Here is a 228,689-nt window from a genome sequence, read left to right as displayed (position 1 = left end):
TCCAACTAAAGTTGAATAAACCAGTTTAAATTTATAAAGCCCTCAGTGCAAAGAAATGCCTGACTTATTTTTTCTTCTTCATTGAAGTATCCCTTGGATTTCTAGATGGTATCCCATTAAACGTTGTTTAGCTTTGTCAAAACACAAGATTTTCAAGAATACATTAAAACAGCAAATAGATGTATCTTCGGGGTAGGTGTTTAGTCTCCTGGTGAAAACACTACTGCAACACCCATGTTCTCTATCAGAGTACCTGGGTTCACCACCTGGTTCCAGTTCCTGATTCCAACTTCCTGCTAACACAGACCCTGGGAGGCAGACGTGATGGCCCCAGTGGTTGGGTTCCTGCCACCCATGAGGAAGACCTGAATTGCATTTTGTCTCCTGGATTTAGCCTCGTCCCTGCCTTTGTAGAGGCAGAGGGAGTGAATGAATCAGTGAATGGAAGCTCTCTGTCTCACCCCACCTCAAGTTAAATAATATATTTATATTTTCTTTCTGTCTCTTAAATACATATATACATATATATTTTTAAACATGTTTTTTTGAGGAGTTTTTCAAGATGGTGGAATGGGGGGAACTTATTGCTAGTCTAGGGGAGAATAGTTTTTTGTTTGTTTGTTTGCTTGTTTGTTTGATAGGCAGAGTGGACAGCGGGAGAGAGAGACAGAGAAAGGTCTTCCTTCCTTTTCCATTGGTTCACCCCCCAATGGCCGCTGCAGCCGGTGTGCTGCAGCCAGCGCACCATGCTGATCCAAAGCCAGGAGCCAGGTGCCTCTCCTGGTCTCCCATGTGGGTGCAGGGCCCAACTCCTTGGGCCATCCTCCACTGCACTCCCGGGCTACAGCAGAGAGCTAGACTGGAAGAGGGGCAACCGGGACAGAATCTGGCACCCCAGCCAGGACTAGAACCCAGTGTGCTGGTGCTGCAGGTGGAGGATTAGCCTAGTGAGCCGCGGCGCCGACCGGGGAGTATAGTTTTTAAAAAAAGTGGCGAGAGTGTAATCTCAGGGAAAGGTTAGGGAGAAAACGGCAGAGGAAACCCCACACAAATTGGGGGGCACTATGGACCTATGTGGAGGGTGTGGACATGAACAACTCAGGACCTGAGAAGCTGAGAGCCTCAGCACCAGCTTTGGAGTGAGGTGAGACTAGACTACAGCATCCTAAGCCACTGGCGATATGTGGGGGACAGTGTACCTGCCAACCTAGATGGAAAAATGGGGGGCACATTTCTTTCTACCTGACCACCAGGCACTGGTGTCCCGTGAGTAGCGAGAGAGAGAGAGAGAGTGCCATTTTGGACATATGCAACAGCTGCACCAGTTCATGTCTGCACTCTAGGAACCAGCCAAGAGTAGATGTCTGAGTCAGGCTGGGAGAATTGGCAGGGGGCTGGGAGCTCGTGACTGTGGGAGCCTTGTGTGCCAGGACTGTCAAAATACCGTGGCAGTGTGGGAGGGCACAGAGTATGACTGGTATTTTGGGCAACCACTGTGGGTGGCTCCACATGTTTGGGCTCCCTGATTACCTGGTAAGGGTCATTGCTGCAGGATCCATGTTCTCACCAAGAACTGCATGGGTCCTTTGTTTGGTTCTTGTGGAAATTATACCCACTGGGGCTAGCGCCCAGGCATTGGTCTCCTTTGAGGTGAGGAGGTGAGTGTGAGACTACACCATCAGATTAAAAGAGAGAGAGAGAGAGAGAGATAAGGAGATTTAATATGCCCCACTTTGGTGTCACCTTAAACACTTCCCTCACCCTGAACACTGAACAGAACTCCCTGAAAACACCCAGCACATGCCTCTGGGTATTCACTGAAGAGCAGTCACTCCACTAAGCCACAGTGGAAGAGTCAAACAATAAAAGTCATCATGGGATGGTGGTGGTGGGGACAAGTATTACCACAAGAAATGCAGCAATTCAAGAAACAAGAATAAGGAAAACAACATGACACCCCTAAAAGAACACAACACTTCAGTAATAGAATATGAAGATGAAGAAACTGACAAAATGCCAGAAATGGAATTCAAAAAATTGATCATAGGATTACTTAGAAGTAATCAGAAGCAAATTCATGAACTAAAGAAATGACATGAAAAAAACTTTTCCCATGAGATTTGAGATTTTAAAGAGAAATCAAAATGAAATATTAGACATGAAGAATTCAATAGAACAAATTAAATATATGGTGGAAAGACCTAAGAACAGACTCAGTGAGGTACAAGAAAGAATATCTGAGTTAGAAGGAAAATATCTGAAACATTTACAGTCAGACCAAAAAGAAGAAGAAATTAAAAAACTAAAAATAGTGTTGGAGATTTATACTATCAAATGACCCACACCATAAGAGTCTTAGGAGTTCCTGAAGGCATGGAAAGAGAATAGATTAGCAAGCCTTTTTAGTGAAATACTTGCAGAAAACTTTTCTAATTTGGAAAAAGAAAGGGATGTCCAAGTACTGGAAGCACATAGAGCTCCTAATAGACATGATCAGAAAAGATCTTCACCATGACACATTGTAGTAAAACTCTCCACAATAAAACATAAGAAAAGATTCTAAAATGTGCACAAGAGAAACACCAGACTACTTTCAGAGGATCTCCAATTAAACTCACAGCTTACTTCTCACAAGGAACCCTACAGGCCAGGAGAGATATATTCCAAGTCTTAAGAGAAAAAAAAAATACTGTCAACCCAGAATATTATACTCTGTAAAACTCATTTATGAATGAAACTGAAATAAAGGCCTTCCATAACAAACAGAAATTGAAAGAATTTGTCACCACTTGTCCACCCTTACAAAAGATGCTTAAGGATGTGCTTAAAGAGGGGCCAGCGCTGTGGTGCAGTGGGTTAATGCCCGGCCTGAAGCGCTGGCATCCCATATGGGAGCTGGTTCAAGACCCAGCTACTCCACTTCCTGTCCAGCTCTCTGCTATAGCGCAGGAAAACAGTAGAGGATGGCCCAAGTCCTTGGGCCACTGCACCCACGTGGGAGACCAGGAAGAAGCTCCTGGCTCCTGGCTTCAGATCGGCACAGCTCCAGCCGCTGCAGCCATCTGGGGAGTGAACCATTGGATGGAAGAACTCTGTGTGTGTGTGTGTGTGTGTATAACTCTGACTTTCAAATAAATAAATAATTTTAAAAAGGATGTGCTTAAAGAAACACAGAAACATGGTCATCACCATGGAAGAAGGTGAAGGCAAAAAATCTCCCAGTAAAAGTACAAAGGAAGTCCAAAGTAAACAATGGGAACATTTATGGAAAAATGGCAGGGCCAAGTCATTATTTATCAAGTCACCTTGAATGTAAATAGCCTAAACTCTCCAATTAAAAGATACAAACTGGCTGAATGGATTAAAAAACAAAACCCATCTATTTTCTGCCTACAAGAAACATTTCTCATCAACAAAGATGCACTCAGACTGAAAGTTAAAGGATGGAAAAAGATATTCCATGCCAACAAAGAGCCAAAAAAGAGCTGGTGTAGCCATCCTAATATCAGATAAAATAGACTTTATCACAAAAACTGTTAAAAGAGACAAAGAATGCCACTATGTAATGATTAAAGGACCAATTCAACAGGAAGATATGACTATTGTAAATCTATATGCACCTAATTATAGGGCACCTGGTTATTTAAAAGAAATGTTAATGTATCTAAAGGGAGACATAGACTCCAATACAATAGAAATGGAGGACTGTAATACTCCATTTTCAGCAATGGAAAGATCAACCAGACAGAAAAGTAGTAAGGTAACAACAGAGTTAACTGATACTATAGACTATATAAACCTAACAGATATCTACAGAACTTTTCATCCTATAGATGCAGAATACACATTCTTCTTACCAGTGCATGGAAATTTCTACCAGATAGATGACATGCTAGGCCATAAAGCAAGTCTCAGCAAATTAAAAAAAACTGAAACCATACCATGCATCTTCTCAAACCACAATGGACTGGGTCTGGAAATCAACAACCCAAGAATTTTTAGAACATATGTAAACACATGGAGACTGAACAACATGCTCCTGAATGAACAGCAGGTCATAGAAGAAATCAAAAGAGAAAAGAAAAAAATTTTGGAAATGAATAAAGATGACAATACAACATATCAAAAAAATGGGATACAGCAAAAGCAGTTTTAAGAGAAAAGTTTATAGCAATTGGTGTCTACCTCAGGAAACTGGAAAGGCACCAAATAAATGAGCGTCAATGCATCTCAAGGACCTAGAAAAAACAACAGCAAATCAAACCATAAATTAGCAGGAGAAAGGAAATAATTAAAATTAGAGAAGAAATAAACTATTGAAACAAAAGACCACAAAAGATCAGCAAAATGAAGAGCTGTTTTTTTGAAAAAAAAATTTTTTTTTACACATCACTGGCCCAACTAACCAAAAAAAAGGAGAGAGAAGACCCAAATCAATAAAATTAGAGATGAGAAAGGAAATGTAATAACAGACACCACAGAAATAAAAAAAAAACATCAGAAATTACTATAAAGACCTGTATGCCAACAAGTCAGGAAACCTAGAAGAAATGGACAGATTTCTTGCTATAACCTACCTAAATTGAGCCATGAAGACATAGAATACCTAAACAGACCAATAATCAAGACAGAAATTGAATCAGTAAGACCCTCCCAGCAAAGAAAAGCCCAGGACCAGGTGGCTTCACTGCTGAATTCTACCAGACATTTAAAGAAGAACTAACTCCAATTTTTCTCAAGATATTCAAAAAATTGAAAGAGGGAATTTTCCCAAGCTTCTATGATACCAGCAACACCTTAATTCTTAAACCTGAAAAAAATACAACAGAGAAAGAGAACTACAGACCAATTTCCTTAATGAACATATATGCTAAAATCCTCAACAAAATACTAGCCAATTGAATACAACAACACATCAGAGAGATCATTGACCCAGACCAAGTGGGATTATGCAAGCAAGGATGGTTCAACATTCGCAAATTGATGTGATACATCATATTAACAAGCTATACAAAAACCATTTGCTTATCTCAATAGTTGAAGAGAAAACATTTGATAAAATACAACACTCTTTCATGATGAAAACCTTAAGTAAAATGGGTATAGAAGGAACATTCCTCAATACAATCAAGGCAATTTATGACAAACTCATGGCCAGCATCCTATTGAATGGGGAAAAGTTGGAAGCATTTCCACTGAGTTTCAGACTCCAGACAAGGATGCCTACTCTCACCACTGCTATTCAATATAGTCCTGGAAGTTTTAGCCAGAGCCATTAGGCTAGAAAAAGAAATCAAATGGATATAAATTGGGAAGGAGGAAGTCAAAAAATCCTTATTTGCAGATGATATGTTTCTATATATAGGGGATCCAAAAGACTCCACTAAGACTATCATAGAAGATAGTTTGGTAAAGTGGCAGGATATAAAATCAACACAGAAAAATCAATAGCCTTTGTATACACAGACAATGCCATAGTTGAGAAAGAATTTCTAAGACCAATCCCATTCTCAATAGCTACAAAAAAAAATCACATACCTTGAAATAAATTTAACCAATGATGTCAAAGATCTCTCCAATGACAATTACAATTACAAAACATTAAAGAAAGAAATAGAAGAAACATAAAAAAATGGAAAATATTTCACATTCATGGATTGGGATAATCAATATTATCAAATGTCCATGTTACCACAAGCAATTTACAGATTCAGTACTATTCCAATCAAAATACCAAGGACATTCCTCTCAGCTACAGGAAAAAGGATGCTGAAATTCATATGGAAACACAGGAGACCCCAACAGTTAAAGCAATCTTATACAACACAAATAAAGCCAGAGGCATCACGATACCAAATTTCAAGACATACTACAGGGCAGTTATAATCAAAACAGCCTGGTATTGGTATAAAAACAGATGGATATACCAATGAAACAGAATAGAAACAGCAGAAATCTACTCATGCCTCTACAACCACCTTATTTTTGAACAGGAGCTAAAACCAATCCCTGGAGCAAGGACAGTCTCTTCAACAATGGGTGCTGGGAAAACTGGATCTTCACATGCAGATGTATGAAGCAAGACTCCTATCTTACACCTTACACAAAACCCACTCTAAATGTATTAAAGACATAAATCTATGGCCCAACACCATGAAATTATTAGAGAACATGGGGGAAACCCTGCAAGACTTTGGCACAGGCAAAAAGTTCTTGGAAAAGATCCCAGAGGCACAGGCAATCAAAGTCTAAATTGACAAATGGGATTTCATCAAATTGAGAAGCTTCTGCACTGCAAAAGAAACAACCAACAAAGTGAAGAGATAACCAACAAATTTGGAGAACTTATTTGCGAACTATGCAGCTGATAAAGAATTAATAACTAGAATGTATAAAGAGATCAAGAAACTTGACAACAACAAAACAAACAACCCAGTTAAGAAATGGGCAAAGGGGGGTGGCTTGTGGCATACTGGGTAAAGCTGCCACCTGCAGTGCTAGCATCCCACATGGGCATTGGTTCAAGTCCTGGCTGCTCCAATTCTGATCCAGGTCTCTGCTGTGGCCTGGGAAAGCAGCAGCAGATGACCCGTCCTTGGACCCCTCACCCATGTGGGAGACCTGGAAGAAGCTCCTGGCTCCTGGCTTTGGATCGGCTCAGCTCCAGCTGTTGCAGCCATTTGGGAAGTGAACCACTGGATGGAAGACCTCTCTCTCTCTCTCTCTCTCTCTCTCTCTTTGCCTCTCTGTAACTCTGCCTTTCAAATAAATAAATACATCTTTTAAAAAAAAGGAAATGGGCAAAGGACATAAACAGGCATTTTTCTAAAGAGGAAACCCAATAGCCAAGATACATGAAAAAATGCTCAGGATCACTAGTTTTCAGGGAAATGCAAATTGAAACCACAATGAGGTTTCACCTCACCCCAGTTAGAATGGCTTTCAGACAGAAATCAACAAACAATAAATGCTGGCAAGGATGTGGGGAAAAGGTACCCTAATGTAAACTGGTATAGCTACTGGGAAGACAGTATGAAGATGCCTCAGAAATCTGAATACAGACTTACCATATGACCCAGCCATCCCACTCCTGGGAATTTACCCAAGGGAAATGAATCAGCATATGAAAGAGTTATCTGTACCCCCATGTTTATTACAGCTCAATTCACAACAGCTAAATTGTAGAATCAACCCAAATGCCTGTCTACTGAAGACTAGATTAAAAAAAAAAAAGAAAAGAAAGAAAGAAAGAAATCCTGTCATTTGCAACAAAATGAAAGAAACTGGAAAACATCATACTTAGTGAAATAAGCCAGACCCAAAAAGATAAATACCATATGTTCTCCCTGATCTGTGATAACTAATAGAGCACCTAAAATATAATCCATAGAAGTGAAATTAATACTTCAAGAAGCAATGAATTTGAACATTGTTTCAACTGTTGAGTAACAGGGTTTTTTTTTTTTTCACACAATTTGTTGAACTCTTCACTTGGTATAGAGTTCAGCATATGTGTATAAAGTTAAAATTGAAAATAGATCCTAGTAAAAAATAAGAATGGGAGTAGGAGAGGGAGGAGGAAGAGGGGTGGGAAGGTACAGTGGGAAGAATCACTATATGAAATGCATGAAGTTTGTATTCCTTAAATAAAAGATTTCTGGGGGGGGGCATGTTTTCTCAGGTGTGTGTGTGTTTTTAAGAGGGGACATGTTCTTTATGTTGTGGTTTCCATGTGGAAAGTATTATGTTGTGGTTTCCATGTGGAAAGTATTCTTCAAGTGACCTTAAAATGCATGGCCAATAAATGAAGAGTTCAAGGATTTTCATGAAGTAGATTGATACTTGACTCGTCATATACACATATACAGACAAATCTGGACTAGTTACAACTGTGACCACACAAAAAGTAAAACAACAAATCTACAATAGGTACAAATTATATACATTTATTAATAATTTTAAATAACACTCTTGTATAAATTCTTTCATATATTCAAATCATACACAAATTTAGAAATGCATCATGAAGCCTAGTACAGCATATGTATGAGACATGTTTTTAACATTTGTGTTAGAATTTTAGTGACATAAATACATGTTTAATGTTTCAGAAACATTCTCTAATTGCTTGGGCTGAAATTTAACTTATTACAGAGTGCTTGTGCCTGGCATTACAACTCGACTTTAAATCATTTAGCGTTTGGACTAACTTAGATCTGAAGCCCTGGGCTCACATTCTGGGGCTGCCGCCGCAGTTATTGCATATGCATACAAAATAAATAAGAAAGATTCCCAATTGCCTTTGAAAACACCACACTTATCCTCCAACACTTCACGATCCACAACCACTGGTCCACGGGACATCATCTGGCTTCTGCAGATGAGCCTGTGTTCTTCCTGCCTTCCGCTTGGTGTAGTAGTCACTGGCTCAGGGTAAAGAGAAAAATGTGCTAACTTTCCACCCCGCCCTCCCCCCAACAACTCATTTTAGCTCCCAAACTCCCCACTAGCAAGATTATTAACAGACGAAATGTTCTCTGAGCGCCTTTCTCACTCTAACAGGTTGTGCTATTACCCCTCTGTTTTTACTTCTCTGAACTTTTTATCAGAGAGCTTTCTTTGAGATGTGGAAATTCAACTCTTCTCCACATACATCAAAATATAAGAGCCAGAGAATTACAAGTGGTGTTTTTCATAAGTGGTGTAATGTTCACCAAGTGTCCTACAAAAGTACAGAATCAAGGCAAATGATCGAATAACCCAGATCCAACTGACGCTGTCAAGAGAAGCACTGTTGGCTTAGCTCTGTTTCTAAAATAGCACAAGGAGTGAATATCCTGAAGGCACTCAGCTGACCAAAAGGGACTAGCAGGTCAGTGAGGATTGCTCTAATGGTCACTTTGCCTGGGCATTCTGGGGCTAGACAGCAGCCATATAAGTTGAGGCTTCAACAAATCCTGTTCCAAAAAAATCTCTATTCTCCAATCCCATACCTGCTCTGTTCTCCTCTTTTAAAATCCAAGCATCCCTGGAAAAACAAAACATACTAGGTCATTTTTTTCTTTCTGTAACTGGACAGGTCCCATTAGTAAAAGTCCTATTAGCGCAGCGAGTACAGGGAGGCAAGTAGAGGACAAAGACACCACCCCAAGCATCTGTTGGAAATGCATAGGGGCTGACCAAATGAGTTAAATGAAGATAAAAGTATTACTTAATAGCAGTATTTGTCATTTCTGGGTGAGATGCACATCAGGCTTATCTTCTTTAAAAATAAACACATTTCTAATCCTTACACAAAAATATTTCCATCATCAGGCTTTGTAAGGACAGCTGGGACCCACTGCAGGACCCCACAGTTCACAGGGGCTGTGGCTTTAGCGGAATGAAGGCTGTGCAGGGCACTCCACACTGGTTGCCTTGTCTGATTTCAGCGGCAGATCATTGCAAGATTGAGTCACAATTTACAGCAAAATTATTTCCTCAAGCAAAAGCCAAGGTCAACTAAAGAATACTCAAAGCAAATTTTAAGACCTTTATTTTTCTTCCATTGGGAAAAAATAAGAAAAAATAAGAACATGACCTGGAAAGTGTTACCAGGCATTTGAGGGTAAATGTTCTTTGTGACTCAGGTTTTGCAATGCCCTTTTACAGTCTGTTTCGAGGAATCTTCACATGGCCAGAATGCTATTCGGCTTTGGTTCTCAGACTCCACCACACTCTATTGGGTCAGCTCCTTTCAGCAAATGTTTACCTCTCCCCATCCTCCATCCTGATTTTGGCAGGGGCAGGGAATGAGTATCAGGGAGGAAGGCGAGTCTGCCATTTTGTGCAGTCTATGCACAGAGATGTGGCGACTCTGGGAAATTCAAGTTCCTCTCCTGGCCCTGCTTGGAGGGAGTAGTTCTCTTTAATGAAGCATAAACTGGCAGGTTTTTTTATCTTTATTCACTGATACGGACTCCAGATAGCACTCCTCCGTGTCTTTTCACAAAGTTCTTCCAATAGCTGTATCACCCGGAAGCTGGTATTTAATTAAAAACCTAGAAACATCCACAAATGAGACTCCTCCTCCCAGCCGCCCTGTGTCCACAGCTGGGAAATTTATGTGTTAGCATACAGTTGAAAGAACGTGTGAATCGGGGTCAGGAGTCCTGATCACTAGCCTACTTAGGACACACATTTGTATACGGCCTTGAACAAGACATGCAGGCCCTCTGTGACTCAGTCTTCTCATTTATAAAATGGGAATGATACTTCCTTCCTCAGGGGACTACAGAAAGGAACAAAGGACACACAGGGAAAAGTGCTTTGCAAACTACAAACAGGGATAGAAATATTAAATAATTTTAATGTAATGTAATGCAATCTCTACTCTTGTGAACAATGGCCGAATAAGCAGGACACCCTCAGGTCACACATCCTCCAGGATCATCACCTCCAAACCCTGAGAACAACTTAGTGGTCTCCCACAGAGGAAAGTCCAAATTCTAGGTTTTTCTCTGAGGAAGTTAAGCAAAGAGGTCAACTTAGATTTTCTAATTCTAAGCTAACAAGAAATCTTCACTTTTTTCTAACCACTTCACAGTTTGCTGTTCCTCTTAATAAATATCTCTATTGGTCTTCTGGCCACCTTTCCTGGCTTGCTACACCCACAACTTGTCAATATCATAGTAGATGAGAGTAACAGTAGTAGCTGATCTCTAGGAGAAAAATGCATTTAAAAGCAAGGACCAACTACACATACTCAGCTATGGGGCTACCCTAGCGGGACAAGATGGGAGAACTACGGGACTGCAGAGAGATGGCACACACATCATGGCGAGTGAATGATAAGCTGTACTCAAATAATAGATGTTTTAGCTTTGAGGTGAAATACAAAAATTTCATAAGAATGAAAACTAGGGATCCCAAGTGATAGGATGGCTTTTTTTTTTGGAACCGAAATATTTCCATCCTTTGGAAGACTATCTTTTACATTCAGGTAAAAATATTTTAATGAGAATATGTTTTTTTGTCAACTGTGTAAAATACATAGAGTGGCTAATGTTTAATTAGGTGGGTATTTTTGAGAATGCAGCCTATGTCCCAGCTTAACAATTTTTTTTACTTAAAAATCTATTGCTTGAATCTATAGTAAGACAAGGAGCATATAACTCTACTTTTAGGCTGAGAAAAGAAAGATTAGAAACATTCAACCTCTTGTAAATTTCAACAATGTCCAAAGAGGGACTAAACATGAGTGATGCTCACCAGAGTCCCAGCTCTAGCAATATTGCCATCTATTTTACAGTATTTTAACCAATCCCCATTTTCTTTTTACAATGCTATTAACTGCTGTACAAATAAATTCTAGATGATAAAATATGACATGATTTTTTTTTTACAAATAGGTACAAATACAATGTTGACCAGATATGCTACATTCACTATATACATGTTATTCTAGAAGCAGGAATATTCCTTGTTTTCAGACAATTTGCTATTCACACTGAGACCCTGAGGAGGACCGTCAGCTTCCTGCTCCCCAGTGCTGCCTCTGTCCTCCACCCGTAGAAGCTTATCCTGTGCTTTCCTCTCATCACATCGAACAAGAATCCTGGAAGGAGAAATCAAGCCCTTCTAAAGATCTCCTTGGGACTTTTCTGCCACATTCCAGAATAATCAAGATTATTTATAGTGATACAACCTAGACACCAGCTTTTCTTCAATGATGTCATTTTGTACAGCAAAATGAACATAATCCCTGATCCTCCTTTTAAAAAAAATGTTTGGGAAAGGAGATGAAGTCTTCCAGCACTCTTTCCCCCTTCACATCCATCATCTTGTTTCTACTGGTTTGGTGAACGATTCTCCAAGAGTCTCCTTGGAGGTCAAAGTGGATTAGGGCTGCACAATATGATTCAGCCTTTCCAAATTCCCATGTGATTTGGTATAAAAATATACTTTGCTTCAAGTCCTTCATGATAATGAATGCTTCAAATTTCATGGGAAAACTAAGAGTAATAGATAAACTAAGTGCATTATAGATTTGTATTTGAGAATTTCCGATCTGCCTTTGCCTTCTCAGGGAACTCTACCCAGGCATTGTCTGGTCCAGAGGCTGATGCAGTCTTAGTAAGCACTGTGGTGTGGCAATCCAGGAGGAGAGTTCCAGTTCCTTAGGCTTTGTAGTTATGTATGGGTGTCGTCAGGGTCAGTTGTCCATTGGGAGCCACTTCATTGCCATCATCTTCCAACAATCCTGACACATCTGCATTGGGAATGCTGTCATGGTAGCTGCTGAAACTGATATTGTCTTCTTTCAGCTCGATGGTCCAGAAGGGGGCGTTGAGTTTCCGGTTTTGGTACTCACGGTACATATACACTGCCCCCACAAATCCCATTAGCAGCACCACCACGATGATGATGACTGTCAAAATGATGATGTTAAATTGGGTCCATGATACATCAGCTAAAGCTGAAGTGCTGTTTTCAGACGAGCTTACTGAAAAGATAGTCTGCAGGGTTGTGGGGGTAAATGTACTATTTGTAACAAGGGTGGGCACTGAAGTGGTCAAAGAGGCATTGGAAACCAAAATGGTAGAACCTCCAGGTGTTGGAACAATAACTTCTGAAAATAAAAACAGAGAATGAAATGTAAAAGACAAAATTATCCAGTTTTGAGAAACAATAAAAGAAATACACATGGGAGTGGAAGTTGACGTGAGATGTTGACATGATACTCTGCTTTAAGGTATGCATGTTAAAAATAATTTTTAAAGAAAGATAGTGATAAAGCTAGCTTATTACACCCATGGATGTTCTCCAATATGTGTAATACTTATATTAAAATCTTTGGGGCCGGCGCCGCGGCTCAGTAGGCTAATCCTCCGCCTTGTGGTGCCGGCACACCGAGTTCTAGTCCCGGTCGGGGCACCGATTCTGTCCCGGTTGCCCCTCTTCCAGGCCAGCTCTCTGCTGTGGCCAGGGAGTGCAGTGGAGGATGGCCCAAGTGCTTGGGCCCTGCACCCCATGGGAGACCAGGAGAAGCACCTGGCTTCTGCCTTCGGATCAGCGTGGTGCGTCGGCCGCAGTGCCCCAGCTGTGGCGGCCATTGGAGGATGAACCAACGGCAAAAGGAAGACCTTTCTCTCTCTGTCTCTCTCTCTCTCACTGTCCACTCTGCCTGTCAAAAAAAAAAAATTCTTTGGGAAGGAGCTGACAAGCCAAGGGCGGGCCTTGGATCACCTTTATAAAAGGGTGTAGGTGAAGTCCCTTGTTCAGATGTCCAGACACAGTCCAGTGGAAGGAAGCCAGCTGCATCTTCTACACTGATTGACCGAGAAGGTCAGAGAGTTCAAATATCTTTTTTCTCTAGGACTTTTGGCCTATCTTCCTTTGTATTACTTCCCCAACAAATAATAACCAGATAGAAACTTGAAAAAAAAATCTTTGAGAAAATTAAGTTTTCCATCCTTCTTTACTCATGGATATAGTCACACAAATTCCTAAAAAAGCAGTAAGTATGTCATTGCTGAGTTCTAAATCACATAAATACAAATAGGAAAAGCTGTGTTTCTAGTTACATCTGAAAAACACAATTAAAATGTACAAAGTTGCTGTCAGCCAAGAGAGAAAATAGCTTTCCTTGAATTCCATGTGTAGAAATTCTTCCTTTTTATATATTACAGCTATTTTATAATTTAGGTTCCATGCTTTGTAATTCCATGACAGCATACAGCTCAGTGGAAGGACTAAAGGCTTTGGAATCATGTAGAACTGTGTTGCGGCCGGTGCCGCGGCTCAATAGGCTAATCCTCCACCTGCAGCGCCGGCACACCGGGTGCGAGTCCTGGTCGGGGCACCGAATTCTGTCCCGGTTGCCCCTCTTCCAGGCCAGCTCTCTGCTGTGGCCAAGGAGTGCAGTGGAGGATGGCCCAAGTGCTTGGGCCCTACACCCGCATGGGAGACCAGGCAAAGCACCTGGCTCCTGCCTTCGGATCAGCGCGATGCGCCAGCCACAGTGCGCCGGCCTCAGCGGCCACTGGAGGGTGAACCAACGGCAAAAGGAAGACCTTTCTCTCTGTCTCTCTCTCTCACTGTCCACTCTGCCTGTCAAATAATAATAATAATTAAAAAAGAACTGTGTTGCTACAGATAAATCAATCTTTTTACACCTTAGTTCATCATCTGTAAAATGAGAATAATGTCTACCTTGCAGAGTTCTTGGGAAGGATTAAATGAGATAATGTGCTATAAGGCATTATCACACTTAATGCTTATAGTGCTTGGCACATAGTAGCCAGTCAATAAAATCACTAATATCAACATTATAATTCGTCAACACAAATAGCCACATCAATTTACCATAAAAAAGAGGTAAAATTTATATTACCTATTAACCAACAAGAGAAAGTGTACCAGAGTCTTGTGATCTGAGTATGGACAATGAATGCCTCTCAAATGAGAAAGAATTGAGTGACAGGGTTGCTAGGTCATGACAGAGTTTACTTTGAGTCTTTTAGCCTTGATAATAACAGTATATGACAGAAGGTTACGACTGCCACAAGAAAATGGCAGACAGATTACACTTGCCACAGACCTGGAACTCAGCATCTGTTAGAATATCAAAGAACTATTTGTAAAACATAGTTTATGACCTAATAAACTTGGAGTACTCCTAACTTAACCAGAGTTTATAATCATTACTTTTTTCTAATCCTTTCTGAAATTCCCTGAGGGAAACATTGTCATATGAATAATGTTTTCTTTTTAAAAATCAAAAATAATATTACTACTATTTCCTCTGTCACACATGCGGATACTTGGGCTCCAGCTTAGGAAAGTTGCTAGAATGAACTCCACTTTCTAAGCTGGAAATTCTAGCCAGATTATAGGTCCCTAGTTGAAAGGATCTTTGATGATCACTGGAAGTGATGAGAATAAAGGAAGCAAAAAGATAAAAGAAATGCTAGAACTTTTAAAATTATTAACATAAAAATAAAAATAGATGAAGGGAAAAATGAGAACACTTTGTCTCACTGTCACAGTGACTTTGTCTTGGTCCTCACATTTCTGGAGTTGGCTTTGGTGTATCAGGAGAGCAGCAGGAAAAGGAGGAAACCTTTTTAGGCAAATATCTATCAAAATCTATTCCAGAAACTCCTCTGGTGACAGTGGCAGGTTTTAAAAGCTAAAGGCAGCTGTTCTGAAAATTTCACTGTTAGGTTTAGATATTAAATTTACAACCTTAGGTGAAGGTTTACCTTTCTTGATGCAATTTCCCTCGAGGTCTGGAGTGTAACCTTCTAGGCAGTTCTCACACCAAAACCCAGTGGTGTTATGGAGGCAGTTGATGCACTCACCACTCTCGGGCTTGCACATCTTTGGAGTTTTACTTGGGTCCACATGACCGTGACACTGACATTTCACACAGATGCTGTCAGAACTGTAATAGCCATTTTCACATCGATTGCAGTTCTGGCCTGTGTAACCTTCTTTACACTGGCTACATTTAGGTTCTGGTTCACCCGATTCTAAAAAAGAGAGAACACCAAAATAATTTCATAAAATAATGATTCAAAATGCAAATAGCTACTAGTCCTCAGGAAGATTTATAAAGCTTCCCTACTATCTCCTCATATGGAGGGGCTGCTGTGTGAGGTAGCAAGCAAAACTGCCACCTGTGACACTGGCATCCAACATGGGCTTCAGTTCATTTCCCTGCGACCCTGCTTCCCTTCCGGCTCCCTGTTAATGGCCTAGGAAAAGCAGTGGAAGATGGCCAAATGAGAAAGGGAGAGAGAAACAGAAAAAGAGAGAGCTCTTGCATTTGGTTCACTCCCCAGATGGCCACAGTGGCCAGGGCTGGGCCAGGCCGAAACCAGGAGCCAGGAGCTTCATCCAGGTTTCCCACATGGGTGCAGGGACCCAAGCACTTGGGCCATCTTCTATTGTTTTCCCAGGCACAAAAACAGGAAGTAGGATTAGAAGTGGAGCAGCTGGGTCTGGAATAGGCACCCATATGGGATGCCAGCACTGCAGGTGGTAGATTTATCTGCTATGCTACAATGCCAGCCTATTTCTAATGCTCTTTATGAAAAATGAAGCCCTTTTTCCTACTTTACCATTTCTTTTTAAAACAGCTTTATTTGAGCTATAATCCACACACTCTACAGTTCAACCATTTAAGTGTACAATTCAATGGTTTTTAGCCTCTTCATAGAGTTGTATAATTAATAAAGAATTTTAACTCATGATAATCCTGATGGGCAGTATGAACTCAAGTAAGTTACTGAACTCTGGGCCTCAGTTTCTCATATTTCAAATAAGGGTATTAAGCCAGAAATATTTAAATTGCTTTTTAACAATAATAGGTATTCATGGGAATTCATAACTCATACAAATAATAATATGTATGAAAGAAACAAAAAGATATATACTTCCTGTTCCCAAGGAACTTATAGCATACAATAGTCTCATATTTTATAGCATTTTTGCACTCTACTAACTATAGCAACAAAAACTAACATGAGCAATTTGTGGTGAAATAGACTGAAGGACTGAAATCGAAGTGTGTGAAAATCCTTCAAGTCTGTCATGTTGAGACCCACTGGGCCTCAAGACGTGACATTCCAAAGCCCTGCTCATGCTCATTCCTCTCCCTGTACGTGGTTTCTGCCATATCCAAGCAGTTGTTTGATCAAAGCAGCTGTTTTCTTTGTTCATATTGATCTCTTTATCTGAAATGTCCTTCCTTCTCCTGCTACCTGCTAAATGTGGATGCTCATCACAAGACTCAGTTTTGGTTTTTCTTTCTAAATCTATTTGAGAGGCAGGGAGACAGAAAGGCAGAGATAGCGAGCTCCCAGGTGCTGGTTCCCACCCCAAATGTTCCCAAGGTTGGCCAGGCAAAAGCCGGTGGCTGGGAACTCAGTCAAGGTTCCCCTGTGGGTGGCAGGGTCTCAGTGACATGGGCCAGCATTGCTGCCTCCAAGAGTCTGCCTTAGCAGGAAGCTGGAGTCTGGAGCCAGAGCCAGGTGTTAAACTAGGTATTGTCATGTGGGATGTGGTCATATTAACCACTAAGCCAAACGCCTGCCCACAAGACTCATTTTATTACCACCTCTGGAGTCACTGCTGATCCTCCCCCACTTCAGTCAGTGCTCCTTTTCCGTGCATTCACTACACACATGTTCATGATGCTGCATTGCACTTACTTATATGTTAGTCTCTCCATGAGAAATAGTCAATTCTGAAAGCATCAAACCCCTAGCCTGCTCAGTGTTCTAGAACACAGACAATGTGCCAAATTGGATTGGTCAAGCCCCTATTCAGTCTTTGGTTTTGATCTCCTTTTCACCTCTACAAGGTATATTTCTAGATGTCCAAATCCTCACTCTTCACAGCTTAGTTCAAGTGTTACCTACTTCGTGGAGACTTTTTCTATCTCCCAGTAGGAAACTATCCTTCCTTCCTGAACTCTCATGGTTCTAGTTTTGTACATCTGACTACTCTCTCCCCTGAGTTATGCTTATTTCTCTTTCTACTCAGGATGCATTATTATTGGCATTAATAATGCTAATTAAGCTACAAATGGAGATATAATGGCTAAAAATATAGACAGAGTCTCTGCCTTAGAGAACCTATAATCCCTGGAAAAGTCAGACAAAAACAAAAGATTCAAGCACATTGCTTTTGTTGAGAATCATTTTTCTATAGAGAAAACTTCTAAATTTTAAATTTGTCATATGAAAGTGAAGCCAGTCAATTTTTCAACTATCATTTGTAAAGGAACTATTATAAGGCAAGTTCTTGATTTACAAGGGAAGATAGTTTAGATGTGCATAGGACTAATATAATTTCTTTTTTACAATTCCTAAAAAGCTATACAATCATAAATTCTTTAACAATATAATCAAGATGCTTATAAAAATAAGAAATCCTTTATAGAATTCTGATATCATGGAAGCAGATTTAGATACATAATCTTTTCACATTTCTGACTCTAGATAGTATTCCTCCTTTATTATTCCTAAATGTTTAATATGGATTCACATATACAGCAATAATTAATCAGGTGTGTACCTCCAGGTGTCACCTTTTTTATGACTTATGTCCCAACATTCATTCTCACGTACAACAGAATTTTCTTCCTTTGTGTCCCACTATATCCTATAAAAGCATTTGCTATTGTTAATGCTTTGTTTATGTGTTTTCCTTTCTCTACTAAACTACAAACTCCTTTAGAACAAGGATCACATTTTATTATCTTTGTATTCCTTGCCTAGCACAAAAACAAACATGTACTAGGTGCCCAATAAGTTTCTGTGGAAAAATGAAAGAATCTGTCAGACTTCCCTCTGGTAAGAGGGGTATATCAGTTTGTGTTACAAAGTATGGTGGCCAGTTTTCAAGATGGCCCCTCATGATCTCTGCTCTCCTGGAATTGCCACTCCTGTGTAGTACCCTCCTATGGTTAATTGGGTAGACATGTATAACCCACAAAGTATTTCGAAAACGGCATTCTATGATTCCAGATACCAGGCTACAGATGCATTGCAACCTCAATCCCTCTCTTGTATCACTTACTGTTAGGGTGACAGTTACAGGGTTGCATTTTTTTTTCAGTGGGGGAAGGTGATGAAAATGTTCTAAACATGACTGTGATGATGGTTGAACGACATCATATATGTGCATGTGTCTATTAAGAAAAATTAACTGTACATTTTAAATAAATACAGGGGATATGAATTATTTCTCAATAAAGCTGTTATTTAAAGGCTAATGAGAGAGACCGGCGCTGTGGAGCAGCAGGTTATCGCCCTGGCCTGAAATGCTGGCATCCCATATGGGTGCCAGTTCTAGTTCCCACTGCTCCTCTTCCTATCCAGTTCTCTGCTATGGCCTGGGAAAGCAGTAGAATATGGCTCAAGTCATTGAGCCCCTGCACCCGTGTGGGAGACCTGGAAGAAGCTCCTGGCTCCTGGCTCCTGGCTTTGGATCGGCGCAGCTCTGGCCATTGCGGCCAACTGGGGAGTGAACCATCAAATGGAAGACCCCTCTCTCTCTCTGCCTCTCCTCTTTTTGTGTAATTCTGACATTCAAATAAAATAAATAAATCTTTAAAAAAAAAAGAGTAATGAGAAAAAGAGGGAAGGGGAGAAGAACCCAAACCAGAACTCCCTAGGGAAGCAGAAACCATACGAAATAATAAGTGCTTATTGTCTTAAGTCACTAAATTTTAAGATACAGGTTGAGCATCCCTAATTCAAAAACCTGAAATGCTTCCAAATCCGAAATTTCCTGAGCACTGACATAGCACCTTAAGTGAAAATTCTACATCTGACCTCATGAAACAAGTTGTAGCTAAAACACAGATATATTGAAAACACTGTATAAAAGTACTTTCATCCTGCAGATGAAATGCATAAATGAATTGTGTTTAGACTTAGGTCCCATTCCTGAATATCTTATATTTATGTAAGTACTCCAAAATCTAAAACATTCCTTGGTCCCAAGTATTTCAGATATTAGATACTTAACCTATAATTGGTTACATAGCAATAGATAATAAGTGAGAATAACTATATTTGTAAGATATATTTGTAGGGGCCAGCATTGTGGCTTAGCAGGTAAAGCTGCTGCCTGAGATGCTGACATCCCATATGGGCATAGGTTCTCGTCCTGCCTCTTCCACTTCCAATCCAGGTCCCTGTTAATGGCCTGGGAAATGCAGTGGAAGATGGTCCAAGTGTTTGAGCTCCTGCTACTCATGTGGGAGACTGGATGAAGTTCCTGGCTCCTGGCTTCAATCTAGCCCAGCACTAGCCATTGTGGCCATTTGGGGAATGATCCAGCAGATGGAAGATCGACCTCTCTCTCTGTAATTCTGTCTCTCAAAATCAATCAATCAATCTTCATATACATATATATATATAATCTTTATACACACACACACACATATATATATATATATATATTTGTAGACACCACTACTAAGTACCCTGGAAGAATAATTAGTAAATGTTACCTTGAAATAGGTTAGCAAATATTGCTAGATTTTGAAGCTCTTGTGTTAACTCATTATGTTGCTTTTTTTTTTAACTCATATGTCCCTTTTTTTAAAATCCCACATATATTTTGAATTGTGAATTGCTAGAAAGGAATCCTTGTTTTGATAACTCTCTTCCACCTACAGCATCCAGAACTTTATTTATCAACATAATTTATACCTGTTGATAACTGATTCACTGGTTCCCTCTCCCCCTTTAAAATGAAAATTTAGAGAGAAGCCTTACTTATGGTGCAAATTCCTGTAGATGTCACTGCTGAACAAGGGCAGAGAAGACATTCTTCAGTGGCTTCAGGATTCTGATAAAATCCTCCTTTGCATTCTTCACAATGATCTCCTTGACTGTTTTCCTGGCAGTTTAAACATACACCTAAAAGAAGGAAATTATTTTAGAAAGTTAAAGATTTACTCTGAAACCACAGCAACGTTCAGAAATCATGCCAGCAACAAAAAGGCAGTAAGAGTTAATCAGGAAAATAAAAAGCAACAGGGACTCAGTTCCTATCCCATCTTATTCCTACACTGGCCATGTCTATGAGTTCTGTATTCCCTTCTAGACTGGGAACTCTTCAGGGAAAGTCTGGCTTCATGATTAGAGCTGCAATAGGCCTTTGTCAGTTGACTGACTACATACCCAAAGCAGACAAATTATGTGTAAAAAATAAATACAAACAATATAAATAACTATTAATAGATAGATAAATCATGGCATTTTCATAGTGGTGATACTATAAGCAATCTAGAGCTATATGCATGAACATACATAAATCTTAACATCATTGGTTGAAAAAGCAAATTACAGAATTGTTAGACATTTATTTTGCAAAAATTTTAAAACTGGGGTATTATGGTACAGTATGTTAAAGCTCTGGCCTGTGATGCCAGCATCCCATATGAGGAATGGTTTGAGTCCTGGTTGCTTCACTTCCATGCGAATGGGCCTGGGAAAGCAGCAGAAGACAGCCCAAGTACTCGGGCCTTGCCACTCATGCTTGGCAGACCCAGGCGGCACTCCAGGCGGCCGTTTGGGGATTGAACCAGTGGATGGAAGGTCTCACTCTCTCTCTGTAACTGTGCATTTCAAATAAATAAATAAATAAACCTTTAAAAAATAAATTACAATAAGTAATACTAGGCAAATTGATATATAATACAGCAACTGGAGGGATGCATACATATATGAGGGAATTTCAAAAAAATTAGTAGAAAATTGTAATTTAAAGATAAGTTTATCTTAGTATAAAAAAAATTGAAGCCCATACATATAAGAGATCTTCAAAACATTTGTGAAAATGGAGAGTATGATAAAGCTATGCAAGAATTTTTATTTTCACCAAAATTAGCTTATCATTTAATGCTACTTTCCAAGAACTTTTTGAAAAACATTAAAATATGGACTGATAGAGTATAGGGGAATTTTATACTCTGCTTAGTTCTCTGGCAGGAGAAAGGTGGGACCAGGGAGAAAAACAAAGAAGTCCCTTATTTTAACTGAAATTTTCTACTTCAAAAGTTCAACTATAGGGGTGGGCTTTTGGCATGGCAGTTAAGACACTGTTTGGGGCACCCACATGGCATTTTAGAAGGCCTAGTTCTGAGTCCTGGCTCCTCTACTTCTGGTCCAGGTTCCTGCTAATGTATAACCTGGTGATGAGTCAAGTACTTGGGGTTCCTCACCTATGTGGGAGACCTGAATTGAGTTCTGGGTTCCTGACTTCTGCCTGGTCCAGCCCTAGCTGTTGCAGGCATTTGGGGATGAACCAGTGGATGGAAAATTTCTCTCTGTCCTGTCTCTCAGCCTTTCAAATAAAATGGAAGTAAATAAATAGAAAAGATGTATATGTTAATAAATACATATATGTTAACATATGCACATATGTTAATATACACACATATAAATTTCAAGCAAAATACCAATATGTTGCTATTTATTATTTTGAACATGAGTACATGGATATTTTTATACTGTTTTTCACAGATTTTTATATTTTAAATCCAAAATAAAAACAATTAATTAACAAAAAAATACAAAGGAAGGAGGCAAGCAAAGTTACACGCGTAGTAATAACACTGCTCGGGAAGTTTACAGGAAGGAGTTCCAAACACTGAAGCAATGTGGCACCTGCAAACAGGGACTGTGAAAGGCCAGTGTAATTCACATCCTTTCTTTATGGGCCACAGACATACAATAGGACACTTAGAGCTACTATTACCAAAGTAAGTGAATAAATCTACACAGACATCCAGAAGATGTTGAAATTGTACAAGGTAAGTTAAAGATAGATCACTGTTAACATTGTTCATAGGTAGGCTTATTTGATTTCTTTTCCTTACTTGTAAAATATTTACAAAAAAGAGGAGAGAGAATGAGGCTGTGAAATAAAATGCCTAACAGTGGAGCAAAATTTGAAAAACCAAAAGGATGAAAATATTATGAGCATACAGGTTAAATCCCAATTCTAATTGACTACACAGAACTCTTGCCAAGCTTATGAATTTACTGGGAAAGGAAGCTTCAAAAGTTTATCATATGAACACTTAATATTCACTCACACGGTAATAAGAACTTCAGTTACTGATTTCTTTCAAGATCTTCTTATATCTTGATCCCTCTTTAACAATGTATCTTTGTGACAATAAAGATAACTGAAAACTATGTACTAGATACTGAATTTTGTGGGGCTGGTGCTGTGGCGTAGCAGGTAAAGCCACAGCCTACAGTTCCAGCATCCCATATGGGTGCTGGTTCAAGTCCTGGCTGCTCCGCTTCCAATCCAGCTCCCTGGTATGGCCTGGGAAAGCAGTAGAGGATGGCCCAAGTCCTTGGGCCCCTGCACCCACGTGGGGAGACCCGGAGGAAGCTCCTGGCTCCTGGCTTTGGATTGGCTCAGCTCTGGCCATTGCAGCCAACTGGAGAGTGAACCAGTGTATGGAAGACCTCTCTCTCTCTGCCTCTCCTTCTCTCTTTGTGTAAGTCTTTCAAATAAATAAATAAACCCTTAAAAAAAAAAAACTGAATTTTGGCCGTAAACACAAAACATTTTAAACATCACAGTATTGTAAAAACTGGAAAAGTCAAAATCTTCATTATCAGCAAAATCTCCCTACCTGCTCTCCCCCATTGAAAATATTTAATGAAAAGAACTTCTAGGAAAAAAAGCTTTGATAAAGTACTAAACTTTGAGCTAAAAGTACCTCAAAACAGCTAACAATTCAGTAGCAGACTCTGGATGTCTGGGGTAAGATGATGTCCAATAATGAGTCTTTTGTGTATGATACACCCAGAAAAGGTCACGCTCAGAGGACAGACATGGAAAGAATTTTTGCAATTCAGGAACATTCTGGTAAATAGTGAAGAGCCTGTTTACCTGCAAAGAAGAACCTAAAATGTGAGCTTACAAGAGAAGTATTAGAAGCGATTCCTTAATACCCTCTCTGGTGGATGCCACCTTTAACAGCTTAAAGGTTAAAACTAATAAAAAGCAAGCCCGTGACTTTTCAAAAGAAAAAGACAAGGTCATGCTCCTACCCTTATTTTAAAAATACATACTTTTAACACTTGGCTCCTCCAGTGCCTTTGGTATACAAGTTTTATTATTTTGGGGCTTTGATTCTTACTATTCTAGATAAGACCTGAAGCGCTTTGTGGCTATCACAATATATTTCACTCTCTTAAAACCACTTATATTTGACTATTTTAAGAGTTTTTTTTTTCCTGGCAGAAGAATTTCTTATTTCATTTTGTTTTATGCTATACCTTGCAATGAGAAGTCAATGAGAAAAAATAATAACCCTACATGATAAATATACTATCTCAGAAGTAAAAATGGTGGCACAGCGGGTAAAGTCCATCCCATATGGACGCCGGTTTGTGCCCTGGCTGTTACATTTTCTATCCAGCTGTCTGTTAATGGCCTGGGAAAAGCAGCAGAAGATGGCCCAAGTGTTTGGGCCCTGCCATCCATGTGGGAGACCTGGATGAACATGCTCCTGGCTCCTGGCTTCAGCCTGGCCATTTTGGCCCTTTGGAAAGTGAACCAGCAGATGGAAAATCTCTAAGTCTTTCTTCCTCTCTCTGTAACTCTGACCTTCAAATAAACAAATAAATCTTCACCAAAAAAAAAAAAAAAAAAAAAGAAGAAGCAAAAAGAAATACAATACAACAATAAAACCTGTATGTTCTTAAATACTCATCACTTTTCATAACGCTTTAAAGGTAGCATTTACCTGTAGCAGTTATACAGAGGGAAAATTAATAAATCAATTAACAAGTCAAAGACAAGCTAGTAGTAGTTACTACTATTGTGCACCAGGATGTTAATGATAGCAACAAGGGCAACAACCCTTTCAGTGCCCCCATCTGTCTAATTTTCAGACTGTCTCTGACATGCCTGCAGCACTTTTATTTTTTATTATCTTGATTTTTTTATCATTATAAAATTAATACATTATAAAATATTAAGAGTTCAAGTAATTTAAACACATTTCATGTAAAAAATGATTTTTATAAAAAAAATAAAGATCAGAACCTTTATAGTCTGCCTATGGTAGGAGCCAAATAGCTTACAACTCCTCTCTGAGAGGCAACACAGCACAAGAAAAAAGGTATGGGATTTAATGTGAGGTCTGAGTACCATTCCCCATTGATTCTCTCACCAGCTATGAGACCTTCAACAAATAGCTTCTCTGAGTTTTACTTTTCTACTCTGTCAAATGGGATAATAATTCTTTGGCTAATGATTTAATGTAATGCGAATACTTCAAGGGGTGAAATACTATTCCATGAAATATAATGTTTGTTCTTTATGCCTCTCCTAATTTATAAATTAAGAAAACTGAACTAGATGAGATATAAGCTTCCTTTAAATCTAGAATCTGAGGAACTTCTTTTATGATAAATTCTATGTAGAAGTTAGCTGAAGTCTAGTGTTGTTCATTATGCTGTCCATGGAACTGTGTGAAATATAACAACACTGCCTTAAAGTGCACATTCTCTTTGCTAAAACAAAGGGTGGTTCACCAAAAGAAAACAAAATGGGGGGATTTTTTTTTTTTAATGGAGGAAGAGGGGCAATGAGTTCTTCCTAAAGAAGACTTCACATTTCTTGCCCGAGTATCTAAAAAATCTGGCAAGGGTAACCAAGAAAATAACTGATCAAAGAAAGGAATAAGTGGCTCTTTTTCCAAACAAATTTAAAACTAAACCTTGAAAACATCAATATCACCTGTAAAAAGCCTTTTTCTTATTTCCTAAGTTGTTTTGTTACTTCATAGTTTATATGAAAACTTGACAGAAACATATCAATGCACTTTGTTCAGAAGAAATGTGTGGTAGGCAAACTCTAATCTGTCAAACTGAAGGAAGGCCAGTAGGGAGACTAAGTGAATAAGGGAGAGCGCAACAGGAGATAAAGTTAGAGAGAAAAGAAGGTGCCAAAAACATATAAATTCAAGTAGGCATAGAAAAAAATGTAAGTTGTATTCCGAGAGGGGTGGAGAACCACTGGAGAGCTTAAACATGGGAGTGTCATGATCTGGTTTTACATTTTACATGGTAGCTATGTGGAGCCTGAACTGTGGTGAGGTGAGGGCTGGGGAGACAGGAGAGAAGGCAGAGAGGCCAGATGAAAGAGTGATAGTGGCTTCGATAAGGATGCTGCAACAAAGGCCATGAACAGTGGTCAGAGCCAGGCTGGATTCTGCAGACAGGACTGATAGGTGGGTAGGATATCTGTAATAAGTAAAAGAAAGACTCCAAAGTGACTGGAAGGCTCTGTGACTGAGCAACTGGGTAAGCGATGCCAGTTACCAAAATGAACACCAGAGTCTGAGCAGGCTCAGCTTTCAGGGTAATATAAACAGGTTATTTTGGATGTGTTAGGTTTATAACGCCAATTAAAGCATTCAAGTGAAGTTTTCTGTTGGATATTTAAATGTGGAGATCAAGGGAGAAATGTAAATCTGATAAGAAGCACGAATACAGATGGCATTTAAGTTAAATCCAGCAGACTGAATGAGAAAGTATAAATGGAGAAGAGAAACTTGCCAAGCTCTGAGGCACTCTGGTGCTTATAGCAGAGTTGAGGAAGATCCAGCAGAGCTGACTGAGAAGGAAAAACCAGTTACATAGGAACAAAACCAGGAATATATAACATCCTGAGGTGAAGCAAGTCCTTGTAGTCAACTCAGTCAAACTGAAGAGGTCAAGTTACTCACCAGGGCACACTACAACTACATGAAGGTGACTTAAATTCTCTTTATTTTTTTTTTAAGGTTTGTTTATTTATTTGAAAGTCAGAGTTACACAGAGAAGGAAAGGCAGAGAAAGAGGACTTCCATCTACTGGTTCACTCACCAGATGGCTGCAATGGCTGGAGCTGCGCTGATCCAAAGCCAGGAGCCAGGGGCTTCTTCCAGGTCTCCCAAGCGGGTGCAGGGGCCCAAGGACTGGGGCCATCTTCTACTGCTTTCCCATCCCATAGCAGAGAGCTGGATCAGAAGTGGAGCAGCCAGGACTCAAACTGGCGCCCATATGGGATGCCAGCACTGCAGGCAGCGGTTTTACCTGCTATGCCACAGTGCTGGCCCCGACTTAAATTTTTAAAATAAGTATACTGGGGCTGGCATTGTGGCACAGAAGGTTAAGCCATTGTCTGCCAGTGGTTTGTGTCCTGGCTGCTCCACTTCTAACACAACTCCCTGCTAATATACCTAGGAAAGCAGCAGAAGATGGCCCACATGCTTGGGTATCTGCTATACATGAGAGAGATCCAAATGAAGCTCCTGGCTCCTGACTTTGGCCACCAGGCCATTACAGTCATTTAGGGAATGAACCAATGGATTGAAGATCTCTCTCTCTCTCTGTCTCTCCCTTTCTCTCTCTGTAACTCTGCCTTTCAAATAAATAAACTTTTTTTAAAAAAGTATACTATGTGAATGTAAAATTATAGTTTTTTTTAAAAAAAACTTCTCTCCAATCTCCATTTTAAGGGAAACACATGATTAATTCAAAGAAATTCTTAGGGCCGGTGCTGTGGTGTAGCAGGTAAAGCCTCTGCCTGTAGTGCTGGCATCTCATATGGGTGCCAGTTTGAGACCCAGCTGCTCCACTTCCAATCCAGCTCTCTGCTATGGCCTGGGAAAGCAGTAGAAGAGGGCTCAAGTCCTTGGGCCCCTGCACCCATGTGGGATACCTAAAGAAGCTCCAGGCTCCTGGCTTTGGATCAGCGCAGCTCTGGCTGATGCGGCCAACTGGGGAGTGAAATAGCGAATGGAAGACCTCTCTCTCTCTGCCTCTCCTTCTCTAACTCTGACTTTCAAATAAATAAATCTTTTTTAAAAATTAAAAGAAATTCTAGAAAAACACAGGAATAGAAAACAGGAAGAAATCTCATAAAATATTGAATAATTTCTATTCATTTTTTTCTTTCTAGAAGTTTGGATTTTCTTTTTAAAATAATAACTATATGAAGGCAATTTTATACCCTGCTTATTTTACTTTCTCATGTTGTTATATATAATGCTTTACAACATTTTAATGACAACATGATAATAATTACCATTTACTTAGTATGGTGAGTCAGACACTATTAGAAATGCTGTATTTAATCTTCATAACAATCCATTAAGCAATTACTGTTATTATCTCAAATTCATAGATGAAACAGATTAAATAACTCTCCCAGGGCAAAGTCATTTTGATTTTCTGTGCTCTTAACTATACATTGCCAAGGTAAAATTATTCAGTTAATTATCTATTGGTAGAAATTGGGTTATCTATTTTTCACTATTATAAGTATCATTGTGGTGAGCATATTTGAACATAAAGATTTTCATAAATATAGAATTAGTGCTCACTTCAGCAGCACATATACTAAAATGTAGAATCAATTTTTTCCTCAGAATAATTAGAAATAGAATTACTCAGAGGTATTTTTTAAGACTTCTGATGCCTACTATCAAATTCCTTTTCACAATGTTTATCCCAATATATTTAACCACAAAAAGAGTACTTTCAAAATCTGCTTAAATCTAAAACACAAGGCATAGGAAAAGACTACAAGGGGAAGAATTAAGGGCTGTGAAAACATAGTAAGTGGCCACCAGAGGGCAACCATATCACAGCATTAGTGAACAAAATCTCATTTGACATAAACATATTTATATTGCAATTTTAAATCATGTATTTGCACTCCTTCATATTGGATTCCACTTGTACTATATTTCCAAACGTAGAAATCATTTATTTCTTTCATCATTAGCTGCTTTTGGAAACCACAAGCACGAACAGGATTTCTTTGCCTTAAATCACCTCCAGAGCTAGGGCAAGGCGGCATTTACTTGACAGGAGCGAGAGCTGCCTCAGCGCTACAAGGAAAACTGAGACTGAGAGCCAGCAGTGTAGACTGCTTCCTGGTACTGTAGAGACCTAGGGCGCAAGTTCAGCTAAGTAAGATGGAGCTTTCCTTCTGTTACCCAGTATTGAAACTCATCTTTCCTCTGTATATTTTCCATTCATTTTGTTTCATTTATTCAACAAACATTTGGTGATACCTACCATGTGCTGAGTTCCACATCAGCAGTTATGTATATACTGGTAAATAAACTGATATTGTTTCTGCCTTCCTGAAACTTCTTATGTAGTAAATCAGCCTTACCATAGTCACTTATGTGACTCATAACCATGGATAAATATATAAAACTGTGATAAGGGCTATGAAAAAAATACAAGTGTATGTGAAATCATGTAATAAGAGAATTTTCATTTAGCCTGGAATGTCAGGAAATGCTTTCTAATGACGTAGCCTTTAATTGAAGACCTGAAGAAAAAGCAAAGGGGACAGAGGTGGGAGTAGAGATGGTTTATAAAGACCATCTGAAGCAGGAGAAAGACCAGGTGTGAGAATGCTGGGACAAGGAAACATGGCTTGTTTTAGAAACAGAAGCCAGGGTGATGGGCTTTCAGACAGAAAAGAATAAGAACAGCATAAGACACAACTGGCCAGCAGGCAAGCAGGCAAGGATCAGACCACATAAAAGAAAAAAATAACACAATTTCTTCTAAATTACTTTGCTTCACTATAAAGGATTAGAATGAAAAATAAGATTTCAACAGACCTTTCCAGGGTACTTCCAGTTTGAAATATCCTGCCATTCTATTCTCATAAAAACATCTGTACTTGTCAGATTAGGATATCCTGATGTTTTTTGTTGGGAGTGGCAAGAATTCCCAAGGAATTATCTCTAATCCATACATTTAAGAAAATGAGTTAATTGTCTTTAGTTTTTAATAGTTTGAATAAATTTGCCCAAATGTCATCTTGTTTGTCTTCACACTTGGGATTTACTGAGCTTTCTGAATCTGTGGGTTGGGGTCTTCCATGAGTTCGGAAAATTCTTGGTCATTATCTCTTCAGATGTTGCTCTGACCCAATACCTCTTCTGTTTCTTTCTCAGTCTTTAATTATATTTGTGTTACACCTTTTGGCTGTTCCCACATGTCTTTCTTGCTCTGTCTTTCCATTACCTCTTCTCTAAATGCTTTCGGTTCACTTCAGGTTTTTTAAATTAATTAATATATTTGAAAGGTAAAGAGACAGAAAGAGAGGGAGAGGCAGACCAGAGAGGTCTTCTGCTGCTTCACCCCAAATGCCTACAACAGCTGGAGCTATGCCAAGTAGAAGCCGGAAACCAGAAAATTCAGTCCAGGTCTCCTACATGGATGACAGAGAGCCAAACATCTGAGCCATCACCTGTTGTCTCCCAGGGTACACATTAACAGGAAGCTGCAATTGGCATCAGGGCTGTGACTGGAACGCAGGCATTCTGATAAGAGATGTGGGTGTCCAAATGATATCCTAACTGCCACACCCATGTTGGCTTCGGTTTTCAATTGTGCTGCAATGGAGTCTATTAACCATGACTTCACTGTGTCCAGTGTAAAATCTGCTAATAAACCCAGATGAGTTATTAATTTCAGATGCTGGTTTTAGTTCTAGATTGTGCTTGATTTTTTTTTATTTTTCCTCCATTTCCTTTTCTTTTTTTAAGACTATTTATTTATTTGAAAGGCAGAGTGACAGAGAGAGGAGAGACAGAGAAAGAGAGAGATTTCAGCCACTGGTTCCTGGCCAGGAGCCAGAAACTCCAGCTAGGTGTCCCATATGGATGGCAGGGGCCCAAGCACTTGAGCCATCATCCATTGTCCGCTGCTTTCCCAGGTGTACTAGCAGGAAGCTGGATTGGAAGCAGAGCAGCTGGGACTTGAACTGGCACTCTGATATGGGGTACCAGTATTGCAACTGGCAATGCCTTTTCCCACTGCACCACAGTGCTGGACCCTCTTACATTTTCATAAAATACTAATTTTAGTTAAAGTCTTGGTATGCTAAACCTAAACCTGGATCATCTATGGTTCTGCTTTCATTGCTTCTTTCTTTTGTTTATTATTTGTCATATTTTCTTGTCTTCCCATTGTATAGCATTTTTGACTGAATGACAGGCATGGTATAGAAGAACCAGAGAGAGCTCTTCCTTTCCTCTGTTAGGCAGCTACCATGAGAGGATCACTTCAGTCCAATCAGTAATTGAGGTGGTTTACGAAGCACTGCAATTTTAGTGTAAGTCAGTTCATCTCTGGTTCATCATTATTTCTTGGTCACAGCCCTACATGGTTTTTGACTGAGAGCCTAGTGGGCCTGTATCTACACAGCCCTAAAAGCCTGAAATTCAGTACAGGCCTTTGGAGGTTTCAACCTAGGTTCCACTCCATGCACCTTCAGAGTTCAGCAACACCTTAAAAGAGAGATGGCTGGGGCTGTGGCATGGTGTGTTAAGCTGCTGCCTGCAGTGCCAGCATCCCATATGGGCTTGGTTCATGTCCAGGCTGCTCATGCACATGGGAAAGCAGTGGAGGATGGCTCAAATCCTTGGACCACTGTACCCACGTGGGAGACCCAGAAGCTCCTGGCTCCAGTCTGAACCAGCCCTAGCGCGCTGTGGCAATTTAGGGAGTGAACCAGCAGATGAAAGATTTCTCTGTTTCCCTCTCTCTCTGTAACTGTGACTTTCAAATAAATAAATAAATCTTGGAAGGAAGGAAGGAAGGAAGGAAGGAAGGAAGGAAGGAAGGAAGGAAGGAAAGAAGGAAAAGAGAGAGAGTTGTATGGTATAGAAGTTCTCTCTAAAGGAATTTTTGTCTCTGGCTCAAAACTGAGAGATTTCTTTCTACCTTTCTGGCCCAGTCCATCTTCTGCACGGTCAACTAAAGCCCCATGGGAAAGCTAACCTTTTATTTAAGGTTCCTCTACTTTGCAGCTATCATGCAAGTCAAAAATGACTGCAAAAAGTTCTTTTTGTATCATTCTTCTTAAGAAAAAAGAATTATTTTGCTTGGGCTAAGTCTGATCCTTAGCTTTTATTAAGAGTCAACAAGTGTCCCCTGGAAGAAAATGGCTAGTGATCCTCAGTTTACCCAGGAAGAGCTCCACCTTCCCACCATTTCTGGAGTTCTAGTTAACGTAGTTCTCCTTGCTTCCATAGCTACCCAAATAGTATGGCTTTAAATTTGTGCATTGTTTTCAAGTGGGTGTAACAGTAGTTTGGCTTGCTGTGATCTATTATATTCTACTGAGAAAAGAAAAGCCCTTATATACTATTGAGGAAGAATACACTGACAGCTGGAAGACTTCACAATGAAAAATACAGTGGAAAAATTACACGACAAAATGAAGGAAAGCATGTACCTGTGAGGGCATTACAACTGACGGATCGGTTATTGCACTGGCAGGGCAAACAGCCATTCTTAGTGAAATTGTAATATCCATCCTGGCACTGGTCACATGTAGAGCCGGTGACACCCACTTTGCACTGGCAATTCCCAGAACTGCAAACAAAAGCAAAGACAACGAACAAAAGTAAATTAGTTTGAAAGTTTTATTGTCTAACATTCCAATATAGATGATCTTTTTACAAAGTATTTATTTGAGAGGAAGAGAGGAGGGCGAGAGGGAGGGACAGAGGAGGCAGGGAGAGACAGAGAGAGAGAAATGCAAACTTCCATTTACTGATTCATTCTTTAAATGTCCACAAAGGCTGGGGCCAGGCCATGGTCAAAACTGGTAATGCAATCCAGGTCCCCTACATGGGTAGCAGGAACATAATTAATTGAATCATCACTGCTCCCTTCTAATGCATTAGCAGGAAGCTGGAGTTAGAAGCTAGAGCTGGGAATTATGAATCCAGGCATTCTGAAATGGCATCTTAACCACTAGACCAAACACCCATTCCTCCATTACAGATGACCTTACCATAGCAGAGTTTGAACTAGATTCTAGTTACTAGAAGTATTGAGTGATTTTTACTTTGAATTGCAAGTTGAAAAACTGCATGACTATATAATTTAACTAACATGGTACTAATACTAATAATTTTGACAATTTAATCTTTTGAATTTGGGTAGTCTAAAATAAATAATAAAAGATTCATAGAGTTTCCAGTGCTTAGAAATCTTTGTTTACTAAGCTGTGGGACACAAAATTTGCAGTGAAGTTATTTCATTGCTGGATTATCTTTCAGTTCCACTGACATCTCCCAGTCTGTAGAAAACAAGGAACACCCTCAGCCTTCACCCATCCTAGCTTTTGGCTGCAGAATATAAAGACCAAGATCCTAGGGCCGGCGTTGTGGCATAGCAGGTTAAGCTGCTGCCTGTAATGCCAGCATCCCACATAGGCACTGGTTGGAGTCCTGGCTGCTCCACTTCCAATCCAGCTCCCCATTAATATACCTGGGGAAGCAGCGGACAATGGCCCAAGTGTTTGGGCCACTGTACCCACGTGTGAGACTCAGAGGAAGCTCCTGCTCCTGGCTTCAGTGTGGCTCAGCCTAGCTGTTGTGGCCATTTGAGGAGTGAGTCATAGGATGGAAGATTCTCTCTCTCTCTAACTCTTTCAAATAAATAAAAATAAATGTTTTTTTCTTTAAAAAAAAAATCAAGATCATAATGACTATATTAGCTACCCACAACAATGCTAGAAGCTTAACAGAATTCTCTTCTTTGGGTCAAGTGTATAATTAAACTATAGTTCTGATAATTAAGATAGAATTCATAATTAAGTAAATATACCTATAATGGAGATTCCTATTGCTTTCTGGTCTAAATCCATATAAAAGTTCTAGATTCTAACCCTTCCCAAATAAATACAGATTAAAATTCTAAAGTAAGAAAAATATTTTATTTAATAATCCATTTTCCTATTTATATTTTTCTTGGATATCCCTTGTATCAATTATACTATCACTTTGTAATCTTTAATTTTAAACCTTTGATGTTATTTTCAATTTCTTTCACTCTATACTCCATGATCATTCATTCATACTCAATAAATCACCGATTTCTGTCAAAATTTCTTTCAAGATACCTCTTGGTATTATTATCTCTCCTATAATCATATCTATTATAAACGCCTTTTCTCCTGTTTATCTCCAAAAAATCTTTCCTGCTTTCAAGGCTCTTCTACTTTCTCTAACTGCTTCATAGAGATCTTCTGGCTTCCTAACTTCACATTTTCTGCATCAAACATTTTGATCCTAATTGTGATCTGCTCTGTATTCTTTCATGTTCATAAGTCTTGTTTTTAGGCCGGTGCTGCAGCTCACTTGGCTAATCCTCCGCCTGTGGCACTGGTACCCCGGATTCTAGTCCCAGTTGGGGCGCTGGATTCTGTCCCAGTTGCTCCTCTTCCAGTCCAGCTCTCTGCTGTGGCCTGGGAGTGCAGTGGAGGATGGCCCAAGTGCTTGGGCCCCTGCACCCATATGGGAGACCAGGAAGAAGCCCCTGGCTCCTGGCTTTGGATTGGCGCAGAGCACTGGCCGTAGCGGCCATTTGGAGGGTGAACCAGTGGAAGGAAGACCTTTCTCTCTGTCTCTCTCTCTCTCTCTCACTGTCTAAATCTGCCTGTCAAAAAAAAAAAAAAAAAAGTCTTGTTTTTATAGTTAGGTTATACAAAGCTTGAAACAAAGGCCATAGTAGGCAGCTTTCTTATTCTCAAGACCAAGCACAAGTATGGGAATCATATACTACAATGAATTGTTTCATGTGTTATACCTTACTATGGAAGTTTCCTGAGTCCATTATCTTGGTATCCTCAGAGTCAGGCATAATGTCTGGCACTTAATAAATGCTGAATAAGCACTCAATCAATATAAAAACAATTTTAAAATTAAGATCAGGAAGGTTTAAAAAAAGTGAAAGAGAACACTAACGACTAGGATTATCAGAAAAGCTAGTGTACTTCTACTTTACATGCTCATTCTGGACCTCAAAATGTTAAATTTCATCATCTGAGTAGATTTTGGTACCATATTGGATGGGAGACAATTTAAGTTAGAACTGCTTATTAAAACAATGTTTTTGGAGATTCAGCTCCTAATTAGTCCCTGTGGGGTTGTTAATTTTAGTTTAAGAGTTCAAGCTAAAATTGTTAACAGTTACACACCTCTGTGCATATCAGTAAAAACAATCCCCTATCACTTCCCTTTACTTCTATTTCTGTAATAAAAATAGAAATTTTAAATTTGAGTGTTATTGGAACTCTGAACTGAATTTTGCAAAATGAAAGTAGAGCAACTTTCAACCACTTGAGTGCTACTTGTAGAATAAAAAACTAAGGCTTATTCTTCTGAGCTTGAGATATGCCTCTCTGTTCATCAGTCCCTGGGCTAAATAGTCGGAATTTTGCTCTCTGTCCCAAAAAACCTATTTTGAGCAGTTAAAGCTGAAATCTACTTCTCTCTCCCACATATCTTGTTGCTCAGTAATATGTCAGGGGATATCAAAAAAGAGAAGAAAAACAGTTCTTCATGGACTATTCTTAGGACTTTCCTCAAATAAAACCAGTCCAGAAAGGAAAGGAGCCTAGGATCATGTAAATAATAACTACCATTTCTCAAATCCTTGTATGCTAAGAAATCGCCTATCGGGCCAGCACCGTGGCTCACTTGGCTAATCCTCCGGCATCCCATATGGGTGCTGGGTTCTAGTCCCGGTTGCTCCTCTTCCAGTCCAGCTCTCTGCTGTGGACTGGGAGGGCAATGGAGGATGGCCCAAGTACTTGGGCCCCTGCACCCGCATGGGAGACTAGGAGGAGGCACCTGGCTCCTGGCTTCGGATCGGCACAGCGCCAGGCCTTGGTGGCCATTTGGGGAGTGAACCAATGGAGGGAAGACCTTTCTTTCTGACTGACTCTGAGGATACCAAGATATGGTCCCTGGACTCAGGAAACTCTCTCACTGTCTATAACTCTGTCAAATAAATACATAAAAAATTTTTTAAAAATCACCTATCAAATTCTGTACTCTTATAAAGCAGCCTTGCACATTGAGTAAATTTACAGATAATATAAAATAGAAGCGTCTGAAAGCAGGAATAACAATATCAATGATAATAATTTAAAAATGAACAACCATTTTATTTCAGGACATAGTCTTGGGGTAGGTGTTTGGTGAAGTGGTTAAGACACCACTTGGGACACCCACATCCCTTATCAGAGTGCCCGGTTTGGGCTTCCAGTTCCAACCTGGTTCTGCTTCCAATTTCAGCTTTCTGCTAATGTGCACTTACAAGGGAGCAGGTGATGGCTCAAGTAATTGGGTCCTTGCCACTCACGTAGAAGACCTAGATTGAGTTCTAGGATCTTAGCTTTGGCCTGGCCCAGCCCTGGCTGTTATAGGTATTTGGGGAGTGAATCAGTGGATGGAATGTTTTTGTCTGCCTCTTATCTCTCTGCCTTTTAAATAAAATGAAAATAAATAATAAAATTTAAAAATGAAAAGAATATGTATTCTAATTCTCAAAGTAATTCTACTAAATAGAGGTTATAATATTCATTTTACTACTGGGAAAATTCAGAGGAGTTAAAGTTACTGTTCACAGCTAGTAACTGAGGTTATTTATAGAGCCAGACTTGTCACTATACTGTGCTACCTACCACTAAATTTGACTCTAAATCTGCATAAGAAATTTGTCTGTCAGGTAACTTGATATCTATTTGAGTTACAAACTTTATTCTGTAGAACACAAGTGCCACAATATACCATCTTCACATACTCCAGTGATGTTGTTTCTCCCCATCTCTTCTCATTGCTAGTAAATTTCAGCCTTTCTTAAGCAGAAGTTGAGAAATCTTACAGCTTGAAGAGAAGCTGCAGCGTAATAAAGTCCAAGGTCCTGGAGCCACTCCGGTTCCACAGAGGAGTACCTGGATTTGATATCCAGCTCCAGGTTCCTGCCAGTGCAGACCATGATAGGCAGCAGTGATGGCTCGAGTAATTGGGTTCCTGCCACTCATGCGGGAGACCTGAATTGAGTTGTAGGCACCTAAAGACTGCGAGGAGATAGAAATGGGAGTTCTCTTTCTCTCCCTCTCTTTTCCTCTTTCTTTCTCTCTGGATATATCTTTCTGTGTCTTTCTGCCTCTCAAATAAAATAATAAAAAATTCAAGATTTTCAGAAATATAAGTTCTAAAATTCTGATGCTTAGTTACAGCATAATTAAAAGTTATACTGTTCGCCATTGTAACCCATAAGCTGTACTTTGGAAATTTATATTCATTAAATAAAAGTTTAATAAATGAAAAAAAAAGTTATACTGTTCATAGTGTAGAAGGTGAGCATTATTTCTTTAAAAAATACAATGGAAACTCACACTATCAGCGTATCTTTTAAGTAACTTTAAAAAAAAAAAAGAAACGCCACACACACACAGAGTCTTACACAAGTATACACCAAGATACTTACTGATCTAGCAAAGTAAATCTGCATTTATCACATATGAAATTCAGGAATATCTTATGACTCAACAAGAAGGAAGCAGTCATTTTAAGTCTATACTGTTAGAAAATTACAAAGGATATAAGATACCTTTTGAAGAATGGCTAATACTTCATTAGCCAATTTCTAAGTCTTTTGAAATATTAGTAGTCAAAACATGCTTTTTCCTCATTCCTCTAAAACATTAAATCATTCAGTATACAAAAGAATAAACAGTTACTTTTAATGATGGTGTCTGCCTAACCCACCAATTGTAAGAGAAAGGTATTACCTTGGAATACATAAGCACCTAACGACATCTCATAACCATAACATAACCATGTTCCCAAAGTAGCTACTACTCCTACTTCATAATTCTGCTCTTGGCCCTCAAAATACTGATTTAAACAGGCATCTTTATCCCTGGAGAATCACTCCTTAATTGCTGATTTAAAAAATCTCATCTCCATAAGTTCTGATAAAGCAGATGACTGAGTCCAGATTGCATTGTTTCATTTTTTTCCTGGGTAGATTTTAAAACAACAGGAAAAGAGGTTCTCTCCCTCCCTCCCTCCATTCCTTCCTTCCTCTCTCTCTCTCTCTGTCTCTTTTTAAATATATAGAACAAGTGGGGAAATTTGGTTGTGGGGCTGCACTAGAATTGCTTTTTCATCATGTTACTCATGGCTGATGGCCAATTTCTGCATGTAGAAGAATTAAATCACTCAGCGAATATAAAGCTTTGCCTGTGTGACTTCTTTTATAGAATAAAGCCTTTACAACACCCTCTTTCATGGTCTTTCCCTGTTAAAGACTGTTGAATGCTTTCTGAAGCAAAGGTCAATGATATAAATGCAATAAAACAAAAAAAAATTAAAGGCCTATTAACAGACCACTTTGCTTACCCATAGATTTGAAATGAAAGAACCTAAAACCCATAGCTTCATGTTTGCAGATAAGGGAACAGAACTAGAGACTGAATAGAAATCAGAAATCAATACTACTGAGATCAGATAACAAAGAAGTTAAGATTGAATTTGCTCAATTTGTGTCACTTCCAAAAGACATGAGTTGTTATTAAGGTACTATAATGTAGACAATTATATCAGAAAGAAGAATATTGAATTATTCATAAAGAAAGCATAAGAATTATGTACACTAAGTATGACTAAGTATATCATATACTTTTCTTAAAGTATCTCAAATGCGGTTCTTTGGATTACTTGTGCCATTAATGCTTATAAAATTTACACAGTCATGGATGTGAACAACTATTGCAAAGTTTTAACACTTAAATAAATTATTTCTTAGTGCAAATATAAACAAATAATGTATTTCCTACTATGAATACTTATTAACTTTTCAAAAGAAAACGATATTTACATCAGACAAATGCTAGCCAAGTTGTCTTTTTTTTTTTTTTTTTTTTTGGACAGGCAGAGTGGACAGTGAGAGAGAGAGAGAGAGACAGAGAGAAAGGTCTTCCTTTTGCCGTTGGTTCACCCTCCAATGGCCGCCACAGCTGGGGCGCTGTGGCCGGTGCACCGCGCTGATCCGATGGCAGGAGCCAGGTGCTTCTCCTGGTCTCCCATGGGGTGCAGGGCCCAAGCACTTGGGCCATCCTCCACTGCACTCCCTGGCCACAGCAGAGAGCTGGCCTGGAAGAGGGGCAACCAGGACAGAATCCAGCGCCCCAACTGGGACTAGAATCCGGGGTGCCGGCGCCGTTAGGCAAAGGATTAGCCTGTTGAGCCACGGCGCCGGCCTGCCAAGTTGTCTTTTTAAAGGTTCTGTTCTACGATGAATGGGTGGAGAATCTTTGGAATTTCCATTATTTTAGAATCACATTGATTAATCAGGAAGGGTGGAATTCAAGAAGGGAAATATCAAGGTTTATGAGGAAAAAAACATAGTCTGTAGAGACAAACCTCAGTTCGTACACCAGCCGTACTGGTGACTAGGTGGCACAAAACATTTATCTCTTGTAGCCTCTGTATGTCCATTAGTACAATGAAGACAGTTCTGTCAACCTTTGTAGGGTTACTGTGAGAACGAATACTCAGGGTATGCAACATGGCGTCTGACACACACTCCTTACTGAGAAACGAAAGCAACTGTTCAGATGATGACAGTGATTCTCGTCTTGGTTTTTTTTTCTTCTGAGAACTTTAAGAAGAGGTGTGAATTGCCAGTAGGTAAAGATAAAGAAGACTCTAAATTGTTTTCCTTTAAAACTCTGTTCAAAATCTTTTTTTAAATGATAAGGAATTAAGGGACGATTATTAGTTTGGAGCAAAAGTATGGTGAAGAAAAGAGAGCACATTATGAACACAGAGTTTTCAGAAAGAAAAAAAAATTTTTTTTTGACAGGCAGAGTGGACAGTGAGAGAGAGAGAGAGAGAAAGGTCTTCCTTTTTGCCGTTGATTCACCCTCCAATGGCCGCCGCGGCTGGCGCGCTGTGGCCGGTGCACCGCGCTGATCCAATGGCAGGAGCCAGGTGCTTCTCCTGGTCTCCCATGGGGTGCAGGGCCCAAGCACTTGGGCCATCCTCCACTGCACTCCCGGGCCATAGCAGAGAGCTGGCCTGGAAGAGGGGCAACGGGGACTGGATCGGTGCCCCGACCGGGACTAGAACCCGGTGTGCCGGTGCCGCAAGGCGGAGGATTAGCCTAGTGAGCCGCGGCGCCGGCCGAGAAAGAAAATTTTTTAATTGAGAAGGGAAAGGGTCTACAAAATCCTACATTAGGAGGAATCAAAGCCAGCTGGACCTTGAATGCTTTCACACCAACAGCTAATGATTGGATTTATCGCTAAATTGTCAGATGTCATGTATGTGTTTCTTACAAAAGAGTCTCTTCCTGAGACTTACAAGATATAAATTATTTATATTTGTATAATTTTATTATACAAATACATCATATTATTATACAAATACATCATATTATGAGTTGTAACTCAAGCACTCACAGAACTTTAAAAAGATAAAGCTCTTATTGGGGGACATTAATTCATGTGTGGTCATCCAGGGGCCTTGCTTTTCCTTCTTCCTTATTCTTTTTTTTTTTTTTTTTTTTTTTTTTTTTGGACAGGCAGAGTGGACAGTGACAGAGAGAGACAGAGAGAAAGGTCTTCCTTTACCATTGGTTCACCCTCCAATGGCCACCGTGGCCAGCGTACTGCGGCCGGCGCACCACACTGATCTGAAGGCAGGAGCCAGGTGCTAATCCTGGTCTCCCATGGGGTGCAGGGCCCAAGCACTTGGGCCATCCTCCACTGCACTCCCGGGCCACAGCAGAGAGCTGGCCTGGAAGAGGGGCAACCGGGACAGAATCCAGCACCCCGACCAGGACTAGAACCCGGTATGCCGGCACCGCAGGCGGAGGATTAGCCTATTGAGCCGCGGCGCCGGCCTCTCCCTTATTCTTCAGTCTGCATTTTGGCATTGTGACATATACAAAACAAGAATCAAGAAAAAATGTTATAAATGCATCAGTTTTCTTCTTCCCATTCTTTTTTAGTAACTAAAGCCAAATTAGTCTGGGAAGAGTTTTAAATTACTGTTAAAGGGGCCAGCGCTGTGGCACAGAGGGTTAATGCCCTGGCCTGAAGCGCCAGCATCCCATATGGGCACCAGTTCGAGTCCTGGCTGCTCCACTTCCAATCCAGCTCTCTGCTATGGCCTGGGATAGCAGTAGAAGATGGCCCAACTCCTTGGGCCCCTGCACCCACGTAGGAGACCCGGAAGAAGCTCCTGGCTCCTGGCTCCTGGCTTTGGATCAGCATAGCTCCGGCCGTTGTGGCCATCTGGGGAGTGAACCAACAGATGGAAGACCTCTCTCTCTCTCTCTCTCTCTCTCTCTGTCTGCTTCTCCTCTCTCTATGTAACTCTGACTTTCAAATAAATAAATAAATAAATCTTTTTAAAAGTTACTATTAAAAGAGTCTGAAATCAAGAGAAAATGGTTGATCATAAGCCCTTTCAATATATTTTTAAAAATTCCAAAATGTATCTAGAGGAAGTTTCTCCAATTAGAAAGGTTTTACATGGGAAAATAAACAAAATGAAAAGCTATCAATAATTCTTAATTTCATATTTGGATGGTAGTTTTGTAAAAGTATTTAAAAAGCAATTTCTCCTTTTTTGTTATGAAAAAACTCAATAATTGGACACTTTGGCAAAAGCCTGTCTGCGCTCAGTGCTGCTCTGTCTCTCTACAGTTATGGAAAAGACCATTATGCAATGACTAAAGCGCCTTTCCTAGAGGAAAAAAAGGAAAGCTTTATTGTTGAAAACATTGGGCTATTATACTAAACATTCCTTGTATTTTTTAGGGCAAAGAGTCTAAAATATGTTCAGAGGAAATCCATATTCAGACAGAAATTCAAAACACTGAAAAAGAATATTGCCTAAGTACAAAAATATTTCTCACAGCTGAGTTTACCAAAATCAAATTTAAAAGTTATTTGAAAAGTCAAAGTAAAACTTAAAGGCAAAAACAAAACAAAACAAAATATGTCTCATTTTCAGATGCATAACTTGGGAAGGTTAACAGTACAACTAGGAAAGTTATTTCTCACTTCCTTCACTTTTTTTTCACAGAAGAAATACAGCAGTAAGAATTTTCAAGATACAATTATTCCATTATTTGATAGAAATTCTGTCATTTTGAAAGGAGGAAATGTAGAGACAAAACATGAGGTCCAGGTATCATCTTATGAAGAAGTTGCATCTCATCTGTGTTAATATTTGCATTTTTTATAACTATTATGTAAGATTTGCTTAATGAAACTGTAATTAACACCTGATCTGTACACATGCTATGTTACAAAAATTAACTTGAAGTGCTTAGAACTTATAATTCATTTCTGCACAGAAATAACAGTGTAAGTGGTGACTTAGTTTCCAGATTAGCAAGCAAAAATCTGCTTAACATGAAATGCTGATACTGACAATGTTGAAGACTAAATCCTTTATACAGAACTTCTGAACCCTTTGAGGGGCAGAGTGGTCAGGAGGCAATATTAACATTTACTGAGTTTCTACTCTGGGGTTACAAAGCACATAGCACATTTTATATCACAGGAAGTGACCAATGGTAGGCTGGCGTCACGGGTGGTGAAAGAATTCACCAGCACAGTCAGAGTGAGCAGGGTTAGATTTACTGCACAGGCTGTAAGATAACAACAGTCAGAGGCTAACTGCTGCAACACAGACTATAACCCTTAGAGTCTGGATGTGTTCTTCAATCCAATAGGTGTTCAGGTAATTGCCTGTCTGGGCGGAACTGGAAGGTTTGCCCCACCCTTAGCTAGGGACTTTCCCAGTGCCCCACGGTGACCCTCCACAATGCATTACTTAATACAATTTTAGAAGAATTCTATGACGTTCCTAAGTCTCAGCTTCATTACTTTTTAGCTGTTTGAGTATTGAACAAGCTTTCACATTTGAAAAATAAGAATAATCCCTGTTCCAAAATATTATAACTAAGTAGAATCAAATATATTTGTATTTAAGTGCCTTTCAAATAGTAGGAGCTCTATATATGGTAAATGTTAATACTTTTAACATCCCCAATTGGTACCTGCTTCAGTAACCTGAACTGACTCCATTTTTTTTTAAACTTTTATTTAGTAAATATAAATTTCCAAAGTACAGTTTATGGATTACAATGGCTTTGCCCCCCCATAACTGCCCTCCCACTCGCACCCCTCTCATCTCCCACTCACTCTCCCATTACATTCACAAGATTCATTTTCAATTATCTTTATATACAGAAGATCGATTCAGTATATATTAAGTAAAGATTTCATCAGTTTGCACCCACACAGAAACACAAAGTGTAAAATACTGTTTCAGTACTAGTTATAGCATTACTTCACATTGGACAACACATTAAGGACAGATCCCACATGAGACGTAAGTACACAGTGACTCCTGTTGTAGACTTAACAATTTGACACTCTTGTTTATGGCGTCGGTAATCTCCCTAGGCTCTATTCATGAGCTGCCAAGGCTATGGAAGCCTTTTGAGTTCGCCAACTTCAATCTTATTCAGACAGGGTCATAGTCAAAGTGAAAGTTCTCTCCTCCCTTCAGAGAAAGGTACCTCCTTCTTTGATGGCCCCATTCTTTCCACTGGGGTCTCACTCGCAGAGATCTTTCATTTAGGTTTGTTTTTTGTTTTTTGTTTGTTTTTTGCCAGAGTGTCTTGGCTTTCCATGCCTAAAATACTCTCATGGGCTCTTCAGCCAGATCTGAATGCCTTAAGGGCTGATTCTGAGGCCAGAGCGTTGTTTAGGATATCTGCCATTCTATGAGTCTGCTGTGTATCCCACTTCCCATGTTGGATCGTTCTCTCTCTTTTTGATTCTATCAGTTAGTATTAGCAGACAATAGTCTTGTTTGTGTGATCCCTTTGACTCTTAGACCTATCAGTGTGATCAATTGTGAACTGAAATTGATCACTTGGATTAGTGAGATGGCATTGGTACATGCCACCTTGATGGGATTGTATTGGAATCTCCTGGCACATTTCTAACTCCATCATTTGGGGCAAGTCTGATTGAGCGTGTCCCAAATTGTACATCTCCCCCCTCTCTTATTCCCACTCTTATATTTAACAGGGATCACTTCAGTTAAATTTCAACACCTAAGAATAATTGTGTGTTAATTACAGAGTTCAACCAATAGTATTAACTATAACAAATAAAAATACAAAAAGGGATAAAGTATTAAATTGTACATCAACAGTCAGGACAAGTGCTGATCAAGTCACTGTTTCTTATAGTGTCCATTTCACTTCAACAGGTTTCCTATTTGGTGCTTGGTTAGTTGTCACCGATCAGGGAGAACATATGATATCTGTCCCTTTGGGACTGGCTTAATTCACTCAGCATGATGTTTTCCAGATTCCTCCATTTTGTTGCAAATGACCGGATTTCATTGTTTTTGACTGCTGTATAGTATTCTATAGGGTACATGTCCCATAATTTCTTTATCCAGTCTACTGTTTGTTTTTTCTTTTTCTTTTTTTTTTTTTTTTGGGACAGGCAGAGTGAACAGTGAGAGAGAGAGACAGAGAGAAAGGTCTTCCTTTGCTGTTGGTTCACCCTCCAATGGCCGCTGCGGCTGGCGCACCGCGCTGATCTGAAGCCAGGAGCCAGGTGCTTATCCTGGTCTCCCATGGGGTGCAGGGCCCAAGCACTTGGGCCATCCTCCACTGCCTTCTCAGGCCACAGCAGAGAGCTGGCCTGGAAGAGGGCAACCGGGACAGAATCCAGCACCCCGACCGGGACTAGAACCCGGTGTGCCGGTGCCACAGGCAGAGGATTAGCCTATTGAGCCATGGCGCCAGCCCCAGTCTACTGTTGATGGGCATTTGGGTTGATTCCAGGTCTTAGCTATTGTGAATTGATTGACTGCCTTAATTTTTAAGGTCTCACAGCCAACCTGGAGTCAGAATTAGAACCTAGTAAGCCAGTGTTTAGCCTAGTGGTTAAGACACCCCTTGCCCCATATCAGAGTTCCTGAGTTAGATTCCTGACTCCACCTCCCTGCTAATGCGGACCTGGGAAGCACAGGTAATAGACAAGTAATTGGGCTGTTGCCAATGACACAGGAGACCTGGATTGAGCACCTAGCTCCCAGCTTTGGCCTCAGCCCAGCCCCAGCTGCTGTGGACATTTAGGGAGTGAACCAGCAGATGGGAGTGCTCTTTCAAACTGTGTGTGTGTGTGTGTATTGTGTCTGCTTCTCAAGTAAAACAAAACAAAATTTAATGGGCAGAGAAATGAGATAATGCCTCTGTTGTGTCTCAACACAATCCTAAAACTTGAGAGCTCTAATTTCCTAGCTATATCTAGCATTATTTACAAATACTCCTATTTGAGCCAGTTTCCTTGCAAAGTTTTTTTTTTCTTTCTTTTCTCTAACAGCTTTATTGATAGTCATCATTTTTAAATTGTGAGATCAGCTATATGAAACCAAGGATTTTTATGTATTTTTCTATTGTTATATTCCCAATGCCTAGCACAATGTCTGGCACATGATAGGTGCACAATTTTTTTTTAATGTCATGTATTTATTTTCATCTACTTAAAAGATAGAATAATAGAGACAGAGAGACGGGGGGGGGGGGTGGGGGTTGGTCTTCCCTCCTTTGGTTCATTTCCCAAATCCCTGCAATAGCCAGTGTTGGGTCAGGCCAAAGCCAGGAGCCCAGAACTTCATCTGGGTCTCCCATGTGAGTGGCAGGGGCCCAAGCACATGGGGCATAATCTGCTGCCTCTCAGGCTGCATCAGAAGCAGAGTAGCCAGAACTTGAACTAGCACTCTGCTATGGGATGCAGGTGTCCCAAGTGGTGGCTTAGCCTGCTGTGTCACAATGCCTGCCCCATGAAGTTTTTTAATGATTATATAATCTGGCTCCGAAATCTATGTATACTTTCTTCATGTACTCATGATGACTTCCCAGCACAATATTTGTTTTCATTATAGTTCATTTACCTTTTCCATATACTTAATCTTTTAAAAAAATTTATTTATTTAAGAAATAGACAGAGAGCTCCCATCTGCTGATTCACTCCTCAAATGCCCACAATGGCAAAGGCCGAACCAGGACAAACTCAATCTAGGTCTCCCACATGACAGGACTTGAATCAGGCACTCCAACAACAGGATGTGGCCATTCCAAGTGGAGATTTAACTGTGCTGACCCAGTGCCCACCCCTGTACCAGAGTTTTTGATTCAATAGGTCTGGGGTTTGGTCTGGGAATTTGCATTTCTTTTTTATTTTTAAAGATTTCCTTATTTACTTGAAAGTCAGAGAGAGAGAAATAGAGGTCTTCCATATGTTGATTCACTCCCCAGTTTGCCACAATGGCTGGAGCTGCGCCAATCCAAAGCCAGGAGCCAGGAGCTTCTTTGGGGTCTCCCACACGGGCGCAGGGTCCAAGGACTTTCCCAGGCCATAGCAGAGAGCTGGATCGGAAGTGGAGCAGCCGGGACTCAAACTGGTGCCCATATGAGAGGCCAGCACTACAGGTGGATTAACCTACTGCGCCGGGGAATTTGCATTTCTAACTAATTCCTCAGTGATACTGCTAGTGTGGAGACAATAATTGAAGAACCATTGCAGATTAACTAGAAAAAAAATCACTATACTTACTTCACTCTACTTTTTTATTATCTGAGCCCTGACTGGTAAAACTGCTTAATTTCCTCCACCTCTAGGCTTAGTGCTGAACACTTAATTTGGTATCAATCCTGACCTAAAAAAAGTATACTTAAGGCAATCAACTTCAGTGTTCTGTTAGCAAGTTCCATTTGCTACTGGTTCCTTTGACCTTAGTCCTTCATATTCTCAATGACTGAATTACACCCTGTCCCTAGCAGCTTGATGTCTGGCTCCTGGTCCCAGTTGCCATATTTCCCACTCCACTATGTAGGTCCATGATGTCTACTTTCAGACCTTATAAATGTCAAATACCTGCCATTTAAACCCTAACAAGTCAGATGTTCTGACATCTCAAATCATGAACTCAGTTTCCATATTTATAATGTTCTAATTTCTGTCTTTTCCTCTCAAGCGATTCTCTATGTATACTTAACATTATTTCATGCTGACTTCTATGCAATAATTATTTTCATTGTAACCTAAATCTAATTTCTAGATGAGATTAATATCTCCTTGGACTAGTACCTAAGTTGATGAATCACACTCACCCACACCTATCCCTACTCCTATGTTGAGACATACTGCCATATCTAATCTTGGCTATCTTATTTCAGGATACAGTGGGAACAGCTTCAGAGTCCATGGATCTGAGCTCAAATCTAAGTTCTGCCATTTATTAGGTATGCTAGGTTGCTAAGTAATTCAGCCTCTAAGAGAAAGGTGGATGAGCTGTTCTGAGAAGTCAGAGAAGTTATATGTGTAAAGTGTCAAACATAAAGGTTTAAAAATGGTGCCCTTTGCATGTTAATTTTCTTCTGTTCCTCCTGCTGCCTCTCCTGGGTTTTGCAGCTTCTTTAGATGAAACAACGCTAATATATTATAATGCTATATATATTATATATACTATAATATATTATAATGCTATAAAGCTAATATAATATAATAAAATATAAAATTTTTTCCATCAAATATCTATAATGTTTCACTAGACATTCTTTTTAATTGTGAAACCCTTTAAAATCAATTCAAGGTCAGTAAAAGAAAAGGAATTAAAAGAAATGGTCATAGTGTATGTGTTGGGAATTGGCAAAAGAGAAGGAAGGGATTTTGTTACTGACAATATAAACCATGTTTTCATCACTGCTTCTCTCAACGTGAGAAACTTGCTTATACTCTTCTTGCATAATATTTAGAATAACATTTTTTAAAGATTTATTTATTTACTTGAAAGTCAAAGTTACACAGAGAGAGAGAAGGGAAGGAAAGGCAGAGGCAGAGAGAGAGAGAGAGAGAGAGAGAGGTCTTCCATCTGCTGGTTCACTCCCCAGTTGGCCGCAATGGCTGGAGCTGTGCTGATTTGAAGCCAGGAGCCAGGAGCTTCCTCCGGGTCTCCCATGCACCCTAAGGACTTGGGCCATCTTCTATTGTTTTCCAGGCCATAGCAGAGAGCTGGATCAGAAATGGAGCAGCCAGTCTCGAATATGGGATGCTGGCACTGCAGGTGGCTTTACCCGCTATGCCACAGCATCAGCCCCTAGAATTAAATTTCTTAAACATGATGTTATCCCAGAACCAAATCCATCCAATGTTAAAGACCTTCTCCACAGAAAAATGCACATATTCAGCACTACATTTCATGTGCTTCTCCTTCTTTGGCTAAGAACTTCTGAGTTAGAGCATAGAGTCATGGACCAACCCAGCACTGAATACTATGGAAGTTTAATGTAATAGAGCAAGGAACTATTTCCTGTCTGTAACTGGGAGGATAATCATCCTTACCTTGCTCTCGGAGTTGTTGTTAGGATCAAATGAGAAAATGAACAGGAGAAAAGAATTGTAAATAACTTTTCAGTTATTAGTAATTAGCATTTCCTGGAAACCTACTGAATTTGCAAACATACGAGCAAACTTGAAAAATTCAAATTGTTGAAAAGCATGGAATATATCATATCAGAAAATTCATTAAATCTACATAGAAACATAATAATGGAATTCATAATTTTAAGTTAGTCCTGTATCCACTGAATATGAAACTAATCATGGATGAATCAGTAAATGTTTAGAGACTCTTCAAATTCAAATACCTCTCTGGAATTGACAAACATAAATTTAAGTAGAAATCATATGTAGGGAAGAAAGAAAGCTGAAAAGGCTCATACTTCTCTTTGCCCTCTAGGAAACATATTTCTTGCTATGAAAAGAAACCATCCAAGATGGAAAAAAAGTCATGCTGATTTAATTTTCTTTCAAGGGACACAGGAAGACAAGGGCTTCTCTGTGAGAACAAGAGTCTTTCTATTTAAGCCGAAGTCTACTAACATAAGTTTTAGAAGCTCTTCTTTCAAAACTTCAGAAAAAAAGGATATTAAAGCAGGCTATAAATTTAGATGTGTGTCCTAACCACAATGTCATAGATCTAAAATGTCAGGTCGTCATGCCACATTCCTTATCTGAATTCCCCTCCTGGACTGAAGGCTAAGAATATCACTAGGACCAACTTTATAGACTAAGACAGGAATACAACCCATATTCCTTCGACTGACTGTTTCAAATAACAATTCTATTAACTTGATTCTGAAATAATATTAGACTTAAAGAAGAATTGTAAATATAGTACAAAGAGTTCTCCTCTACCATTCACTCAACTTTCCCTAGTGTTTAGCTTCTCATATAACCATGATGCATTTACCAAAACTGAGAAATTGACATTTGTATAATACTATTAATCATCTACTTTATTCAGATTTCCTGACTATTCTTCTAGTGTTTTTCCTGTTCTAAAATATAATCCAAGATATAACTTTACATTAGTCATCATGTCTCCTTAGCCTCTTCCAATCTGACAGTTTTTCAGTCTTTGCTCATCTCTTACAACCTCAAAGATTTTGAAGAGTGGTGGTCAGGTATTTTGTAAAATGTTCTTCATTTGCACTTGTTTGTTGTCTTATCAAAATTAGACTGAGGTTATAAATTTTGAGCAAGAAATCACAGAAGGAACACAACTTTCTCATCAAGTCATATTAAGTGATATATGGTATCCACATGACTTATTACCAATAATGTCACCTTGATCACTTAAATGATAATTTTTAAGTTAGGAATCTACCTGAATGACAGCAAAACTTAAAGGATAGTTATCAGGCTTATTTAGAAAATAAGGAGAAGTTCAGCCACTCAATTAACAAACACTGAGTCTTACTAAAGGAGGGGTAGTCAAATAATGTTAGTTTGAGACTGCTTCTGCTACTTACTAGTTATCTATTTGGGGACAAATTACTTCTCAATTTCTTCATCTGTAAAATGAGAATAATACCATTTCAAGTAATTATCCTATCCTTAAAAGATAGCATATGTATAAGACTTAGTCTGGGACATAGTAAACATTCAATGTTGATGCTGTTCATTCTAGAGCTGATGATGGTGATAACAATGTTAGTAGCATTTGCCAAGTTGTGTAGTATTCTTCTCTGAAAGGGAAGTCAAACTATAGACTAGAAAATACACTGGTTTTAAAATGCCCTATAAGTGAGATGCTTAACTAGAGATTAAAATGTGGTTTCTTTCTTTAGCAAGGTTAAGTCTACAATCGCTTTGTCATTTCAGCAGAGGTAGAAAATAATTTTCTTCACACTCCTGACTGTGTGAAGAAATCACTAGTTTCATAAGTATAGAATGAATGGGGTCCGTTGTCCTGAGAGAAGAGTTTAATAAGATTCTGTGTCTTGAGTAGCTAAAGAAAGGTGCCTCACCTTTAGGGTAAAGTGAAAAGATTCTGTAAGATGTCATCCATCAGTACTCTTGGGGCTGCCTTGCACACTGGAATGCAGCCGCATGTACAAACTGAAGGAGCTGGTTGTTAAGATCTACAACTTGGAAACCCCAAATTAAAGCACCCTTGACAAAACTTGGCACTGATGGAGTGAGTTCACCCTTCTTAATAAATCACGGCTGCCTTTGCAAGGATCTGAATCAGCAGAAGCACCATCGTAATAGTGATCATCATCTGTCAGGTGGTTCAAGGACCAGGCTTCAACCCAGCAACTCCATGTAGCTGGGAGAAACAATCAATACTAGTGAACTGATTGGAATCATGTTCCTTTTTTACCTAATATCACAGGAGGACTGACCCCCTAACTTATTGGACAGTTAGGAATTAGCTGTTGGAGAAAAGATTATCTCAAAAGGAGAGTACTGCACTTTATGCTACAGGGGCATATGAGGGTCAGAGCAATCAACTAGAAAAATAAAACAGGTCCAACTATATTGACCCCCATTTGTGGAAAAGGTTGTCAATTAAGTAAGCTTTCAACTTCCCCATACCTATGAAATTTGCTACTGCCAAAGGCCTCCCTACAAAGATGAACAGTTGTTAAAACTCCCAAAAGGCAAAGGATCCTTGGGTTTTTCTTCTGTAACACAGGAAGGATGTGGATGTGGGGACACTCTTTGACAGCAGTAAGGCTTATGAGGAAAGACAATCTGGGGGATGCAGTGTGGGGAGCACCTGCTGAAGCTTAGGAAAGAAAGCAGATTCAGTTCCTACAGCCAAGCAGGATCAGTAAGCACAGGGCAAGGGCACACACCTGAGAAGGAAGCCAGGTCTGTGCATTTCCACAAACTTAGAAATACAAAGGACCTTTAGATCTGTAAGCATGAATGCAAAAATCACATTTCTAGAGAATTGTGCACAGAAACACTGCTATCATGGTGCATCACCATTCTCACTATACTCCATTCTCTCAGTGTTCTCTCTATTCTCACTCTTAAGACCCTAATTTTGGTCCAAATTCAAAAGGTTTGTCCCTTAAGACTTTCTGTGACCTGACCCAGCAAGACTTACCAGATCCATCTCCTACTCCTACTTCTCTTTCACTTGACATCCTAAGAAAGGAAATGTTTGAGACTTAACCTTGTTCTGTGGGGCCAACACTGTGGCGTAGTGGGTAAAGCTGCCGCCTGCAGTGCTGGTATCCCATGTGGGTGCTGGTTCAAGACCTAGCTGCTCCACTTCCGATCCAGCTCTCTGCTATAGCCTGGGAAAGAAACAGAAGATGGCCCAAGTCCTTGGGCCCCTGCACCCCTATGGGAAACCCAGAGGAGGCTCCTGGCTTCGGATCGGCGCTCTCTCTCTCTCTCTGCCTCTCCTCTCTCTGTGTAACTCTGACTTTCAAATAAATAAATAATTCTTTTTATTTTTCTGACAGGCGGAGTTAGACAGTGAGAGAGAGAGACAGAGAGAAAGGTCTTCCCTCCATTGGTTCACCCCCCAAATGGCCAATATGGCTGGCGTGCTGCACCAATCCGAAGCCAAGAGCCAGGTGCTTCCTCCTGGTTTCTCCTGTGGGTGCAGGGGCTGAAGCACTTGGGCCATACTCCACTGCCTTCCCGGACCATAGCAGAGAGCTGGACTGGAAGAGGAGTAATCGGGGAAGAATCCGGCGCCCCGACCAGGACTAGACCCAGGGTGCCAGCATTGCAGGCGGAGGATTAGCCTAGTGAGCCGCGGCGCTGGCCAATAAATAAATCTCTCAAAAAAAAAAAAAAAAAAAACCAAACAAACTTGTTCTGTAAAGTCTTGCCCTACCTTTTCCACTTCATGTGCCTAAATCCTCTCTTTTCTTTAAAATGTGGTCAAAAGCTACCTCCTTAATGAAGTCAGCTCTGCTTTTTCCAGCTATAAGTGACGTCTCCCAGCTTCTTTTTTTTTTTTTTTTTTTTTTTTTTTTTTTTGACAGGCAGAAGTGGACAGTGAGAGAGAGAGAGAGAGAGAAAGGTCTTCCTTTTCCATTGGTTCACCCTCCAATGGCTGCTGTGGCCGGCGCGCTGCGGCCAGCGCACCACACTGATCCGAAGGCAGGAGCTTCTCCTGGTCTCCCATGTGGGTGCGGGGCCCAAGCACTTGGGCCATCCTCCACTGCACTCCTGGGCCATAGCAGAGAGCTGGCCTGGAAGAGGGGCAACTGGGACAGAACCCGGCGCCCCCGACCGGCGCCGTCTCCCAGCTTCTTGATCTCCTTAACATTTTGTCCTTATATTTTGTAATATAGGCCAACTTTTACATTGTATTATATAAATATGTTTGTGTGTATGTGTGTGTATATATATATACATATATATATATATACATATATAGTAAGGGCACCAATACATATATTGCCCTTACTAGACCAGAAACTCCCTAGGAATGAGACCCTTTGTCCTAATTTTCTTTTCTTTTCTTTTTCTTTTTGACAGGCAGAATGGATAGTGAGAGAGAGAGACAGAGAGAAAGGTCTTCCTTTTTGCCGTTGGTTCACCCTCCAATGGCCGCTGCGGCCGGCGCATCGTGCTGATCCGAAGCCAGGAGCCAGGTGCTTCTCCTGGTCTCCCATGCGGGTGCAGGGCCCAAGCACTTGAGCCATCCTCCACTGCCTTCCCGGGTCATAGCAGAGAGCTGGCCTGGAAGAGGGGCAACTGGGATAGAATCCGGTGCCCCAACCGGGACTAGAACCTGGTGTGCCGGCACCGCAAGGCGGAGGATTAGCCTGTTAAGCCACGGCGCCGGCCCTAATTATCTTTTCTCTCTCAGAAGGTTCATTAAAGTATCTCCACATAAATGCAGTATTTAGTATCAAGGTATTGATTTATTAGACAAACCCTGCACATAATTTGTTGAATAAACACCTTAATACCAAATGCTACAGTTATATGAAGTTTATTATTTATATTACTAGCATATATACATTTATAGATTTATAGACTGTAGGGAGTTACTCTCAGAGGAAGCAAAATAAATGACCTTTCAATAGTATCAACAATAGAACTTAAAAAAAATTCTACAGTAGCCTAGAAGTGAGACAAGAAGATGAGTCTGTAACACGGTTTTAGGGACACTAACATGTTTGCTCGATAGCAGTATCAGCTCAATGATATCTGAATGTTCACAAAGGTCAGCAACAGCCAGGGGGAAAGATGCTGTTGTATTTTTTTTTTTTCATTTGACTGCAAGCTGGTATCTACTTAATAATTAAGACCAGATTATGCCCTGAGTTGAATGGAGGCTTTCAGATAGAAATGTACTAAAAAATCCATAGAGCTTTCTAGACTGTACAAGATATGCATTATTTACACTTAAATCTCAATGAATTCAGTACATTTTCCTGAACAAACCCCTCTCCAATCACTTACTAACATTCAAATTTTTGCCTAAGTTGTTTTACCATGGACATAACATGATAGTTGATGTAATGTGCTTAGAATACTTCTACGCCATAAACCATATGGCACTACACAAACATTTATTGAAGCAAATGAATCACAATAAGATAAAAGATAAGGTCAATGACCTATTTCAACCAAGAGGGCTACCTTTAAAAATTCCACTTTCAAGGAAAAAAAAAAATATTGAAGTGTACCAAAAAAAGTAATTTAAGCTGGAGATTGGTATAATTTCAGGGATAAAAATTGGGGTTTAGAATGAAGGGTTTTAAATAAAATTAAAACTAGGAAAGTTTGCTCTATTTTCATATCAAATGGTATAAAAAATATGACAGAAGATATCTAGAGTTTGTAATACAATATATGTACAAGTATGTACCAGACATCTCTGCATAAAAGTCCCCAGTCATTTCAAAATCAGATGTTTGAAACCTAACATCATCATCATCTCCCTTATTTACCTCTATTTCTTATCTAGTTAATGGACTACCTCTTTACTCACGTGCCTGAACCACAAAGAACATGGCAGTCATCTCATGCTTGCTCATGTTCTCACTCCCTTACTCCATATAAATAAGCAAATCTATAGTTCTGTAAAATTTATCTTCTAAATAGCTCTTAAATTGGCTCTTTCCTTTCTAATACTATCATTGATGTCAATGTCAATACCTTAGAGATTAGGCATTTAACTCCTCTTGCTTTGATTATTACTATAGCCTTCTCTTTGATTTCCTGGACTGAGTTCCAGCTATCCACTAAACTTCTACCAGAGTGATTTTTCTGAAAAGCAAATCTGATATCACCTCTTATTCAATATTCTTCAATGAATAAATAAATTTGCAAGATACATCAAGCTGCTCATGGTTTGGGCTCTGTTTCACTCATTCTCTTTACTCCTCAAATATTTACAGAGTGTCTACCATGCACAAAGCACTGTTCTAGGGGTTAGAGATACAACATTAGACCAAAAGACAAAAATTTCATCTCCTATCATTTCAACTCTCAGAATTCCTGCCCACCACTATCAAGCATTGCCTTAAAAAAGAAAAATGAATCATTTGTAATGGACTACAGATGCCTTTTTCTTTCATACAAATTTGCACTCATTCTTCAAATCTCAGTTCAAACACTAATTGCCTTGTACATTTTGTGAATATTCATATTTTGTTTGCATGTCTACCTTTACTCTATCTAGTTATGTTCCTTAAGGAGGATAATGTATTTTGACAGATAATTGCCAAATACAATTAAGTGAAACAATGAGTTTCATTAAAATGACAAAGTTTTATTCAATTGTTAATTATTTCTAGTTATCAAATAACTTTTTCTTGATCTTCTAGAACTATGGCAAGCAGATAAACAAGAGTTGCACAAGTAGCTGTTACTCTTGAATATTATACAAGAGATAACATTTAGGGCCAGTGTTGTGGCAGATAAAGGCATCACCTGAAATGCAGGCATCCCAATATGGACACCGGTTAATGTCTCAGCTGTTCCACTTCCAATTCAGCTCCCTGCTAATGGTCTGGGAAAAGCAGAGGAAGGTGGCCCAAGTGCTTGGGCTCCTGCCACCAACTGAGCTCCTGCCACCGAGAATCTCCTGGCTCCTAGCTTTGGCCTGGTCCAGACCTGGCTGTTGAGGCCACTTGGGGAGTAAACCAGCAGGTGGAAGATCTCTCTCTGTCTCTCCCATATCTATAACTCTGACTTTAAAATAAATAAATAATTTTTTTAAAAAAAGATAATTTTCAGAGCCCTATATGAACATAAGCTCAGGTATTTTTTGATCTTTCCATTTGAAAGGTATTTTGGGCTGGCGCCGTGGCTCAACAGGCTAAATCCTCCGCCTAGTGGTGCCGGCACACCGGCACTGTCCTGGTTGCCCCTCTTCTAGGCCAGCTCTCTGCTATGGCCAGGGAGTGCAGTGGAGGATGGCCCAAGTGCTTGGGCCCTGCACCTGCATGGGAGACCAGGAGAAGCACCTGGCTCCTGGCTTTGGATCAGCGCAGTGCGCTGGCCGCATCTTGCCGGCCGCGGCGGCCATTGGAGGATGAACCAACGGCAAAGGAAGACCTTTCTCTCTGTCTCTCTCTCTCACTGTCCACCCTGCCTGTCAAAAATAATAATAATAATAGAAAGGTATTTTGGCATTGATTAACCTCATAAGTAAAATTTTGCTTTTTATTCTAGGGCACATTCCTATCACTAAAAACACAAAGTAGTAAATATTTCAAAATATACTGTGTAGCAGCTATCACAGATGTTATGAAAAATGATATTAAACCACACACTACTGCTTTACTACCCTACTAAGACAGTCTAAAACAATGCACCTTGTGGATTAAGCTACCATGAATACTTTTAAAAAATCAAGTAAGTATATAATTATCTACATATAAAACCAGTCCTGATGCTATCTTAAGAGTTGTGTGAAGAGATTCAGGTTCTTACTAAGCATACTGCTTTTTGAGATAAAATCCTTTCTGATTTTGCCATTTATTTAGTAAGCACATGTCCAAATATGGATCCGGGAAACATTAGAAATGTGTTCCAGAAGCAAAAATGAAAAGTTCATTTATTATAAACCAACTCCTTCCAATTAAACAGGTTGGAGCACCAGTGGTGATGTGAGGGGGTGGCCATCTGTCAGTATATAAAGGACTTTGTGTTTACATACAAAGACATAGCTCAACCCACATCTGGTTCCTACAGCCAAAATCTACTCTCAAAGGGACAACTCCCACTGAAATTTATGGGCATAAAGAATAGGGAGATGAATTTTTTATAAGTCAGTTGTTCATTCCATAGATTTTCAATGCATTAGAGAATCAGAATAGAACTGAGTCCACTTTTCTATTCCTAATAATTTTTAAAAAGAGAAGAGGAAGGTCAAGACAAAAGAGAACTGGAGTAGGTGCTGGAAGATCAGATTTCTCATCTCATTGCATGACCTTAGGAAATTTACTTGAATTTTCATGGTTCTTTCTCCTAATAAGGTCTTTCTGTCTCTCTATCTTTAAGGCACATTTCAGTTCCTACCTCTAAAGCCTTTCCATATTACTTCAGCTTAACCTTGTTCATTTCCTACTCTACTTACAAAATAAGCATGTATTTATAAACTAGTTTGGATTGTGTTCTAATAGTATTGTGTTCTTTAGTCTTGCTTAGGTTATGTTTCTTGACAAGAGCTAAAGCAATATTGTTTATACTCCAACATGTTTAATACGAAGAGAAAACAATACAATAGATATTGCAATTGACACTTGCTCATCAAAGGGCTGATCCTCTCATATTCTAAATTTCCACCAAGCCAAAACTGGGATTAGCCCATACCAAGAAAAGTTAGTTATTCATATATTAGGAGCTATATCATACCAGAGTCAAGGAATAACCAGAAAAAAAGATCCTAGAAGATATCAAAGAGTCTACACCAACAGCATCAGAGTCTCTTATACTACTCACCCTCTTTTTTCAATAGGAACACAGAGTTCAAAGGCATAAATAGTCTAGTGAATACGAATACATAGTCTAGATACAGATTACAAATATTTCCATCTAAGATCTTTTACTTTATTGGCTATTACCTAATAAATTAAGCAAATTATATAAATTGCAAGGTTTTTCTCAAGTACAAATATGAATAATAATAATAATAAGACCTACCTCATATGGTTACCATGAGCATTAAATAAACTAATTACTACAAGGGATTTAGAATAGTGCCCAGTGGGGCTGTTGTTATGGGGTAGCAGGTAAAGTCATTGCCTGTAACACCAGCCTCTCATATGGCCACAGGTTTGTGTCGTGGTTGCTCCACTTCCTATCCAGCGCCCCATTAATGGCCTAGGAAAAGCAACAGAGGATATCCCAAGTGTTTGGGCCCCTGCTACACAAGTGGGAGACCCAGATGAAGCTTCCTGGCTCCTGGCTTCTACATGGCTCAACCCTGGCTGTTGCGGCCACCTGGGAAGTGAACCAGCAAATAGAAGATCTCCCTCTCTTTTCTCTCCCTCTCTCTGTAACTCTGACTTTCAGATAAATAAATAAATCTTTTTTAAAAATAGTGCCTAGCATGTGGTCAATTAATTTTAGCTTTTATTATTACCCTAAAATGTAAAATGTTCAACTTTAAAAAGTATACATGAGAGTGCTTCAAAAAGTTTATGGGAATGGAATTAAAAGATAAGTTTATTTTGGTATAAAAATTTGAAATCCATGCAGTTTTTTTATAATATGCATTTCTATGTACTTTTTGAAGGACTCTCACAGGTTTTTTTATGAAAATGGAAGAAAATATCTACTTTTTCTATTATAATGAACAATTTCTTCTTTAGCCTACCAACAAAAAACTTACTCATAGCCAAGATGGATTTACTTAATCTTCTTTTGTGTTATGCTAATTCTAATCCTTAAACAGATTCAACTCCTAGTGAAGTATTAAGCTGAATCTATGTACAAGTTACAGTGTAAGCAGGTACACACAATTTAATTCTCACGAAAAATTCTTCATGTTATAGATACTAATCCTATTTTACAGATGAAAACACTGTGGTTCAGAGAGGTCAAATAGCTTAAACAAGGTCATACAGTCAGCAACTGGCTAAACCAAGAATGTAAACCAAGCCTAGCCATTTTGGATTTCATCCCCTTTGACTACACATCACATCACTTGCCTCTAATTTTCTTTTTCTCTTAGTTGAGCCACTTGTAATTCTTAGGAGAGCAGAACACAGAGGTGCTTCCTCATATTTCAGCCATATATTCTCAGAAAGCAAACAATCCTGCAACTTCCCATTTCTATTCTAATCTCATGTCAATTTAACTTCCTTTCTGATACTAAGAACTACAGTGTTTGGAGGTACGTAGATTTACAGCTCCTGTCTTTCTTTTGAAGATTTCTCTGAAGTTCAGTTTTCAAATTATCTTTTCTTTTCAAAGATTTATTTATTCATTTATTTGAAAGGCAGAGTGATAGAGAGAAAGGGAGAGAGAAGGAGGGGGAGTTATGTTCCATCCACTGGTCACCTCAAATGGTCTCAATGGCTGGGGCTGTTCCAGGTGGAAGCCAGGAGCCCAGAACTCAATCTGGAACTCCCATGGGGCAGCGGGAAGCCAACTACTTGGGCTATCTTCCATTGCTTTCCCAGGTATATTAGCAAGGAGCTAGATAGGAAGTGGAGCAGCCAGGACTCAAACCAGCACTCTGGATGTGGGATGTAGGCATCACAAGTTGTGGCTTAACCTGCTGTACCACAACACCAGCCCCTTTAAATGACCTTTGTGATACACTGCTTGTTCTAACAATTTGCTGACATTCTGAAATAGTATTTTAAAAAAAAATTTAAGCAAGTTCCCCATAGAAAAGAAACACAGATTTCTAACAAAAATTTAATATTCCCATCCTGGGACCAAAACAAACAAGAAATAGGACAAATGAAATAAATAAGCATTGGAAAGAATATGAAAAAAAAAAAAAAAAACTTGTTGGAAGAGAATTCAAGAAACTGAGAGGCCAAAGTATTGTTAGGATTTTCCATAGACTTTACAGTCATGCAGAATTATGACAGATGTGGTGTCAGAGAGAACAGTGAGCCATGAGTATGAAATCAGGGGTGGGATCCAGGAGGGGGAATAGCAACAGGGAGATGTGATAGTATAGTCTGAAGTCATGAACTTCAAAGACAGAAGAGTAGTCTGAGAGAAGTTAGCCAGTACTTGTATGAGCTGCAAGGGAAGTTATGCCCTTTCAAATTTGACTTTATACAGATAATATAAAATAATGTGTTAATCTCATTCAAAAAAAAAAAAAAGCCTGCCAGGGATAACAGAAGATTTTAAATGAAAAAGAATTTTAATTTACTACATGTCAACCCAAAAGAACTAACCAAGTTCCTGTTAAGCATAACTAAAGCACTGTCAAGCACCTATATAAAAGTAACAAACTCCCATGATAGGATGTAAAATACTTAAAACATCCACTTCCCAATAATATTAACACAGACTTCCCAAACATTATTTTGTTAAAAATGTGGTAATGATTTTGCTGAGTTTCTGACACAAATACAATTTTTTCTTATATAATCATTAGCCAAAACACATTCATTTGAGGATAAGTAATTCTAGAATATTTGGATGTGAAACCCTAAGAGGCTTTCTACTGGGAAAAACATGAACTGTGAAGTCATTTTGTGGACTCTGTTTTGCATACTACATTTGTTCAACTAAATTGAATGGCAGCATCAGTGTATAAACTTAGGCTGTTAACTATGCCCTCTAAACACCAGAATTTTCATATTCACGGTGGGAAAATAATAGCTTTCTCCTCAAGGGAGTTTTTGCAACGATGATTTTTTGTGAGGATTAAGTGAGATAATTCACATAAAGCAGTTAACACAGTGCCCTAGCATATAGCATATGCTTAATAAATGGTTTCTGTGATTTATTATCTGTGTGGTAATTGCAGCTTACAAAGATTTATTCATACATCACCTCCCTTAATTCTTAAGACAAAACAATTCTATGCAGAAAAGATAGATTATTTCCACTTCACAAATAAAAAGACAAATGCTAAAAAGGAGCAAAGTGATATCCCTAAAGTTCTATAGTTATCTAGCAATGCCTACCATGATTAGACTAGACCACACAATAGATCAGGAATTATATATATTAAAATGGTTCTTAAAACATCAGAGAGTAAATGCCTTAGACTTCCCACAAACCACATGGTCTCTGTTCCATCTAGTCAACTCTACCACTATAGCACAAAAGCAACCACAGACAATGCATGAACAAATAGGTGGAGTTGCATTCCATTAAAACTTTATTTACAAAACCAGGTGATGGGCTGGATTTGGCTCATGGATCATAGTGTGCAGTCCCCTGCACTAGACCTTTCAATTATTACTAGTCCAGTGTACATTTCTACTACTTTATGGTTACTATGTATTTTCAGGATAGTGCTTTAGCACTAAAGGTAATAGCATTAACTGTCAGGAAAAACATAAATCAGAAATAATTTGTAAAAGAATTATGACTTCAGCAAGTATTTTTTTTCTCTTCTCCAGCTTCTAAAAATCTCTTTCAAACCTTATTTCTTTCTCCTCTAACAAGGTTTTTGGCCTAAAACACACTTTTCTATTTCTCCAAAAGCACTCAAGGAAAATATAGTTAGGCCGGCGCCATGGCTTACTAGGCTAATCCTCCACCTGCGGCGCCGGCACCCCGGGTTCTAGTCCCAGTCGGGGCTCCGGATTCTGTCCTGGTTGCTCCTCTTCCAGTCCAGCTCTCTGCTGTGGCTCAGGAAGGCAGTGGAGGATGGCCCAAGTGCTTGGGCCCTACACCCGCATGGGAGACCAGGAGGAAGCACCTGGCTCCTGGCTTTGGATCAGCACACCGGCTGTAGTGGCCAATTGGGGGGGGGGGGGGGTGAACCAAAAGAAGGAAGACCTTTCTCTCTGTCTCTCTCTCTCTCACTGTCTAACTCTGCTTGTCAAAAAATATAAAATAAGAAAATATATTTATAAAAACTTATTCTGAAAGATAAAGCAAACAATCTATGAAATGCCAGAATGAACAAACTTATTGGTATCTTGTCTTTTAAAATGGTAAGGAATGTGGCACTTCTGAATATAACTTATAAAGGCATATTTTTTGGGAGTGAGTAAAGGGAGCAGTGGCAACCAACTATTACATTCTCAATCTTCAAGGATAGAGTATTTTCTTAAAAATACAAGTCATGTAATAAGGTGGTAAAGGCACTGGACTTGGAATTGGAAGACAATACTAGGAACTCCTTCTCTGCCTCTTACTATCTATCTTTGTGACATGGTAACTTACATGTAAGGAGTGGCTGAGAGGATTAAGGAAAATCAAATAATTATTTTAAAATACTGAGCATGAGGTGAGTGTTAAGATACTGCTTGGCAGGGCAGACGCTGTGGTACAGCAGGTTAGGCCACTGCTTGCAGTGCTGGCATCTCATATGGGCGCAGGTTTGAATCCTGGCTGTTCTACTTTTGATGGAGCTTCCTGCTAATGCACCTGGAAAAGCAACAGAGGATGGCCCAAGCCCATGGGTCTCTGCAGCCAAGAGAGAGACCAGGAAGCATCTCCTGGCTCTTGGCTTCAAGTCCCAGTTCCACTTCTCGTTCCAGCTTGCCACTAATGCTCACTCTAGAAGGCAGCAGATGATGTCCCAAGTCCTTGAATCCTTGCTACCCACATGGGTGACCCAGAGTGAGTTGTTGGCTCCAGGCTTCAGTTTGACATAGCCCCACTTGGCAACTGCCACCATGCAACTGGGGAAGTGAAGCAGTGGGTAATGGAATTTTTCTCTCAACATCCTGCCCCCAAATCATTGAAAATAAATAAAAATTATTGATTATTATTGCATTTAAAATTACAAAATTATTAAGTTCATTTTATATTTTCAATAGAAAGTACAATATTATACAATAATATCATATGATTTATAAGGCATCTAAAATATCTATTGCTAAAGATAAAATATAAAATACATTTTCTGCCAAGGAGATAAATATTCTTTTTTAAAAAAATGTATCTGAAAAGCAGAGTGAGAGAGAGAGAGAGAGAGGTCCTCCATCCACTGCTTCACTCCCCAAATGGCCGCAACAGCTGGAGCTGCGCTGACCCAAAGACAGGAGCCAGGAGCCTTCTCTGGGTCTCCCATGAAGGTGCTGGGGCCCAAGCATCTGAGCCATCCTCCACTGTTTTCCCAGGCCCTAGCAGAGAGCTGGATTGGAAGTAGAGCAGCTGGGACTCCAACCGGCACTCATATGGGATGCTGGCACTGCAGGCAGCAGCCTCACCCACTATGCCACTGCACAAGCTCCAAGGAGAGAAACATTCTTAAGAAAGATTACTGGGCCTGGCACTGTGGCGTAATGGTTTAAGCTGCTGCCTGCAATGCTAGCATCCCATACAGGTGCTGGTTCGCCTCCCAGCTGCTCCACCTCTAATCCAGCTCCTTGCTAATGTGCTTGGGAAAGCAGTGGAAGATGGCCCAAGTTCTTGGACCCCTGCATCTATGTGAGAGACCTGGAAGAAGCTCCTGGCTCCTGGCTTCAGATCAGGCCCAGCCCCACCCATTGCAGCCATTTGGGGGAAATGAACCAGTAGATGGAAGATCTCTCTTTCTATCCCTATCTCTATCTCGCCATCTCTCTCTCTCTCTCTGTGTAACTTCGCTTTTCAAATAAATAAAATAAATATTTAAAACATAAAAAAAACTTTGCTTTTTTTTTAAATAACAAAAATTATTTATTTATTTATTTATTTGAAAGATAGAGAAAGAACCCCCATCTGCTGCTTCCATCTTTTGCCACAGCCCAAGAGCCTGGAACTTCATCCAGGTCTCTCACTTGGATTGCAAGAACAGGAACCCAACTACTTGAGCTATCTCCTCTGCCTCCCAGAGTCTACATTAGTAGGTAGCTGGAGTCAGGAGCTGGAGCCTGGTATCAAACTAGGTACTCTAAGACGGGATACAGGCATTTTAATCAGCTTAAATTAAGCCAAAAACCTACCCTCCATTCCCTCATTTAAACCAACAATATTCCTTTGCAATTATAATGAATCAGAATTTATTGAGTGATGTGCACTAAGTATTTTATATGCATCAACTCATTTAACATTCACAACAACCTTGAAAAGAAAATGAGGCTCAGTGAAATGAAATGACTTGTTCAAGGTACACAGCTCTTAAGTGTGGATTCATACTCAAGTTACACTAATATTTTTTTTAAGATGTATTTATTTTTAAGGCAAAGTGACAGAGAAAGGGAGAGACAGATATAGAGAAAAAGAGAGTGTTCTTCCACCTGCTGGTTCACTTCTCAAATGGCAGCAATTTCCAAGGGTAGGCAAGGCCAAAGCCAGGAACTAGGAACTCTATCCTGATCTCCCACATAGGTAGAAGGGGCCCAAGGACTTGGACCATCTTCCACTGCATTCCTGGGCATATTAGCAGGTAGCTGCACCAGGAACAGAACAGCTGGGACTCAGTCTGGCACTCTGATATGTGATGCTGGCATGGCAAGCAGCAGCTTACCCCACTGCATCAGAACACTGGTCCTTCAAGTTACACTAATTCTAAAGCTTGTGTTCTTTTCATTACCTAACATTGTCTTCTTAGCTTTTTCACTTGCGGGTCCTCAAAAAGCCAAGTACTTCGTACAAGGTCAAAGAATAATGACTTTCTGTATAACAGAAGGCAAACTCTCAGAAAACAAGTCATTGTTCCACTACATTAAGTCACCTCCAATTAAAAAATAAAGGTAATTCTAGTTTGATTTCAGAAATGTGAAGGTAAATAGAATAAAACCAATATATTTATCCATAGTTTTTTAAAAAAATTAATAACAGCAAATTTAAGCCTTAGATGTCCAAAGAAACAAATCCAGAATTTTGATAAGAAAAAAAAATTTCATCACAGTTCAATGATATGTTAATATACACAACAAGAACATTCTCCCAGGAAATGGCTGAAAGCAGATTCCTTAACTTCTTTCCATGAAATTTAGAGACATTAACACAGAGTAAAATTGGTGACTCAGGGGCTTGTGAAGAACTACATCAACAAATCAAAAGTTTTCAAATCCTGACATTAAATATAACACACAAAGTGAGAGAATCAAAGTATACAACACATGTTGCAAGTCTAGGGCTCTTTTCTTCCTTTATTAAACTAGACTTGTCCTTGAGAGCAGGAGCCCTTTGTTTATTCTCGGTAAAATAAAACGAGCTTCGCCTCCGGCCTCGGCTGCTTACCTGTTGCAGAGTATGCCTACTGCTCCGTGTGGACTGCAGCGACACGGCAGGCAGAGCCCGGAGGTGTGATTCAGGTAGAAGCCCTCTTGGCAGGACTCACACTGAAGACCCTGATAACCTCGCTGACACGCACACTGCCCTGTGGTCTGGTTGCAGAGATTCACATCCAGGCTTCCGATCCTGGAGCAGTTACACACATACTCTGAGAAGAAAAGGAAAGAAACGCTTCAACTAACATTTAATGCATTCTTAGTAAAACAAACTCTATTTTTCTTGATACAATATTCATGACAACTCTGTCAGGCTAGATACAATCAGTACTAGTTCAAATTTACATTCTATCCTGTTTATTTAAATTGAGAAATATATAGGGGATATAAAATTATGTACAGTTCATAATTATACAGCTAACATTCTCAGTTTCCTTTCTAGTACTCTTCACCTCCTATCCCTCTTTGTTACACCCCAATCTGCTTGTGGGTTTGTAGATTATTAATTTTTCTGGATCAAAAGTGTCCAAAGGCAGGTATATATTGGAAATGTTCAATAATAAATAAACCCATTGTATAGCAGCAGAAATCACCTTAGGCTCAAATTATTAACTCTGACAGTGTATACAAGGTCATACAAAATTGTGCTACAGCTGGAACCACGAACTATTATGTTCTGCCCAGGAAGAAGTTAATGGAGAATTGAAACTTTATGAGGAAATGATGAAAAAAAAAAAAAAAAAAAAAAAAACCAGAGATGAAAAAACCACAGGTTCTTTTTTATCAGTAAGCTAAAACCAGTCAAAATTTGAGTCTTTTTCAAATGTAAAGTTTTAGAAAATAAACATTTCTACGGGGCAGGCATTTGACCCAGTAGTTAAGATATCACTTGAGATGCTTGAATCCTATATTGAAGTGCCTGGGATTGAATCTCAGTTTTGCTTCTGATTCCAGCTTACTGCCAATGTGCACCATGAGAAGCAGCAGTGCTTGGGTTTCTGCAACCGCATGGGAGACCCAGATGAAGCTCCAGGCTCTTGGCTTCAGCCTGGCCCAGCCCCAGCCATTGTGGCCATTTGGGGAGTGAGCCAGCAGATGGGAGATTTCTTTCTTGATCTCTCCTTCCATGTTGCTCTGCCTTTCAAATAAGTAAAATAAATCTTAAAAAAAAAAATCAACTGCAGGGCCGACACTCTGGGGCAGCAGGTTGGGCTGCTGTCTGCAGTGCCAGCATTCCATATGGGTACCAGTTTGAGTCCCAGCTGCTCCATTTCTGATCCAGCTCCCTGATAGTGCACCTGGGAGAGCAAAGGAGGATGGCCTAAGTGCTTGGGCCTCTGCACCCACATGGGAGATCTGGAGGAAATCTCCTGGCTCCTGGCTTTGGCCTGGTTCAGCCCCAGTCATTGTGGCCACTTATTGAGTGAACTAGCAGATGGAAGATTGATCTCTCTCTTTCTCTCCTTTTTCTCTCTCCCCTCTCTGTCTCTGTCTCTCTCGGTGTAACTCTATCAAATAAATAAAAATCTTTTAAAAAATCATTCAAAATATTTGTGAATTTATTTTTAAAGAACTGAGAGGGCCGGTGCCGTAGCTTAACAGGCTAAACCTCCGCCTTGCGGCGCCAGCACACCAGGTTCTAGTCCTGGTTGGGGTGCCGGATTCTATCCCGGTTGCCCCTCTTCCAGACCAGCTCTCTGCTATGACCCGGGAAGGCCCTGCATCCGCATGGGAGACCAGGAAAAGAACCTGGCTCCTGGCTTCAGATCAGCACGATGCGCCGGCCGCAGAGGCCATTGGAGGGTGAACCAACGGCAAAGGAAGACCTTTCTCTCTGTCTCTCTCTCTCACTATCCACTCTGCCTGTCAAAAAAAAAAAAAAAAAAAAAAAAAAAAAAAGAACTGAGAGAAATCTATGGTACAAACTGTACTTCTAAATAGGTAATGTACTATATAAATGCCATTGTCCTGAAAAAAGTTTAGCTTGAAAAATATTTTGTTATTTTTATTGTTTCAAAAGAGTTAGTGAGTTTTACTTAGCATTTCAGGTGGCAATTAAGACACCTACATTTGGGGCTGGGATTGTGGCATAGTGGGTAAAGTTGCCACCTGCAACACTGGCATCCCAAATGAGTGCTGGTTAGCGTACCAGTTGCTCCACTTCCAATCCATGTCTCTGCCAATGGCCTGGGAAAAGCAGCTGAAGATGACCCAAGTGCTTGGGCCTGCCAACCACATGGAATACCCAGAAGAAGCTCCTGGCTCCTGGCTTCGGCCTGGCCCCTCCCTGGTCATTGAAGCCATCTAGGCAGTAAAGCACTGGATGGAAGATCTCTGTCTCTCCCTCTCTCTGTAACTCTGACTTTCAAATAAATAAATAAATCTTAAAAAAAAAAAAAAAGATACCTACATTTTACACGGGAGTACCTGGTTTCAATATCTGGCTCTAGCTCTAGCTCCCAATTCTAACTTTCCTGCCCCACTACAAACCCTGAGAGGCAGTGTTGTTGGTTCAAGTAATTATTCGAGTTCCTGTCACCTACACGGGGGACTTGGATTAAGTTCCTGGCTCCAGGGTCCCAGATTTCCACTCCTGGCTCACAATTTCAGCCCTTGTCCAGTTCTATCCATTAAGGACATTTGGGAGGTGAATCAGCAAATGGGAATACTCTCTCTGACTCTCGAATAAGTAAGTAAATAATTTTTAAAAGTTATTGGATAACTAAAAGTTTGACACAGAAAATTAAAAAAGGATTTGTTTCTCTGTTCTAGAAAAGGAAACCAGGCTTCAAAATTCTTTATGTAATCAAAGCAGCTTACATACAAAATCAACACAAAAGATTCCACAAACACCAATTTGGCAAATTCTGTATCTCCCACGCTTCTGTTCCTAACCTTTGTTGTTAGTTTATTTCCCTGTTCTTCATACTTCTAATCTGTAAATATAACAAATTAATGATAATGTACTAGTGGAAGATTTATTTATTTTATGTATTTTTCAAATTTGTTGGTGAATTGATTACAAAAACCAAAGGAGAGTTCAGATTTCTTTCAGCCCCAAGTTTAGGGAGGGAACCGGTTTTCCATCACAATCAAGAATCTTTTTTCTGGACTTTTCTTTGACAGTTAAATCTTTTCACATGACACTGACTTGCTGGGTATGTGTGTGTAGTGGTTTTTTGTAAATAACAAAGCCATGTTCAGTGGTCTTTTAAGTAAAGCTTCCAACAACAACTTCATGATAAGACTTTCACTCTACCCAAATGACCAGAATCTTAAAATAACATTTTTCATCTGAAACCTGGCAGAAATTCAATATACATTCAACTCCTCCTGCTGGACCAATTTATTGCAAGTTAAACTAACTTTGCGTGTGTGGGCAGAACCAGCTCAAGAAAACTGAAAAGACTAAAGAACTCTTTAATTAAGATTGAATTTTACTATATTATTTCCTTACTAATGCATTTCCATCTAAAAATTAAATCAGTGTCCTAATGAATGAGATAAGATTAACTATTTTTTTAAAAGAACCCAATTAATCTAAGAACTCCAAGACAAAAACACTATTTTTTTTTTCAGTAAAACTCTAATGGATAAACTTTCAAACTCATTGGTTATTATTAGGGTCAATCCAATCTCTTCATTATTCTATGACATACTCTTGTTCATTCCCTCTTTGAACTCTGGCTCATTCTGTGCAGCTTGGAGCAATTTCTTTTCTCCACATAATCAAACCTATCCCCTATTTCGAGAGTCAGCTGAAACTCCTTCCTCCAGAAACTCTATTTCCCTTACTGTGAACTCATAACATCTATGACCTACAGTCTCATATGGCAATAATTTGAAGAGGCCATAATTGAACTAGCTCCGAGCACAGACTTTAGAGGCAGACAAGTGAAGGTTTAAATTCCTGTTCTCTCACTAACTTGATAACCTTAGGCAAGTTAGTTAACTCCTTTTGCTTCCATTTTCTCATCTATAAACAGGACATAATGATAGTTTCTATAACACTCAGCCCCTAAGACGCAGTGGTTTGGAGTACTGCAATAATCACAACAGCTAGAAAAGAAGTGGAAAGAGATACCAGATAAAATAACATAGATTTTAGATTCCTAGGCCACAGTTTTGTCACACACTATGGATAAAATCTGGAAGCCCAGGAATGGGTTTATTGCCATAGCATCTTTTGAAAACAGGAAACAGAATTAGTGTCTCGCTATGCAGAAATCCAAGTTATGGGTCAACTTCAGAGAATAAGAAGACATCCTATACATACTGGGCTCCATACATTATCAATATTTATACCTACAAATGCAGTGATAAAAACAGAAGGATTAGAATATAATTTCAGAGGGGATTAAAAAATGAGCATTTATCAACAATGTGCCTTTGATACTAATCATACTAACCACAGCAGGGTGAATGGCAAATATGTCAGCAAGAGAGATCACCCTAGCAGTAGGAAGGGAGCTACCAATTCAAGATGACGATGTACTATCATGTTAATACTTCTCTCCAACTCAACCAAAGAAAAGGAAACAGCAGCAAAGCACACCATTGCCAGAGAGCATGTGCATCTATTTGGTTTGTAGCTCAGAATCCAAAGCTCTACCCAGTGACTACAAGCAAATGAAATGGCCCAAGTCAAATGAATAGTATAAGCAACGGTAATAAATGTGAAACACTGTGCTCATTAGTTAAATTATGTCAAGACCATTTGTTAGCTTGTAAATAGAGTAAATACTCGGACCCTTCACAGTTCTGGACATTCATGTAGAGTCAGATAGGAGTTAATGCAGGAATAATGCACTCTCTTTAGTAGAAGTTTGGCAATACAAAAAAAGGAGAAAGAAAGTTTAATTGGCAGACGCAACAAAAAGGACCTATAAGCCAAAGACAAGCAAGGAAGTACTGACTTAATGAGGTGGAATCTTTAGACACTAAGATGACCCAAAGGAGCCTGCAACATGATTAATGGTACTTTGCCAGTATGGATGTTAATGCGAATGAAACAATATGAAAAGGAAACCAAAAGCTAATCACAAACAAGTGCAAATGAAATGCGAAAAAGCTCATGTGTTTGCCTGATAGCAAATACAGAATAAACCCTTTACCAAGTAAACATCAAGTTTCCTTTAAAAACCCTGTAATTCTTTGGAAAGCTCTATAGCGAAATAATTAGAGAAGAATAATGTCAATGTTCACAGGAGATCACAACTTTGGCAGTTGTTTTTGTTGTAGCTGCTGTCTTTTTGTTGTATGGTTTCTGAAGAATAATGAAATATAGTTACCTGAATCCTGAAAAAGAATAGAAACTGAAATCTGGTGCCAAACTGCTACAAGCATTTGAAAATGGAAATATAAAGTCCCAGAAAAAACAGTAAGTGGGAATTTTCCCCCTCCCTGAGTTCTTAAACTTCTGGGGTAAATTTGATGTAAATGTATCCAAAGCAATCACTGTATCAAATCAATCGATGCACTTTTTCAAATAGTCCTTACCAAGTACCAAGAGATGGCATTTCTAGAACTTAAAAAAAGGAGCAATTTTGCTTACAAGTTCCCTAAGTCTCCTGTCTTTTGTACCTGGTGGACTTTTCTTTCCACTCAAGTTTTAACCACCTCATGTTCCTGCTCTGTGAGAAGTCCATTATATCTTCCTGAGAATTTTTAGTCTGTTCTGGTATTTCCAGTGACTTTGTACTAATGATGGAAGTTTTCTAAAAATACTAATTATATAGTCTTTCCTAAGGAATATGACCTCTCTGTGTGGGCCTGTTCTGAAGCTCTTTCTGAGTGCTGTAATGAACTGAAATACCAGGAAGCTCATTTTGGCTCAATAGTATATTAGCCTTTTACAGGTAAAAATGAACTATAAAAGCCATAAATGAAAAATCAGAGTAAGAAAGTGAAAAAAAATTGTGTCCTCCATCAATTCACGATGAAAATTTCTCAGAACAAAAAATTGTTAACTTGATAACAGTACTACTGCTAAATTAAAGTGATTATAAAGTGTTAGGGCCGGTGCTGTGGCAGAGCAGGTAAAGATACCACCTCAGGCGCTGGTATCCCATAGGAGCACGGGTTCAAGTCACAGGGGCTGTATTTCCGGTCCAGCTCCCTGTTAATGCACCTGGGAAAGCAGCAGATGGCCCAAGTCCTCAGATCCCTGCACCCACATCGGAGACCCAGAAAAAGCTCCTGGCTCCTGGCTTTGAATCGGCCCAGCTCTAGCCATTGTGGTCATCTGGGGAGTGAACCAACACAAAGAAGGTTCTCTTTCTCTCTCTCTCTCTCTCATTCCTTCTCTCTCTCTCTCTCTTTCTCCCCCCCCCCCATCTCTGTCTCTCTCTTTCTGAAACTCTGGCTTTCAAATAAATAAGTAAATAAATCTTTAAAAAACACACAAAAGTGTTGCACTTAAGAACAGTTAATAAAAAAAAAATTTGTTACCAATATGGAGCACTCACAGGAATATGAAATTCTACTGACAGCCTTCTGCAAAATTTTGTAAATTCCTTTGAAAAACTCAATTTCAGATTCCTTTTCATTCATTCTTTAGTGACTTTACTCTTGTTTATCAATTAAAGAATACAGAAACCTCAACACTACTCTAGACTACTCCTAAACTTCCCATTCTTACAGTATTGAGAAGACAAACAAAATGTATTATGGTATTAATGGTATCTTCTGTCCAATCTCAAATGACCAAAAACTAGAAGAAATGTATTTAAAATATAATAAGGCTCATTATTTAATATTGTAACCAAAATTAAAAATAAAAATATGTATTCAATTAGTAAATTTAAACACCTGAACATATCTTAAGAATGCTATCAATATAAACAATAAGTATTTCAAAATAAATGTTTTAATAAAATAAGCTAATTAATATTGATAAGACATGTTTTTGAAAAACACTACCAGTTTTTAATCTTTTTCAAATATTCCTTACAATAAGGGAAGAATTTTCCTCTTGGGCTTCAAATTGTGTAGAAACATGGGGGCACTGTGGTATAGTAGGTTAAGCCAATGCCTGCAGCCCTGGCATCCCATATGGGTGCCAGTTCAAGTCCTGGCTGTTCCACTTCCAATCCAGCTCCCTACTAATGTGTCTGGGAAAACAGGAGAAGATGGCTCAAGTACTTGGGCCCCTGCACCTACATGGAAGGCAGATAAAGCTCCTGGCTCCTGGCTTCAATGTGGCCCAGCTCTGGCTGTTGTGGCCATTTGGGGAGTGAACCAGTGGATGGAAGACAGCTTTCCTTCCCTCTCTCTCTAACTCTGCCTTTCAAATAAATAAAATAAATATTTTTTTTAAAAAAAAATCTAGAAACTTTATATCTCTATTTGAATATGCATGCTAATCTTTATCAGAAAACACTTTGTGAGCCAATTTCTAGAGTTCATCTATAATAATGGAGAAAATAAGTTTATTGGGCTTATTATTACATGGAATAAGCTGATTCCGGGAGATAAAGCATCTGGAGAGGTTAAAGAACTGAGCTCATATAGTCATGTCAGTGCTTACCATACTGGAATTATTGTTACCCCTTCTTACATTGCATCCTAAGGTCAAAGAATAAACATATCTTCCCAACTTCCCAGTGAATAATCTCTTATTCCTCTACCTTCTTCCTGTTCCTTATTTTTTCTCAATTAACTGTGATCTAATGCTTGAAAATTAAATAAGGTTGTATCCGGCACCGTGGCTCAATAGGCTAATCCTCCGCCTAGCGGCGCCGGCACACCAGGTTCTAGTCCCGGTCAGGGCGCCGGATTCTGTCCCGGTTGCCCCTCTTTCAGGCCAGCTCTCTGCTGTGGCCAGGGAGTACAGTGGAGGATGGCCCAAGTGCTTGGGCCCTGCACCCCATGGGAGACCAGGAGAAGCACCTGCTCCTGCCTTCGGATCAGCGTGGCGCGCCAGCCGCAGCGCGCCGGCCTCAGCGGCCATTGGAGGGTGAACCAACGGTAAAGGAAGACCTTTCTCTCTGTCTCTTTCTATCACTGTCCACTCTGCCTGTTAAAAAAAAAAAAATTAAATAAGGCAAAAAATACACAAAGCAAAATAGCTAACCAATATAACAATAAATGTTATCTTTAATATTTGAACATATATTATACTTTTGTATCTAATAAATAATATGTATTCATTTGGTATCTACAAGATTCTGGCATATGTATGAAAGAAATAGCACAGTTATTATAAAGTTAGAACAAGTCTACTTGTAAAATAGCTGGAACTAATTCTATTCTCCAAACACACAATGAAAATATTTTAAGGATATCCACTGAATGGAAGTCAAAGAACAAACTACAAAGGCAGCAAGTAACACCTAGAACTGACAATACCAATAAAAAAACCTGAAAATACCAATCAAAAAACTGACAACACCAATTGCTGGCAAGGATGCAGAACAAGTAGGAGTTCCAATTTTGTTGTTCTAAGTACAAACTAGTACAGACACTTTGGAAAATAATTTGATGGATTTTTATAAAGTTTTTTTTTAAATAAAGTTAAATATACATTTACCATATAGCACAGCAATTCCACTCCTAGGTATTTATCCAAGAGAAGTAAAAATTTACATTCACACAAAAAGTTGCATACAAATATTTATAGCAGCTATATTCATAATCACTACAATCTGTAAACTACCCAAATGTCCTTCAATTGTAAATGGATAAGACTATGGAGTACAACTCAATAATAAAGAATAACCATTAACATGCAAGAACATACATGAATCTCAAATGCATACACTCACAGAAAGAAGCCAGGCTGACCAGGGGCCCAGAATTCCATTGATGTTTTCCATACAGGTAGCAGGGGTCCAAGCACTGGAGCCATGATCTGTTGCCTCCCAGGATTTGCATTATCAGGAAGCTGGATTGGGAGCATAGTAGCCAGGACTCCAAACAGGTACTCCAATAGGGTATGCAGGCATTTCAAACAGTGACATACCAATGGCAAGCCCATTTTGTATCTTGATTATGTATCTGTATAAACTAATACAACAGAAGCCAGCTCTGTGGCTCAGTAGGTTAAACCTTCCTCTGTGATGCCAGCAGCCCATATGGTCACCAGTTCAAGTCCCAGCTGCTCCTCTTCCAATCCAGCTCCTTGCTAAGTGTCTGGGAAAGCAGCAGAGGATGGTCCAAGTCCTTGGGCCCGTGTACCCATGTGGGAGACCTGGAAGAAGCTCATGGCTCTTGATTTAGGCCTGGCCCAGCCCCAGCCATTGCAGCCATTGCAGCCATGAGGGAGGGGAGGTAAACGACTCTCTTTCTCTAACTCTGCCTTTCAAATAAATAAATCTTTTATTAAAACACTAATAAAACTGAACATCAAATAGGTAAATTTTATTGGATATAAATTTTAGAGGGAGCTGGCACCGTGGCTTAGCAGGTAAAGCCGTTGCCTGGTATCCCATATGGGTACCAGTTTGAGTCCTGGCCCCTCTACTTCCAATCCAGCTCTCTGCTGTGGTCTGGGAAAGCAGTACAAGATGGCTCAAGTCCTTGGGCCTCTACATCTGCATGGGAGACCTGGAAGAAGCTCTTGGCTCCTGGCTTCGTATCAGCCCAGCTCCAGCCATTGCGGCCATCTAGGGAGTAAACCAGCAGATGGAAGACCTCTCTCTCTCTCTCTCTCTCTCTCTGCCTCTCTCTGTAACTCTGCCTTTCAAATAAATAAATAAATAAATCTTTTTAAAACTTTTAAAAATAAATTTTAGAATAAGCCAAAACTTTTCTTTAAAAAGCAAAGAGGTCTTACTAGATAAGTTTCTTAAATTTCGCTGGAGGGATGCACTGGTGTGCCACAAACAACTACTTTAGCTGCGCTGTGGTACTAAAAACAACAGGGGACCTAAGCAATGACTCTGTTTTCCAAAGCAAACATTACAATTAAGACAACGGGAAGTGATTAATGCTTCTGCTGATCATTGCATAAGGAGTTGGGGGAACATTTAAGATTTAAAATGCTAATTAACTAAAGGTAGTAGAATCTTTTCTTTTACTCTTGGCTCTAACTTAAGTCTTGAGCTGTAATTGTGCCTATGAAGAATGAGGTAGAAACAGGACAAACTGAAAGACAACTATATATAGGATTGCCATCCTTTTTTTCACATAAAATTGTTTATTTCCTTTTGAGATTCATCATTAAAAACCTAACTGTTTATACAAAGACCAGGAAAATGCATGTAAGTATAACAACTTTGAGTGTATCCAATCTATCCAACATAGAACTTCACTCCTTCAAAAGCCTATATTAGGATATATAACAAAGAAGGTCTCTCCTGATTTTCAAATTGAAAAGAGAAAAAGAAAGTGTGTCAGAATCAAGGAATACTTAATTCAAACCTTTACTTGAATATCAAATTATTCTTAAAAGCCAACATGCTGGGGCCAGAGCTGTGGCCTAGTGGAGAAAGACACCACCTGCAATGCCGGCATCCCATAAGGGCTCCAGTTCGAGTCCTGGCTTCTCCACTTCCGATCCAGCGCTCTACTGTGGCCTGGGAAAGCAGTGGAAGATGGCTCAAGCTCTTGGGCCCCTGAACCTGCGTGGGAGACCCAGAAAAAGCTACTGGCTCCTGGCTTCAGATTGGTGCAGCTCCGGCAATTGCAGCCAACAGGGGAGTGAACCAGCAGATGGAACACTCTCTTTCTGCTTCTCCTCTGTGTAACTCTGAATTTCAAATAAATCTTTAAAAAAAAAACCAACAAGCTACATTATCTTCACTGCCCTGATTATTTTATATTATTTCACAGCCCCAATTTACTAAGTGTATGGTGTATTACAAAATGTACTTTTTATGGGGACCATATTTCATCTTTGCAGGTTTAGAGAAAAGGAGTCTCAGAAAGGCCTCTTTCTAGGGAAAAGAAATAATCAACACAGAGTTTTTAATATTTATAAAAGGCCTTACTCTTTATAAAGGTTAACACTGGTACTCAAATTACGTGTCACATTTATGTTATGCCAGGGTAGGAGCACAAATCTTTGAAAAGCTGGGAAACTTAATATTAAAGTTGATGAATTTCTTGAGTTAAACCAGACTGTAGAAATGCGGAAAGTTTTAAAGGTATCACTTTTGAAGAAAAGCTTTAAGCCTTACCTTTTGGAATTAAACTGTACCCACTAAAACTCTCAATCACAACTTAGCATAGTAAAACATTTCTTATATTTTATGGTAGACACATGAAAAAATAGAGTAATATAACTGAGGTTTTGTTGAAATTTTTCTGTCTCACATTTAAGAGCTATGCTGTTAGCATTTGCCCCTGGCTTACTGCCAGTTTTCCGCAATTCAAAGACAATTCTTCTACTTAATGAGACAAGATGACAAGCTCTGGGAAGGGTAAAAGCCAGCTTTTCCTACTAATAATAACAAAGATGATATTCCCAGTCATTCAGCATGCTTGCATGTGTATCAGACATCACATAGAAACCACACACAGAAAGTTCTTCTTTAGTCTACCACAACCCTGTGAGAAATCTGAATCTCAGAGAATCGAAACAAATTATTCAACTAATCCATACTGGAGAAAGGACTGTGACTCAAACTAAGGAACTCCAAAGTCCATGTCTTTTCACAATGAGAAGCTTCTGCCTGTGAAAATGAGTAGAAAAACCACCTGACAGACCCAGAACCCCCTTAAATCAAACTTTACTCTCTGACCTTCAGTAAGTCTAACAGCTGAGTTTCAGTGTCTCAGTCTATAAATGTGGATAATTCTGTCATCCACCATAAAAAAATAATTAAAGGTCAAATTTTATATGGCCACATATACTATTTTTGGTTTATAAAAACTTATTTTATAATCAAGCAATTGGTTGTATCTAGTAATCAAATTATATCTAGTAATCCTAACAAATATAAAGCAATTTTTATTGAAAATTTTAAATGTGTGTACTATACTTAAAGGGAAAACTTGGGCGGGTGCTGTAGTGCATGCAGCTGATTAAGCTGCTGCTTTGGATGCTGGGTCCCACATTGGAGTCCCAGCTGCTCCTGGCTTCCATCTGACCCAGCACCAGCTATTGTGGCTACCTGGAGAGTGAACCAGAGGATGGGAAGACTGATAGTCTCTTTCTCTCTCTCTCTCCCGCTCTGCCTTTCATATAACTAAATAAATCTTTTAAAAAAATAAAGAGAAAACTCATAGGTCTAAAATTGCTCATTGAGGGCAATTTTTTTTTTTATATTTCTTTACATTTATAGTGGCTTAGCATAGTAGGGATCAATATATATAGCTTTTGAGTTCTAGGCTAGTCAATTTAAAAGACAACAATGTTTAGATTGAATTAAAACCCACAAAATCCAGCTACAAACAGATTAGAAAAGACACAAAACAGGCTGGCGCTGAGGCTCAATAGGCTAATCCTCCGCCTGAGGCGCCCGCACACTGGGTTCTAGTCCCGGTCGGGTTGCCGGATTCTGTCCCCGGTTGCTCCTCTTCCAGTCCAGCTCTCTGCTATGGCCCAGGAGTGCAGTGGAGGATGGCTCAAATCCTTGGGCCCTGCACCCGCATGGGAGACCAGGAGAAGCACCTGGCTCCTGGCTTCGGATCAGCACAATGCGCCGGCCCCAGCGCGCTGGCCGCGGCGGCCATTGGAGGGTGAACCAACGGTAAAGGAAGACCTTTCTCTCTGTCTCTCTCTCACTATCCACTCTCCCTGTCAAAAAAAAAAAAAAAAAAAAGAAGAAGAAGAAGAAAAGATACAAAACAAAAATTCTCAGAGGGGCTGAAAGTAGCTCGATAGAAAAAGATGAAGTAGTTAAATATTAATCAGAAGAAAATTAATATAGCTATATTAATGTAAGATACATGATGTCTAGGCAATAAAAAAGCATTATTGGGGACAAATAGTCTAGTCACTACATAAGAATAAAATACACAATTCATTAAGAAGATGCAGCTCTAAACTTGCATACATCTTATATCATAGTCTCTGATATTGAGACTGGTGTTGTGGCATAGCGGGTAGAGCCGCCACCTGCAATGCTGACATCATATATGGGCACTAGTTCAAGTCCCAGCTGCTTCACTTGCAATCCAGCTCCCTGCTAACGGCTTAGGAAAAGCAGCAGAGGATGGCCCAAGTCCTTGGGCCCCTACCACTCACATGGGAGACCTGGCAGAAGGTCCTGGCTCTTGGCTTTGGCCAGGACCAGCCCTGGCTGATGTGGCCATTGGGGGAGTAAACCAACAGATGTAAGATTATCTTTCTCCCTGTCTCTCCCTCTGTCTCTTTAACTCTGACTTCCAAATAAATAAATAAATCTTTTTTTAAGAAAAGAATACATAAGGTGCTATGACAGCAAAGACACTTTTATTTCTGAGGATTGAATGAGATAGATGTTAAGAGACTTTCTACCTGAATAAAATATTCACCATTTTATCTCCCTAAATGTTTAACTTTCCTGGAAATCTGGAATTGTTCCAAGAAATTGGTATCAGAAATGGGATATGAAAATAAGTGCTCTAAAATGGAGTCGGAGGGTGACAGAAAGTAAGAATTAGAACTGGTTAAATTACAGCTTTCTACAATTTTTTTTTTTTTTTTGACAGGCAGAGTGGACAGTAGAGAGAGACAGAGAGAAAGGTCCTCCCCTCCGCCGTTGGTTCACCCTCCAATGGCCGCCACGGCTGGCGCGCTGCGGCCGGCGCACCGCGCTGTTCCGATGGCAGGAGCCAGGTGCCTCTCCTGGTCTCCCATGGGGTGCAGGGCCCAAGCACTTGGGCCATCCTCCACTGCACTCCCTGGCCACAGCACAGAGCCGGCCTGGAAGAGGGGCAACCGGGGCTTTCTACAATTTTTTAGCAGGAGAAACTTTCTCTTAACCCAAAATTAGAATGATAATTCAAGTTTCCTAAAATCATGGAAAGGGTGGAAGAGAGAGATAACTGGACTAAATTACATAAAAATATTTACTATACCTGATGAGTCACTGCAATACTTCTCCCATTAGCATTCTAAATCTCTTGTTCCTTAAAAGCTCTTTGTACTTCCCACTCTCTGTCTTCTATCATGTTACTAGCATATTGTTACAGAAAGTCACAATGTGAAGACCTGGCTGTATTTTTTATTTTTTAAGATTTATTTATTTATTTGAAAGGCAGAAAGAGAGAGAGAGAGAGAGAGAGAGAGGTCTTCCATCCACTAGTTCACTCCCCAAATGGCCACAATGGCCAGAGCTGGGCAGATCCAAAGCCAGGAGCCAGGAGCTTCTTTCGGGTCTCCCATTCAGGTGCAGGGGCCCAAGGACTTGGGCCATCTTCTACTGCTTCCCCAGGCCATAGCAGAGAGCTAGATCGGAAGTGGAGCAGCTAGGACTCAAACTGGTACCCATATGGGATGCTGGCACTGTAGGTGGTAGCTTTACCCTCAAAGCCACAGTGCCAGCTCCGACATGGCCTTTTAACAGTTTGACTTTCACCAAAGTTCTAGAACTACTCCAAAATCCTATTTATCTTATTGTTTCCAAACCTACTGTCTGCATTGGATATTCTGTTTCTCTTCTCTGTAAGACTTCCACTCTATCTTAAGATCAGGAGATGATTTCATTTCCAACTTCATGGAAATTGGGACCTTCTTTCAATCTTCCTTTCTTTGCCCAGCCACTTAGCCTTCCCTCCAGTTTCAGGGTATCCAGCTCCTTCAACACTGAACAGTTGAGGGCTGGCATTGTGACGCAGTGGTGATACAGCTCCCTGCTAGTGGGCTAGGAAGGCAGCAGATGATGGCCCAAGTGCTTGGGCTCCTGCCACCATGTGGGAGACCCAGATAGAATTCCTGTCTCCTGGCTTCATCCTGGGCAAGCTCTAGCTATTGCAACAATTTGGGGAATGAACCAGTGGGTGAAATATTGGAAGACACTCTCTGTGTGTTCTTTCCCTCTTGCTCCAACACTCTGCCTTTCAAATATATCTTTTTCAAAAAAAAAAAAAAAAAAAAGAACAGATTCAACAATCCTTCCAGTTGTGTTCTTTTTCACCTCCTCTGCCCGCTATTTCCAGGACTCTACTCTGCCTACTCCACATGCCCACTTCAGCCTTTTCAATCTTTCATTTTTTACAGGATCTACTTTCAAATACATATTGAGCCTTGCACAATCTAAGCCATACTCTGTTTAAATCCCCTGTTCTGTTTAACTACTTCTTATCTTCTAAATAAAATGTTTTCAAATCAAAATACAGACTGCATCCTTTTCTTCACCACATGTTCCTTCCTTACTGCTCAGCACTGTTTCCCAAACTTTACTGAAAATGTTCTCTCAAATATAAAAGCCTTCTAAGACCATATTCTTAAGCTTTTGCTTATCCTTTTTGTTTTTTTTGTTTTTTTTTCAAACTCTTTCTTCCCTTGGTCTCCATGTCATTCGATAAAAAATTCTATGAGCACTTACTGAACACGTTACTATGGTCAAGTCCTATCCTTTCTCTTCCATTCTAACCATGGTAGATCACTGTAGTTACAGATCCCAATGAATCCTGCCTCCCAGTGCCCACATCCCTTTGAATTGTGATGTTCCCAGTCAAATGGTATTCTCAGCCTCCTAGGCTGGCCTTATGAATGTGGCATAAATGAACTAACAGTTCCACAACCTAGGTATCGGAGCACCTTTCACTCATTCACTTCAATCATTTAGAATCCAGATGTAGAGAAGCCTGGGCCAGACAACTGAATGATATAAGACTCTATGGAGTCTTATATGGCGCTGTGGCTCACTAGGCTAATCCTCAGCCTGCAGCGCCGGTACCCTGGGCACTGGATTCTGTCCTGGTTGTTCCTCTTCCAGTCCAGCTCTCTGCTGTGGCCCGGTAAGGCAGTGGAGGATGGCCAAAGTGCTTGGGCCCTGCACTCATATGGGAAACCAGGAGGAAGCACCTGGCTCCTGGCTTCGGATCGGTGCAGCGCCGGCCATATTGGCCATTTGGGGGGTGAACCAATGGAAAAGGAAGACCTTTCTCTCTGTCTCTCTCTCTCACTGTCTAACTCTGCCTGTCAAAAAACAAACAAAAAAAAGACTCTTTGGAGAGAAAAGTCTCAGCTATTCAGCTATCTCCATTAAGGCCCCAAACATATGAATGGGACTACTTTGGATCCTCTAGTTCTAGCCAATTTGCCAATGCACAACATGAGGAAGCCCAGGAGAGATAAGCAGAACCATCTAGCACACACAGAATGAAAAACAGTCGTTGTTACAGCTTTAAGACACTAAAGTTCATGGAGTTCTGTTACTTAGCAATAAACAGCTCATATGCCAGTGGCCCAACTCAAATGTTTTCAATTATAATGTCTTCTGAAAACCCCTTCTCATTAATTTCCATGAGTTAGCTTTCATTATGTGAATCCTCACTTAGAAAAGTCAGCGTTGCCTTTTTTTTTTTTTTGTTAAGATTTATTTATTGATTTGAAAGAGCTACAGAGAGACAGAGAGAGACAGAGAGAGAGAGAGATCCTCCATGCACTGGCCACAGTAGCCAGGGCTGTTCCAGGCCAAAGCCAAAAGCCAGGAGCTTCATTCCGGTTTACCACTTGAGTGGCAGGGGCCCCAACACTTGGGCCATCTTCCACTGCTTTTCCTACATCATTAGCAGAGAGCTAGATTGGAAGTAGAAGAGCTGGGACTTGACCCGGCAACCATATAGAATGCTTGCATCACAGGCAGTGGTTTTTGTTTTTTTTTTTTTTTTTTTTAAGATTTATTTATTTAAAAGGCAGAGTTAGAAAGAGAGAGAGAGAGAGAGAGAGAGAGAGAGAGAGAGAGGCTCTCCTCCATCTGCCAGCTCACTTCCCAGATGGCCACAATGGCCGGAGCTGTGCTGATCTGAAGCCAGGAGCCTCCTCCAGGTCTCCCACAGGAGTGCAGGGGCTCAAGCACTTGGGCCATCTTCTACTGCTTTGCCAGGCTATAGCAGAGAGCTGGATCGAAAGTGGAGCAGCCGTTACTCGAACCAGCACCCATATGAGATGCTGGCACTGCAGGCAGTGTCTTTACCTACTACACCACAGCGCCGGCCCCACAGGCAGTGGTTTTATCCACTACACCACAATGCCAGGCTTAGTGTCTTCTTATTATATTTTCTTTTTTAAAGGTTTATTTATTTATTCGAAAGTCAGAGCTACACAGAGAGGAGAGGCAGAGAGAAAGAGAGAGAGAGAAGTCTTCCATCCTCTGGTTCATTCCCGAATTGGCTGCAACAGCCGGAGTTGTGCCAATCCGAAGCCAGGAGCCAGGAACTTCTTCCGGGTCTCCCACACAGGTTCAGGGGCCCAAGTACTTGGGCTATCTTCTACTCCTTTCCCAGGTCATAGCAGAGAGCTGGATTGGAAGTGGAAGGTCTCAACCCGGCGCCCACATGGGATGCTGCCACTTCAGGCCAGGGTGTTAACCCGCTGTGCCACAGTGCTGGCCCCATTCTTATTATATTTTCTTTGCTGTCTTTGCTTTCTCAAGAACTCTTTGGAGGATATGTTAAATCAACTCTTTATTGTCCCTATTTTTTTTTAAAGATTTTATTTATTTTATTTGAGAGGTAGAGTTACAGACAGCGAGATAGAGACAGAGAGAAAGGTCTTCCTTCCAAATGGCCACAATGGCCAGAACTGCGCTCATCTGAAGCCAAGAGCCAGGAGCTTCTTCTGGGTCTCCCACGTGGGTGCAGGGGCCCAAGGACTCGGGCCATCTTTTACTGCTCTCCCAGGCCATAGCAGAGAGCTAGATTGGAAGTGGAGCAACCGGGACTCAAACCAGCGCCCATATGGGATGCCAGCACTGCAGGCGGAGGATTAACCTACTGCGCCAAGACGCTGGCCCCATCCCTATATTTTATATAGGTGATTAAACTGAACCAGAGTGATAGTAATACTTAGTAACAATTTAAGTACAGATCAAATAAAAATTTGAATTATTTCCTGAAACAACCAGGTCTAAATATTTACACAAAGTTGCTAACTATATAACCAGGGAAAATATTACTGGATATCAGGGAATTTTTTTGAATAAATATACAACATAAAGTTGATCATTTTAATAATTTAAGTATTCAATTCCATGGTATTAAGTACATTCACATTGCTGTACAATCACCAATAGCAGCTCTATCTCTATCTTTTTTTATATTTACTCACTCGCTATTTTATTGCATCATCAGAACATATCTAGAGATGATAGTTAAAAAGTAACTAAGTATCTATGAATTGATACTGATATAAATAACTGAATAAAAAATAAATGAGTAGAAGGGACAGTTAGTTCTTCCTTACAGCACTTTTTTTTTTTTTTTTTTTTTGACAGGCAGAGTGGACAGTGAGAGAGAGAGAGACAGAGAGAAAGGTCTTCCTTTTCCGTTGGTTCACCCCCAATGGCCGCTGCGGCCGGCGCACCGCGCTGATCCAAAGGCAGGAGCCAGGTGCTTTGCTTGGTCTCCCATGCGGGTGCAGGGCCCAAGCACTTGGGCCATCCTCCACTGCACTTCCAGGCCACAGCAGAGAGCTGAACTGGAAGAGGAGCAACCAGGACAGAATCCGGCGCCCTGACCGGGACTAGAACCCGGTGTGCCAGCGCGGCAGGCGGGGATTAGCCTATTGAGCCACGGCGCCGGTCTTACAGCACCTTTCTGATGTGCTGTTTCTCTCATCTTGCCTTTCTACCCACACCAACATAGAAATACATACAAGATCTTCACTCCTTCCCTCATTAGATTCTTTACTGGACTGCGAGCTCCATAAAGATAATTTCTGATCATTCGTCTATTCATCTATTATGTATTATTCACCCATTCTCTATTGTGCAGCTGGTATCTCGGCCCTGGAGATGTAGTATAGTCTTTGGACTATTCTCCAGGGAGAAGTCTTTTATTTTGAGTGGCTATGCTTAGAAAATAATTTAGCAGTTTCTTATGAAGTTAAATGTACACCTACCATTTGATCCAATAATTCCACTCCTAGGTTTCTACCCAAAAGAAATGAAAACTTGGGGCTGGTATTGTGGTGCAGCAGGTTACATCACCGCATGCAGTGCCTGCCTACATCCCACATGAGCGTCAGTTTCAGTGTCGGCTGCTGCAGTCCTGGCTGCTCCACTTTTGATCCAGCTCCCTGTTATATGCGCCTGGGAAAGCAGGGGGAGATGGCCCAAGTACCTGGGCCCCTGCCACCCACGTGGGAGACCTGGATGAAGCTCCTGGTTCTCAGCTTCAGCTTGACTCAGCCCTAGCCATTGCAGCCATCTGGGCAGTACACCAGAAGATGGAGATCTCTCTCTCTCTCTCTCTCTCTTTGTAACTCTGCCTTTCAAATAAATATAAAATAAATTCTCAAAAAAATGAAAACTTGTGTTTACACATAAGTGTAACTGAATATTTATAGTAGCTTTATTTTTTTTATTTTTTACTTTTTTTTATTTTTGACAGACAGAGTGGACAGTGAGAGAGAGACAGAGAGAAAGGTCTTCCTTTTTGCCGTTGGTTCACCCTCCAATGGCCACCACGGTAGGCGTGCTGCGGCCGGCGCACTGCACTGATCCGAAGGCAGGAGCCAGGTGCTTCTCCTGGTCTCCCATGGGGTGCAGGGCCCAAACACTTGGGCCATCCTCCACTGCACTCCCTGGCCACAGCAGAGAGCTGGCCTGGAAGAGGGGCAACCGGGACAGGATCGGTGTCCCGACCGGGACTAGAACCCGGTGTGCCGGCGCCGCAAGGCGGAGGATTAGCCTAGTGAGCCGCGGTGCCGGCTTATAGTAGCTTTATTTTTAATCACCATAAATTGTAAATAACTCAAATGTCCTTCAGCAAATGAGTGGCTGGACAAGCTGGTTCTTTTTACATTTTCATCTACTTGAAAGGTAGAGTGACAGAGAGAGAGAAAGACACAGAGAGATCTTCTATCTGCTGGTTCCTTCCCAAATGCCTGCAACGGCCATGGCTGGGCCAGGCTTAACCCATGAACCCAGAACTCCATCCAGGTCTCCCACATGGGTGGCAGGGACCTAAGTTCTTGGGCCATCATCAACTGCTTCCCAGGATGCTTTAGCAGAAAGCTGGATCACAAGCAGAGCAGCTTGGACTTGAACTGGCACTCTAGTACAGGATGCCGGTATCCCAAAAGACAACCTAACCTGCTGTACCATAAAGCCCACCTTTTTGTATCATAATATAATTTTTTACATGAGAATCTATTTCTGATTTATTAAATTGATCTGTCTACTCTTATACAAATACAGTTTTAAAAGTTAATAATTGACAGTTTTATATATTATTAATCTTAACATTTTCTTTTAGCTGTTAAGAGTTATTTATGTTTCCATCTGAACTCCACTTCCACATTCCCTCCAAAAATCAATCTCATATGTAGTTTTCCTTGTAATTGCACTCATCCTAAATACCAATGTATCAAGAACTAGCAACTTTCCTTTCTCTCTGTCTCTCTCTCTCTCACTATCCACTCTGCCTGTCAAAACAAAAACAAAACAAAACAAAACAAAAAAAGGCCGGCGTCGTGGTTTAACAGGCTAATCCTCCGCCTTGCGGCGCCGGCACACTGGGTTCTAGTCCCGGTTGGGGCGTCGGATTCTATCCCGGTTGCCCCTCTTCCAGGCCAGCTCTCTGCTATGGCCCGGGAGTGCAGTGGAGGATGGCCCAAGTCCTTGGGCCCTGCACCCGCATGGGAGACCAGGAGAAGCACCTGGCTCCTGGCTTCGGATCAGCGAGATGCGCTGGCCGCAGCGGCCATTGGAGGGTGAACCAACGGCAAAAAGGAAGACCTTTCTTTCTGTCTCTCTCTCTCTCACTATCCACTCTGCCTGTCAAAACAAAAACAAAACAAAACAAAGAACTAGCAACTTTACAATCTTCAGCTTTCCTATCTATGAGCAATAGTGTTCCTCTCTACTTAATCAGTTTTCTTTTATATCAGTGAAACGTTATAGCATGCATATGAATTTTATACATATTTTGTTGAGATTATCTCTAAACCTTTTATTATTAGTGGAAGTAGTAGCAGTAGTGGTTGGAACTTTGATTTTTTTCCCCCATTATACCTTCTAATTCATATTAGTAATAATTATTAACTTAGATTTTTTGGGATATATATAGTCACATTTTGATGAACTCTCTTATTATTCCTAATGATTTTTTTCTCGATTCTCTTAAGACTTTAATTTTGAGGTACATGGTATGAGGTCTTCCATTGATGGTCATATCTTACCCAGTTAACAATGACATAATTCTGGATTTCCTAAACCATAACAGCTTATTCCACATAACTGCTTATTTTAATCCCTAGGTCAACATTATTACTACTCCTACTCCTACTCCTTCTACCACCACCACTACTACTACTGCTACTACTATTGTTCATTTGAAAGGCAGAGAGATTGAGACAGAACTCTTTCATCTCCTGGTTCACTTCCCAAATACCTGCAACAGTTGAAGCTAGAAGTCAGAAACTCAATCCAGGTCTCCCAAAAGGGTGGAAGGGACCCTAGTAGTTGAGCCATCACCTGCTGCCTCCTAGGAGACACATAAACAGGAAGCCAGAATTGGAAGCTGGAGCCAGAACTTCAATGCAAGCACTCCAGTAGGGAATGGAAATGTCCCAAGCAGTGTTTTAACTGCTAAACCAAATGCCTGCTCCTATTATTATTTATAATAATAAATATATATTATATATAATAAATATAATATTATTTATAATAATAAAAAAGAATCACCAGTTACCTACAGTTACCTACGATGTCGCAGTCTCTGTCAGGCATTTTATTTGTGAAAATTTAGTTTCACAACAATCTTGGCAGGATGGGGATTACAAGTCCCAGTTTATTAACAGGAAACTTAAAATTTAGAGAAGCTAAATATTGCCTAAGACCACAGACTTAAGTGGTTGAGACAACATTCATACTCAGATTTAGCTTACTTCAATTCCTTCCTCATTTCATTTCCCCACATGATCTACCTCCTTCAAAAAGCAGAAGAGGGTCCAGCACTGTGGCTTAGTGGGTAAAGCTGTAGCCTGCAGTGCCAGCATCCCATATGGGTGCTGGTTTCAGTCCCCACTCCTCCACTTCCAATCCAGCTCTCTGCTATGGCCTGGGAAAGCAGCAGAAGATGGCCCAAGTTCTTGGGCCCCTGCACCCATGTGGGAGACCCAGAAGAAACTCCTGGCTCCAGGCTTCCTATCAGCCCAGCTCCATCCAGCCATTGTGGCAATTTGGGGAGAGAACAAGCGAATGGAAGATAGATATTCTCTCTCTCTCTCTCTCTCTCTCTCTCTCTCTATATATATATATATATATATATATCCCCTCCCCCCTCTCCCTCTCCCTGCCTCTGCCTCTGCCTCTGCCTTTGCCTCTGCCATAACTCTGCCTTTCAAATAAATAAATAAATCTTAAAAAAAAAAGGCAGAAAAGCTAAGGCTGTGGCTTAGCAGGTTAAACCACGGTCTCCAGTGCCAGAATCCCATATGGGTACCGGTTCAAATCCTGGCTGCTCTACTTGCCATCCAGCTTTCTGCTAATGCACCTAGGAAATCAGCCAAAGATGGCCCAAGTGCTTGGGCCCCTGAACCCATGCGGGAGACCTGGATGAAGTTCCTGGCTCCCAGCTTTGGTCTGGCCCAGTTCTCACCGTTGCGGCCACTTGGGGAGTAAACCAACAGATGGAAGGTCCCTCTCTCTCTCTCTCTCTCTAGGTCCCCCCACCCTGCCTCTGTTTTTCCCCATCTCTGTAACTTTGACTTTCAAATAAATTAATCTTTAAAAAAGAGAGAGAGAGAGAGAGAGAGAAAGGGCCAAAAGAGAGAGAGAGAGAGAGACAAAGAGATAAGGAAGCAAGCAAGCAAGGAACAAATTCTACAACTAAACGTGTGTGTGTGTGTGTGTGTTTTAGTCTGCTTTCTTTGTGAGCAAGGGACATCACATCAAATGATTACTGAATGGTGTGGTGGAAAGAAATAGTTGCTCACACTATGAAATTAAGTCTTTGACACAGAACTTGTATTTGCTTTAGTTTGGTGAGCTTTATTGTACTCCTCAGAGTAAAAAAAAACACACACTCATGATTTAATATTTGTCACATTTGTTTGACTTAAATATATTCTCACAGCAAAAATAATACTTCTAATTGGTATTTCAAGTACCTCTGAAACAAGTATACTAATTTAGAATCAAGAGTTTAGATATGGATTATGCTAAAGTGCCAAACCGCTACCTGATCCTGGGCAAAACCCTTAGCCTTCTATGTCATCATTTTTCCATTTGTATATATATTTTTAAGGCTTGTAAAATTAATTTTGTGACAGGTATTTAACCTAGCAGTTAAGATGCTGGTTAGAACACCTGAATCCTACATTGGAATACTTGGGTTCAATTCTAGGCTCCAGCTCCTGACTCCTGCTTCCTACTAATACAGATCCTGGAAGCAGTGGGGATAGCTCAATTTATTGGATTCCTACTACTTAAATGGGAGACCTTGATTGAGTTCCTGGCTCCAAGATTCAGCCTGGTCCAGCCCCAGCCATTTTGGGCACTTGGGGAGTGAATCAGTGGCTAGGAATTCTCTCTACCATCTATCTCTGTCTCTCTGAGTCTCAAATAGACAAATTTTGCCACTTAATAAGAGTTCATTGATTATTCTTTTGAAGTGTATTTTAGTCGGTCAGGCCACTATCAAATTTAGAATGTACTAAAAGAAATCAATACCATCTATAAGCTTGAAAGAGTAAAAGAATAACTAGTCTATCTGAATTATTACCATGTAGCTTCAGAATTGCTATTTTATCTTAGTAACTATTCCAAATTTATATGGGCTTTTTTACTGACTTAATTATCAGAGAATCCCTGAATTTAAGGGGGTGCAGGAAGAGTAAGTATAGGAACTGAATCTGACCAACTTGATATCAAGCTCCAGGTCACAGTAGAAACAGGTCAGTCTATGAGGTCAAAAGACCTGAGCGCAAACTTGAAACCATTGTTTAAACTCCGTAATCTCAAATTTCATGCCCTCTCTGTAAAGGCTTTTCACTAAATTGGAACAATGATACCTAACTTCTAAAAGTGTTTTAAGAATTAAAATAGAGAAGGAAAATAAACAACAACAACACACACACACAAAAAAAAACTATGATAGTGTCCTCTCTCTATCTACATTTTATTATAAGCAATCTGTTAGGCAAAGCAGTATCCTTAGATGTTACTACAGTTTGCAAGACTTGAGAACCAAAAGGGATCATCAGAGATCTCTGAATGTATTAAAATACACCAGATAGCTTCACCAGTGCCTTAATCTTATAGTGAACAAAACAGAAAACATAAGGGGGAAAAAAAAAAAGAACTGCAAGTACTGTCAGTTGCTCCTGAGCTTGGGATTGGATTTGCCTTATGGAGGCCAGTAGAGTTAAAGGCTAGAACTATTTGCTCATTGTAATGTCTGAAAAATTTTGTCAGAAAAACTAGGAGTACAAAGAGAGCAGAAAGAAAAGTCAAGTTAAAAAAAAAAATGCTGTCCTAAAGCTCTCAGTGATGTAACCTAAGAACCGCTTCTAAATTTTCAAAAAAAAGGAAGGTTAGTCCAACAAACTGTAGTTTAATATTCATCCCCAACCAATTATATTATTAAATGGAAAGCCTGTGGATTATTAGGAATAAATATAAATTTAACCACAAGGTTATGCCACATAATCCCGAGAAAATACATGATATATGGGGAAGAATGAGTAAATAGAAAATATACTTGTATGGTTACAGCAATGACTGAGAGGAATAGAAGGAGAAAATACATCTTAGAAAGGTACATTCGGACCCTGAATTCCAGTCTAGAGTTTACATTTGATCTTATATGAATTGATTCCCCAAATAATGTCTAGCACTACCAGCTTCAAAGCCGTCTGGACCAGCCTAATAATATTCTGATTTCTGAATTCCGTCTTAAACCTACTAAACAGAAATCTCCGATGGGAATGCTCAGGAGTATGCATTTTATAAACTTCAAAATTGGTTCTGATGTACCCAAAAATTTGCTATAAAGGAAGGATAAACACAAAAATTTCTTTTTTTAAAGATTTATTTATTTGAAAGGCAGAGTTACAGAAAGAAAGAGACAAATCTTCCATCTGTTGGTTCACTCCCCAAATGGCGCAATGGCTCGGACTGGGCTAACCCAAAGCCAGCAGCCGGCCGGCGCCGCGGCTCAATAGGCTAATCCTCCGCCTTGCGGCGCCGGCACACCGGGTTCTAGTCCCGGTCGGGGCACCGATCCTGTCCCGGTTGCCCCTCTTCCAGGCCAGCTCTCTGCTGTGGCTAGGGAGTGCAGTGGAGGATGGCCCAAGTGCTTGGGCCCTGCACCCCATAGGAGAAGCACCTGGCTCCCGCCATCGGATCAGCGCGGTGCGCCGGCCGCAGCGCGCTACCGCGGCGGCCATTGGAGGGTGAACCAACGGCAAAAAGGAAGACCTTTCTCTCTGTCTCTCTCTCTCTCTCACTGTCCACTCTGCCTGGCAAAAAAAAAAAAAAAGCCAGCAGCCAAGAGCTTCATCCACATCTCCCAAGAGAGTGCAGGGGCCCAAGTACAGGGAGCTGGATCAGAAGTAGAGCAGGGGCCGGTGCTGGCACTGTGGCGTAGCAGGTAAAGCCGCTGCCTGTAGTGCCGGCATCCCATTTGGGTGCTGGCTCAAGTCCTGGCTGCTCCACTTCCGATCCAGCTCTCTGCTATGGCCTGGGAAAGCAGTACAAGATAGCCCAGGTCCTTTGGCCCCTGTACCTGCATGGGAGACCTGGAAGAAGCTCCTGGCTCCTGGCTTTGGATTGGCACAGCTCCGCCCATTGCAGCTATCTAGAAAGTGAACCAGCAGATGGAAGACCTCTCTCTCTCTCTCTCTCTCTCTACCTCTGCCTCTCTGTAAACTGCCTTTCAAAAAATAAATAAATATTAAAAAAAAAAAAGAAAGTAAAGAAGCGGAGGATCCAGGCTCAAACAGATGCCTAAGCAGGATGCCAGTGTCGCAGGCAGTGCCTTAACCCTCTGTGCTAAACGTTGGTCCTATTATGCAAAAAAGAAATTTTTTTAAGATTTATTTATTTGAGAGGCAGAGTTACAGGCAGAGAGGGGTAGAGACAGACAGAGAGGTCTTTCATCCACTGGTTCATTCCCCAAATGGTCCCAAGACCCAGAGCTGGGCCAATTCGAAGCCAGGAGCTAAGAGCTTCTTCCAGGTCTCCCAGGTAAATGCAGGGGCCCAAGCTCTTGAGCCATCTTCTGCTGCTTTCCCAGGCACATTAACAGGGAGCTGGAAGGGAAGTGGTGCATCCAGGAGCACCCATGTGGAATGCAGTAGCTCTGTAGGCAGCTGTTAAACCCACTATGCCACAGCACCAACCCCTGAGCAAAACTCTTGATCAGAGTAATGATGTGGCCAAAGTTGGACTTCAGAAGTAAAAACAAACAATAGAAATGAAAGTAGCATTAGAAATTCTAACTACCTCTACTACTATTCATCTCTCTCTTTTTCTTTCTTTCCTTATTTATTATATGCCAGGCACTTTATATGTTCTTTACATGCATTAACTTATTAAAAGCTTATAAGTAGAGTGGGCATTTGGGCTAGAAGTTAAGACGCCTGCATCCCACATCAGAGTACCTGAGTTTGATTGCTAGATCCAGTCGCTTCCTGCTAATGTATATCCTGGAAGCGGTGATGAGTGCTAAGGTATTTTGGTTCCTGCCACCTGTGTGTGAGACCTGGCTCAAGTTCCTAGCTCCTAGCATTGGCCCACCCTCGTCCCAGCTATGGTAGGCAAATGGGGAGTGAACCAGCTGATGGAAGACTGCCTGCCCTCACCCCTTCTCTCAAATAAATAACTTTACAAATAAAAAGGGGATGAGCATTTGGTGCAATGGTTAGCTCACCACTTGGGATGACCGCATTCCATACTGGAGTATCTGGTTGGACTCCTAGCTACTCTGCTTCTGATCCACTTCCTATTGATGCACACCCTGGGAGGCAGCAGATGATGACTCAAGCACTTGGATCCCTGCCACCCCCATGGGAAATCCGGATTGAGTTACAGGCTCCCGGCTTTGGCCTGGCCCAGCCCTGGCTGTTGTGGGTATTTGGAAAGTGAACCAGTAGTTGGAAAATTTCTCTCTGTCTCTCCCTCTGCTCTCTATTTTCTCTGTTTCCCAGATTTTCAAATAAAGTGAAGTTAAGTACGTAAAAATTTAAAAAGAGGGGGCAGGGGCCAGCACTGCGGAGTAGTAGGTAACGCAGTCACCTGCAGTGTTGGCATCCCACATGGGCATCAGTTAGAGTCTCGGCTGTTTCACTTCCAATACAGCTCTCTGCTATTGCCTGGGGAAGCAGTAGAAGATGGCCCAAGTCCTTGGGCCCCTACATCTGCATCGGAGACCCGGAAGAAGATCCTAGCTCCTGGCTTCAGATAAGCCTAATATCCGGCCATTATGACCATTTGGGGAGTGAACCAGTGGATGGAAGACCTCTTTGTGCCTCTGCCTCTCTGTATCTCTTTCAAATAAATAAAGATCTCTCTCTCACCCCCTCCACCCCTCCCTCCCTCTCTCCTTTTCTCCCTCTCTTTCTGACTTTCAAATTTAAAAAAAAAATCTTTAAAAATATATTTTAATTTTAAAAAGGAGGACAGGCATTTGGCACAGCAGATAAGTCACAACACATGGGGCACTGACATCCCATATCAGAGTGCCTCATTCAAGTCCTGGCTCTTCTGCTTCTGATTTAGCTTATGATAAATAATAAATAATGTTTTAAACTTATAAGGAACCTATAAGATAGGTAAAATCCTTATCACATAAAGAATGAACAAATGGAGACACAAAGAAATTTAACCAATTTTACAAGGTCAGGTGGCCATAAAGACTCTGGTAGTGATTAATTACCTTTAATAGCAGCATAAATAGAGGGTTAGAGAAGGGAGCCTGAAGGCAATGGGTTTATTGGTAAATTATTATAGTAAATTCACGAGAGAATCTGAATTGAGGCACAGTCACTATCAAAGATTGCCTCTTAAAAAAAAAAAAAACAAGAGTATATCACACACTTTATAGGAAAATGGAATGAACAGATAAATTCAAAAATTTTGAAATCCATGCATATTTTTTCATAAAACACATTTTCCATGAAATTTTTGAAGACACCTTGTATGCATGGATTTCAAAAAATATTTACACCAAAATAAGCTTGTCTTATTTTTTTAAATATTTATATATTTATTTCAAAGTCAGAGTAACACAGAGAGAGGAGAGGCAGAGAAAGAGAGAGAGAGAGAGAGAGAGAGAGAGAGAGAGAGAGAGGTCTTCCATCCAATGGTTTACTCCCCAATTGGCTGCAACAGCTGGAGCTGTGCCGATCCAAACCCAGGAGCCAAGAGCTTGTCAGAGGTTTCCCATACAGGTGCAGGGGCTCAAGGACTTAGGCCATCTTGTACTGCTTTCCCAGGCCATAGCAGAGAGCTGGATTATAAGTGGAGCAGCCAGGTCTCGAACCGGCGTCCATATGGGATGCCAGCACTTCAGGCCAGGGCATTAACCCACTGCACCACAGTGCTGTCCCCTATAAGCTTATCTTTTAATTCCATTTTCCACAAATTTTGTGAAGGACTCTCATACAGATAGGTTTGGCACAGTAACTAGAACCTGTCCACATACCATACAATGAAATTAAGTTGCACTTTTCCGAAAAAATAAACACTGCAATGTAAAAAATATGATTGCTTGCAGTGCTAAAAGTTTAACAGATTTGGAGTTTAAGAGACAGGTAAAACAGCTGGGCCTTGAGCCATTCCAAAGAACATTTAAGAAGAACCACCTCTGGGGGCCGGTGTTGTGGTACAGCAGGTTAAGCAGCTGCTTACAGTGTCGGCATCCCTTATGAGTGTTGGTTGAGTCCTGGCTGCTCCACTTCCAGTCCAGCTCTCTGCTATGGCCTGGGAAAGCAATAGAAGATGACCCAACTCCTTGGGCCCCTGCACCTAGGCGGGAGACCTGGAAGAAGCTCCTGGCTCCTGGCTTTGGATCAGCCCAGCTCTGGCCATTGTGGCCTTTTGGGGATTGAACCAGCAGATGGAAGACCTCTTTCTCTCTCTGCCTCCTTCCCTTTCTGTGTAACTCTGACTTTCAAATAAATAAATAAATCTTTAAAAAAATTTTTTTTAAAAACCACCTCTGAAGCACTCTGAACCACTGCCAGTCCTCAGTGCTGCCGGATTCATGAACCTTTGGTGCTCAGTTAAACTATTAAATTCAAAAAAATAAGAACTACATTTTCTTTTGGAACCAGAAGAGGACCATCTTGCTTTGTATTCGCTATCTAATTCTCTTAATCCACAAAATTTGTCGACAAATTCTTCCCACTCTCCTGCCACACTTCTCTATTATCAAACACTTATACAGCATAAACACAATTCCACACTGCAAGCTGTGAAGTTCTTTGCTTTATCGTCATGACTAAGCATTCGGGCATTCATATTCAAAAAGGGCACAACAGAGAAGAAACCCCACTTCCAGCTCCACCCATCGCTCCTGCTGCTGCACACATCATTAGCAGAATCCAATCTCTCCACTAACACACACACACACACACATACACACAATCAAGGATTCTCAAAAGAAAACTGAGACAGTCAGAAGTCACAATTCTAAAACAAAGATGGAAGATTTCTTTTGCTGCTTTATTAATGAGAATTTTGAAACTCCCAGATATTAAAAACCTTGTTCAAGGTTAAAAATCTTGTTCATGGGGCCAGCGTTGTGACATAGCAGGTAAACCCACTGCTTGCAATACCAGTATCCTATATTGGCACCAGTTTGGGAACTGGCTGCTCTACTTCTAATCCAGCTAAAACACAATTATCAAACTTCTCCTAATAATAGATAAGGTACTATTGGAAGTTAACAATTTCAAAAATTTTCAGGGACCAGGAGTCAATAGTAAGTCAAAAAAGAAATGATTTGGCTCCCTCCTCAACTCCTGATATAACAGCCGTGGAGAATCTGGCAATATTAGCTAAAATATATAAGAAAAATAAATTCTGACTGAGTGAAATATGCCTCTATGCTAGTGAATATGCCTCTATGCTACACACACACACACACACACAGAATGCAGGTTTTCAAAGAGATATGTGCACAACCATGTTTATAGCACTATTTACAATAGCCCACAAACGTCTATTAATGGGTAAGTAGAAAAAGAGAATGTGGCAAATATATACATATACATATACATATACACACATATACACAAGGGAATATCACTCAGCCTTAAAAACAAAGGAAATTCTGTCACATGCTAACAAAATTTGAAGGACATTATGTTAAATGAAATAAGCCACTCACAAAAGACAAATACTTTATGACTCCACTTATGTGAGGTGTCTAAAGTAAATTTATAGGAACAGAAAGTAGAATGGTGGTTACCTATACAGGTCTGGGGGAGGGAAGAAAATAGAGTTGTTTAGTGGGCAGTTTCAAATTTGTCAGATGTAGAAGTTCTAGACATCTGTCTTAAAAAATTTTAACATACTTAACACTACTGAACTGCACTCTTAAAAATGGTTAAAATGGCAAATTTTGTCTTTCAAATCATAAATTTTAAACTGAAGAAACTACATCATTTATCTTAAGTGTTAGAACTTAAAAGATCCACTTATCTATTCTATCACTACTCTCCTTACAGATAAGAATGGTACACTACTTTCACATATAAACCTTGAGGCCAGATGGACTAAAATTCAAACATGGGCTCTAACATGTAGCTGTGAGCCTGTTTTCCCACTTGTACACCTGGAGGTATTAAATGAAACAACATGGGACTGGTTCTATGGCACAGTTGGTTAAACTGAAATCGGAGATGACCCCCTAAAATTCATACAAAAATGTGGCACCTTAAAGTTCCCCAGAAGTTCGATCTGGGGTGCCGCATATGCTACTGGGATTTGGGGTGCCATACGATTTCACCATATGCTGACTAATAAATCCCCAATATTAATAAGCCCAAGAGGGTTCTTGCCTAATATTTAAAGAAGAACTCTAAATATTGGCACAGATAAACAAGGCAGCATGGTACATTTTAAGCCTTTATTTAGTGAGAAAGATGCGTAGGAGAGTGAGAGCTTTATTGCCTGCTTGCGGTGCTGGCATGCCATATGGGCGCTGTTTTAAGTCCCAGTGGCTCCACTTTTGATCCAGCTCCCTGCTAATGTGCCTGGGAAAGCAGCAAAAGATGGTTCAACTACTTGGGCCCCTGCATCCACATGGGAGACCTGGAGAAAACTCCTGGCTCCTGGTTCAGGTCCTGCCCAGGCCTGGCTATTGTAGTCATCTGGAGAGTGAACCAGAAGATAGAAGATCTCTCTCTCTCTCTCTTGCTGTGACTGAACTTTCAAATAAATAAATAAATATTTTAAAAGAAAAAGAAATAAATTCATGCTCTAGCAGGGCAGAAAAATAAATATTTTTTTAAATGAAACAATGTAGCACAGTGCCTGGCACACAGTTTCTTTCCCTTTCAGCTCTCTGGGAAGGTTCCTTTTATAGCCTAAGTCTTCTCTGGGTTGAGGATGGTAAATGCAGGGATGATTTGAACAGAAAAGACACAAGTGAATTTTTTACAAGTTTTTTACTGAGGAATGCTGAAATTAAGCTAACTATTCATTGATGTAATTTTGCTTTATTTTTCAATGTTTTCCCTCCAAAAAAGGAATCTAATTTTAAGGAGAAAATGATTACAGATTAGTCATCTAAAAGAGGCTACTCCCAGAACAACCAAAATCTCATTCATCCCTAGTGGAAATAAAAATTTGTATAACCTCTTCAGATAACAATGTGGTGATAGCTGGAAAAATAACAACATCCATATCCTCCAACTGAGCAGTGCCTTGCAACTCCAAGTATGGCCCATGGAGTTGCATCATGTGGGGACTTGTGAGCAATACAGATTCTCAGGACCATCAACCGAACAGGTAACATGTGAAGGGCTTTCCTAAGAGCAGCTGGGTAGCCATGAAAAATTGATCTTCATTTTGGAAACAATTCTGGCTGCAGTATGAAAATGGATTGGGAAAGAATGAAAGAAAAAAGACTCTTTAACAGCTTGCTAAAATAATCCAGTCAAGAGATGAAGACAGCCAGCAAAATAAATTCCAAAAGCATGTATAAGCTATTATGATCACAGGAACTTTATCATTACCTGTGCTGGACAGTACCCTCATGTCCTAGAAACCCAGTTTTCCTGCTGTAGTGAAAACAAATAATACATATCAATGATTTACCAGTATCTCTTACCTAGGAAGTAGGGAAATTACATAAAATCAAATACCCTAATAAAACTGGCCCATAAAAATGTTGTCAGAGTTGTGCTTTATAATCACCTAAATGCACTATGCTGTCCCATAAAACAGCACCTTCACTAGCACGTTGTCAATATCTGATAACAATTCTCATCCCTTCCCTCTCCCAAAACAACTTTTCTACCCATTTTAACAGCTTCTGAGCCTTGAGATTCATGCCTGGCTGTGTAAAAGGCAAGTACTGCTTTTCAGCTGAACAAACAAAGACAGACAATGAGGGTAATGTGGCAAATGGGTCTGCCCACTCAGATATTTTCCAAAGTAGGAGTTCATGCTGGGCTCCCTCAGTTGGAAAGCCCAAGGGAATAAACATTCCAGATAAAAAGCTGAACTCGTATCAAAGTCACACTTCATCAGCACTATCATTTCTCCTAATTGCTGAGTGGATAGTACACAGAACATTGGGGAAATTATGAGATTCGGGGGTTTAAAAATTAGAGAACGGTAATAAAGAAGGTAGGTACACTAAGTGCTTTGTTGACAATAACAGACCTGACACATCAAAACAATTTTACTTGCCCATAGGAAAGATGAAAGCAAGTAGCTTTCATAATGCCCTCTAGCATCAGTCAGAGTATGTGTGGCTATAGTCAAAGACGAAACCACTCAAAACTATTTGCGCATTAGGGTACACACCACTAAAACATTAATGTTATATCAACGATATACCAGATGTAGAACGTTTGGCTTGGGTAATACAATGTCTGAGACAGCTCCTCTATCCTTTTTTCTCTTTCAAAATGAACAGTACATTCCTAACCAGGGTGCAGGTGAACGGCAGTACAGACTCTTCAGTGACCAAGCAACCAATATCCTGGAATTTGAAAAGAGCTTTTTTATAATGAAATGTTCCACTATCAATAGACCATTTGCCTCAGTTGCTTTCATAGCCGCAACTGACCCTCTGCTGGAGACCAAAATGTCCTCTGTATTAGCCCTAAAGTCACTCCACTAGCTAAAAATTAGGGTAGGACAGAGGAAGAGAAAACTGCTTTAAATTCTAATACAATGAAAGACACAAAAAGTTATATGATCAAATATAAGAATGTCCCTACTATTAAAATAATGCAGCCAAAGACATTTAAAAATATACATAAATAGTAAGTATCTTAAACTTGGTAAATGTTTATGGAATGAGCATGGTTCAAATGACAGAGTACAGCACAAGTCCTTTACAGCTTATATAACCATTGAAAATCATCTCTTTCCATTTCCTCAGATGTAAAAATTAAATAATAATCTACTCTATCCTACCCTACCCAAACAATCCAAGGAATTCTTACATTGTCAGTTTTCATACTCAGTTGGGTATTTAGCAATGCTACAAACAATAACAACAAAAAACTCAGCAATTTTCATTACTTCTTCCATAAAGAAGATCAATCAAGTACTTAGATCTGGCTTTAGCAAGGTAAATAATAGGGAGTAGAGATGAGACAGGATTGGCCATGGAGGACGGTGGTCCAGAAGGATGAGAGATCCAAGAAAGGTGACTGCCCTATACTATTAATTATTGTGTTCTAAACCAAATCTCTGGATAAATCTAAAAAAACTTTCCTCTAACCATAAAGAAAACATTTCTCTTACCCCATATTTGGTGACATTAAGAAATTATCCATTTTTAAGTGTTATTTAAAAATAGAAGCCATATACTTTAAAAATATAATGAAATATAATTATAGATGAAATACTATCTGGTATTTCTTTCAAAATGAAACAGGACAAGGTAAATGGATGGGAGTGATTTGAGGCAGGACTGGCCATGGATGATGGTTGTTCATATGGATGATAAGCATAAGTAAGGTCATTACTCTGTTAACTTTTGCATAAGCACAGATATTTTCATAATAAAAATGCTTTAAAGTGTCTTTGTGCTACTCTCACTGGCACATTTTCTTAGATTTTTGTTTATGATAGCAAGGCCATTGATTTCCCTAAACAAGAAGTCAGATTTCAAATATGCATGTTAGCTCTTCACCAAGTTTAATTTGGATAAAACAGAATAGCCCAGACACATTTTATCAAAATTTCCTGAATGCTTGGAAAACATATGTGTGGCAATTCCAATGATGACTTTAACAACTAACATTTATTGAATTCTTTCCTTCTCTCACTGTTTTAAGTGCTCTTATAACAGTAATCACTGTATGAAGTGGGCTGACACAGAGAGGAAGTGATACAGCTGTGATCTGAGTCCAGGCAACCCGACTCTAGAACCTGTACTTTTTTTTTTTTTTTAACTTGAGAGGCAGAGACACAGAACCACCAATTACCTAATCCTTCAAGGCTCAATAATATGGATTTGACTGGGACTGGCACTGTGGTGCATTCAGTTAAGCTGCTGCCTGCAACTCCAGTATCCCATGTGGGAACCAGTTCAAGTTCTGGATGCTCCACTTCCAATCCAGCTCCTTGTTAATGTGCCTGGGAAAGCAGAAAATCCCCCAAGGACCTGGGCCCCTGCACCCACATGACAGATCTGGATGGAGTTCCAAGCTCCTTGCTTTGGCTGGGGCTGTTGTGGCCATTTGAGGGAGTGAACCCATGGATGAGCTCACTCACTCACTTGCGCTCTCTCTCTCTCTGCATGTGTGTGTTTGTGTCTTCTTCCCTCTCTCCCTCCCTCTCTTTAATAATATCTTATAAAAAATAACATTGATGTGGGTAATGTTAGAATTTAGAGAAGAAGGGAAGAAAACTGCTCAGATTTAAAAGTACATTGCCTTGTTAGGGGAAGCGGTCTAAAATGATAGGGGGACATGAAAAAAAATGGAGTTAGGCAGACTTAATTGAATATTAAATTGTGGTTATTTACCATCCATTATTATATAACCTTGAGTAAACTAAATACCTCTCCTCCTTGGCTTCTTCATTCATACTTTGTAGATTTGAGGTATGGCTGGAAAGTGAAAAATGTATGTAAAGGAAGCTCATACTTAAGTATCCTAGAGAAGCTCCATTTGTGTAGGAGCCCATCCCTCTACTGGAGTGAGAATGTTTAAGTCATTCACTACTCTTTCCTCAGCTCCTAGCTCAGTGTCTGTCACACACACAGGAGGCACTTACATGTATTCAACCTAACACAGACGTATTAAGAGGTACAGCACCAATTGCTAGCTTTATTTGTCAAGTCTCTAATTTCAGTCATCTAAATCTGTGTTATATTAATAACCAAAATGGGTTTCAAATGTTTCCATAATAAGAGAGAATAGACTAATCTATGTCCTGCTCCATTATTACTTAATCTTAGCATGGATACCCTTTAATCCAAAATTAGTGCTGGAAAAGATTTAAAGACAGTCAGTGGCCTCTAATTTTCTTTGCTAGGGATCATTTACACACTTAGAAGTACACTATAGTTTCTAGACTGATCTTTGTGAAATATTAACCTTACCATGTCATTTCCTGGCTTATACTGTACTTGCTTTTAGAATAAAATTATGAGCGTAACATGGAAAGCATGATTTGATAACTACTGATGATTCCAGACTCAAATCTCACCATTCCCTGGGCCGGTGTTGTGGCATGCAGTGGGTTAAGCCACCACCAGAGGCACTGGCATCCCATATGGGCACCAGTTCATGTCCTGGCTGCTCCACTCTTATCCAGTGCCCTGTTAATGGCCTGGGAAAAGCAGTGGAAGATGGCCTAAGTGCCTGGACCCTTTCCGCCCACGTCAGAAAACTGGGTAGAGTTCCAGGTTCCTGGCTTTGGTCTGGCCTAGCCCCAGCCGTGTGGCTCTCTGGGGAGTGAATCAGCAAATGGAAGATCTCCCTCTTTCTCTCTCTCTCTGTCTCTTCTCTCTGTAATGCTGTCTTTCAAATAAATAAATAAATCTTTTAAAAAAATATCTCACCATTCCCTATTCTGCAGTCAGATATCCTCCACTTCCCTACTCAAGCCACCTAGACTTCAGTTCCCTCAGCAGGACAGACACAAACCCTCCCACCTCTGTGGTTTCTCACTTGCTCCCTTTTCCTAGTATTCTCCCCTCCCCAACCTGGATAATCCCTACTTGTTCTCAAGACTCAGAGAAAACTTCTTCCAGATAATCTTCCCTGACCTCCTCCCTCACCCCCTAGAAGTCTTGTCATAAACAGTCCCCTCATTGCTCCTACAGTACCCTGTCCATACCACTATGGTGGCACCTATCATTCAATGTCAAATTCTCTGTATCCTTCACTACAATCCCAAGGATAGGAACTATGTCTTATTTGCTTACCACCTACCTAGCCCAGCACTAGATGCACAATGGGTTAATTAACAAATATCTGATAAATGAGTAAAATAACCTTGTTTTGTTAATAACACTGGGAAAATAGTGTAAATTTATTGACAAAAGCACACCATTTTCCTTACACAAAGTCAAGTTGAACCATCTTAGTGAAGCATAGTTGAAGACCAATTTGAGCATGACAAGAAAAAAATCAGGACCTGATATTCTGTCTGGTTAACAACCAAAAAAAAAAAAAAAAGGAAGATGGAAAGAAAAGAGGAAGATACCATTGCAAATTGGTGAAGTAATAAAGAAATAGAAAGTAATAACTTCCTGATGCATGTGGCATTGGCCCCTGGAGAGTATTTAATCACTGATTTTAAGTGTGTATTTCTAAATAAGTGCTCTATTACACAAGATTATCAACTAAAAGATATATAGCAAAGAGAAATGTTTAATTTCTGATAACTGCTAAAAAATCTGTTATTTAGGAGAAATACCATATGCTAAGAAACGTAATTCTCTAAAATAGCAAGTGTAACTTTTTTTGGCAACAAATATTGAGACCATTTAGAACTTTAAAAGTTTTATTCACAAATTAAAAATAATTAACATACACAAAAGTACTATTTGGTTACAAAGCTTTTGTAGCTACACATCATTATTCACTATTGTCTCTATTTCTTTCTTTTCTTTCTTTTTTTTTTTTTTTTTTTTTTTTTTTTTTTTTTTTTTGACAGGCAGAGTGGATAGTGAGAGAGAGAGACAGAGAGAAAGGTCTTCCTTTGCCGTTGGTTCACCCTCCAATGGCGGCTGTGGCCGGCTCATCGCGCTGATCCAAAGCCAGGAGCCAGGTGCTTCTCCTGGTCTCCCATGGGTGTGCAGGGCCCAAGCACTTGGGCCATCCTCCACTGCCTTCCCAGGCCATAGCAGAGAGCTGGCCTGGAAGAGGGGCAACCGGGATAGAATCCGGTGCCCCAACCGGGACTAGAACCCAGTGTGCCGGCGCCGCAAGGTGGAGGATTAGCCTGTTAAGCCACGGCGCTGGCCTATTGTCTCTATTTCTAACCAACTTATGTTGGTTACACCAATGTAAAAAGTCCCAAGTTTTGGGCCCATTATTTGCCTTTAAATGTCATGTTGGCTAATATATAAGCTTACTCATAACAGATATGTAAGTCTTCTCACCAGGAAACCAAACCACCATACAAATCAATTAGGCTAAAAAAAAAAAAAATGAAAGTGAAATTAAAATGGACAGATTACTATGGGAGGACATACTTTCTGCTTTCAAGTAAAGTACATAGTTTCTACTACATATCTAAAGAAAAAGGTGGAAAACTGTAAACAAATCCATAGTCTGGATAGAAAAAAAACGTGAATACAAATCAGAAAACAGAAGCAAAGGTTACAGGTGGGAAAAGATACATTAAAACTAACAGTGATTAGAAGGATACAGTAGAGCATGTTACATTCAATCAACTTTTAGCATATTATTTTGCCATGACAGAAAGAATTTCAAATATAAGACAGATCTGGGTTTGAATCTCAGCCAATCAGCACTTCCCAGTCATGTAACTACTTAGCAAACAATTATGTCAAAGTCCAGGTTCCTCATTTGTGAAATGCAGTGACTTATTATTTATCACAAGAATTCAAAGAATTGAGGTAGTGAAGAATTAAAAGGATTGGAACAATGAAGGTAGATAGGTATTCAAAATAAAACGAGAAGAACAGCTAACATTCAAAGGTCAGTTATGCCAGGAATTCTAAGTGCTTTACGTTCGTTATTTTTTTATCCTTATAATAAACCTGTGAGGCAAACAGAATTATTACGCCCATTTTATGGATGGGAAACTAAGGCATAGCCCAAGTTCACATAATAAAAACAACTGATAGAATAATTGAAATTTAGAAAGGCATGTTCTAGAGACTATAGCTACCATTAATAACAGTAATTCTTCAGTTAGCTTGAACAAAAGCTCTCTTTCAGTTTGACTTAATATCCTTTTCTCATTAAAAAAGCTGACCTCTGAAAGCCCCAGAACTCTGGTCTATAGTATATCTCTACTATTCCACTACCCTTATACCAACCATTTCATAATTATGATGCTTCATTTCTTCATTTCTTCAAAGTAAGATGCTATGGACTTAGATTACTAAATTTTTTTAAGGTTTATTTATTTATCTGAAAGGCAGAGTTACAAAGAGAGAGAGATCTTCCGTTGGTTCACTTTCCAAATCACCACAATGGCCAGGGCTGGGCCAGGCTGAAGCCAAGAGCCTGGAACCTCATCCAGGTCTCACATGTGAGTGACAGGAATGCAAGAACTTGGACCATCTTTCTATTGCTTTCCCAGGCACATCAGCAGGAAACTGTATCAGAAGCAGAGCATCCAGGAGTCAACCTAGTACTCACATGGGATGCCAGCATCACAGGAAGCACTTAAACTGCTGTGCCACAACATCAGACCCAGGTTACTAAACTTAAAACACATAAACAAGACAGTTTGCCCAACTCCTTCCCAGAATGGATATAATCTAAGGATATAGTTGGTTATGAAAAAAATAACAAGTGTGGCACTTTAGTCCATGTTTACGGCTAGTGACTGTTGTGATAGGTCTAGAAAAACATTCCAATTTGCCCTATCCCAGTTATGCTTCTAGAGAGTGAAAGAAGTAGTGAAAGATGAATAAAGCCTTTCTATCCTCTTATTGTTTTGGCCCTGTTAAAATAATATGGAACTCTGACGTTGTCGTTCACATTCAAATCTTTCTGATAATATCATTCCTACAGGTAAATTACTTACAATTTAGGAACACTCACTTTGTAGATACTTACTGAAGACTTGCCACATGACAGGAATTAATCTAGGTGCTAGGGATATAATGTTTAAAAAGAGAGAGAGAGAAAGAGCAAAGACAAAAATCCCTGCTGGAGTTGGTGCTGCGGTGCGGCAGGTTCAGCTGCTGCTTGAGGCACCAGCAGCCCACATGGGAGAGTCAGTTCAGTTTTGGCTGTGAAACAGCTCTCTGTTAATGTGCCTCGGGAGGCAGCAGGAGGTGGCCCAAGTACCTGGGTCCCTGCCACCCACATGGGGGAAGCAGACAGAGTTCAGGGGTCTTGACTTCAGCCTGGCCCAGCTCAGACCATTGTGGCCATTTGGTGAGTGAACCAACAAATGGAAGATCTCTCACTCTCTCCTTCTCTGTCACTCTGTCTTTCCGATAAATAAAATAATTTTTTTTTAAATCCCTGCATTTATGGAATCCAGGGGTGGTGAGTTTGGCAGATTTATGCTTCAATGCAGTTCAGCTATCTATTGAATATTTACTGTGTGCTGAATGCTATCACTGGTAGATGTTATGAAATGCAAACATCAATAAGACATAACTATATAACTACATTTAAATCAAGCAATAAAGGAGTCAGTTATATAAACAAGTAATACTTAAAACAGGAGTCCTTAAAAATCAAGTAATCATGGCCAGTGTCATGGCAGCACAGGTTAAGCTACAATCTGCAAAGCTGGCATCCAACATAGGTGCAAATTCAAGTTCCAGCTGCTCTACTTCCAATCCAGCTCTCTGCTAATGTGCCTGTGAAAGCAGTAGAAGATGACCTAAGTGCTTAGTGCTTGGGCCCCTGCACCCACATGGAAGACCGGATGAAGCTCCTGCCTTCTGGATTTGGTCTGACCCAGATCCAGACATTGTGGACATTTGGGGAGTGAACAAGTGATGGAAGATATTTCTGTCTCTCTCTTCCTCTCTTTCTAACTCTGCCTTTCAAATAAATAAAATAAATCTCAAAAAAAGCAAATTGTTGGAGCTGGCACCGTGATACAGTGGGTTAATCCTCTGTCTGCGGCATTGGCATCTCATATGGACACTGGTTCTAGTCCCGGCTACTCCTCTTCCAAACCAGCTCTCTGCTGTGGCCTTGGAAAGCAGTAAAGGATGGCTCAAGTGCTTGGGCCCCTACACCCATGTGGGAGACCAGGAGGAAGCACCTGGCTCCTGGCTTCGGATCGGCACAGCTCCAGCCGTAGCAGCCATCTGGGGAGTGAACCAGTGGAGGGAAGACCTTTCTCTCTGTCTCTTCCTCTCACTGTCTGTAACTCTCTCTCTCTCTCTCAAACAAATAAATAAAATTTTTAAAAAGTAGTCAAAAGTATGTACAGTAATGTTAGAATGTATAAGGTAGAACAATAGTAGGAGGAAGGATGAATATTTTTCATGAACAAATAAGTTTGTCAGATGGTCAATAAAAGGGGTGTGGTAGATATCTGTCATTCTTTTGGCAGCCTAGTATCAGTATAATTCCCCACTATCTTAGAATTGGTTCCTATTCAAGAGACTTCTGTTTATTTTAAGCCTTGATACTCCAACACAGATGTTCATAATGTCAGATTCTTGTTTTCCTGGCCTCCCCTCAAGCCAATACATAGACAAGTAATTGAGGCTCCAACAATCAGATGCCTCATCACCTGGCTTGGAATTAGAAACCAATGATTCAAAGAGCTGAGCATGAGTTATCTCTGGTGGTAGAGGGGGACATGGATGTAATACGACAAATGGAATAGTACTTGCTATGGCAACCAGTACCCACGGTTATCAGTGTTGATGGTGGGGTGGGGACCTTTGGTTCTGCCAAGTACCATTTGGATATTTATAACAACATTCATGGGTTGTACAAAATTGTCAACTTAAAAATTAGCCTGCTATAGATTTATTGAATTTCCAGTCCCAACTGCAGTTGCCTTGGCAGGGCCTGACCAAATGATTTGTCAGGCCTTGTAGAGCCCACCGGCTGGACATTCCACTCCCCCTGGACTGTAAACTGTAGCAGCTAATGTTTGTTGGCAATTGTCAGAGACAAATTCAATCGGTGTGACTGGAGATTACCTCTATCTTCATGGCCTCAATTTGGTTCTCCTGGAGATTCTGATTTGGTTCCCCTGAACTCTTCAGTATCTTTTTAGTAAGTCCATTTCTGATTAAATCAACATTGATTTCTGTTGCTTGCAATTATGACCCTATTTAAACTCAAGATAAAGGCATTCCAAGCAGAAGGGACAGCATTTACAAAGTGAGGAGAGCCCAGTCAGTTCAGTGATGAAGAGGAGACTCTGAGCGACATATGTGAATTTGAATCAAGGTTCTACATTTTACCAGTTATAGAAAGCATTTTTCAATTTATTTAACTCTCAAAACCTCATATTTCTTATAAGGTTCCTTTGAGAATTAAATGAGATTATGACAATTCATTTAAAGCTCTTAGTATCTGACAAAGAGTTAAGACCTTAGCAATAAAGATGATTGCTTTATTATCATCTTTATAATCAATGATGATGATGATGATGATAGGTATCATACATGGAGGAAAATTCAAAAAGTTCATGAAAATGCATATTATGAAGAAACTATTCAGGGATTTCATTTTTTATGCCAAAATTATCTTCCAATTCCATTTTCCATTAAATTTAGAAGTCCCCTCAAATACAAAATTTGATTCTGCTAGATTTTAAAACACAAGGAAAGGAGTGGAGGAAATAAGGATGGAGACAGTTCACAGAGAAACTTTAAGTCATATTAATGAACTTGAACTTTATGGGCTAGGATTACTTCAATGGTAAGAAATAGGAGGATTATATTGAAACATAAATATTATATAAAATTAGCTAGAATGGTATGATTAGGTTCTGCATTGTATATGCAGTCTTCACACCTCACCACTGTACTTGTGTACTTGCAGGATACAATACTTGTTATTTTTGAATACTGATGCCATACAAACTGAAGCTATTCTAATAAACACAAATCCTACAAAATTTTACATATTAATTGCCAATATGTTTTGCAATTGGATAAGATGGGGCTGAGTGTACCCTTGAAATAATTGTATAACTATTCCTTTTCCTGACCTGAGACAAGCAACCTTTGAGTGAGGAGGGAAGTTTATAAAAAGGAGTAAGGGAAATAAATCCTGAAGTGACTGGCAGAAGTGAAAATCTTGTTTGCAAGTCTGATGTTCTTTTATGATTTTTATATGGCCAACTATCACCTGGTATTTTTTTTTTACAGCATATTGTCATGTATCAGCATCTTAATCTAGAGTCCATAGTAAGTTAGAGATGAGAGGTTCTATTGTCATTTACCATGGGGTAGTACTTGCCAAATGCTAGTAAGAATTACATTGTCTCGATTGGTACCCACCCTCCAGTACTGATTAGACAATTGCGTGCACAGCCTCATTCAGTTCTGCTTTACATGCACCATGCTGTTCTATCTTATTTCCACCACTATCTCCTTCCCCCACCCCCACTCCACACCCGGATCTGCTTTTGAGAAGCATGCTTTGACCCAACTTTTATTTTCACAGTAGCTAATCAAAGTAAACCTTGATCACCGTCTACAGCTCAGAACCAGTACTGAGAGAGAAAGTTGGAATTTGGTAGGGGAGGTAATAAAAACAGAAACCAAAATGTGTTCTGCTTCCACTGACTGCTTTATTTCATTTTCTGCTACTTCCATCTGCTTTGGTAATGCAGCCCACTTTAGCAAAGGGGAATAAAGTACACAGACTTTTGAGTCAGACAGAGTCAGGTCTGAATTCTAGTTCCAATACTCAAGAACCCTATTAGGTAGGTACTATAAACTCATGTTTCAGGGGATGGTATTGAAGCCCAGGGACACAATAGGACTTGGACTTGCATGTAAATTTTGTATTTGACATGCTTTCAAAACTACCAGTGTTGTTACATATATATAATTGAGTGGCTATGCCTTCCACAGGCCCAATCTTATTTTCACTTTACTAGGTCATCTGTGGCTAGGCTTGACACCTACCAGAAATCCCAGAATATGCACCTGTCAAAACAAGACAATGGCTGTTTCAAGGATTTCGTAGCATCCTATCTTTGCATTTATTTTTTGAAAATAGCTTCCAGGAGTCCAGTGCTGAGCAGTAGCTTTACTGCTCTATCTGGCAACATGACACATGCTAATTCTTGCCTGACCTGGGCCACTCTTGAAGGACAAAAGGGAGCCTTTGCCTCAAACATATGGTCCCATCCTGTACCTTAAAACCACTTATAAAGCAAGGTTCATCTGGACAACGTGTAACTTTTCTTGATTAGCAATGTGTTAACAGTCTCCAGACTGGGTAAAGGAAGCTGTTAAGTTTATTCATCTAGAATTAACAAAGTTCTCCCTACTATTTTTCAAATACCCTGAATAGATAATAAAATGGTATTAATAATGATAGCTTTCAGTGGATGTTTACTATGTGATTATTAGTTTATATAGCAATCATTGAGTTCTACACATATTAATTTAATAATCATTCAATAACAGTATGCTTCATTATGGCTTTGATTTCCCAGTTCAAAATTCAGAGAACAGAGATCATTACATAAGGTAGACAGCAGTTTCTGAAGGCCAGAGCCATCCTTTGGCATATCCTTTTAAGCATAGCACCTAGGCTTTTTGGCAATGAATAAGCCAGGCAGATGGGCACCTTGACTTCTCTCACCACAGGACTAAAAATACCAAATGCCTGGCTTGGTTTCAGACTCTTTTGGGCTTTCAGGGGCCATTTGAATTCAAGAAAAAGCATACTTGGCTGGAACAAACAAAAGAAAAATAAGTCACTGGTTTGGTTCTGCCAGAGAGTACCAAGTCTCAGCTAAAGCATTGTATAAAGTTTTAGATCACTATCCAAAATAGATTTATATTCTTTTTGATGACATGGAAAATAATGCAATTGTGGTGAATTTTTTTTCCCATTTTGGTCTGTCACATATTTGACTTTTCCACAAGAGTGCTAAATCCAATTCACATTTCCGTTTTCATAACAAATAAGTGACCTCATTTATTGCTGTGGGAGGTGGAGCAATATATGCGGTAATAAAAAGTTTTATGGGATAGCTTGTTTTCTGTAACTATTAGGAGGCACCTAATACAGTAATTTGAATATAGCAAAGACCCAAAGTTTGATAATTTACATTATAGTGATAGCAAAACAGTACTACTTTCAAACTAATTTAGATTTCTCATTTCCAAAACATTAAAATATTTGAAATTTAAAAGTAATATATCCATACACAATAATTTCCTTTTTTTAAGATTTTTTAAAAAATTTGTTTGAGAGGTGGTGTTACAGACAAAGAGAGGGAAAGAGAGAGAGAAAGGTGACAGAGAGACAAAGAGAAATGGCCATAACAGCCAGAGCTGGGCCTATCCAAAGCCAGGAGCCAGGAACTTCTTCCAGGTCTCCCATGCAGGTGCAGGGGCCCAAGTATTTGGGCCATCTTCCACTGTTTTCCCAGGCCATAAACAGAGATCTAAACCAGAAGTGTAGCAGCCAGGACATGAACAGGTGCTCCATACGGGCTACCATGCCACAGGCAGAGGCTTAGCCCACTACGCCTCAGCGCCAGCCATATAATGCTTTCAATGGCAGAGAAGAGGATAAAATAAATGTTGATGTAAAAAAATTCTGTGGTTACAACAAAGTGTTAACTTTAGTTATTTACTGGTTCATTTTTATCTTTATATTGCTTATATTTTCTAAAATGAACATATTAAAGATTTACAAAGCACAACTTATTTATGTTGTGAGTTCAATATGACATAAGAATTATTTTCTCAGGCTATAATGGGAAGAAAAGTAATACTAAAAGGTCTCAAAGCTTTGGAAAATACAACATAATTACCTATAAATTATACATGAACTATAAAACACAAAAATGTATTTTATATAAAGTAGGTATGTAAATTCATATGTTTATTTTTTGTTGTTTAATCAAAATTATTTTATTCACATTATATTATAAACTCATACAAACCACATAATCTGGAAAGATTACCAAAAAAATAGCTTTAATTATATAAAGCCTTTGTGTTTAAGGAAAGCTCAAGGTAATTTACATGTGCTACTTCTCAAAAGCCATGAGACACTAAAAGTAATAGTTTTCATTTTAGGGAAACTAAATCACAAACTCATTCTTTTTTTTTTTTTAATGTGTTAAATAGCTCACAAAGTAAATGAAAAGAAAGACTATAATTTAGTTCCGACTGCCATTCCACCGATTAGCTGGACTACTCAGACCTGCCTTTATGGACAAGTTGAAACAACAAACTAACTTAAAAACTAAAACAAGTTGAACAGGATAAGTTTGCAAGCAATATACCAATGATTCAGTATAATAATACCCAACAGCTAGATTGCTTTGTCTTGTTGGTACAGTGTATAACTATTCATTAACCCATGCTGCATCAATGGTGGAACCATCCTTTTAATGTTGATCATACAGAACTGATAATTCAAAAACACTATACGAGTATAATGAATACATAGTCAAATGAAAAATCTATAGTCAAAATTGTTCAATGTCTTCCTCCAATCAAGCCTCAATAAAAACAGGATAAATATGTTGGAATGCCAAGCATTGCCATTCTTCTCTCATTATTTTCAGTAACCATTCTTTTTTTTTTTTTTTTTTTGCTTTTAATTTTATTTAGGTTATACAAGTTTCACATATTTCATGATACTTCCCCACTACCCTCCCTCCCATCCAAGCTTCTTCCGCCTCCCTCCCTCTCACATTCCCACTCTGAATTTTTACAAAGATCTATTTTCAGCTTACTTAATGATCATATAGTTAACCCTACACCAAGTAAAAGAATTCAACAAATAGTATGAAGAAAAAAAAAAAACACTGTTCCTCAACAGAACAGACAAGGGCTATAAACAATCATTGAATCTCAAAATGTCCATTTTACTGCTAAACATTACATTTTAGGTACCTCAGATCAGCAAAAACATGATATCTGTCCTTTTGGGATTATTTATTTCACCAAGTATAATGGGTTCCAGTTGCATCCATCTTGTTGCAAAATCATTTTTTTTTTTTTACAGCTGAGTGGTACTCCATAATGTACGTATACCATAATTTCTTTATCCAGTCAACATTGATGGACATCTGGGTTGCTTCCATATCTTAGTATTGTGATGCAATGAAAATGGGGGTACAGATAACTCTTTCAGATGCTAATTTCTTTTGGCAGTAATCCTTCTTAAGGTACCATTACATCCCTATAAGTAATTGACAGGACTGAAGAGATCCTAAAAAACTATTCAGTTTGGGGCCGTAGCTGTTGCATAGCAGGTAAAGCCACTGCCTGCAGTGTTGGCATCCCATACGGGCGCCGGTTCCTGTCCCAGCTGCTCCACTTCCGATCCGGATCTCTGCTATGGTGTGGGAAAGCAATAGAGGATGGCCCAAGTCTTTGGGCCCCTCCACCCCTATGGGAGACCCGGAGGAAGCTCCTGACTCCTGGTTTTGGATCAGCGTAGCTCCAGCCGTTGCAGCCAATTGGGGAGCGAGCCAGTGGATGAAATTCCTCTCTCTCTCTCCCTCTCTCTCTCTCTGCCTCTCCTTCTCTCTCTGTGTAACTCTTACTTTCAAATAAATGAATAAAGCTTTAAAAAAAAAACACTATTCAGTTCATCCAATTTCCTTTAGAGTAGATAGCATCTAAACTTAGCCTAAACTACTTTTTTCTTAGCTTTTTCATTTTATTTGAAAGGCAGAGGGGCAGAGATTGACATATAGATATGGAGAGAGATCTTCCATCCACTGGTTCACTCCCCAAATGTCACAACTACTGAGGCTGGGCTCTGCCAAAGCCAGGAGCCTGGAACTCAATCCAGGTCTCTCATGTGGGTAGCAGGAGCACAACTACTTTAGCCATCATCTGGTGCCTCCCAGAGTGCGTATTAGTAGGAACCTGGAATTGGAAGCAGAGCCAGGCCCTCTGATATAACATGCCCTGAGTGGCATTTTAACTGCTGTATCAATGCCTACTCTCATAAAATATATTTAAAGAAATTTCATCTTTGAAGATTAATTCCAAAATTAAAAAGAACTAGGGAATATGATGTTTTTCTTACAGTCAACAATGTTACTCTCTTCTCTTTGCTCATATACATAAAAGCACTAGATTTAAAATAATAATAATAAATCAAATATGATCCTCTGTAATATGCCAGTTTCTAGGAAGCACAAAAGAATGAACAAGTTTCCAAAATCAATTATCTAAAGAGTCTAAAATTTATTAAATAAAAGTCATTCAGGGGGGAATGGTGCTGTGGCCTAGTGGGTAAAGCCACACCACCTACAGTGCTGGCATTCTATATAGGCACCGGTTGGAGTCCTGGCTGTTCCACTTGCAATCCAACTCCCTGCTAATGCATCCGGGAAAGCAGCAGAAGATGACCCGAGCCCTTGAGCCCCTGCATCCATGTGGGACACCCAGAGGAAGCTCCTGGCTCCTGATCAGCCCAGCGCCAGCCTTTGTAGCCATTTGGAAAATGAACCAGCAGATGGAAGACAGATCTGTGTGTGTGTGCACGCATGTGTGTGTGTCTCTGTAACTCATTCTTTCAAATAAATGAATCTTAAAAAAATAATCATTTAGGGGTGGGCATTTGGCCTAGCAGTTAACCACTTGGGATGTCCATATCTCACATCAAAGTGCCTGAGTTTGACTCTCAACTCTGCTCCTGATTCCAATATGTACCCTGGAAGGCAGCAAGTGATGGCTCAAGTAGTTAAGTCCTTGCCACCAACATGAGAGACCTGGATTGAGTTTCCAGTACCTGGCTTCAGCCTGGCCCAGCCCCAGTCACTGAAGACATTTGAGGAGTGAATCAGTGAATGAGAGTTCTGTGTCTGTCTGTCTGTCTGTCTGTCTCTCTCTCTCTCTGTGCCTCTCAAACCAAAAACATTATTTAGGGGCCAGCGCTGTGGTGTAGAAGGTTATGCCTCTGCCTGCAGTGCTGGCATCCCATATGGATGCCAGTTCTTGAGTCCCGTCTGCCCACTTCCAATCCAGTTACCTACTAATGTGCCTGGGAAAGCAGAAGAAGATGGCCCAAGTACTTGGATCCCTGCACTCATGTGGGAGACCTGGAAGAAACTCCTGGCTCCTGGCTTCGGCCTGGCCCAGCCCCGGCCACTGTGGCCATCTGAAGGGTGAACCAGTAGATGGAAAATATTCTCTCTCTCTCTCTCTCTCTCTCTCTGTATCTCTGCCTTTCAAATAAATCAATCTTTAAAAGAAAAAAAAAACCATTATTTAACATTTCTCAGCCAGGTTCAAGACATTCCTACTCCTTATTGTTTACCCTGTGACTAGGCAGAACACATTCCTTTTTCCAAATGAAGAAATCACCTCTTCTCTTGGAGCTTAGCCTCTCCCTGGCAAGGTATCACAAAGGACAGCTGTTATATTGCCAGTGCAAAAGCAAGCCCATCTGATCTAGTTACAAAACATATGGACAGTCTGGAACCACACTTTTGGGTGCTCCATATCTGTAAAGAAGGAAACAGTAAAAAATCCTTTATTGTTAAAAGCTGTGAACAATGCCATGAATGCAAATTTTGCACAATTTAAACAAGATCTATTTCAACAAGCTACCTTTAACTAACTTTAAAGTGCATGTTTTATATTCCCAAGACAGAATGAAATGGAGAAAGAACCAGTTCTCTCTAACCTCTGGTGAAGAAATCAGTTAAATCTTCCCTAAAAGGACCCAATCTTAAATATGTCATCCTTACCCTATGTCTAAGATTTGTCAGGCCTCAGGAATAGTCTCCCTTCTTGAAAATTATCATTCGCTGAGACTAAGCAAGTATCTCTGGTGTAGATCAAACTTGCTGGGTCAGCAACAGAAATTACCACTAAATGGCCCTGGGTAAAATCTGATTTGATCTCAAATAAGTAAAGGCTTACCAAGCTTACCATAACTTTGTATACATTTTTCTCCCTTTATTTTTATGACTATAAAATTAAAATTGGATATAGCCAAAAAACTTTAAAAATTCAGAGAAACACAAATAAGGTAATTAAAATTGCCTATAATCCCATTACTTGGTCTTAGCCAATTATTTTGGCATGTCTTTCCTGTGTTACATTACTAATTATAATATAAGCATTTTAATGCTGCATAATAGTTCAGAGAGTGCCATAATTTCTTTATCATAGGATTTCAGTGCAGAATTTCTTTTTCAAAAATTGTTACTGAAAGAATAAACCGAATATGAAAATCAAAAGAGAACAGAGTTGATCATAGAGTCTGGATGGTGATATGAGTGTAAGAGGTTGAGTGTTGGGTATGGAGGGTATATAAGATTTACTTAGCCTCTCCAGTCTCTACACTAGCTCCCAAATCCATCTGAAAAAAACAAATCAGGGATGGCCTTGTGGTGTAGCCGGTAAAGCTGTTGCCTGTGATGCAGGCATTCCATTTAGGTGCCTTTTCATGTCCTGGCTATTCCACTTCCAATCCAGCTCCTTGCTAATGGCCTGGGAAAACAGCAGAAGATGTCCCAAGTACCTGGGTCCCTGAACCCATACGGGAGACACAGAAGGAGTTCCTGGCTCCTGACTTCGGTCTGGTTCAGCCCTGGCCATTGTGACAACTCAGGGAGTGAACCAGTGGATGGAAGACCTTTGTCCCTCCCCATCTCTCTGTAACTCTTTTAAGTAAATAAATCTTAAAATACACACACACACACACACACCTAATCTCTCATTTTATACATGAAAATTAATTGCCCAAGATTATCAACCTAGTAAAAACTTTGGATCCCATATCTTACTGACATGTGTTCAACTTTTCCAACTTAGCTACTCTTTCTACAAAAGTCAACAGATGTTCATTTGTCTATTGTTGCTCTTTTTGTAATTAAGTAGAAAGGACAAAGTAATGCAGCAAAAGATAAAATGAATACGTGTAATATACTATATCTCAAAGAGTTCCATTTTCCCTAAGTAGGTTCCAACATCATTACTATGTGCAAAGGAGTAAAAAAGGAAAAACATTCATTTCTAAACGAAAAGGAAAAAACCCTATGATTGCATTATTTTTCTCAAGAACATTCTGTATGTCTAGCGTAGCTACAAATCATTCCTTCTTCTTCTTCACTTACTGAATCACTGTTGAGAATCTATTTTGGACCAGACAGGAGGAAACAAAAGAAACAGATGCATCTGCCTTCATGGAGTCTGTAAGCTTGCTAGGCTTGGGCAAACTAATACTTTTAACTTTATGAATTCTAGTATTCGCCATTGATCAGACAGGGATACTAATATTTAACTACTGCACTGTCTAAGAATTAACTAACTCAGTGTATATAAAAACAAAATCCTGGGCTAGGTAATCAGGTATACAGTAATATTAGTTAATGTTAGTTACCTTCTTTGCCAGAGTGTTAAAATATCAGACTGGAAATGAGAGATGGGAAAGTACTACGTCTCTTAGAAAATACTAAGCATGCTAAATTGAGACAATAAAAGGTGAAGTAGCAACTTTAGATAATTGCAAAAGATTCCTACACCAAGAAAGGAGAATATTTCAACATGAAGAAATGAAATTTACGTGAGCCCTCTCAGTAAGTTTCATGGTTCACTTTATCTCTGTCACAATTTACTTTCAATTACTACTGGGCTCTTTCTAAAATATTCAACCCCGTGTAGTGCTTAGGACAGAAAAAAAATTTTTTTTAAATTCTCTTCTCCAAATACCATTTTTCCATCCTTTAAATATGGGCAACCAAATCAGTCAAAGATTCACACTCCACCAAATAAGCTTAAAGGACAACAGTTGGAAATGCAAAATATCAAATGTGAAACATCAAAATTTTGTAAAGATTTGGTCAATATTCTCCAAGAGAAGTACAGGGGACAGAAGCTAAGCCTTTTTTCCACTCATGTAATACCCAGAAATCCACAAAGTATGGATGGTAAAGTCTTCGGAATTTTAAGAGCAGTTTGTGAACTCTAACACAATGCACAATTGTTAATTATTAGAAGCACTCTGCTCATTATTAACCATAATTATATTTCTGCAGGGGAAATTCTGTCATTCAAAAGATCAAACATTTGTTTCTCAACCAAATTAAGCCTTTTATATTGGTAAGCATCCCAAATCCATCTACCAACAAAAACAACTCATAATTTTCATACATAGAAAAAGAAATCTGACACTTACTCAAAATACTTGATTTTTTAAGAGGCAGTTTTTCCCCCTACTTTTTCTCAGGAGAAGAATAAAAAGCTGGGCAATATAAAGCAGTCTCCTCAGAGCAAAAAGAAATTTTTTTTCAAAAAGAGAAAATTAATACCATGTTCTGAATATTGTGTACATGATGACATCTTCTTAAAATTGGGCATAATTATCTAAATTAAATAAGACTATAAGCAAGTCAATAGGAAAGAAATTGGATTCACAGAGAAAGACAAGTTTTGTTCTGAGTGCAAAGTGTTCAACCCTGTGCACCCTGATACCAGGACATCTTCAAGGACTTTTTGTTCCTCCAGAAAGACTTCTTGGAAGAATTGGGCTTTGAGGAGCCACTGAAGGGGGACAAAGTGGTAAATTGTTAAATAGAGAGAGCAATTTGGTTCCTTAAAGAACGTGGAAAGAATGGATAGGGTAAGAATTAGAAACAAGAGAGGGACATATAGAGGAATTTAAATTGAAAAAAAATGAGCAAGCAGAATGGAGAAAAGATTTTCTTATTTCGAAGAAAAAGCAATAGGGAAAGATTTCTTCTGACAATAACTAACTGTGGAACAGTGGCATTACTAAAAGCCATTATTTTGACATAAATTTATCATATGTACTTAGATATACCTAAAAGGATAGTTATTTTGAGTAAATCTTTACTGTAATTCAAACACATATGTATCCAAACATAACCTTTTTTGTCACAGTTTTTTAAAAACATCTCCCTTTAAACTTACTAGTTCAGTTAGGGTAGTTGTCTATAGTGAAAAACATATAAATCAAAATGTATCCTTGTAAAAAGACTAAGTGATCACAATAGAGGTACCTGAATATAATATCAACATTAGTAACAAATATTTTCATAGCATACCTACAGAAAACAAAAATCAAGATCAAAGCAGAAAAGTATGAATTAAAGCTATTTACAACTACAAATATCATCTAACATTGTCTTTCAGCTGAACAAGATCTTCCGTTTTATTCTCTTCTGATCTGTTAATGCTTTAGAGCAGTAGTCTCCGTACCCATAATTTACTCATCAGTAAAAACAGCACTGTGATGCTTTTCTTCCATTCTTTTTATAAGGGTGCCAGGACGTCTGGAAGTTAATGTATACATGTTTAGGAATGCTGAGATGAAAAGTAATGCACACTTTAATTTTATGGTTCTTTAAAAGACTCAAGATAAAAAGACCTAGTCAAATTATTTCAATGTGTAAATTTTCAACTAGCCAGAAGGCTTCCGGGGGTCATAATTTAGAAGATTTGAAACTAATGTTCTGGAGTTTAACTATGCTGTTTCAAAAACTAATCAGACTAAGAAATTTCTATGGAAAGCTAGGCACTTGGGCCAGGAATAAGATACAATAAATTTGAGAAATCCCTGGGCCAGGCCTTTAAAAGAATACAGACAAATTGCTCCATCACAAGCCAGAACAGAATCTAATTAATAGAAGAATAAGAGCTATAATTTAATGTCACCATTGCAAAACATGGTAAAACAAAAAATTTGAGGAGGTGGGTGAATGAATAGCATATAATGAAATGAAATGCCAAAAATGAAGACATTTTCTCAGGTTAACACACAAAAACTCATATTTTTGCAAAATTGCTTCCTAATCTTCTATTTTAGGCAAGTATTTTCTTTTTTTTTTTTCCCCCTTTCATAGACTCCTTATTTGAAAAAAAAATCATTTATTTATTTGAAAGGCAAAGAGACAGAGAGACACACACACTGACAGACAGACCTCCCACCTACTCAATGGTTCACTCCCCAGATGCCCAGAACAACCAGTGCTGGGCCAGGCCAAACCCAGAAGCTGTGAAGTCAATCCAGTTCTCCCACTTGGGTGGCAAAGACCCAGTCACTGCAGCCATCACATGCTAACTTTCAGGATGCACATTAGCAGGGAGCTGGAATTGGAAGCAGAGCTGGGACTGAAACACAGACACTCTGATATAAGACACAGGCTTCCCCAGAAGTGTCTTAATCCCTAAACCAAATGCCCAGCCCAAGCAATTATTTCTTTAAATGCTAATAATACAGATTCTGAAGCCAGAATGATTAGTTCTACCACAGCTTGGCTTCTCTGGGCCTGGGTTTCCTTATGAAGTCTATAAAACAAGGGGTAATAATAGTACCAAACTGCTCTGATGATTAAATGAGTTACTATACTTAAGACAACTTAGAATAGCACCAGGAACATAGTAAATGTGTTTGCAGTATTCCAGTGGTCCACAGTCCATCAAATCCGATGTTAAAAGTCAGAATCTCCAAAACCAAACATTTTTCTGTAACTCATTTGTTTCAAATACCTACCCTGCCCTATATACACCCGGAATCAAAACCTGACCTGATCAAATGCTACTTATAATCTCTATTTATCCCACTCAATGTGCATTTTGCTGCAAAAATCCTAACGTGTTTGATTACAGTATGCTGTATCAGCTTCACTGGAATGTATTTGTTAACATTTTAAAATCTGGAAAATTTTCAAGTCTAAAATACATCCTACATCAAAGGTTTTGGATAAAAGACTGTAGACCTATATTATCTCTGCAGCCTGTGCAGTTTCGGTTCCTTTACAGTATGTGACACCTTAAAAAACCACAAGTACTAAGACCCTGAACCTAGTAGTAAACAATATTAGGATGAAAAAAAAAAAATTTCCCAATACAGCTAGGAGGACCCTCTATTCCCAGAATGTTCCTTTCAAATAGAATGCATTTATAAGATTTTATTTACATGTTAGAGTAATCGAGCGTTTTCAAACTCTAAATTCTAGGGTTTGCTTAAACAAAATCTACTCTCATAATTTAGATCTAAAATAAATAAAATTAAAGCTCTTTGGAGAACAAAATGTATGTTGAATCATGCACAGCAAATCACAAAACTTTAGAGCTGAAAGAAATCCTTGGGAACTAAATTATTATCTGTCCCTTTCCAAACTGGTTTATCATCCATAACTCTCCAAAAACTCTCCAATATGAGACAATAATAGCATGCTCTAACTAATCCTTAAATTCTGTCCATAGGATCACTCTATAGGGAAATGTGAGTAAATTGGGAGTACACTGACAGATTGGGATCTACAGAGAATTACTTAAATCTAACACAATCAACCTAAGTTTGGTAAATGTGTCTGGTTATACTTTAGAAAATTACAAGAATTTCCAAGTCAAGAAAAAAGGAAGGGCTGTGTAGCACATATTTAGAAGACAAGAAAAAAAAAAAGACTTAGCTATCTTAATGGGCTCAGTGAGTCAACAACGGAATGTGGCTGCTGAAAAAGCTACTGTGACAGGGACTAACTACATCGACAGTAGTATCACCTCCAGAAAGAACACTCTGGCTAAGCATCTGGAGTATTAGGTTCAGCTTTGCTCCACGTTTTGAAAGAGACACAGAAAGACTGAAAAAGTCCAGAAGAGGGATGACCAGGATGGTAAGGGAATTTGAAACCATGTCACATAAAGACCAGCTGAAGGAGCTAAAGTTATTTAGTCCAGACTTAAGGGAGTATGATCACTGTCTCAAAATTCCTGAAGAACTGTCATCGCACAGAGAAAGCTGACCTGGTCTGGATGGCCCCAAAGGGTAGCACCAGACCGATCAGTGTAACTACAGGGGAAAATATCTCCGCTAAGCCCATGGAAGGACTAAGGGCCCATCTAACCTTAAAGGTCCATAATTTAAAAAAAAAAAAAAAAAAAAAAAATTTATGTCAGTATCATACTGCTAATTATCATGACTCTCTAGTGTCATAACATCTTCCTTCACTCTTCTTAAAATGTCCCATCCAGTCAACCAATCAGCAGAACGTTTTGCCAGGTTTGGGAAAAGAAAGTGCCTTCTTGCTGTGCAATTAGTTTCAGCTTGCAGATCAATGTCCCTGTAAACAAAAGAAGGCCCTAATTGAGGGGTAGGCAAGAGCTCTCAGTTAGATCTCCATGAAAGAAATTCTTATTAATTTAAAAAGCAGTTATAAGATTTCTCCAGTTGAATAGTATATAATCAATAGTACGCTGTCTTTATAGGAACATTGAAACTAACAAACTCCCTACAACCACCCCCAAATGCCAGGGAATTCAACTTTGCAAGCCAAACTTGCTCTCAAATTGAAATGGAAGCTTTCCCTCTGTTAGTCAAAAAGAAATGTTTACTCTGTAAAGTACAACAGAGCCCTGAGCTCAGGCAGAAAGACCATATCATTGGAAAGCCAAGATTGGGCTTACCTATGGCTGTCAATAAGCCTCTAAAATCAGTTCAGCTTCTGGGACCTAGGCACAGGCAACCCAGAGTTTCTTATTCACAGAAAAGACAAACTATAGAATATTTAAAACACAGGAGAGCTTCTGAAGTTGGACAACCTTCTAAAACTTCAGTGGCCCAAAGACTACCACAAACCAAATTTTATGTGAGTCCATAGAAGTTACCAAAGGCCTTTAACAGTTCAGATGACAAATATTAACAAATACAGCTTTATTTTAAATCAATTTGGATTCTAAAAAACTTGAGTCAAAGTTTTAGAGACTACAATGAATACATGATGGACTTAACAAGAGCACATTCTTCTCTGTTTTTTAAAGTGAATCCTAGAAGCAAGCTAAGTGTTCATAAATAGAGGATTGTTAAATAAATTAGGAAACATTCTTACAATGGAAAGTGCAAATATTAAAAATAGGAAGACCAGACACCAACCACTGACATTAAAAAAGTCCACAGTATCTAGTTAAGTGAATACAGCAAGTTGCAAAACAATATGTATAGAATTATTCCTTTTTATTTTTTTAAAAAAACTATTCAAACTGTTATGTACATGCTTACATATATCCAGAAAAAAAATGTTTGAAAAAAGATCCAACAAACTGACAGTCGTAACTCAGGGACAGACTGGAACTAGCAGGCAGTGAAGGAGTGACTTTCACTTTTTTCTTTGTGGACTTCTGATTGTTCGTATTTTTAAAAGCAAAGGTTATTTTTGCAGTTTAAAAATAACAATACAAAAATAATGAAAGTTAAATAACATCAGTTAAATGGATTTACTTATGAGATATTAACCAAAATAAGTAATACTGCTGCTTAAATGCTACAATGTCCTGAAACGCCAGAAAAACCTAATTCATTCTGTTTCTATTACATTTTACTAAAACAAACAGAAATAACCACAAGTCCCTACTAGGTTTCTCAAACGCTTTTCAAGCTGCACAAACACAGCCCTTCAGAAGTGTAGCTAACATACAAATGGTGCTTCCTCTGTACCAGGAGCTGTTCTAAGCACTATAAGTGTGTAAGCTTAGTTAATCTTTACAGCACTCCTATGCGGTATTATTAACTCCATTTCACAGTTGAAGAAACTAAGGCCAGAGAAGTTAAATGACCCGCCCCCAAGCTTACGTAGCTCATAAAGGACAGAGGTAGGATGCAAACCTAAGAAGGAACCCCAGAGTCCACATTCTTCAACCACTATGTTCCTGTCTCCCGAGTGACATGTCAGTCTCTGTAAGAAAGTCAAAATGGGTACAGGTAAAACCTGGCTAGCCAATAGACTCCTTGAAACTAGAAGAGATGCAAACTTGGCCCTCTGTGGGTGAATAATTTGCATTCCTGCTTATGTCATTGCTAGGCTCTAACCCAAGGTTCAAGACTGTAGTGAGGCTCATAACCATGTGGGAAAATTCTCTACAAACTCAATTATAGTCTATACCTGACTCCCAGTAAATCACTGAGCCCAAGAATTAGGTCAGAGATCCAGCTAGACAACTGGCTTGGACTAATCTGCTCTCTAACTCAAAGCAGAACTCGGAGACTCTGGCTGAAAATGTTGTGACAGGTGAGTCTTATTTGTTTAGTTCCAGGCCCACCTTAGACATAAAGGAGGAAAGAAATGGAGTTGTCTCTAACTTCCCTTTGACTTCAACCAGCAGAAGGAAGAATCCCAGAAACTGGCATTTCTCAGCATTCGTAAAATTGAACACGCCACTGTAAGGGGACAAAAATGGCCACCCTTGCTTAACTTGTGTTTTTGTGCAAACACACTGACCCTGTGAGTGACGAGAGAAAAAACATGGTGCATGGAAGGGATTTAACCTAATTTATAAACCAGCTCAACCTAGATACACACCTGTCCCAACTGACCTGCCGAATCCTCCCGTTGGCATGGCAAACATGGTTTACAAAGCCTTTGTTTTTTTTTTTTTTTATTTTGGGCCTCAACCGGTCTGTGCTACTGTTTGTAAACAAAACTCCCTTCGATATCTCTTCTACTTGTCACACACACCCCTGAGATTTACATACACAAGAAGAGATGCACTAGGAAACTGGGGCTTTGGGAGGAATCCCTGATTCTCCGTTTTTGACCTCTGGGTTGATGGAGGTGCAGTGCTGGCTTCCAAACTTCCCCTAATAGCCCAGGCGGGGAGGCTGCGTGAGCGAACGGAACCCAAAAGTTTGCGCCCATCCCAGGTCTCTGACCAAGGCCAGAGAGCCCTACTGGAAAGAGATGCGATGTCTTTCACTCCCGAAGGAGCCAGCCCAGGGGGGACAAAGCGTTTCCATATTGGGGTGGGGGGGAGGCTAGGTGGAGCTTGGACCTCCCATTGGGAGCCCGATTCTGGGGAGCCTTGGGGGGCGGGGGAGGAACGAGAAACAATCGATTCCAGCCAAGCGCCTGATCCAGATGCCGGGAGCTGGGTGAGGACCGGCAGCGGCCGGGGAGTGTCCGGCCAGTGAAGCAGGAGGCGGTGGGACTCACCTGGGGGAGGCGGAGAGGGGGCCTCGGTGGCAGGTGGGGTGGGTGGGACGCCGCCGCCGCCGCCGCCGCTGCTGCTGCTGCTGGGGAGAATGGGGGTTGGGGTCCCGGGAGTGGTCGGCGCCAGAACGGTGGTCGCTACGGGGGTGGTCGGCACCCGACCAGTAGTCGCAGAAAGGGTGGTGGGCGCGAGTCTGGTCGGCGCCCGAGGGGTGGTCGGGGTGCGTTCCCCCGCCCACGGGGTGGTCGGCGAGGGGCCGACGGGCGCCTGGAAGGTGGTGGGAGCGGGTCCGGCCGTCGTCTGAAGAGGGGTGGTCTCCGGAGACTGGGCTGAGGAGGTCGCAGGCAGGGGACTGCGCGGAGATCCGATCGTCGGGGCCTGTGCCTTAGAGAAGGGGTGGCTGGGCTCGCCTCGCAGCCCCGGGCCCGGCGACGCGTCCACCTGCCCCTCGGCCCCGCCGCCACCGGTGACATTCCCCAGCGAGGCTGCTGAGGCGGCGGCGCAGCACAGCAGGGCGAGGCCGCACAGGCTCGGCAGGCTCCTCATGGCGCGCTCGACTCCGCCATTCATTCATTCAGCCAGTCGGTTGGTCAGTCATCTTCTCCCTGCAATTCGAACGAGAAAGCCGCCGCAGGCGCCGCCGCCACCGGGCGCACCATCGCCACCTCCCTCTGACAGGCGGCCGGCCCCGCGGGCGGGCCCCAGCGCGGAGGGAGCGACCCGGCCGATCGCTGACAGCCCGCCCTCCTCGATTGGCAGCAGCGCCCCACCAATGGCAGGCCACGCCAGCTCACGTGACCCAGCCTCTTTGTAGCTTCGCGGACCAATCAGAGAACGCCGAAGGGAGGGGGCGGGAAGTAGGGCGGGAGGAGGGTGGCGCGAGTCCTGCTCCAGCCGGCCGGGCTCGCTGCGGCCGCGGCTTTGTCTGCCCAAAGAGCGGGGCGAGGGCCTCGGGCACCGGGCGCAGCGGAGCAGACAAAGGACGTGCCCTGCGAGGCAGACGCCGAGCCAAGTCGTCTGCTCCATTAGGCTGCGAGCGCGACCCGGGGCGGGGAACCCGCTGGAGGGGGCGTCCCCGCCCTCCTGAACAATGGGGCGCCGGCACCGCACCCCAGCTCGGGCTCGGGCTCGGGCGGGGACAGGGTTGGAGCCCGGCGATGGGCGAGGACGACAGCAGCGAGGGTGGAAAGCCCAGAGTTCCACTTCTCTGCCCGAAAGAGCCTGGCCTCGGCCCCGCGAGGTCTGATGCGCTGTTCCCATTTCAAGGATGGGGAAACTGAGGTCCCTGCTGGGACCAAGACCCATACCCTGCCCAGGCACCTGCTGCGCCAGGCTGGACTTTGAGGTCTGGAGACCCTCCAGCAGCCTTGAGGCGACAGACTCCCATGCACGCTTGACCCTAAACCCCGGGAAGGTTAGGGTCAGACGTGACTGGACCTCAGCTTCGTGTCTCTCACTGAGTGCTTTTGTGGCCTGAGCGCAGTTTTCTGCAAGGACACCCCCCCTCCCCCACTGAGCTGTTGTAAGAATTAAGTAATGTACGCAAAGGGTTTAACCCAGTGCCTGCCCACGGTGGCAAGCCCTCATTAGAGCTAACTACTCTCAGTGGACTGTGTCGGGACAAGCCTAGGGTTAGAAAGCAGCCGCAGGCCACAGCCCTGCCGGATCCCCAGAGTCTCCTGCCTGCTGCTACGATCCAGGTGGGGCTGATCAAAGAGCTTGACCCTATGACACTGAACCTGGGACGAAGCTGGAAATCGGGCGCGCAGCCTCCTCGCGCCATCCGCCCGGGGACCCAGAGCTGGGTCGGGCGCTGCAGCCCTGCAGGGCGGATTTGACATCTGACGGGGCTTAATCGCAGCCCCACCGCCAGCCCAGCCCTGGCTTCCCCCTGAGATGGTTGTTTTCCATTAGTCATTGGTCTCTAACCAGACCGGCAGGATGAGATTTGTGTGTGAACCTGTGCAGTTCATGAAAGCATGCTTTTATTTGCTTGCGTGAGTAGTGGGTGGGGGAGGATATGTATGTGCTTGTGCCTAAAAGCACAAACATGTTGGTGAGGCTGTGTCTGAGTGGGAGCTTCCAACTCCTTTAAATATTTTGTTCTTAATAATCTGGGCGTGTGTCCTGGTGTGTGTTTTCTGTGGTTTTTGCATGTGTGGTTATCTATGGGTGTATCTTGACAGGTCTGTCTGCGGATGTAAGGGGAGGGGTGTGCGGGTGTTCTGGTTTCTAGGCCAATGTTTAGCAACGATCAACCAAGATTCTGTTTTTACTTTGCTGGGAAGGGGAGCGGGGTGGCCAGATCATGCCCCCTCCCCATATCCTTTTGCTCATTCCTCCTGACCCTTCACACCCCAACCCAAATGCCACATCCTCTGAGAGCTATTCTGGGATTGCAAAATGGGAATTAGTCTCTCTTTCCCCGATTCCTTGTTGCCCTCTGCTTATTCATTGAGCGCAGCCCTGATCCATCAATACACCTCTTCCCTGCCTCTTCCTGAAAGGATTAAAGATGGCTTTCGGAAGGACAACGGGATACACTGAACCGTCAGCTTCTCACAGGCTTGTATCAGCCTCATACTAGAACTTGTGATTGATATGTCTGTCTGACCCATCAGGCTGTCTCTGTTCTGAGAGACAGAACAGGGGCAGGGGTAGTGCTCCTGAGCACTCATCCATGCTGCTTAAAATGAATTGAGTTGAAAAGAGATCCTGTGGAGCCCCTGGGAAAAACCAATGTCATTGGAGTCAGACAGAGCTAGGTGGTGACTCTGTCAACCGCGTGACCTTGGAGGAACTCTTTCACCTCTCTGAGCCTCAGTTTCCTTGCCCATGAAATGGGGCCAATAAATGCTCTTTCATTCCACTGAGGATGGAAGAGAGCATCCTTAAAGAGCCAGCCAGTGTTCAATCTGTGTAGGCTGCCATTTCTATTATGCCATTCTTGTTGGCTCTAGGGTCAGACCAGAAACCTTTGTCCCATAACTTCCCTGTCAGGTGACGTGGGCTGAGAGTTGCTCTACCTGATATTTCCAGATGATATCTGAAAAATGCTGGGTCGGCCTGACGCTGTGCTGTATCAGAGACGGCCTGGCAGTAGAGAAAAAAAGCTGACGCAGCTTCTCTGCCAGGAGAATCCCAGAGCAAAGAACCGCAAGACCGCGCTGAGGGATCCAGGCTGGCCCTCTGCCTCCGGTGAGCATCACCCAAGCCGGGGCTTCTTTGGGGGGGATGATGAGTCCATACTGTGTACAGGGAATGTTGAATAATTTTGCAAGCCACTTTAGGTGTATTAATGCTGATGCATTTCACTGAGTTCTTAAATTCATTGCTCTGCCTTCATCTTTCAACGGCAAGATGATTTTTAAAAATTTCTTAGGAATAACATGTTACTTTGAGTTTAAAAATTGGCAACTCCTTAAGTAGCCAGTATCACAGAAAGGTAGTATATCTGTTTGATTTGATCCTATGAAGTCATTGTGAAGGAGGCAATGGAGACAGTATGGCAAATATTACTAGCAGATAACTGAGGTCTTACTATGTGCTGTGCACTATACGTGCTAAGAGCTACACATGGGTTGTTTTGTTTAATCCTAAGAACAATTCCAGAAGTTAAGTACTATTATACCTTAGTCTGCCAGGCTGCGTAACAAAGTACCATAGGCTGGTTGGCTTAGAAGAAACAGAAATTTATTTCTTACAGTCCTGGGTGTGAAGAAGATTAAAATCAAGGCACTGGTAGATTTAGTTTCTGGTTAGGGGCCACTTTCTGGTTCACAGAAGGCTGCCTTTCCCCTACATCTTCAAATAGCAGGAAGGTCTCTTTTAGAAGGACCCTAATCCTGGTTATCTGGACACTGTCCTCATGAGTAATCGCCTACCAAAAGCCCCACTTCCTCATCGATCACATGTGGAGTTGGATTTTATCAAAGGAGTTTTAAGGGGGGACACATTCACTCTATAGCATATTATTATCCATGTTTTACTGATAAAGAAAGTAGGGTAGAGAGAGGTTAAACAGCTTGTGTCCAAGGTCACTTAGTAAGTGATAGAGCCAGAAATCAAACTAAGGCAAGCTGGTTCAGGCTGGCACCCTTAATTGTAAAAGGAAAATGCTTATTATATAATGTTAAGAGGAAAAAGAAAATAAACATAACAGCTGTGAAGGTCTGTGTATCAGAATGTTGACTGGCAGTCTTCCTATTGCCCCAAACGGCAGCTAAGGCCAGGAATCCAAAGACAGCTGTCAAACCACCCATTATACCTGGAGCCATTGGGCTTAATGAGGGGGTACAGAAGAGGAGGCCTAGTTGGAGCAGACAAGAAGCCTGGCCTTTCTCCTGCAGGCAACAGAGATGATGTAAAGGGCCCAGTCTGATTCTTCTTTGTATACTCATCACCTAGCCCAGAGTCAAACACGCAGAAGTGGCTCAGGAATTGGTTATTCTGCTAAAAGAAGTCTTCTGATGTGACGTTCACGTTCCAGGAATTTCTTTCTTCTTAATGCACTTATTCTCAAAAGCAGGGCTATCCCATTAGGCAAGAAGAAGAAATCAAAGGGATACGGATTGGGAAGGAGGAAGTCAAACAATCCCTATTTGCTGATGACATGATTCTATATTTAGGGGATCCAAAAGGCTCCACTAAAAGACTACTGGAACTCATAGAAGAGTTTGATAAAGTGGTAGGATATAAAACAACACACAAAAATCAATAGCCTTTGTATACACAAACAATGCCATGGCTGAGAAAGAACTTCTAAAATCAATCATATTCACAATAGCTACAAAAAAATCAAATACCGTGGACTAAATTTAACCAAGGATGTCAAAGATCTCTCCAATGAGAATTACAAAGCAATAAAGAAAGAAATAGAAGAAGACACAAAAAAATGGAAAAATATTCCATGTTCATGGATGGGAAGAATCAGTATCATCTAAATGTCCATACTACCAAAAGCAATTTACAGATTCAATGTGATACCAATCAAAATACCAAGGATATTCTTCTCAGATATAGAAAAAATGATGCTGAAACACAGGAGACCCAGAATAGCTAAAGCAATCTTATATAACAAAAACAAAGCCAAGGGCATCACAATACCAGATTTCAAAACATACTACAGGGCAGTTACAATCAAAACAGCGTGGTACTGGCACAAAAACAGATGGATAGACCAATGGAACAGAATAAAAATGCCAGAAATCAACCTACACATCTACAACCAACTTATCTTTGACAGAGAAGCTAAAATCAACCCCTGGAGCAAGGACAGTCTCTTTAACAAATGGTACTGGGAAATTGGATCTCCACAAGCAGAAGTATGAAATAAGACCCCTACCTTGCACCTTACACAAAAATCAACTCAAAATAGATCAAAGTCCTAAATCTACAACCTGATACCATGAAATTATCAGATAACATTGGGGAAACCCTGCAAGACATTGGCATAGGAAAAGAGTTCTTGGAAAAAACCCCAGAGGCACAGGCAATGGAAGCCAAAATTGACAAGTGAGATTACGGCAAATTGAGAAGCTTCTACACTACAAAAGAAGTACTCAGCAAAGTAAAGAGGCAACCAATAGGATGGGAGAAATTATTTACAAACTATGCAACTGATAAGGGATTAATAACCAGAATTTATAAAGAGATCAAAAAACTCAACAACAACAAAACATCTAAGTTAAGAAATGGGCAAAGGACTTAAACAGGCATATTTCAAAAGAGGAAATCCAAATGGCCAACAGACATATGAAAAAATGCTCAGGATCACTAGCTGTCAGGGAAACGCAAATCAAAACCACAAAGAGGTTTCACCTCACCCCCATTAGAATGGCTTTCAGACAGAAATCAACAAACAACAAATGCTGGTGAGCGTGTGGGGAAAATGCTTCCCTAACATAAACTGGTATAGCCACTGTGGAAGACAGAATGGAGATACCTCAGACATCTGAATAAGGGCTTACCATATGACCCAACCATCTTACTCCTGGGAATTTACCCAAGGGAAATGAATCAGCATGTGAAAGTTATCTGTTCCCCCCCCCCGCCCCCATGTTTATTGCAGCTCAATTCATAATAGCTAATATATGGAATCAACCCAAATGTCCATCAGCTGAACAGTGGATAAAAAGATTATAGGATATGTACACTACGGAATACTACACAGTAGTTAAAAAAAAAATCTTGCTGTTTGCAACAAAATGGATGAAACTGGAAAGAAAACATCATATATAGTGGAATAAGCCAGTCCCAAAAGGGCAAATACTACCTGTTCTCCCTGATCTGTGATAACTAGTAGAGCTCCTAAAAGGTAATCTATAGAAGTGAAATTGAAACTCTGAGATGCAATGACTTTGAACAGCCCTTGTCTCAACTATTGAGAAAGTTTCTTTTTTTAAGATTTATTTATTTATTTGAAAGTCAGAGTTACACAGAGAGAGGAGAGGCAGAGAGAGAGAGAGAGAGAAAGAGGTCCTCCATTCGCTGGTTCGCTCCCCAATTGGCCGCAACAGCTGGAGCCAGGAGCCAGGTGCTTCTTCCCGGTCTACCATGAGGGTGCAGGGGCCTAAGGACCTGGACCATCTTCCACTGCTTTCCTAGGCCACAGCAGAGAGCCGGATTGGAAGAGGCGCAGCCAGGACTAGAACCGGCGCCCACATGGGATGCCGATGCCACAGGCGGAGGATTAACCTACTGAGCCACAGCACCGGCCCCGAGAAAGTTTTTTCATACAATTTGTTGAACTCTTTACTTAGTATAAAGTTAATCATATGTTGTATAAAATTTATTGAAAATAGGTCTTAGTAGCTGGCGCCGTGGCTCACTAGGCTAATCCTCCGCCTTGCGGCACCGGCACACTGGGTTCTAGTCCCGATCAGGGCGCCGGATTCTGTCCCGGTTGCACCTCTTCCAGTCCAGCTCTCTGCTGTGGCCCAGGAGTGCAGTGGAGGATGGCCCAGGTGCTTGGGCCCTGCACACCATGGGAGACCAGGATAAGCACCTGGCTCCTGCCTTCAGATGGGTGCGGTGCGCCGGACGCAGCACGCCAGCCGCAGTGGCCATTGGAGGGTGAACCAACGGCAAAGGAAGACCTTTCTCTCTCTGTCTCTCTCTCTCTCACTGTCCACTCTGCCTGTCAAAAAAAAAAAAAAAAAAGAAAAAGAAAAAGAAAATAGGTCTTAGTAACAAATAAGAATGGGAATAGGAAGGGGGGGAGAGGGGGGTTGGAGGGTGGGTGGGAGGGCAGGTACAGTGAGAAGAATCACTATGTTCCTAAAGCTGTACTTAAGAAATGCATGAACTTTGTATTCCTTAAATAAAAGGTTTCCTGGGGGTGGGGGGAAAAAAAAAAAAAAAAAAAAGAGAAACAACATAAAACAAAAAACCAGGGCTATCACCCATACTTGAAAGAAGACACAGCCTCCAGGAGGTTAAGTAACTTACCCAAGATCTGCCCAACGCCAAAGCTCAGGCTCTTGTCTGTGCTCACAGTCTACCAACACGGCCACTCTGCATTGCATGTAGTAAGATGTTAATCAACTCATACTGAAAGAAAGGATGCACACACACACCCCACGTCTACCCCTCCTGCTAGAGCAGCTTTTAAGGAAAGAGAAAAGAAGACACAATAATACGATAGTCATGGTTTGGCAAAAAATAACTTCATCTCCCAGATTCCAATACTTGGAAAACATGGAAACTTTCCCCCGTCTGATTTCATTGAAATAGTAATGCTGACATGGACTATTTCTAATCCTGCTGGGGCCTGGCCTCCTATCAGATGTGGCTAAATGCAAGGTTTGGCATCTTCTGCAAACAACTATAGGATTATTGGGGCCTCTATTCACAGAGTCTGCCCAGCAAAGGACAGTAACAGACAACTCACAGAAAGGGAAAAACAAATGACTAAGAAACATGAAATGCTGCAGATGCAACACAAATTACCAAAGAGCTGCAAATGGAGAGAATGAATTGCCATTCTTTAACCTTTGTTTGAGCAGAATCAGAGCTTTCAAAACTGGTAATACTTGTTATTGGGGAGGGAATGTCTCTCACTGTTTACAAAAACACAAAGGGATACAACCTATTTGTGAAGCCTTGAGAGTTTATACCTTTTGACTCATTATTTCACTTTTAAGAATCCACCCAAGGGGAAAAATATATGTAAATATTTATGTACAAAAGTGTTCATCAGGGGCCGGTGCTATGGCGCAGCAGGTTAATACCCTGGCCTGAAGTGCCGGCGTCCCATAAGGGCACCGGTTCAAGACCCGGCTGCTCCACTTCCAATCCAGTTCTTTGCTATGGCCTGGGAAAGCAGTAGAAGAGGACTCAAGTCCTTGGGCCCCTTCCCCGCTGTGGGAGACCCGGAAGAAGCTCCTGGCTCCTGGCTTTGGATCGGCACAGCTCCAGTCATTGCGGCCAGTTGGGGAGTGAACCATCGGATGGAAGATCTCTCTCTCTCTCTCTCTCTGCCTCTCCTCCCTCTGTGTAACTCTGACTTTCAAATAAATAAATAAATCTTTAAAAAAAATTTAAAAAGTGTTCATCAGAATGTTATATATAATAATGAAAACTAGAAAAATCTATACAGATAACAATAAGGGATTGGTTTAAGTTCTTTGTGCTCTATAAAATCTCTACATTGCAATATTATTCCTCTATTTAAAAAATGATATGCAGAAAGAAAATTTTTGTCATCAAACATTTTGAAAAATTAGTTTATGGGGCCGGTGCCGTGGCACAGTAGGTTAATCCTCTGCCTGCGGCGCCGGCATCCAATATGGGCGTCGGTTCTAGTCCAGCTGCTCCACTTCCAGTCCAGCTCTCTGCTATGGCCTGGGAAAGCAGCTGAAGATGGCCCAAGTCCTTGGGCCCCTGCACCCACATGGGAGACCAGGAAGAAGGTCCTGGCTCCTGGCTTCGGATCAGCAGCCGTAGTGGCCATTTTGGGGGTGAACCAATGGAAGGAATACTTTTCTCTCTGTCTCTCCCTCTCACTGTCTGTAACTCTAACTCTCAAATAAAACAAACAAAATCTTAAAAAAAAAAAAAAAAAAGAAAAAGTAGTTTATAAGACTTTGCTATGTGATCATAGTGCTGTAAAATGATAATACATGCACAGAATTAAAGATCAAAAGGAAGGGGCCGGTGCTGTGGTGCAGTAGGTTAATCCTCCGCCTACGGCGCCGGCATCCCATATGGGCACCGGGTTTTAGTCCCGGTTGCTCCTCTTCCAGTCCAGCTCTCTGCTGTGGCCCAGAAAGGCAGTGGAGGATGGCCCAAATGCTTGGGCCCCTGCACCCACGTAGGAGACCAGGAGGAAGCACCTGGCTCCTGGCTTTGGATCGGCGTAACTCCGGCCGTAGTGGCCATCTGGGGGACTGAACCAACGGAAGGAAGACCTTTCTCTCTGGCTCTCTCTCTCACTGTCTAATTCTGCCTGTCAAAATAATAATAAAAAAAAAAAGATCAAAAGGAAAAACACCAAAGCATTAACATTCTTTGACTCTGAGTGACTACATTATGAGTATTGCAAATTTTTTCTGCTTCATATTTTTCTGCATTTTTCAAATTTTTTAAATAACAAGTAAGCATTGCTCTCAAAATCAGTAATAACCGACAATGGAACTTCTTTGGACCTAGAGATATGTCTACCAACCACATCCTTGACCTACTCCCATGGCTCCTGGCTCCTGTCTTCTTACAACGAAGGAAAGAAAGAAATTGTAAATCCACAGCTGTCGCAAAGCACTGTCCCCAAATGACAAAGCTAAATGTTCAAACCTTGTTTCAAAATCCCTCTGATGCTAAAATAAGCCCAGAAAAGCATTTGCTGCAGTTCTTGGAGATCTACTGAAGGACGTCATTCGCAGTGGGCACCAAGTCAAACCCTGGCTCGTCATCAATGTTGGCTGCAAAGCAAAGAATTTGAACCATTTGAGGGAGGAATAAGGTCCGAGCTTCACGAATACCTCTTTCCCTTAGTGTGCTGTAATTGTCATACGGGGGTTACTGACAGGTGCATAGCCTGTAGAGCTTTCCCAGCCCTTGTCTCATTTGAGCTCTGCAACCCTGGAGGGAAGGTAGGAGTAACTGTAGTAGTTGTTTTAATCATATCAACAGTCACCAACATTTACCGAGCACTTCGATTGTAAACACGTCACATACATTGTCAATTTTAAACTTAGATGGTGAACTAGCAGTGATTATCCCCACTTTATAGGCCAGTATATTGTCACTCAAAATAGTCCAATGCCTTGCCCAAGGTCACCAAATGGAATAACTGGGATCTGTAGGCATTTATTTAGATCTCGTGTCCAGAGTGATTTCCACAACTGCTTACTGTAACTTCCTCAACTTTGCTTGCTTTTTTATTGCTATCATTTTTAGGAGAGACAGTGGTTTAACAATAAAGAGTGCTGGGTTTGATCCTGATTTTTCTAGCTATGTAACCTTGGATAATTTACTTTTAACTCTGTGTGTCAATTTCTTCCTCTTGAGGATAGATCTTAACATCTATGTCCCAGGGCTCAAGGTTAAACAAAACAATGTACACAGAGTATTGCTCCCAAGGCTGGAGTAAACACTCAAAGGACATTGACACATACCTGATTTTCTTAACCTGTCTTCTCATAGAAAGAGTTAAGGCTCGGGGGGCAGGGGTACAATGTCCTTGAGAGCTTCTAGGTGCCAGAGGAGCGATACTTCTCAGGTCCATGACCTCAGCTCCCTTGAAGAGGCTCCTCCATTGGAGTGTGTACCTATCAGAGGGCAGCGTTGAGGGCCAAGAGGGTGCTTGGCAGGAGTGGGCACTTGACTCCTCTTTCTTCCTCAGGGGCCCCTGAGGAACCCCTAGGCCTTTAGAACTAAGATGCCCTTTGTTGAACTATGTTGAAGTAGCCGTGTTGATTTCATGCTGACGTCTGAGGGTGGGGTGGCAGGGAAACCCAGTTTTACAAGAGCACATGATTCCTGAAAAGGCTGCAAGGAGATCAGAGTGAGAAGGAGACATAGGCATCAGCTCCTCCAAACCTGTCCTTGTACAGATGGTAAACCAAGAGCCACAGGAAGAAAGCATTTTGACAAGAGCTCATCCTGCAAACGTTGACAGAGCCAGGGTCAGAGCCACCATCAGACCCAAATCATTCCTTACAGAGAAGGTGGCTAAGGGCCAGCAAGAGGCCTAAATCTACTGGCTGGACACCCATGGGCCTTTGTACATTCAGACATCTGGCCCAGGGCTCTCTTCTATGTCACCAGCTTCCCTCTCCAGGAACTTTCCTCCCAGAATCACAGAAATGGCGCCCTGCTGCCAGCTTCCAATCAATGGCCAAGGCAGATTTTTAAAATAATGACAAGTCATCAGGGTCTGCTCTCAGGCAGCCGTGGGGGCCTTGGGAATGAAAGAAATCTTCCAAATTAGGCCATGTTGGTGTATGGGAACTAGCGGCATCTTGCTCATTCCAGCAGGCCCAAATTAGAACAAGAGGGTCCTGGGAGATCAGGCCTCCTCTTGGGCCCGTGTGTCTGAGTCCCTTTCTCAATCACTACACTGTTCTTAGGATCATCGGGTGTTTGCTGGCAGTGGGCAGTGCCCCAAGTGCAGTCTGGAATTTGGCATCGGGTATAATCCTTAGCTGTGTGCTGGCAGCACTACCTCTTTAAGAGGCGGGAACACTGGGATCTCTGCCACCTGGTCCCCTGTTGGGGAATTAGCCTAAGAATCAGCTAAGCCAGGTTCCCAGCCCAGTCTACTATCTGGTAGAAAAAGCCAGTGCGCCACTTCCAGTTGTGTTACAGAAGTCAACCCCTCAAAACCTCATTTCTGTCATCTGTAAGATAAGCATATATTACCTGATCTTCCTGCTGTCTTGCTAGGAGTCATTCATTCAGCAAAAATGTATTAAGCACCAATTTAGGACTAACCTGATGAGTAAGACAACAAAAACAGGGATTCTGTGCCCAGTGCTTACAATATGAGGTTATTTCAAAAAGTTTGTGGGCAAATGAAATTAAAAGACAAATTTACTTTGGTACAAAAACTTTTGAGGGGCCCGCGCACTGGCGCACTAGGTTATTCTTCCACCTGTGGTGCCAGCATCCCATATGGGCGCCGGGTTCTAGGCCCGGTTGCTCCTCTTCCAGTCCAGCTCTCTGCTGTGGCCCGGGAGGGCAGTGGAGCATGGCCCAAGTGCTTGGGCCCCAGCACCCGCATGGGAGACCATGAAGAAGTTCCTGGATCCTGGCTTCGGATCGGCGTAGCTCCGGCCATAGTGGCCATTTGGGGAGTGAACCAACGGAAGGAAGACCTTTCTCTCTGTCTCTCTCTCTCTCACTGTCTGTAACTCTACCTGTCAAATAAAAAAAAAAAAAATTTTGAGGTCTATGCATGGCTTTTTCATAATACACATTTTCTGGGAACTTTTTTGAAGATCTCCCATATAGCAAGTAGGATCATCACCTTACCAACAGAGTATGATAAATGCCACAAAGGTGATTAGGAAGGGTGCTGTAATATCACCTTAGGGTGGTCAGGGAGGTCTGGGTATTTAGCCAAAACCAAAAGAAGGAGCCAGCTCTGGAAAACCAGAAGGAATAGTAAGGACAACTTTGAGGTAGGAAAGGCCCAGGGAGGAGGGATCAGGTGATGCACATGAAGTGAAGGAGGCAGTGTAAGATAAGAAGACTAGAGTTTTTTGTTTGCTTTATATTGTAAGATATCTATTTATTTTATTTGAAAGGGAGAGAGAGAAGGAGGGAAAGAGAAGGAGACAGAGAGAGATGTTTCATCCAATGGTTCACTCACTAAATGCTTACAACAGCCAATCCTCTGGGCCAGGCTGAAACCAGGGGCTCAGAACTCAGTCCAGGTCTCCAGTATGGGTGGCAGGGACCTACGTACTTGAGCCATCGTCTGCTGCCTCCCAGGGTGTGCATTAGCAGGACTGGAAATGAACACTGCAGAGTGTTTTAATTGTTCTGCCAAACGCCTGCCCCAGAGGATTGGGTTTTATTCTGAGAGCAATAGGAAGTCGGCAGAGAGTGTCGGGCAGGAGGATGAAGTGGATCACAGGGCAGCAGGACAGAAGCACAGAGAGCAGTGAGAAGGCTGACTTGCCCTGGTCTAGGGGCAGATTCAGGATCTGCTTTAACAGTGGGATTGTTGAGATCTGCTATTGGATTAGTTCATTCATTCATCGATTCAACAAACATCAACTAAGCACCTATAGCCTTCTGATTCTATGGCTGGTGTTGGGGTAAATGTGGAATGAAGAGCACAGTCTACTCAGGGAAACAGATCAGAATAGGGAAATGCAGTGCATTTAAATAAGTGCAGTAGGGAGCAGCCACCTGGTGCAGTGATTAAGTCACCACTTGGGACGTCTACATCCCATAGCAGAATGCCTGGCTTGTGTCCTGGCAACTCCGCTTTTGATTCAGCATCCTGCTAATGAGCACCCTGGTAAGAAGCAGATGATAGCCCAAGTACTTGGGTGCCTGCCACCCACACTGGAGACCTGGATTGAGTTCTGAGCTCCTGGCTTCAGCCTGACCCAGAGGATCGACTGTTGTGGGCATCTGGAGAGTGACTCAGCATATGGAAGTTCTCTCTCTCTCTCTCTCTCTCTCTCTGTGTGTGTGTCTGCCCTTCAAATAAATAATAACAATAACTAATACATACAGTAAATGTTAGAGAACATCTAACTCTGCTGAGGGGAAAGGACCAAAGTTGTCTTCCTAGCACAGGGGAGCCGGAGCTGAGTCTCGAAGGAGGACAGGAATAATGAGGAGAGGCCTTTTGGGGGCCCTAGAACAGAACTCTGAGATAATAGCAACAGTAGCAATCTAACAGCATGGCTAATACCTGGTAAACCCTAACAATGTGCTAGGTACTCATAGGCACCATCACTGAATCCCATGAGACAGGAACTGTGATCACCTACCTCCACTTTACAAATAAGAAAACAGAGGCACAGTTAGGCTCTGCCACATGACTTGCCCAGGGTCACCCCACTCACAATGGCAGAGCCAGGCTTCAACCACATGCAGCTTGGCCGTGAAGGCCACGGTTAACTCGCTCACCATGAAGGGCCAGCCTGCGGGACGGCACGCGAGCAGGAGCTGATGATAGCATGGAAGGTGTAGGGTATGGGAACGAAGGAAGTTGATGTGGCCAGTGTAGGGGGCCGGGTGGAAAGAGAAATGACATGAGGAGGGCATTTTGCAAACGGTTAAGTACTGTCCTATTGTTATTAAATACCTGCCTTTTCCCTCTGTGAGACACCAAGGTTTTCTCAGCAGCATCTCTGGATTATGGTCTGGGTTGTGGCTTCCTGGGGGCCTGCTGGACAAAGGCAATCTGGGAAAGGATGGGCTGCAGCGACCCTGACCCTGGGAAGCAGCAGGCTTGGGCTCCAGTCCTAGCTCTGCCCCTGATGCAAGGCATGGTTCTGCATGAGTCCCTGGTCTGCAGTTTCCCTGCGTCTAAGATGGAAGGAAGGAGGTAGGGGGCTCCCAGGCCTCCCCAGCCTTCACATTCTGGCAGTGTTCTGCTCCTCTAGACTGGGTGATGACCTAAATGTCTGCCTGGGACCTCTCACCAAAGCAAAATGCCACCCTGGATAAGAGTGGCGCCTTCCAGGAGGGAGGACTCACACAGGATGGGAAGCCTATGGCCCATGTCCCCAGAGGCCACAGGTGTCCGGGCCAAACAGCTTCTTTCCTGTCCCTGCCAGGACACGGGTTTCAAGGCCGTAGTCCAGGGAGTGACAGCACCCTCCACCTGCTTCTGAGGATGCAGCCAGAAGACGCAGATGTGGTTTACATCCTGGGTGGTCCCGTGGCGAGTTTTCTTTTCTTAAGATTTATTTCATTTATTTGAAAGGCAGAGTTAGAGAGAGAGAGAGAGAGAGAGAGAGAGAGAGAGGTATTCCATCTGCCAGTGCACTCCTCAAATGGCTGCAATGACTAGGACTGGGCTAGGCCAAAGCCAGGAGCCAGGAGCTTCTTCTGACTCTCCCACATGGGTGCAGGGGCCCAAGCACTTGGGCCATCTTCCACTGCTTTCCCACATGCATTAGAAGGGAGTTATATTGGAAGTGGAGCAGCCAGGACTTGAACCGGTGCCCATATGGGATGCCGGCATTGTCAACAGCGGCTTAACCTGCTGTGCCGCAACGCCTGCCCCTGGTTAGTTTGGACAAAATCCTCAAGGTTTTCTCACTTATCCTGCTCCAGGCTCCATCTTGTACCATTATTTTTAGATCCACCCCGTGGAATAAAAAGTGTCTGTCACTTCCTGTTCCGGGTTTAGGACCCCAGGGTGGCTGCTCTGAGCTGCCACAAACAGGGAGGTCTTTGGTATGTTACCCAAAGAGTCCCTACACTGCCAAAGGCAGATTTTCTCTCTGGCCCTTCAGATGAGCAGACCAGTCAGGGGCGCTGGTGAGGCAGCCTCTGGACTAGAATCAGCCCATCTTTCTCATGATGGACAATCTCGGGGTCCTGGCAACTGACAGATCACACACTTCCGTCATCTGCCCGGCAAGAGCTGTGAATAAACACGGATGCTCTGCGAAGGCTTAAGCCACTGATGACAGAGGTCAGAGGTCCTGGTTCTTTTCCAGGCTGTCAACTAAGAAAAATGACCTGCTGAAGAGCTGGGGTCTGGGCACAAGTCCTGGCCATGAGCAGGATTCTTTTTGCTGTCCAAGATTCACTGGAAGAATCCTAGAATGTTCAAGTCAGAAGAGAACCTGACTAAGCATTTAAGAGCTAATCCAAGCACTCTCAATCTTCCAGAAAAGAAGGAAAGGATGTATGAAGCTTCCATGATAACTTGGCCGGGAACTCCTTTTTGTTTCTGGTGCCACATTCCAAATTCAGATGATTGGCTTTCCGCACTGAGCAAACAGCAGGTGGGCGGATGTGGTCACCAGCCAGCACACTGGCACTGTGGGTCACCGAGCTTCAACCACGGCACACCATTAACAGCTTAGCCCAGCCTGCCACTCTCTCCTCCCTGGAGGTCCTACAGTCCACAGAATGTGGCTCAGAGATAAACCAGCTCTTGGGGTGGGCAATTGGCACAGCAGTTAAGAAGCCACTTGGGATGCCCGTGTATCATACAGGAGTGCCTGGTTCAAGTCCTGGCTTCTGCTTCCTGTGAATGTGCAACCTGGGAGGCAGCAGTGGTGGCTCAAATATTTGGGTTCTTGGCACCCATGTGGAAAACTAGAATGGAGTTCCAGGCTCCTGGCTTCCCAGCCTGGCCCAGCCCTGGCTGCTGAGGGCATTTGAGAAGTGAACCAGAAGATGGAAGGTCTCTTTCTGTGTCTGCCTTTCAAACAAAGTGAAAATACATTGAGAGAGAGAGAGAGAGAGAGAGAGAGAGAGAGAGAGAGAGAGACTTCTCTAAGCCCAGCTCCTAAAATGGGAGATGAGATGGCCTAAGGAGACCATCCCCCTTCTAGCCTAGTTCCCTCCGTGACGAAGCATCCCCAGCTTGGTGCGGGGACACAGTACCAGAGCTCAGTGAGATCAGTGAGCTGCAGATTGGTGAGCAGGCCGCACAGGGGCAGAAGGAAGCAGGTGGCTCACAGGACAAAGGGCAGGAGTGCAGCTGCCCTCACCTTGTCCCTGGTCAGCTCTGTCCAGAAGTTATTTATTTACTGGAAAGGCAGAGTTACAGGGAGGCAGAGGCAGAGGCAAAGGCAGAGACAGGTCTTCCATCCACTGGTTCACCCCACAAATGGCCACAATGGCTGGAGCTGGGCTGATGCAAAGCCAGGAGCTTGGAGCTTCTTCTGGGTCTCCCATGTGGGTACAGAGGTCCAAAGACGTGGGCCAACTTTTTTTGTTTTTGTTTTTGTTTTGACAGGCAGAGTGGACAGTGAGAGAGAGACAGAGAGAAAGGTCTTCCTTTTGCCGTTGGTTCACCCTCCAATGGCCGCGGCGGTAGGCGCGCTGCAGCCGGCGCACCGCGCTGATCCGATGGCAGGAGCCAGGTGCTTCTCCTGGTCTACCCATGGGGTGCAGGGCCCAAGGACTTGGGCCATCCTCCACTGCACTCCCTGGCCACAGCAGAGAGCTGGCCTGGAAGAGGGGCAACCGGGACAGGATCGGTGCCCCACCGGGACTAGAACCCGGTGTGCCAGCGCCGCAAGGCAGAGGATTAGCCTAGTGAGCTGCGGCGCCGGTGTCGTGGGCCATCTTACACTGCTTTCCCAGGCACATTAACAGAGAGCTGGATTGGAAGTAGAGCAGCCGGGATCCGAACCAGCGTCCATATGGGATGCTGGCACTGCAGGCAGCAGCTTTACCTACTATGCCACAGCGCTGGCCCTGGTACTTTTTCTATTAAACTGAAGTCTGTCTCTATGAACTTCCGCCCACTGGGTCCAACTTCACTTCCTGGAGTCCCACAGATCCAATACGTTCGTTCCTTCTGAAGACTTGGGAGGAGGTAGCCCAGACCACACACCCCACAAGGGAAGCTGTTGTAAGGCAGAAATCCTGATCAGCAGCCCAGCCCAGCCCAGCCCAGGCCAGTCCTGCCTGGCTCTCTCTCTTGCCAAGCTGAAATATACACAAGGGTGCTTCTGAAAGTGCCTGGGAAACATGTATCCAGAAAAAACCACGCATGCAGTTCAAAAGTTTCTGCATCAAAATAAACTTCGTTTTTCATCCTACTTTTCCATGCACTTTTTGAAATACCTTCCTGTGTCCCACTTTGGAGGAAAATGATGAAGCTGAATCAAGAAACACGAGGGCCCCTGGGAATCTTTGGCTGGAGGGCCCCCGTGAGTGCCAGCATCATTCTTAGCTCTGAGCAAAGAGCAGACAGCCTCTGCCGCCATTCCAGGGGAGGTGAGGTTCTGATTACCAAGAGGGACACTATCTGGATATACAAGATAATTTCAGGAAATAGCACTAAGAATAAAACAAAGGCTGACAGTGAGATAGAAAACAAGTGGGGGGCAGGCAGTTGACACAGAAGTGAAGTTATTGTTCCGGGATGTTAGCAGAGGACCTGGGTTCGAGTCCTGGCTTCACTCCCCAGTCCAGCTTCCTGCTGCTGCTCACCCTGGGTGGCGATGGGGAGACAGCAGGTGATGGCTCAAGTATTTGGGATCCCTGCCACTCATGCGGGAGACCCAGACTGAGTTCTGGGATCCTGACTTTGGCCTGGCCAAGCCTCAGCTATTGTGGGCATTTACAGAATGAAACAGTAGAAGGGAGGTCACACACTGTCTTGCTCTTTCTCTGTCTCTTTGCCTTTCACATACATAAGATAAATAAACAACAATTTTAAACAAAAAGGCTCAGGCAGCATGTCACGTTCAGTGGAGTGGCTGGGAAGCCCTTTCACAAGAGGTGCTCACTGCGCGAGAGCCAGGAGGCCGGCGTGAGACAATCCAGGGACGGAGTGGTGAATGCAAACTCTGAGACAGGAACAAGCTTGGAAGAGAAAAGCCCAGCTGTGCAGGGTACCGCACTCGAGGGGCAGCAGGAAAGGAGATAAAGCCTCTGAGTGGAGGCTTTGGCCTGAGCGGAAGATGGATCACGGCGATGGTTCCACTTCCCAAGTGCCAGAGCCCCAGCACAGCAGAAATTACAGCACCGCTGTGCCGAGAACTGTGAGGGCTGGGTGCTCACATGTGTGCGGCTGGGCAGGGGTCCCTGGGACAACGCCGCTGGAACCTGCAGCTCAGATCCAAAGGGAAGCATCCATCCCAGACTTCTGTCCAAGCCAGTCTCAGAAGACTTGTCTGCAGCTCCCCGTTAAAGTGTCCCAAAGCATAGAGGCAACAAAGAAGGAAGCCGAGGTGTCAGGATTCTGGGTGCAACACAGAAGGGGCTCCTTGCCTTGCTCTTAGGGTCTTCATGGGAGCTCACCACCTTCTTCCTCAATCAGGCCAGCTCTCAGCGTCAAAAATAACCCACCCCAGGATAAAACAGCCCTCTCCTGGGAGTCTGTACTGTATCAAGAATCAAAGTCCTGAGCTGAAGGAGTGCAGCTAAAGTTGTGGGGGGCAGGTGTTGTGGGGCAGCAGGTTAAGCCACTACTTGGAACATCTGCATCCCATATTGGAGTGCCTAGGACCAAACCCCAGCTACTCCACTTCCAATCCAATTTTTCACTTCTGAGCACCCTGGAGGGCAGCAGATGATGGCTCAGGTGCTTGGGTCCCTGCCACCCACATAGGAGACCCTGATGGCTTTCGCCTGGCCCAACCCTGGCTGTTGTGGGCATTTGGATTTGGAGAATGAACCAGTAAATGGAATATCTCTTCCCCACCCCACCCCCTCTCTCTCAAATTATCTCTCTGGCTCTCTTTCCCTTTAAAATAAACGAAATAAGCAGCCAGCACTGGCAGCAGGTTAACACCCTGGCCTGAAGCACTGGCATCCCATATGGGTGCCGGTTTGAGTCCCGGCTGCTCCTCTTCCAATCCAGCTCTCTGCTATGGCCTGGGAAAGCAGAAGATGGCCCCAGTCCTTGGGCCCCTGCACCTGCATTGGAGACACAGAAGAAGCTCCTGGTTCCTGACTTCAGATCAACACAGCTCAATTCCATAGGATGGAAGACCTCTCTCTCTCTCTCTCTGCCTCTCCTCTCTCTGTGAAATTCTTTCAAATAAAATAAATAAATCTTTAAAAAATGAAATAAATGAATAGACTTTTAAAAAAAGATTATTTATTTGAAAGGCAGCACTACAGAGAGACAGAGGCAGAGAGGAGGGGGGTGTCTTCCATCCGACGATTCATTTCCAGATGGCTGCAACAGTTGGGGCTGTGCCAATCCGAAGCCAGGAGCCAGGAGCTTCTTCCAGGTCTCCCACATGGGTGAGGGGTCCAAGGACTTGGGCCATCTTCTACTGCTTTCCCAGGCCATAGCAGAGAGCTGGATCAGAAGTGGAACAGCTGGGACTTGAACTGGCATCCATATGGGATGCCAGCACTGCAGGTGGAGGCTTTACTCACTACACCACAGCACCAGACCCCATGAATAGACTTTCCAATCAATCACCTTTAAAAATAAAATTGTGTGATTTCAGATTTTTTAGGTTAAATGGCTGTGTTCCACATCAGAACACCCAGGTTCATTATCTAGCTTTGGCTCCTGACTCCAGGTTTGTGCTCATACAGGCCCTGGGAGGCAGTGGTAATGGCTCAAGTAATTGGATTCTTGCCACTCAGGTGGAGACCTGGATTGAGTTCCCAGCTCTTGCTTTGACCCTGGCCCAGGCCTGGCCACTGAGCACTTAGGGGGTGAACCAGCAAATAGGAGGTTCTCTCTCTCTCTCTCTCTCTCTCTCTCTCTCTCTCTCTCTCTCTCAGGTAGGTAGGTAGGTAGATAGATAGATAGATAGATAGATAGATAGATAGATAGACAGACAGATAGATGTGTGTAGTCAGTATTCTGCCACTCTGGTTGGACAGGCACCTGCTGGTTCAGCAGGTTGATGCAGGGCCCTGTGTGGGGCTCCCTCCCCATCTCTGCTGCCTTGCTAAGGTGAAACGTTCATTCCTGCCTGGCTCAGGGCATTTGACTCTTGGGAACTCACGGGAGCTTCCGGAGCGCTCCGAGCACTGTTAACTGCCTCTGCACAATTCCTGCAAAGGTGGCTGAGGCAGGGGTGGGGTAGCCCTGAGTAAACTGACAGTCAGAGGACAGAGATATCAGTTGAGAACGTTCCCAGGGAAAAGAAAGTCCAGCCCCTTCCAGCAAATGCTGCCTGGCTTAGCCAAGAGTGCCCTGTCATCTCATTGGCACTGCTTCTGTATTGCTCAGCAGACCAGAGTCTGCGAGCACGGACAACCTCTGGGAGCAGGTTTGTTGTTGTTGTTGCTTATCTTTCTCCAGGATACTCTGACCTTACATAGCAAGAGCAAGAAAACCCAGTTCCATCTTTAGGCTCCCCCAGCCCACATCTAGTGATTTGTCCTAAGGATGCTTGCACAGACTGGAAGATAGTTTTAATAAAGCTTGATAGTATCATATACAATAGCATTAAGTGGGAGTTCTCCAGGTGCCAAATGACCAGAGAAATAAACAGACTCTAGCCCATCCCTTTGGAGGACTTACTAGGACAAGCTTGGAAATGAAAAACACGGTGAGGGGTGGGAGTTGGGGGGAGGGGCACAGCGGCACTATGGCTTAGTGGGTAAAACCGCCACCTGCAGTGCCAGCATCCCATATGGGTGCCAACTCAAGACCAGACTGCTCCACTTCTGATCTGGCTCTCTGCTATAGCCTGAGAAAGCAGTAAAAGATGGCCCAAGTGCTTGGGCCCTTGCTACCCATGTTAGAGACCAGGAAGAAGCTCCTGGCTCCTGGCTTCGGACTGGCCCAGGTCTGGCCATTGCAGCCACTTGGAGAGTGAACCAGTGAATGGAAGATTGCTCTCGCTCTCTCTCTCTTTCTCTCTCTGTAACTCTGCCTTTCAAATAAAACAAATCTTTTTTTTTAACTTTTTTTTTTTTTTGCCAGGCAGAGTGGATAGTGAGAGAGAGAGAGACAGAGAGAAAGGTCTTCCTTTGCCATTGGTTCACCCTCCAATGGCCGCTGTGGCCGGCGCATCTCGCTGATCCGAAGCCAGGAGCCAGGTGCTTCTCCTGGTCTCCCATGGGGTGCAGGGCCCAAGCACTTGGGCCATCCTCCACTGCCTTCCCGGGCCATAGCAGAGAGCTGGCCTGAAAGAGGGGCAACCGGGATAGAATCCGGCGCCCCGACCGGGACTAGAACCCGGGGTGCCGGCGCCGCAAAGTGGAGGATTAGCCTGTTAAGCCACGGCACTGGCCCAAATAAAACAAATCTTTAAAAAAACAAGAGTTAAGGGGCCAGTACTGTGGCGCAGTAAGTTAAGCATCCGCCTGCAGTGCTGGCATCCCAAATGGGTACCAGTTCGAGTCCCAACTGCTCCTGTTCTGATCCAGTTCTCTTCTGTGGCCTGGGAAAGCAGCAGCACATGGCCCAAGTACTTGGTCCCCTGCACCCCACAGGAGACCTGGAAGAAGCTCCTGGCTCCTGGCTTTGGATTCGCTCAGCTCCAGCCATTGCGGCCAACTGAGGAGTGAGCCAGCAGATGGAAGACCACTCTCTCTCTCTCTCTCTCTCTCTCTCTCTCTGTAACTCTACCTCTCAAATAAATAAATAAAATATTTTTAAAAACCCAGAATGTACTTTAAAAAAACAAAAAAACAAGAGCTAAATAAAGCCCCTTTCATTTTGCTTTTCTGTGTTTAAATAATGTAAATAAAATAATTTATATGAAAATTCTAACTTTAAATATTTAATACATTCAAATATTTTTATAATTATTATTTTAAAATATTTTAAAATTAGGGGCTGGCACTGTGGCACAGTGGGTAAAGCCAACACCTGTGGTGCCAGCATCCCATGGGCATGGGTTGGGGTGCTGGCTGCTCCATTTATGATCCATCTCCCTGCTAATGCACCTGGGAAAGAAATGAAAGATGGCCCAAGTGGTTGGGCCCCTGCATCCACGTGCAGGAGCTCCTGGATCCTGGCTTTGGATTGGTGCAGCTCTAGCCATTGTGGCCATTTGGGGAGTGAATCATCGGATGGAAGATTTCTCTCTCTGTCTCTCCTGCTTTCTCTCTCTAACTCTTTCAAATAAATAAATACTTTTAAATGTTTTGATTAATATTTAATATAAAATTGTTATTCACCTTCTTCAAAAGATAATTTTGGGGTGGATATTTAGACTAGTGGTAGAGCCATCGGTTTGGACAGCCATACTCCATGTCAGAGAGCCTGTGTTTGTGCCCCAGCTCTGCCCTTGATCCCAGCTTCCTGCTCATACACACCTGGGAGCCAGCAGGTAATGGTCCAAGGAGCTGGATCCCTGCCACACACATGAGACTCAGAATGAGTTCCAGGCTCCCAGTTTCAGCCAGGTCCAGCCTCAGCTGTTACAAACATTTGAGGGACTGAACCAGCCCTCTGTCTCTGTCTCTGTCTCTCTCTGAAATAAAAAAGATATTTTAATTAATTTTTAAAACATAATGAGTTCTTTTAACAACTGCTCATTATGCCATCCTGTGTCAGGTGACCAGCAAGGAGAATTGATGGTCTGTTGAATGGAATTCAGGGATGTGGAGTAGACGTGGGAGTCTAGCCTTGACCAGGACCCCACCTCCCCACGGATACCCCAAGAGTTAGGATCTAAAACAGCACATGCTCCCGCCCAAAGGATGGGAGATCACTTTCCCAGGCAGGATTTGTCCTGAACCAGGAAAAAAAAACATCCATCTGGCCCAAATGACCTGTCCTCCTACAAAACTGTTCTGCCTTCCACCAAAGACTACCAGGTCTATGGATTCCCAGCTGCAAACAACAAACATCTACTATCCTCTGCCTTGCAGCGCCAGCACACCAGGTTCTAGTCACAGTTGGGGTGCCGGATTCTATCCTGGTTGCCCCTCTTCCAGGCCAGCTCTCTGCTATGGCCCGGGAAGGCAGTGGAGGATGGCCCAAGTGCTTGGGCCCTGCACCCGCATGGGAGACCAGGAGAAGCACCTGGCTCCTGGCTTCGGATCAACGAGATGTGCCGGCCACAGCGGCCATTGGAGGGTGAACCAACGGCAAAAAGGAAGACCTTTCTCTCTGTCTCTCTCTCTCACTATCCACTCTGCCTGTCAAAAAAAAAAAAAAAAAAAAAGTAATTGAGGCTAAGAGAGGTTGAGAAACTTGCCCCACGGCCACGGATGTAGTAAGTGGTAGAGACAGTTTCAAAACAAGAGCTGACTGCTAAGCTTGAGGGCTCACCCTCAAATGAGTCCTTCATGGGGGTGAACCCTCAAGGCTTCCAGATGGGGCCTCCATCCTTGAGGGTCTCCTCTGGCCTTCATGTATCAGGGCAATTTCCAAAGAGCGGGCTGGAGTCAGCTGCTGTCACTCACAGCCATATGGCCTTGAAGCTGGCCTTCCCAGCAGCTCACAGGAACTGGCAGCCAAGGCAGCTCCCAAGCAGAAATGCTCTCAGGCCTCCGGAAACATCTGGAAGTCCTCAAGGAGGCAAGACCTGCCCCTTTATCACCTCTCCAGGGGAGATAGCAAGCCTGCCCCAAAGGCAGGGTAAGGACAAACACACTGCTTCATTTTCCCAGATAGGTCCCTGCAAACACAAAGACTCACTCCTATTAAGTCTGAGGATCGGCCATGTGGGCATAGACCTCGTCCTGGGCAGCGGGGTCGCAGTCCTGGAATCAGAGCCCCCATGTGCCTTGTAGGGCTTGCAGGGTGAAGGCAAGGAGAATGACAAACAGCATTTGCAATCGAAGGTGACTGGTGCAAGGACAGGGATGTGACGCAACAGGGAGAGGATGAACTTTGGAGTCGGAAGGGCCTGTTTCTTCATGTCCTGGTTGTGTGACTGCACAAATGTCCTAACCTCTCCGGGTTGTTTCCTCATCTGGAAGAAGTGTCAATACTTATACATGTGCTTTGCTTGCATAATTACCATGAGAATTACAAGTGCATCAATACTCTGAACTGCCTGGCACGCAGGGGGAGCTCACTAACTGAGTACTAGTATTAATAGTACAAGTATGTTTGTAAAGGCTCTAGTTGGGGCATGTCCAACTGCTGTTGTTAAGGAAAAACAGTAGAAGAGACCTATGAGCTGGGTTTTGACAGGTGAGTAGGAGTTTGTTGACAGCTGGTGGGCGGGAAGGGTTTCCTAGTTAGAAACAACAACAAGGACAGCTTTGCGAGGGACCATGGAATGTTCAGGCAACTTGAGGCCAATCAGAAACCACTGAGACATTCTCATGAAGCTAGAAGGGCCTTATCTGGGGCAGGATGACTCTCTGAAGTCCACTTCCATGTGTCCTCTAAGGGACCATAAACAACGTCTCGGTGTGACTTCATAAACCAACGTTCTTTTTTTTAATTTTATATTCTTGACAATGGGCATTTTGTGCTATGTGTGAAACACTGATGTCCTCAACGTCTACTACGCTCAAGTTTTTTTTTTTTTTTTTTTTTTTTTTGGCCAGGCAGAGTGGATAGTGAGAGAGAGAGAGAGACAGAGAGAAAGGTCTTCCTTTTTGCCGTTGGTTCACCCTCCAATGGCCGCTGTGGCCGGCGCATCTCGCTGATCCGAAGCCAGGAGCCAGGTGCTTCTCCTGGTCTCCCATGCGGGTGCAGGGCCCAAGGACTTGGGCCATCCTCCACTGCCTTCCCGGGCCATAGCAGAGAGCTGGCCTGGAAGAGGGGCAACCGGGATAGAATCCGGTGCCCCAACCGGGACTAGAACCCGGTGTGCTGGCGCCGCAAGGCAGAGGATTAGCCTGTTAAGCCTCGGCACCGGCCATAAACCAACATTCTTGTAAGCAATGCTCCCTGCTGCACAGCAGCCTCCATGCCTCTGATAATCCCCATGGAACAAATGAAGCTGAGAATTAGACTCCAAGCGCCCAAGCCACTCACTCACCTTCTCTAGACTTAGACAGGCTTGAGTTTGATTCCTGTCCTGGCTATCTGACCTTGGAAACTCACTAACGTCTCTGATCTGTCGGTTTTATTACCTGAAAAATGGGAATCATTATGTTCGTATGTTACATGGAAATCAACGCCCACTATCAGTGTCTGGCACAGGGCAGGTGCCCTCCCAAGAGAAGGGAGAGGAAGTGCTCTCCTGCCAGAACTGACTGCAGAGTGAGAGCAGATCTGACCTGGATCCTGGGGAAGCCTCACAATATCAGCCACAAGAGACTGAAAAACGACTTCCACCAAAACGGCACAGTATAGATATTATTCTGCACTTTGCTTTTTCCAATGAATGCCTCTTTCTTTTTTATTGACATAATTCATATATAATTAAGTTGACCCTAAAACTGAGTGGTTTTTAGTACATTCACAAGGTTGTGCAAACCATTTCGCTACCTAATTCCAGAACAATCTCATCATCCCAAAAAGAAACCCTGTACTCATTTGCAATAATCATTCTCCATTCTCTTCTCCTTCCAGTTTCCCCACCAATAACTACTTACTTTCCTTTTCTGCAGATTTGCCAACTCTAGACATTTCATTTAAATGGATTCATATTATCCGTGGCCCTCTATGTCTAACTTCATTTCCTTGGCACAATGTTTCCAACATTCAAATAGCTTGTACTGTAACTTCTTTCCTCTTTATGGCTGAATAGCAATCCATTGTATAGATATTCCACATTTTAAAATGTGTTCATCAGTTGGTGGACAATGGGTTGTGTCCTTTTGGGGCTATTATGAATAAATTTAATTTGTTTTAACATTTACATTTTGTTGATTTGATGTAGCATATTTTATTTTATTTAAATATTTATTTATTTGAAAAGCAAAGTTACAGAGAGGCAGAGGCAGAGAGAGAAGGGGGGGTCTTCTATCCGCTGGTTCACTCCCCAGATGGCTGCAACAGCCAAAGCTGCGCTGATCCGAAGCCAGGAGCCAAGAGCTTCTTTCGGGTCTCCCATGTGGGTGCTGGGGCCCAAGGAGCTGGGCCATCTACCGCTTTCCCAGGCCACAGCAGAGAGCTGAATCGTAAGTGGACTAGCTGGAGCTCAAACTGGCACCCATATGAGATGCTGGCACTGCAGACAGCGGCTTTATCCACTATGCCATGATGCTGACCCCAGCATATTTAAACACTTCCTACTAAAGCATAGTTCTGGTCTTCCTCTAATATATATATATAAAAAAAAAATAAGTTGTCACAACATTCACCTAGTCTTCCATAAGAGGTGGTAAAAACTTACCCCATTTCCTGAGGAAATCACCCAACAGAAGCAATAGGTTTTATTGACAAAGATATTATTTGAAGCAATTTTGACAGTAACACAAAATTGGGAACAATTTAACCAGTCCATAATTAGGAGCTATTTAGATAAAATGTATTGTTGGAGGAAATAGCGTGTAGTTAATTCTTAATAATTAGGAAGGCCATACAGCGATAAGTAAATTGCTAAGATCAACCCAACGCATCTAAATGTAAAAGGGCATCACAAGCCCATGCTGGTTCTCACAGCAGCCTGAGGTGGGGCTGGAGGCACCTGCTGGGCTCAAGTCTTGTCAACTGCATCACCAAGATGAACAGAAGCCAGGGGGCTTCGCTGAGGCTGGGGGTCACGGCCAACCTGCCAGGACCTCCTGCACATGCTGTGAGAGGACCCACACAGAGTAAGGAAGACTCATCTTCTAAGTGACAAGTGGCAGCTGAAGTCGCAGTGTTGGCTTTGTTCATTTGTTGTTAAAGATTTATGGGGGCCAGTGCTGTGGCACAGCCGGTTAAAGCCCCAGCCTGCAGCACCTGCATCCCATAAGGACACCAATGTAAGTCCCAGATGCTCCATTTCCAATTCAGCCTCCTGCTAGTGTGCCTGGGAAAGCAACGGAGGATGGTCCAAGTCCTTGGGCCCCTGTGCAAAGTGGGAGACCAGAGGAAGCTCCTGGATTCGAATCAGCTCAGCTCCAGCTGTTGTGGCCATTTGGGGAGTGAACCAGCAGATGGAAGACCTCTCTCTCTCTCACTCTCTCTCTCTTTCCCTGTCTCTCTACCTCTCTCTGTAACTCAAATACATAAAATACATCTTTTAAAAAAAAGATTTTTGCATTTGAAAGGCAGAGTTACAGACAGAAAGAGAGACAGAGATCTTCCATCCACTGACTCACTCCCCAAATGGCCACAACAGCCAGGGCTAGGCCAGGTTGAAGCTAGGAGCCTAGACCTCCATCCAGGTCTCCCTCATGGGTGCAGGGGCCCAAGCACTTGAGCCATCTTCCACTGCTTTCTCAGGTGTGCTCACAGGGAGCTCGATGGGAAGTGGAGCGGCCAGAACCCTCACAGGGGCTCCTATGGGATGCCAGTGTCACATACGGTAGCTTAACCTGTTGTGCTGCTTCCTTAGACTTTGGACATCCCAACTCCTTAGGTGGCTCGCACTGGTCTGTATAGCAGAAATGTCAGTCATGGACCCAAGATTATCATGATGGCTGAGGAGTCAGTCGTTCGTGAAGGTAACAGGTGCCTGCTGTGACAGGCACCTCCAAAAGTCTGTGTGCCATGCTGGAGCCCCTCTCCAGCATTCAGAATCTGGGACAAGGCCGACTCCTCAGAGCATTACCTGACGTTGTACTTGCCATACAAACGTCTTTGTCAAAAGTCCACTTCTAGGGCTGGCATTGTGGTGCAACAGGTTAAGCCACCATCTGCAATGCTGACATCCCATGTGAGTGCTGGTTCCAGTCCTGGCTGCTCCACTTCTGATCCAGCTCCCTGCTAATGTGCCTGAGAAAGCAGCAGAAGATGGCCCCAGTACTTGGGCCCCTGCCACCCACATGGGAGACCCAGATGGAGATTCAGGCTCCTGGCTTCAGCCTGGCCCAGCCCTGACCATCACAGCCATTTGGGGAATATTTGGGGAATGAAACGGCAGATGGAAGTTCTCTCTCTCTCTCTCTCTCTCCCCCTCTAACTCTTTCTTTCAAATAAACAAATTTTAAAATAAAAATAAAAAGTGTGTTTCCTACCACAATCATGTTGACTATAATCACTGCCATTAAGAGGACACAATGTAGCAAAACCCAACTGTGAACATGTAGCCTTCAAAGTATCGATATGAGAAATTCAGTCTCAACAGAGCACGTTGGTTGTGACATGGGATAGGCAAGCAGCTAGTTAGGTCTGTGAAGCCAGAAATCACTAATCACTTCCCACCCAAGAACCCTCCTACCTGTCAATCAAAATTCCTGCCTCCCATGATGTATCTGGTGCGTCAGGGACCAGGGCACATACAAGATTTTAAAAAGGTGGAAGATTGGGGCTGTTGCTGTGGTGTAGTGGGTTGAGCATCCACCTGTAGACCAACATTCTATATGGGTGCCAGTCCAAGTCCTGGTTCCAAGTCCTGGTTGTTCCACTTCTGATCCGGATCCCTGCTAATGGCCTAAGAGAGCACTGGAGGATGGCATAAGTGCTTGGCCCCCTGTACCCACATGGGAAATCCAGAGGAAGCTCCTGGCTCCTGGCTCTTGGCTTTGGATCAGCCCAGCTCCAGCTGCAGCCATTTGGGGAGTGAGCCAGTGGATGAAAGACCACTCTCTTTCTCCCTGTCTCTCTTTCTCCCTGTCTATAACTCTGCCTCTCAAATAAATCAATCAATCTTTAAAAAAAAAAAAAAAGATGGAAAGTGAGAGAGCAAGAGAGCACTTTCGTCCCTGGACCTCGCTCAGAGGTATTGCACCAGTCTTTCCAGTGCTCCAAAGGAGCTTTTCCACTCTCCCCACCTCCTATTCTCGGACAGAGCTCCTAATCACAGGTACTGTTTCTGGTTTTTGTTTCCTCATTTATGGGCAACTCTTTGGCACACTCATGCTGGGTATTTCTTATTTTAGGGCAGCTGACACTCACGTGTGAATGTGTGCTTATTCCTCTTCTACCAAATAAACTCTATCCCTGTTTGCACATGATACCAGTCTCCACTTAGTATTTCTATCTCTGTGGAAGACAAGAACCTGACCTAAAAAAATAATAAATCCGGGACCAGCGCTGTGGCATAGTGGGTAAAGCTACCGCCTGCAGTGCCAGCATTCCATATGAGCGCCTGTTTGAGTCCCAGCTCCTCCATTTCCGATCAAGCTCTCTGCTATGGCTTGGGAAAGCAGCAGAAGATGGCCCAAGACCTTGAGCCCTTGCACTCTCGTGGGAGACCTGGAAGAAGCTCCTGGCTCCTTGCTTCAGATCAGCGCAGCTCTAGCCGTTGCTGCCATGTGGGGAGTGAACCAGTAGATGGAAGACCTCTCTCTCTCTCTCTCTCTCTCTCTCTCTCCCCCTCTTTCTCTATGTAACTCTGATTTTCAAATAAATAAATAAATCCTTTAAAAAAATAATAAACCCATTGCCCACATCCTAAGGCAGGTTATTTTTTAGTATGCTTCTGGTTGACACTGGTATTGTGACTGTATTTTGTATCAACTGTTACTTAAATTGTATTTATTTCAAAATTTTTAAAATATACTCATATAATTTTTGTTAAGTTGAGTTTACGGGAAGGAATATAAAAGAATATTTTGTAGCATGCATGGAGGCTTCCAAGTGCTCTTCTACAAGCCCCTCAACTCCACAGAGTGAAGTGATCTCTAAAGTGTCCCCAGTCTTAGAGAGAAGTTTGAGGCTGTACTAGTTAAGGTCACAGTTATGCTGCTGTGACAAAGACAGCCCAAAACACAGTGTCTCCAACATGACCCAAATTAATTCTCTCTTACCAAACACAGCCAGGTCACTGAAGTCATGCTGCTGTGAACAGGTGCAGTCAGCCTGTTGCTCTGCCACCCTGAGGGTGTCATCATTTGCTTCACCAAGGCTGGGTTGCTACTCCTGGGAAAGGGGAAAGAGCCAACATCCAAGATAAGGAGCTTATGTTTGGAGATGTCCCAGAAAATGTGCACATCACTCCCTTGTGTATCCTGTTACTCCACACTCAATCACAAGGCTATGATTTTTATAACACAGGTGTTATCTAAAATGTTGGATTTAATGCACAGAATGCTGTGTAATAGCAGGATGGACTCTCAGCCCCTCAGCAACAACACCCTCGAGTTCCAGGTGGGGAGAGGAAGGCCCAGGGAGGCCAGGGGACTTGCCTCAAGTGCACAACTAATCAGAAAGGGGATTTGAATGGAGGTAGCCTGTCCTCAGGGCTGGGATTCTCATCAACACCTGCACCAGAAGGAACAGCTTGATTGCTGGCAGCTTAGTTCGCGTTGAGGTGCAGTCAAAACAAAGTGTCTTCAAGTTCTTAGAGAACTTAAAACTTAAACACACACACACACACACACGCACACACCACATTTCTGGTAAAACCTGTACTAATAAGGAAATAGGCACCGCATAAATTAAGTCCTCACTTTGATAGAGACAGGCTATGAAGCCTTGTTTCATTCATTCAAAGCATGTTTGTTGAGCACCTGCTACACGCCATTGTGGACACACTGGTTCCTGGGAATCAGGGCATGACTCTTGCTCTTGTGGTGCTGCTTCTGTTTATTGAGCCCCTAATATTAACTACACATTTTATTGAACACCTACTACACACTGAAAGTCGCACATGCTGTACCAATAATAGTTACTCAGTTATAGTCTAATTCTCAAGCATTGTAACTAAGCATTATTGTCACCTCACAACAACCCTATGACCCAGGTAACACTAACCCCATTTTACAATGAGAGCACTGAGAACCAGAGATATTAAATGGATGTCCCAACGTTTCACAATAGTCTGTGGCAGAGCTGTTTTTCAGTGTATATCCTGCTGCCCTTAAACTCAGGTCCTGTTCCCAACACCACAGCCTCACCCTCCAGCACCTCCTCATTACAGCCTAATAAAAGACCTCCGACTCGGAGAATCCATCCCGGTCAGACTCACTAAACTTCCTGGAATGGATCTCAGGGATATTTCATTCTCAGTAATACACCCTGTATAACTCCCACTGATGCTAAAGTTTGGGAACCATTATCCTAATCTGTAACCTGGAGTCCTATATAGTTCTTTCTCCCAGGCCCCGGGCTAGAAGTACCAATCCTCATATTCCACTAGGGTGCAGCCTAAGCCAGGATGTCTAGATAAGTGGTACGTTGTTGAAGAGTGGTAGAATCGCTGATGACATTCATTCATTCATTTGACCAAAGGTGTGGGCTTACCAGGTGCCAGGTACTGGGCTGGGCCCTGGCGGATGATTTCTGAAACTCCTGTGCTAAACAAACCAGGAAAGTTTCTTTGGAGCAATGAGGTACATTGATAAGCAGAGCCATAATATTTTCAGCTTTGCCCATCGCAACCTGCTTGATTCTGGGTGAAGTCACATGACATGCTTTGACCAATATGGCGGAATGACTTTTGGCATTCCAGAACCCAGACCTCACGGCCTTGCTGCTTCTAGCTTTGCCCTCTTGAAGGCTTCTACCACTGAGTACAGAAGCCCAGGCTGCAAGTCCAGGCAGAGAGACCCACCTGTCCCAGCTCGGGCTCCAGACAGGTGAGGGAGGCCTTCTCAGGCCACGTATCCCCAGAACAGCTGCCAGGTGATTGTTCACCCAGTCAACCCATCAAACTGTGAGAAGTAACAAACTTTTGTTTTAAGTCACTGAGTTTTGGAGAAGATTATAGTACAGAAGATTATAGTACAGCTGACTGAAGCAGCAATGCACAGGGGAATTTTGTTATCTGTTCACAATTATGTTCATTCCTCGGAGTCCATGGGGGATGGGTTTCAGGGGCAAATACCCAAATATCTGGGACTTCAAGTCCCTTATAGAAAATGGCATAGTATTTGTATACAACCTACACAATCCCCCAATATACTTTGTCATTTCTAGGTTATTTATAATATCTAATATAGCTATGTTATGTAAATGGTTATTATACTGCATAATTAACAGGTTAATGACAACAAGAATTAGTCTGTACATATTCAATACAGATGTAAATTTTTTCCAAAATATTTTTTAAAACTTATTAATTTGTGAGAGAGTGTGCCCATGCTCTTCCATCTCCTGGTTCACCCCCCCCCCCCCAATGCCTGAAATAGTCACACCTGGGCCAGGCCTAGGTCAGGCACCTAGAACTCAATCCAGTTCTCCCACTTACTTGGGCCATCACCCATTGGCTCTCAGGGTGTGCATTAGTAGGAAGCTGAAATCAGAAGCAAAGCCAGGACTTGGAACCCAGGCACTCTGATATGGGATGTGGGTATCCTAAGAGGCATCTTAATTGTTATGCAAAACAGTTGCTCCCCCCACAAATATTTTCACTCGGGGTTTGTTGCACCCATGTATGCAGAACCTATGGATGTGGAATAAACTATATTTACTGAGGGCCTACGATGCACCAAGTATTATATTATCCCAGGTGTTGGGGATTGTCCCCTTACAGAACAAGGTAGGAGAAGCCTCCAGCCTCATGTTGGGGGAAGCTAAACCATAAATAAGTAAACCCATAGATACACAAGTCTAATCTCCTAGGCAGGTAGGTGCTGTGAAGGAAAACAAAGCAATAAACTAAAGAATGATGAAGACTGGAGATAGGGTGTTTTGGGACAGGGTGGTGGTAGGAACCTTTTCTAGAAAGGTGAAATTTGAGACTAGTTCAGAGGACTGAGAAGGAGCAAAACCTGAGATGATTCAGGACAGGTAGGTTCCAGGTAAATGGAACAGGAAGTACGGAGATCCCAAAGCAGGAAAAATCTTAGTATATTCAGAATTCAGTCAGGAGGCCAGTGGGGCTAGTTTAGTGCAACATACTCTGATTTGAATTTATTTGAATGCATTTTACATTTGAGTGCATTTAAAATTCTGTGTCTTTCAATTTCCCCTTCACTCAGAACACGGTAATGCCATCCACTCACGTTCACCAAATACCAGCTCAACTGGATGTTGTTCCAAAGCATCTGTCAAAAGACATGTAAAAGTTCTTTATTTTTCTAGCTTTTTGTTTGTTTGTTTGTTTAAATATTTATTTATTTATTTGAAAGTCAGAGTTATACAGAAAGAGGAGAGGCAGAGAGAGAGAAGTCTTCCATTCAATGGTTCACTCCCCAACTGGCCACAACGGCCGGAGCTGCACCAATCTGAAGCCAGGAGCCAGGAGCTTCTTCCAGGTCTCCCAAGCTGGTGCAGGGGCCCAAGGAGTTGGGCCATCTTCTACTGCTTTCCCAGGCTGTAACAGAGCTGGATGGGAAGTGGAGCAGCTGGGACTTGAGCCAGTGTCCATATGGGATGCCAGCACTGCAGATGGCTGCCCTACCTGTTATGCCACAGAGCCGGCCCCTATTTTCCTGGCTTTTGAATCAGCAAGCTACTTTCCACTTTTCTGTAGATCTTCTTGTCTTCAGTACTTGGTACTAGTCAGTTTGTCAGCACTGAGACCCACGAAGGAGAGGGGTATGTTTTGGCTCACAGTGTTGGAGTCCAAGATCTCTCAGGCCCACTAATGTGGCCTCTGGTGAGGCCGAGTGTGGATCACACCGTGAGTCTGGGGGCAGAGATAGTGTCCGGGCTGAACTCGGTTTTATAGCCACTCCTCTCTTGAAAATGAACTAAGTTCTCTGAGGCCCCCCCGACAAGGCCTACCTCCAAAGCATCACAATTGGATTAAGTTTTCATCCTCGGGGCCGGCCCTGTGGCGTAGCCTGTAAAGCCACTGCCTGCAGTGCCAGCATCCCATTTGGGCACCGGTTCGGGTCCCGGCTGCTCCACTTCCAATCCAGCTCTACTATGGCCTGGAAAGCAGTGGAGGATGGCCCCAGTCCTTGGGACCCTGCACCCGCATAGGAAACTTGGAGGAAGCTCCTGGCTCCTGGCTTTGGATCGGCACAGCTCCAGCCATTGTGGCCATCTGGGGAGTGAACCAGCGGATGGAAGACCTCTCTCTCTCTCTTTCTCTCTCTCTCTCTGCCTCTCTGTGACTCTTTCAAATAAATAAATAAATCTTAAAAAGAAAAAAAGTTTTCATCCTCCAAGTAACATCAATTTACGATGTTGGGATTGAACAGTTTGGGAGCCACGTCCTATTCAAACCACAGCAGTATTCTCTTACTGTGTGCAGAACATGCTCTTCAGATCTGGACTGTCTCTGCAAAGCACAGCAAATGGTTCTAAGTCAGATCAATAAATTATGGAGTACTTACTCAGATGCAAAGTAATACTGCGTGCTTTCCTCCTCTCCCAAAATCCGTTCTGGAGGAACCACTTAAGTGAAATGGAACGGTGGAGTTGAGGGACTTGCCAAACAAAATGGTCTCTGGGGAGATACAGTCTGTCTGGAACCCCAGGGGTGGACCTGGGAGCCGAGAGGGCAGAGCCTGCAGCGCAGGTGAAGAGCTGATGAAGGGGGCAGGGAGGACAGGCTGGAGGAAAGGCCTGGAAGGCCGGCTACTGCCTCCCCCAGGTGTCCTCTGGGACAATCATTGCCTACCCCTTCTCTCGAGCAAGCAGCAGCACAGTCAGCCCAGCAGGGAAGAAAAAAGAAGAGAAAAATGAAGAGAGAGAGAGAGGACTCCCCAGAGAGAGTGGCTCTTCCCAGTGCTGCTGTTCCTAGAAATTCAAAGGCAAATTCCTGACCAGAGGATGAATTCCTTCCAGAAAGGTGGAATGAGACTGGAAGGACAAAGGTGATTCTGTAGAGCCTGGGGGTCTATGACTCTGGGCTTATTCTCTCCTCTTCCCTCTAAACACCGCCATAAAGAGCAGCTCCACCAGGGAACCCGGGCTCACAGACCAATCTAATTAGCCAGCTGAGGAACGCACCACAGCACAGGGAGGTAGAAGATGGTGTCAACATCTGGAGCAAAAGTGCTGGCCTCAGCCAATCAAGGACTGCATGGAAATGAACTCAGCACAGCAAGGAGTGGAAAAACGTACCGCAAGAACGAGAAATGTTTACCACCTGAGTGAGGTCTAATGAATGTAGGGGAAGCGCCCCATGTCTAAAAGGTTCGACTTGAAGAGTTCTGACCTAGTGTAACCCCTGAGAAACCACTGCTACAATCAAGATAATGAACTCCTCCATCACCCAGAGCCCCCTCCTGCCCCTCTGACTCGGTCCATGCAGGCTGTTGTAACAGAATACGAGACGGGGTGGCTTATTAACAACAGAAACGTGTTTCTTACATTTCTGGAAGCTGGGCAGTCCAGGATCAAGGTGTCTGGTGAGGGCCACTTCTCCGGAGACAGCCGTCTTCTCAGTCCGCAGAGGGTCAGTGAGCTCCCTGGGGTCTCTTCTGCAAGGGCACCAATGCCATTCACGAAGGCTCTACCTCCCTCAGGCCCCACCTCCTGATGCCACCACCACGGAGATCAGGACTCCAGTATCTGAAATTTGACAGGATAGATTCAACCCAGAGCACCCTTGCAATCCATCCTTCCTTCTACCTCTGTCCCAAATAACCACTGATCTGCTTTCCATCACATAGAGAATTTTGTATGGATAAAATCACCTAGCTTACATTCTTTTTTTTTTTCTGGTTTATTTCACACAGAATAATTTTGAAGTTCATCCATGTTATTGATAGTTTTTCCTTTTCATTGCTGAATAGTATTCCATCGTATGGATACACCTCAATCTGTCTATCCATTTATCTATTGATAAACATTCAGGGGAGATATTACAAATAATGGAGCTATAAGTACCTATGTACATGCCTTTGTTTAGATGTGGGTTTCAATTACTTTGGGGGTAGAAATGGAATGGCGAGGTGCTGTGGTACACCTTTCCAAACTGGTTGTACAATTTTGCATTGTCACTAGCAGTGTATGAGAGCTCCAGCTGCTCTACCTCTTGCCAGGACTTGATTTAGTTTTCTTAATTTTTTTTTTTAAGATTTGTTTATTCATATGAAAGTTTACAGAGAGAGGGTGAGACAGAGAGAGAGAGAAAGAGAGAGATCTTCAATCTGCGGTTCAGGCGGGCTGAGCCAGGCCGAAGCCAGGAGCCAGGAGCTTCTTCCAGGTCTCCCATGTGGCTGACAGGTGCTGAGCACTTGAGCCATCTTCTGCTGCTTCTCCCAGGCCCTTAGCAGCCAAGACACAAACCTATAGGATAGCAGTATTGCAGGCAGTGGCTTAACCACTATGCCCCAGCACCGGTCCCAGCACTTGGTTTAGTTAAATCTTTAATTTTCGTCACACTATCAGATTTGTAGTGGCAACTCACAATTTTTTGTTTGCCTGGTTCACCTTAGTCATTCATGTACCTTCTTTTGTGATGTGTCCATCCCAATCTTTTGTGTCTTTTAAAATGGAGTTGTCTTTATTTGTGACTTATACAAATTATTGATCTCCTGGTGAACAAGACCCCAGCAGAAGGAACAGGCCATCAAGGAGAGAGGCGCCTTTCTCTGAAGGGAGGAAGGAACCTCCACTGTGATACGGCCTTGACTAAACAAGTTCAGAGTCGGTGAACTCAAGGGGCTTCCATAGCCTAGACAGCTCATAGCAAGAGTCTCGGGTGATTGCTGACGTCACAAATAAGAGTGCCAATTGTTAAATCAACAACGGGAGTCACTGGGTACATGCTCCCCACGTAGGATCTCTGTCCTTAATGTGTTTTACTATGAAACTTAAAAACACTACTAGTCAAACAGTACCCTATACCTTGTGCGGTTGTGTGAGTGCAGCCTGTTGAAATCCTTGCTTAGTATATACTAAGTTGATCTTCAGTATATGAAGGTAATTGAAAATGAAACTCGATAAAGGGCGGGATGGGAGAGGGAGAGGGGAGGGCCACGGGAGGGAGGGAGGTTGGGGGGGAAGCCACAACAATACAAAAGTTGCACTTTGTAAATTCACATTTATGAAATAAAAAATAAAAAAATTATTGATCTCTTCTGCATGCAGGTCTCATCTGCTCTCTGTGTTGTAAATATTTGCTCTCAGTCTATAGATTGCCTTTTTCTTTTCTTTATTTTATTTTATTTTGACAGGTAGAGATATAGACAGTGAGAGAGAGAGAGAGAGAGAAAGGTCTTCCCTCCATTGGTTCACTCCCCAAATGGCTACAGCCAGCGCTGCGCCGATCTGAAGCCAGGAGCCAGGTGCCCCCTCCTGGTCTCCCATGCGGGTGCAGGGCCCAAGGACCTGGGCCATCCTCCACTGCCCTCCAGGGCCACAGCAGAGAGCTGGACTGGAAGAGGAGAAACCGGGACTAGAACCCCGCGCCCATATGGAATGCAGGCACCGAAGGCAGAGGATTAGCAGGCAGAGGATTAGCCAAGTGAGCCCCGGTGCTGGCCCCACCTTTTTCTTTTCTTAATGGTGTTTTTGGAAGGGCAAAGCTTTCTCATGTTGATACGGTCCAATTTAGAAAGCTTTCCTTTATGGTTTGTGCTTTTTGTGTTCTAGTTTTAAATGATGTGCCTATGGGGCCAGCACTATGGCGCAGCAGGTTAAAGCCCCAGTCTGTGGTGCTGGCATCCCATATGGGCGCCAGTTCAAGTCCCAGCAACTCCTCTTCAGCTCTCTGCTATGGCCTGGGAAAGCAGCAGAGGATGGCCCAATTCCTTGGGCCCCTCAACCCACATGGGAGACCTGGAAGATACTCTTGGCTCCTGGCTTCGGATCAGCTCAGCTCTGGCCATTATGGTCATTTGGGGAGTGAATCAACTGAATGGAAAACCTCTCTCTCTTTCTCTCTCTCTGTAACTCTGTCTTTCAAATAAATAAACTAATTCTAAAAAAAAAAAAAAAAAAAAAAAAAAAAAAAAGATGTGCCTACCCTGGTTACAGGGTACAGCAGGTTAAAGCCCTAGCCTGCAGTGCCGGTATCCCACATGGACACCTGTTTGAGTCCCAGCTGCTCCAGTTCTGATTCAGCTTCCTGCTAATGAACCTGGGAAAGCAGTGGAAGTAGAAGATGGCCCAAGTCCTCGGGCCCCTCCACCAGCTTGGGAGACCTGGAAGAAGCTCCAGGTTCCTGGCTTCGGATCGGCGCAACTCTGGTCATTGCAACCATCTGAGGAGTGAACCAGCAGATGAAAGACCTCCTCTCCGTTTCTCCCTCTCTCTGTAACTGTCTTTCAAATAAATAAAATAAATCTTAGGGGAAAAAAAAGTGCCTACCCTGAGGTTGCAAAGATTTTCTTCACTATTTCTTCTAGTATCTAGTCTATAATCTTTTTTCAGTTAAATTTTGTATTATGGTATGAAGTAAGGATTGATGATGTTCTTTTTTTTCCCACCCAATTGAATATCTTGTAACTGCAGCACCACACATTGAAAATACTCTCCTTTTGCTGTGACTTGGCAACTTTGTCAAAAACCAATCAATCATGTGGGAGGGGAGATCGGAGAGCGAGAGCTTCACCAGTACAGAGCCTCCTCTGAAGGGGATGAAGGTGTTCTGGGGCTTGATGGAGATTGCACAGCACCATGAATGCGCCAGAGGCCATGGAATCATACACCATCAAATGGTCCACTGATCATTTATGTGAGGGTCTGGGCCATCTACTCCAATCTCCTGATCTTTGCATCCATCTTTTCCCAACACCCACCTGGCTTTATGGTATATTTTGAAGTCAGGTAGGGCGAATCCTCAAACTTCATTCATTTTTTTAGAAAGTGTGACAGTTCTTCTCATTGAAGGGTAATGTATAAACATACCTAGTGTCATTGATAGAAAAACAGGGCAATATCACTTTACGCCTGTTTCGTGGCAAACACACGTGCACACACAATAATGACAAGTGTTGACAGGATATGGGAACACGATCATTGCGGGTGGGAGAGCAGTCACACTGAGCATCCTCATGCAGGTCAGAGGGGACATGCGTGACGTGTCCATCACAGGCTGGTAGCAGAGAGTTGGAGAAGCCACTAAGCCTGTGGACAGGTGCCTGCACAGACCACTTCCCAGGGCACTGATGGACCTACCACCTGGAGAGACCATTCCTCAGGGCTGCTGGGGAGTCTGATGAGGCAGTGCCCAGATAGCAATCTGGGAGCACTGAGAAGGTGGCTGACCCTCAAGGGATGTCCCCCCACCCTTAAACACCCACCAGCCGAGGAGGGCACCAGCAGGAGCTGAAGGGAGGCAGCAGAAAGCCCTAGCATGGGGGACAAGAGAAACTTGGACTGAAACTCTCCCCATAACCCACAGCAGTGCCCCACCCAGCTCCATGATGGTCCTCATGGTCCTAGTTCCCAAGGGATCATCACTGCTCTGACTCGGACATGCCAACCTGGTGATGGCATCTCGGGCTGGAGGAAAGGGTCCTGGTGCTCAGCCGCTGAGGCTGGAGACAGGGTGCCTGGCAGACAGCAGGAGCTCAATACGAATGCTGCTCCAGCACCTCTCGACAAACCTTGCTGCTCTAAGCGGTCTTCCCTCTGCCAAATCAAAACCTATCTCCCCATAACGCAGGGAAAACTAGTTAAGTCTCTGTCAAAATAAAATTTTACAGAGCTTGAAAGGAAAAATAGCTACAGAATAAACACACTTAGAATGAAAGAAAGCACTTATAACCGAAACCAACAGTTCTCTATTCAGCCTTGCTTTCGACTGGCTTCGCTGACCCCACCTCCACCTCTATTTCTAAAGAAAAACTTTTACTGTGATCTCTTCCTTAGGAATTTCGCTGCGTGGCCCATATTTGGAGGACTGCCAAATTAGTGGCCACTCCTCCATACACATCTGGCTTTAACGTCTAAAAACGTTTTCTTTAAAGATTTTATTTATTCATTTTTGAAAGGCAGAGTGACAGAGAGGGGGGAAATGATCTTCCATTCACTGGTTCACTCCCCAAATGGCTTTTGCGGTCCGAGCAGGACCAATCCAAAGCCAGGAGCCAGGAGTTTCCTCTGGGCCTCCCACATGGGTGACAGGAACCCAGGTACATGGACCATCCTCCACTACCTTCCCAGGTGCACTAGTAGGGAGCTGGATCAGAAGTGGAGGAACTAAGACTCAAATCATCGGCACTCAGATACAGGATGCCACTGTTGCAAGCTACAGCTTAACACACCAGACCACAATGCTGGTCCCAGTGCTATTAATTTTTTAAATTAAAAAATTTAAATTCTGGTGAAGTACAAGTGATAATCAACTGAATCAATTAATAAAAATACATACCTGAAAATCCATTCCTTAATAGAAGGAACACCATTTAGGGTGTGAACCAGCAGCGGATGCAAGATTCTCTCTCTCCCTCTCACCTTCTATTCTGTCACTCTGTCTTCCAAATAAATAAAATATATCTTTTTTAAAAAAACTTAATAGCCCTATTTGGTTCCTCTTCCTTTTTTTTTTTTTTTTTTTTTTTGGACAGGCAGAGTGGACAGTGAGAGAGAGAGAGAGACAGAGAGAAAGGTCTTCCTTTGCCGTTGGCTCACCCTCTAATGGCCGCCGCGGTAGCGCGCTGCGGCCGGCGCACCGCGCTGTTCCGATGGCAGGAGCCAGGTGCTTATCCTGGTCTCCCATGGGGTGCAGAGCCCAAACACTTGGGCCATCCTCCACTGCACTCCCTGGCCACAGCAGAGAGCTGGCCTGGAAGAGGGGCAACCGGGATAGAATCCGGCACCCCGACCGGGACTAGAACCCGGTGTGCCGGCGCCGCAAGGCGGAGGATTAGCCTGTTGAGCCACGGCGCCGGCCTCCTCTTCCATTTCTTTTCAACAGTTACTAACATTGCCAGTAGCCAAAATCACAAAGACTTACTTTCTCTAGGCTGGATCTAATTTTTATTTCTTGAAAAAATAAGCAAAGGGGTAGAAATACTAGGCCCACAGGACCTACAGGTCAATTAAAGAGTCTTGTATTGCCTTGTCTTCTCTATGCAAAACAGTTTTACAAAATTCCAGTATTACCTGCTTGGTTTGGTTTGGTTTTTAAACCATGTTGGAACAGTTCTAGAGCTTTCCCAGTTCAGAGGGGAAAGACAGGTTTCTTTGCAATCTACTTCAAAATTGGGGGGAGGTGTCCTGACCCTTTTTTGTAATATCTCCCGAGGCAGAAACAAACCCCAGTAAGTATTCCTGGACTTCATCTCAGGCAGGTCAAACAGGCAGGTCTTTCTTTGCTCTTGGGTAGCTGCCACAAACAACAAGAAGGCACAATTTTGGGGCTAAAATTACCCAGAAACCTTGCAAACACCCCCACAGCACATTTGTTGTGAAGATGTAAAATGTATCTTTCCAAAAAGGGTACCCATCTATTTTTGTTTGATTTGAGAACAATCACAGTTTATGCCCATAAATCCCTAAGAAACGGGAGAAGATCATTAAACATATGCTGGGGATCATGAAGTTTTTGATATTTAATAAAAGGATGGGTGAGGGACTCATGAAATATTTACAGAAAGTGGTAATTTCCCTTTAAAGTAAATTCAAACAAAAGAATAGTTGTTTCAAAGAAAAATACAAGTATTAAGTAAGCAGAAGTGATAACAATTGTATGCTGATATTTGAATAGTAAAGGTTTTGGAAATATTGCTCTAGTTCACTAATTCATGTCACAAATATTTGTTGAGTAGCAGGCAAAGTTTAGTGAGTGCAAAGCTGTTCAAAAGTTCCAGATCATAGAGCTCACAGAATGTTCTACATGGACAGGTCCTTTTAAAAAAAAATTCAAACACTTTTTTTTTTTTTTTTTTGGAAGGCAAAGTTAGAGAGAGAGAGAGAGAGAGAGAGAGAGAGAGAGAGATCTTCCATCTGCTGGTTCACTCCCCAAATAACCACACAATAGCCAGGGCTGGGTCAGGCCAAAGCCAGGAGCTTGGAACTCCACCCAGGTCTCCCTTGTGAATGGCAAGGGCACAAGTATTTGAGCCATCTTCCACTGCTTTCCCAGGCACATCAGTAGGGGGCTGGATTGGAAGTGGAACAGCCAGGACTCAGACTGGTGTTTATACGGAATGCCAGTATTGCAGGCAGTGGATGAACCTGCTGTGCCTGCCCCATGTGGTCAGACCCTTAATAACCACCTCGTCCAATTCTCCTCCTCACTCACTTTTACTGTCAGGGAAGCTGAGACTGAGAGAGCAAACCACACGCCTCACTTGTGAAATGAATGAAGGAAGCCTGCCAATTCTCCACCCAGGGCATCCATCACTATGTCTTCATCCTTCTGGAACCTGTCCTCTGCGGTCTGCTCCCTGGACTGTCATGAAGGTTCTGATCTAGCTCTTAGGGGAAATCGCCTTAGGAGAAGGGCTGCTTTCTGTTCTCATCTCAGATTTCTCCTCCTGTGACAAACACTGGTCAGTCTCCTGCCAGATGCACCCGCCCCTCTTTCTCTTTGCAGATGCTGCACTAGCGTCCATTGGAGGGAAGAATGAATTTTTATTTTAAAGATTTATTTATTTAGGGCCGGCGCCATGGCTTAACAGGCTAATCTTCCACCTAGCGGCGCCGACACACCGGGTTCTAGTCCCGGTCGGGGTGCCGGATTCTATCCCGGTTGCCCCTCTTCCAGGCCAGCTCTCTGCTGTGGCCAGGGAGTGCAGTGGAGGATGGCCCAAGTGCTTGGGCCCTGCACCCCATGGGAGACCAGGAGAAGCACCTGGCTCCTGGCTTCGGATCAGCGCAGTGCGCCGGCCGCAGCGGCCATTGGAGGGTGAACCAACGGCAAAAAGGAAGACCTTTCTCTCTGTCTCTCTCTCTCTCACTATCCACTCTGCCTGTCAAAAAAAAAAAAAAGATTTATTTATTCAATCAAAAGGCAGAGTTAGAGAGAGGCAGAGAGAGAGAGAGAGAGAGGTCTTCCATCTACTGGTTCACTCCCCTGATGGTCGCAATGGCTGGAGCTGTGCCAACCAGAAGCCAGGAGCCAGGAGCTTCTTCTGGGTCTCTCATATGGGTGCAGGGGCCCAAGGACTCGGGCCATCTTCCACTGCTTTCCCAGGCCATAGCAGAGAGCTGGATCAGAAGTGGAGCAGCCAGGACTCGAACTGGTGCCCCCATGGGATGCTGGCACTGCAGGCAGCAGCTTTATCCACTACGCCACAGCACTGGTCCCAGAATGAATTTTTAACTACACTCTTGGTGCCTGTTTGGTTCTTTCTACTTGAGGTATATTTGTCCATGAAGTCCAAATGCACTCCCCCCCCCTTTTTTTTTTTGCTATATTTCTTTTTTTAAAAAAGATTTATTTATTTATTTGAAAGTCAGAGTTACACAGAGAGAGGAGAGGCAGAGAGAGAGAGAGGTCTTCCATCTGCTGGTTCTCTGCCCAATTGGCCACAACGGCCGGAGTTGTGCCAATCTGAAGCCAGGAGCCAGGAGATTTTTCCTGGTCTCCCACGTGGGTGCAGGGGCCCAAGGAGTTGGGCCATCTTCAACTGCTTTCCCAGGCCACAGCAGAGAGCTGGATCAGAAGAGGAGCAGCCAGGTCTCGAACCGGCGCCCATATGGGATACCGGCGCTACAGGCCAGGGCGTTAACCCGCTGCGCCACAGCGCCGGCCCCATTTTTTTTTTTTTAAGATTTATTTATTTATTTGAGAGGCAGAGTTACAGACAGTGAGAGGGAGAGACAGAGAGAAAGGTATTCCTTCTGTTGATTCACTCCTCAGGTGGCCTCAACGGCAGGAGCTGTGCCAATCCGAAGCCAGGAGCATCTTCCGGGTCTCCCATGTGGGTGCAGGGGCCCAGCTATAGATATTTCTTGGAGTCAGACATACCATTTTGATCCTAAACCTCAAATAATTATGTTGAAAACAAAACAAATTGAAAAGGATGTTCGGCTGGCGCCGTGGCTTAACAGGCTAATCCTCCGCCTTGCGGCGCCGGCACACTGGGTTCTAGTCCCGGTCGGGGCGCCGGATTCTATCCCGGTTGCCCCTCTTCCAGGCCAGCTCTCTGCTATGGCCCGGGAAGGCAGTGGAGGATGGCCCAGGTGCTTGGGCCCTGCACCTGCATGGGAGACCAGGAGAGGCACCTGGCTCCTGGCTTCGGATCAGCACGATGCGCTGGCTGCAGCGGCCATTGGAGGGTGAACCAACGGCAAAGGAAGACCTTTCTCTCTGTCTCTCTCTCTCTCACTATCCACTCTGCCTGTCAAAAAAAAAAAAAAAAAGAAAGAAAAGGATGTTCACTGTACCCTCTTCTCAGTTTTGCTGTGACACTAAAGCTGCACTAAATGAAGTCTTCAAAAGAAAAAACGAAAAAGAAAAAAGGATGTCCATCTACAGAGGGGAGATTGCTGGGAAGTACAAAGCGCAGGACTGTAATGATAGCTCTGTGTTTTGGTCATTGGTTTCTACCAAATTTCAGCCATACTATTGGAGTCATTCACCATGAAGAAGTTCAAGTGCTTGTATTGCTTGGACTGCCTGCCTGCTGGTAGCACTTCTGTCTAAAGAGCAGAAACGGTTTCCATGGTGACAGCAACAGCTCCCCTTTGCACATGGCTGATGGATGTGCTGTGTGAGATTCCTCAGAACCACTGGCTCAGGTATGTGTCGATTCACTGAGCCAAGGCAGGAAACACCACCTGCATACCAAGGTTTCAAATCAGATCCCAAGTTCCTTCCTGGATCCTTCCTCTGAGTTTACTGTGTGCATTTCACCTCTTTGAGAGAGCAAGTGCAAGAATATTCTACAATTTACTCAAAGCACAGAGAGATGCGAATCTCTGGGTGTTCAGACTGGGATGAAATGCCAGCTGTGGCAAGTTTCGAGAAAGAGCCTTGCAGTACTGCATCATTAAAGGGCCATAGGGGGGCTGGTGCTGTGGCATAGTGGGTAAAGCCGCCGTCTGCAGTGCCGGCATCCCATATGGGCGCTGGTTTGAGACCTGGCTGCTCTACTTCCTACTCAGCTCTCTGCTATGGCCTGGGAAAGCAGTACAGGATGGCCCAAGTCCTTGGGTCCTGCACCCATGTGGGAGACCTGGAAGAAGCTCCTGGCTCCTGATTGGTGCAGCTCCGGCTGTTGCGGCCAATTGGGGAGTGAACCAGCAAATGGAAGACTCATTCTCTCTGTGTCTCCTTCTCTCTGTGTAACTCTTTCAAATAAATAAAATCTTTAAAGAAAAATAAAAATAGAGGCTCAGAGGGAGTCACTCCATGGTCCATCACGACCTCCTCTGTCACTTCTCCATCCTGGCATCCAGGATGACTAATGTCAGGGTCAGCTCTCAATGACAATGTCCATGGAAATGTGCACAGGAGCCCGTCTGTGCTGCTGAACATCAAGGAGATTGTGCTGTAGGTCAGGCACCAGGGCTGGAAGCTCATGGCGGGGAGCTTAGGCATTTACAGTTGGATGGTGGGATTTTCCTCCTTAAAAGTTTTGTCTTCCCCAATACTGTTTATCTATAAATCTTTAAGGATCTTTCTGGAAGCATCTCCCTGGGGTGAATGTGTGCCAGCCTCCTTGCACAGAGCAAGGCCATCAAAGTCAGTGAAACTGAAGAAAATGTTGGTTGAGTCAAAGAAAGTTGTTCTCATTTGCGTGCATAGAGACCTGGAGGGCTCTGACCCCTCCTGTGATGGGCTATGATGTTGCTTTCCTTGACCATGGCAGGAAGCCCCTCCAGAGGACTGAAACAACACTGCAGTTGGGCAAATCCTTAAGTCAAGTCTGGATCTTGCACTGAGTAAATTGTTCTCAACACCAAAAAAGCATTCCCAGATTTCCTCTTTTGAGACAAAGAGAGAGAGAGAAAGGTGAATTAACTTTGACAGGAGGTCCAAAGTCAGGTCCAGATGTTTCCAACGATAACTGGCTCAAAGTCACTTAAGACAACTAAACCAAAGTCCAGCGGCTCTTTTCAAATACATTTACTTTGGGTGGAAAAATCCCCAGAAGAACAGAGAAAGTCAGCAATTTGAGCAGTTTCCTGGCAGCAGCTTCCATTGGCTTCCATTTGGGAAAGAGATAATCCCGGGCCTTAACAGGTCTTTGGAACAAGTATATTTATCCATAACCACTTCAAGGACATGTTCCCAAAACCATGTAATTGAAAATATTTTATATATTTTTTTTCTTTTTGTCTTTTGCATTTTTTTTGAAAACAAAATTTCTACATTTGAGACTGAATAAGAAAGATCATGAGATACTTCTGCCGGAAAGCTTTGTTATAGTCAAAGATCTCAAAACCACTAGTGAAAATTTTTGGTGCTCAAGACATTAGATGTTTGTAAGCAAGTAAGTGGTATCTACTTGGGGGCCAGTGCTGTGGTGTAACGGGTTAAGCTGCCACCTGCAACACCGGCATTCCATATGGGTGCCTGTTTGAGACTAGGCTACTCCACTTCCGATCTAGCTCTCTGCTAATATTCCTGGGGAAGCAGCAGAAGATGGCCCAAGTGCTTGGGCCTCTATACTTAGATGGCAGACCTGATGATGCTCCTGGTTCCTGGCTTTGACCTGGCCTAGCCCTGGCCATCGTGGCCATTTGGAGAGTGAACCAGCAGACAGAATACCTCTTTCTCTCTTTCTCCTTCATCCTCTCTCTCCCCTGTACCTTTGCCCTTATGACAAACAAGAAATCTTTCCTTAAGATATTGGTATTTATTTGAAAACTGTGTGGAGTTTGAAAGCATATTTTTTTTCTTTTGTAAATGGTTTCACAATATTTCTCTAGGGAGGCACTGCTGGCATGCTGGGTGGAATGGTTCTTTGTTATACTGGAATATCTTGTGCATTTCAGGAACCTTTAGCATAGCTATACCTGGGCACAGAATTGTACAGTGATTGGGGTCCTGAGGGAGACACCTGCAGGCACTTGGGACACAGAGGTGGCATAGCCCACATAGGGAACTCGCAGACACCAGACAGTTCACTTCTGGAAGGTGCCCCGGCACACCCTGGCTGAGTCAGCTAACCAGGTCAGGAGGGCGGAATTGTGCATGCCTGGTCAGCGGGCCCTGCAGGAGGAGCAGGAGGTAGCCCCACCAGCGTGGGGAGAAAAGACTGCTCCACAGAGAAGGAAAATAGCACGGCTTTGTCCCAAAGAAATAACAAAAAGTTGGATTCACTTTTGATCGCTAACAAAAGTGTTTTTGTTTTGATTTATTGACACTGTCTGTTTATGTCTTGGAGATGCAGAGAGACAGAGAGAGAGTTCCCAATCCCTGGTTCAATCCCCACATGCCCATGATGGCCAGGGCTGGGCGAAGGCCAAAGCTGGATTGGGAATTCAACGCACGTCTCCCACGTGAGTGGCAAGAACCCAACGCCTTGAGCCACCACCACTGCTTTCCAGGGTCTGCACTGGCAAGAAGGCAGTGTTCTGGAGCAGGAGGCAAGTGTCCAACCCAGGCACTCTGATGAGGAACAAAAACATCTTAACCGGTGTCAACCGCGAGGCCAAATGCCCACCCTACCAAACAAATTTTAAAAACCTAAAATGCTCGGTTGCCCCTCTTCCAGGCCAGCTCTCTGCTGTGGCCAGGGAGTGCAGTGGAGGATGGCCCAAGTGCTTGGGCTCTGCACCCCATGGGAGACCAGGATAAGCACCTGGCTCCTGCCATCGGAACAGCGCCGTGCGCCGGCCGCAGCGCGCTACCGCGGCGGCCATTGGAGGGTGAACCAACGGCAAAAGGAAGACCTTTCTCTCTGTCTCTCTCTCACTGTCCACTCTGCCTGTCAAAAATTAAAAAAAGAAAAAAAAAAAAAACCTAAAATGCTCTTATTTAAAAACGCCATGGTAGCAGATCTCATTTCAAGCTGAAGTTTTTGCAGGAATCTGGATGCTGGGCAGATGCGTGGATCAGGGAGAGGGCTGCAGCTGGAGCTGTTAAGTCTAGCCTGGGCTTAGTGTTGCAGGTATAGAAATTTTATCATTTAGTTCTGAGTTGATTAGAGTCTAAGATAGGTGAGAATAAATCTAGATTTTTCCCTCAATCCAAATCCTTTGCCAGAGGGTTGGATGATTAAGCACAAGAATGGAACAAAAAAAGTTCAGGGCTACTTTATCCAGGTAGAATGAGAATACTGAGCTCGCTGGTCACCAAGACATGGTGCCTCTTTCCCTTAGCTAGTGCTGACTCTATCAGACCCTCAGGTCAACCTACCACATCCTCTTTCCAGATTCTCCGGTGGAGCAGGTAAACTTTGCACAACCCGGATGGACTCCAGCTTCCCATCTCCTTGGGCTACCCATCCCCAGGTTACCTTTCAGGATGTGGACACTTTCAGACAGCTCTTGCTTTCACCTGTTCAGTTACAAGAATTGGTACCTTTACATTACATGATTCAAAAAAACTAAATTTCATGTCTGTTTTATAGAGGAGGAAACTGAAGAGCTGTGAGAAGTGAAGTGACTTCCTGCATGCCGGGATGGGTACCCGGGTCCTCGGCACCACTGCTGCTCACACATTCGTGTGCACATGAATTGCCTGGGGATACTGTCAAAACTCAGGTTCTGACCTGGGAGGTCGGGGGACGGTCTCAGATTCTGCATTCCTAATGGGTTCCCAGAATGCTGCTGCTGCTGCTGTTTTAGAAACCACACATTGAATGGTGAGTCTACACACCATGCCCCAAAAGCATCAACCCTCCTAGGTTGATGTTTTATTTTTTTAAAAAATGTTTATTTATATTTATTTGAAAGGCAGAGTTATAGAGAGAGATTAAGAGACAGCGAGAAAGTGAGATCTTCCATCTGCTGGTTCACTCCTCAAACGGCTGCAACAGCCAGGGTTAGGCAAGGCTGAAGCCAGGAGCGTGGAACTCCATCCTGTTCTTCCACATGGGTGCAGGGGCCCAAGCACTTGGGCCATCTTCTGCTGCTTTCCCAAGCACATTAACAGGGAGTGGGACCCAAAGTGGAGCAGCTGGGACTCAAACCAGTACCCATATGGGATGCCAGTATCACAGGTGGTGGCTTAACCTGCTGCACCACAGTGCCGGCCCCAGGTTGATATTTTTTAAAAATTGTTTTATTGCCAACTAAGACACAGATACAGAAAACCAAGGAAGTCAAACGTATGGTGTAACGAATGATTGTAAGGTAACCACCACCCCGGTCAGCAAACAGGACTTGGCTACCCAATCCAGAAGCCCCTTGCTTCACCGTCCCGATCACCGCGCCCTGCCTGCCCAGCAGATCAGCCCACTACCCTGACTTACCAGCAGTCTCTTCTTCACTTTTACATTTTTTTAAATTTTCACATGTTGAGAACATCTATCACTAGACCCCCATAATCTTGCCTGTATTTCCAAAGGCCTATCTTTTGAGTCTCTCTGGATCTGAACATTCCTCCTCCATCCCTTCTGTTTCCTTACAAAGCATCTTTTGAAGAATTCAAACCACTCAACCTGCCATTCCCCAGGGTCTGGAGTCTGCGGGTAACACTCTCATTGCAGCTCAACATACTCCTCTGTCCTTTGTTTTTCTGGCAAATTAACAGCTCGATTCAGAGGAAGGTCAGACTCAGGCTTGGTCCCTCTGGCAAGGCTGTAAAAGGAATTTGGCAAGATGATAGCAGGTATGTTACGTCGCGTTGTCTTTCTGCGGTCTTAGCAACTGCTGATGCTTAAAACCCATCCCCTTACTCAGTGCAGCTGCAAAGCAGTGCCGGCCTTTTTATTAATTTTCCATTTATACTTGGAATATTTTATTAAGAGAAACTTCCCAAAATCTGCTTTGTGGATGTCCAAATAATTTTTTTTCTTTTTCTTTAAAGTTCAGTAAATGTAATAGAATGTTCTAGTGTTGGTCCTCCTGGGTTTATATTCTCATGGTATACTTTCAGTAAGTAGTTTCACCTTTTTTTAATTTCAGAAAAGTTTTCTTGGATTATATCTTTTAGCATTTGTTCCATTCCTCCCTTGCTTTGGCTTTTTTTCCGATCTGTTTGATCTTTGCCTGTCATAAGTATTTATCAATTTCCCTCAAATGTTATCTCCTCATTCCCTTCTTTAAACATATTTTTCTTTTCCCCATATTTTATCTCCTAGGGCATTATCTGTGCTATGTTTCGTTCTTATGTTCTTTCTCATTCAGTCTTCATTTCCAAAAGAATTTCTAATTCCTTCCTGAATATGCTTCATGTTTTAATTTTCACAATTCTGATTGGTGCCATTCTTTCATGGCTAATATCACTTGCTTAATGCATTGGGTTTGTTTTTAAGTTAGAGCTCTCATTGTCTATGCTACTCTGCTCCCTCTCAGTCCTTTTTTTCTTTTAATAACTTTGCATGGAATTTGGCCTTGATGCTTTTCTCTTGCTTTTTTTTATTGGAAAGGCAGAGTCACAGAGGGGCAGAGAGAGAGAGAGAGAGAGAGGTCTTCCGTCCACTGGTTCACTCCCCAGATGGCTGCAACAGCTTTAACTGAGCTGGTCTGAAGCCAGGAGCCAGGAACTGCTTCCGGGTCTCCCACGTGGGTGCAGGGGCCCAAGGACTTGGGCCGTCTTCCACTGCTTTCCCAGGCCATAGTAGAGAGCTGGATCGGAAGTGGAGCAGCTGGGACTCCAACTGGCGCCCATGTGGGATGCTGGCACTGCAGGCTGTGGCTTTATCTGCTACACCACAGCGCTAGCCCCGCTATGGATTTTTATGTGAAGTATTTTCCTGACTTTTTAGAAAGAGGATACTTCCAGGCAAGATTTCGAACCTTTACAGAGCCCCTTCTGACATTTTCAAGTAGAGTTTAAAAACACGGCAGCCTGCTTTCTGGGATTTCCTGCGTCTGTTACTCTTTCCTGGGTCTAGGCCATTCTTTGTTTCCTTTCTCTTGTCCTTGCCTTGCTCAATTTTTACTCATCAGTTTTCCTCAGTGTGGGGCCCTGTCTTCGAAGAGAGCAGTTCAGGGGCCCTGTGCTGTGGCGTAGCGGGTTAGGCCGCCCCTGCAATTCCAGTATCCCCATGGGCACCAGCTTGAGCCCTGGCTGCTCCACTTCTGATCCAGCTCTCTGCTATGGCCTGGGAAAGCAGTGGAAGATGGTCCAAGTGCTTGGCCCCTGCACCCCCGTGGGAGACCCGGAAGCAGTTCCTGGCTCCTAGCTTTGGCCTGGTCTAGTCCGGGCTGTTGCAGCCATTTTTTTTTTTTTTTAATTTTTTTATTTTTTTTTATTTTTGACAGGCAGAGTGGACAGTGAGAGAGAGAGAGAGACAGAGAGAAAGGTCTTCCTTTTGCCGTTGGTTCACCCTCTAATGGCCGCCGCGGTAGCGCGCTGCGGCCGGCGCACCGCGCTGTTCCGATGGCAGGAGCCAGGTGCTTATCCTGGTCTCCCATGGGGTGCAGAGCCCAAGCACTTGGGCCATCCTCCACTGCACTCCCTGGCCACAGCAGAGAGCTGGCCTGGAAGAGGGGCAACCGGGACAGGATCGGTGCCCCGACCGGGACTAGAACCCGGTGTGCCAGCGCCGCAAGGCGGAGGATTAGCCTGTTGAGCCACGGCGCCGGCGTGTTGCAGCCATTTGAGGAGTGGAAGATCTCTCTGTCTCTCCTCTAACTCTTTCAAATTAATAAATGTCTTTAAAAAAAAAAGAGAGAGAGAGAGAGAGAGAGAAAGAAAGAGACCAATTCATTCTCAAGAGTGTAAAACGGCTGCAGCACTCCAGCCCTTTCAGGTGTCTCCTGTCCAGTTAGACATCGGAACCTCTCCCAGCTATTCAGCGAAACCCAGTGCCTTCTTTGAGTCGTCCTGTTCTCAGGCCTGTCTTGAGCTGTCCCTGTTTCTCTCCTCCCTTTCCTTTCACACAAATGTTCTTGTGCAGCAGGTGTTTTGCCCCAATTGCTGTATCTCGGGGCTCACAGGGTTACCTCCTCACTAGTTTTGTTGTTAGTACTGTCTGGGGTTTTGGTTTTGCTACTCAGTTGCTGTTTTTATGTAGAGATTGGGAGGGATTAAAAAGAGTGCAGCCACCACCAACTTTCGAGGTTGAAATTCAGTGATTTTTGTCTTCCAGCTCTGGTACATGTTCCTACAGAGATGATACAGACTTGAGCAGCGTCACGGCGTCTCCAGCCATGCACCTGGGTTTGTTAGCAACCCACAGCTAACACAGCTAAAACAGAGCAGCAATGTATAAGATGTCTCTATCTGGAATTCTACTTATGGAGGGTTTCTTCCTCTGTGAAACTCTGGCTGTCACTCCTAAGCAAAACTCTCTTCTTTGTGTTTCCTTCATTACACCTCTTGGGTTCTGTGTGTGTGTGCTACCTCAGAGAACCACAAGGTCACAGAAGTAGGGGCCATCCACAATTTCATCTCTGTTGCTCCAGGGCCTACAATACCTGGCATGGAGTAGGAGCCTAATTGATACTTCCTGAAGGAAGAGATTTGAGCTAAATGATGTCTGCATCTGGATTACATAACCAAAATTTTTTAAATTATTCTTTTTTTAAGATTTATTTATTTATTTGAAAGGCAGAGGCAGAGAGAGAGAGACAGAGAGAGGTCTTCCATCCACTGTTCACTCCCTAAATGGCCAAAATGGCTGGAGCTGTGCTGATCCAAAGCCAGGAGCCAGAAGCTTCCTCTGGGTCTCCCACATGGGTGCAAGGGCCCAAGGACTTGGGCCACCTTCTATTGCCTTCCCAGGCCATAGCAGAACTGGATCAGAAGTGGAGCAGCCAGGACTTGGATTGGCACCCATATGGGATGCCAGCAATCAGGCAGCAGTTTTACCCGCTACATGACAGCATCAACCCCTAAATTATTCTTATAAACAATTTATGCTGAATGTAGGAAACTTAAAAAACACAAAAAAGCCTGTCACAAATATTGACTTATTGTATGGCTCAGCTTTTGCATACTATAATAAATGTCTGAAAAGAGCTAACCTACAAAGGAAAAGGCTATTTTTGCTTGCAGTTTTGGAGGTTCACAGTCCAGGATCAGGTAAGAACCACTGGTTTGGTTGTCTGATGAAGCCAGTGGATGGTAAGGAGACAGTGTGTGCAGAGGAAGGATCACATCGTGAGCCAGGAAGCAGAGCAGCTGGGCCTCACCCAGGCTTTTATAACCAGCCCTCTCTGAGAATTGCCTTCCAAGAGCAAGTCTCCATGATCTAGGGCCCTCCCCCTAAACCCACCTCCTAGAAACACTAATTGGATTAAGTTTCTATTCTTTTGGTAGTATTTTGACTTTGGGATTTAACTGTGTGCATTTGGGAGCCAAATCTTGTTCAAACCATAGCATCTATTTTATCCTTAAGACATAATCGTCGGGGCCGGCACCATGGTGCAGGTTAATCCTCCGCCTGCAGCACTGGCATTCCACATGGACACCAGTTCTAGTCCTGGCTGCTCCTCTTCCAATCCAGCTCTCTGATATGGCCTTGGAAAGCAATAGAAGATGACCCAAGTCCCTGGGCCCCTGCACCTGTGTGGGATACTGGGAAGAAGCTCCTGGCTCCTGGCTTCAGATCAGTGCAGCTACGACCACTGCGGCCATCTGGGGAGTGAACCCATCGGATGGAAGACCTTTCTCTCTGTCTCTTCCTCTATCTTTAACTCTACCTACCAAATAAATATATAAAATATTTTTGGTATGTTTAATTTCATTTGTTTCTATGCATGTTTAAATCACTTAATTTGAATCATGCTGTGTGTCATTTTTAATCTTGTTTTTTCCACTTATATTTTACTTTTTACTGATTATTCTTATATTTACTTTTTACTGATTACTCTCCAGTAGCATTATTTGGTAGGTGTGTACTGTTCTAGAGAATAAGGAAACAGTTCCAACACAAAGCTGGAAACAATTCTAAAATCAGGAAGTTTACTCTGCCTGCTGATGTCATTACACGACATGCTCTGGGATAACTGGAAATAAGACAGGAGACAAGTGTAGTACTAGAACACATTCAGAGTGGGCTGTAACATTTAGTGCAAGAAAATTCTTGGTATAATTAACATTTTCAACAACAACAGAATCAGGCTCCAACTCATTACAAGATGCAATTCCCCTATGTTCCACTAGGTGGCAGAACAGGTTAGAGAACAGTGGTGGTTCTCAACCTTAATGCGCGTAACAATCACTCATGGGGCTCCAGCCCCAAAGTTTGGTTTATTTGACTTGGCAATGATTTGCATTTCTAACAGGTTTCCAGGTGATGCATGCTTGCAGAAAGAGAACCCCACTTTGAGAACAGTGGATTACAGGAAGCCAAAGTAGACTAACCCAAGACCCATCCACTGAGCCATCCATCCGTTCATCCTCCTCTAGTACAAGGAGATAGATGGGTCTGAGTAGAGGGAATGAGACGCAGGTCTTGTTCTCAGGACACAGTCCAGCAGGCAAAATAAAGAAAATAACTTAGTTTATTACTTCTACTTCTCCATCTCTTCTAACACAGACTCCATCAGTGTTAATTTTGGGTTTTTTTTTTTTTTTTTTTGCTTTCATTTTTTTTAAGAAAATTTTTTTAAACATCATCACTTATATTTAAACAGAAATACAGATTATTTTATTTATTTATTTATTTATTTATTTTTGACAGGCAGAGTGGACAGAGAGAGAGAGAGACAGAAAGAAAGGTCTTCCTTTGCCGTTGGTTCACCCTCCATTGGCCGCCATGGCCGGCGCGCTGTGGCCAGCGCACCGCGCTGATCCCAAGGCAGGAGCCAGGTGCTTCTCCTGGTCTCCCATGGGGTGTAGGGCCCAAGCACTTGGGCCATCCTCCACTGCACTCCCGGGCCATAGCAGAGAGCTGGCCTGGAAGAGGGGCAACTGGGACAGAATCCAGCGCCCCGACCGAGACTAGAACCTGGTGTGCCGGCGCCACAGGCGGAGGATTAGCCTGTTGAGCCACGGCGCTGGCCAATTTTGTTTTTCTGATCCCCTCAAATAGGGTTCAAGCCTTATGCTCTCAAAGCTTGAATGAACAGTCCAAGAGTCATCTCATATGGCTAACCCTGCCGAACTAAAAATGCAGGAATGTTTTCTATCCTGTAAAAGCTTCCAGATGGGAAATCTCTCTGAACATGGAGACCTGAGATACAAAGGCGCCCGACAATCCCCTCCCTGACTCTGCATTAATGAGTAAGGACAAAACACCAGGATTGTCACGTGCTGGGTATCTATCTGTACCACGCTGTTTTCTGGATTAATGCATTGTAAACTTTAACATATATTATGGTTAACTTGGGTAAAATCTTTTGGTTATGATCATCCATATTTTTCTTTAAACATTATTCATCATTTGTGAGTCAGTTCTATTAGGAAAAAGTTTCAATTAAAAACATACAATGTATTCAGTATATTCTATGTTCAGAACTGAGTCTCACTAGAACTATTTAAACGGTTAATGCAGTTTGCATCTCATATTGACAGCACGTAAATAGCAACTGCCTACAGTTTTGACACAAATCCTTTTTATGTAATGGAAGGAAACTATAAAACATGCCTTGAGTTAAATTATTATTTCTAAATTAGTGGTTTCTTGATTAGCAAAATTTTATTTATGACGGTAATTCAACTAAATCAATGTTTCCACAAGTGTTTGAAAATGTAATAAAAAATGAGGAAAAGATGCAGAGTTAAAAATAAAAACAAGCGGAGCCAGCACGGTGGTGCAGTAGGTTAATCCTCCGCCTGTAATGCTGGCATCCCATATGGGCGCTGGTTCTGGTCCTGGTTGCTCCTCTTCCCATCCAGCTCTCTGATATGGCCTGGGAAAGCAGTAGAAGGTGGCCCAAGTCCTTGGGCCCCTGCACCCATGTGGGACACCCAGAAGAAGCTCCTGGCTCCTGGCTTCGGATCGGCGCAGCTCCAGCCTTTGCGGTCATTTGGGGAGTGAACCAACAGAAGGAAGACCTTTCTTCTCTGTCTCTACCTCTCACTGTCTGTAACTCTACCTCTCACATAAATAAATAAAATCTTTTAAAAAAATAAATAAATAAAAACAAGCAAATGTTAAATATCAATAAAGCAACCTTGAAATATATTCTTTATACCTATTAAATTGGCAAAAATGTTTACAATAACAACTCAAGGGAAGGACATTTAACCTAGTGGTTAAGTTGGCCAGTTAAGATACTCATGACCCATACCTGGGCTCAACACCTGGCTCCAGTTCCTGTCCCCACCTTACTGCTAATGCAGACCCAGGATGGCAGCAATGATGGCTCAAATATTTGGGTCCCTGCCACCCAGATGGTAGTCCTGGATGATGTTCCCAGTTCTTGGCTTTGCCCCAGCACAGCCTTGGCTATTGTGGGCCTTGGAGGAGTGAACCAACAGATAAGAGCTCTGTCTCTCTCTCTGCCTCTCAAATAAATTAAAAAATAAAAAAAGCTCAAAATGATAATGTGGTGAAAAAAATCCAGCACTGTGGCACTGTGACTATAATATAAAACAATTTAAACTATCTGGAAAGCCACATGAAAATATGAACCAATAGCCATAAAGGCTATTTTGAGCCACAGAGGAGTATTCTGGGACACCAAAAAATGTCCTATCTTGACTCTGGCTGTGGCTGGACAGACATTCACTGTATTCAATAAAGTGTTTTCTACGCACTCTCTGTAAAGAAAAATTCTTTGCTTTTACCAGTAAGTCTTCTATTGAGAACTTGTTCTAAGGAACTATACACAAAGTCTCTACAGCATTATATAAAGAGCAAAACTGGAAACTACCTAATTATCCACCCAAACAGGAATGGTTTAGCAAATTACAGTAATAAAGGAATATTGCAAAGTATTATGGTAATTGTAAAGACTTGAAGCACATTTCTGACAGCATAATACACACCAATGATTTGCAATCCTATAACTACACACATGTGCCTAAGGAATAGAACAGAGTATTCAAAATCATGATGAAGGAGTTCTGGGTAATTTTCCACCCAAGTTTTTATTATTGTTAGGTTATCTTTACCATGAAGAGAACAGAACATGTAGTTAAAATGCAAAGGACAGGAACATTCCACTGGCAAGGACTATTCACGTCTAATCACGCTGTGATCATCAAATCTTCTACACAAATGTATACAGAACACTTTGGATGTTTTCAGAGGATGGCAGAACAGAGAAGTCTGACAGGAAGAGCTGTGCAGAATTAGTCTTGATTTTGCATCTGCTATTATATTCTGAATTTTCAATACCTTGATATTCCCATAAATGACTTTTCCTCCAATCCACATACCCCTCAAGACAGCCTGTGGAATTTATTGAAATATTAAGAACTCAGCATCATTGAGTTCCTACTCTCAATCTCACAGTGTTACTGGGGAGTCTAAGCATCTTCTGAATTTTGGAAAGTTATGGGTCAATGGTGAAAGCCAACAGTCTGTCAACTGCAAAAAGTACCACCTGATGTATTGTTGAAAGAATCACACAGTTGAACTTCCTAGACAAAAACACCTGGTCAAGACAAGTAGGGGATGGTGGTCAGCAGAAGCTTTGAAGACAGTGGAGTTCACTGGTGGAGGGGACATGCAGGACTTCCAATGAGGAGCGGAGGATAAGTTCCAACGTACAAGGGCAAAGGAGAGCCAGCATGAACTATCTGCCAGGAGAGGTGGGCTGGGACTCCATTATGTGAGGAGAGGGAGGCTGGACAAACCCAGTCTGTTGGGTCAGGAGTCAGAGCTCAAAGGAGCGGCTGAGGAGAGCTCCCGGGAGCAGAGTTAAGGCGATTTTGAAAGGAGCACACAGGCAGTAAAGAAGGCAGCAGTCCAGGTTTGCATACGCTTGAAACAGGGAGGGAATGGAAAGGGAAATGGGAAAGGCAGGAAATGTCCAGGTCCATCAAACCTCTCAACTTGCTACCCTCCTCTAAGCACTGAGTCACTAAGCACTGAGTCACTGTTCCCAGCCTCGGTTTTCTCATCTGTAAAGCAGGAATGACAACGGCCTACGCTGATGGGGATCAAGACTAAAGGACCACATTTAAATGAAGAAGGAAGGACATTGCTAGTGGATGTGAATGGGGTGGGGGGGTGAGAGAGAGAAGACAACTCCAAGGTCTGCAACCCGCAAAGCTACCTCCTCCACTCCCACCCCGCTTTGCCTCTATTCATGGAGGTCTCCAAAACTCTCTCCTCCCACTGTGCTTGTAAATGTACTGCCTTCTCTCCGGCCTCCTGCAGAAACTGTTACACCTGTTGAGTTTACATTATAGAACATGCAGAGTAAAAGAACTTTCAATCATACCAGGAGCAGTTCCATTTCCAACACATTCTAAACACACGTGCTTTTGAAAGTCCCTAAACTGGTTATGGGGGAAAAAAATCTGACTTGGTTAGGGGAGAAAAAAGCAAGAAAAAAGTCTTAACTGCAAAATATATTGTTAAGGAAATGAAGTTTTATTACAAGTACAATGAACTTGGGCTTGGCTAACCAATGTTGCCTAATTACGGGAATCTGCTTTAATGTACAGATGATTTCTAGTTAGCACAATCACTCATGGGTAAGAGAATGCTTCTATGATGCATGAAAATAACTTCTCATCACAATCACTGCACTATTTGCCGAGGCAATCCCCTCTTCCTCCCACCCCACAGTTCAGATATAAACTTTCCCTCTAGGTCACAACATACATCAAGTTAATGAGGCATAAAGTTCATCAGAACTGTACCATGCTGCTATAGGTGCTGGAATGGTAAGAGACCAGCTTTCTCGACCTGAGCATTCTCATCAGAGGACTAAATCTAAATTGGTGAATCGGTTTGTTCACAACGTAACAAGGACACCAAGAAACTATGAGCATTTATCAGCTGAATCAATAGTCTGCCAGGTTTGCCTATGCAAAATCACATTTTGGGGGGGGCACATTCCTGAAGAGAAGTAGCTGGATTCTCTAAGCTGCAATAATTAAGTTCACACTGGTCAAAACTGAAATAATTTCAAGCAATTGAGTGGTTCTAAGGAAGACTGGAAACAGAAACAACTTGAAAGCAAAACACCTTTCGCACTGAGCATGATCAGTAAGCCTGATTAGGCTGATGGGAGACTCTCCAGTAATCACCGGAGAATTCACTCTGTAAAAATTTCACTTTCCTAGACCAGGTATAGGAAACCTCCAATAGGAGACACTGCCCAACACGGCTAGTGGGCGTTCTGTCAAACATGCCAACCCGCTATTCATCAGGCTTTATTAAGCCATTTTGGCAGGAGCACCAGCACAATAATGAGCTTGGAAAGGTTGTGTCAAGGGGTCATTCCTTTTTTTTTTTTTTTTTTTTTTACAGGCAGAGTGGATAGTGAGAGAGAGAGAGAGAAAGGCCTTCCTTTTTGCCTTTGGTTCACCCTCCAGTGGCCACTGCAGCCGGCGCATCGCGCTGATCCGAAGCCAGGAGCCAGGTGCTTCTCCTGGTCTCCCATGCAGGTGCAGGGCCCAAGTACTTGGGCCATCCTCCACTGCCTTCCCGGGCCATAGCAGAGAGCTGGCCTGGAAGAGGGGCAACCGGGATAGAATCTGGCGCCCCAACCGGGACTAGAACCTGGTGTGCCGGCGCTGCAAGGCGGAGGATTAGCCTGTTAAGCCACAGCGCCGGCCAAGGGATCATTCCTAAAGGGTCCTTTCTCCTGACAACTCTGTGTCCCTTAGGGCAAAGATGATGGTGCACCCTGCCCCACACTGCATGGGTGAGTAGCAGTCTGATTCTGCTAGCTTCCCTACAGAGGAAAGGGAGGGAGGCACAGAAAGCTCTAAGAATGGCGGTGAGAAGATTCACCTCTAGGCTCCCAAGAGGCTGCCAGCCTTAAGAAGCTGGCTGGGTTTGGCCAACGCAGTGTGTAAAGTCAGGCTCTACAATCTTCAGCTGTTTCCGTTAGGTCACCATGCCTAACCTAACAGACATCATTTCCTCTCATCCAAAATAATACTGTTTCCAAAGGTGTTTCTTTTCTGTTTTACAAATGCAGGTATAATTATCCTCCTAGAAGCAAATACTGGAGAATGATTACAAAATCCTCTTTTAAAGTTTACTGAACATTTTAAATGGCCAGAATGGAGTAACTTTTGAATTATGAAAAATGAAGCATAAACCTTAGCACTGAATAGCAATATTCTCCAAGCTGCACTTTTGCAAAACCCTGTGGGACCTCTTCAGTCTGGCCCTTCCATTGGAGAGCCTCTCTTCCTATCTTTCTGATCAGGGTCTACATGGTCAGGGTAGGGCTGGATTTGACTACTACTAGCCCAAATAATGGAGCCGGAAGAAACTACCTTCCTTTTAAGGGGAACAAAGTCTTCTAAGAACCTCAAATCTACTCAGGGCTCCAGCAACTCTGTCCTATTTTTGGAACCTGAAGCTGTTAGGGCATCCTTTACAAACCTGCAAGCAGACAGCCCTTCATGTCCACCACACCACAATGTCATCCAAGAAATGCAATCCTTGCAAACATGGACAGAGTTGATGTACTCCAGACAGAATGTTACAGAAATGAGAATATTCATGAGAGGCAAAGGCAACGCCCTCACCCCTGAGCTAAGGAAGCCAACGTCAGCAGGTACACGACAGTCCCCAAACTCAAGGAAGGAGAGTAAGAACTAGCAACTTCTCTTCCTACTCCTCTGTCTCCCCACTTTGCTCTACTTTGTCGAAAAGCTGACCTAGTTTTCAAATTTTTTAGAGAAGCTGGCAAGCGTATGAATAAATCCAGAATTTATAAAGCAATTCCATTAAATGGAAATGATGGCCTCTGTGGAGAGGAATCAAAGCTAGGACTCCAACCACCGCCTCACGGATTGCTGTCAAAATCCAGCTGCGTCAGCACTCTCCGATGACAACTTCCAGGCTCACCACTGAAACCGAAATGGGACATACCATCCAAGTTTCAAGTCAGTCATTGTACCAAAAATTCTTTCCACAAATGACTATAATTACTCGCCCTTTGAAGCTATTGGACACACCTGAAAGTGAGACGTGGCTATGTGATCATTAGATCAGTAATCTCAGTTATCTGCTCAGGCTGGGCAAAAACGAGAAAGTCATTTACCCTCATCACTGCCTGAGGTCTCCCAGGGCTCCTGCAAAATAGATTCCAGCTGCAATTCTGGCTTCATTTCTTTCTTCTTTAAAGACCTATTTATTTGAAAAGAGCAATAGCAGAGACAGAGGGAGAGATATTCCATCCACTGGCTCACTCCTCCAAAGGCCGCAACAGCCAGGTCACAGCCAGCAGCTAGGTACTCCATGGCAGGGGCCAAGTACTTGGACTATCTTCTGCACCTTCCCAGGTGCATTAGCAGGAAGCTGGATTGAAAGCGGAATAGCAGGGACTCAAACCAGCTCTCTAATACGCGATGCCAGCTTTGAAAGCCGCAGCTTAATCTGCTACGGCAAAACGCCTGCCCTCCTGGTTCCACTTCTAAGAGGACTAAGCAGAGCTCATTCACAGAACTCAGTATGAGGCGGAATAAACCCAGATCTGGGGGGATTGAGGAAGACTTTCTTTCATCGAATCCCCTTGGAGTTTCAACATGGACTTTAACTAGACCTTTCCTCGAAGCAGCCAGATTCTCTACTAACACCACAGCACCCAGAGGTGCATCAGGCTCTATGGGAATGCAGATGCTGGGAGAGCTGGGTCCCCACTTTAGAAGTCTGCAACACTTTCAGATCTGCCCACAGTCCCTTTGCCCAACTATAAACAGGCATGCTTTATAGTGGAGACAGCAAGGAGGAGTAACTCATGTCCCCAGGCCAAGACTGCACTGAGCTTCCAGTTCTCGCGATCATCTTCAAACTACTTTCTTGTTGGTCTGTGAATGAAAAATGCCTGTCCCCTCACTTGCCCCTTCACTCTCCTTGCAACACAAGAGGCTACCACTTCCACAGCTGCCCCCTCTTCTCTCTCCTAATGTTTATGACATTTCCATTGCTGAACTGCAATTACCTAACTTTATCTATTTTTTAAAGATTTATTAATTTATCTGAAAGGCAGATTGACAGAGAGAGGAAGCGAATGAGAGAGATCTTCTGCTGGTTACTTCCTAAATGGCAGCAACAGCCAGGGCTGAGCCAGGATGAAACCATGGGTCTCCCACATGGTGGCAGGGGCCCAAGCACTTGGGCCATCTTCCACTGCTTTCCCAGGTGCAGCAGCAGCAGAGAACTGGATTGGAAGCAGAGTAGCCAGGACTCAAATGGGTGCTCCAACATGGAATGCCAGAATTGCATGTGACGGCTTAACCCACTGTGCCACAACACTGGCCCCAGAATTACCTAATTTTAGAAGACGAAGGTGGTGGACACAAACTGGCAGTCCACTGACATGTTCTCCTTAGTTTAACTTGACTGAAAATTGTCTTCAATCAGTTGTCAGCACTTTTAATATCAGGGTATTTCCAATAAAAATCTGGATTCCTAGCTCCTCCTGAAAAAAACCCAGAAGACCTGTGAACACTGGGCTAGCTTCTGCCCATGATGAAATAGCTACAGCCAAGGAGCTGCTGTTAGATAAAGGCTCCAGGGCCAGCACAATCCTGCCCGCACGCTGCACTCATTTACCTCGCCTGCCTGGCTTTTTATGCCTTTGAGTTTGTGAGTCCTCATCTAGAACAATCCCTTTACTTTAAAGATGAAGAAAATGGGGGCCTGGAGGAGGAAAGTCACAGGCAAAGGAAGAGTGTAAGGAGGGTTTGGACATCTTCCTTCCCAATCTGGCACACTGCTTCCCTACAGAACCATGACCGCATCAGCATTTCTGCCACAACTGCTTACATTTTACATATTCTAAGTGGAATCTGATATATTCTTTAAATTCCCTTTTATTCTTTTCCATAGGACTGGATTTCCTTATAGATAACAACTTTCGGATCTGTGATTTCATTTAAATATTATATGCAGCCCCCCCCCCTAAAAAAACAATTAATTGATGAAATCAAACTGCACTATCAACTTTTGCACACTTCAACAGATGCAAGGCTGGAAGGAACTGCAGAATCACTTAGCTTAACACTTTGCTGTATAACAAGGAGGAACTGGGGGCTCAGAGAAGAGATGTGGCTGAGGTTGCAGAGTTCCTAGGTAATAGCCAGCCTCCAATTTTCCAGCTCAGTGCTCTTTCCACTGTACCATGTCACCTCTGTGCTGTCACCCAGGTTGTTTCTATAGGGAAGCAAAAACTATGTAACTCTAAATTCCAAGAAGTGAAAGTTAGAATGAGTTGTTCACCAATTTATAGAATTGGACTTGCACTGGGAAGCAGGCTTTCTTTAGAATTGGTATTTGCTGGGAAATTTATGAATGCCACAGGACTTGGGGGTCTTCGTAACACTGGCCCGTATAAAAAGCTAAGCCCCACGTGAGAGAAGTTGTTTTAACCACATCATAGCACCTTCGCTTCAACTTCAAAAGAAAAAAAGGCTACAGTAAAAAGCTTTCATAACAGACTAAATGTGATTTTATAGGCAACCAATTAGCAGATTAATGAACCATTTAACTTTCTTTACTTAAAACCAATATTCCACTCAATAAAGATGAATCCAAAATGCATCCTCTTATGCTGATCAACATAAGTAAGTACAAATGAAGTCAATGGTGTACCCCATTAGCATGCTGCGTTGTATGTCCATAAAACAAGCCCTCCCCGCCCCAAGCCCTGGCCCCTGGCAAACACAGATAAATGATTGTGCACTGCGTGATGATACCATTAGGTGAGAACTTTGGTTCATGCAGTCGGCTGCCGTGGAGGTTGCACCCAACACCCACAGCCCCGGCACCCAAAGTCAGTCAGCGGTGGTGGCTCATGGTGTCAGCCGTGCTCCTTCCACAACACCAGGTGAATACTGTGGTCAGGCATGCTGGTGGCAAAGACCAAGCCCGTGTCATTGTGCCCGTCTAGTCCATTCAGCCAGGATGCTTCGCCTGCCAGAAAGCTTGAGCCTCTCTTTGACTTCCTGTACTCTGGCAGAGGCCAGCGGCTAATCAGGCTCTCTGTCCGCAAATCCATGATGTACAGGTAGCGGTTGTCAAACAGCAGGGCAAAGATATCTCCGAAGCCAAGCAAGGCCAGGTTTGCTATCTCGGGAGTCTTGATGACCCTACAAGGATGAGAGTTAGGGATCATGAACCAGCAGGCAAGTCTGCTTCTGTTTACGTCACTATAATCTTCACTGGAGACATTTAAAATCAATACAAAATTCAAGCAAATTTAGAATTAAATGACAGTTTTTGAGAAAGAAGAAAATGAGGACAAAAAGCTCACTTACAAATTTGGGGAGGGCGCCAAACAGCCATTGAATCTGACAACATGTTAAAAAAAAAAAAAGGTGATTGTTTTGTTTTTAATTGGAGAGGCAGAAACAGAGAACTCGCATCTACTGGATCACTCCCCAAATGCCTGCAATGGACAACGCTGGGGACCAGGCCAAAGGCAGGAGGCAGGAACCCAATGCAAGTCTCCCACATGGATGGCAAGAACCCAATTTATTGGGCCATCACTGCTGTCCCTCAGGGTCTGCAAGCAGGGAGCTAGAGTCAGAAGACAGTCAAGAATGGTACCCAGGTACTCTCATGTAGGATGCAGGTATCTTAACTACTAAGCTAATATCTACCCTGAAAGGTAGTATCTGACAAAAGTCTATACACAAAGCACGAAAACATCCGACCAGGCTGGAAAGCTCCTTCAGATTATCCAACTTAACATTCTCATGTCCAAGATGGGAAAATCAAAGCCCAACTAGGGTAATAACTTTAGCTAAAGATTCACAACTTGTCAGTCACCAGTCAGAACCAGAATGCAAGAATCAACTCGTCTTACAAGCTAAGATGACTTACTCATTAAACCCTAGAATACTAAAACATCCTATCCCGAAGCCCAGTAACTGAAGTGCCAGTCATCTCAGCAGGCAGCGAGCAAATGGGTTTCTGCAAAAATAGCAGGAGCTGAAAAAATTCAGTTCTCAAAATAATTCAGAAATACTTATTAATAGTAGATTCCTAAGAACTTGTTAGAGAAAACTAGGGGAGCTGGGAGGACAGCTCTAACCTTCACGGGTTGGCAATGACAAGGGCACAAAATGGGAGAGACTGAACCAAACACCAGCATAAATGAGAAAAGCAAACCAAAAACCCCCTTAGTTTCTGCTGTCTGTGCCTTTAGCAAAGCAAAAGGTTGACAAGAAAAGCTGATGTCCTCTTGTGGGGCATTAGGAAAAAAGCTACAAGATGAGCAGAATCCAAGAGTGCTCTGCGATCATATGGTTGGGCTCCTGTGAGAAGGAAGGAAGTCAGCCTAGGTTTTCACAAGGACACTATGAACTAGTGTACATCCAAGACTCAACCAGAATGGGAGGGCCTGGCGATCAGGACAAGTAAGGAGCAGCTGAAGGCTACTGCTGAGCGGAGCGAAGAACGCAGGCGCAGGGCAACTACGCAGGATCGTTACTTGTGAACGGTGCAGGACGCATGAGACAAAGGCCAGACATTACAAGCTCTAGAAGACAGGAACCAGCATCAAATGAAAAGGATTACAAAGATTTCAGTCTGACACTAAGAAGGAAGGGGACTTTTTTTTTTTAACAAACATTTACCTAATGTGCCAGGCAAAGAACATCACAGTTATTAACAAGTATCTTGATACTCTATACTTTGTGTGTCTTTGTGGGTGCAGTCTGTTGAAATCTTTACTTAGTATATACTAAGTTGATCTTCTGTATATAAAGATAATTGGAAATGAATCATGATGAAGAATGGGATGGGAGAGAGAGTGGGAGATGGGATGGTTGCAGGTGGGAGGGAGGCTATGGAGGGAAAAGCTGCTATAATTCACAAGTTGTACTTTGGAACTTTATTAAATAAAAGTTGAAAAAAAAAACAAAAACAAGTATCTTGTAAACAACACAGTGAGGCAGAGGCATTTATCCTCTGTGACCAGTGAATGAACTGAGGGGACAGGAAAATGTTTTGCCCTGACCACAAGGCTAACATGAAGCAGACTGAGCATGTGAGCCCAGATCTGGCAGACTCTGGGCCATATGCTCTGTTCTCTACATTTAGCTGCTTCCGATGAGGAAGGCAGAGAGCACCTCCAGCTGAGGTGTACAACTCTCTCCTGAATGAAGGGATGAGTGCACAAATACATGGATTCCAACTAAACGCCCATTTTCTGAGAGCTACACAGGTTGAGTGCTGGTTGGGCCTTCTCACTTAGACTGAGGCGGGCACAGCACACCACTGTCAGGAGTGAGAACGTACTCAGCACAAACACTGCAAAAGATACAACAGCAACACCAAGGAGTGAGCACGTCATTCTACCTTTTATCAGCTGGACCTAGAAGAGTACTTGTTCTCTTTCCAGAAGAGGAAATGAAACTAGGCATTCCAGAATGAAGAACACTAAAGGCCTCTTGAAATTTTACAAATTTTCTACCACAGGCATGTGTTTCTCTTAACACTGATAACTCCAGAAAAGAATTGTGTGGTACTAAGAATATCAAGAGAAGTATAAATTTTAGGAAACAAAGAAAATGATTAACAAGGGCTTAAAAAGCAGATCATAGGCCAGTGTTATGGCATAGCGGGTAAAGCCAACTAGAGTGCCGGCATCCCATATAGGCCCAGCTGTTCCACTTCCAATCCAACTCCCTGCTAACGCTCCTGGGAAAGCAGCAGAAAATGTTCCAAGTACTTGAACCCTTGCACCCACATCAGGGACCCAGAAGAAGCTCCTGGCACACAGCTTTGGACTGGCCCAGCTCCAGCTGTTGCAGCCATTTGGGAAATGAACCAGTGGATCAAAAATCTCACTTTCTCTGTCTCTCTCTCTCTTTTTCAAATAAATAAATTTAAAGAAAAAAAAAGATAAAGCTCATTGAAAAAGGAACTCTTCTTAAAAGAGGTAGATAGGTACGTTCAAGAATGACATTAATCCAAAATCAATCACTGAATTATATGCACAGATGCACTAACGTAGGCCCGATTCCAGGGACGGCAGTAGGCTGGGATTAAGCTCAAGCACAGGGGAAACAGTGGTTCTAGCCACTGTGCTCCAAATAAGTTCACAATCAGTAACTCCCTCATCATTTTCCATTTGGATGATTATGTTCATTCATTTCACAAATACTGGGAACATGAAGTATGCTAGTCATTGCTGGTATCAGGATTAGGTAGTGAAGGAGACAAACTGAATTTCCTCACCTATAATCTGTCAAAAACAAAATCTATTGCCAAACCCATTTCTCTGTTTCCTCACCTGCTCATTGGCCCAAACTGCTCAAGCTAGGAAACATGGTCATCACCCAATTCTTCTCCATACTTAAATCCTAAATTCAATCACCAAGCTCTACTGACTTTATCTCCTGAATTTTTCTCCAATGCATTCTTTTTTTTTCTCCATTATCATGCTTTTGCTTGCCGTATTGCCAACAGCTTTCTCTCTGGCTACTCTTAGAATTTTTCAATCAGCTATGTTCACCCTAAATCTGATGCTACTACCACTATGTTTGAGCTTCTACACCCAATGATGCCTCCATACTACCCTCTTACCTCCAGCTACACTGGTGAATTCCTCAAATACACCAGACCCCTTCACCTCCAGGGCCTATGAACAGAACAGTCTTGGTCTACAACACTGCTCACTGCACACCCGCCCCTGGCACTTAGTTAAAGGCATACATTTAAAGGTCAACCCAAATAGTTCTTCCTCTAGGAAGTATTCACTTACTTCACAAACAATATGGGCCTTCAACATACCCTGCACTAGGTACTTACTACCCCAACCATTAAAAATGCACTAGCTTGTGGCCAGCACTGTGGTGTAGCAAGTAAAGCTGCTGCCTGCAGTGCTGGCATCCCACATGGGCGCCAGTTCAAGTCCTGGCTGTTCCACTTCCAATCCAGCTCTCTGCTATGAGCTGGGAAAGCAGTACAAGAAGGCCCAAGTCCTTGGGCCCCTGCACCCACATGGGAGACCCGGAAGATGCTCCTGGCTCCTGCCTTCAGAACAGCTCAGCTCCGGCCACTACGGCCAATTGGGGAGTGAACCAGTGGATGGAAGACCCCTCTCTTTCACTCTCTCTCTGCCTCTCCTTCTCTGTGTAACTCTTTCAAATAAATAAATAAATCTAAAAAAAAAAATGCACTAGTTGTTCAATGTCAGCCTTCCCTCATACTGGTTAGTCATTTCTATGTGCTTACTAATAAGTATTTTTGTCACTTCCCAATGCAGAAATAGATAGGTACTCAGTACCAACTAATAAACAAAGCAGTGGTATAACAAACACTACAAATACAAATTCCTATAAGAGACCAAAGGACACTGGAAAAAACAACTAGAAGGTATGGTAAGCCCTCTATCATCAATTTAAAGCAGGATAAAATTGGAAACACAGAAAACTGGGTGGTTATGGGTATAAGAATTAAGACTAGTGAAGGGGGGCCAGCACTGTGGTGCAGTGGTTTAAAGCCCCAGCCTGCAGTGCTGGCATCCCATATGAGCACTGGTTCGAGTCCCAGCTACTCCACTTCCAATCTGGCTCTTTGCTATGGCCTGGGAAAGTAGTAGAAGATGGCCCTCATTCTTGGGCCCCTGCAGCCATGTGGGAGACCCGTAAGAAGCTCCTGGTTCCTGGCTTCAGATCAGCTTAGCTCTGGCTGTTGTTGTCATTTGGGGAGTGAACCAGCAGATGGAAGCCCTCTCTCTCTAACTCTGCTTTTCAAATAGGTTAAAAGAAATCTTAAAAAAAAAAAAAAAAAAGAAAGACTAGTGAAGATGAACAGATTCCAAAGACTGAAATACAAACATGTTGCAGAAGAGAGAACACTCTTGATAGGCTTGTGAATCCTTTGACTTTGACCAGATTAGTACTGTAAATAGATAGCCCAGCTGTGCAGTTAGGCTCTTGAACCTAAGAAATCTTGCGTGCTGTATTAAAGAAACCTAGCTCAAGGCTGGTGCTGGGTGCAGCTTAAGGCTGGTGTTGTGGTGCAGCAGGTTAAGTTACCGCCTGTGACGTCAGCATTCCATATGGGTGCAGGTTCCAGTCCTAGCTGCTCCGTTTCCAATCTAGCTCTCTGCTAATGCACCTGGGAAAGCAGCAGAGGATAGTCCAAGTGACTGAGTGCTCCTGCACCCAGATGGGAGACTCAGGTAAAGCTCCTGGCTTCGCTATGGCACTGCTATGACCACTGCAGCCATCTGGGAGTGAACCAGTGGATGAAAGCTCTCTCCCTGTCTCTGTCTCTCTCTCATGCTAACTCTGCCCTTCAAATAAATAAATCTTAAAAAAAAAAAAAAAAAAGTTTGTAGGATAAAAGAAAACCCAGCTCTAGTTCAAGAGTGCGTCATTATCTCAGACTTACTGTGCAACATGCTGTCCCGTGTGCTTTGCTTCTCTTCAGTTAGCTTCAGACCTTAAGCAGCCCTATCTGGTCCTAGCAACTAAGGCCACAGAACTTACAGCAGGATTCACAAGAGGCGGGTTTACATTTAAAGGGAAAAAAGCAGAGATAAAACAGCCCCTTTTCAAAGAAAAATAAAAATCTACCACTTCTCACCAGGAAACAATCTTGCAGACTTGCCAGGTAAAGTTGGCATATCCAAATACTAAAAACTAATAGGGGCTGGCACTGTGGAGTAGCAGGTAAAGCCACCACCTGCAATGCCAGCATCCCACATGGGTGCTGGTTCGAGTCCCCGCTGCTCCACTTCCGATCCAGCTCTCTGCTATGGCCTGGGAAAGCAGTGGAAGATGGCCCAACTCCTTGGGCCCCTGCACCCACATGGGAGACCTGGAAGAAGCTCCTGGCTCCTGATCAGGCCCAGCCCTGGCCATTGCTGCCATCTGGGGAGTGAACCAGCAGATAGAAGACCTCTCTCTCTCTCTCTCTCTCTCACTCTCACTCTGACTCTCTGTAACTCTGCCTTTCAAATAACAAATAAATAAAGCTTAAAAAAAAGAAAAAAAAACTAACAGAACTTCTACCCAGAACTCTAGACTCTCTATAGGTCTTTCTGAGCAGTAAATATACATGAAAAATGTAGGTGCAGGGTCAAATTCAAACTTTTAGAAACTCTCAAGCATCCAACAATTATGATACCTCTACCCTACTCTCTACCTTCATACCCCTCTTTCCAAAATTTCAATTTAAAAGTAAAGCAGTATCAACCTACAAAAAATGTGGTTTTTCCATGATGATTATTTGGATTTTTTCTTTGCAAAATATCAAGTTCTTCCAAGGGATTATTTTCTCATATTTTGGGGCCCTTGATTTCCTGGGACCTTAGGTATACACCTCCCAGATAATCCAGCCAGGAATAGAGCAATGTTAGACTAAGTGAGATATAGAATGTAGGGCAAGGCCATGGCCCCATCTTGGCTTCAATTTCCAATCTAAAAAATGAAGATCTTGGACTGATGTTTTCTATACCTGTTTGAGTTTTTTTTTTTTTTTTCTCAAAGCATAATCATCAATCATTCCTAGAAATGTTTCTGACAGCTCTGAAAGCTGACTGTTCAGAAATGTTGGTCTGACTCCAGAAGACATGAATGGGGTTCTAACTTTGTCAACAGATGGGGCCTGCCAAAATTCTGCTGGCTAGTAGGATCAGATCCCATTTAAGCTGACCTCAAACAGTCACATTAGAAAAAAAAAATGGAGAGAATGTCCCCCAAGTCAGCATTTCCTGAACCACGCTGTGGAACATTAACTTTGTGAGTTTTTGTGAGTTGTTACTGCACATGTGCACCACAGGTATGACACAGAGTAGGTTAAACAAATTCAAATAGGCTTCTTTATGGAAGCCTCCAGAGTTATTAGTAATGATCTCCCAGGTGCCATACTAAGCCCTCACACAAGCATTTCATTCAATGATCACTTTATAGATGAGAAAATTGATGCACAGAAGGACTAAGAAACTTACACAAAATCACACAGCTCATAAGAGATGGTACCAGATGTTAACCCATCACATAGCACTGGCTTCCATCAGCCTTGAATATGCCAGCAAACACTGCCAACCTCCAAGAGGGGTCTATGTTGTCAAAAATCACAAAATTATTTGTCCACAGACCTCTCATTTCTTTGGAAACACTGGAAGTTATATTTTTCTCTAAGTACCACTGTTTTTCAATCAGTCAATAAGAAAGCCACTTGATCCCTAGATCCACTGAGGTTGACCAGGCTTGTATAACAATGTAGAATTTCAACTGACGGAAGAGAACTTTAAAAAAAATTAGAACTGGAAGAGATCAGGAAGATCTGTCATCCGGGCCCCTCATCTTCCCGAAAAGCAAGTTAAACCCTGAAAGGGAAAGTGATTTATGACTCAGAGTAGGGGAGGGATTATAACCTAGATATTTAGCTTCCAGGAAATAATCCTTTGTCATTTGCTTATTGCCTCTAAAACAAGTTTTCCACTATGAGATGTTGACTTTAAATAGACTGGCTTATAACTGATGCAGTAAATATTTCCTAAAAGCAAGCTGTTGGTTGGTACATGCAAATATTTAGTCTTTTCTTTACTACTCAACAGCCAACATTCAAAGATAAAGCATAAGGTACAAGGACATTACCTGAGGATATCATAACTGGCAAAGTCCCACTGGTAGAGACCTAGTGCTGAACTACAGACAATGTATTTGCCATCAAAATGAAGTCTTGGCTGAAGGCAGATGCTTCTATCCTCAGAGACAGATAATGTCTTTAAGCACTTGCAGTTGATTTCTCTCCCAATTGGCCAAATCTACCAAAAAGAAAGAAAGAAAATGAGAAAAGATAACAGATCACACCACCACAGAAAACCTTGCCTTAAACAATGTGGCCTGCATTTGCTGAAGTCAATACAAAGTGCAGCATACAAGGAACATCACAGGTTTTAAAGCCAAAGATCACATATTCAATTCTTGACTCTTCTGGGTAATTTGGGTCAAAGATTTAACATCCCTGAAGCCCAGTTCTTGCGTGAAGATTAACGCCTACCACATGGATTGGTTTGAAAGATGCGATAATGGGGCAGGCATTTGGCACAGCCGTTAAGATGGCACCTGAGACACCCCCATTGCATGTCAGAGTGCCTGGGTTGGAGGCCTCCCTTGTTCTGCTTCTGATTCCAGCTTCCTTCTAACATACACCCTGGGAGGCAGCAGGTGCCAACAACTCAAGTACCTGGGTCTCTGCTACCCACATGGGAGACTTGAATTGAGTTCAAGGATCCTAGTTTTGGCCTGGCCCAGTCCAGGCTGTTGCCAGCATTTGAAAAGTGAACCAGATGATGGAAGATCTTTGTCTCTGATACTCTCTCTCTCTCTCTCTTCCTGCTTTTTAAATAAATAAATTAAAATTTTTTAAATAAACAAAGATGCAATAAGAACATATATAAACATTGTGTAAACTCTTTGCAAATTGTTACAACAAATGGATATTTATGGTTTCATAGCTTAAGAATTGAGGAGAGCAGGAAGTATGTATTTTAAGAAAACAGTAAGAATAAGTTGAAAACCAATTTCTGTGAATTTCTTTTTCATTTACAAATCATAGTTAGAAACTGCATAGGATATAGAATTAGTGAACTGTATCCTAGTCTTTTTTTTTTTTTAAGATTTATTTATTTGAAAGGCAGAGTGACAGTAAGAGTGAGTGAGAATGAGAGAGAGAGAAAGAGAAAGAGAGAAAGAGAAAGTATCTTCCATTTGCTGGTTCACTCTCCAAATGGCCACAAGAACCAGGACTGGGCCAGGCTCATGCCAGGAACTCCTTCCAAGTCTTCCAAATGGGTGGCAGGGACTTGAGGCCTCAGGCCATCATCTGCTATTTCCACGTGCATGAGCAGAGAGCTGCATCAGAAGCAGAGCAGCCAGGACTCAAATTGACATTCCAACATGGTAGTGCCTTAAGCCGCCCTAGTCACATTCTATTCTGATGGATTTAAGACACTGGACTAAGACATTCTCACTTTCCCCTGTGGAGTATTCTCTCTTTGCCATATCATTTTAATTTTCTTAGTAGTCGCCAGTTTTTCTTGATGGGGCAAATTAATAGAAGGAAAAAAAATCTCACCTTGATCTCATATTTGTCTGCGCTTAAGAGGATATAGTCTCCAGGGCTATGCAACAGAGATTTGACTTTGCACTTCTGCAAAACCACCTGCAAATATAAATATCCATGTTACAGAAACATCTCTTTAATATTCTTCCTATAGTGATTTTCATTTTTTTAATTAAAATATGAAAATGAGCTTGGAATGACACAGTACTGTAGAATAACTAAACTATAATCCCATTACTAAATTTCTGTTATTAGCAGTATCTACAAGTATCCAATACTGGCGGCATTTAACCTTAGCTATAATCTGGAAGAGAACTAGGACAGATTTTAAGCATTGAACTTGGAACCAGAATCTGCCATATACTGGTTTTGCAACCTAGAAAGACCATCTCAGCTCTTCGTTTCTCAGTTTATTCATCTCTAAGTAGGAGGCAAGAGACCAACCATCTTATCTCATGTAACTGCAGTGTAGATATGAACTAAAACAATGTAAATAATCATAACAGTAACACTGTAATGTATAAAAGCTAACATCCCCTCAGCACTTGGGATAGTCTTTAAAGCCTAGGTTCCAGTTGTTCGTAATAAATCACCATAAGGTGAGACAGAAAGCAGGGTTCACTCATTCAGAAGTCTGGGCTAGATTCAACTGCAATGGACAGATGTGCCACTAAATATCAGGCACCTTGCTGAGAAATGTCCCAATATCTCTTTTAATAGCCACAGGAACATTCAGCATATGATCAAACCTAGGTTGTACACCTAAAAGGGAGCAGTAACAGTCCGAGATACCTCAGGCAGTTGGGCCCCAAGTCTACTGGTTTTCCTACAAAATCAGATTGCCTTATAACTTCTCTATTTAAAAATTTGAAGTGTCCAATACACACTTATCGACCTTCTCACAAATTCCAATACATAATTATCGACCTTCTCCCAAACTCTTCTCCATTGAGCCTATTTGAGAAAAAGACATACTCATTCATCCAATCTAAAACCCACCAGTCATCTCTGATTCTTTCTACTTTTTTGTTACCTACTATGAACCAGCAAGTTCAGGTGGCTTTACCTTATTGACATGAATGCCCATCTTTTATTGCCACTCAAGTCCAAGTTATAGGCATCTTTTGCTTAGGCCATTGCAAATGCCCAACTGGTCACAGACTAACCCATCCTTCACTTAGTTTTTTTTTTTTTTTGTCAGGCAGAGTGGATAGTGAGAGAGAGAGAGACAGAGAGAAAGGTCTTCCTTTTTGCCGTTGGTTCACCCTCCAATGGCCACTACAGCCGGCGCATCGCGCTGATCTGAAGCCAGGAGCCAGGTGCTTCTCCTGGTCTCCCATGCGGGTGCAGGGCCCAAGCACTTGGGCCATCCTCCACTGCCTTCCCAGGCCATAGCAGAGAGCTGGCCTGGAAGAGGGGCAACCGGGATAGAATCCGGCGCCCCAACCGGGACTAGAACCCGGTGTGCTGGCGCCGCAAGGCGGAAGATTAGCCTGTTAAGCCACGGTGCCGGCCAAACCTAGTTATTTTCTTAAAACATATATCACATCAGACTCTTGGCAGAACTTGTCAACTACTTCCTAGTACACTTATGATATCCATCACTCTTACTATGGCTTAGTAAGTCATATATGATGGGCACATACCCACTCATCTCCCCAGACTACAGTATAGCTCCAAGGGCCTTCTTCCAGGTCATCAAATGTTCCAAGTTCTTTCCTATCCCCGGCCCTGTACACATACTGCACATTCTAAAGCATTCTTTCCACAGCTACCACCTTTTCAATCTTTACGTCTGTACCTTCTCAAAAAGCTTTCCTTGAATTAGTTGCTCTCACAGAAATTAACACAAATTGTAATTATATCATTTAGAATCACTGTTTAATAACTATTTATCCTCCTAGACTAACATCTGTAAGAGTAAAGCCTGGGTATATTTTTCCAGCTCCTGTATCCTCAGACCCTCAAGTTCAAGGAAGTGCGTCACATGGCACAGTCACTATTAATGCTGCATGTGAGCCCCACAACAACCTTGTGGAACTAGAATATATCATGATATTTTGCTACAGGTCTTGTAAACTTTTCTTAGCCTCACTTCTTTCTTCCAAGACTGAAAAACATTCTTTTTTTCAAAATGGAAATTGCTTTTCTGATTAAAAAACAAATATGTTCTTCCAAAAAAGCACCCACAATCTCATCAGAAATAATCTATTTAAAAATACTAGAGCATAGGGCTGGCGCCGTGGCTCAACAGGCTAATCCTCCGCCTTGCGGCGCCGGCACACCGGGTTCTAGTCCCAGTCGGGGCGCCGGATCCTGTCCCGGTTGCCCCTCTTCCAGGCCAGCTCTCTGCTATGGCCCAGGAGTGCAGTGGAGGATGGCCCAAGTCCTTGGGCCCTGCACCTCATGGGAGACCAGGAGAAGCACCTGGCTCCTGCCATCGGATCAGCACGGTGCGCCAGCCGCAGCGCGCCGGCCGCAGCGGCCATTGGAGGGTGAACCAACGGCAAAAAGGAAGACCTTTCTCTCTCTCTCTCTCTCTGTCCACTCTGCCTGTCAAAAATAAAAAAATAAAATAAAATACTGGAGCATAAACACATTAAAAATGTTCATATATCATGGGCATTTTTCCCTGTCCATAAGTCAACTCATCGATTAAACTATGGAGACCTTCTACATGATGATCACTGGGATATAACATTGCACTTTGTGATTATGACTATTCTGTCATAGGATTAATTTCCACTTACAGGGTAGTATTCACATCCCTCACTTCCCACCACCCACAAGAAGTCTGCCGTCAAAGAGATGTCTTCTCAGTCTCCCTACCTTGGTGACCCACTCCGTGTGCCCAGTGAGTGTGTTCAGACATGTCCCAGCAGATAAAGCCCATACTTTCACAGTGAAGTCTGCAGAGCCGCTCACCAAGATATCCAGTTCATCATTGTAGTCCACGCTAAACACTAGTACATACAACATACACAAAATTAAAACACATGCCTCTGTCAGTAGTTAAAAAAAAAAAAAGAGTTCAATAACATTTAGTCTCCCTAGCTTCCCAATTACATAATTTCCCAACCAAAGCCACTATAAGAATGGGGCTATTCCATTACCAATTTTATGATTTAAAAAATCCATTTCAAATTCTTGCTATCGGTCCGGCATTGTAGTGTAGCAGGTAAAGCCGTTGCTATATGGGTACTGGTTCGAGTCCTAGGTGCTCTACTTCCAATCTGACTCTTTACTAATATGTCTACAAAAGCAGAGGAAGATGGCCCAAGTGCTTGGGCTCCTATTAACCACATGGGAGACTGGGATGGAGTTTCAGCCTGGTCCAGCCCTGGCCATGCAGCCATTTGGGGAGTGAACCAGCAAGTGGAAGATCGATTCTCTGTCTCTGTCTCTCTCTGTCTGTCTCTCCCTATCTGTAACTCTGCTTTTCAAACAAATAAAGCTTTTAAAAAAGAAAAAAACTGTTGCTATTATTACAGATTATTCTAAGCTTGGAACATTCCAGAAACAATACAATCTCTTGTATTTGTACTTGCTTTCAAGTGGGGCAAAACCAATACTGGAGATAATGCTATCCCTTCTTAGGCCTGCCTGCCTGACAGTACACAAAACTTTATCTACTTTATGCAGGAAAACAGAATATAACTGGCCCTGCTCAGATATGCACTGACAGTAAGACAAAACATAAAGAATGTAAGTTGCAAAACAGTACCGACTCAAGAAAAGCCAATGCAAAGAGAATAAAAGGGGGAGGGGGAATCTCAAAGGTCACACTAAGGCATTCACTCAAAACAGTGGCTCAATTTCTTTATAGCTATATCCCAGCACCTAAGTTAGTGTCTCCAGTATAGCCAGTACTCAAATATTTGTTTTTAAATGTCTATCAGGCTCTACAGGAACACCAAGGACCCAGAGATGATGATACTGTTCCTTTCTTTAATTAAGGAACACACTCTAAGTTGGGGATTGAGGAGGGAGTCCAGAAAAAAATAAATGTTTACCTCTTGCTAGGGGAACACCAAGGAGAATGACTAACTCTGCCCAGGGGTATCAGGGAGGACTTCAGGGAAGAGGCGATAATGGCGATGAGCCCTGAAGGATGAGCAGAGTTTATCAAGAAAAGAAAGAATACTGCAGGTAGAGGGGTCAGCAAAAACATGGAGTTAAGATAAGCGGCAGCAATGTCCAGGGAACAGCAAGTAGAAAATTTTTTAGATCGAAGTTGACCAGGAATAAAATCACCTAGAAGTCATGGTACATTGTGACACTGTGGAATACTACACTCGGTGTAATATGTAAGTTCCATACTAAGCCATACACCTTCAAATATCAATCTCTAAAACAAGCGATTGGTAGCAGACAGCAAAGACTAAAGTTGAGTTTACATTAAAGAATATTGAGTACTAGGTAAATAAAGTACAAGAAACTCAAGACACAAGGGTGAACAAGCCAGGCAGGGCCCTTGTCCTACAGAGCTAACAGTCTGGGAGGAATCAGGATTAGCACCCTTATTTGCATGATGGGTATTCATCAGTAATATAGGATTCTGGGCATCTTACAGCAGAGGGCCCAAGCTGTTCACAGAGGACTGTTCACAAACTTGATGCTTAAGAGTGGAGACTGTGATTCTCAGAGGCTAAAGCAGTGGGCAAATGCAAAAAGAAGAAGGGAGCTGCAGCACAGAAGTCTGGGAAACAGCTTAATACGATTTCCACACAAAGCTCCAAAACAAATACAGCAGAGAGAGAAGTTCAAGTCTTAAGACTATATTAAAAAGGTCAGTTTTCTGCAAAATAAGGCTTCTGTATATTTCTTAGGAACTATTCAATCATCTGTTTATCTCTAGGTGGTTACCTTTTAATCAGATGTTAATCAAGCTCCAACCGGATATAATCTATAGAGACCATACAACCTGGGAACCACCATCACTCCAAAGGATTTTCTGCTTTAGTTCCACAAATAAATTGGTCTGAATTTACAAGCACAGGACTTACTCAAATTTGGAGATAGGGAATCTGATAAAAGCAAAGATGACTGACTGTTCAACATTATATAAATGAAATAGGAAGGAGGGAGAACTACCCTTCCCAACGTAAGAGTAGATAGAAGAATTCGTAAATGGGCCAGGAGGGGAAGAGCAAAGTGGGGAGAGCATCCCATATACGACTAGCTGGAATAAAGCGAAACAACTGCAGTGCCTGAGGAAGAAGGGGGGAAAGACAGGGTAAATGGAAAAGGAAAAAAGTTTCACACTCTTGGCCTATGGCTTTAAAGATGAGGTTAGAGCAATTTTAAAAACCCTTGAAAAAGGGCAACCCACCCGCCCCCGTGTGCCCCCGGAAGTGCTGGGTCCGGGCTCCAGAACTCCACTCCCAGCAGGCCACAGTGTTGTCAAAGGAGCCTGTCACAAGCTTCTGCTCGTCAAACTTCACTGCTGCACAAGTGTGGGTCTGGATGCCATAAACACATTGCCCTGTGCTCACATCCCACAGCTTTGCAGACAAGTCATCTGACCCTTCAAGAGAAAAACAGGGAGGTTAATAAGAAAAGGCATATTAAAAAGGCAAAGTCAATCTTCAAACCAAAGTATTCTTAAAAGAGAACGTTAATGGTCACCTTTTCCAGCACTTTGACTTTATGGCTGAGAAAACCAAAGAACGAAGAGTCCTGGTTGCATGACTTGCTAAGTCACGAAAACAGTGTCAAATGCACTGTGGGGGCTGGCACAGTGGTGTAGCGGGTAAAGCCGCTGCCTGCAGTGCCGGCATCCCATATGGGTGCAGGTTTGAGTCCCGGCTGCTCTTCTTCCGATCAAGCTCTCTGCTATGGCCTGGGAGGGCAGCGGAAGATGGCCCAACTGCTTGGGCCTGTGCACCAGCATGGGAGACCTGGAAGAAGCTCCTGGCTTCTGGCTTCGCATTGACCCAGTTCCGGCCTGGCTACTGCAGCCATTTGGGGAGTGAGTCAGCAGATGAAAAACTTCTCTCTCTCTCCCTGCCTCTGCCTCTCTGTAACTCTACCTTTCAAATAATAAATAAATCTTTAAAAAAGAATCAAGACTCGGGGGCCAGTGCTGTGGCACAGTGGTTAAAACCCTGGCCTGAAGCGCCGGCATAACATATGGGCGCCGGTTCTAGTCCCGGCTGCTCCTCTTCCAATCCAGCTCTCTGCTATGGCCTGGGATAGAAGAAGATGGCCCAAGTTCTTAGGCCCCTGCACCCACATGGGAGACACAGAAGAAGCTCCTGGCTCCTGGCTTTGGATCGGCACAGCTCTGGCCGTTGCAGTCATTTGGGGAGTGAACCATCGGATGGAAGACCTCTCTCTCTGTCTATACCTCTCTCTGTAGCTCTGTCTTTCAAATAAATAAAATAAATCTTAAAAAAAAAAAAAAAAAAAGGAACACCCAATTCTGTTGGTGAAGATATAAAGATTTTCAGCTACATGTGCACTGTTGGTGGTAATATAAAAAAAAAAAAATCAAGACTTGGTTTTAATTAAGTTTAAAATCTTAATAACTAACTCATGTCTCACAATTCACCTTTAATAAAAATCAATAAAGGAAAAGACTTTTTGAGACTATATTAAACATAGGTACTATAATAAAAACATAGTACCCTAGGAGAGCACTAAATCATCAGTTTTCTAAAAGCTGAAATGACTTTACAAAGTCAGCCACAATTCCACCTTTCATCAAGGGCCACTGTTTCAGAAAATGAAAAATAGTTACCACTTATGAAAGAGCTTGAATACTGAAATGATGAATGTATTTGTCACCCTGCTATTTAAGAATCTACACAAAATAAGGGGTAAGACTTGGCTGGTGATTCTCAATGGACAGGAGACATCAGAACCATGAGGGTTCTTTTATCAAAACACACAAACAGGGCTCTACCTCAAACAGATTCTAATTTAGGCTATCTGAGGTAGAATCCAATAATCTTAAAATTTCCACGCTACTCTAACTCATCAGTATTTTGAAAACCAATAGTCTAAAACAATGCTGTCCAACAGAAATATAATGGACACCATACATGTAATTTAGAATGTACTAAAAAGTGTAAATGAATGAAAATAATTCTTATTTAATTAAATGTAAAAAATATTATCATTTTAACATGTAATCAGTATAAAATTTATTAATGAGATATTTTATATTCTTTTACAATCTGTCTTCTAAGTTTGGCATTTCATATTTCACATCACAATTTGGTTTAGCCACAACTCAACTATTCAAAAGCCACAGGGACCAACGGCTACTGCACTGGACAGCACAGGTTTAGACAGTCTGCACAGCAAATATAAAGAGGGGATAAAAAGAGAAAAGGCCTCATGAAACTGGACTGCGTTCTAACCACACTCCTCATGTACACGTTCTACAAACCAGAATGCAAACATGCCTTAGAACAAAATCAATGCAACTGGAAAACATCACACTTAGTGAAATAAGCCAGCCCCAAAAGGACAGATACCACATGTTCTCCCTGATCTGTGGTAACTAATAGAGGACTTTTTAAAAGGTAATCTACAGAAGCAAAAATGACACCTTGAGATGCAATGACTTTGAACAGTCCGTCTTGACTGAAGAAGTTTTTTTTTTTCATACTATTTGTTGAACTCTTTACTTAGTATAGAGTTAATCTTATGTACATAAATCTAATTGAAAATAGATCTTAGTAAAAAATAAAAATGGAAATGGGAGAAAGAGGAGGAAGAAGGGTGGGAGTGCAGGTAGAGTGGGAAGAATCACTATATTCCTAAAATTGTATTTATGAATTATATGATGCTTGTATTCCTTAAACAAAAGGTTTCTGGGAAGGGGGAAAAAAACATGCCTTAGAAGCCAGCACGACTGGCTCCTCAACAACACTTCTCTTGTTTTTAGTATGGAATTGTTTGAGGAAGGAATTCTGTGGTTTAAAAAAAAAAAAAAAGAAAAGAAAAAGGAACAGTATATACTAGAGGTTGGCAACACTTCCATAAAAGACCAGACAGTACCTGTTTCGGGCTTTGGAAGACACGGTCTGCCGAAATTACTCTGTTCTGCTGGATGTGGCCCACAGTCTATAGCTTGCCAATCTCTGAGTTATACCTATTAACCTACCTACTATGTATCTTTATATATTACAAAAATATGTGTGGTCAATTAATAAAGAACTGCTAAGGATCGAGGATTATAGATAAGGTTTGTCAAAATGCATTGCCTAAAACATGAACACTGGTTATAAAAACAGTTCAGTCTGACTGTAAAACAGTGACAAAGTCAGGCTGGAGAAATGGGTCAAGGGGATGTTTAACCAGACCTTATTTGCATTTCTGAAAGATCACTGCATCGTGGAAAATGATTTGGAGGAATGGCAAAAACTGGAGGCAAGATGGCTAGATAAACTAGGGGAAAGGATAAACAAAATGTGGTATATGCCTATTTGTACAATGCAACATTATTTAATCTAAAAAAGAAATGAAATTCTGACCACGGTATGACACAGAGGAACACTGAGTATATCAAACTAAGTGAAACAGGCCAGTCACAAAAGAACACTGCATTATTCCACTAACATGAGGTTCCTAGAACAGATGAAATGCACAGACAGAAAGTAGCATGGGGGTGGTCACTGGCTAGGGGAGGGTGATTGGGCAGTTAAGTATTTATGCAGTACAGTTCAGTTTGGGAAGATGAAAAAAGCTCTAGATGGTTGAAGCTAACAGTTGCACAATGTACTTAATGACACAGACAGCACACTTAAAAACAGCAAACTTTATAATGCATGTTTTACCACAATTTGGAAAAAAAAAAAATACTAGGAAGAAATTTTCCAAACTAATTATTTAACTAGTTTATACAGGAAAATGTTGTCAAAAACAATCAGGGGGCCAGCACTGTGACGTAGCAGGTTAGGCTACCATCTGCAATGCCCGGATCCCATGTGGGCATGGGATGGAGTCCTAGCTGCTCCATTTCTGATCCAGCTCCCTGCTAATGTGCCTGGAAAGGCAGCAGAGGATGGTCCAAGTGCTTGGGCCCCAGCACCCACGTGGCAGACCCAGATGAACATCCTGGCTTTGGTCTGCGTTGTGGTTATTTGGCCATTTGGGGAGTGAACTAGCTGATAGAAGATCTTTCAGTTTCTCCCTCTCTGTGGCTCTACCTGTCAAGTAAAATAAAAACATCTTAAAATAATAATAATCAGGTTAAGTTCCATTATTCAGGGGGTACAAGTCTATTCCTAGTTGGTAATCACATGGCAGCCACAATTCTCAACCCTTTTCTGGCTCTCCGTTGGCCTCTCCTCTGGACTCCCACTTACCACATCAACTAACTCAACTTGTTTTCAGAGGTTGATGCCGTCTACAGGTGAGGGAGAATTCAATAAATGTGGACTTTTACATTTCATGAGGAAAAAAACCCTCTCAATTTCGAAAACAGAATGAAAACAAAAGATGAGTATGTACAAAGACAGGCAGGAAAATGAGCTGCAACCCAAATGGAGCAGGCTATCTTATCAAGTTTAAATATTTAACTAGTAGAATCAGATCTCAGCTCTCAACCCCCTCTCTGAAGCACCGGCCTCTGCTGACCAAATGAACACACATCACAGTGCCTCTTTAACAGGCCAGCCTCCTCCTCTAGGTACTCTTCATCATTGTTCTGGTCCCTTCACCTTGGTCTACGTATACTCTTCAAGTGGCTCTATTCTCTCCCCTCTCTAAATCTCCTTTTAAAATTTCACTGTTTCAGCCACAGCTGGGATGACTGACTCCTAAAGCTTTCTGTCTAGCCGTGAATATTCCAAGCCCAGACCCGGTATTGCTAAATACTGTGGCGTATCCACTTAAATATACAACAGGCAACTGAACTCAGTTCATCCCAACTGAACTCCATCTACCCTCTCAAATGTCTTCATTTTCTTTTTCTTTTTCTTTTTTTTTTTTTTTTGACAGGCAGAGTAAGACAGTGAGAAAGAGAGAGAGAGAGAAAGGTCTTCCTTTTTCTGTTGGTTTACCCTCAAAATGGCTGCTGCGGCCGGTGTGCTGTGCACATCCGAAGCCAGGAGCCAGGTGCTTCCTCCTGGTCTCCCATGCAGGTGCAGGGCCCAAGCACTTGGGCCATCCTCCAATGCACTTCCGGGCCACAGCAGAGAGCTGGACTGGAAGAAGAGCAACCGGGACAGAATCCAGCACCCTGACTGGGACTAGAACCCGGGGTGCTGGTGCCGCAGGCGGAGGATTAGCCTAGTGAGCCACGGTGCCGGCCTCAGATGTCTTAATTTTTCTAGTCTAGTTATTGGAACTACTATCTTCCCAGGCTATTATCTTCTTAAGGCTAGAGACTAACCACTTCTGAAATCTCTCTTCCCCTTGCCACATACCTACTAAACCACTGCCAAATCCTGTCAATTCTACTTTAACAGCTGTTCTTCTATTCTACTGCTCCCTTTTACAACCTCTGCTTCTACTATCCTAACTCTAGACCTCTTTTTCCTAACCTAAACTGTATCAGGCTGAGAGTAATTTGAAAGCTCAAACCTAAGAGGTTCTGAGACCTCTGTCAAGAGGTCTCAATAAGAGTCACATCAACTCCTTAGAAAAAAATTTAGAAATGTGTGGAGGTGGTTTCCGTCATCATGACGATGGAGGAGGGAGCATTACTGGTAGCTACTGGGCAGAAACCAGGAATGTAGGATACCGTGTAATATCTCAGTACACAAAAGAATGCTTTTGCATTTTACATGACTTCCTGATAATTCTGCCAGATATCATGAGTATGGAGCTTATTTTTAGTTATTTAAATCTAGAACCTGTTCCACAAAGCATATTTGTAGTGTAACTTCGTAATGAATTGTTTATGACTGCAACTGCCAGATAAGTTGAAGGAAATTGCTTTGTTGGCAATTTTGTGAAATTTTTCACGCACTGGGAAGATCATATCACTGACAGTTCTTTGACACAAATGCAGTATGCATTTATAACTGTCAAGTTCATGATGATAGCACACATAAATGCAAACATGTGATTACTTCATGTCTTCTTGTATATCCAGGCTTGAGCATCACAGTGTTAAATGTGCACATAGTATTTTAATTACAGTCCTCTTATTTCTCCTTGGTACCAGAGCTTAGACATTATATTGACTTTTAAAATGTGTTATGTACAGATAACTTATTTCTCTGAATAGACACTATAAAAAGTGTTATAAAACGAGGAACTGGATCTGACAGAAGCAAGAAATATTGGTCTACTTGAAGTAGAAAGCTCTAACCCTGAACCTTTTTCTGCTCAGAAAACTTTCATGACTCTTTTGCTTACAGACTGTCCAAACTCATGTTCTCAGGACTCAAGACACTTCACAACACAGCCTACTTCTTCAGACTATATTCTAAGACTCCGTGATATCCGAACAGTCCCACTAACATGAATTCTCTCTACTTTCCTCCTACATGTTCCATGCTTCTTAGCCCCTCCTATGCCTTCACCTTTCCTTCCTATCAGAAAGCCCATATTCTGTATCTCAGCTCTCTAAAAACTATGCAGTTCCTCAGGACCCAACATAAACACTGCTCATGTTTCCCAGATGGAAGAAATTATTCCTTCCTCTGAACAACCACGTGGTTTTTATTCCATATAATTTAACTGCATCATGTTAGCTCTTGGATAGCTCTTGATTTTATTATTCAGCCATAAATCAGAGGTCATAATACAGCAGCTTACAGGTTGAATATGACTCAACCACAGTATTTTTAAAGTATCATTAATATTTAAAAATCAATACAAGAGTACTTCAAAAAGTTCATGAATATGGAATTTAAAAGATAAATCTATTTTGGTGCAAAAAAATTCTGAAATCCATGCTTAGTTTTTTCATAATTCACACTTAAGAACCTTTTGAGGCCGGCGCCGTGGCTCAACAGGCTAATCCTCTACCTTGCGGAACCGGCACACCAGGTTCTAGTCCCAGTTGGGAAGCCGGATTCTATCCCGGTTGCCCCTCTTCCAGGCCAGCTCTCTGCTATGGCCGGGAAGGCAATGGAGGATGGCCCAAGTCCTTGGGCCCTGCATCCGCATGGGAGACCAGGAGAAGCACCTGGCTCCTGGCTTCGGATCAGCACGATGCGCCGGCCGCAGTGCGCCAGCCACAGCGGCCAATGGAGGGTGAACCAACAACAAAAAGGAAGACCTTTCTCTCTGTCTCTCTCACTATCCACTCTGCCTGTCAAAAAAAAAAAAAAAAGAACCATTTGAAGATCCATACTTTAAAAAAAAAAATCTGACACTTCACTTAAAAATTCAAATCTGGCAATTCTGAACGTGAAACCCACGTGACACGACTTCACTACAATGGGGCGGCAACTACACTCTTTAGAAAGCCAGGTGTTTTCTGCTTTGCCACAACCCACACAGAGACTTTCACCCAAGGAAGGTCACATCCTGATTCCAATATATATGTTCTCTAAGGAAAAGAACTGCTGTGATCCATCTGTGTGCGCCCTCATATTGTCTTCCAAATGGTAAGCATTTCATAAATACTGAACATCACAAAGAACAATGAGTCCCTTTCTCAACATTTCATAAACTGTAGAAGAGGACTACCTTAATCTGTACCATGTCAGTCATTCACATTAGCATTACCTGTCACTGTCTCTGGTAATACTTTCTTACTGTTTGTTCAAGGTACTAATCTGAGTCACTGTAAACTTGCTGCCAAATTCAGGATTTCACAATTAAACCACAGTGAAAATTCAAGCTCTTAAGAAACAACATGACCCAAAACATGTATAATTGTGTAACAAGTACTTCTCTCACAAGTCAAGTCTCAGGGTTGCTGCTATTAGAAAAATTAAATCAATGCTTTAGATCATTTTCAATAGCCACAGCATAATTTTCAATATGAAAACCTGTTGAATTCACTCAGAATAAAAATAACATACAGGCCCATCTAGAGAATAATCTTAAAATAAAGAGTAGACTCCACTTATTGTAGATACTAGCTTTCCAGATACAGAATTCAGTGAACATTTCCTATTTTCCTCTGTTCCAAGTTATTATGCTTTATGGTATTTCAAAAATGAAGTTTGATGAAAGAAAACAATAAACTAGAAGTGGTTTCTGAAAACAATGAGTCACCTGCCAGTATGCACCTGAATGAGAAAGAACTCTAAGCTCCAAGACAATATTGCATCTTAATCTTAAAAACACCTGCCGAAATCATGAGGCGAAAAGGACATGGAAAAGTCATCACAACAGGGAAAGTACATCAAAGTACAGACAAATGGATACTGTTCTCTAATCAGGCTCATAAAACAGAGAAAACAAAATACATATGGAATGAATTCAGTATGACAAACCATGCAATGCCTTAGATAAATATTTATTTTAGAAAACTGGTAAAGTGTATAGCATTTCAGAGAATATACTACCACATGGGAAAATGTACAATTTATGAACATGGAAATGCAATTTTTAAACAATACTGAGAAATCACACATCTCTTAATTAAAAAGATTAAGACTAGTGGGACACTCCAAGGGATAAACAAATTATTCATGAGCTTGCTATGGGCATGGCATCAATTCAATCTACCTGGAAAGGCCGCTACAGATAAAACCATTCACTTCTGGATCTGGTGATTCTACTTTTAGGCTTCTGACTCAAATAAATAATATAAGGGGAGAAAAGAGTAATATAAACAAAAATATTCATAAAAATACAAATAACTTGAATATGTACTAATATGGAAATGGATAAATCATGATGATATATTTACACAAAGGAATAGTTTATATTTATTTTAAATGACAACTATGCAGTTTAGGTAATACAAACATTTACTAGAAATTATCTTAGATGAAAAAAGAATACCACATACCTCTATATATCTGATGCAAGTAAATAGGCTTTCGGATCATCGATAAAATTGCCTAGGACTAGTCTAAACATTGCTTAAGAATTACTTACATTGCCTGTCAAAATATATTGCCTAAAATGTGGGCACTGATTATATGTAGAAATGCATGTCCATTCTAATTGCAAGCTCACATACTGAATTCTAAATTTTAATAGTTATCACACATGTTATATAATGCTTGCTTTTAAAAGTATACAAAGTCAAACAACAAAAGTTCCAGTGGCTCTCACCTGTACAGAGAAGTCCATCTTTGTAGTAAAGTGCATACACTCTGGCACTGTGTCCAATTAATGATGAGGTCTCAAAGGCTTCATGGTCCTCCAGTTGCTTCATTCTTAAAATAGCCTTCAAATAAACCTTCTTCCAGTGCAAAGCGTCCTGAACAGAATCATCTATCTGCCAGCCCAAATTTTTACACGCAGTCTGCCACACCTCTGTACAGGCACTTATCACCTTATTCCACTGTTTAGAGACGAGGCAGCATGTGAGTAAAGTCTGAGGATCGAGCCATTTTAACAAATAAAAACTGAGCTCCAAGGGAAGGAGTTTGAGGAAGTCCCGCTTGAGGAGGGTCTCCAGGTTATTGGAGAGATGCCTGAGCTGGACTGCCCCACTCAGACTAATCAGGTGATCCAGAGTTTCATTTTTCTGCAAGTCCGTCAGAGAAAGAAATGTAACAGAAATGTTATCAAGCCATGTCTCAAAGTCCTTTCTCTCCATAAGGTTATGGAAAAATTTACCTGTGGCACATCAAAATATTGTATTAGTTCTGCTCAAAAAGACCATTCAAGCAAGACTGCTAACAAATGAAGTATTAAAAATTAGTGTAAAAAACTTGGCATTTCAACTCAGTTACAATTATAACTTTACAGTTAATACACTATATTTATCCGAAAATTTTCCATGCACATAAAAAACACATTTGAGAAAACACACTTTAACAAATCATGATCTTCAAAACACCAATGTTTCTGTTTGACTTGTTCCTTTAGAAGCCTAGCACATGCTACATGCACCTTCACAGTAAAAAATTTACAAAGTACACATTCATGATGAAACAGTGTAATCTATAATATATCTCCCCCATCAAAACCATTATAAAACTATTTCCTTAACGGATTCCTTAACACGTGCTATTGGGCACTAAAACACAAAAATAAGCATTGGGATGTGCAACTAGAAAAATTAAGTCTCTGGATCAATCATCTAAGATATTAACTTGTGAGGCACAATCACACCTGTCACCATAATCACAGAGATGACTACTTGCTTTTGCAATAGATGCTCAGATGACAAGGTTTGGGGAAGAAAAATAAGCAGCTGAACTAAGTTATATGCCTCTGGTATTCTGGTTCTTCTACCTCCTTGATGACACTGCCAGTTAGAACATGAATTACTAAGTTCTTACATAGTCCATTTTTATAAACCTCACATGAACCGGTGATAATTCTTAACCATGTGCCCCAGAGAGTCATGAGAATCCCAAAAATCTGCACAAATAAGGCAAATTAATAATCCCAATGCTTACAAAACAACAACCAGGTAACATCATCTTCATTTTGCAGATACAAAATCTATAGGTTAAAGTAAATGACTGCCAACGGTCACAGAGCTATTAAAATAGGGGAACAGACTGGAAGCTAATGCCTTTAAGATCAACACATGAAGCTGTCTTTCTGAAGTCAGTGCCAACAGGACCAGACCAGTGTTACCAGAACCTGGTAACAGATCGGGGGTACCATGTCTATGTGATTATACCAGTTTCCCTTTAGAAGAATGACAAATTGCTCCAGGACTAACCAGAACAATATTTTTTTAAGTATCCTGCATTAATATCAACAGGTGTCAACTCACTCTTAACAACAGGAACTAAACTTAATGAAAAGAGAACAAGAAATAAAGTAAACCAATAAATAAATCCATCTTCCCCAAGACAGGCCATGTGTTGACAGATGTTAATGATGGGTGATGGGTACACAAGGGTTATTCTCCTTTACTTTCTTAAGTTTGGACATTTCCATGATTTAAAAAAAAAGAAGAAAAAAAAAAAAACTTTGCTTCCAATCTGATTATACAATGTCTTACAAGACTGTCAAACTGATTTTAAAAATTTATGTCTAAATTAATGTGGAAAAGGAAGATAAACTCCTCAGACATGTCACCTAGATCACCTAGGTCTACACAAAAAAGCAGTATCTCATTTTTCAATTTGTTAATATAAAGTGAGTAAAAAATCACTAACTTTCTGCTATCAAATCTGGCAAGAACATTCTTGGACAGAAAGTATTCTGGTTTATTAGGAGAGGTAACCAGATCTTCCAATCACATCACCTGCTGTTTTGTACTTTCAGTTTCTGGAACTGTGACTGGACTCAAAATTAATACTCCGGAAGCCAAAGGGTTTAGACTACAGAGGAGCTATAATTTATATGAAGCGTTTACTTGGCTGCCAAAAAATTATCAGTTCACTACAAGTTTTCTCAAGTTATCACAAGATAACAAGCTCCCTCCTTCCTCTCAATCCTACCAAGTCTCTACAACATTTCTAGACCATTTCTTTTAAAATAATCACAAGACAAAAGAGCCATTTTCTGTGGGTATCTGCACAATGTTATAACAGCTAATTAATACTGACCAATTAAAAACATACACCAATACAGAGAAAAGTATGAAAAGCATTTGCCAATTCTCACACACACACTATGACACACATCTGTCGTAGAAATGTTTAGTTATTTAAATGGCCACAAGACAAAAATACACATAAAACATTATCATGTTCCCATCACTCATCAATACCTGAGAGACATCCTACAACATGCCAAATTAATATGCCCATGGCACCTCTGAAAATTATGGGACAAACGTTTCACTGGTCACCAGCCATTTCTGATTATTCTAACTTATAGAGGTTTTTTCCAACTCTTACACTACTGATTGAAACTGTTTAACCATGTAAGGGTAGTTTCCCAGTTCTTCATCTCTATTTTGAAAAAGGTATTTCAAAAGAAGAAGAAGAAATAGGTCCTGCAGAATGCACTATTAAATAGCAATTTGGCGAGTGGGTATTTAGCTTAGCAATTAAGATGCCTGCATCCCATATCAGAGTAAAGGGTTCAATTCCTAGCTCCAGCTTCTCATTAATGCAGACCCTGGGAGGCAGTGGTGATGGCTCAAGTAATTGGGTTCCTACCACTCACATGGGCCAACAGCTGGATTGGGCTCCCACTCTGGGTCAGCCCTGGCCTTTGTGGGCATTTGGGGAATGAACTAGTAAATGGGAGCTTACGCTTTCAAATTAAAAAGGAAAAAAAATTTTTTTTAAGTCACCAAGTTTTACTCTTTTAAAAGAATCAACTAGTTTTGGAAGAGACTTTGGTGAGGTCACAGATCTAAACTGAACAATTAGAGTCTCTAGGAATATCATGTACTGGTAGCACATGGTCCCCAGGGGGGAGCTCAGGAAATGGGATTTCAATTCAATGTAAGAAGGAGCTTTTAAATCATCAGAGCTTCACAACAATGGAGAAGCTGCCTCCAGACTGGTGAGCTTCCCATTCCTATGAACAGTCAAGACTGCTGGATATGGAGACAGAACAAGACCAACGAAAATGCACTGGAGTCAGCTGAATCTTTTACTGACTAAGCTACTTCCTGTGCGATCAGGGGCATGCTCGACGCACTTCATCTGTAAAATGGAAGCTGTCACTCAACTCCAGCTCTGCGAGAACCAGCAATAAGGCAGGAATCTGCTCAGCACAGTCCCCAGTCTAGGATAACTGACATGGTATTTGCTGTTAGTTTTATCACTAGGAATACCTGGCAGGCAAGCTTTCTGTGACATTGAGGCTGGATGGATCCCTTTCATTCCTACGATCTTATGGCAAAGTTTCTCTTAAAAACATCTAGAAGAAAAACTCACAGACTCAAACTTACTGGGAGTATAATTTCACAACGAAGGGCAGTTACTGACTTGAGGCTATAATTTCTCACTAAGTGCTTTTTTCTCCCCCCTTACCCACATACCCTGCTGTCTTGACCTTTTATTTTTCCCCACCTCAGACTAAACATTAACAATAATAACAATCACAGAGCTCTGGGGAAGTGGGGCGGTGCTATGAAGTCTTAAGGTGGGAGATGAGAGCCTGAGTTTGGTCTCTGGTTCTGCCTTTAACTCATATTTGCCCCCATAGGCCAGTCTCATATTTATATTGGTTTTAAAGATGGAAGTACTACTCATAAACATTCTCTCATTTAATCTTCACAACCTCGTGAAAGGGACCAATACTAATGCCCTAACTAACAGACGAGGAAACTCATGGCCTAAGAAGTAGCAGGGCTTTCCCAGAGTTGCACAGGATATAGCAGGCGGCCGACCCTCCCAAAACAAAACAACACAAGGCCTACAACTCCAGGTCTTATTAGTGACATGACATTCTCGGCAAAACCAGGTGAATGTCTCCCCCCCACTACTCCACCAAGGCCTGGCCTGGTGAGGAATGAAGGCAACACATCCGCAGCTGTCACGAAGGAGGCTTCACCTTGCCAATCTTTTCATATCAAACACAATCACTTACATAGCACCCAGGCTTTGAAAACCCGTATACACTCTCCAACTTACATATGCTTAAAATACATTTTGGATACTCAAGAAACCCTTAACACTGGTTACCTCCAGAGGGAAGTGGAGAGCTAAGGAACAGGGATGTGGGGTCCCTTTTGATCGTACGCTATTTTGAATTTAAGGCCACGTGAATAAACTCCCTAAAAACAGCCTCAGGTTTTAAGAGGAACCTCAGACAGCTGGGAAAGAACACAAATACGAGTTTGGATTGTAAAATACGGGGCTCTGCAACTCCACCTGCTGCTGGGTGACCTTTGGGCAAATCACTCCACCGATCTGAAGTCCACTTTCCTCACTTGGAAAACGTAGCCCTGAGCAGCACTACTCACAAGGGTTTCCGGCAGGATTAAACAGGATAATGCAGTAAAACGTTTAGTACGGTTCCCGGCACGCTGGAAGCTACCGCTATTCCTTAGCATCGATGCTGTTCTTTGCATGTTCTCAAGCAGCACCCCACATACACACCTGTTTCCATGGCATACCCACAATTATGGCGCAGGCCCTCGTATTAGTACGCCGCTCTGTACCTCATAAACCACCTCTCCAAGCTTCCTAATCTTTCAAATTCCTGGTAGCCTCGGGCATCACTGTTAACTCCTCTCGCAGATAAGGAAACTGAGGCAGGAGGAGGCAGTTAACTGTGAGACCCGATTTCCCCATCTCTTAAGAGGAACTCCACATCCCTTCAACCCCCTCGTCGCTCCCAGGCCCTCGGCTCCCGGAGCCGTGTTCCGCGCGGCACTGACCTGAGCGAGTGCCCCGGGGCCTGGGACCTCGCGCCGGGTTCACACCGACTAGGCGCGCTCGGGCCGCCAGAGCCTCGCAGCGGCCGGGTCCGCTCCGCAGCCATGGCGCCTGCAGGGAAGAGAAAGACAAACAGCCCGAAGCGCAGCGGGTCAGCAGGGGCGCGGACACTCGAGATCCCCCACCCCCGCCCCGATCGGCCCCGCCTTGTACACAGACCTGGCCCCGCGGCCGCCTTTCGGGGGTCCGCAGCCTCACGGGGGAGCGGCTTCCGGTGCTGCCTGCGTCATCTCCGCGCGCCCCTCCACCCCGCGGCGCCCGGCGGAAGTGGCTGCACTTCCGGCCCCCGCCCGAGGCGGAGGCGGGAGAGCCGGAGGCGGGAATGGTCGGCGCTTGGTTAGGTTGGTCTCACGGTGGGTTAGAGCTGGTGAATTCTCCACCCAAGCTTGCGTTCGTCTGCAGATCCAGATTTGCCCGGCGCATTTTAGCTCCCTCACTCCGTCTGCTCTGGAGCCGCCTCAGCAGCAGTTTTTATTATCCTCTGTGAAGCGGGAACGGTGACTCAGGTTAAGACACGCGTCCAAGTTCAAACATTATTGGGTACCTACTGTATCCCAGACTCTGAGTAGCGAGGAGAAAGCGGAAAAACAAATGACTAAGCCAGGTACGGTGCTAAGAAGAAACGTAAAGCAAGGTTAGGGAGTCGTCGAGCGGGGTCGGGAGGCCGGGGAGGAGAAAGGCAAGCAGCCTGTGTAGGTGTAAGTCACAATATTGACGCCACGGCAGAGCCCACTGCTCGCTTTCTCAACGTGTCGGTGTGTTCCTCCTAACGGTTGAAGTACCCTGCGAATCTCATCCTTGTGGGATGAAGTTCAGTGTCAGAAACTCAAACTACCAGACACTCCTAAAACTACACTACAAGGTCGTGATTATCATTAGTCCCATTTTTAGAGATGGGTAAACTGAGGTCAAAAAAAGGTTTAGACTGCTTGCCTGAAATCCTAGTGACTGCTTGTCATAGGATTTCAACTTAAAACGACTAAAATGCCTGGGTTATCTTTGTCACTGTGCGGGCTCATCAGCCACATGCATACCCACTCACACACACACATGACACAGGCGTGTCGTACCAGTCCTACCCAGTAGGACTTCTGGCATTGATGGGAATGTTCAGTCCCACAAACATGAGCCGCTTCTTACTGTTGAATGCTAGATAGGTGCCTACTGCAATTGAGGAACTAAATTAATTTCATTTAATTTAAAAAGCCATGTGTGGGGCCGGCGCCGTGGCTTAACAGGCTAATCCTCCGCCTTGTGGCGCCGGCACACCAGGTTCTAGTCCCGGTTGGGGCGCCGGATTCTGTCCCGGTTGCCCCTCTTCCAGACCAGCTCTCTGCTATGGCCCGGGAAGGCAGTGGAGGATGGCCCAAGTCCTTGGGCCCTGCACCTGCATGGGAGACCAGGAGAAGCACCTGGCTCCTGGCTCCTGGCTTCGGATCAGCGCGATGCGCCGGCCGCAGCGGCCATTGGAGGGTGAACCAACGGCAAAAAGGAAGACCTTTCTCTCTGTCTCTCTCTCTCACTATCCACTCTGCCTGTCCAAAAAAAAAAAAAAAAAAAAAAGCCATGTGTGGTAAATGGCTTACCATGTTGGAAAACATAGTCTAAATTTATGGACATAAACGTATAGAGTCTCATATCCAGCTAGTAGTAGGGCACAGCCAAAGTTCCAAGCACCTCAATTCTCTCATCAAGAGTTCTTGAAATATGAGAAATGCAAATTGATTATGTGGGGTAGAAGCCAACTATGGTGCCCTAAAAATTAGGTCTCAAGAGAGCAAATTTGATTGGATAGACAACAGGACGCCCCTGTAGACTTCAAAGCCAGAGAGTGACTAATGAAAATAATGTAAGATATTTGGAAGACATAGATTCAGAGATTGGATAACCTCTATGACAGGGAAGGCAGTAAAGGAAACCAAACATACATATCTCTTTGCAGCAAACTGCCTCAGCCCCAGTAGTGTAGGAGTTTGATGAATCAAACTGAAAGTGCCAGATGTGACTGCCCCCAGTGATAATATTGTTTGAACCTCTCTTAGGCAAAGAAACCAAATTGTAAAATGAAGCTCAAAGACCTAGAAGCAAAACTTATAGCTATAAAAATTAAGAAATTGCAAACCATGCATAGATTTCATGTTTAATTAAATACTTACAAGACCCATTTTATTGTTAAATTTGGTATATGTAAAAATTCCCCTTCATGTTAATTTTTTTATAATTTTTTTTATTTGACAGATAGAGTTAGACAGTGAAAGACAGAGAGAAAGGTCTCCCTTCCATTGGTTCACCCCCCAAATGGCCGCTACGGCCGGTGCTGTGCAGATCAGAAGCCAGGAGCCAGGTGCTTCTTCTTGGTCTCCCATGTGGGTGCAGGGGCCAAGCACTTGGGCTATACTCCACTGCCTTCCTGGGCCACAGCAGAGAGCTGGACTGGAAGAGGAGCAGCCAGGACTAGAACCTGGTGTCCAGATGGGATGCCGACACCACAGGCGGAGGATTAGCCAAGTGAGCCATGGCGCTGGCTCCTTCATGTTAATTTCCTTTAGGTTAAATTTTTCCATTTTGTAAAAATTTCCAAGTTTGCAGGATGATTGTTTAGAAAACAGAGTCGACTTTAAACTTAAGGAGTTATTATAACCCAAATAAGTAGAAACACTGCAATGAATGGCAGATAGGAAGTTCAACATGTGAAAAAAAAAAAAAAAAAGATGAACTGTAGCCTGACATAATAGAATGCTAGTATAACTGTTTATGTGACAGGAACAAGAAAATATGCTGAATGTTTTTTATTTATTTGAAAGGCGGAGTGACACAGAGACAGAGATATTCCATCTGCTGGTTCACTCCCCACCTGGCTGCAACAGTCAGGGTTGGGCCAGGCCAAATACTTGAACCTTCTGCTTCCTTCCTGGACACAGAAGCAGAAAGCCGCATCTGAAGCGAAGCAACCAGGGCTTAAACCAGCACTCTGGTATGGAGCTGCTGGTGTCACAAGCAGTGGCTTAGCCACTGCTCCTCAATGTCATCCCCTGATGTTTCTTTTCTTGAAATAAACATACAGGAAAAAATAGTGTCTAGGATGATTTCAACACAGACTTGTGTATACTCCAGGAAAATAGCAAACATCGAATGCTTACTTTTTAAAAAAAATATATTTATTTTATTTATTTGAAAGTCACAGTTACACAGAGGCAGAGAGAGAGAGAGAGGTCTTCCATCCGATGGGTTCACTCCCCAGATGGCCGCAACAGCCAGAGCTGTGCCGATCCAAAGCCAGGAGCCAAGAGCTTCTTCCTGGTCTCCCACGTGGGTGCAGGGGCCCAAGGATTTGGGCCATCCTCTACTGCTTTCCCAGGCCATAGCAGAGAGCTGGATTGGAAGAGGAGCAGCCGGGACTAGAACCAGCGCCCATACGGGATGCCGGCACTTCAGGCCAGGGCTTTAACCCACCGCCACAGTGCCGGCCCTCAAATGCTTACTTTTTGCAGTTCAGGCTAAAATGAACAATATGATGGAGAGGGTAGGGGGTATAACTTACAAGTGATTTACTAAAGTTCTTGCGTAGCCTGTAGCAAGAATTCAGGATGGAGCATATAGCAGACCTCACCATGTGGTGTATCTTTGGAGAGAAAACAATGCATCTGCTAGGGATGACAAATAGTCCTGATATTTTTACATGTGCATCCACCAGGGAGCAGACATTATTCCATTTAAATAATTTCAGATTACTTAATTTCTTGAGATGCAGTCCAAAAAAAATTTGTATGATACTTCCCTTTGTGTGATGAAGCTGCAGCGAGGTGACACAGGTGAACTGCTCTTTGAACTCCCACACATACCTTACCAGGAACTCAGCATAAAGACAAAGGTTCAGTTTCATGATGTACACAAGGTTGGAAGCTTTTGAAGCCATTTTTCTATTCTTTGTTCTGGATCCACTGTAGCTGTAACATGATGAGCGCTCACGTTCCTATGTAGTCAGCAGGTATTCTGAGACAAAAGCTCAGGTTGATTGGCCAGAAACCCTATCCTTTAAGTTTGAAGCGCCAAGTACTTTACTGCAATAGCTGTTCGTACGGAGTGATCCTGAGCTACATTGAGGCATCACTTGGTAGCCAAAGCCCAGAAATTGCTCACCGACAACATGCAGGTAAGTTTCTGATTGTTGAAACATTTGATAGCTGCTAAAATAGACTTTAAGGCATCTAAGTTCCTTCTATATGTAAATCATCAGCACTGAGAGAACAGACGTTCAGATTATAATAGTCATAGTTGATCTTGTTTGGTGGTTTTTTTCTTTGCAATGGACATGGGAAAATAAAGGTAGAAGTCAGAATTCTCTGATAGTTTAGAATGAGCTTTGGAATCTGACCGATCTGCATTCAAATCATGGCCCTGTACCAACTCCTTACCCACTATGTAGTTTGGAAACTAAACCCTTTGGATGTTCAGCACAATTTTGAACATACCCTGTCTGAAAGGGGTATTACCAATGCTAAAGGAATTAAGGCCTGGCACAGAGCAGGTACTCAATAATAGGTAATTCTTGTTACAGAAGGTTTTGTTGACCAAAGCTCCAATGAATACAGATCTCACTCCTCTATTGTTCCCTAGCCCTGTTATATTACAATTCCCCATGTGCACTTCCACATGGAAAGTTTCCGTCTCCTTTGATGAGGTGCAGTAAGTTTGGCACAGGTCCATGCTAGATCTCTGAAGAGGTGCTATGCAGATAGCAAGTACCTAAGCATATTGACAGGTCAGATGGAGTAGGAGACGCCATTAAAACGGACTCTGATTTGGTATTAGATTAAATTGGCAAGTCATACTAGAAGTATGTAAATGTTTGATAGAAGCCAGTGTTCAGTGGCCAACAAAAGCAATCACTTCATGGAAAACTCGACCTTGACCTTTGTAATTAGAGAAGAAACTGATCCAGGTGCTCCAGTTCAAGGAAGTACATCACATATTTTCCTATATATTTTTATCGCAATCATGGCAGTTGTTGTATCCACATGTCTATATCTGATTCTTCTATGCATCTCCAATATCTAACTCAGTGGCTTGTATGGGGTAAGGAGTTTTTCATTCAACAAGCAAGAAAACAACTGACTGACGTTTTACTCCGTGTCCATTTTGTACCAAACACTGGACTTAGAAGTAGTAGGGAAGAAATATATGACTGCTGTCCTGGAAATTATGACCAAGCAAAAGGGACAGTAAATAATGATAACCATTTAAAATAGAGTAGACTGCTACATGCTGTTAAAGGTCCATATAGCGTTCACTAGGAGCCAAAATAAGAATGGAGGTGAAGCTTGATGACCATCTATCCTTTTCTTATTTAGGTGACATTCTGTAGACTTCGGACTCACCAATGGTGCTTCATTCTTTTTAATGTCATCCTGTTCCATGCCTTGCTTTTTGGGGCTGACTTTGTGGAAGAATACTTTCTGCATTCTTTGCCTCATGTAGATATGAAGGTTCTCGAAGTCAAGGATAAAGCAAGAAAATTGAACATGGAGCCCCTGAAAAGTAATCTCTCCACATACTACATTCTAAACCAGCCAGAAGTATGTAAAGGGAAGAACATTTTTTTGCTCTCTCTTATTTTTAGTAGCCCAGGAAATGGAACAAGACGGGACCTCATCAGGAAAACCTGGGGTAGCATGACCAGTATCCAAGGGCACCTCATTATCACACTGTTTGCTTTGGGTATGCCTGTTTCGGTAACAACCCAGAAAGAGATAGATAAAGAGTCCCAGAAGAATAATGATATTATTGAAGGGATCTTCTTGGACAGTTCTGAAAACCAAACCCTGAAGATCATCGCAATGACACAGTGGGCTGTGACTTTCTGCCCTAATGCCCTGTTCATTCTTAAGGTTGATGAAGAGATGTTTCTTAACCTGCCAAGCCTGGTGGGCTATCTTTTCAACCTAAAAGAACACCTTGAAGATATCTACGTAGGCAGTGTTATCCATCAGGGCACACCCAACAGAGACCCTCATCGTCAAGAATTTGTCTCTCTTAGTGAGTATCCGGAAAAATACTACCCAGATTACTGCAGTGGTGAGACCTTTATAGTGTCCCAAGAAGTGGCTCGGATGATGTATGTGGTTTTCAAAGAAGTCCCTGTAATGGTGCCTGCTGATGTATTTGTAGGAATTTGTATGAAATCCATTGGCCTTATTCCCATCCACAGTTCAAGATTCTCTGGGATTTTGGCCGGCGCCGCGGCTCACTAGGCTAATCCTCCCCCTTGCGGCGCCGGCACACTGGGTTCTAGTCCCGGTCGGGGCACCGATCCTGTCCCGGTTGCCCCTCTTCCAGGCCAGCTCTCTGCTGTGGCCCTGGAGGGCAGTGGAGGATGGCCCAGGTGCTTGGGCCCTGCACCCCATGGGAGACCAGGAGAAGCACCTGGCTCCTGCCTTAAGATCAGTGCGGTGCGCGGGCAGCAGCACACCGGCCGCGGTGACCATTGGAGGGTGAACCAACGGTAAAAGGAAGACCTTTCTCTCTGTCTCTCTCTCTGTCCACTCTGCCTGTCAAAAAAAATAAATGAATAAAAATAAAAATAATTAAACACTAGTGATTTTTGTATATTGATTTTGTATTCTGAAAATTACTGAATTAATTTATTCTAAGTTTTTTGGTAGAGTCTTTAGAGTTTTCTTTGTTTTTTTTTTTTTTAGAGTTTTCTATATGTAAGATAATCTCAGCTACAATTAGGGACAATTTAACTTCCTCCTTTCTGATTTGGATGCCATTTATTTCTTCCTCTCACCTAATTTCTCTGACTAGGATGTTCGTCCAGTGCTCTGTTGAACGGAAGTGTTGAGAATTGGCATCCTTTTTTGTATTCCTGATCTTAGAGGGAAAGTTTTCAGTTTTTCACTCTTGAGTAGGATGTAACTGTGGGTTTGTCATACATGGCCTTTATTGTATTGAAGTACATTCCTTCTATACCTAATGTGATGAGAGCCTTTATCAATAAACAATGTTGAATTTTGTCAAATACATTTTCTTCATCTATTGAGATGAGCACATGGTTTTTGTCCTTCTTTCTTTAAATTTTATGTATCATATCTATAGATTTGGTTGTGAGAAATATTCTCATAACTCAGAGAAATCTAACTTGATCATGGTGAATGATCCTTTTGATGTGCTGTTAATTTCAGTTTGCTGGTATTTAGTTGAGGACTTCTTCACCAGGGATATTGGCCTGTAATTCTCCTCTCCTCTAGTGTTCTTGTCTGACTTTTGTATAAGGGTAATATTGGTCTCAAAAATGAATTTAGCATTGTCTTTTTTTTTTTTAATGTTCTTATTTATTTGAGAGGTAGATTTACAGATAGAGCAAGGGAGATACAGAGAGAAAGGTCTTTCATCCACTGGTTCACTCCCCAAATGGCCACAGTGGATCCAACTGGGCCAATCCAAAGCCAGGAGCCAGGAGCTTCTTCCAGGTCTCCCACATGGGTGCAAGGCCCAAGCTCTTAGGCCATCTTCTACTGCTTTCCCAGGCCATAGCAGAGAGCTGGATTGGAAGAGGAGCAGCCGGGACTAGAACTGGCATCCATATGGAATGTACCCACTACACCACAGCACCAGTCTCTTGTCTCTCTAATTTATTGGAGTTTTTTAAATTGGAATTTTGAGAAGCACTGACATTCATTCTTTAAATGCCTGGTACAATTCAATAGTAAAGCAAGCCATCAGATCTGGGGCTTTTCTTTGATGGGAGATATTTTATTCTTCATTCAATCTCCTTACTCAATATTGATCTGTTCAGATTTTCCATTTGGCCATGGTTTACTCATGGCAGCATTCATGTTCATGTACAGCAGGCCGAGAGAGGGTGTGGCTTCTCCACTGGGCCTGACTGTGTCCTGGGCTTGGGTTTGGTGTTGTAGTTGTTCCCTGGGCCTATGCTCCGAGTAGCAGGGGGTCACAGCATAGCAGTAACAAGGACGGGGATATGAAATGCCTTCCAGGTTGCTTGGTCCCAGGAGGTGGGAACTGCAACTGCTTGACTGGGGAGTGTGCAATGGCAGCAGAACTTCAAGGGTAGAGAGGCCCCTCATACAGGCTGAACATTAACAGTGCCTCCAGTCTCAAGATGACTCTGCAATAGGAGCTTGGAGTCATGAAGTCTTAGAACCAGAATGTGCAGCGTGGGCATGTGCAGCAAGAGTTTGTCTCAGCAGTCTGGAGTGCAAACTAGCTCGTTCTGGTGGTGGCTGTGATGTCAGATGTGGGTGGGCTGAACGCAGCCACACAGCCCGTCTGCCGTGTGGGCACTGTCAGAGGGCTGTAGGTCCAGGGCCTGTGAAGGGTTGGGAGACATGGTGATTCAGTTCCCAAAGCAGCTCAACAGCTCAGAAGCTATGTCTGCTTCCCTGGCAGGAATGACTGTTGATGACCCCAGTGGCAAGAGATGTAGGAGTGTTCTCAGAGCAGGTCACTAGGGAACAGTGACTCTTGCTGCATAGGTGAGACTGATGGCCTCTGCCTACCCTTTTTGCTCCCAGTCCTCTCCCCATGTCTCAGGTGTGCCAGTCTCACCAGCAGTCCTCTCTGTGTGGATAATCCCCAGTTACTGTTTTCTCACTTGTGTCACTGCAGATTCATTAATGAGCCCTTCAGCCCTCCTGTGCTGTTTTGGGTTGTGAATAACTGTATGTTTGTTTTGTTTCTGGGAATATGAAGGTTGGTGTCTCCTACCCGCCCCCCATCTTGGTGACGTCCCCTCCTGGTTTCTTTCAAGATACCTTCTTCACTGTCTCTCTGTATTTCAGAGTTAGAAGCTAAATTTGTACACCTCCACATTTGGTCCAGATGCCTGTATCACAGATGATGGGCCGTCTCTGATGTTCGAATGCATTTACAAGCATTTGATTCCAGCACCTGTTCACAAGCCTGTGGGGGCATGAGTTGACTTTCCCCATATGTCACCACAATTCCTCAATGCCTTATTAAAGGAATTGTTAATATACAGCTTTTGGAGGAAAAGTTTTACAAATATCAGAACAAATCAAGCATTCTACATAACTTTCGAAGTCTCCAAGGAGGTGTGGGCAGCAGGACAAAGTGCTCTTAACCCGGAATCAGTGGCACATTCATGTATGTAATACACATTTACAGGTAACCTAACCATTCTGCATTCATCTACCTAGGCTGATTGTCTGTGGGGTTGCTCTCAGGAGGAGTTGAGCAAACTTACGGGCAGGGGGATCTTGCTGGTGTCCATTCCCACAGAACCCCCAGCCTGGGGTGTTGCTCCACATGGGGTGTGAACCTCACCAGTATCTGCGATGTCTGTGGTCACAGTCACCCTCCTCTGTCTCCTCTTCTGTGTTTTCCCAGAAGCCATCTATGTCCTCAGCTCCATGTGCCTGTGCTTCGTCATGAACTGAATTATGTGCATGCTGCCTGCCAACTTCCTCTTCCAAAAATGGGCATCCCCCAGTGGGCCAGTGGTGTGAATGCCAACACTGTCCTCTGTGTAGACCAAGAGGACCACCCTTGTGTTCTCAAAGTTCAGGGAGGTCAGGAGTGATAGGACGTGAATGGAAGTCCCTCTGATAATATTGGATCCCATTTGCTTTGCTGCCCCCTCTGTGTCCACTTATCAAGAGCAGGGGTGCAGCTCCTTCCAAACACTTCTTTCCTCCTGATACCAACCACCCACACTGAATTCTCTGTCATCCCCAGGTACCTTGGGTATCTGGTATGGTACAGGTAAATCAGCCATCAAAACTTGCAGCACATGTGCATACCCTAGAATGGGCAGCAGGATCGCACCCTTTGGTGCCCTTCCCACATCAGGAGGAAAAGGCTCTCCAGATCCTCAGACTTGTCAGACACTACAGAGCCCCAAAATTCACAAGAGCATCCCAAAGTCCAAACCACCTCACTGTGGCAGAGTAGACCTTCTTCTATCAGACACAAGTGTCAAAGTCTTAGTTCTCTTTATATTAGTGAGATTTTTTTAAAAAAGATTTGTGTATTTATTTTGAAAGGTGGCATTATAGGGAGAAACAGAGAAAGATCTTCCATCTGCTGGTTCACTCCCTCAAATGCTTGCAATAGTCAGAGTTTGGCCAGGCTGAAGCCAGGAACTTGGAACTCTATCTGGGTCTCCCGCCTGGGTAGCAGGGTCTCAGATACTTGGGCCATTCCCTGTTGCTTTCCTGGGTGCATTAACAGGGAAATACAGCAGACAAGACTCAAACCAGCGCTCTGATATGGAATGCTGATATTGTATTTTTTTTAACTGTGCTATGGAAATGTCATTACTCAGTGCGAGCAGTGGTGACTAGTTTTTGAGAATGCTCAGAATATTAAGGAGATACTACATAAGGTCTTTTTAAACTAAATGTTATTCTTGCTTGCAAGCAGGAAATATTTACTAGTTTGAGCAGTGGAACTGCATTTAATTTAGTATTAATCACCTTGCTTATATTAACTTAAGTCGTCACTAGTGTCAAGATGGCTTTCTAACTTTCTGTGAAACAAAATGTTTATCAAGTCCTGCTCGGCAGTGCTTTACAGAGTGGGTCCAACAGATTCACACTTCTTGTCAGGACATACATTTTATTAGTTTCCTGGGGATACCATAACAAAGTACCACAAATGGGAGACCTAATGGAAATTTACTCCCTCGTGTTCTTGAGGAGAAAAGGCTGAAATCAAGACTCTGCAGAGTCCTGGAAGGGAGAAGTCTTGTTTCTTGTAGCTTCTGGTGGTTGCCAGAAATCCTTGGCATCCCTTGGTTTGCAGATGTCACTTCAATGTCTGCCTTCATTGTCACAGGGCCTTCTCCTGCGTGTCTGTGACTTCACATAATCTTCCTTCTCTGTGTCCAGATTTCCCTCATGTAAGAACATCAGTCCCCCGATGAAGGTCCACCAAAATGCTGTCCCCATAACTTGATACACCAGCAAAGACACTCCTGTTTCACAAGAAGACCCCATCCATAGGTCGCAGGGATTAGGATGTGACCACAATTGAAGTCACGGTTCAGCTTGGGACTTGCGTGATAGCTAGACATGACATCAGCAGGTTCAATCCTGTGATTCCAGGAATTTTAGGTGTTCCCACTGCAGTATACCTTGAAAGTAACCTGCCGTGCTTGTTAGATCCTATTTTTGGGTGTGTTACTAAAACATACTGAGTCAAATTTATATCCAAAGATCAACCATTGCAGGGTTCATCGCCTACCTGAGATAGAGTAAGTATCTAGATTTGGCACATAGCAAGTGTTCAGTAAGAGGGAAGAGGCAGCATTTCTGAACATATATTCTGGGTTGGGCATTTGGCCTAGTACTTAAGATGCCAGCTGGGACACCTGTATCCCATATTGGAGTAAGTGGGTTCAAGTTCCAGCTCTGCTGATTCTGGCTTCCGACTAGTACATATCCTGGGAGGCAACAGTTGTAGCTCCAGTAGTTGAGTTCCTGCCATCCATGTGGGAGACCTAGATTGAGTTCCCCACTCCTGGCTTCCAACTTAGCCCTGGCCCAGTCTTGGCCATTGCAGGCATTTGGGGAGTGGATCAGCAAATGGCAGTTATTTGGAGAGACGGGGGAGAGAGGAAAGCAGAGATACAATTCTGTTAAACAGGCTCCACTTATTAGGCCGGCGCCATGGCTCAACAGGCTAATCCTCCGCCTAGTGGCACCGGCACACCAGGTTCTAGTCCTGGTTGCCCCTCTTCCAGGCCAGCTCTCTGCTATGGCCCGGGAGTGCAGTGGAGGATGGCCCAAGTGCTTGGGCCCTGCACCCCATGGGAGACCAGGATAAGTACCTGGCTCCTGCCTTCCGATCAGCGTGGTGCGCCGGCCGCGGCGACCATTGGAGGGTGAACCAACGGCAAAGGAAGACCTTTCTCTCTGTCTCTCTCTCACTATCCACTCTGCCTGTCAAAAATAAAAAAAAATTTTGGCCGGCGCCGCAGCTCACTAGGCTAATCCTCCCCCTTGCGGCGCCGGCACACTGGGTTCTAGTCCCGGTCGGGGCACCGATCCTGTCCTGGTTGCCCCTCTTCCAGGCCAGCTCTCTGCTGTGGCCAGGGAGTGCAGTGGAGGATGGCCCAAGTCCTTGGGCCCTGCACCCCATGGGAGAACAGGAGAAGCACTTGGCTCCTGGCTTCGGATCAGCGCGATGTGCCGGCCGCAGCACGCAGGCCGCAGTGGCCATTGGAGGGTGAACCAACGGCAAAAGGAAGACCTTTCTCTCTGTCTCTCTCACTGTCCACTCTGCCTGTCAAAAAAAAAATAATAAAAATAAAAATTAAAAAGAAATTCAAAACAAAACAAAAAACCAGGCTCCACTTATTTGCTATGTGACCTTGTCCCTGAACTTTGCTGTCTCGGTCTCAGCTGTAAATGGGCACTTCTATAATAATAATACCTAATTCCTGGGAGCTTGAATATAGCATCATGAGTTAATACATGAAAAGCTCTTAGAATAATGCTTAGCAAACATCCTTAGTAACTGTTATCTTCAAAATATAACCAAATAAGGCCGGTGCCATGGCTCTCTAGGCTAATCCTCCGCCTGTGGCGCCAGTACTCCGGGTTCTAGTCCTGGTTGGGGTGCTGGATTCTGTCCCGATTGCTCCTCTTCCAGTCCAGCTCTCTGCTGTGGCCCAGGAGTACAGTGGAAGATGGCCCGAGTGCTTGGGTCCTGCACCCGCATGGGAGACCAGAAGAAGCACCTGGCTCCTGGCTTCGGATCAGCGCAGTGCCGGCAGTGGCAGCCATTTGGGGGGTGAACCAACGGAAGGAAGACCTTTCTGTCTCTCTCTCACTGTCTAATTCTGCCTGTCAATATATATATATATATATATATATATATATATATATATATATATATAAAACCAAATAACAAAAAGGGAATTATAGGGGCAGGTGTGGCACAGTGGGTTAAGCTGCCACTCAGGACACCCACACCTCCTGAGTATCATTTAGAGTCCTGGCTACTCTGCTAATAGATCCAGGAAGGCAGCAGATGATGGCTTAAGTGTTAGACACCCAGATGGAGTTCTAGGCTCCTGGTTTCCACCTGGCCCAGCTGTGGCTGTTGGCATTTGTGGAATGAACCAGAGGATACATCTGTCACTCTTCCTGCCAAGTAGATGAAAATAAACATTTAGAGGAACAACAACAACAAAAAGGTGTGTGTATGGGGGGTGGTGGTGGTGATGGAATACAACTGGCTGACCCTCAGAAAACCAGGTTAACTTTTTGACTTTGGGCTATGTGACCTGTATAAGGAACCAATTTCCCAGTTTTACTGTCTTGGTCTGCAAAATGAAACTTAACTGGTATGGCCACTATAAGGATAAAATGAGAAAATGCACACAAAATGCCTAGCATAAAGTGGATGCTAAGAAATGGTACCTATTGCTAATAATTATTTGCAATTAAAATGATTAAAAATATTTGCAATTTCCCCCCCTTTAAATCCCAAGCTTTGGTTATATTGAATTACTTCTAGTTCCTCAAAAATGTTTTGCTACCTGTACCTGCTGCTT

The 228,689-nt window shown here is 42.5% G+C and overlaps 3 protein-coding genes and 1 long non-coding RNA gene across 7 annotated transcripts; 1 reads left to right on the top strand and 3 right to left on the bottom strand.

Annotated features, from left to right (window-relative positions):
- Positions 1 to 7,921: 7,921 nt before the first annotated feature.
- MEGF9 (multiple EGF like domains 9) lies at positions 7,922 to 123,140 on the bottom strand. 2 transcript variants are annotated; one of them, XM_062207674.1, is made up of 6 exons: positions 122,459 to 123,140; positions 64,027 to 64,228; positions 31,798 to 31,937; positions 20,280 to 20,423; positions 15,246 to 15,515; positions 7,922 to 12,610 (listed from the first exon to the last, which is right to left on the bottom strand). In XM_062207674.1, exons 1-6 carry the CDS (start codon positions 123,024 to 123,026, stop codon positions 12,159 to 12,161), a joined length of 1,776 nt encoding a protein of 591 aa, XP_062063658.1. In that variant the 5' UTR covers positions 123,027 to 123,140; the 3' UTR covers positions 7,922 to 12,158. The 2 variants fall into 2 exon arrangements, with proteins under 2 accessions (XP_062063658.1, XP_062063659.1); XM_062207675.1 differs by having other exon boundaries at positions 15,345 to 15,515.
- A 9,007-nt stretch (positions 123,141 to 132,147) lies between these two features.
- Positions 132,148 to 158,483, bottom strand: LOC133771592 (uncharacterized). Its single transcript, XR_009867593.1, has 3 exons — positions 158,140 to 158,483; positions 152,739 to 152,850; positions 132,148 to 132,376 (listed from the first exon to the last, which is right to left on the bottom strand). It is a non-coding gene; the product is annotated as an uncharacterized LOC133771592 (long non-coding RNA).
- Positions 158,484 to 161,544: 3,061 nt separating this feature from the next.
- FBXW2 (F-box and WD repeat domain containing 2) lies at positions 161,545 to 215,372 on the bottom strand. Of its 3 annotated transcripts, XM_062207676.1 has the most exons (9): positions 215,303 to 215,372; positions 215,086 to 215,194; positions 209,946 to 210,455; positions 201,133 to 201,327; positions 198,630 to 198,763; positions 195,813 to 195,899; positions 194,330 to 194,499; positions 187,025 to 187,057; positions 179,698 to 186,856 (listed from the first exon to the last, which is right to left on the bottom strand). In XM_062207676.1, the coding sequence occupies exons 3-9, from the start codon at positions 210,433 to 210,435 to the stop codon at positions 186,568 to 186,570; spliced, it is 1,398 nt and encodes a 465-aa protein (XP_062063660.1). In that variant the 5' UTR covers positions 210,436 to 210,455; positions 215,086 to 215,194; positions 215,303 to 215,372; the 3' UTR covers positions 179,698 to 186,567. The 3 variants fall into 3 exon arrangements, with proteins under 3 accessions (XP_062063662.1, XP_062063660.1, XP_062063661.1); XM_062207678.1 differs by lacking the exons at positions 179,698 to 186,856; positions 187,025 to 187,057 and adding an exon at positions 161,545 to 161,625; XM_062207677.1 differs by lacking the exon at positions 187,025 to 187,057.
- Positions 215,373 to 215,731: 359 nt separating this feature from the next.
- B3GALT9 (beta-1,3-galactosyltransferase 9) lies at positions 215,732 to 223,738 on the top strand. The gene is made up of 4 exons (XM_062206714.1): positions 215,732 to 215,747; positions 219,091 to 219,296; positions 220,495 to 221,373; positions 223,700 to 223,738. The coding sequence occupies exons 2-4, from the start codon at positions 219,291 to 219,293 to the stop codon at positions 223,736 to 223,738; spliced, it is 924 nt and encodes a 307-aa protein (XP_062062698.1). The 5' UTR covers positions 215,732 to 215,747; positions 219,091 to 219,290.
- The last annotated feature ends 4,951 nt before the right edge of the window (positions 223,739 to 228,689 follow it).

Source organism: Lepus europaeus, chromosome 12, assembly GCF_033115175.1.
Source record: "Lepus europaeus isolate LE1 chromosome 12, mLepTim1.pri, whole genome shotgun sequence".
NCBI classification, from domain to species: Eukaryota; Metazoa; Chordata; class Mammalia; order Lagomorpha; family Leporidae; genus Lepus; species Lepus europaeus.
Note: the sequence above shows the minus strand (reverse complement) of the source record. Positions and strands in the feature narration are given on the sequence as shown.

Excerpts from the sequence above, each read along its gene's own strand:
- MEGF9 (XM_062207674.1), bottom strand. The coding sequence starts at position 123,026 with ATGAATGGCGGAGTCGAGCGCGCCATGAGGAGCCTGCCGAGCCTGTGC. Across the intron at positions 31,938-64,026 it reads GTAGGCATACTCTGCAACAG|TTCTGGGAATTGCCAGTGCA; the intron begins GTAAGCAGCCGA and ends TTTTGTTTGCAG. Across the intron at positions 15,516-20,279 it reads TACAGGAATTTGCACCATAA|AATCGGGTGAACCAGAACCT; the intron begins GTAAGGCTTCTC and ends TCTCTTTTTTAG.
- FBXW2 (XM_062207676.1), bottom strand. The coding sequence starts at position 210,435 with ATGGAGAGAAAGGACTTTGAGACATGGCTTGATAACATTTCTGTTACA. Across the intron at positions 201,328-209,945 it reads AGATGGACTTCTCTGTACAG|GGTCAGATGACTTGTCTGCA; the intron begins GTGAGAGCCACT and ends TTTCTCTTGAAG. Across the intron at positions 195,900-198,629 it reads ACACGGAGTGGGTCACCAAG|GTGGTTTTGCAGAAGTGCAA; the intron begins GTAGGGAGACTG and ends TTATATTTGCAG.
- B3GALT9 (XM_062206714.1), top strand. Across the intron at positions 221,374-223,699 it reads CAAGATTCTCTGGGATTTTG|GTGTGCCAGTCTCACCAGCA; the intron begins GCCGGCGCCGCG and ends CCCATGTCTCAG.